The sequence below is a fragment of the Cygnus atratus genome, chromosome 3, assembly GCF_013377495.2.
Source record: "Cygnus atratus isolate AKBS03 ecotype Queensland, Australia chromosome 3, CAtr_DNAZoo_HiC_assembly, whole genome shotgun sequence".
Lineage (NCBI taxonomy): Eukaryota > Metazoa > Chordata > Aves > Anseriformes > Anatidae > Cygnus > Cygnus atratus.
The window spans coordinates 42,475,558-42,763,915 of NC_066364.1; the positions used below are offsets into that span (position 1 = coordinate 42,475,558).

Sequence of the window (288,358 nt, forward strand, 5' to 3'; positions counted from 1 at the left end):
CCAAATACATACACACATACCTATTCCCACGCATACTGGATGGAGTAACATTTAGCATACCTAAATCTTATCTCATGATAAGGCAAGTCTTGTGCCATGTGGAGTAAGAAGTCCATCTAGTATTTGGTGTATGGAGTGCTGCTTCTTGTCCTTTATCATGATCCCAATGGCAGGTGAGATTACAGCCCAGCACACATGCAGCCTAACAAATTGTTGAGGAAACAAGCATGGACCCATCAGAGAACTGTGCCTGAATCTCACATCTGTGGGGCAACTGTGCAGATGGAAGAAAAAGGAACAGAATAACCTGTCAGAGATATGCTGGAGAGGCTCTTGCAGCATTCAGATACCTCAGTGGCTAGATAGTGAGGAGAATGCAAATAGACAAAACTTGGCAAATTTGTACAAAAAGATATATGTTACAATCAACACCTTATCCCTACTGGTATACACATGAAATGCAAAACAAGCTAATTTTCAGATGTGGAACTTGCATTCGCCTTCTATTGCAAATTACCTGGATAAAGATTGCTTTCTATTACAACAGATTCCTGTTAGGAGACTAGCTGGTCCAGAAACTAACTAGTCCAGTTCTACTGTTCCTTAACTGAAGAGTTAAGCATTGGAAAATCAACCTGTGAGGATTCAATCTCACTGTGTTAGGCGAATCTTTGGTCTGATCTGCTTTTGCCACCAGCATGAGCACAAAAACTCTTCTCCCCACCGATACACCACCAGTCGTGAACATGAGCACGGGTAGGCTTTGGGAGACTAAAGTTTGCAACTTCAAGTTGTCAGCTAGATTGTCTTCTGCTTCCAGTGCACAACCTGGGAGGAGCTGGCAAAGCACATGGGTCTCAGACCAGACATTGAGGTGCTTGAATTAGCTGAGACCTCCTATCGCTGGTATCTGTAGCGCATCTACATCCACCATTATTCGGGGAATCTCTTTCTGTCATAGTTTATGTCTCTCTCCTTCTTCCTGACCATTTTCCCCTGGTCTCTACCCCTGTTCTGCCTTTGCCAACCATACTGTCATCCTTTTCCCCTGGCATGGGACTTCTCAGACAGCAGAGCCTCCAGCCCCCATGCTAAGTGGATCTGCTCTATTACTACAGTTTAGTTTCTCTAGACTACAGTTTCAGAGCAATGAAATATGCTTGCTTGATGTTAGAAATATACCTCCTACTTCACAGAAATAAGAGCTGTGGATTGTCACATTTAACATGCCAGACTATTTTGATTTCAACAGTTCAGAAGCGGAGAATGATTTTGTTTAAGGCAGCCTCAGCCTGAGCCATGCCAAACTTGTCTTTGGCATTGAGGATATGTATTTTTTTATTTTTATTTTTTAACTTTTTGTTTTGGAGGAGGGGGGATCTAGAAAAGGGAGATAGATGGAGGAACAGCAACAAAAAATGTTAACTTTCAGTGGCCAGCACTTTACCTGTCAACAGTACTATATAGGTTGAGAACAGAGAACTGTTTCATTAGTTTCTTGTCTTCTCTTCCTTTCTCCTTTCTGCAAATGTTAAGTGCTGCATCTAGAGTTGTATTCAGAACAACGTGCACATCAGGGGAAGCATCATAAGGTTCAGAACAGAACCTTTAGCACCCTGCTACCCATCAGGACACCTTCTTTCTGTTAGGAATGTCACCGCATCCGACTAAATCTGTTCCAAAAGAACCAGGTCAACTCAGTAAACTAGACATCTTCAATGTTATAGCTAACGCTACTATTTATATATCTACTATTGGGAAGGGAATAGTTACTCTCTTACCTGTCTTACTTTTCTCGTGCCTACTGGGCTTCTTGTAAGCAGGTGCTGTCATGCAATTGATGTTTGCTGGTTCCACCCAATAAGCAGAAAACCTGAGGCACATATGGGTTTTCTTCTAGGTCTAGCTGCAAGGTTGGAGATTAAAATTCCACACATGCACACAGACACACAAATTTTTCCTTTTTTTGATGTTGGACCTTTGTTCTGTTTGCTTGCATTATATGACTGTGGTATTGCCGTGTGATCTAGAAAATGCTCAGCTAAGCAAACTGCTCAGAACTTAATGTAGTGCTTGATATTTTCATGATTTTACTCAAAATGGTGGTATTTGGTATACTTTCAAATATAACTAGGATTTGGCTATGTCTGTCTGGCCAATTTTCAGAATGTTGAGGTAGTGTACCAGTACAGCAGGTTTACATTCAGCTTTGCAAAGAGGAAATGATGGATTAAGCATGGATGAGTTGTAAAGAGCCTCTGAGAACAGACAGTTTACAGAATCATTGATTGCACAAGACTAGATATTCCTGTAATTTGTGGTTATGCGGGAAACTCACCATAAATTACCATGAGATTCAGAATCTTCCAAATCTGTGCTGGGATCTGAAGAAGTCTTCAGTGTAGATAGGTGAGTGACATATGATCCTGAGACAGTAGGGACTATTTGTCATTTTAAATGTTATCAAAAAACTACAGGGAAAATACTCTTCCCGGCATGTCTGGGTAAACCTTTTTTTTCCTCTGCTACCAACTAGTGCCACTAGGCACTGTGGTGTTCATGGAGGTTCCAGTGCCAGCACGGAGATGGAATTTTGAGTTTACTTTTCCTTTACGGTGTCAGAAGGACTAAAATAAAATTCTGAATCTATGTTTGAAAACAGTCTCAGTTTTAAGTTCAACCCAGCTGTACCCTGAGGCTGAAACATGGCCATGTTTTGGCAGCAGGGAAGACTGCCATATGTTGCAGTGATAAAGAAATTACACTGATGCCAATCTCTAAAGTCAGACTTATAAAAAATATCTAAGGGAGTATATTTGTAGCAGTATAAACTTATATATGTATATAGAATAAAAGAGCCTGACAAGTCTATTTTTCTGTCTACAAGACATTTGTTTTGTCTCTAGCAGTCATGCACTTTGTAGATGGCACAAGCTGCAATTCACAATTGCTCTTGAGAGAAGAAAGATATAACCCATAAATCCGTTCCATTTCCCTGTTACACAGAATCATGTGCTGTCTCGCTCCCAGCTTCCAATAGCCATAGTACAATTCCACTCTTTGAATAAGTTCTTATTTATTGACTGGCTTTTAGTGAGCACATACTGGAAATCGATAAGAAGATTCCTTTTTTAGCAGTCATTCACGTCAGGCCTCTAAATGAGAGCATGGATGTGGAGATCCTAAACATGGCTGGCAGCAACATGACATTCTTTTTTTTTTTTTAAGGTCAGTATAGGCTGCTGGTTTATAGCTCTCATGGGTGACATGGCTTCTAAAATAGTCAATTAGCTCATTTCAGTGCCAGCAGTTTGTCAAGCGTCTTTGCACACACAAAAAGCCCTATTGGTATTATTGATATGCATATAATAAAATCTACTATAGGATCTGTTCATAGGATGTGGAAATTCCAAACCACATCTACTGCAACTTAATGCAGAACAAAATATCCAATACAAAATACCGATCTCAATCATAAATCTTGTTTTCTGTTGTAGACACTGAAGCTGCTGTTTCTCATCGCTGAAGGAGGACTGCTGCTGATCCACAAAGCCCACTATCTAAGAAGTTTTAAATTCACTCCATTTACTAGTATCCTGAGACACATTTTTGAGATTGCTAAGTTGCTGAGAATAGACAATGGGTTCCACCAGGATCTTCTTGTTTTCACTATTTATGTCCTTGAGCCCATGAAGGAAATTATCTAGAGACAATAAATTTGTTTTGAATCAGAAGTTTGTGTTCTGTGTATACACAGCCTTACCATTTCCACTTCTTTTCTTAAATTCTCACAGTGCTTTGAAACTGAGAAAAAACACTGGCTTTTGCTTCCTGTAATTTTTTTCAGTGAGACTGCAGTATCTGAAGAAGATATTAATTTCTTTTTATGGCCCTCCATCTCATCAGACACAGTAGCACATTTCTTCATGTTATTCTGAGACTGGCAGGTTAGCTTGAGAACAATTTCCACCACTGGTGTCAAGATATTTAATGCTGTTCCTAACCCATGTATATGCTCCTCAGTCATCCTCTACAGCTGAGCTTTAATATCAAATGGCAGAGCCTTATTCTGTAATCTTTGAAAAAAGACATATATGAAACTTCTGCGTACACCAATTCTTTAACAGAGGCAAAAGATAACTAATGCAAATATATTAGCTGCTGATGGACAGGATAGGAGGTGACCTATAAAACATGCATGTTGTCAACATCTGCGGCTGCTTCAGACTGTTCTCACTAATTGAATCTTGTATTTTGTTGAAAGGCATTAAAAGGCCAGCACCGCACTGCTACCTGGATGTTCTTACCTGTGCCTTCTCTGTGTAGCCACTTCAGGGGCATTGCCTGTCCTGAAATAATTTTGCAGCCCCTCAGAGGCCAGTCAGCTGCCTGCTGCTCCCATTCTGCACACCTCTTCCACCAGCACTCTGCCTCCTGCAATTCTGGCACTCCAGTTCCTGCTGAGTTTCTAGACACATGGGCTCAGAAGTGACTGAGTACAGGGAGACTGTTCATCACTTAATGTTGTCACGTCCACACCGTGCAGTGCAGCAAGGTGTGGACACGTTTAAGCTGACACAGAGCAAAATAGCCCTGGAATAAACAGTAATGTGGCCACAATAGCTTTGCGTTGCACATGAGTTAACCGGCCCAGATAAGAAGCATTGGCCTTGTCTTTATGCCTCTGTTTTGAAACAGCACATGGCACAAAAGGCATCGTACACAGCATCTGGTGCTGTGCATTCGCTGAATGGACTTTGCAGCTTTCACTGTCTGCTCTGCAGAGGAGGAATTATGGTGTTTTGTTGCTGTTGTTTTTTTGGATTCATTTACTGGACACCTCAGGGTAGAACAACTCATCTGTCAGTAGGCTTAGCCAAAGGCCCACACTTTGAGAAATGTTTTCAGCATTGTCAGGTGAAAAAGGCTTGAACTCCTGTGACATGACATATATATACAATTTAATATGAAAGCATATCAGGAATGGAGGCAGAGATTTTGGGGATCTACTTTTTTTTTTTTTTTTTGTATTAACTGTACAGATGAGAAAACAAGAACTGACTCCTAAAAATATCCAGTGGCAGGATGTGAACTCTGCTTAAAACTCCAGCTGCTCCAAACAATTATTTAAATAGTAGTACAGCAATGTCTGCTCTTGCCGAATTGTAAGAGTGTCTCACTAATCCTTAATTATTTTGCCTTTTTGCATTTCTGGTGTGTAGAACGTCCTTCACAATCATGAGATCAGATAGAGGGTAAGGGGAGAAAAGCTCCAGCCACCTCAGTTTCAAGAGGCGAGAAAAAATGCTGAGCGTTATCGAGCCTCACTGCATCCCCCCACACACAGACAGCATCTGGGGGAAAATACAAAGGAAAAGACCACACCATGCCGCTTTTACACCTGGGGCTATGCCCGGGACTCTGCCGGGCCTCCTCCCGGGCCACAGCAGCGGCTGGAGGCCCCGGGAGCGAGGAGAGCGGCCGGGAACCGGCGGCAGGGTCCCGCTAGCCCGGCCTCGCTCCTCCCGGTCAGGTGCGGCCCAGCCGCCCCGGGCTCGGCGGGGGCTCGGCGGCCGCGGGCGCTGGGCGGTGCGGGGCGGCGTGAGGCGGTGCGGGGCGGCGCGGGCAGGCTCCTCCCGCTCGGGCAGAGCCGCACAGGCGGCCCGGCGGCTCTGCGGCTCGGCGGCCTCGTCTACCCCTCGCCCCGCCGCCGCCGTCGGAGCGGGCTGGGAGGCACCTGCCGCGAGGTGAGCCGGCCGCCGGCACCCAGCCGGGGGTTGGAGGTGCCCGGGGAGCCGGGGTGGTGGTGGTGGGGGGGGGGTGCGTTTGGTTGTTGCCACGGGGACGGATCAAGCAGCAGCGCCCGCCCCTGGGGCGCCCTCCTCGGTTTGGGTCCGGCGGGGTCGGGGCGAGATGGAGGACGGGAGGATCCGAGCCGGGAAGGGCAAGGCAGGGCAGGGCGTGCTGCCGTGCCGAGCCGGGTAAGGAATCCTCTTCGGACCTGCAGCCCCTGAGCCGAGCGCTGGAAACGAGCTCTCCGTGCTCCTCTCTGCTGCTTAAATGCGCCACATCGCCGCGCTGGCAGGGGGCTGCGGCTCGGAGCAGCACGGCGAGGGAAGCTGCAAGTGGGGAGCCGAGCGAATAGGGCGCATACATCTAATAAAAACACCAAAATCATTCTTTTCAGCTTGTTATAAACCCCCCTGGTTTTGTATGGTGTAGGAGGATATCTCTCCGAAGTGGGCTGGGGTTAGTCTCACTTAAATAAATGAATGCTAAGGGCAGCATTCATGTAGTCATTAAAAAAATTAGGAGTAGCCCCAGAGGCTGCAGCGCTGCTAAGGGTGGCACCGAGGGTGAAGGATTGCTCTGGGACCCGCTTGTTTTGGCAGGGGCAAGGCCTCCGCAGGGTGCTCACCACCTGGTTGGAGGTTTTCATCCAGAAACAAAGTTTATTATTTCCCTAAAACTTCCAGAAATCGAGCGATACGCTGAGCAAATCATATGGTAACCGCAGTTGCTTAAAGAACTACTGATACATGGCTACTCAGTATGATCTCTCTGTTATGTGCCAGTTTGCAAATGAATAGAGAAATTTCTGCTTAACACTGAAAGTATTCCAGGAGAATTCCTTTCATCTTTTGTCTGCGTTTCAGATCGTGAATAATTTGACAGTATCTGCAAAGCACTTTGCAGTTATTATGTATGAAGTACGAAGCGAGGTATGGGTACTCCGAGAAACTGCTCCAGAATAAAAAGCTCTCGCTTTAGTAGGGCACTAAAAATAATGCAGTCATACCAATTAACACCTCTTAAGCATAAGATTCTTTTAGGTGCTCGCAGTGTTGATAAAAATATCATTAGGATTGTGATTTATAGTGCATATGAGCAACAGAAGTCCCTGTTTCTTCCTGTATGTGTGTATGGAGAAAATGTGCATTTGGACATCTATTGATTTGGCAGATGTGGGGAAAACAGTCCTTCTAATACTTAAAACGGGGGGGCAATAGAGGGGAAGAAGCGGCATCTGGGTTTCTTCAGAAATGATCCAGTTAGATTTGCAGGTATGTCTTGCATTCAGTCTTATGAGCGAGGAAGTGCTTTTAAGGAATGGAATTTCAATGTGGAAATTGAGGTGCTATTTATTTGACACTCTATAAATTAGCATACTAAATGAATCACCCAGAATATCATGCTAAGCATTGTCTTTACTGCTAGAAAACCATGTGATATTCTAAAAGTAAAGATGTCTACGCAAACATTAAATTTCTGGAGATTTGTTTTTGAAAGCAAGCTCAGAGGTGTCTGGACTTTGAATTGGCCCTGAACAGAAAATGTAGAGTCTTTCCTCGGACAACAAACTCAAGATTCCCTGGCACCTATGAACTGGGCTGTAATCTTATTTGAGTCTGTCTGCCCTGTAAGAAGGGCATGAGCAGCTGTGTTTGAGATGGCAACTCCTGTTAAAAAGTCTGTATATTGCTACATGTATAAGTGAATTTGGCTTGGGATTTGAATTTGAATGCACTAAAATACTTGAATAACATCGGGGAAGAGGTTTTGTTTTGTTTTGTTTTGTTTTTTTGCCTTCCAATCATTCTGTTAGTAATAAGGGGACCAATAAGTCTGCAGTTCACAATAAGGAGAAGTATGGTTGAAACACTTCTAGCAGATGGAAACTCAGGCTTGCGCAGGCCTGTTCTTCAGTTGGTCCTCGCAAAGTAAAGCGAGCTGGATTTAGCAGGAGAAAATGCAACATATTCACTTTAAAAAATGACATTTTTTGTTATCTCCATTTTCTTTTTTGATTCAGAACATGTTGCTTCTGCCTGAAAAATCAGATACAATGTAGCTTCTGACACTGATGATGAGATTCTACAATGTAGCAAAAAGGAATCTACTGTATATGAAATTCATGGCACTGCTGTGGTATTTTGGGTTGACTTTGCTGACTAGAGTGTGATTGACTTAACAATCAAGAATGGCAATAATTTGTTGCCACATGAGTTCGGGGAAGCGATGATTATAAATTGGGCGAGAAATGGGAGTTGGTTGAAGTGAAAAATGACATTAATTTAAACACTCAGGCAAGAACAGTTGACAGTTCCAGAAGAAGCCAACCAAACATGAATGTTGTCCACTGTCATTATGCTCACCTACAGTAACCTTGTAGTTGTCTCATTTTAGTTCTTTATAGTATATATATAAAAAAATCTTTATATTTCTTATTAATTTAAGACTTTCATATGGCAATTCCCAGTGTGTTCTATGTTCTGAGGCCTTTGATTATGCCAGAACTGATTGGGAATGGAAAAGAAAAAAAGTAAAAATCTTGTGTTTGAATTTTTGTACATCAATTCTTTGGAGATTTTTGGAGGAACAGTGTCAAAGATAGAAAACTACAAAGGTTTTCCTGACAAATTATTTGATTTTCAGAAGTCTGATTTTTAACAAGTTGTCTTTTTTTTTTTTTTTTTTTTTCATCCACAAAAATTACTAATCGCTTGTCTTTGTGGTATTTGTCCACAATTTCTTGAACTGAGAACTACAGTTAATAGTGAAAGACTCATAGGATCCTTGACAGAGCAGTTTCCAAATCTTCAGTTCTTTGTGTTCTGACTTTGTTAGCATTTTGACCACTTGAGATCAAAAGAGAGATGATGTTACTTCTGCCATTCTGTATGCTTACTTGTTTGAAAGATATGTGCTTATAGGTGGGATTCTTTATTTTACATGCTTTTTCTAACTTGATTTCATAGGAAACTTCAAAATTTTACTATCAAATTCTGATCTCTGAAGAAGAGTAGAAAGCAGATACTTCTCACTTTTTTAAGCAATTTAAAAAAAATGTGTGTTGGCTTATGGGTGGGATTTGCCTCTGATTTGAATTTTGGGCTTTAAATGATTGCTGTCTTTAATTTGAGAAGAAGCATGCATAGGAGAGAATTTGTTGAAGGGCATTCCTGCTGAGTCCAGGAAGAAATTCCACGCAACTCAGGGAGGCGGTTTCAGGACAAGACAGTGGAGCAATGATGGTGAAGTTGAGTAGTTTGTACTGGGAGACCAGGAGAGCTTTGAAACCCCTGGTCCTTTGTGTTCCTATGTGGACCAGCCACGCTGGATCGGCCTGGCCTTGGTGGGAAGAGAAATATCTAAAGCAGGCCAGAAAGGAGCTGCAGTGTGTCCTGGGCATGTGTTAGTCTGTGTTCTGGCCCAGACTTTGTCATTTCAAGCACTCGTGGAAGAACTTTGTGCAGACTGCTGCACAACCTGGCCAGGAGTAGAATTGGAAAAATGTTTTGTCAAGATTTTATCAGGCTTGTACTTTTTTTAGTTGCTCTTTCAGCTGTGGAGAAACTTGGACCTAGCTAAACTTTGACATCCCTTGCCAGACTTTCTGTGGACCAGCAATGCTTGGATTCCTTTCTGGGAAGAGTTTTTGCACCCATGGGATAGCTGAGCTGGAATATCTTCTGTGCTCCGTGCTGTCAGTAGACAGCTAAGTCACCTAAAGGGCAGATACTCTGTGGGAACGCAGGTAGTACCGATGTGTCTTTATACACATAGCTATGTTGCTAACCCTTCAGAGTACATCTCTCAGTTGTCTTGAGAAATGAAAGGTGTCATTTAAAAAAAGTCCCAGTAGTAAATGCCACGCAAATTCTGCCAGTAAGAAGCTATTGACTTTGATATCAGCAGTCAGAGATCTGTGTGAAAGCAACAAAATATGTAAAGTTATGAGTAAAATAAATCAGAGGCTTTCAGAACATCAATAATACTCGAAAATGTATGATTTTTCTTTAAATTAGATGACTACTCTGAACAATTATGTAAATTGAGAATGTGTTCTGCCAAAACTTCTGTAGCAATATGCTGCTGAAGATATGTGTTGAAGAACTTTAATTGTGGAGGATGAGCTTTATAGGGGGATAAACACTGTAAATATTTTGATTCATCAGTACTTAAAAGTTATGGTTATTCTGAAGAGTGTCTTTTGCAACCATTTGTCTTTATCTTTCCTGACAGGAATTATATTACATATGTAGTGGTGTTTTTTGACAGTATAGAAGGTGTGATGTTGCAGCTAATTTATTATTTTTTTTTTTTCTGAATTTGTGGTTACTTAAGATGTGTCTTAAAAATGTCTATATGTACTTTTTTCCCCTGGTAGTCTAAACCCTACCATCTTCAATTTGTTTTAACCCCTTTATGCCTCCAGGATAGCCTCTCCTCCTACTGTTCAGTAAGAGTCTGCTTCAAAAAATTCTCAGCATTGTTATTCTGGGCAGCGAGGGGCTTCTGCTTCGAAGGTGTGATATCTAAGAATGATTGAGGTCCATTTCTACTGTGTTGGTAACATTTGGTTTCTGTCCTGCATAGGTTTAAAACAAATAAACAAACAAACAAACAGAAAACCAGCAAAAAAATGCTGATTGGCTAAGTGAAAACTATGTTGCTTAGATTAATAATGAATTCGGAAGTGGACATGAGCAAGCTTATGGCCTTATTATGTCTGAAACATTTTCCATCAGGGTTCACTTCAGGTTAAATGAAGTACATGCAAAGGGCTACTGCCATTTGTGAGCTAAACTGGAGCTCTACCTGGCTTATCAAGACAGAAGAGATAAAAACCTGTGGTTGAAAAGTGTCGTCGGGGTTTGTAGGATGCATTCTTTCCAGTTTTAGTTCTGATGTTCTGTTCTCTAAAATTGATAATGATCTTGTTTTCAAACAGCTAAGCTTATACATAGAGAATGGTTTTGTGTGTATGTATGTATGTATATATCATCTCATATAATCACCTCATCTAATATAGATTTTAAAATGGTCTTTAAATAAGTAACACAGTCATAAGGCTCCTCTCTGAGGGGATGCATCCTTTGCATGTTTCTTTTATCTTCTGTGTTACACTTAGTTTTGAAAGCCTCCTTTGAGTGGAAGTGACCTTTATTTTAGTTGCATAAAACAGGAAAGATCTGCAGTGATGTTTCTGGAAAAGTACTGTGACTTTGACGTCTGCAAACTGAGGAAATCAAACGAGAGATCTGGACAGCTGACGGCTGACCTGAAGTGCGGAACTTCTGTAGTGGGATGATAATATGTGCTGTACATTATATTCCTTAGGAGAACTTCCTTTATACGTACATATTTTTTCCCTCCGTTAGTAGAAGACCCAGGCAAACAAGCAGGGAGAGGACAGGACTGCTTTCTGGCAGGGTCTCAGTGCATCAGGACTGCCAAGCGCACTAAAAGCAAGCCACGGCCCTGCTGCGCTGTGCTGCCCATCCGCAGTGAGGTTACATCGAACTGCACTCTGCATCTCTTGCGGTCTGTGGTGAGTTTTGCATACAGATAGGTCTGCTGTACTCACTTATGGGAAAGTGCGTAGGAAACGGAGGGATGCGATACAACTAGGGAATCTCATGTGTCTCCTTTTTGCGCGTGGGCTTTCATCCTCCAAAAGGGGCCACAGTTAGAAGTGGAAAAAACATAGAAGCTGCTGGAAGGTAAAGAAGAAAGGACCGGGTGTTCTTCACTTGCTTACCTATGGAGGAACAGAAACAGGAGTTTGCCTTTACAGCAAGCAAGTCAAACTCTGAAATATTTCTGTGGCTGGGAGTGGCCTTCTGACCCACGCAGTTCTCTTGGACCAACGTGACCGGACCCTCAGCCAGAAGCGTGCTGTTTGGATGCATGTGATGCAGGAGGCTCTCTGAAGATGAGAACAAGTCATGCACAAAACTAGGGTGGTACATACTTCTTGCAGCTATTCATATTTCCACAGGATCCTGGATCCGTCATAGTGCTGTAAACTGTCTTACAGGGTGGAGAGCTGCTAGACGGGCGGTTTGAATTTATCATCTTTACTAAGCAACTCGTGCACTTTGGACTTGTATTGATTTTAGTGGTGCTGCTGGATAAGTGAAGAGAAGCAAGGCTTTAATCGCTGAGCCTTGTCTGTTGTCGTTGGAGGCAGATTAAGACACAAACACCTCCAGCTTCCAACCTCCCTCTGCTCGTGTAGCAAAGCTAGTGGAGCGGGGCTTGTGCCTGCACCTCAGCTGGCTGTGGGCACTGTGATGGCATGTCTGTAGCTGTGTGAGCTGCCGGTGAGTGGGTTTGCACTGCAGTGCTGGTGGGAGGGTGGAAACACAACTGATGCTGTGCTCTGGGACAAAAATCTGTGGCAGAGCCTGGGGCGTACCAGGGATGGGGAGCGGAAGTGTCTTCGATGGCATAATTTGCCTTGGGGAATTGTATGCTATGTTTCTATGTTTTCCCCTGTCCCTGACTGGTCTGTGTTGTGTGAATATTTAAAATTGTTGCTAGAAACCCAGAGGAAGGAATTTTCATAGGCTGCATCTTTATCTTCTGGCTCATTTATTCTTTGGCCCCAGTAGTGGAAGAGATTACTATGTAACTACCAAGCAGCTCACAGCAAACCCAGCCAAGTCCTGAATGCTTTTATTTAAAAAAAAACAAACACACGCATACACACACAAAAGCAGTGGTGTAGCCATGGTGACCTAAGGGTAGGTGAAGGTGAAGGGTGTCGTTTGTTTGAGCCAGTTGAATGTAGTCTGCAGGAAAGAGAAAGAAGGGCAAGGGTACCAGGCAGAAGCATTTCTTTTGCTGTGAACTGATGAGGTCAGAAGTCTGAACACTTGTCTGTTTCATTTCTAATGATATTTCTGATCCCAATTATTGATCAGAGGTTTTAAAAAAGATTAGAGATGATCTTTTTAGGATTTTCTTCCTTAAGACAGAGGCTTTTCTCCAAATTAGGAAAAAGCGTGTATCAAACTGAGGGGGGTGGGAAAAGGTTGAAGAAATTCTTGAGTTGTAACTCAGAGCCTTTTATCTGACAGAGAAAACCAAACAAAAAGCCCCACTCTCTGTTCTCAGTTAAGATTACTTTTCATCTATACACACATTTTAAAACTCTGTCAGAAGAAATGGAGTTTCTCACAATGTTTAAATCTAATGGATTTATGATCCCTTATGCTCCTTGTCTGGAGAGATGGACGACAGCTGAGTAGAAGCTGTGGATCAGTCTCTCCTTACCCTTTCTGTCGTGGTTCAGTACAAAACGTTCTGCAGCAATATCAGCTTCAGGTACCTGTGATCCCCCTGCTCCCCTGTTGTGCTGGCATCCCAGTTCGTGGAGGTGTGCTCTGGACCGGCTCACCAGCACTCCTCGTAGAGCTGATCACAACACCGGTCAGTTTTAAGGAGAAAAAAAAAAAAAAAAAGTAAATTGAAAATAAAAGGTAACCCCAGAGATGTCTCTACATGTTCTAGACCAGGCAAGAGAAGGAAGCACAGAAGCCAGTATTGCTACTGAACTTGTACCCCTTCTATCTTGACAGAACAGCAACTGACTGCTTTGCCTGGGAATGAATATATGCAGACTAGACAGACGTGCATTGGAGGTGCTTGATGTTCTTTTGTATAGTAAGGGATAAAAGTTGTTAAATTAGTGTTTTTATTTACCAGATTCTTTCACTGAATTGGAATAAGCAAATGTTTTTACTGCAGCTTACCATAAACAAACAGAAGGGTGTTTGGAAATCCTGACCAGCTTTTGTGTAGGAGAGAGCAATCATAACAAACTGGTTCTGTGAGAAACTGAAAACAAATAAAAGATGAGCTGTTACCCATCGTTTACAAAAGCAGAAGCAGTTGTGCCTAAGAAGTAGCAAGTGACTTTAAACATTGAAAACCCTTGTTTGCCAACCTGGGACAAATTTCAGTAATACTTCACGTTCTCCTGTTTTTAGAAGATCTTAGGAAACCAAACGCAAGGACTTTAACCAACTCCGGACTCAGAGAAGGGTGGAAAATCTCCAACTACTGCGTTTAGTACTGCAAGAAGCCTTCTGAATCTCCCTAAGGTATTTCCAAGAATACCAACACCTTTCCTATGTGTTTCTGAGAGTGTTACTAGCCAGTTACAGTGTTGCAGTTAACTAAAGCAAAGAATCCATCCCTCTAACAAAAAACAACAACAAAAAAAGGCTTTGTGTGAGGAAAACACTTCTTGTATCAAGAAACGAAATCAGTGAGATTTCCTACTTCTTTGAAACTATTTTCTGTATTATTTTGTGTTCTTGGCATATTTCAGCCTTTCAGTCCAACATTACCGTAACAAGTGATAGGCAGGCATTATTAAGATGAGCAGAATATTTCCAGTTGTGTGGCCAAAGGATGGATTTGTGTATATTTGTATTTTTTTTTTTAAAGCAGTAGTTAATTCATTGTTAAATGACACCAAATCCCCAAAGCAATACTCCACTTTCACTTTTTACTGATTTTTTTGTGACTGAGTAATGTCTGAGTGTCTTGATAGTAAATAACTCACATTGGCTGTATTTGTGCAACCATATCTGTGCCCAAAAGAAAGTCTCCAGCATTAAAAAGTAAAGGGTTAGGCTCAGACTGGAAATGGAGCTGATGAAATGGTAATAAGACTTATGCCTGAAATTGCACTTTTTTCTTAGTTATACCCTCCATGGAGCAGAGGCCTGTCTTAAGCAGTCTTGGGATCTTCACAGAGAATTTCTTGTCTGTGTGGTTCCTCTGTAACCAAGTAGCCTGGAAAACTGAAGCCATGTATCAAATGCTTTTGTGACTGCAATGGTAGGAAAAACAAATACGGTCTGTTTTATGGGGAAGGATGAAACCTTCCATATATAAATATCTTTAGGACATGCAAATTGACTGTGCTGTGTAGATACTCACTTAGCTCTGAGCAATGTAGCAAGAGCTGTAGGGACCAGTATTGTTAGTACAGTGTTTTGTGCAGGTGACATGTTGAGAAACCAGTCTGATGTCTCTGCAAGCCTCTGCATTAGGCTGTGCTGAATGCAGGTGAGCTGATGATGCTTTAGAACTTCCAGATTGGTAAATTCCAATCCAGATTCAGGAATTTTGTTCTCTGTCTGAGATGTGGACTTCAAAGACCACGCTTACATAATGGTAAATCTGGTAAATACTCAGGTCCCAGCAATATTTGTGCATCAAATTTTGAGTTATCTGAGAGAACGCTTGTATTGCCACTAGTGGTTACTGAGAGAACTTCATAAATATGTTAAGATCAAGTAATTTTTAGGTTTAGCTAGTCTGTATTTTGTACTCTTCCTCTGTTCGAAATCGACAGGAAGAAACATAACTTGTCTTTCTCAGACTCAGTGTAAGTACAGAGGTAAAGCTAGCATTTTTTTTGCAGCATGCAACTCATGTTATATTTGAAAGGATGGTCACAGTGGTGATGCAACAACTTCTGTCTGCTCACTGACTGGCAACACTGCCAGATCTAAGAGTTAAAGACTGTAAGGTAGAGAGAGATCTTCCAAACCTATTTTTGCATCTATATTTACTGAAGAACAAGTGTATCCTGATAAGGTAGTGTTGCCATGTGAATGAATGAACCTGGCCAAACCTAGAAGTCAGCCCTTTGGTTACAGTGACTTGTGTCATCTGGATGCAGTCCTTCACTCAGTTCTTCTTGGCTGCATTCAGCATGTTACTGTCCAAAGATGGAGCAGGGGGGAACAAAAAAAACCAGTAAGTCTGTGCTTAGAGTACTGGAACACGTACAATACAACTACTCAATTCATTGGCAAGGTGAGGATCAGTCTGTCCCTCCTGCAAATCCTCTGATTCAAATCCAGGTTTTCGTGTGCCATTTGGTAGAGGGAAAAATCAAGCACCGTTTAATTATCCTCTTAGCCCCTAGATCTGTCTCCAGAATCCTTGGACTGTCACTGGAGAGAATGGGTGGGTGCTTCAGGCCAACTTTGTGCCAGTCAGCACCTTTTGGGCCAGTGTGTGTGTTTCTGTTCCCAGTTCAAGACGAATAGCTTCCATTTGTTGCATAATTCAGTGGCTTTTAATCTCAGCATTGCCAGCCTTAAGCATTCAAACAATGGAAGTCACTTCCCAGACATTAGTAATTAAATAAATTCAGACGCTTTTCATAATAGTTCATAAGTCTGTTGTTAGATTGTTTTCAAGCTTTTTTCAGCAGCCTTGAGACCTGAAATTTCGTTCTTTGTTTGAAATGAAAGCTTCCTTTCAGGTGCAGTTTGGTTCCAGCAGCTGTACTTGGTGACAGGGAAGGAAATCATAACGACTGCTTTATTTTGACTGTTCCTTACCTTAAAATGTGTTTATTTTCTGATCACCTCTTACCTTTGACTGCAATAAAACATTTGTCTAGTGGTAGAGACTGAGTTAGCACTATTTTCTTCCTACAAAAGTCTGCCTCTGATGGTGAGGCACTGGCACAGCTTGCCCAGAGAAGCTGTGGATGCCGCATCCCTGAAGGTGTTCAAGGCCAGGCTGGATGGGGCTTTGGGCAACCTGGTCTGGTGGGAGGTGTCCCTGTCCGTGGCAGGGGGGTTGGAACTATATGATCTTTGAGGTCCCTTTCAACCCAAGCTGTTCTATGTTGTCAAATTGTACTTTAGTAGGTCTGTTTTTAAGTGAAGATGCTGTTGCATCTAGACATTCCTCTAGAGAGGTGCTAGCACTGATATATTTACTTTTTATTACTTGCTGTGGACCAAATTTAGAGGCAACATAGGTAGCTTCCATATGGATTAGGGACTGGGAATCTAAACTAATGAAAGACTTACTGAAATTAAAAAATATATATATTGTAGTACAGCGGAGTTGTCAGAAGAATACAGTGAAATACAGCAGTTAAGACTCCTCTTGATCATGTAAAAAAGCTTATGAAGTTTCTAGCACATTAAAAAAGCTATTTGAAATAGTGTGGTTTCATTGGATATATGCAGTTTAATTTAGTCATTATTCCTTTCTGAAATCGGTTGTCCCTTTTATGTTAGCAGAAGTTGTTTTTGCTTTAATAGTTCATAGCAGCAGGGATCAAATGCTTTACACTCAAACAAGAATAAGTATTAAGAAGATAAACTCTGATCATGCTGGTACCAACAATATTTAATGTGTTTTAAATAATTAAAAATGCTAATGTGATATCCTTGTAGATAAAGTGCGTAGTTAAGGCAATTAACAACATAAGATCTTGTCAAATGAGGCTTTCAATGTGACTTCTTTTCTGCTACAAAAAAGCCCTAACACCTCTATGAAAAGTGATTGTAATCAGTCATACAACCACCTGTGGTGGAGGGGACCTCAAAAGATCATCAGGCCCAACCTGAAAAATGTGAAAAGTGAGGCTGGATGAGATGATCCAGCACCATGTACAGTTCTGTCTTGAAAACCTGCAATGATGGGGACTCCACCACGTCCTTGGGGAATTTGTGTCGGTGATTCTTGCCATAAGAAATTTCCTCTTTATATCAGGATGAAGCGTCTCCTAGTGCAATTGTACTTGTTGTCCTTTGTCTTTACCATGTTGCTCCTTGTGAAGAGGGAGCCTCTGTCCTCTTCACAGCTGCCTTTTAAGTACTGGGGCACTGTGATGAGGTCCCCCCTGAGCCTTCTCTCCAGGGTGGAAAGACGTAACTCCTTAAGTTTTTCCTCATAGGGCAGGTCCTCCAGCCCTTGGATCATCTTCATGGCCCTCCTCTGGACCCTCTCCAGGCTGTCTGCATCTTCTTTTGAATTGTGTGTGTGTGGGGGGGGGACTGGACACAGTGCACCAGGTGCAGCCTGACAAACCCTTCCTAGGGTGTGATGATCACACCTTGATTTCTGCTAGCAATACCCTGTGGATGTAGCACAGGACCCGGTTTGCTTTCCTTGCTGCAGCACTATACAACTGACTCATGTTCAGCTTGGTGTCCGCCAGGACTCCAGTTGCCTCTCAGCATGGCTGCTCCTCAGCCACACAGATCCTTTCCTGGGCTCCTCTGAACTGGTAGGAAGATTGTGGGTCTTCCAAATTGAGCTTTGACTTCGCTAAGAACTTCAGTAATATTGAAGGAACTGTTTTGTCCTTGGACATATCCGTGAAGAAAATATTTGGGAGAAGAAATCTCTCCATGGCTCTCTTGTGGAGTTCTGGTGTAACTATATCCAGGGAAGTCATCTCTGTTTTCTGGGACATGAATACTCTATAATAGTAAAAGGCCACTCTTGTCCTGTTTGAAATTTGTGCTTTCCTGTTTTGATTTTGAATTCTTTCCCTGCCAGGCAGTTTGGTTTTGATAGAGGTGTCCACCATGCCCTCCAGGAATCTCATCTTGAAGCATACAAATATGAAAATGCAACTATATTTGACATTGGCTTTATGTTAAATATCATTGGTTGGATTCCAGGTGAAGTACATCTTCTCCAGGGAGTGCACCTATTCCAACTTTGCCCAATTGTGGCTTGCTTGATGCCTGACTTCCTCTGGGTTCTCCAAACCCAAAGGCCTGTTTCTTCTATTTTCTATAATTTTAAATTCTCCTACTGGGGAGAATATTATTAGGTTACCTCCCACTGCAAAAAGAGCTCCACTCCTTTTGTTGCAAGAAAGCCTTTTAAATATGAGTGGCTAATTATTTCAAGATTTGATTTCTTCTTTCTTCACTAGTGAGAATGCTTAATGCTTAAGTACCAGTTGAAATCTGCTTACCTAATAGCAAGGCATTTTCGTAATTCACCTAGCTGCATCTGTAGAAGAGATCTAATATTAATATTTCACTATTTTTTTCAAATGTAAAACAACGTTTTTATAGCAATATATGAAATGTTACATAAAAAGATTCAGAAAAATATAGGCTGTTTAACTATAAATTCAGCCTAATTCTGATTCAAGACTTTGGCCAAATTATTGATGAATTTGAAAATAGCAAGTTTTGACCTGAAGTAAATAATAGGATGTGATGTGTTTTGTGGAAGTTAGTGGATGTTCTCAATTTCTAGGATTAATTCAGAATATTCAGTATTCACTGTGGCTTTTTCAGCCATCATACTTAGCAGAATTCTCTCTCCAGAAGGTTTCTTAGCATGGCTTACTTTGGAAATATTCTAAATGATTCCCTGTACTTTTGACACTTGGCAGCATTGTATTTAAAACCAAAAATCTTTGATTGTTGGGCACTTATGCAAGAAGCTTTTTTTATTGTTTTGGAGTTCCTTTAAGTGATGAACTTCTGTCAGAGTATTTTCTTGAATAAATACTATTTTTTTTCCACATTTTATCAATAGTAATTTAGGGCTCAGTTACTTGCCTAAACATGGGTGTGTAGTGCTATCTGATACTGTGCTATCGTGCCAAGCATCTGGCTGCTGATCCAGAAGAGACTGGATGTCCTGTATGTATGACTTACGTGATATCTCTCAGCTCCTCGGGTCTTAGTAGGGGGTCTGATATGGCAGTAAATGAAATGACAGTATCATGAACTGAAGTCTTAATTGAGCTTAATTGAGGGGGAGAAAAAAACAACAACCAAAAAAACCTTAATGCTTGGATACAGTGCTTACAAAGTGAAATAATAATCAAACTTCATATAAATTGCAGTTGCACTAGAATTGCTACTGGGTTTTCCAGTCCTTGAAACAGAACAAGTATGACAAATATGCAAAAATGAATACTAAAGAATATGTGTATCTTTTAGTATTACGGCATATTTGCTTTGGATCAATATTGATTCTAGCTAGATGTTAAAGGATTCTTAGGCTGGTGTAATAAATGGAACGGCTACAACTCATAAATGTGTTCCACCAAGACGCTTGAAGAGAGACTTGGAGGCACATGCATGCGCTGGGGTTTTGATGGAATTTATGCTATTGGAGTCCTCACCCTGGACCGGCTGGCAACACTTCTCCCGGGCCAATTGGGCTTCGGCAGTAGTAAGGCTGTAGTCATGTCTATCTCAGTGAGTGTTTGTAGCTTTGAAGGTGGAAAGAATGCTCAGTTCACAGGCTGTTTAGATGCTGGGAAGCTAGGTGGAGTAATTCATATTAACCTGTAGCTTTCTGTGGTTAATGTTCATGCTAAATTTTCACTTGCACCTCTGTAGGTGAAAACTCAAGTGTAGTAGGTAGTTTTTCTCTCCTACCATAAAAATACAGTTACTTGAAGTAACAAAGATGCATTTTTTCCTGTTAAAAGCAATGTCAATACCATCTGTCATGAATCTAAGATCTCAAAGTGGATCTTTACTCGCAAAATACTTGCTAGACTTCCTTTGTTTATTTTTTTTGAGAATCACAGTGGAATGGGTTTGGGAGGTTACCAGTAGCTGTTCAGTATTTTACCAATGAAAGCTCAGACTTGAATGTTCTGTAAGCATTGCTATCCAAGTATTTAAGTGTAAAAAGCTAGATTCCAGTTAACGTTACTGAAGAAGCAATGTTTTAACTTGAGTTATGAATAGCTGTTTGTACCATTCAGTGATTCTTAACAGACAATGTCCTTGAAAGTTTTGAAAATATATACCTTATTTACGAACAAGTGCTCTCAGAGCCTTTTACATTACATTTTTTTTTACTGTTGAGTATATGGATGTTGCCTCAGCAAAAGCTGAACTCCAGAAATTTACAAGGAATTATGCTTGGCAATGTTTAGCTTGGCATGCAATTCACAGGCTTTGGTTAGACATTTATGACTGTCTCCACAATCATCGTATTCTTGGTTCCAGGAGCGGTATTTGCAAACCCTAAGAGGCCTGCTGAGGTCCAAGTTCAATGTCTGTGTAGTGACAGATGCTTAAGAAGAAGGATTCTCAACAGGCCGCAAGTTGTTTGCAGGTTTATGAAGGAAGAACAGGATGTCTAAGCTAGCTGGTACAAAAAGTCAGAGGTGTGTGTGTTTAACATGCCTCACTCTCCTGGAAGTAAGCATTTAACTGCAGCATTTCTAAGTCTTTCAAAAGTGCCTAGATTCATAGTGCCCATATGAACTCAGGCAGCAAGTTACTTCAGCAAACAAGTGATTTACTTCTTTCTTTTAAAATTCCTCTTTTTTTTTTTTTTTTTTTTTTTTTTTAAGATTTAAAAAATCTAAGAGCTGTTGATACAGCACTTGCCTAATAATCGATCTGAGTTCAGTTGTCCTTGCTGTGATGGGCGTTCAAAACTGCTCATCTCACTTTGTGTGAAGAAAAGTAGAGAGAGAAATGCTGATGTGTTTTATTGTCCCACTATGAGTGGGTCAGAAAGTGTGAGAGTGGGTAGGAATCCTATAGGATAGGTAGGAAGCCTATAATCCAGTGATGGAGGTGTTGCCCTGGGGGTAGGGAGACCTGGTTCTGTCCTGAGAGTTGGGCCCAGAACGTTGTGTTGGCATTTTGTAAGCCAGCCTGCACATGAAATGTGTATTACAGCCCTGCTTTTAACTGCTACAAAAACGGGAGATCTGAGTGTGTTTTTTTCCCATTAGGTCAGCTGAAAACACAGCTGATAGGAAGTCCAGCCCTTGAGAGGTCTCCATTTATAGTATCTCTGCAACTCAACAGGTACTTCTGCACATACCCATTTCTGAGACAGGGTTATTGCTGAGAAGTGACAGCACATGATGCAGTTCCTGGAGCTGTCATTATAACTGGTCTTTCTTTTGGCAGCCAAATGTGTCGACAGCTACTACTAGTCACGTGTATAACTACTAGTTGTACAGGTCTCTTACAAAACATCCATTGAACGGTCTATCTTGAAATCCGTAAGTACCCGAAGGATTTTAAGTATTGCTTATGGGATTGATTCTGAAAAAGAGTAGAGCACATCGAAATTTGATGTTTGCAAACAAGAATTGGAATGTCTTTCTGGTAACCTAATTGATGGAGCTAAATTAGAGTGATCTTTTACTTTATTACAAGTATTATTTTAAAGTGAGTTTCTTAAAACATGTTTTCAAAGATATGACTCATGTAGTAAAATGCATCACATGCATTCTCAAAATGAGTTGTTTCAGTTATATTACCTGTCACCTCCCCTCCTTCCTGGTGTGTTTTTTCTGCACTGAGAGGAATTTTTATGTGGATTGGCACTGGGTGTTAATGATGGTGGGCAGTGTCAGAACATTTTCTAGGTAGTTGAACTGGAATACAGAATGTGTCTTCACTAGACTTGGGAAGTATGCTGAGCAGAGGACAAGAGGAAAATAAGAAATCTTTTGTTTCAACAAAATATGCAAGTATGAAGTCTAGATGTCTTGTACAAAGCCTAAGTAAAAGTTCTGGTTGAATTCCTTGAGGGAAAGACTGTACTAACTCTACCATCAGCTTGGGCAGGTCATTCAGCTCTTTTCCTTGCTAAGAGGTTGGGTGGCCTGATGTTTCCTTTGTGTTCCCGGTAGATCTGTGAGCCATAACTTCCTCTGACTCCTTCTGCAGTATTTCTCCTATCCCAGATGAGACTTATCTGCGTTCTTTTCTAGCTTAGCTGGTTAAGGTTATACATGTAGCAGGCACAGTGTAAACATGTTACAGGCAGTGAATATAAGAAATAAAGTGGTCTATACTAAAAGGGTAGTGTAGATAATGGAAATTCTGTTTTCTCTAAACAATAGATGCTTTCTTGATCTGCAGAAGGCAGATCAAAGTGGTGAAGGACTGAGAGAAACCATCCATCACGGGGATAAGAAGTACGGGATTGTAGTGAGGGAAACCAGTGTCCTTCCAGAATGCCATGGGCTTAATGCTTTGTTAGTCTGCAACCATGGTGCTTACAGCACTTCTGAAGGAAATTTCTGGGTGTTCCAATGCAAGCTTGGAGTAAAAAAGATATAGGTCAGGTATGGTGAGAGTCCTGAAGAAAAGGTGCCAAAAGAAGTTACCACTGCAGATGTAGTGGTGCAGGTTCAAAAGTTCAGATTTTGCATGATCACAATTTTGAGACAGGTATGCAGCAACCAGTATTGAAAATTGCATATATACATCTCTGCTATCTTGTATTCCCTCTGACAAGATCTCACGGCCTTCTTCAAGGTAAGCATGGAATTTCAACATACAGGAGCATTTTTACAGTTCTCACTGATTATTTAACTATGACAGTGTCAGTATGTTCATATATGTATAACTGATACTGGAAGAATCCTTTGAAGAAATCTCACAGCTCTCTCTTTCTCCTAGAAAGAAACAAAATCAGGTGCCAGTCTGTCCTGTAGGTCCTATCAGATTATACCTTTCTGACATACATATACTATGTAGTAGTAAGCTATAATAATTGGAACAGAGTCTACTACAAGGTGGAGGAGAAAAAGCATTTGGAGGAAAACTTTCTGACATATGCTGTGGAGGATAAATAAATAACTTCCCATCACAGAAGAGAGTATTTGATTAGTGTGTGGAGTGTCAGATAGATGGTGGCAAGAGAGATTATTCCTTACTTGGGACATCTGAGTATCCTGGAGGGAGAGCTTCCACCTGGAAGATGGGGCTGACAGGAAAAGAGAATTGCAGCAAGGAACTGCAAACTTTCAGTGCCGTGGGAAAGGCTAAGGGACTCGTGAAAGGAGCAGGGAACAGACGCCTGTTAGGATTCGTATCTGAAAAAGAAGGTTCCCAAAAAGCAGAGATGACTAGGCATACTTTACCACTTAGGGCTTTCTTCATGGCAATGTATAAAAAGTTTGGAGTCAGGCAGCCCTCTCCATTCTCTCCCTTCTCTTCACCCCCAAACACAATGGCCAGAAATACGTTTATCTGTAAATCTTATTTATTCTCATTATCTCATTATGGTTTAGATTTTCTTTTTTTTTTCTTTCCAATTAAGTTTTCTAATACTTCATTCAAACCTGTCTTTTCAATATAAAGTGTTTTTAATCACTCTGAGTTCATTATAAGGTAAAGGTCTAGATTAATTAGATGTACTTCAAAGCTCTGGCTAAGTTTGGGTCCTGGCACCCCTACTTAATATTGTAAATCAATTAAAAGTGAATAGTACTGAAAGTTACATGTGAAAATTCCTTTTATTCTTAAAGCAGTTTGCAGCTTAACAGTAATACAGGCATCCCTGTAATACAAGTTTATGCTGGAATGGCATTAACCAGGCTTACAGGAGTTTTGATATAACCTAAGCGTTAGGAAAAAGAGTGTTAGGGAAGGTTGTATACATGTTTTTTCCATGTTTTTACCCCTCGTTGGCTTCTCTAATACAAACATAAACCATATGAAAAAAATCTACTTTTTTTTTTTTTTTTTTTAATCCAACATTCCTGTGTTAGGAAATATCGGAATTAGAAATACCCAGTGCCTTTCCTGTAGTAAGACAATCATATCCAACCTCAGTTTGGGCACTGGAGCAGTTAGCTTTTTTGTCTTTAACTTTTTGGACATGTAAATTCTTAACGCTTTTAAAGGGTAGGTTGAAGAAAAAAATCTGGAAGAGCTGTACTGACCACGCGGAACAACAGCCGAACTGGAACCATTAGCACTCAGCTCTGCTGCTAAGTAAACTGTCAGGCATTATCCATTATAATCCGCCATAGTCAACAGAAAGCACAGGTGGCTGTTCTGCAGATACTTCTCCACAACGAAGATGCAAAACGTGAAGATCTTGTCTTCTCTTCTAAAATCTAGATGGGGTGGGTTTCAGTGGACATGGATTCTTTTGGTTGCTTTCTTTGAAATGTGATGGTGTTGTGTTGTGTTTTTTTTTTTCTGGTCACTTGCAAGTTTGAGTCACTTGCAAGTTTGAGTCCACTCCTGCCCTTGGCTCTTCGTCTTTCCTTGTGTATTCCCAGTCTTCACTCCTGAACTAAGCATTTAGCCAATACTGGCACTGTTAAGTTTGCTAATATTGATGAAACTTTCCCTCCCTTCTGGGAATGGATGTGGGTGAAGTTATCTACCCTTCTGTCTTCCAACAGAGACATGACAAAGGTTTACTTCGGACTGTTAATGTATATGAAAGACTTTATGCTAATTTAATGAATGATAAGTAAAATCGATAGTGATTTTGTGACCAGTTACTGTAGGACATGATTAAATTGTCAAAATGTAAACATGGAAGCTTATTACTATGCTGTTGCAATACTTGTATTTGGAAAATTGCTGATTGGTCATACTCTTATGTACCAAGAACTTCAAACTCGGATTAAAATAGATTCTTTTTTTATTCATAGTGTAGAAAGCACACACTGAACACATAGGAAATATTTTGTCCTATTGTGGTTATGCTTTGGGGGGGAAAAAAGACTCCTTGAAATATCCTGGTCACTCTCCTGGAGGTATAGATTATCTTGAAGTATAGTTCTGCCACCCTGTGGCTACTGAAGGTCATTCTTAAAGTCATGTTTACTTAGGTACTTATAGCCTTTTATTTTAAATTTTATGAATGATCTTTTTTTAAAAAAGTTGAAGGAGTCTTATAAGTCCAATAGAGATGTATAAACTCTCTGTCATTTTATTGAAATAAGTATAAATGAAAGACGTATAAATATTCAAATTCACTGGGAATGTTTTTAAGTTAATATATCTTCTCATGGTGGTGTAGCATGCAGCTGTATAACTGGTCACTTCACAAGGCCATCTCCCATCCAGCAATCACTTATGCTTTACTATAGCATTTTTTACTTCTAAGCAGAAAATGTTTACTACTTATGTCTGAAATATAAAATTTCACTGTAGACTATCTGCTGTACTGTATACCTCTCTCACATGTAAATTTGAAGGGGTTTCAAAAACATGCCCACATATTTGTGACTCTCACTACTCTAAAAGAATGATTGCCGTGTTCAATAAAAGCACCGTGATGGCTGTGACAGTTGAAAATTCAGGCTTATCCGAGTGAGTCACTGATGAAGTTGACAGCATTTCAGAGCACACCTCGCTCTTGTGTGTCCATTTCAGAATTAGTTTCTCTAGTTATTAGCAGAAAGAATTATGATCTCTTTAGTTTAGTTTCTGTTACTCTGCAGTATAAACCATTCTGACCTCATTTAAGGAAGTCTTCCACATCTTGCTACAAACTTGTCAAATTTTCCAGAAGAAAAATGCTTGGGTTTAAAGAACAACAACAAAAACAATGTGTAACAAAAAAACCCTTCCCCCCCCCTTTTTTGTTTATTTATTTATTTTTAATCCAGTGAAACTTAATGCAAATGAAATTAAAAATGAAGCTTCAGTTACAAATGACTTAGGTCACCCTGTCTTTTCCTTTCTTGAGTTCTACAGGAAAAATCTTGAAATTATACTTTGGCAAAGTGAGTTAGGTTCATGCCAGCAGCAGTGTGCATAAAAACTAAAATGCTGTAGAGCTTTCATCCTGAGCCTTCATAACAACGGTGGACATAGTGTATGGTTTAGATGCTTTACTTTTAGAGAGCTTTACGTATTTGTTGCCAGAGTTTCAGAAAGGTGAGACAATATATTATAATACTGTTCTCCTGACAGTTCTCTAATAATGACACATGGGTCAGCTGTAGGGAATGGCCTTCTCCTCTTGGCAGGTAAACAATTAGTACTGTAGTTTAAATGATAGCAGTAGTAAGTGGTTCTATAAAGCTAAGGTGATAATGCAGACTGCTACGGTTATTATAGTTGTATGAAACTGATTTTTAAAATGAAAATTATTAAACAATATAGGTACATCTTGGAAAAAAACAACTTATTGAAATTTACTGAACTCCAAATGCCTAGCTTCCCATGGAACTGTGGACTGTTTCCTTGTTCCTGTGTAGTGTGCTGCTGTGTTCAGTTACCTGTCTGCATATGGCTTTATCAGCAGAATGCCTCCACCTCTTGCTCAACTGGTAGTGTGTATATAAAATAGGCCTAAAGTTACACAGACAGACATAAACCTAGTATCTGTTTTCATCTGACTGCCTCTTCAGAAAGTGTTCTGAATACTGATGTATTAAAATACGTAGGAAACACACATGAATATGGACGAAATTGTGATTCTGCTTGTATGCCCTTTACCACTGTAGTTTCAATTTGTATCTGTGGTTTAAAATCTTAATGATTTGTGAAGTCATTTGGTAATTTGGTGGTGATAGACAACAAGATTAATGATTCTAATTGACTGTAGCTGGTAGCCTGAAGATAGCACAAGAAAATAGCTTGTAGCTAATCAGAAGAGCATAAAGTTTTGATTTTTCTGTTTTTACTTATTTGATTACTTTACTGATTATGTTGAATGTTTTCTTGCATTGTTTTGACTGACCCATGTTTTTCCAAACAAATCCAATTTTTTTATTTTTTCTCTCCCTTGGTATTGTAATTACTACTAAATCTTAGAGGTGGTTAGTTGTATTTTTGTTTGCTTTTTTGTACTATAAATGCTTTCTCTTGGAAGTCACTGTATTCAGGCACTAAATCAGACGAGAAACTTGCAGTTGGTCTGAGTTATGGTTTTGCTGACAACATGGGGAAGTGGCAGAGCTTTCCTGACAGTTGTGACTTTCTTGAAAATGTTTATATGGAATGGAAAAAAAATATATTTCAATTCTCAAAGATGTTAAAGGGGAAAAGTAATGTCTCCCAGGCAAGCAGGAGAAGTTTTTCAACATACTCAGAAGAGAAAGGTTGCAACTAACCTTTCTTTTTTGCTTTGTTTCCAAGGGGTTCCATTTCCACAAATTCACTTAGCAGAGTTCTGATAAAAATTAGAAGATAATGCTGTTCTTTATTCTATGTGAATAATCATCTTATATGTGCATCTTGTTTCTGATAGGACTTGACAATTCTTTTTCTGAGAGATGGTCAAGCTTAAAAGCATGATTTATTCTGACTTACGAAAACCAGAGTACATTAAAGATAAATCTAGAAGCTCTCTGAGTAAGGATCTAAACTAGGACAGAAAATTGCCGTGGGTAAATCTTAATGGTCTTATTCTGAGTCTGTTACAGCCTCCTTCAGGATGTGCTATGAAGTCATTCTCGAAGGAAATGGATGTGGTATACTCCTGATGTTATTTTTTTTCAATGCTGTTTCCTTTTTAAATAAGGATGTTTAAGATTGCATGAAGATCAAATTTAAAGCAGTTATTTGAAGTTGTCAAAGGGAAAGTAATATTTCATGGAGTCCAAATGCTCTACCTTCACGCCATACCTATTTGGTTCAAAATTTTGTTGTTCAGCAGGAAAGAGTAATGTGATATTTATGATCCCTTTGGTTTGTTTCGCACCTAATCTACGTTGTTATTATTTCTAACTTAAAGTGAAGAAGTGTGCTTTTGAGTGGGATTGTTTTTCAATGCTTAAAATACACATTTGGAAAAGGAGTGACTTGGGGAAAGGAGGTCACTAATTGAAGATAAGAGATTTTGCATTTTCAACTTAGGAATTCTTTATTGAGCATTTGTAGTCTTGTTAACTAGTTTGTGTAGGTGAATTCTCGTAAGTTTCTATCAAATTTAGTATGGCACATTGCAAATGTAATAAAGGTAATGTTGAGTCATTTCTAACATAATTTAAGAGTCAGAATTAAGAATCTTAAATGTATCAAAATGAAAGATTGGTAACTGAAAAAATGCATCATCTGTGCTCAAAAAAGCAACAAAAAAAATCCTCACAATAAACAGACTTAGGGTGAAGTTTATAAATTGGCAGGTTTTAATGGTTACTGGCATGGGACAACCTCTGTTTAGGAAAAAACCTACAAGCTACATATGTGAAATGGCTTTGGGGTAAACATTTTAATCTCTAGGGTTTAGCTAGCTGGTTTGAATGGTTAAGGTTGATGATTTAAAACAGATTTTTGATAGGTAGTATTGTTTTACACAGTGTGGAAATAAATAAAAATGGGTGGCCCACTCCAAAGCAAAAATTCAAGGGGGCTTTTCTCTTCTAAAAAATTAGAGGGCTTTTCACATTATGGGAGTTTTTGGTAGAGTAGTGCATAGCTAATGCAGTGCCATTCTGTTGGTTTAGTGATAAATATTAGATCAGCAACTTTATTTGTGAAAAACTGAAAGGTGAAGGCCTTCTTGAGTGGTCCTAGTGTAAAGGACTCCAGAGTTCCCAAAGTTTCTTGCCTCATCCTTTGTTAGGAGATGAAGAACCTAGATCTTCCCGGAAAGAGAAGCCAGTCTTTCTGTTGCTCTGTGTGTCTGTCTGAAGCAGCAGGGGCTGCCTTGGCGGGGCGAAGCAATAGCTGCTTTATTCCACTTGCAGACATCTCCAGAGGTTCTCAGCAGTCTGCTCTCATATGTTGCTCCAAATGCCCATTGCATCGTATGTAATATTTCCAAATCAATATTATAGTCAACTAAATTAAGGTAGGAAATAGCGCTTAAATAAATACTATTTTTTAAAATAATCTTTGGACAAATAACTCCTGAACTACAGTGCTAATTTAGATTAGAGAAGAAGCATAGCCTGACGATATGCTACAGATGCAGCTGAATGGCACAGTGCTTCAGGATTTCCTGAGCGTCAAACTACCTTTTACTTTGATGCATCGTAAGGCTAAGATGAAAAATCTATAGAAAGCCTGACATTTCTTGAGGCTGCCACAGAACAGCTTTTTGATATATCGGTTGCACGTTTTCATTTGCTTGGACAGTATGATTCCTTTTGAATTGCTTATCTTTGAAATCCCTACATACACTGTGCTTTCATGAAAAACTGCAGGTCGACACCCCCCATCCCACCAAATTCTATTCTTTCAAAACTTACTGCATCATTGCTAGGTTTTCTGACTTGAAACATTTGCACTCTTTTAGGTTGTGAACAAGCAAAAGAAGCAAAATAAAAATTAGTTGTGCAATATAATAGCAGCAGTGGTTACTAATCCTTGACATAGACTTGGAAGAAGTAAGTGTCTCAGAAATAATAAAAAAACAAAACAAAGAAAAAACAAAACAAAAAAACTACTGCTTTATGGCAAATTTAGGGTGTGTCTCAAACCTAGGATCCAGAGAGTGTTTTCTGTTTGGCCTATATTTTTCTTGTTAATCTTTCCAGCATAATGGAGTATTTCACTAGAACAGAAGGATTTAGGTAGAATTAAAGTTTTTCCATTTAAACTGAAAGTCTTATCCTTAAATTTATAAACTAATCTTTTAAACCAATTTAATTACTTGAAGTAGTTAAATGGAATGATAATAGTATGTTTTAAGCATCCTAACACAAAGACTTTCCTTATGTACCAGTGAAAGTTAGTTTACATTAAAAAAAAGAAAAAAGATGGATCCAGCTATTTGAAGCAGGGAAAAAAAAAAAAAAGACAAAGCATATCCATACAACAGGTGGAAGCACTGCTTTTTTTTTTGTGGACCAGAGAGTTTAGATCTCTGGAAAATGTCAAAGTAAACTTGAATTTCTCCCTTACCAGGCCCTGGCTGTTGTAGGAATTTCTAGCAGTTGCCAGTTATATCAAGCCTGTTGGACACATCTTAACTTTAAAATTTGGCAAATTGGAGATGGTGGAGAAGAAAGATATATTCATATTTCTCATTTTTCTACTCAAGCTTAATAAAAAATAAAGTGAATTGAGCTCAACCAAAAATCAAAAAATTGATTTTTTTTATTTTTTTTTCTTTCTCTATTCTTTAGAAAGTATAAGTAAAGAAATAATTTTGTTCAGACATGATGTCAAGGTGGATTGCTTTAGACTTGGGCGATGGCTAGAAAACCAATAAGCTATGTTCTTTATTCTTATGCAGGTGTTTTGTGTGTGTGTATATATATATATATATTACATATTTCATAGAATCATAGAACGGTTTGGGTTGGAAGGCACATTCCAAACCAAGGGGATGGATCATCCATTCTATCCCCCTGCCATGGGCAGGGACACCTCCCACCAGACCAGGTTGCCTAAAGCCTTACTGATTCTATGATTCCATGATTGCTGAGAAGCACTGTGTGAGCCAAATTACTAAGCATCCAACAGAGTTGTTGGCAGTTCTTGATGAACTCACCCTCTTGCTCAGCATATAGACTTTAGGGAAAAGGAAATAAAACCTGAAGACATTCCGATTCTCAAATTTCTCTATTGTAATGAATACTTAATTGTCTGTGAATTGCATCAAATGATGCAAATATTGTTTAAATAAGCAGATGAAGTAGTGTACCTTTCTTTTAACTATTATATTAAAATCTATTTTTCTTTTATACCTGATATATGAAGTTGAAATATCATGTGTTGATTGTACTGCCTGTTATATCAGTTAAAATTTTGCCATCCAACACTGTTTTCCTTGAGTTATTTCTGTGGACACTTCAACTGTTCAGGATGTAGTTAATATTGCAGGTGCCTATACCAGGTTATTTTTGAGAATGAGATGGAGGAAAACTACGTTACACCTAACTAAGCACACAATTATATCTCAACTGAATCATAGAATCATTAAGGTTGAAAAAGACCTCCAAGATGATCTGGTCCAACCATCACCCTACAACCAATGTCACCCACTAAGCCACGTCCCTAAGCACCACGTCCAACCTTTCCTTGAACACCCCCAGGGATGGTGATGCCACCACTTCCCTGGGCAACCAGTTCCAATGCCTGACTGCTCTTTCTGAGAAGAAATGTCTCCCAGTTTCCAACCTGAACCTCCCCTGGCACATGTTGAGGCCATTCCCTCTAGTCCTGTCACTAGTTATCTGTGAGAAGAGGCTGACCCCCAGCTCCCACAGCTTCCTTTCAGGTACTTGCAGAGAGCAATAAGGTATCCCCTGAGCCTCCTCTTCTCCAGACTAAACAACCCCAGTTCCCTCAGCCACTCTTCATAGGACTTGTGTTCCAGACTAGTGTCTGTTACTCTTCTGTGGCTTGCCGTAAGGACTCGAAGTCTGCAGGGAATTCTTGAGAATGTTGTGTCTGTTGTCTTCAAGAAAATCCATCTGAACAAAGTTGTCAACCTCTATGTATAACTCTTGCATGATATTACTTGTTTCTTCTGCTGCTGTGGAGCAGTTGACAGCACTTGCAGAAAGGCAGACATCACTGTGCCTCTCTGGCAAGTAGGAACTGCAATTTTGTCTGTAAAATGAAGAATTGTAATTCAGGAGAATAGGAATGGGATTAATGTTCCTTTCTCGCAGGTTGTTTGTTTGTTACCTGGGGAATGGCTAATGGATTAATTCTGCCTTCATGCATCTCTTACTGGGTCTCCCTGAAGTCATTGTAGTGGCTTTCAAAGTAAAACTGCCAGTCTATGTAAGATTAAAGGACAAAACTGAGGACAAATTACCATAAGTAAAGAACTGGATTATTTGTACTTTGTTTGATTAGTAATACTTCCTAAATGTGTTTGTGGTGTTTCAGTATTGATTTCAGTGGACACCCCTGATAGCACCTGGAATAGGGCATCGTTGTAATTGGAAAGCAGACAAAGTTTGTATTAAAGATGACTGATTTTACAGACCATGCATGGCAACTGGGCAAGATGAAAAAGTCACATTATTCAGGTACTGGAAGACCAGTGTGATATCTGTAATGGTTTGACAACTTGGGGGAATAATTCTCTGTTACAACATCCTTTACCCTTTCTGTCGTAGAAGCAACTTTCAGTAGTCATTAAGCAGCATAGATTAGTTGATATGGTCATTTTCATATTTTTGCCTTTTGGAATAATAGAGAGTTTATTAAGTCTGATTATACTGTCCATCCGTACTTTACTGTTATTTGTATTTGCCAGGTTTGCTTATATTCAGGTTGATGGTGGCACTTGGTCAAAGCACTAATTAGTTGATCAAGAGTTGTCATGATGGGGGAAGTGGAAGCTGCCTTTTGGAGTATACACAGTATGCCTCTTCCTCCTTTATGCCCCCCGGTTGTGTCTTTAGGAAAAATTAATATAGTCAAAGCATTAGTTTAGCTGAATGGCAAAGCTTCTTAGACCCTACAAAGGACTGTGAGATTGTGCTGTGAGATTTTCATAGCTGTTTAATATTAAGGGAAATAGGCAAATAGCAGTAAGTGCTTCTGGCCTATTCTAAAAATTGTTTTGTTGGGAAGTCTCTTCTCTCCCCCCCTCTTCTGCCCTGTTATGGTAATACTTATAATACTTGATTCTGAGTTTGCAGAAAGGACACATGCCTCAAAGGCAGCAGGTGCAGGAAGTTCAGGTGGTAGGGTGTGACTTCCTAGAAAAGACTAGAGGAAAGACCACTTTCAGGCTATAATCAGTCTAGCCAAAAAATTTTCATGTGCACCTAGTCCACATGATGTTCTTTCTGCAATAAAATTGAAAAAAAATTGCTTTGGAATTGCATCTCCTAAAGGTATTGATCTTTTAGGCTGAGGCTGTGTATGCTTTGAATTTTAATGTGCCTCTCCTTTCTCTCTCTCTAGCTGGAATGCTTGCGGCTTTCTCTACAGGATTATAAGCTTTGATATTCAGAAGAGCAAAACTGAAAAATGCCATCTGAGAGGTGCCTGAGGTATAGTACTTGGTAGAGTGTAGGAAGTTGTTCACATTTAGTGTGATGTTTAGCAAAGCATTAATTAGCAGATAGTAAAATGTGAAATTTATGTTTTTGTTCTTTAGTCATTATTTAATACATATCCATGTTATAGTCTGCAAGAGATTGCTGGAGGCAAATGGCAACTAGAAAGCAACGAGAAGCATGCTGGGGATTGGTTTGGGTCTCAGTCTCTTCATATGTTATCTTGTTTATGGTCTTGTCTATACTTGGAATTTTTGATTGTGGAAGCAACTGCTGTTTTACATTTATGCAGCTGTTAGTGCCTGTTGATTTTTGATGCTTTTACTGTTCATATATTCAGGACATACGTTACTCTTCCGGTTCTTTGAAGCCATTTCAAGCATTCTCTCCAAATTCATCTTTCAGCCTTCCAGAATCTCACATTCTGTCTCTTTCCCTCTTATAGAGTCTTAGTCACCCATATATACTTACCAATCTATCCTTTCTCATTTATTTATTTGTATTGTCCATTGTCTCATCAGAGAGTTGATATTTATGATTTAAGTAATTTCTGGGAGCATTTTGAGGGAAAAACACTCAACAGAATGTATTCGTCTAGTTGCTTTTCTGCACAACCTTCCGCTAGTCTGATATGCTGGTAGGTTCAACTGCTGCTCTATTTTGCAGAGTAGTTAACATTTTTGGGCTGATCTGGGATCTCAGAGGTCTGCCTGATATTATTAGGGTATTCTACCATTCCACTTCTGTTACCTTTTCCCTGGCATGCCTCTGCAGCAGGAGAGAATCAGGAAATCCTTGCATTTTGTAGCTGTTGAGTACTGACAGCATCAATACAATGTGGCCATGTAATGTTTAGTGAATTGCTGCATTTTCACTTATAAATTCCAGTTAAATTACCTTGCATGTGTATACGTTCTTCATACATTATTAACAGAAGGGATACAGGCAATTGATTTTTAACTTCAGTCATTCAACTGGAAAAAGGATTAGGATTGAACTGAATTTAAAACCATGCAGGTATTAATGTATATATAATTTCCACACAAAAATTACCCTTGTGCCTTGTCTTTTCAAACTGTTTTCTACTGAGTGAAATAGTCCTTATCTACAAAATGAGATGCATTAACTTCCAGATGATTGTGAGAAAAGTAAGAGGAATGAAGAAACAATTCACAACATTGAGAGAGAGAATAATTATAAAAATAAGTAAAGAGACACCACCTGTAGATATAATTAGGTTATAATATTTGCACAATTAATCTTCCAATTTTATTATATCCTCAATTCCCTTGGGAAGAAAAAGTTCTTCCAGTTAATACGGAAGGGGAAAACCTGGTTGTGCAGACTGTATTCTGCAGTTCTGTGAGAATCAGTAACAAAACTGATAGCTTACCATTGATTAAAGATTCTTTATTGTTGCTGATGAAGATTGCAGAAAGTTTCTTTTTCTTTTTTTTTTTTTCTTTTTTTTTTTTAATACAGCAAGTTGAACTGGTAGCATTGCTTGCCAAAAACAATGCATCCATTTGACTCAGTCACCCAGCTATAAAAGTTGCAGAAGGGAAAAATTGTTAGCAATAATTACATTTTCACAATCACAATTACGTTTTATTTTAACAAGCTAGATTTCTTAAAAATTATCCATTAGAATTTCGTTGGGGTTCCACAAATGGAAGAATTGAGGACAAAGTTTCATGTGAATGAATTATTTTGAAATGTAGGGTATGTCCACGTGTGAAACCTAAACAATTAGAGAAGGTGTTGAAATTCAGATACAGGCTGTTCTCCTGTGTGTGTAATGTGTAAATCTATTTTAGCCATCCTTCTTCCAGAAATAACACCTTAGCTTTTGTCTTTTTTTCAAAGATAAGATTAAAGCGAACGGTGTGCAAGGCAAGTCTGCATTAGTTTGCAGAAGCCAGAAGCGTGGGAGTGGGATATATTGTACAGAGAGTGTGTTGATGGGAATGAAGAATATAGCAGCCACACAGCTGCCGCCATAGCTTGCATATGTAGTTAACTGTGTGATTTTAGTGGAAAGATGAGAGCTTATTTATCTTGTAATCAAATTTCTTTTTTTATACCTTCCCTTTGATTTATTCATGAATGACTCTCTGTAAACTCATCTTCTATAAAGACCTAGATTCTCAGGCAATATGAGTTGGTGAAGTCTCACAGATTTCAGATGAACTGCATTGTTTTATCCCAAAGAGGCTTTGCAGATTTTTTTGGTTTGTTTCTATTCGTATTTATTTATGACTGTGTTTGCACATAAAAATGCATCTGCAGTTCTATTCCCTCTCCTCTTGTCTGATTTCTAAGGAAGCCAAAATCAGACAATCCTAGGCTGGATGACAGAAGTCCTGCATTCATGCAAGGAGATATTTGGAGGCGGTGGAAGGCCTGAGTGTAAAAAAGGCTTCATAAATGTGAATGACCTTAAATCATCTGAAAACTTTCAGTAGTCCAGTATCAGGCTTAAACAGGCCATCTGAGACCAAGAGTCTTCATTCTTTTGAGTAGGGCTAGCTACACAGATGCATACTCCTTCCCACTAATGCATCGATTTGAGGTACTCAAGGGTTGTTTTTCTGTCACTCCGTTGACCTAGGGCTTTATTCTTTTCATTTAGCTCGACAATGATTTTGAGTCAATTCTGTGAGTCCAGCTGACATCCAGAAGCAAATGAAAATGAGAACAGTTGAGATTTTTGAATCTGAGTATGTAATCAGATTTCATAATACTGTTAGACTGAGCTTTTCTTGTGATGGATGTACCATGAAAAGATTTTGCATAATACAGTTCACAACTTTCTTTCCAAGATTTGTCGAACAACCTTAGAAAAAATTGTTCTATATTGCTGATAGAATCTACTTGTTTCCTACATTTATTGATAAAATCTTTTCCCTTTTTCCTCTCAGCGTTCAGGAAATGCTGACAGGTCAGAGGCTTTGTCAGTCGAGCTCCCATAATGATGCTGTCCTGGCAGCCCTGAACCAGCAAAGAAGTGATGGCATACTTTGTGATATCACCCTTATTGCTGAAGAGCAGAAATTCCATGCGCATAAGGCAGTCCTGGCAGCCTGTAGTGACTACTTCCGAGTAAGTCCAAAGATTTATTTTTTTTCTTTTCTTACAATAATATTGAAAGTTACTCCAAGTATAGAAGGGAGAATGGTTATCCACACCATACTGAATAAACTGTAAATTTGAGCCTGGAGGAAAATTCAGTATTAATGCATATCTGGTAGAGTATACAACTTTAAATATCCACATACCTATGATAGGAAAGAAATGCAAATAGAAATATCAAGGACATAATTAAGTTCTTTTTAACATTATTAATAATTTCGTCTTTTTTTTTTCCCATGATGAAGTTTCTTTTTTTTTCCTTTTTTTTTTTTTTAAGAACTTGGGCATGTAGAGAAAGGAAATTTAAATCTTAATAAATATAAATCAGCTTGATAAATAAATTTAAATCAGCTTGAGAGTGAATTTTTATAGGAATGTAAACAGTTATTCTCAAAGAGGACTGGTAATTTTATTCTCCTCTCAGAGCCTGTAGTAATGTTTTGAGTGTAATAAAGCTTGTTTTCAGAAGCAAATGTTCCTGAAATGTAAAGGTTAAAATATTTTTTGCAAAACCTGACTAAATCAGATGCTCAGCATGGAAAATTGAACCCACATGATAAAGGTGGAGTAGTTGAAAAATTGAGATTTCTAATAGAAAAAGCATTTTTTTTTGTAAGAGGCAAAGCTACCAACCTTCATCATAGTATATCTGTTCAAAATGTTGGACTGTCTGTAGCTCTTTAGTTGACTGGTGTTGTTTTTTGAAAGTGTGAGTCATTCTGTTGTTGTTTGGAGACTAAAGCTGAAATTAATTTAAAGGTCTGTTTTCTGTAACAAAGCAAGTTTATTTAATGTTTTGCCTACACTGTAATTGTATTGCTACAAGCACCATTATGGTGATCTTTCTGTTCTGTTAGAATAGTAATACAGTGTATAGCAACTTTTCAGTATCCCTAATTATTTGAGCATAATTTTCATCTCCTTTGGAGTTGTCTCTTTTTTTTTTTTTTTGGTCAGAATTGAGTAAATTATTCTACATATTTAAGAAAGAAATATTGTTACCTTGATATTATTTTTATCGTGATGACTTTAAGGCAATTGATTGCTCATTTTTTGGGCTTGTCTGCATGCTTCTGTGTTCTGCTCATGCAGACTTTGTACCGTGGTAGCTGTTAATATTGCTTTTTCGTGGTGCCTTGGCCTGCTGTCACGCAGATTGCTTAGCACTGTTTTTTTCCCTTTGCCCCTTCCCTTTACTTCTGTGCAAAGATAAAGAGGGATTTGGGAGCTCTCTAGCTCCAGTGAGTGTTACATATAGCTGCTGGTGGTAGATACACTGCAGGACTGATCTTCTGGCTTAGCTGAAATATTTTAATAAGTGTGCCACACGATTCCTTGAGACCTGTGAAATGCATTCCTTCCAGAGCTATTTGTATTCAGTGTATAGAAACATCATAGAGTGGGCAGCTGTACCGTGTTTAAGTGGTGTGGTAGGAACAGCTTCTACCTTAGTCACTTATTTATTGACCTTGAGATTTGGGGCGCAGTGACTCAGCTTGTCACTTCCAATTGAGTTACTTGCTGTTTGCTGAATGGTTACTGCAAATTGAAATCTTAATGCCTTTTGGCAAAGAAAAAAAAAGCTTTATAGTAGATCAGATTAATAACTGCTACATAAATCTCTCCTACTAAAAATACCAAATGATTTATGCAGCATTTGGTAATTTGATCTGCCCCCAAACTGTTATAATTTGGTAGGACATATTCTTTAAACTTCTAGTTTTGGCTATAAATATGAAACTCTTGCTTTATGAAATCAGTCAAACAATTTCTGTTATTAATGGACAAAAAGCCTTGTTAAAAATTGAGAAATTAGATTTGATTTATTAGATTTATTCTGCAGAAACATGGTGAAAAAGTGACTAGAATCAGGAATATAGTATGTAATCATTAAAAAAAAAAAACAGGTTGATTAAAAAATAATAGTTAAACTGGGATTATAAATGTTTTTATATCTAGGGAAATTTTGTCTAATTTGAGCTACCAAGCATTCATATTCTAAGATATAGGAGAATGATGGCAATTTTCATTTAGAGTCAGGGAAGAGAAATAGACATCTCCAGAGGATGATAAAGGAGGGTAGAAGACTTATTTAGGATGAGATGAATCACCATATGGAAGTGCAAGATTTCTCTCCACTGGTCATAAAGAATAGACTTAAGTGCTTCATATTTAGCTGTTAAAGTTACATAAGGTGAGTTCTACCCTTAGTTTTCCTGGATTTCCTTGGAGGAATTGTTGGAAGAACCTTGTGGTCTTTCTAACTGTGCAGAAGTCATTGCCAAGATATATTTACCTTTCACTAATTTTTGAGAGATTTTTTCATGTAAGCACAGAACTGCAGGGGATAGGATTCTGAGAACATCAGATGTTGGAGTTACGTGAATAAAATTGAGATGACAACGCTATACATCAACGTGACACAAAGAACTTGCCTTTTGTAGCTTCAGGTTACTGTAGCTCACAGATTTGATTAATATACCAGCCTGCCCCCAGCTCTCTCTGGGGTGGCTGTCGTCCAGTTCTTCTGATCGCATAGATTCCCAAGAAGTATGCCCAATTGTACTCAAGGCTCTGTCAGCATGAATATTTATTTTTGTTTTCTTTTTTGCCACTTCTCTAAAAACAGCTTGTACAAGAGATGGGATATTTGCTTCCTACAGATCCCACATACGGTTTTCTACGTGTTCTGTGTCTATTTTGATTTAAATGGAGCTACTGCTGAGATTGTACTTTCTTGATGAGAATAACAAATCAGCCAAGCAGCATGTTTCTTTTCAAATTGCCATTTATTTTCTTGTTTTACTGCAACAGAAACTTTAACACTTTAGCAGGATGACTGTGTGTCCCGTTACAAATGGATGAGAGAGTTGGAGCCATTGTATGTAAAAGAGTGGTGAATGTCAGACATTGGTTTTTATTATCAATTTTTCTTTGGGGTTATAGTCTGGGGTAAATTCTTCATTTGCTTTTCTAAGACAAGACAGGGACCTGAGCTTCATCAAATACTGAGCTTTGACCAGCACCAGGGGTAACAGCGTGCCATCCTGGTTTCCAGCTGGTATAGTTAGTCTTGTAGTTTCAGCTGTGCTGAAACATGAGTATTTAAATTAGAAATTAGAATAGTTCAGTAGGAAGGGACTTACAAGGGTTATTGAGTGCAACTGCCTGTCCTAAGTATAACATCTGATTTGGGAGTTTGTATCATTTAGATACAAAAATACTCTGTATGTATGACTTTTTTCCTTTTTTTCATAGAAAAAATACAGTTAAGTTGACAGTTTAAGCACTTGAGGACTAGGATTTTCAATTTCCTTTCTTTACACCATCTACTGAAGGACCTCTTCTTCCAAAATGAGCTAGGGAACACAGGAGTCAGCTTCTTACCCTTAAAGATTCATGTAAAGAATAGTAAATAAATGCATTTTTATGAATTATTTTCTTAAGTAACAAACAGCATTATAGGCAAAGTTTTCTGTATGACATGCTGCAATTTGCTGTTTGTCTCAGTCTATTGCAGCGAGACAAGGAGGTTTAGTTAGTGAGTATATGTAAATTGTGATAGCTCTAGCAAGTAAGTGGTTTCCAATTAAAAGATATTTTTTTTTCTTTTTTCCCCTCTGGGAACAAAATGAAATGTTACTGCATGACTTCGTTAGTAGGCATTTACAGTGTTGGCAGGTGATTATGTAACATCAAGCTTTTCTTGTACAAAATGCATTGGTTTTCCAGTCAGAACAACTCCTTTCTCCTTCCTTATTTTTCGTTTGAGTGGATTTATAGTCATAGGACTAGATTATTTTTTTCTCAGATGTACATTTTCCGTGTTATCTGGATTGACAGGATTATATCAATTAACTATAATAAGATTTTAAAATGTCAATAATATCCTGATTTTTTTTTCCCACAATGAGCACATTCACTTCTTAAGAGAATCTTTCTTTGAAATTAACCTAATAGATACTAATTTTGTTTACAGTCTTCGTACTTTTAACTGTCACAGTTGATTTTTAAGCATTTTATTTTCAGAATTTTTCCTGTTCTCTTTCCTCCCTGTCAACAGAGTATATCTTCCTGTGTACACAGCAGTGCTGATTGTTCTTATTTTGTAATATGTTGCATCATTTTTGCGTAAGGTTAGAGAACTGATTTTTATAAACAAATTCTTGAGGTGTGAAAGATTGTATGAAGCAAATAGTTTCCAAGGTCTTGTTACGTATGTCATAAAGACGAAAAGGCTCTCCCTAACACATTTTAGGGGTAGCTGTAAGGACCTCTAGTTCTGACATGCTATTACGACCTGGAACGGTTGCTTATTTAGAAATCCTTCTCCCAGATAACTTTTAAAAATGTTAGATCTTTGCATTTGGACCAAATAAATTCTGTTGTTCTAGTAGCATCTATTCACTGCTGAGACTTTTGTGCTAAATGAGGCTGTTACCCTCACTATAAGCTTCCTGAGTAGGTTGGGAAACATTTCTATGTCTAAACTTTTCCTGGGATCAGTTTAATTTCATCTTCTCAGTTGGAAATTACAATGTATTTGAGAAATTAAAGTATTTCATCTGTTTTAATTGCCTAACACAACTTTGGTAGATCTCAGTCACATAGATTCACTGTGGCATCTAAATTTGTTTCTAAATTACTTTTTTTCAATTTCCCAAGCATATAAAATCTTTGCTTTTGCTAAATGATATATGTGCCATCTTGTTTTTAATTACCGTAGGCTCTTCAACTCAAATCATGTAAACTATAGCCTTCATAAGGATATTGCTGTTATATTTACTAGCAATTAACTTGAAGTAAATTCCTATTTGTCTGTTATCTGCCTGTAACTTGCACCCAAGAGTAGTATTTTAATGAATTTGAAACCCAAAGTTCTAAGTTAGACCAATCATTGTCAACAAGGTAATGCTAAGAAGGAAATGCAATTGAAGAACAGATTCTGCTTAAGTTGATTCTGTTCAATTTTATCTTCTCAGATATGAGCTATGATACATAGAATTCACAGTCCCCAAAACAACAACAAAAAACATCTCAAAAAAGCCCTAAAATGTTTTACAGTACTAAAAGTTCCTAGCCAAATCTATTAATTTAAGAGATGATTTTTGTCTAACTCCTGAACTTACATCTAATATAGACTTGTTGAGGACAACACAGGCTGAAACCTAATTTTTCTTTCTTTTTTTTTTTTTTTTTAATGTAGCATGATAATACCATAGGAATAGTATGTGTTATCAACATCTTTACTAAGTTTAATCAAATCATTCGAAGTAATGAAGCACAGGCATGTGTGAAGTGGCTCACTGTCTGAAGGCCTTTCTATCTGAATAAACTGTTGTTTACTTCTTAACTGTGCATGAAGGTGGTTTGCAAATGATTTAAGGCTTTCTAAATCAATATTTTACTGTATTTACTATCAAAGTGGACAAGGTAATGGGGTGTGTCTGGGTTATTTTACTTAGTTCAACCTTATCTTTGCAATTAATGCTTCTTTCTTCTGTGAAGTTATGAAGCAATTTTCCATTGCTGCAGACAGAATTCCCACAGCATGGCCGTGTGGGTACTATCACAAACATTTGTAATATTTTCTAAATTCTATTTTCAAATACCCCGCAGTTATGTTGTCACTAAATACGTTTGTCACAATTCTCATAATGTGTAAATAAATTAATTGCAATTCTGCTGCTCTGGATGGTAAACAATATCAAGTCTTACTCTCTGAGTCATCCACTTAATTTTTATTTTTACTTTTTTTGAATTCCCTGTACAGTAAGTGCACCATGAGTAAGTGTGGCAGAATCAACTCTGCAGTTAGTGAGGTAGGCCTTAGGAGACTGTAGCTCACCATCTCTAATTAAATTGGTGTTATAGCAACATGTGGTGGTTGGTAACTATTCAACTGATATGTTTTCTCAATTTAAAAGCAGGGCAGAAAGCAGTAGGAGTCATTGCAGCCTCGTTGCTGTAATTTCCAATTCTCTTTGCCATCTTCTCTTTTACTTCCTCTACCTTACCTCCCTTCAATTTTTCAGCATTTTTATAGCAGAGTTCTGAAGCTGGGCTGGGCTCTGCAGCAACTTGTGTGTTGCTGCAAGTGTCTGCCAGTGGAAAGCCAACTTACTGGAGCAGGGCTGTGGCATGGAGCTGTTTCACACCGATTTTCTTCTCAGTCTCTGCAAGCTGGTGAAGTCTTAAATCTTAGAACTGTTGGATGCAATAGACGCTTTCTATATTTTGCAGTCCTCATTAGTATCTTCCTACACAACCTCAGGAGAAGTTAAAGCTGTTATTTTGTGGGTGTACTAAAGCTGAAAACCCCTTCTTCTCCAACCACCTGAGTGATTTACTTGGGCAGTGTGTCACTTCTAGGTTCAGCGAGTAGGACTGACATACCATGAGAAGTATCCAAAGAGAGACAAGACTGCTGAAGAACTAAAAGCATAATCTATATCTTGCACTCGCAAAGGGTACATAGGTGGTTTTAGGATGTTTTAAAGCTATAAAAATAGCTGTTTTTCTTTTGGATGCTTCTTCAGGGTTTGATGCATTCCACTTCATTTGTACAAGGAGAAGCCCGTCATAATGCACATGCTTTTGCCTTTTACATTGCACATTATGCTTGTTAGAAATTTTATAGGAAATATCTTACTTTAAAAAAAATCAGTTTCTTCACTGTCAGCAGTGCCATTTTTTGCACCTTGTTAACAACTTCATTTCAGTAGCCTGAAATGCAGTATTGGCTAGTTGAATTCTTGTCATTGTAGGCCTTCATCTAATAAAAGGTTGTATTTAAGCAGTAGAACCTCTATATTTGATGGTCCTGAACAGCTTTATGTTGTTGGTCAATGTTGTAAAATGCTGCTGGTTGCTTACCTTTGGCAGGAGTTAATCTGCCTAAGTTAACCTGTATTCAAACTTAGACATCTAAAACCAGGCTGAGTCCCAATCCACTCTTACTGGATGACCTAGTGTGCAAGTGACCAATGAATTAAACTGCCTCTCCATTTAACAGGTAAAGCCTCAAAAGAAAGAGATACCCTTAGCAGCATTGAGTGAGAATGAAGAATGGCCCACTGTGTCAGATTGTTGACTACTTGCTTTAGGAGTAGCTGTTTGTGGTGCCTGGAGAAAAAGAGTAAGAACCGGCTAAACTTAATGTGTCCCTGAGAATTCCCACCTGTGCTTAGCTTGGGCATTTCCAGAGCAGGGTGTGATTTCTGTCTGTTCAGTAACCCTAAAAAAGTGTCTCATCCAAGCTTTTATCCTGCTTCCCATTGAGGCTGTGCAAGACATGTTGTCCACTGTGTGCTCTGACAAGCGACCACTTCATTATTGTGAAGAAATACTTTTTGTTTGTTCTTCTGAATCTGATTTCTACCAGTTTCATTTCATTTTCTCTGGTTCTTCTGTTGGAAAAAACAACAAACTGTTGGTTCCTAGGTGTTCTTCTCATGGCACTCAATCATCATCTCTCTTTCAGGTTGGAGGCTTCTAACTTTCTCAGATATTACTCAAATGGAAGCCGTTCCATATTCTTGGTCATTCTTTGGATCTTCTCTAGTATATCTTTTGTGAGATTTGTGTGCAGTGTTAGGCGAAGCATAGACTTCTGCCTGGGCACAGGGTTGTCTTCTGTTTTGTTCTCTCTCAACTTAAAAAAAAAAAAAGTCTAAGTTTTTTGATTGCTTTTTAAAACTTTTTCAAACTTTTTTTTTCTTTAACCATTGCTGCGTACTGAACTGACACCTTCAAGAAACTCTCATACTGCAAAACTTCTCTTTTGAACTGTAATGTTCAGGAGGGACACCATCACTTTCAAATTTAAGATGTTTTTTTTCATGTGGATCACTCTACATTGAATTTTAGGCCAATCACTCATCTCATGCAATACTGTCACAGTTTATCACATTTTGCCTGTGCCCTTACTAATTGGAATAGCTTTGTCTCAATGGATGCTGTAGCTGTACTGGTCTCACCCTTTCCCAGATTGTCTCTGGATATGTTAAATATGCAAGACTGATGTGCTCCACTGGAATCAACACTCCCCTGTAAAAACTGGCCAGCTATTTTATTTTATTTTATTTTATTTTACTTTATTTTATTTTATTATTATTTTATTATTAATTTATTATTATTCTAATTTTTTTATTTAAATTTTCCCCTCCCCATCTTCAATCACTCATTTATCCAGGCAAAGACCTCTGTTTTTCTTTCCTCTCTTGGATATTTCGTTTTAAAGGCCTTTGAAGAACTTTGGATTCACAAAAAAGATTTTGACACTTTGTGGAAAAGTAATGGTTAGAGCCCAGTATAACATTCTCTTCATCAGTAGACTATAGCTATTACTTTTACATGTATAAAAGCAATTTTACATGTGTGTGTATGTGTACGCAAAACTCAAAATCTAGTAAAACATTTACCATTTCAGCTGTGTGGAGCATTCTCAGCTCCATGGATGCAAGGAGCATGGATGAAATAAGAATGTGGTCTTCCAAGATTTATAGAGTACCAGCTATAAAAGCAAGTAACAACTGTACATAAAGCCCATTTGAAAGCAATATTACTAGATATTTAGATACCTTATAAAATATCTGTGTTTTTAGAAGCTCTCATACCTGGTACTGAAGTACCTGCCTTTCCAGAATTTGATTTCAACACAAAAGGAGTAGATATCAAGCCTGTGGAATTTTTGGGAATAATTAAATTGGCATCATTGGGGTTTGTTACTTTAGAGGGGTTTTGTTTGTCAGAGGTGAAGGAAAAGTCAAAGGTTAAATGAGAACAGCCAAATGTAGACCACTAAAAATAAAATGAAGAGATGAGTTTATAGAGGCATTTGTTCCAGAGGAGATAGCTGATCAAGGGCAGAGCTCAGCTGATGATGAAAGCTACTGTGAGAAATGACTGTAATATTAGCAAAAACTTGGTTAGTCAAGACATTCTTCTTCTATTTACCAAATAGCTGATGTTTAATTGCTGTTGTAGGTTTTCTCAGTAAAAGGATATGGAAAACCAAAGAAAAAATTGGTCATTGAGCTGGCTTTGTTCTCTAGGCTTTGTATCATACAGCTTAATAAAGATATCAGTGGGTATTAGGTGTGGTACTTTAGCAAAGTTATACTGTGATCATAATGGAAAATAGTTTTATAGTCATAATGGAAAACAAGATTTTTTTGAAAGATATAAACTGTTCCTAGTTTAACCCTTCATAAAATGGGCTGGATATGAAAGGTATCTGGCACAAACCTTCATAAAATGAACCATTTCAAATTGCAGCATTAGGCTTCTCGCATAACAAGTATGCTTTTCCAGTTAAGCTGCAGAATAGGAGACAATTGTTGCAGTTTACTATTGGTTGGTACATTTGGATTTCAGTGTGTAATGACATTTACGTCACATAATGACTAGCTTCTTAGAAGCTAATTATAATAACTAAGATTATGTTATTCCAATTCTGCTAAATGAAACTTTGCCGTACAACTATTTAGTTATGACTTACATACTGTGAGGTGAGAAACTTCTTGTCTTGCTATGTTGAGTTTGCTTTTAAAAGTAGCCCCTCTTAAAGGTGTCAACACTTTCTCTTTTTCTTTCTTTCTTTTTTTTTTCCCCCAAAAATATAAAGAAGGTTTGCCTTCTGGAATGAAATGTGTTGTGGTAAAGTGCTAGCTCAAGAGCTGACTTTTATTCCAGTTTTATTTTGAGCTTGGTTTTGATATCACTTGCTAAAATCATCAAAGGAACAATAGGCTTATGCATTCACTGGGAAGCATTACACCAATTTAAGCCAAAATTTGCAAATGTGACTCATACTTTTCTGTGCTTGACTGGAGATGCTGTAAAAAAAATCTGTTTTTAGTTATGCTGCTCCCTTTATATTCCAGAAGGCAGGCCTATTTAAGAGTGACTATTGTTAGGACAGGCTGTACGTTAATGCAGATTTCTGCAATGCATTGCATGGCACGGTCCTTGCAATTCAGTTTTCTTTCTTCTGCCACAGTGAAAGTGATTTTAGCATTCAGAATCACCTGTAGTGACTCATTTCTTTTGCAATAGTGAAACTAAGGGTACTGTAGCTGTGGTAGTTCACTTATTATTATTATTATTATTTATTTATTATTTATTATTTATTATTTATTACTATTATTATGATATGGGATTGCACATAATTGTAGAATTATTGTTTCTACAACATAACTTAGGCTACTTTTGAACATAGGCCTTTTTAGTGATGAAATCATTAGCAACTCATAAGGAATAGTAAGCAATGATCTGTCCTTTTAACTTGTATCTCAAATTATGTTTGTGCATCTAAACAGAAGTTTGGACAAGTCATCTTATACTGGCTATTAAGAGTACGATCATCAAAATATGTACTATATTTGATGTATATTCAATCAAGAATTTAACTTGTTAGTAAGAAAATGCTTCTCTAGTTGTTTATTTTGACTGAAAGTAAAGACCCTGTGCCTTGTTACAATCAAGAAAATTACTTTGTTCTTGCTGGGTGGCTCCCAACAAATGTGCACAAATCACATTCTTAGCTCTTCTAAACAGCAGTGCACCTCTTTACTTCCATTTGTGTTACTTGTTTCTAAAGCTACTAAGTGGTATCTCTGTATTAACAGTGCAATGTAACAAGTGTATAACATAAATGATTTGGTATGCTCTTAGGTGCAGTATATCACTGTCTGACACTGATGTACTGAAAGAAATGGCAAAAGTTCAAAGGAATTTGCTAACAGTAACGCGAGCCTTAGGTACTGTGCATAAAATTGTATATTGTTCAGTTTCTCCTGTATTTCTTTTCGTCTCTTTAACCATATAGTCCCGTAAACTGGGAATGAGAGCTGACCTTTTCATTTTACAGGATTCATTTTAGTTGAATGGCAAATGCTTAAAAAACAATATTTAGATAGATTTCATTGAGCAGATGTATTACTGCAGGCTCAGTTATCAATGATTGACATTATGTGACATTTTCTCTGAGAGTTTATACAGAACTTGTTCAGAAGAATCATGTAATAAGCCTCTTAATCACATTTCGTGTAGTTGGTATTGATGGATATGTTTTTTCAGTGCGCAGGAGACTCCAGAGGACATGCCTTATGATTGATTTAGGACACACAGGCTTAAAATGGGAGGAAAACAAAACAAAATTATCATGTTAGTTATGAGAAGAACAAACCATGTTTTTACATGCAGTGAGGAAATATTTACATATTAAATTGATTATTTAGATAAGTGTATGTTACATATCTAGAATGTGGTTAATATTTGATACAGACTGTCATCTGTCAAAGTAGTACCTTGATTCTTGTTTATTCAGTCTGATTTTTTTTATTATTATAGGTAAAAACAGCAAAGAAGAAACAATATTGCTTATGTAATGAAGGATTAGAACATGGAAGTTAAGAACAACTAAAGGTTAATACTACAAAGGGGATTAAATAGATTATGAGTTATTTATTTAATATTACTGTTACGCGAACATTGAGGTGATACTTTTAGTACAAACTGCAGAGGAGAAAGTTTTGGCCTGACAGACTTTATAGTCCAAACAGATGTGTCTCAGGACTGGATATTTACAAATTTGAGCAACCCATATAAAGATAAGACTAGGTACCAAATCAGGAAGAATTTAAGACTGTAAGTTGTTCCATTGATGCTGGTAAGATTCCACAGGCTTAAAATTACACATGCAATAAAAAATACTGACGTATCACATCATAACTGAGTTCCCTGAGCAGTGTAGAAAATTGATTCAAGATCTCTTAAGTGCTAGTTTACTTTCTTAATAGCTTCTATGATGCATCAGAGAAGTACAATCAGTTTCCTGATAAGAAAAAGATGTAAAACAGAAGAACATAGAAGTAAATGAATATGTTGTGGGAAGTGAATCTGAATAAAGCACTGCATTTACTGAAAATGCCTATCTATTTTAAAATATTTTAAAGAAGAACTCAAGCAATATCATTGTGGAATTGTGGAGGCAGAAATTTGAGATGATAATTCTGCTCTTCTAAAACAGTAAACCAGTACTCGACAGTGTTATCTTAAAAATTCAGTGCAAGAAGATAAATAGGTAACCTTGACAATGACACTCATAATAGTTCTTTACCAATTAGCTTGCTTGAAAGACAGAATAGATGTTCGCTCATTTTCAGAATTGTCCTGTTTTCTTCAGGTCTAACAACTACGTATTAGTTTTTTTATTTTCTTCAGATGTATTTCTGAATTGGGTGGAAGAAGTTAGTTATGGAGGTAATATGATTACCAAATAAGCTGCTTGTTTCATTTTGAATCTTAGCTGTAGAGTTCAGTAATAAAAGAGTCTGGGTGGGATGGCATGCTTACGGTTTAATTTATGCAAAGAATGGTAGGATTTTTTTTTTCCCTGTAACTTTTGACCAGAGTTCTTAAAATATAGCTGATAATTTTTCAGGGAAAGTAGGAGCAATTATTTATTTACTTATTTTTAACAGAGTACTCTGTACTTAAGAGATGAGTAAGCTCATGTGCACAGAGGCTAACTCACTGCTAGTTCATCTTGACATCCTGTGTGTTCATCTTTTTTGAGTGTGTTGCAATGAAAGGAACTACAAGAATGCTAGTTCACTCTGTGCCAACTTTCCACTCTCTCTATCTGGTTGTGATTGTGAGGAAGTGCAGCAAATGGGTATACCTTTTACAGTAGAGTATATGTCGGATTTCTGGACACAAGAGCAACAGCTGAAGGTAAAGGCAGGCTCTGGTACCGCAGTTGCAAAAGCTCTAACTGCCAGTTAGAGTCAAGGATGAAAGATAACAGGGTAAGCTGAGTGGGGGATACTTGTATTGCACTGTGTGAAGCAAGCCTGGACTTGCTGAAACCCTATGAACACCCTGGGAATGCAGCTTCTAATTCAGATGCTTCTGAAGAATCCCGGGATTACTGTGTTTGCTGCCTGACTGATAACACCATGGTTGAGCGAGAGTTTGTGCAGTTCAGAGCTATGTGTTAGTGGGGGGGATCCAAGTGGTCTTCGGCTGTGGTAGTAGACGTAGGACTAGGGCTGCAGATAGTTATCAAAACAATGTTTGAGAACAGCAAAGCAGGATGGAAATGTTCTTTTTTGGGTTACTGTAGATTAGCTCAGTTTACTCTGTTTTTTGTTTTTTTTTGAAAGCTTAGGTTTATTTTAAGTTGCTTTTAGAGGTGAATCAAAGAAAAATAAAGATTTCAGTCACTTCACATTCTTGCTGAGGGAGCTTTGAGATATTTCAGAGGTTATTGCTATGCAATGGAACAGTTTACTTTTATTACTGGAAGAGCCAGGGCATTTCTTGAAGGCAGTAATTTAGATGTTCATTTGCTCATCTCCCATTTGGAATGTATCACAAAAGTTGGTTGGGGCTGATGTAGCTGAAACAAGGGATAAGCATAAGAAGGTCAAGGTAGGGAAACGGAAGGCATTATGTATGGATTCAGCCTGTCATAATTGGCAGTCTGCAACTATTTTTAAAGAGCTACTTACCCCTAAGGCTTTTGAACTAGAAATGACTTACACGAATTCAGGTAAGTGAAAGAGAACTCAGGTTCTTTATATATAATTATATACGTATAATTTGTCACATGAAACACACTTAAAGGTGCAAACATTTTTCAGTTTCTCCTTGCTGTTATGGTTTGTAGTTTTCATTCCAGAAATACTCATCTTAAGAAAACAGAAGAAATTCTAAAGATGAATATAATGAAAGGAAGCAATTAACTTCTGTCTCTTCAGCTTTCATTCCTCAGTTCAGTCAACCCATTACTTAGGATTAAAGTTTTCACCTGTTTTAGGTATCTAGGCTAAGCTAAGTGTTTAGGCTTCCTCTACAGTTACAGAGTAGAAAGGATACTTGATACAGCCTCACCTTGAATATTGTGTGTAGTTCTGGGCTCCACAATATAAAAGGATAGTAAGATATTTCATCACGCTAAGTCCTGTAAATGGGTGTCTAAACATATCTATTTCTATCTATTGATTATCCACAAAACACTTTCACTTAATTTTGTTATACAGCTGCCTATCTTTACGTACTGTTATTACAGGCCCCAATGACAATTTGTTCTCCTATTCTCTCAAGTTTCCAGTATTTTACCAATTTTCTTTCTATCCAGTATTTACACAGCATATCATTGCTCATTTAATGACATTTTTACTTTCCTTTAAACACTTTTTAAATGTTAAACAGGTTTTCTTCAGATTTAAATTAGCACCTAATGGTTTTCAATGTCTTTCAAATATATTCCTGTAATTTATTTGAACTTGTATCAGTGTTCAAATTGTACATGTATGTATATATTAAACTCCCATCAGAAAGCTTATAAAAGCTGAAGAATTCCAGTTTATTTCTACCTAGGTCACTAGTAGTAAGTCACTTAAAATTTTGGTCACCATTCTTTTCAAGTATAACAATTTGTTCTTTTTATATTTGTTTACTTGTCTCCTGAGACTGTACGTGTTTTATAATTCTGTTTCTGTCCTTTAAAAGGACACTGAGTTGCATGGAATTCACTGAAAGTATTTACTTGTGTAAAATATTGTACGATGTGATTAAGTTGTTTTCTGACGATTTACGGCTTGCTAAGCCTGCCAAGGCTATAAGATTGATGCGTACAAATGGGGACAAGCTCATTACTGTCACAGATAGGATCATCTGAGTAAGTAAGAAAGTGACTCGAAGGCAAGGAGCAATTTTGTACCTCACTGTTTCTGACAGCGAGCAATTTGTATTTGGGGGATTTTTAATATTCTTTTCATGTTTCTGTATTCCTAAAGTTGTATTTTATGAAGGAGTCTGTACCTGTTGTTGCAGAGCTGCATGACTGATTAAAAAAATCAATGGATCTAGACACTTTTTGTCTAATTTATTACAGTTAAATTAAAATAAGTATACATTATTATTCTGATTTGGTGGTGTTTCACACCCATCTTGCATTTTGCTTTTAAAATCTAAGCAGCTGCAAAAGCTGAGCATAGGAAGTTAGAACCAATGACTGTGCTATGCATCATTTACTCAGGCTGTTCTGCCCAGTTACATCAGATCTGATCACATCTTTACCTGTTGTTGTGTTGCATCCAGTGTTGAGCTCTTGTCTTATTTTGTGTTCTATGTAAACAGCTCTGTAAAGGTGCCTTTGGCTGCTGAGGGCAAACCTGTGAAACTGCAAGGTGCTGTGTATTAAAGGCCAACCAACTTGCTATTCATCTTCAAAGTCAGATTTTCAAGATGTCAGAGAGCTGCTTTTGTCAAATACAGTTTGATTATTTTTATCCAAGGATCGTGCCCTTCATTTTCCTCTCAGAAGTTCACTAGCTCTGATTCTGTTTCAGGCCTAGATTAGAAGAAGAATGGAGGGCTGTTTCCTCCCCTTTCTCTTTTTATGGGTAATGAAGTGTCTGCCCGCTTCACAGAAATGAAGTTTGTAGCTAGCTACATCCTAGTTTGCAGCATCTCAAACAAATGTGAGCTCAGGTGGAGACATTTGTGACTGGGTGGGTATATGCTGATCCCTGAATTCTAGAGCACTTGTCACAGAATGGCAGGAGGATTATCTTCACTTTTCTTTTGGGGGACGGATTTAGTTCATTAAAATCTTGACTAAAGAAAGCAATCACTTTATTTTCCACAATGTTCTCTCATTGACTGATTGGATATCAGAGCAAGACCTGTAGATTTAAAGGAACTGAAAGAAAAGATGGGTCCTCTAATCAGTTGTCTTTGTTGTAAAAAAGGGAACTGAAGTTGACATATTGGCAATTTGGGTGCTGCCCACACTCATGACCATCTTGGAGGAAAAAAGGCATTTTCAAAGAAGGTTTTATTTTGTCCAAGCAGAGGTATTTTAAAGCAAAGTATGAAACATTAGCATTGTTGAATTATATGAATAACTTATAATAATTAACATTTCATGTTTAGCCAAAATTGGTAACTTTTCTGGTAAGTTTGATTTTGAATTACGCACTTGTCTAAAGATTTTATATATCATTATTTTTCTTGCCTGTCACTTGTACAACTACCTGAGATGTTTTTCTTATTGCCTTGTTTTTAATATAACTGAGAGAAAAATAAAGTAGGCTACTAGCTTTGCATTAAAAGAAGGACTGATGGATCTATTTAAGTGCAGAGAACTTCAGAGCATTTTCAGAGATACATCTGAAATCTGAGTTTGACAGCCCAACCATAACTCATTCTCTAGGTGTTGGAGAAGTCTTAAGCCAGAATTTAATGACCAATGTATTTCTACAGTTAAAAGCATAACAATCAAGTACGGCAGCCTGAATTAAAGACTGGGTTTCTAAGCTCAAATTCTGCCAATGGTCAAGCAGATATTTTTTCATGCCAGATTAAACCTTTAAACTGTCAGGCTGAGAAGGAAATTTGCCTGCTGGTAAGGACACTGAGGATCATCAAGCAGAGTTCGGTTCTCCTGTGTAGGAGACTACTTTCCTGGTGGCTAATTCAGTTCAGCCAAATGTGGACTGTCTGAGGACCATTGCAGACTTTATCTTGCAGTTAAATGCTTTGGCGTTGCTCCCTGAAAAATAAATGTTACTGAATGTCAAAAACTTCCAGAGAATACTTAGAGGGTCGCCATGAGAGAAAATGAGCTCTGTGTAGCAGATGGCACATAAAGCTGCAGCCCTGTGGCTTACAGGCAGCTACAGTTCTGATAGCACGCGGCTCTATTAGACTCTGCCTGTGCTAGTACATTAGATGGATAAAGGCTTGTTTTCTGTCCCTAAATGCAACTGGTGCAGCGTGGCTTAGGTCCGTGTGACTAAACCTCCTCCCCTCTGCAAACATCTTGGCCTTATCCCTTTGGAACAGCCACGGCTTGAGGTACTGCATGGACTGAGGCCTGGGCATTGCCTCAGAGGGCTCTGGCTGGCAGGGGCCAGAGCCGCGCCGAAGGCCGTGTTCATGAGGCATGGTGGGCGATTACACCTCGGTCCCTGTGACAGTGGCCTCATCCCCTTGAGTTCACTAGTTTAGGCGCAGTAATAAGCCATGTGTAAGGACTGTTCTAGAATCGTTGTGGTACTGTAGAATAGTTTGTAAATGTAAATCTAGTAAGACTACAATGAAAACCTGTATTAGTTCATCACTGAAGTGATTCCTTGTCTACAGATGAGATTCATGTAAGTGTTCCTCTGTACCTGAAAGCTTATCCCATTGTGAGACATTCAGTCTTTGATCAGAATAGAAACTTTATGAAGTAACGATGCTCTTTAGATGGTTCCCATGTTCAGGCAGTTGCTGTAGTACAGCCAGGGAAAGCAGAACATGCAGCACCTTGTACCTTGCAGGCACTTGCAGGCTTTCTGCAGGCACTGCATGAAGAATCTGGTTGTAATGAAGGTGTGCAAATCCACCCCATGAGAGCTGTGTAGGCAGGTGGTGTTGTTAGACTTTACCCTCTTTATTCAGGAGTTGGTGTGACAATGGAGTATTATCCAAAAAAGTGTATTTAGTAATGAATATCTGAGATGACAAGTTTGTTTTCATAGCGAGGGAAGTACCTATGCATACAGTGACACAACTGTTTCACTTTCAATGGCATCAGTGCAAAGGGTATTCTTAGAAGAAGAACTTTTAAGAGCTTCAGAATACTCAAGATATTTCTGAATTTTGGAATATATCTTAGCAAAAATAAATGTGAATGAAATTTTTTTTCTTCTAGTTCCAGTCCAGATGTATGTTGACCACCAGCTGCAGACAGTCTGTCAAAAAACATGTAGCAGCACTCTTCCCAGGATCTAGCTTGTGTGCTTCACATTATTTAACATTCATTAACTTTTTTAAACTATGTATTGTTGCCATTGCTTTTGTGTTCCAGTCTTACACACAGATTAAATCAAAACATGACCTGCCCCAACACTTCTCTGTGCTAGCTGGTCAAATTGTTACTTAATAGAATTAGCAACAGCTGATGCATGAAATGTTTGGTACAGCATTATTAGCGGTAGTGTAAATTCACTCTTGTGCAAGAATTTGAACACTTTCCCTGATTTCTCCAAGGCAGGATATACTCTGTAACTGTACATTCAAAAGCTTAAGGACACATTGCTAACACATCAAAGCATATGTAAGTGTATAAATTTGACTATAAGAAAATAGTTGTTCATTGGTGTGGTGCTTAGAAAACATTCTATTTTTTTCAAGGAAAAACCCATATTTTAATTAAAAATATCAGACCTCCTAACCATGACACTTGTGAGTAGTAACACAACACAAAACTACTGGTAACATGCTCGTGCTTAACAAATACTTTTGAAAGGCTTAGTGTAGGTAAAATGACATTAAATATTCCTCTTTTAGATATCTGGTGTGATTTTTTTTTTTTTTTTTTTTGTCTCAAGTCTTGCATTGCACTTCTGGTTGTCATATACTGTGATTTAAAGTCACTTTACTATGTGAAGTTTATCCTTTTTGGTGAGAGCATGATTTATGCTGTGATAGTTATGCCCAACAGTGAATCTGTTTATCCCTAATATTGTAGGAAATTCTGTAGTTACTCCATTTTACCATATTGTAACAGATAATTTAGGAAATAGATATGCAGCCCTTCCCATTGGCCACTGAAATATTTCCCTACTCAAAGTGTAACAAGTTTAAGTGTTAGAAATGTTTCTATCTCACAACATTCACCAAGCATCCCCAGTAAAGCCAAGTAGAAAATAAACAGAAAAACTACCTGTTAACTGTGCTGACAACGTATTACATACAGTCTCTGGATAGCTGGTGCCACATCACAGGTCATAGACTTAACAGAATGTGTTTACAAATAATATCTTTTTCAACACTCAAGTATGTGATATTAGTAGCTCCAACAGCAGCATAGACATACATGATAAATAATCCAGAGTGGGTGCAAATTTGAACATACAGACAATTAAATGTGAACTGGAAGAACATCTTAACCAGAAGAATATCTCAAGTACTGAACTTCAGAAAGAGCTCCTAGGGCATAGTTTTTTATATCTTAAAGTTGAACCCTTAAACACAATGGAAATGGGAGTTAAGACTTTGAAAAGCTATGCTTCTGGATATATTCATATCAGCATATTAACCTGGACCAGAAATTCACTTGTAAAGTTTTTTTTTTTTTTTTTTTTTTTTTTATTGTCCCTGTTAATTACTTTTGGATGAAACTAAACCATCATGCTACAGGTGCTGGTGGGTACAGACAATGGTTAATCTGACGTAAACCCTCAAAAAAACACATTTGGCATGAACTTAGGTTCTTGGAAGGAACTTCTTTGTTCTACAAATCCACTCCATTGTAGCACACTACTGATGAACATAAACATAACCCCTGTTGTTCAAAGAGCAGCAACCTGGGTTTAGTGCAAGGGAGAAATTTGTAATGGGAGAGAGTTACAAGGTTACATTCTATAAAAAAAAGATTGAAGCTTATTTGTCCCCCAGAAATAAGGTGGAAGTTGAGTTGGAAGAGGCACACTGGAACAGTTGTAAGCCCTTGACTTGAGCTATAACGTCAAAGCTTGGAGCAGCATCCAAGAAGTGGTTGATATGTCTTAAATTTCTAGTTCAGAAGTGTACGTGACACATTCTGGCTTTTAGTTAGGACATTGTTTGTTGTTGTTGTTGTGTTTGTTTGTTTGTTTATTTTTGTTTAGTTGTAGCTATGACTAAAAACCTTGGATCAAGCCTTGTTGGCTCAACTTGAGAACTAGGAAGGTGTCCAGTAGCTATATTCAGAGTAGGCTTGCATTTATATCTGATTTGCTGTAGCTCTTTCCAAAACCCTGGGGATAAGCATTAGTAAAGAAGTATTTTCTTTATTTTTCCATTGAGCCTGTCCAGTATGCAGAGGATGTCTTTGGATGAAACTGATGGCTGTTGGCATTGTCTCTATGCAATTAACAAATGCAAATGAAGCATTATTTTCAGATATGCTGGAAGGCACTGCATCCCAAAAAGTGTTTAAGGGTCTCGGATGCAGGGCAGGGCTTTGCCCATGTTTGTTGCGTGGCTAGTTGTCAACTGGTGCTGCATTTTGGCCTCAAGTTCTCTCTTCCAGACGCAAACTGGAGGTCTGCTTTTACAAGGAGCAGATGGTTGATGGGTTTCTTGCAGCTCCTGGCAAGCCCTGAAGCCTCACAGTAGCTATTAGACTTCACTTGATACATCTAAATGACAATGAAATGTCCAGCCATGATTACATTTTTAAAGGAATTAGGAAAACGTCTGAACTTGTTATATATATATTTTTCATGTATACATCTAGGTCTGTTTCACGGCTGTGTCTTACATTAGTGTGATAAACCTTTTAAACTGTTTGACATTTCTGGAAGGAGCGCTGTTATCGCTGTATTTCAATGAGAATTGCAAAAAGACAAGGACTGGCCATGTGATAAATGTCAAAAATGCTTATCCTGGCTGACTTCCAGGCAACAGATTTATGTCAAATTATGGTATTTTAATGATGAAAAGGCTAACACTTCCAGAAGAAATAACTTATTTGCAAGAAACTCTCAGTTCTTGAAAGAAGCTGCCTGAGTCTATGTGAATGCCATGTGATAAACTGTTGGAGAGGATAGGGCTTATTTTTAACTTTAAACTCAGCAGTGCTTGGTGGATAGGTTGCATATACGAAATCCAGTGTGCTTGTTGACTGCCTCAGCTTCTGCAGGTATCAGCTAGACTAGCCACAAAAGTAGACGAACGTATATAATTCATAGCAAGTGCTCCTTTAGTGGAGTTCTCCAAGGTAAAGTTTGCTAGCCTACGTAGGAGTATTAACAGCTTTACACAAAACCAACTGGGGCTAAGTTTAGACTCTAGCAATGACAGATGGTAGGACTGTTTAATTTATTTGTTCACAGTTTACTGTCAAAAGACTGAGAATGGTGTATCTTGTTAAATGTGTGGGAGAGTAGCAAAAGTAAAGGTTGCATTTTTGGAAGAGCATTGGACTGGGGAATGGGAGTGACAAGAGGAGGGAAGGAGTGATAATTAGGGACATGCAACAGGAGTGCAGGCTGGCAGGGAAGAGCATGGGGTAAAGATGGGAATTTAAACTTAACAGGGATGGGAAGAAAAAGATTCCTACAGGGATCCAGAGACTGAGTAGGGTTGCTTCAGTGCAGGGAGGCACTGAAGGCTGATGTCCTGGAAAGTAAGACTGGATGAAGGGACAGCTGCCTTTCTCATCGTTACTTGTAGGTAAGTCCAATATAATCCGTACTAGTCCTCGGTGTAGGTTTTCTGGGAAGATTAATGTGGTCTGAGAAACTGGGTGAATAAGAAGTAAAGGGAAGTTGGATATGCAGTCACCTAAACCTACATCCTTACTCTTCTTTCAATAACTTGAGTATTATATTGTTCACATTCCAGTCTGAGGTGATACTTGGAGAGCATTATTTAAAAAAAGATGTGTTAATTGCCTCTTTGTCCCATACAAGTAATTGTGTATGGCTTATTGTCCTTCCTATATATAATGATACTATTCATAATAATAGTTTTTAGTTCTAGTGTTTGTAGGGATTTTTTTCCTAAGTCCATTTTTTTGTTATTTTTATTGAACAATACTTTATTGTGTGACTGTTCCCATTGATTTCACCTAAATTACTTAGGAAGTATATATTCATGGGCCCAAGTGATTTGTTTCATTTTTTTTCAGAACAAGTTTCTGTATTTCTTTATTGAGAAAAGGGCTCTTTTGCAATATTGATTGCTATGGGGAAGTATTGAACGCTTGTTATAGATCTCACTCTAACTCACAAGTCAGTTGCTATTTAGAATTCTTTTCCAAGGAAATACAGGAGTTAGCAAAGATGGAAAAATGAGTCCTGTTCTTCCTGGACCTTCACTGGGGTTATTTCTAATTCTTAATAACATTTCTTTTCTTTTCCTAGGCAATGTTCAGTCTCTGCATGGTTGAAAGTGAAGCTGATGAGGTGAATTTGCATGGTGTCACAAGCCTAGGTTTAAAACAAGCCCTGGACTTTGCATATACTGGACAGGTACTGTACAGTTCTTCAAACTGAAAGAGAGAAGTTAAAACAATTTGCAATAATAACAGATCACCCTTAAAGAACTACTATAAATGATTATTATTCACACTGCCCAGTACAAGGTCTTTTGGTTTAACAGATCTTATTTTGGATATACTGCTGTGTCTGTGTGTCTGTATGGTGGTGTGGGAGTGGCTGGGCTGGTGGTTGGTGGTCCCCCTCTCTTCCTGTAAGACGGATTATCTAATAAATATACTGTTTATGTGCATTGTATCTACGCAGTGAACCATACAGGACTCCTATGCCCCTTTTATGGTGGTCTGGTTGTTCATAAAAATTAACATAAGTTGATCTATCTGCTAAATATGGGAGGAAAAACAGACTAGGTGCTTTTCTAAAAATAAATATTTATAAACCATTGCTGTGCTTGAAAAATTATAACTGAGGGAAAATGTAGTATTTTACTTTTTGGGCAGATGCAGTCCAAGTGTCTGTAAATGCTTATAGGTAATGCACTTTTTTTTTTTTTCATGTTTTATGATAGCATGTTACTAGTGTATAAGTCAAAACAAAACTTCGGAGAATTGGAGAATGTGGAATGATGCTCCTATTCCCACCCCTATTGCCCTCTCCAAAATGATACAAAATAAAACAGCACAAAGAAAACATGTATGTTTCCTGCCATGCCAATGCACAGTATACCTGGTCAGCACTGCTATATGATGCCATCTCAGTTCAGTGAGTTGAGAACTTCTTATGCCCAGCTTGGAGATGCACTGTTTTTGCTGTGTATTTTTAACGCTCTAGATAAACACACGATTTCTGGAATTATTGCTAAAATAATTGAATATGTTAAATTTGAAAAGAAAAGCTTAAATCCATATTTAACTATTCCATATTATTATTATATTATAATATATATATAATATTATATATATTATATAATAATAATATTAATATTATTGTATTATTTAGTTATGGGTTGTACTACAGTATGAGTATGGGGCCTTTTTTTTTTAATAGGGAATTAAATAGAAATAAGAGATTTATATGTATTGCCACAAAACAGTTAATAGTTTACAATTGGCCTTAGAGATTAACCCTTGAAATTCTTGTGTTTCTGCTTTTATGGAAAACACAGCTTATTCAAGTCTTTCCCTTTGATATTAAAAAGAGAGTGAAAGAAAGAGAGAGAGAAAAACAGAAAGATACCGTACCATGTTACTGAATCGGCTGAAGGTATCAGTGTATGGCCTGTCATCTGTATGTTTTGTGTTCTTTCACTTGAATGTTTTGATAGTAAAGGTGAATGTTTCCTGTGCTGTTGAGCACCTGAACCATGCTCAAAGTTATTAGAGAGTATGGGCCTATGATTCTGAAAAGAGAAGTCTTATTGCTAAATGGAAGTATTCAAAATACACTTTGTAAAGCCAATTTTGAAAAGATGGGTTGTAATGGACCTGTATGTGACCATTTCTGTCTGCTGTGAATAGAGGTATGCTCCCCTACTGTTCGGCGAAATTGAAACTTAAGTAAACCTGTGTAAAATACATTGGGAACCACAAAAGGACAGATTTGTTTTCCGCAAGCCAACAGTCCACCGCACCTTGCTGCTGGGATAGTATCCTCGGCTGCCTAGTAAATAATATATGCCTTCTATCCTTGATCCTTAGTATTTTGCTAAATCTGCATTCAGTTTGAATGTGTTTTAACTGAAATGTAACCTTCTGTATAAAACAGTGTATTGGAGACATCTGCTGGAAATATTCAATATTGCATGATAGCAATATTTGATGCCTACAGTTGTTTAAAATTATCAAAGTTAAGAAATTTAATTTTTAGCGTGATATTGCAATCTGATATCCATCTCTTATATCCTTGCATTATTTTTTTTTATTTGAAATGTGACTGTGGACTTAAATTACTGATGTTATCGTCCTGTGTACTGAGGCAGACAGTGCCTTATTGTAATAACCGTTGTAAATCTTTTGCTTTTAAGGGAAAATTGATTTTTCAATAGAAGAAAAGATTGTAATAAGACTGAAGTTAGATTTAAATAATATAAGAATTCCAACTGAATTAATGCATTACTATGATCCCTTATCATATAACAACAAAGAAATGTTGATATAGAAATGCATAAAAACTCACAAAAGGAATAGTAGCAGAATGCGATGTTGCTGTATCCGTTTTTTCTCAAGAGTAAAGTTGAGACAAAAAACGGATACAATTTCATTAGCATGTTCTGTGCAGCTAGACTCTCAGTAGTTCTCTAATAATGAAATCTTTGGCAAAAGTGACCTTTCTTCTTACTCAGCTGTTCAGCAGACAATCTACTTAAAACAGGCATACAGCAGGCTTATTTGGAGCGGTATTGCCCCTTTGACAGGCTCTTCCCAGAGTGTTATATGTGATTGCAAAAGATCAAGGCAAAAGTTGAATTTAGTGAGTGAGTGTTGTGATATGCAGCTAATGGTTTCTTATTCCATAATGAATTTGAGGATGCTAAGGTTTCTTGTTTTCTGCATCAAGAGAGAGAGGAACCTCAAATCTGATTTGTTTTCTCTTGCAAATCCACAGTGCCCAAATCCAATGCCTACAAAGATGAAATTCCAGATTCTTGTCAGGATTTGCAGGCATGATTTTTCTTTTGGAATTACATGTCACTGTCCTAACTGTCCTTCCTAATACAGGATCGTGATCATTTTTTGGTGCTCTTACTGCCATGTCCGTAATGTCCTAATGAAAGAATGGGGTTTATTTTCCCCCTTTTTTTTGAAGGAGTTGAATCTACATTGTCTGAAAATAAGAAAACTTTTCTGATTGACTGTAATGTAGTCTAATGGATAGTTCCTTCAGTCTTTTTGGGTGAAGCTGAAAAATGAAGACATACTGAAGTTTGAAATAAAATGTGCCTTAAATACCTTCCCTATTGGATCAGGCATTTTACCATGTACTCCACATATTCACAGTTCAGTGATACAGCTCTTTCCCTTTTGTAGTTGTCTCTCTCCTTTCTTCATAAAATGGCTTTAGGGTCATTCTCTCATACTTCGAAGTGGCAGCAATCTCAGTAATTGGATTGTTCACCCTTCCTTCTCACAGGGGCATTCTGCAAGTATCAGATGTGTGTTGGAATGGAGGTAGATGAGATACAATCAAGACAGAAATATTTTAGATATTAATATAAGGAAACAGTTCTTGGGGCAGGGCTTGGAGTTCATAATTCGTTCTAAGTAAGAGCCTTAACCACTGGGTTAAGGAATTATGGGCACTGTTGTCTGCTCTTTTTGACTTTTTTCTTGTTTTTGTTTTTGAGCTTTAACTCTTCTTTTACCAAGAGGCATAATCAGACATGGAGGAATGGGATAACCCATGATTAAGCCATTTCAGCTGGATGGTGAATCACTCGTCATTACAAGAAAAGCTGCTTTTGATCAGAAGACCATCTTTGGGCCTCTGAAAAGTTTCAGTGCTGAAAACAGAGTCTTAGGAAGTATAAGTCCAGTAGGACTGAATACATGGCTTAAAGTGAAATTCTGAGGCTCCTCATTTTAGATGAGACTCTTGCATTCCTCCTCATATTCAGGTCCAGCAAACTACATTTTTTTTTAATGTTTTATTTAAGTGACACCATCATTTGAGTCATCTGACAGGAGCAGGAGTATAGTTTCAAGAAAGAAGAATCAAATGAGAACAGTGGCTTTAATTTGCAGTAGGTGATTGTGATCCTAATTCAACAAAAATACAAATACACAGTTGGAGTTCTATGTATACCGAAACACTTTGCAGACTCGGATCTCTCTTCTTTGTAATTAAATTCTATCATCTGTCTTCAATCTATGGTAATAAATTATATTTTGCATTTAGGTAGAATTGTGTTTGAGGACCTCAAAATACATTACAAAATCAAGTAATCACTGACCTTACTTTATTTCTTCAAAAATCATTTTATTCTCTGATGTAAATAACTTTCCAAAAGCCATGTGGGAAACCAGCAGCTCAATGGGCTTAATACATAGTTCTCCTGACCAGTTCCTATTTTCTAACTGGCAGTTCTCTGTTTTCGTTTTCTAAACCATCACGTTTTGCTTTTGTATTAATAAAAAGTAAGTTGTCTCCCTGAAGTTATAAAATTATTCAAATTACCAAAGGAGAAAAGAAGGAATCAGAGAGGTAGCCCTAGTATAAGGGCTGTTTTATGTTCGGTTATTTCTCCAAAAACAAATTTTGGTGTTCCTTGTGCTGTGGTATCTTCTTAGATAGCCCAAGATTAGTGCAGCCTTCAAATCTTTCTACAGAATGTTGAAATGTTTCCATTTCTTGAAATTCACATACAAAGTTGCATTTATAATAATTTGAAAATAGTCTTTAAACTCTAAACTTACTTTTGTGACTTCATGTTTTTGTTAGTTACATACTAAAAAAAAACAAAAACAACAGCAGCAAATTTTCTTTTACTCACCAAATGTTAACATAGAAGCAGTCTTTATTAAAGGTGATATCAATATATCATTCTAGTTACAAATGTAGAACTTCATGTTGTTTTCAGGTATTTTATGTGCTTGGGTTGCTCTCAATTACTTTAACACATTATCTAGATAAGTTCTTTTTATTTAATGGCTTTATTTACCAACTCGTATTCACTTTAAAAAGAAAAAAAAAGAGGAAGAATTAAAAAAACACCACTACCACCAACAGAAAACTGAATATGTGGTTCTGTAACAGCCATATCACTATATCACTTTACTAACCGGGTTTCATGAATTCATAGGAGTACCATCTGGTGATTTTTTTTTTTTTTTCAAATTCATGCACATGAACCTACAGTTAGTTAAAGTATTATCTTATAGCTCCTTTGTGAAATTGTTTTTTGGTTTTGATGTTTTTTCTGGTGTGTTTTTTTTTTTTTTCCTTAAATACTTCAGCTAGGTTTATCCTTTAACAGGAAATGTGGAAGAGTGAAAGGTGTTCTCGGTAGTAAAGAAATAGTACATATAAATATTTGTAAGTACAACTGTTTCTCCTGACAATTACTTTGATTCCTTCATAGAATCATGGCTTTCATCTCTCATCAGAATCTCCCTCCTTTGATAGTGACAGCTTTCCTAGTGATTAGCCAGTATTTTATTTGCCATTTTCAGTTAAGATGGAGGGGAGATGGCTGTCAGTATCTTAGCACCTCTTATTCTGCTAATCCTTTCTAGCTCCCTTGTGGATGAGGTATGTTGCAAAGCAGTGTTGTGAGTGGGTGATTTTCCTGGGTAAGTGGCCTCCTGTGTGTTGCAGTTCTACTGGTTGCCTTTTGGAAAAAAAAATAATGAATTTTAGGGTTCAGTTAAACTGCCTGGTGACTACAAATATCCTTGTTCTTTTCTACCAGGCACAACATGCCAAGGTCTTAGAAAAATACATCTGCAGTGGGACTATGTCTTACTGTAAATGTTTATTTATATCACATAATTTTCAACGTGATTTCAAAGCCAAAAATATAAATTTGATACTTAGAAGTCAAAAAGGATGTGTCCAGTGCTATCAGGATGATAATGTTGTTTTTGTGCCTAGCACTAAGGGTACAGCTACCAGGTCTCAGTTCACAGTTAAGCTAGAGATTGTCCAGAAGGCTTAGAATAATGTGGACCATAATTACTGACTTTATGCAGTTTTTTAAGACGAGCTTTAACATTTCATGGTATTTGCTCTGGATAGGTATCAAGGATGGACACGGCTGAAAGTAATCAAAGTATTGAAACACCTCACCAAAGAAAAAGTGAGTTTGCTTGGAGTCTTAGTTCCTATGCTAGGCATTTAACACTGACTTTCATAGAGTTTTCTGGAAAAATGCTATGATATGTATCAGAGAAATGCTGGTCATGATTCCTGCTGTCACTGGCTAATGAGACGTCTGGGTTTTGCAGTGAGTATTATCAAACACTACGTGCCCAGGCTTTTGGCAGTTGCCTGCAGGGCACTGGAACATTCTTGCCCCGCTCTCGTTTTTTTGAAGCAGCCTCTTCTCAACATGTGGGGAGCCCAAAATTCAGCTGAAACACCAGTGAGCAGAGAGACAGGCAGAAGTGCTAACTGGTTGTGAGTGAAATGCAGTCTAAATTACTTTAAAAGAAAAGTTACTTTTTTCGATTGCTCTGAAGCACACAGAATGGTCTCCGGAGGGGAGAAACAAGTGGTGCTTTTGTTAGATGCCTGTCTCGTTTGAAATGCTGATCACTGCGAGGGGAGTCAGGAAGGAATTTTCTCTTGCATCAGGCTGTCAGGAATTTTAAGATTTTTTTCTTTTTTCTGTGTTAAATTCCATATGGTTTACTTTCTGGAATTTTCTGACATGAAATTACATGTTTCTTTACTGTCATAGTGTAACGGCCTGCAGTATACAGAGAATAGATCTGTTTGTTCTTTCCAGATATAAACCTGCGAAACTCCATAGGAAGTGGTAGTTAACCAGGACCTTACCTTCTCCCTCATGCTGTAAGTTTTGTTTGTTGGGAAGGACAGCTTAAGGAGGTTTCTTCCTCACTCACTTTCACCTGTTACTGCCCTCTTTGCTACAATCATACAATTTTTTGTAGGCTTATTCTCGTTGGTTGATTATTTAAAAAAAAATGCATTAGAAAAGTAGGAGAAGGTTCTTAGTCTGGGCAGCGTGGAAGTGAGACATGACTAGTTTTCCCAGCATTGTCCTTGAGAAAGGATGGTGCTTCATGTATTGCTCCTAGCCCGAGAAATCATACCCACTAGTTGCTTTGTGTAGTGAAGAAGTGTCCCAGTGAAAACAGATGGAAGAGAAAGTGATCGCAGTTAATCTTCTCCATGTTTGCCCAGAGTCTGGAGGGAATGCACGGTGAATTGGAAAGTAAAAACATAAATCTTGAGGAGAGGAATGAATTACGGGTGTACTAATGGTGGTATTCATGTGCATTTACTGTTAAGATTCAGCTGGACAGTCTATATAGCAAACTAACAGCTATACTGGTGATTAAATGAAATGTAATTGTATTAATAGAAGTTGAGGCATGGAATAATTGTGGATTGCCCCAGTTTCACTAGAAGGAGGGCTTGCAATATTTTTTTCTTTCTTTACTTACTGTTTTCTTTTTTCCTGTGGGTCTTCCCAGCATCAGTTTGCTGGTGGTTAATTAACATCTTTGCCTATATCCAAATGAGTATTGAATAAAAATTCACATAGTTCAACTTAAGAAGAAATATGGGAAGAGACAAAATAGACTTTCTTCAGTTTTCTTGGGAAATACAAAGGTTGAATATGTTATCTCAGTGGAATACATCTTGCTTGATGTAGAAAACTTGTAAGAAATGGAAAAAACAAACAACAAAAAAATACGTGTTCTGCCACCTTGAAATGAACTTTGTTGCTGACTTTGTGCAGATCACCTCTAAATAAGTAACAAGTTATCCTCCTTGCCTCTGGTCCTACTTCTCATCTCATAACGCTACTAGTATTACTTATAAATGGATTGCTGTAGCTTTAAAATGCGTTACTATTATCACAGTTAAATATAGTTTGTCTATGCCCACAAGATAGTAATCTGCTTAGTGTTCTGTTTCTCTTCATACCGTGTCTTCAACAATACTAAAGCCGGTGGCTGGCATTTAATAAGTAATACAGCATCAGTTCAGGTGACAGAAGTTGCTCAGTGTAGATGATGTCTGAATAACAAACGTTACAAGGTCTAAAACAATGTTTTGTCAGTCTGACCTTGAGTTCTCACTTGAAAATAATTTACAGTGCTGCACAGTTTTTTAAATGTACCTATCGAAGATATTTTTGTAACTGACATCCTTTCTGTCTTTCCCTTCAACTACCTCTCATCATGCATAGCAACCTAATTAGCATCAGCCAAAAACCTGCATAGTGGTGGGCTTGATTCTTACTTACATTAACATCTTTACACGTCTGTCTGGCTAGGTAAAGAAATTGTTACACTGCATGTAAATTACCTGTATGTTTGCCTAAAACTTAGTACAAACACATAGTGATTTGCACAAACTTTAAGCATGCAATACACTGCCAAGTAAATAAGAATCATTTCTTGTTCCTAAGATATCCATTATGTTGGGGATCACTTGTGTTTTTTGCTTGAAGAAATGTGTGTTTTTGAGGGAAATGAAAAAATGTAGCTGCAAAAGATGCAGATCAGTGTCTTTCCTTGTGTGCCATCCTCCATATTTCACTGTGTTTGAGACACACAGTGATACTGTGAGTTATAACTAAATTGTATGGGCAGAAGAAAAGGGATCTGAAAAAAGCTTTACTTCCCTCTGGAACAGTGAGAGACTGACCTCATGTGGTGTGAAACCAAAGTTGTCAGGGGAAACGCAAGAAGCATAAAACTCTGAATAAATTGAATATCTTTGAAAAATTAATATTTCTCAACCTTTTCTGATATTTCTTGGATGCTGCATCAGTTATCTTTAAATAATATTGGTTTAGATAGTTTGTTATGTGCTTGCTGATAAAAGAGATTGACCGGCGTCTATATTCCCAAAGACTTTTTGTGTCCTGCGAAGGATGCTCTAATAAGCTGACCCCAAGACAGCAGGCTAGGAGCTGAGGCCCAATTATCCTGGCTGCTGCCTGTGCGTGATTTTAATTGAAATGAGTAGGAGTTTCATGTGAACAAGTGACAGGATAATCAGTCTTGGTTTCTAAGCCCTTTCTGGCACTTCCACAGCAGCATGCACACTCTGTGCCTTCACAGCCTTGCTCTGTAAAATGGAGAGAGTGGTTAGGAAAATTATGAAATGGTGTACCATGCAGAATGGGAAGGGAGTTTCTAATCTGTATATTTTTACAGGCATGAATAATATTAATTCTGGAGATTTGTCAGTTACGCTGGTCTGATTTATCAGCATAAATGGAAATAACCAGGTATAGCATACACACATACAACAAAAGGATGTTCTGCTGTTTTGAAAAGTCTCCTTTTTAAATAACTAACACGCATTTCATTTTAAAGCATATGGGGGTAGTGGGGCTTATGGACTCTTGCAGGAAAATCTGCTTGCTAGTCAAATGTACTCTAAAAATTCTGTCCCTATCCTGCAAAGATTTTTCTGTGTACTTCTATTTTCTTCTTTAAGTTGACTGAAATGTCTGAAGTACCAAAGGCCTGTAGTGTTTTCTACAAATAGTCAGAGTTCTGCATGACAAACCTTTTATTTTGTTCTTTACAGATCCTTTTGGAGCCAGGGGTGATACAGGATGTGCTAGCAGCTGGAAGTCATTTACAGCTGCTGGAGCTTCTCAGTTTATGTTCTCACTATCTCATTCAGGTGAGGCTTCTCTTCCTGATTATTGGTCATTTCTGTTTGGTAAACCTTTGTTCCACGCCTAATTTCAGTAGGAGAGCATTAGTGAAGTACCTGGTGTAGCCTAAGTGGCAATAAATTGGATCTCAGGAGACCTGAATTCTGAGGGTAATATGGGTATTAATTTTTGGTAGGTGCTTTGTCCTCCATCCCTTTTATCCATTTCAGTCTTGAAAACAAGGGTGCTCCATTGATTAGTATCAGCACACAGGAGTTTGATTCCAGCCTTCACCAGAGAATTTGCTTTCTTCATCTGCAGTTTCCCAAATGCTAAGCATTTCCCTGTTGGTGATCATGAGTATTGTGAAGCATTCAGTTGCTTAAGTGTTCACTACAGAATATTGACGTATATTCCAGGGCACAGCTACCTCTCGCTGAATGGGTAGGCTGAATTACAGTGGCACCTTTTTATCAGCTGGCCTCACACCCATAATGCTAATAGTAATATCAACATTAAAGCTGTCATTATGAGGGGAAAAAAAAAAAAAAAACCTGAATGCAGTAAAATTATGTTTTGTGCTTGGCTTGTGTAGGAGATGGCTTATGATGGTAGCAAGAACATAGCTTTGATGTTTAGCAGTGAAAAGCTTTATAAAAAATAGTAATACCAATTCTACAGAACCATTTACTTTTCTTTGTAATATTTCAGTATTGTTTCTGAATAGGGTGGTTTAGCTTTATCTGTGCAACAATTGGGCATGGAAGTGCATGTCAGCACAATGCTCTCTGTATGCCTTTGCCTTCCACCAGCATAATTGCCTTTGAACAGTCTGCTGAGTGTGCTTGGCAGCACACTGAGCTGCTGAGTACCATAGGCATGCAGGATCTCATGTTAAGAGCCTCAGGATGTACTTGAAGGCTTTGTATCTTATGGAGAGTCTGTTCTTTGAGTGTAGCCTCAGGGAAGCCTTCAAAATATATGTTAAGACAGTAATGTGGTATTAATTGTGCATATTAAAATGATTAGGAAATTAAAGTAGCTGGTAGAGGACTGCAATTTGTATCAGTTCTGTTTTCAGGAATGTAGGGAAAAATTGAATTTTTGTGAGAAAGTAGACATGGAATGTAATGGCATAGACGGCCTTTGAAGAAACAGGACATGTGAGATACCAGATAAGCCACAAAACTATTTGGCCTACCAGCCGTCAAGCATGCATGGGAAAGGGGTACTATAATAAGAAAGAAGACACAGGTCCAAAACTGACAGTCACACAATATATTTAACGCTCCCATAACTAAATCAGTCATGTGAGCATTTCTTTGCAGCTTACGTGCTCTTTGGCAGAAATTGGACCAAAGAGACCATTGCAGTAAAGAAGTTAGGAAATTAAAGTAGGGATGGAGCCGAGTATTGTAGTGCAGGTGAGGTAGGGACATGAGAGGACTGTAAGAAAGGTTCAGGTATGTGCCCAATTTAGGTCATGAAAGAATGAAGACTTATGTGAAACAGCCTCTGGTATTAGTAGCTCTTCCCTTGGCACCGTCTAAATGCTTTTTGATCTGCAGGTCACTGAAGTGGAAGCAATCATTGAATAGACATAGTATTAACAGAGCTTTGGATCTAGTCCTTGATATGCAAGCCATAGTCAAGCATTTAGGAACAGATTGTTAATGAATTAGTAAAACAAACAAACAAAAAACAGCAACAAAAGCCAGTGAGCAAACATTGCTGCCAAATTTCTCTGTTATTAACAGACCAGTAAAAGTCCTATGGAGATGATGATCAATAAGTAGTTACTCAAATAACGCGAGAGAGGTCTGTTGTACTCTGAGTAGTGTACCAAGGTAGGGTAACTGAATCTGTGCTGGTGTGAAAATCAAGAGGAAGTGAGACCCAGTGTCAAGATTTACAATAATGGAGGTTAGGAACAAGGTAGGGAGGAGAGGTAGTGAATAAGGGGCAGAACGTGTATTGGTAGACAGAGTTATAGTGATAGTTCTGTAAATGGTTTTGAATTGGTCTCACTGTAAGGTTTTGAATCAGTGTGGAGATCTGTGGGATGACTGTAGTTTACATCAAGTAAGGCTCTGTATTTACTTAAGAGGTTTGCCCAGACAAGGCATATCTGTAGGCAGATTTGTGGCCTGAAAAGATCAGCATAATAATTTATCTGCCTTGTTTGTTCTGCAGAGTTACAGTCCATGCAAGTAATCAACCTTGAGTTGTCATGTAAGCCTTTTTAGCAGAGGTCAACAAGGTACTGTGCATAAAGAGTGTGATATCTTACAGGGTCTAAATTAATTCTACCAAATACATGTTTGTTCTACATACAATTGAGTGATTTTAAAAATATCTATGTAAAAGTAAAAGCAGCATAGTTAGAGAAGTTTTCCTTAAAACCACTTATCCTTACTGCATTTGGGAACCGGGGTATCTTTTCACATCTGACCTCCTATGCTATGATACAGATGCTGTGAAAGGAATAACGCTTGCCCCTTCTTTTCTTTCTAATGTTAGTTTTTCTTTTTGAGTCCCAGGGGGCTGCAGAGTTCTTTGTTTATTATAACAGTGAATATTTTTTCTTGCTACTTTCAGTTGTTCAGTTATCATGGAATTTAGCTTAGTTTAGAGTAAATTCAGGAAATACAATATGTGGGATCTAGCTGTCATTTATTATTGTTGTGGAATAATGATGCACAATTTTAACTTGTTAGGATTGTCTTTATTTTTTTGGAATGGAACAGCTTGTATGGATGCTGTTCTTACTGTTAGAGCTTTTTAAGCTGCTCTCTTCTCTAGATATTCCAAAAGTATATCAGTTTTTTGGAGTTCAAGATATATTTTTTCATTTCTTCTTAACACTTATGTGGGGCCAGTAATTAGTAATTACTCCATAGATATCGATGAGCATTGTATTTAGATAAAAATATGACTTACTTGGCCCATATTTGTACCAAGGCCTATGTATAGCTTGAGAGGTACCAAAGAAGACTGTACCGATCTAATTTATCTTGTTAAAGATGATTTCTGGTGCGCTGGGGTCAGATTAATTTCTAGCCAACACTGACTTTTATATTCCCTGATATCTTTAAGGAATTTCCTCTCAGTTGTCTCCAGAAAAAAAAAAATGTTAATTTGAATTTAAGATAATTTCTCTTTCTTTCAGACCAACCAGCTGAGTAGTTTGTTTAATTTGTTGATAGATCTCAAAAAGATTTCTATAACAAATTGTTTCAATCATGTGTATGGTATTTTTACAAAGAGCTTTTGATCAAAGGCATGTCAGAAAAAAAAAAAGGAGAGGAACAGTCTTACCCCCTGCCCCCAATTAGCTAATATCCATATCTAAGACATTTATGATAACATGACACAATGGAGGTTTCTGACAACAGCGCTGGTTCACTAAGTGTGCTTTATCGTTCATAGACTTCACACTATCAAATGTTCTGTAGCATCTAATGTTGATTACATTTTCTATTGGAAAATGTTTTGCTAACTTTGGATTGATAATTTACTAATTTTTATTTTAAAAAAATCTAATTCATATTTTCTTTATTTGCAAGCAAAAGAAATGCCCAAACAATCCCTATTTTAGATCATAATTCTAGATTTATGTCGTGCAGACTTTCACCCTGGCAGTGTCGTGTCTTGGATTGTCATTAGTCCTCAGTTTCTGCTGTTTGGGGGTTTTTGGTTTTAATTTGTTTTTGTAGATAGGGACTTCTTGAAGTATGCTGATATATCTTAGTTGAGATACATACATATTCATGAATCACTCCTATCATGATGTCTGCATAATTCTCAGGTACTTTAAACACTGAAGCAAGGCTTGAGTTCTCACACATCCGTCTCAGCCTAAACAAACGGTAAGGCAACTTGATTGCTCTTAGCTGTATTGCTGCTATGTAGGTGTGGGAAAGCTAAGCTGAAGACATGAGCTTAGTGTATCTTGAATTGTACTTAAGTCCATGGGTCATGCATACAGCATTTGTGTGCAGAGTGTGCATCCAGTTCTTTAAGACTCATTTCCTGAGTTCATCTTCTAGCTAAAATCGATTGTCAGTTTTGGCTGAGGTTTTTACAAGGAGGCTAAGACAGAGAGCTGCAACAAACAGGTAGATGTTTGTTGAAAATGTAACGGGAATGGGTTATTCGACTGTTTTAATTTCCTTTTAAGAATTTTATCCTTTAAAGTTCCAGTGGACCACAGCTGTCCTACTATGACGTTGGAGAACACAGGAGAAAGTGAGTGGGAGGCTTTAATTGTGTAGATGGAGATCTGAGAAGGGACTTCTTGGAGCTGTGGAGAGCATGGTATTAGGTAGTGTATTTGTGATGACCTACCTTGCACTTTAAAGCTTATAAATGTTTTTTTAAAGGGTACTTGTCAACTTTTTTTCTCATGCAACAAAATATGTGCTGAGAGATTTATTCAGAACATACAAATGTTTGTTTCAGAAACGTGTCTGAGTTTCATAGCTGATTGTAGATGTAAGAAGTTTCATCTTCCTCAACTGTTTGCACTTTCAGTAGCAAAGAGAATGTCAAACTGCACATTATTTCTACAATCTAAGAGTCTTAATAGGGAGGAAATGCTATTGAGGATATGAGTTTTCTTGGAATTTCCTTCTACTGAATAACATCTGCTCGGTCTTGTGTAGATACAGCTTTAGTAATCAATTTTTAAACCAGAGGTCGATTTTCACTGGCATACAGACCTGGACTTTCCACTTCTGAAATCTTAGATTTAAGTGATTTTTCTGTATTTTCTGAAGACTAAGTCTTTATTGTATTTAGTGGAGCTCTGTATACCACTAGTATTGCATTCAAGGTAATAAGACTATAGGTGTGCGTGAAGGATTTAGACGTTGCAGAACTGCCTAAAGCAACCCACTGGTTTCAGTCTGAGAGGCAGGATATGGCATGATTGTTCACATTTAACTTTCTGTTAGATCAGGAACATTTTGTGAACAACCAGTTACATACTGGAAAGAGTCTGGCTTATCATTTATGTTATATTTAGTGGTTAGACAGTTGCATATTTTCATGTTCAATGCAGCCTTGCTAGAAATAATGTTAGCTGGCTGTTGTTGTACTCGATTTCCACCATTTCCTATTCTCTCAGTAGCTAGGAGCAGCAAGTACAGTAAGCATGACTGATGATCCTGATTGCCATTAAAGTTCTTCTGACTGCTAAAAATTGCTCTTGGGATCATAAATGTTTCTGTGTCAAGAGAAGTTAAAAGTTTGATGCCAAATTTTCCATTTTTTTTTTTAAACTGTATTAAGTTCCCTGCTAAATGATACGCATTCTAAGTTACCTTTTAGAAACTTCATTACAGTGGATAGGACTCTCCAACAGAAATATGTCTGCTTGACTGCTACTAACGTCAACCACAGCATCTGTAAAGAGGGATACTTTAAGCTAAAAAGAACAGTTTAGATGAATGATAAAATGAGCCTGAAAAAACACAGCACTGTACAGCAGCAGTCGGAATCTTCTTGAAGCCTCCCCCTCTGTGCAGTGTGCTCTGGATTCTTGCATACAGAAGTAGACAGTGAGCAGGACCAGGCCTGGAATGCATAAATTAGATTGATTTAATGAGCTTGCAAATGATAAAATAAGACCACCTGGAATATTTTTGTGGTAATAATTGAAGCAGGCAAATGGTTTTGGGTAGGGGCATTTGATTTTTAACCTTCTACCCTAATGGTCAATCTAGGCTTATAAAACAGATCTGTCTTTACAGTGCATGAGCAACTAATGATCTGGATCTTTTCTTCCACTAATTTTAAACTATTTTAATGTGTTTACAGATTGAATTATGTTTGCTACTGTCTTTAAAGGGAAAAAGCTGCAAGTGAATCCAGTTGTGGAAGGAAAAGAGTGTGTATGATTTAGATATGTTGTGGGTACCTGAGTTTCATAAGCTACTTCTTTTTCTTAAACCCAACTTCACTATTTAGAGCTGTGCCAGCAACACAATCCCAGCTTTCACTAAGATACAGTCCTTCAGAGATGAATCAATTCTTACACCAGAGATTGAGAGCATCACCTTTGTATTGCTAGAAGCCCCAGCTCAGTTGGGATTTTAGCTCCTGGATTTTTCATATAGAGCAAATTAAACTGCTGGAAAAAAAATCTAAAGGTCATCAACAACCAAGGCTTGTGGTTTTTTGTGTTTTTTTTTTTGTGTGTGTGTGTTTTTAAACTAATACTGAGTTTTTAATCTACATATACACAAAGAATTAGAGTGGTGTTTTATAAAGCCACCCAACTGTATCTAGTGGTGGAGAGAGTGACCCTCGCATACCAAAAATATGAAACACATCTTCTTGTGTTTTGTTGGTTTTTGGTGGTATGCAACCAGTTGCTGTGCCAACCTGCTGTTTCTTGAGGGAGCGTGTTTTGTCAGCCATTGTCATTGAGCTGTTGACAGTCATTAGGAAAGCTCCTGCCAAGAGCTCAAAAATAACTTGGGGGAATTTAGCTGCTCTCTCTTAACTTACATAAACATATTACAGAGATACAGGTTTACATATATATATATATATATAATGAGAATGCACTACTGAGGATTCCAACTTAGAACGGAACTCAGGAAAAAAAAAAAAAAAGTGGTATTTTTCTCCTTTTTTCAGTTGATGTCAGTGAGGAAAGTAAAAATGGGCCCTTTGAATCCCATTTTTTCTGTGTTCAACGTGCTGCTGTTTAGCTGTGATGTGACAGTGGACGTTGTCCCCCTGGAGAGTTGGCTAATACAAGAACATGGTGCCACTGTGGTTGGGAGCCCTCCAGCTTGGGTGTGTGTGTTCTGCTTTTCCTAACACAGTGATAGCTGACAAGGCTGAACTGGACCTGCTGAAAGATGTGTGAAAAACGGCACTGGAGTTTCTAGGTTAATCATTGCTGCAAGATTAAAAATCCAGTTGTCTAGCTAGTTGTGTGGGCGCACGCAGCAAGTGGCCTGCATCAGATCACAGGAGAGGTGACAAACTGGGAAGAGGCAGGTACTGCTACTTCTTTCTTTTCTTAGAAATGTCTGTCAGGATGGCAGAGCAGCTTTGGTGTGTTTTAAACAATAACAAAGAACCTATATTGCTTCACTGTTTCCCCCCCTGCCCTTCTCACATTGCTTTTCTAGCTGATGTGGCCTACCCTGCGTGACCTTCCTGTCCCTCAGCCCCTGAAAGACCTCTGCTTCTGGGAGCCTTCAAGTGGTTTTATAAAGCTGTAAAGAGAGGCTGATGAATCCCAGAATGCTTAGTGTACGAAATTCTTCTCTGGTTTTATTACCATCTGATCAATACTAATGTTTTATGCTCCCCTCCCACCCCCCGTGTCTTCAGCTTTTAATTATCCTTAACCAACTGGGGCAGCTCAGATGCGTGAAGCAAAAAATGTCGTTATTTCTACATGGGTAGTGCAGCTACCCTTATCTGCTGGTGTCATCGGCAACTGTCTGGCAGGAAAATTTGGTTGTAAGAGGTGAAAACCAAAAGGTTGAATTACTGCACTCCCCTGAATGAGGCAGTCCGGGCTCCTAGCAGCCAGGCGTGGGCAGCAGGTGGCAGTGTGAGTCCACAGCAGCTTGAGCAGATGAATTGGAGCTAAAATCAGAAAAACTGAAAAGAAAAATTATTTATTTTTCCTCCGTATTAGTCTTCTGACCTAATCAGTAAAAAAGTCATTATTCACACAACACTGGGCAATATGCATTGTAATTTTTAACAAATAATAGGAAACTGTTAATGTTTTCACAGGAAATACAGTTCTGTCTTGTGCAGCAATGGTCATTTATCACTACACTTTGTGAAATCACTCATTTGTTCTAATTTGAATGTAAATGACTCTAAGGTTTTACAAATAAGGTGACAGACTCACATAAATGTAATTGCAGGGTTCATCTCTCTCTTTTTATATATCACTCATTAAGTTATGAATTAAATACATCGTATTAAACCAGGGGCATGTCCAATGATGATATTGTAATGGCAAATTACTCTATGCTATTAGAGGTGTATTTTTTATTCATGGACATTAATTTGTCATTAAGCAGCATTAGTTTAGCACTTTTATGTGGAAGACGTGACCTGAAAGAGGAGACTTACTGCTCTAATGTGAAAGACCGGGAATATAGGCACCAGACAGACAGCCTTTTTTATTTGTTTTTTAAACCTCCTGTAAAGAAACAGAGGGATGTTTTATTTAAGTTTGCCTTGATCTAAAACAATTTGAGTTGTGTTAAGCCATTTTAGCAAAGGTATTTTGACAGTGCTTTGGTTATGAAGTATTTACCAATATGGGAAAAAATAGAATGCTAAGTACAAAGTGACGACTATAAATCATTTGTAACCTATGAACCCAAAGAGAGTATTGGGCTTGAAGTGAGTTGGTCTGATTTTATCTCAGAAGTAGCACTGTGTTAGATAGTTGATTGTCCACCCTTTCTTTTCTCTGTACTGACTTAGCCAAAATAGAACTGCTTTTTTTCGTTCTTAGTTACAAAATAGCTCTCTCTTATTTCCTCTATACTTCATGTTTTTAATGCTCTATTGTTATTTTTAAAGGGAACAATTTCAAGTTTAAATGTTAAGTAGGAGCTGAACCTTTCTCGAGAAAAGGAAGGAGGAGAGGTACGATAGAATTTGAGAGGCATCTTGACACTTAAAGTATTAAACTAAGGAAAATACTGAATGTCTCAGTCTGGTCCATCTTTAAAAGATATTAAAACGGCATTGTAAATTTTATTTTCATTTATATTTCATTTCAACCATCTCTCTTTCAAAGTAAAAAGTCTGAACTTGATACCAATCAGTATAGTTGATTTTTTCCCCCTATTTTGTTTTTTTCTGATGGTTTAATTATTGCTGTTTGATCCATCTATCTTAACTGCTCACAACACACCCAACTAGTATGTTGCACTAGTTAAGAATAATTTGCAATGAAAATGCCCAGATACAAAGCCCAAGGTGTCCATAAGCAGTTTTCAAAACATAAATACCTCAATTTACATCTAGTTTTAACTACTATTAAATGCTATTTAAAAACTGATAGGAGAGAAACATTCTTCACTGAAACATTTCAATTCATAGGGTAGCAAAAAGAAGCAAAGAAGTTCCATGTAAGGCTGTTGATGTTTTCCAGCAGGTCTGCTGGCAGTGGTAAATGAGACAGCATTTCAGCACATTCCATCATATACAGTGTTTTGCTTGCACAACTGCATAGTAGTGCAATTTGCCAGGGAAACAATATTTTGCTTCAGGATTATGATCTAGATTAATTCTTTTTAAAAGAAAAAATCCATTTCTGTCTAGTGGGGTAGTGAACAGGTCTTGAACCCAGAGTGAATGTAAATGTATACATGCTGTCTTCTGGTGTCTTCAACCAATGTGTAATGAGAGCTCTGAAATTTGTAAGTTGTCCTTATTCACCTCACTAACTCTCAAAATTAAAGACAGAAACTTAAAGTTTTTCATACCACTAATCTTTATTAGCCATTACTAATGTCCTGCAAGTGTGCTATTCCAAACTGAAAAATGTTTGTAACTTCATTTGCTTGTTCTCCTATGTAATCTATTCTAAACATCTGTTTATTAATTTGGAGGAAGTTGCTGCTAAATTTCCCATCTGTTTCACCAGAGTCTTTCAGAACTTGAGATTTGTACCACAGAGTGTGTGTAGCTACATAGGAAGTTTTGGATCTTGAATTGCTTAAACCAGGACTTTTATCTGCAGTTCAGGGGGAATTGAGATGGTATCACATAACATTGTCTCTACTATACTTTTTATGGCAGTGGTTGTGTCCTCTAGATTAGAGGGGTAGTAGTATGTTGGCTGGACTTTCCTTATAAACACTTTGACTTGTGTTGTGAAAGTTTCCAAAGGTGCTCAAAGGAGGTGTTTTTTTCTTTCTTTTTTTCTTTTTTCTTTTTTTTTTCTTTTTTCTGAATTCCATTTCAGAGTTCTTTCTTTGTTTACCACAAGCTACATCTGTTCTAATTATATATGTAAAAGTCCTTGAATTTTCACAGTATCTACACATAACTGATAATCATGGGAAAAGTATTGTAGTAACTAGAGACAGGTCTAGTGCCCCCAAAAAGCATCAGGATTGGAATTCTCATTGGCTTGAAATGGCATGTTGTGGATATGGAGAAAGCTAGGGGAAAAGGCCCAATGTCATATGCTTCAAAATCAGTGCTTGCATTTTGTTTTTGCCTGCCTCACAGTGTTTCTACTCATTTTACATCTTCATGGGGAACTGAAATATTCAGGAAAGGAAAAAAACAAAAAAACAAAAAACATCAGGAATATGTAGTCTCTAATAACCTGTTTTTAGAGTTTTGCTTCTAGAGGTGGTTGAATTCTGTGAAATTTTGATGTTTTAGCAAAATTTATCATTAAAACTTGAATTTGAAAAGGATTAATTTTTAATTAACATTGTATGGAATAATCATTGATCAAAATATTTTTTTTTCACTGAGTTTTAGGTCAATTTTAATAACTGTTATTGTTAGCCTAGTTACTCCAAAAACAGTTTATTTCTGCAGCTAATGTATGCCCATGCTCTAAATGCCTTTCCAGTTTTTTGTTAAAGGACGTCTGTGGCTTCACTTCTTTCTGATAGTGTTTGAGGGGATACAGAAGAGGGCACGTCATATACTTCTGAATTTTGAGATATTGGCAAGCACATGTAGTTGTGAACACTTGGAGTTTGGCTCTACAATGACCCATTCTGCTTATAAAGGTGGTGGCTTCAAGGTGACATATTTAAGCCAATGATAATTTTACCTTTTTTTTTTTTTTTTTTTTTTTTAACGTATATAAAACATTGATTAAATATTTCTCTCTTATGTATTTTTGTGGAAAAATGCCTTGGTGGTAAAGCACAGGATTCTGACTATTACCAGTATGAGACTGGTAGGATAGTTTTTTATCCTTGTTAAAAATGGCTAGAAACTAAATAAAGAAATCTGATCTTGATCTTTGAAGGCTTATGCTTTCCTGATGCTTTGCACCTTTAGCAATGTGAACATTCATGTGTTTTGTGACCACTTGTGACTTTTTTGGTACTGATGAAGGTCAGATATAGGAACTACCAAACATGGACTCAAGGTCCATTTTTGATGTTTGAGCTTTGGTCCTTCTAGGTTTTCTGTTTTTGAGAGTCAGATTTGTCATAATTTCTGACCAAGAGAGTGGTAAGTGAATCCGTGGTCAATAATGCTTAAAATACAAACAAAAAACCCTTAATCCTATTAAAGTGTGGTGAACTCATTTTATTGAACTTTTTTATTTTATTCAGTGTTGCTTCCATGTTTTTTTAATTCTTTCACTTTTCTTCCCACATTTGCACTATTCTTTTTTAAAAAAATAAAAATAAATTAAAAAATCCTGTTTTCTTCCTGATACCAGTTCTGACTATTATTTAGTAAACCTACCAACCAGCACGGCTACTAGTCGTGTGAAAAAGAGAGATGTTCTTTTCACTGCATAAATTTAAGGACAGTGTTGTAGAGAAGTTTTATTTTAGTAGGACATACTGCTTATACATGTTACAGACATTTTGCTGATACACTAAACTGCATAAATTGTTTTACAGTTGGGACAGGGGAAGAATTCTATAACAACTGAAACAGTGGAGTAGGTTCTAGACAATTGTAGTTCTTTTTCTTCTGCATCATGGGCAATTTCTTGAACCATCCTTCTGCCCGCCTTTTTCTCTGTAAGACGAAAATTGCTCTCGGTTTAGTGCTGCGAGCACAAAATTTCTTAGTTATTTTTGGGTGGTTAGATATTGCAGGAGTACAGAGCTACCTGAAAAGGGAACAGCTTTCCAAATAAAATATATTCTGATACACCATTAATGTTGCCTTTTTGTCATCCAGATGCTTATGATCAGATTATTAATTGATGAGTACCCTTGTATCTTCCCGCAGCTGCAACAAGTCTCTTGAGATGCAGAGCTGCAAAATGTTTGAAATCACATGAAGGTAGTGCAAGCAGTCCTGTACTGCCTAGTACAAAGACCAGGGTAATTTTGATCCTATATCCACAAGCCAAAAACAGTTTTCTGAAAATTTTGTCAGAACTTTCTAGCTTTCTTGTATTTTCTCCATGTTATAAATATCTTTGCACAAGATCAAATCCTCTAGGAGTCTCTCTTTTTTTTTCTTTTTTTTTTTTTCCTTTTTTTAAAAAAATAAAGAGTTGAGCACCTTAAATCTTACAAGGTTGTTTTTCCAGCGTATATTGTTTTCATACCCTTAAAGTGTGGACTTCAGAACTGGGACCAATATTTGAGCAGTATTCTTAAAACTGCTATGTGAAGCAGCAAGCGTGTTTCTTTCTTTTATTAGACAGCACTCAGTGTGCGTTTTATGACATGAGCCTTTTCTTCACCACGGCACTGTGCTGAGAACTCATGTTGCTATTTTGACAGCTTCTCAGTCCCTTCTGGATGGCCTGTAAGTGTTGTTCCAAATAGAACCTGTTATATTTTCTATATCAGCTATGTTCCTGGTTCTCAGAAATGCTTTTCGTTTGTTTGCTTGCTTTTTAAAGTGATCATTTTGCTGGGAAAGCTAGGCAATACTCATATTCTGTCATTCTGATAATCTGTGACCCCACTGCTTTTATGGAGTCTTTTACAAACTCTAATAGCAAAATTTACCATTGCCTAGTTCAATTATATTTTTAGTGGTGTTGGATCAAGACTCAATTCCTTGAGGACTTCCCTAGAAAAAGTTACAATACTTGATAACTTACTTTGAGGTTGTCATTGAACAAATATTTCATCCGTCTAAGATGTATCCTATTAAATGTATGTAATGATAAAAAAGAAAGTATACATATTACCTGGATGTCTTGGAGAACTCGGTATTCTGTCAATTGAGTTGATGTAAATAACCATGCTTGTTCTGAAGAGATAACAGATACTATTTTCCAGCGCTTACCTGATAGGTCTTACTATTTTATTCTTTTTTTTTGCCTGTATTTGCAAATAGACTCCTAAATTAATTCCATCCATTATGTGACACTAGGCTGACTAATGTACAGTTCACTGACATGATCTGCAAACCCTTGCAGGTTCTCCATTTTTCCTACCCTTTTTCCGTGTTTACTCTGGATTAGAGGTCTCCATAGCTAGTTCCTTTAAAATTCTTTGCTTTGTTGTCCATGGAGGTGGTATTAAGGCACATAATTTCTGTTCACATCTGCCTTAGTTACAGATGAAAAACTGTGGTGAAACAGCAGAAGCATATGTGGGATAGATTTCTGTTTTATTTGTAAAAAAATAAAAAAATAAAAAAAAGCAGTGGAGACATAAGTGCTGAAATTTTCTGCCCATTTTGTGTTTCTTTGTGACATCATCATCTACTTTTAAAAATGGACTATTTCTTCTTGTCATAAATTCATTATGTTTACTTCACATTTTTCCATGCTTACTGTATCAATTTTGGTACTGTTTTATTGATGCTTCCACATCTCCATTTAACTCACCAGCAACAGGATCATTTGGTGACCACACACAAACCTTTGTCAGCAATATTTGATCTTTCATGAAATACTGTAACGCCCAACTTTCTCTGATACTTATTGTGTTAAATTTGCCCCATCTTATTCTGCCAATATTTCTTGTATACTTGGGAAAAGCAAGTTCTTATACAGTTTCCACAAGAGAAGCTCCCTACTGGTGCCATATTTCTTTCACACAAGTCAAATGCTATTAGAAAGCTCTGGTGATGTGACTATTATGATGCATTAGGGGCTACTAATCTTGAATTGTGACTCGATAGACTACTTTGTCTATCAAAATTATACTCAATATTGAATTATCTTGCACTGGATTCAGTCTTTCTGCAGTTAGAATATCGCATACTACCTTAAAATTCTGGGGAAGTTTTGATGCGTTGTGAGTTGTTTAGCAAATGTGTCTGAGATGGAATGTATCTGTGTTAATTAACCAGTCGTTCCACATGTTTTAGACAGTTATTTCATTCTCTGGTGGGATTAGATGCCTACCTCACTTCCCCGTTCTTCATCGTTAGATGCGTTTATTAGCTTTGTAATCCTTAAGCGTTCAGTGGAAGGCTGTTGTCTGGGATTCTGAAGCAGAGAGATTTTTAACTAGAGCGGTCCCTCGCTGGGTTTATTACACAGCAAACATACACATCATTGAAATGTTCCAGAAATAAAATGTCATAAAAAGATTATGAAACAGAATTGTTTGATTCATATAGTCCTTACACATGAACGCCTCCCTTGTTCTTATTTATACCTAGAGTGTAAACATTAGTATATTGGTAAGAATTGATAAATATTGGTAATAGAATATTCTGCTTATATGTCTCCTAGTGCAACATTATGAATGTTGACTTTCTTTTTTAGTTAGTGACTACCCTGGTAATCCATCTTCATCATTATTTGTTTGCATTTATGCAGGCCTATTAAAGGAATTATCATCCAGCCACCATGAGAAGCCATGTCTTTTTGGAACTGTAATTCTAGTAAATCTGCTGCTGAATTCCATACCGCTTCTCAGTTGTTATCTCTGGGCTCCTTGTCTGCATGTGCTCTCCTGCTCTTTCCTCTGGTCTGGGTTTTGTTCATGCATCTGCATTTGAATGTGGTAGTGTCTTTGTCCTGCCAGGGCTCCAAAGCAGTTCATAGGCAGCACAGTAGAAACAGACTTTCAGCTTCAGGTTTTCTAGTCTGCGTTTGGCCCACAATAGATAATGATGCAGACAGGGTCTCAGTTAGCTCTGGGATAGATTATGGACAGCTCAGATAGAACAGGGTGAGATTTTAGCTGCAAAGTTCAAACAAGTCATTAGTGAGCAAATCCAACTGTTTATTTTTCCAGATGCTGATGGAGGGGGTCTGTGGAGGTTTTCTACAGTGACAGCAACTCCTGCGAGCTATTGCCATTCTGAATGTTTTTAATGTGGAAAAACAATGGTCTTTTCCTGTCAGTCTCATTCTTAATAATGTGTAATAAACTTTTTGAGATGTTTTCATAAAGAGATTCATCTGGAGGCTGGAAAAGTTCAGTTTTAAAGTATTAAATTTTGGCAAAATAGTAAGTTATGGGGGAAAAAAAGCATTGGAAAGGTAAACTCTCAGGTACCTGAATACCTTTGTTAACAGGTCTAACAGTAATGCTGATATTTTTTCTCATTGGTAATGGGAACAGGGATGAATGATAAAAATCACTTTTTAACATATTGTGTGTTAGAAACATTTTTACTTGCATTTCCACTTTATCTGAAAGTTTTCGTACTTAATATTGATTTTAAACTTATTTTGTGTTTCAGAATGTTAAGGGGATTTTCTTGCCTATTTTTGGAAAAAGTCTTAAGAAAATAACTGAAATTATTTTTCCCCCAGTAAGTAACTGGTATGTAACAGGACAATTATGAGATCTGTTACTCACATATAGAATGAAATTAAATTGGAAGCAATTGGAAAATCATTTCTGAGCATCATTATTGGAATCTGCTGCATTTCAGTGGCTCATACTCAATTCCCATTTGTAACATGTCACATCATTTCTGTCCTGCCTGACAGACAGAAGGGCTGTTATTGTGTCTCACTTGAGGAGCAAGTTTACAGAGAATTTTCATGTATTAAATCACGGGATGACTTCGTGCTACTAATGTGACACCATCAAGAAAAAGGCAGCTTGAGCTTAGGATATTCCATGCAAGGTAATTTATAAAGCTAAGGAATTGTTAATGGCAGTGCACAAGGTACTGCTGAAACATCATGAGGAATACTGTGACGATTTTGCCCATGCAGAAGAGTAAATGAAGTCCAACTGGGAGAGGTGTAGAAAGGGGCAGCTAGGATGATTGGGAAGGCCTGCTTTACGTGAGGGGATTAAAAGAGCTTAGCTTTTTTAGCCTAGCAAAATGAGGGCTGAGGAAGAATATGATTGCTTTCTGTAAATACGTCAAGGGAATAAATACCTGGGGGAAGAGAAAGAGAGCTGTTAGACTAAAAGATAATTTTGGCACAGGAACAAATGCATATAGACTGTCGGAGGAAATTAAGCTGGAAATGAGAAGAAAGTCTCAAAATCAGCTGAGTCTTCTGGTAGTTGTACTTGGGAGCAAGCACAAAGTCTGTTTTAAGCTGGATCTTTCTTAGTTTGTGATTGATGAGCTTGTCTGGTATAGTAGGGGGATTGGCTCCCACTCCTGTGTTATTGTGGCCTGAAACTGTTACTAAGCTCTACAACAGAGATGAAAGCAATGGTATTGCACAGTTCTTTTTTTTTTTTTTTTTTTTTTTTTCCTTTAGTAAGATGGTAAATATTTTTTTTAACTGCTACTCCTGTGAATTTTGGATTACTGGAGGACAAAACTTGCTCTTTCTTGATTTGACATTGTTAGCAACAAAAAAGGGATAAGTGAGCATTAGCATACAAGTTTGATGGTGGTTGATGGATTAGCCAAAGTTTACGGCTTTTATTGTTCACTGTAGTCTCTCTGAAGAGTTAGCAAAAATGTAAAGTAATGAAATATTTTTGAAGATGACGTACCAAAATCCTGTGAGTTCTGCCAGAGTAAAGACTGCAGGATTATGTCATTCCTCATAATGTTTGAAGAGACCAGGTTCCCATAATTTGGAAAAACTAAAATGTTGATAAATCTGCAGAAATTTTTCCGGTGGGCTTACACTGTCTGAAATAGTATAAAAGAGGCACGCAAAAGGTTAGATAACCTTTACTTTCCATTTCATCTCTGTATTTTTATTTGTTAAATAATACTGGTGGTTATGATTGTTTTACCAGGAATACCTTTCTAAGCAGTGAAGTTTTTCATCTGGGGAGTTTTTGTGCCAGGTACGTAAGTTCCTACACCAACGTCTGCTTAGCAATGGAAAGCAGCTATTGAAAACACTGCAGGACTTTACTAGTGGTTGTTCCAATGGTACCATGAAACTTTAGCTGTAGTCTTAATGTTTCATTATTATATTTCTTCCCATTATACACACAAGCGTGTATGTAATATATAAGAACATAATTAGGATCACTTATTCAGATGGATTGCCATTTGGAAATACCTGTACTGTTTAATCACTTAAGTGAATCCCTCTGAGATTCTAGAAAATGTTGACTTTTTGGTTTTACTTTTGAGTGTCTGCATATTACACATTTCACTTTGTTTTTCAAAGACTAAACACATCTCATCACCTGGGCAATCTGGGAATGTCACAGCTTTCTATTGCACTAGTGAAGGTCACAGGCCTCCTGCATGCCTTCGAAAAGGGTGCTCACTAACACCAGTCAGCAGGATAGAAACTGAAAGCTAAGCAGATGTAGGGAAATACTGAGTGAGAAGGGAGATATGTCCTCACAGGGAGGAGGGAAAATAATAGGCTTGAGTTGTTTTGTTATTGCTGCTCGTACTTAGTCTGAGACCTACTTTGAAATAACAGCAAGGATGCAAAACAACTTTTCATGCTTTTAAGCATGAAAAGAAAACAAAAGTAAGAATTAAATAAAGTGCAGAGAAAGTAGTGATTTACCAGGAAAAAAAAAAAGGTCAATTAAAAAGTTATCCTTTACTGTGCCGATAAATATACCTACCCTCTGCACTGATCTTGTAATAAATGTAAACACCATTTTATACACTGTGAAATTCTGACCCAGCTGTTCCACTGTGGCTGGACTTCATCAAAAATGTCTTTCATGCTTGAACTGGATGGCTCTGGTGCTTAGTGCAGGAAAACTTCAAATAAGATCTAAAATGCAGTTTTGAGGGATTTGTGCATATGCTCAGTATGAAATATGTATGCCTGTTGCTGTGCTGTTGACTACGTGCCTCATCTGTCAGGTCTTAGGTAAGAGAGTGAGGTTTTGGGGAACTATGTTGATATAGAAAGAGTGAGACCCAACAAAAATGCATTTTTTTCTCTTAAAACTGAGTTGATGGCTTTTGTTGCCATGTAAGTGTATTTTTGTCACTACAGTTTTTCACTTTGTTAGTATTGTTGATGTATTTAGAGCCTGCCTTTGCTATGACTTACATCAAGGTTCTGGTGTGAACGGTGCAGCTGGTTCGTAGTATTTAACAAAGTGAGAACCGGGAGGACTTGGGCTCAAAACCCTGCTGTGCTAGGTGCTGCTTGAGAGCAAACACATCCCTGTCCCAGAGACCTTACAGCTCGTTTTTTGTTTTAAAGAGGCTGAACCCCTCTTAGGAGAAGACAAAATAGTGTCACAGTGCAACTCTGTCAGCTTTAGCAGCAGGGCTAGGCATTTAGTACCTTGATTTACAACAGTGTTGTAATCTAAATAGGAAGCAGGTGGAGTTACAACTGGGTATGATACTTCGGATATTAATGGCTTGGCTTGGCAGTGGAATTTCTAAAGCTGTATATACTTTTTCTGTCTTAATTATGCATTCATTAAAAGCTTTTATACCCAACAGAATAAAGTAAATATTTTTTGATCTCTGTAGTGTGCTCACAGACTGTAGATTTGCACAGCAGGGTCTTGATAATCTGAATAAATTGTATTTCCCCAAGGAGTTTATCTTTCAAATAAGGTCATAAAGAAATGCATTCTTTCCCCTTAGTTCTCCTTGTGCTTTTTCTGCTATTTATAACATGGAGCACAGGAACAGAGGTATATTGTACTCTACTGTGTACTTGGTTATGATTAACTCTAATTTATCAATCCGTTACTTACATCCTTTTCTGTGCCTTTTGCAATGCAATTATTCTTTAAAGTATGAACGAATAAAGATGGATTTGGAAGTAATTTAAATACAATATTTATATAATTTTCCCTGTTTGACAATTTATCACATCTCTATATTAAAATACACCTCTGCATCAAAACACAGACAATGTCACATCATTTATTTTGAATATCTAATATCGTCTTTCAGGTTATGTTTGTTTGGAAAACTGATTTTTTTTTACAAGGGTTTTAAATGGCAGCTCATTGTTGAATTGGTTCAGCATCTAGAGGCTGATGCTACTGAAACAGAAGGCCAGTAACGTAGAACAATGGGGACTCATTTCTGGGAGTGGGGAAGAGGAGGAAAGTATAGTAAGTGGAATGCACAGGATCAAAGACAGTTTCTCATTTTAGAAGTAGACACTGATAAATAATTTGGCCAATTTATTAAATTGATTTAACTACACTGTGAGATTTTAGAATCTGTTAGTTGAAGATCTGTATATATGATCTTAGACACATTTGTTCAGTTTGCATATTTCAGTGTAACATGCATCATATCAGAAGAGAGAAGGATCACTATCTTTCCCTGATTCTCTGTGACAGTTCTGCTTGTGTTCCTATTTCATCCTTCATTTAAAAAAATATAGATGGCATATATTTTAAAGTTTTTATAAAAGAGATTAAAAGTTACAGTAATTTACATAGGACTGTTTTGTAGTTTTTTAAAGAACTTATGCAGTGATACAGTTCCAGAAGAAAGATGTGTACAACTTTAAAATTTTTTAGCTGCTCCTTTAACACAATATAATAAAATGTATGGAAACCAGAGACTGCTAGAACTCATGACGAGAAATAAATTTCCTATTTAGTATCCTATTTCATTTTTCACTTATCAAACAATTTTTAAATTCAGTTAAGAGTTTAGCTTTTACAAATCTATTCATAGGAAGCCAATCAGGCTGAATTGATAGTGATTGCTTTGATACTTTTGATACTTTTTTTTTTTTTTTAAGCTGGAAGATAAGCTGTATTTTTTTTGCAACTTACATACTGCATTTATTCTGATGTTTTTGAAAGTCTTACCAGCTATTGAGAGCTAGGTTATCTGATACGTAGTATACATCTTGCAATCTCCGCATGACATTTTGGCCCTCTTGTATCATCACAGAGGCAGTAATGTATAGTACTGTGTCATTTTGATTGGAATATTGGTATGACAGTCTGATAATTTTCATTTGTAAAAGCTAATGCACCATTTACTTCTTTTGCTGTGAAATACAAACCCATAGATCAATTCTGACCTTGCAAAAGCAGAAATAAGTGTTTCTGATTACAGGCCAAGATCATTTTAAACAAAATATACTTGCAGTATTCATCAAGCAGTAAACCATGTGTCCAGCAGGTCATTAACACACTATGTTAGACAACGCATCAAAAGACTGCTGAAGCCTACCAATAAAAATAAGTAAAAAAATAAACCCCATAATAAATAAATAAGCAGACACATAATAAATAAATAAACATCTGGAGTAAATGAACACTTAAAAATAGAAATAAATAAATAATATTGTAAACAAACAGCTGATGAGAGTTTATTTATTTATCCATAGGTATCTTCAGCCTCTGCAAATGTATGACAGCTTTCATCAAAAACTTCAATTGGTGTTGATTTAAGGGGTAGGGAAGCCTGGGGGATCATCAGAAATACCCAAATGAAAAATGCAGGTGTACTGGTATCTTTCAGATTTGGAAATGTGAAGATTTTTCAGGGAAAATTTGCATTTGTGTGTCACATTACTCTCTAATGAGGAAAGATTTTTCTATATTATCTCCAATCCTCTTCTGAAGACCCCCATAAGCCACCTCCATTGACCCTTAGTGGAGTTTGGTTGGGCTTGTATTTTAGTTGGAACGTTGCTCCTCAGATCCCAATGCTTGATCATTTATTTGTTTATTTTATCCTCCCCAAATCTAGCTGTTTATTACCAAAGAGCTCAATAAACATACACTGAGTTATTGTAAATTTCTTGTGGGATGTTTCACATTCATTCAATCAAGAAGTTTTTTGAAAAAATTGTCTTCCAAACCAGCGATAATAACACCATGGTTTTGCTTGTTAAATGCTGTGAGGTTTTAGGACAAGAGGGAATGGCCTCAAGTTGTGACAGGGGAGGGTCAGGTTGGAAATCAGCAGACATTTCTTCTCAGAAGCAGTGGTCAGGCATTGGAATGGGTTGCGCAGGGAGGTGGTGGAGTCACCGTCCCTGGGGGTGTTCAAGGAAAGGTTGGATGTGGTGCTTAGGGACATGGTTCAGTGGGTGACATTGGTTGTAGGGTGATGGTTGGAGCAGATGATCTTAGAGGTCTTTTCCAACCTTAATGATTCTATGATTCACTTTGATTTTACTGCCTACTGCCTTAAGTTGGTGCCACCACTGTGTGGCTATCCTCAACGTGGTGTTGTGAGGTACTGTTTGTGATCTGCAGATACCGAGTCACGGAGCAAGTGCACAGAGCGGATACTTCTCATGTAAAATTCATTCCTTTCTTTCTGTCTGTCTGCAACTAGAGAGGATTTATCCTTACCTCCTCTATGTTAATGTGAAGAGGAGGTGACACCATAGAACTGTTCCGAATTTCTGTGGCATTGGGGATGATGGCTATTAGTGGTTATTCTGACAACATAAACAACTTTTCTTTGTTCTTCCAAGAAAACAAAATGAAGCTCCTATGCTGCAGTTTAAGTAGGTAATGAATAGGATTTGTCTTTAATCTACGACAGTGCTAGTGAAGGTGGACTGTTCAGGTTGGGAGATAATGCAGCAAATAGGAGCCTGCGATGGAATTTGATTCAGTTTCCTCCGGTACTGACTTCTCTAAGCAGGTGAAAAAAATTCTTTCTCCACTCTCCATTGCATATGCATAAACAGCTCCACAGTCATTGGGACAGCCACCCAATTCACACGTTCGAGATGTAGCCCATAAAACCTTCCAAAAAAACCCTCTTCGCACTTTCCCATCTTCCCTGTTGCTCTGCTCTATCTGCCAGCCGTGCAGCTCATTTGACATTTACAAGATTTCTTGTCAGTTTCATTTGGTTCTGCCATCCCATCCAGCAGAGCAGCGAAAGTGAAATTGACTTAATTCAGTCTGTTTCTCTTCCCTGCTCTAGTCCCTGTGTTAACGAACCACGGAGCGAAACTGACAACAGTTCTTGTCACTTTCACACCTGGAGCTGGTCAAGGAGAAGGCTGCTGAGAGGGAGCAATGCGGTAAATTGGAAGATGAAAACCGGGATTGCGGAGGGGAGAGGAAGAGACGTGTGAGCATACAGCGAGAACAGAGAGAACAGATACACGGGCTGCCTTTCTAAACGTCCTGGGTGCTTTTCTCTACCGTGGATGAATTATGAGGAGCCTGTGGTCTAGAGTAGCAATAGTTGGCTGTCCAGACACTGATTTCCAAGGGGTGTCAAGACAAAAACATTAACCTGTAAATATACATTACCTGTTATCAGAATGAAAAAACTTCTTTCCCTGAGTCACTGCAGCTTTTGTCTCTGCAGGTTTTCAGCTGCTAGAAGGAGGGAGAGAAAGAATTTGAGACCAACATCCCCTATAGGTTGCTGTCAGTGGTTGGAAAAAGAAAGGTCTATTTGTTCGTTGAAGATAAATGCACGCAGAATAAAATGTAGCTCACAGTCTTGTATTTTGTGAGGTTTCGTGGAACTAAAAATCATACTGCACAGGTGCTCTAGTTCGATCAGAACAGTAAATAACGAGAAACAATTGTTTTGTAACAAACTATTGTAGTTAACAAATACATTTTTTAATCCACTTGTTAACTCCTGTGAGCTCTCGTTATACAGTGTAAATCCTGCTGGTTTATTATTTTATGTACTAAGGTATATTTCTTATAGATGCTGTATGCATATGTAACTGTAGCAGTTCCAAAGTAAATGAGTAGTATCTCATATATTTGCATATGCACTGTTAACATTTGCACATACATTCTGAATGAAGCTGTGTTAATTAATTTCAAGTTTTATTACCTTCCTTCTTCTCAGCTTCCAAAAGAACAACCTTCTTCATTATCTGAGACCTGTGGGCTTTTTGTTCCCCTTTTTTTTTGGCTTTTTTTTTTTTTTTCTGAGACATATTTTGTTTGCTTCACCCATTTAGGAATTAAATAGTTTTAATTACTTGGACCTGTATAAGCTTGCGGACCTCTTCAACCTCACTTTGTTGGAGAATGCAGTGGTTGACTTCTTAGTAAAACATCTCTCTGAGCTATTGAAGAATCATCCTGAAGAAGTCCTGGCACTCCCATACTGTCTTCTTCGAGAGGTTTTCAAAAGTGATAGACTCACTTCACTCAGTGAAGAACAAATCTGGCAGGTAAGGAGACTGGTGAACAAGCAGAATGTGTGATACTCTCTAAACCATGACAATGCTCTGTTGCTTTGGATCCCTGGAGCAATCTTGAGGGAGAATTAAGAGCTTGCAGAAAAGCTGTGAGTAACAACCGAAGGAAATTTCTAAATGAAATTTAAAAACGTCATGTTGTGTTAATGCAGTTAGTTTGTTCTAAAGAGAGCTGTGTTTTATTGGTTAATTTGTTTTGTTTGAATGTGGCCAGAGATTTTCTTCCAGATCAAAACTTTGCTGGTGGGAAGAGATGGCCAATGCATGTGACTCTGTTGTTGTCATCTCCGATGAGGCTAGTGCCACAAATCTGGTGACAAACCTGCTTCTACAGTCTGTCCCGTTCACTTCAGAGAAACTTCGTTAGTCCTTGAAATTGTTTAGGCCACCGCAACGGATTTTGCCTGAATCAAACTGGAGGATCGTCACACAGGCTGCTCTGCTCAGAGATGAGTGGAGGCTTCAGTAGGTTTGTGGCAAGAAGTTGGAGGTGGCAAACATTTCCTTTAAAAAAAAAAGTTGGATCCAGAAAAAGCACCAAGTTGCTTGCCATAGAATATTAGCAAGATACAAGCATTATGTTGTAACCTCTAGTGTGGGAGGAAAAAACACCTATTACGAAAAAATGTCTAGTCTGTAAAGAGAAACACAAAAACTAAAACAAAATCTGTCCTTGGAAACATTCCCATCATATGTCTGCAAAAATTGCAGCTCGTGATATAGTGGAAGTAAATCTCTGTAACGTTTGTTACCCACACACTTTTTTTGGTCTCTTTTTCACTGTCATGTTTTACAGAAGGAAAGTATTTCAGGGTATTTCAAGGTAGAAAGCAATTTGCTTGAAAGACACCTGTGCTTTCTTTTAGGAAGTAGGTTATCTTGGCCCAGCAGAGAAGACAGAGAATCAGAAGAGTGTTTTATATTTATTTCAATCTCTGTTACTTATCTACTTATCTTTCAGATTTTTAAAGCAAATTATTTCATGTATATGCCATCATTTTCTCAAAAGGTAAAACGTGTATTCATTTGTAGGGCACTTCATGTTCTGTGGATGAATAATGTCATGCAGGAACAAAGTATTCTTAAAAAATAAAAATGCCTCGTTAAGCTCTTCAAACCACAAAGACAGTATGCAAGTGTAACTTAACCCTTCAGTCTGACAACTGATACACCGTTTCCCAAAACTTTGAGGCTAGATTATGGAGTATTTTACAAAGGTATTTTCTGCAGATAGTAATATAAAGATAGGCTCTTTCTTGCTCTGCTCTCTAGAGGATGTCTTTACAAGAGAACCTGCAGCACACTACCTGTGATAGGTTTTTGTTTCGTTTTGTTTTGTTTTTAGGCAGGATACTCTGGAGTCCTAGCCCATATTCTGTTTATTAGAAAAGTTTTTGATGTACAAGTTCATATATGGGGCATGGCTGATTGGCCAATTTGCTTTTATTGTTGTTTTTCTGCAGGTTCACTGCAGGTTCACTAGCTATGTGCTTGGGGATACTTTTGCTAGAAAAATTGTTACAGAAAGCCATGTAGGTATTATTTAATGCCAGCTCAATAACTAACAAGCATACACAGGATCCTGCGTGCCATCCAGGCTACCGGAATAAAGTTTGGAAAGTGATTTTTAAATCCTGTTTCATTGTCCTGTCCCGCAGAAAGAACTCAGAAATAATATTCTTAATTGCGTGCACTACAGTTAGTTAACTTCATGAGGCAAATCTGACAAAGCCCATGTTTCTGTTGCAGGGTCATAGTGGAGAGAGATACTTATAGGTAATATGCTGCTTTTTGAGTGACAACAAACTCCACACTGTCCATTTAAGTGTTATCATAATTGCCTCTCCAAAGGTTACTAATGCTGTTACGAAGAATTTTTTAAACTGATTTTCTGCTGCAGGCAAAATGTGTGTGTGTCTTTTAATTCAGTCTGTACAACCAGGAATAAATATATATTTTATAAATATTCCAGGTCCCCAGGATGAATTAAAAGACATACATAAATATTTACCAATTTAGGCATTCAGAAGGCAATAAGAAGCTGTTTTTGCTTTATCTTAGTAAATAAGTAATTCCCTCATAGTCAACCCAATAGAGGAAAATCAAATCAGACTGGCTATATTGCCTCAAGTGTAGTTAAGTTCATCATTTTTGCTAAGGTTATAGTGGTAATGCAATATACCATGGAAGAATCTAATATTCAGCCCAGGGTGAAGATTGGGTATGCCAGAGGATTAGTGTCAGGGTGCTTTATAGAAGTGAAACTTGATGGACAGGTTGGAGACAGATCTACAGAATCTCATTAAATTGCTGAATTGTTCATTACTGAGTACTCTCACTGTAATAAAGTGCTCATTGACTTTGACAAATCCCCATCCCATGTCTTAAGGAAGAACAGCAAAGCAAGAGGTGTTGGGGAAGCTAGAGGAAATTGGCACAAAGTGGGGCAGATAATAGAAAAGCTGATTGGGGATGCTACCATTTCATTTGTCTGTCTTACCTGTGACTAGTGTGGCCTCCTGCACATACACATGCATGCATGTTATGGCAGTATGAGTTCACGATGTCCCCAAGGCACCTCTACTGGTAGGGTTCCCATGAAGCCCGAAGCACAAATTAAAGCTTCCCTCAATGAACCTCTGGACAGGATGTCATTGTCTGCAGAGCTCACTTATTTTCAGTAGTTTAAATTCCCAATGTCCACTGGGCGATTCGATCCTAAAGCACATAAAGATTAAGGTAGTTATTTTAAAGCATCAAAGTACACAGAGTGATGATGCTGGAATGTGATTTAAACTGAAGGGACTGCACCTCATATCCATCACACTTTGGATTTTTGTTAGACTATCAATTATGAATTGCCCAATTCCAGTGAATATTGTAAAATACAACCTTGAACAAACCAAGCTTGAGAAAATTAAACAGTAACATTAATGACAATTTATTAGGATGTGGATTAGTGTAACATAATGTAGTAATTCCTGTGTATTCTTTCAGAAGGAAAAAGGTGACTTCCAAACCAGGTTAAAGTAGACAAACTTGTTCGTTCATTCCTCTTTCTACCTCTTAAAGTCTTATGAAACTCTTTGGTCTCGTGTAGGTATCTTAGTGGAGAAAATAGACAATGAATATAATTATATATTTCTTAAATAAGCAGAAAGAAAAACCACCAGAAACCCTCTGTAGGATGGGAAATCAGAGAAACATGTTAGATTCAATCTAATTATTTTTATTTTTTTAACTAGGCTAAGCCAGTAACTATTATTATTAGGTGACACAGGATTTGTTTTCATATTGATTTTTGCATTTTACTAGTGTGTGAGATTATGAGATATCATTTGTGATTTGTCAGCTCACTTAGGTGTCAGTAAACTTAAAGCAGTGACATGGAAAAAAAATATTAAAGGAAGGAAAATGGGAAAATCTTGAAGAAACTGGGGGAAAAAGCAAATTCTTCGGTACGTTTTCTCTTCGTCATGAGCTGTGCATGCTTTTTTCACAGGAAATGGTCATGATGAGGACATAAATGTCTAGTTTATCACAAAGTGAAAAGTGAATCTTTTCATAATTGGCCATTACTAAAAAGGCTCATTGGCTCTACTTTAAGGAAGCAGATGAATTCTTTCCCTTGATAATTGGCAAGGTAACCAACCTTGTACAACAGAACGTGTTCTCAGAGAAATCTAGCAGGAGAGGCCTTCTTGCGGGAAGCAAGCAAGTAGAAAGCAAGCCAAGGATTTAAGTAATAATAAACTCATGTTAGACTTAGTTGTAATATATGTCTTGTCACATTTGTGATTAAAAGCTTCAGTGTCATGAGGCCTAAGTGTTCATATTTTAAGGATCAAGCTAATAGTTAGATATATCTACTGGACCATTCAGTCTCCCAGCAGGATATTGGCAGGGAGGTTGAACTCGATGATCTTCAGGGGTCCCTGCCAACCTCAGCCATTCTGTGACTGGTCAGATGATGCTGTATTAAACACTGCACTTGATGCAAGGTGATCTCTTGAGTCATGTTAGGCAAAGAGTCTTAACATGAGATCAGTATAGATTAGGTTCTTCCTCCCCTGCTGCTGGTTAACTAAGTTGTTGAAAGAGAGATATTTTTAAACAGTTAACTTTAAAAATAGATCAATTGTAGTGTTTGCCAATGCTTCCAATGTTAGGATTAGGAAGTTTGGGGGTGGGATTTTATTTTACCTATAACTTGTTTTCTTGATTATCAACTGCTAAGCAAATAACGTAGGAACAGTGGGCAGAAAGTTTATTCAGCTAGAAAGCATGACCCTGCTGGGTCTTTTGCAGGGCTAGGCTCCCAAGGCATTCCAGGGACCTGTTAACTTGTGTGCAACTTGTGAACTCGTGTTCATGAAGCCGATGATCCACACATGAAAGTGTAGCACTAGTTACTCCTTTTGTTACTATAAACGGGAAGTGCAAAAGCAGCCTTGGTTTCCATGTTAAAGAAGCATCATTGCTTGAATAAGTAGAAAAATAAAGGACAGGAAGACTATAGTGTCAATAAAAAAATTATAGGTCAATAAGAGTTGTTAAGTGCCTGTTTTATAAAAATGTATAAATCTATTTTTTTCACTACGCACCTATTTATCCTCTTCTTCAGAAGGGTAAAGTGCCCAATTTTTAACTGCCTTTTCTTGCACTTCAGCTCCATTTTGAATCTCTTGGTGTGACTTGTGGAGGGCCAGGTATATTCTCCTGCAGAAATCCCACAGGGTTTAGCACTGTTAGAACTTTTGCTGTGCACACATTACAGCAGGCTGTTACGATGGAAGAGCTCCCTGCCAAAGACAGGCCCTCTGACATCTTCCATCCATCTCCAGCAATGCCCACAGTTTCCTACGCAGAACAGCAGTGTCTAGAAGTGGGTTGCCATGTTCCAGCACAAACTTGCCATTCCATCAGTGCAGTACTTCAGCTTTTTTGCACTGTCAATCATTTGATTCTACAGAGCAATTTTTAATATGAAGAGAGCAAAATTTGTGTTTCTCAATGGTACATGTATGTTGTGACAAAATGTGGACTAAGTGCCTTGCTAAATGGGGACTTAAGTTTTACTGCAAAACAAGTAATGATATGAAATAGCAAGCGAAGTAGAGCATTTCAGTAATCAAGGTTGTGTTTAAACAGTGCATTAGCCTTTCGCTGTTCAAGAAATAAGCTTAAGTGCTCTCTTGGGCAATAAGTAAAATCATGTCTGGTGGTCTAATGCTTGTCCCTGGTGAGTATTTAGCCTAAGTAGAAAACCACCACACTAAAACGTGGCTGTCAGCCTCTCATCGTGAGAAGCGGAGAAAAAAAAGGAATTTGATGCATATCAAGGCCAAGGTGAATTGGTAAAGCTACATGGGAAAATTAGCATATTTCTTGTGCATATTTCACTGTGTTTTCAACCCTTTTTTAATTCACTTTTCATGAGCAGTCTACATAAAAGTGCCAAAGAGCCTGTAGTGAATCAGTGTCCACTGTGCTGGGTCTGTGATGGTCGTGCTATGTATCATGGCTAGCTGCAAGCAAGATTTTGTTAATAAAACATAAAAGAAAAATAGCATGAAAACAGAACCTGTGATAGGATGTAGGTTTCATTTTCATAAGACTCATCAAAATAAGACGTACCTCCCCTGAACTGACTGCAATTGTAATACTCCTTGCAGTCCCTCCAGACTATTTGGGTAGGATTCATTTTTGTTAATATAGGTGTGTGCAGCATTTTTGGTAGGATGTCCCTGACATGTAGGGCAAGCTGGCAGTTGTGGCACAGGAGCTTCAAGGTGATCTGCCTTCTGGAGCTGGAGACTGGGCAGGATATGTACCTGCTGCAGTGGATTGAGGCAGTGGATGTAGGCAGCTGAATTTCATGCTGTGCTCTGCTGGTGTGCTTAGCTCACACATGTTTTTCACGATAGTTTTTGCATCATTCATAACAGTATTGGCATTTTGGCTTATGGTGGAAATAAGTGCTGCCCCTGTTTGTGCTCTCCCCTTAGTTTATGAAACACCTTCCCCCCTTTGTCTTCCTTAGCTTAAATCTAGCGTTCTCATAATCTGGTACTTTACATAAAGTTTTGTGAACTTCATGTATTCCTTTGGTCTGAACTTTCCAAAGTTTCTGCATGTTTTTTCTTGAATATTGGCTAATCCAATTATTTATTTATTTTTTTATCAACAATGGCGGCATTGAATGGGATTTTCTGTATTAAAAATAAGGTTATATTAGGAGCAACTGTGTGTTCTCCTAGTTTTTCTTTTTGTTGCATGTCAGTTCCTATCAGAAAACTTGATTATTTTGCTGCCACTGCTGTGAGCAATAGGGGAATTACTGGAGGGCATTGCTTTTGCCTCAGTGTCCTACAGTAACATTGTCTCACCTTATTTATCCCAGATTAACTTCAGAAAAGCATAAAGCATCACACCAGTATTTACAAGGGCTGCTGTGCCCACAGCTCTTGAATTTAGGTCATTTCTTCAGATAAGCAATGGATGTGTGTTTTGATTTAGAAAGCCAAAAAGAGGACACCAAGGTGTGCACGCAGCAAGACAGCTTCTGTGATATTGCATTCTGCATTTGAATTAGTCTGTTATGGTGGGTTTTGTGTTGACTGCTCTGCTCTTTGTGGCATTGGCCTGTTAGAGATTAACTGAGGTATAATTGTAAAATTGCATAGTATGCAGATACGTGGTTATGTGATAGAAAGTTGCATAGCTCGTAGCGTTGTGAAAGCCAGACATGGTTGGAAATACCCATTACTTTCATTTTTAAGGTGAAGAACAGCATAAATAAAGTCTAAAACTAACAGATACAAATGATCAAATGAGACAGTCCAGTGCTACTATCTTAGTTAACATCTTACCTTCAGATATGAATGTCAGTAATCTCTTCCCTTTCAAAATCCTAGTAAAGCTGTTTAATACTGTTTCTGATGGGTTTAAGCTTGTTGAAAATGATAGAAAATGAGAAGCTCTTTTGAGAATCCCCAGCTCTGCATTTCATTCAGTTTTCCTTTGAGAGCTGGTAGAAGCATTGCCTTTATTTGTACCTTGAAACCAAAGAAGATAAAGAAAGAAAATTAAACTCCAGGTTGACTAAAACCATATAAATTTTATGAGGTTCGCCTTTCAGCAGTTGCAGTTGTTTCATTTTGCTTCAGATAAAATTTGATTTTTAATAATAAATTAATGTTTGTTTTAATCTTGCAGGAAGTAGACTCTGACATCCCCATTTCATGGGAATACATTCAGGGTCTTAAAGCCTTGTTTGCAAATGCATTCAAGTATTTAAGTCACTTTTAAAAATAAATTATATTCTTGGGACAATTAGTTGATTTTGAAAAAACTCATTGCTTAAAAATAATGAGTCCAGCAGTAATCTGAAGCCCATCATATGGGGATTAAAGATTAAATAGTGGCCTTCTGGTACATAAAGGGAGCCTACAGGAAAGCTGGGGAGGAACTCTTTATCAGGAAATGTAGTGATAGGACAAGAAGAAATGGCTTTAAGCTAAAAGAGGATAGTTTTAGGTTAGACATGAGGAAGAAATCCTTCCCTCAGAGGGTGGTGAGGCACTGGCACAGGTTGCCCAGAGAAGCTGTGGATGCCCCATCCCTGGAGGTGCTCAAGGCCAGGCTGGATGGGGCTTTGGGCAACCTGGTCTGGTGGGAGGTGTTCCTGCCCATGGCAGGGGGCTGGAACTGGATGGGCTTTAAGGTCTCTTCCAACCCAAACCATTCTATGAATCTAAATCAGAATAAATTAAATTGATATTGTTAAGAATTTGTTATTTGATTGAAAGGGAAATTATTCTGTTATCAAAAAAATCTGAGTGAGCTTCTGCTAGTGTACTTGCTTTTTATTTTTGTATTTAAAAAAAAAAAAAAAAACAACAATGGGGGAACAAATTCCTAAGTGGAAAATCAGCTGAAATAAATACCAAAATAGACGTGTATTTATTGTCATTGTGCTAAATCAAGTTCTTAGTGGAATTTGAAAAAAGCAGAAGTAAATTGTCTGCTCACAGGAAAAGGCTTAAATGTTACCACAGTTAATATTAGTGGTCCTGTCCAAGTTTCAGCAGTGCTTCAGAGTTGAAGAATCAAGTTTACTAATTTGTAACATGGACTTCAGTTCAGTGGCTGGTGTTTGATGATTGCGTGAGTGAAGTGGATAGGAGGAAGCAGAGGTAACTCAAGCAGCACTTGGCTCTGAGACCTAGGTAAGGGTAAACTGATGCTGTAGTTGTCAGAGGGCTTAGTTCATTAAAATAGTAAAGAAGAACAAAACAGAAATAAATTTATTCTTGCAGTGAAGATGCTGGTGATATCACTGTTAAAACAAAATACCTGGTGATTTCACTTGGAAAAATTGACCTCAGTGATTTTGCAGTAACATGGCATGTTGAGAGCATACCTATACATATAAACGGACTAAGAGGAGTATTTACTTTGATGTGTGCTTTTGTGTGACCTGAGATATTAATGACATATAAGTCCTATATAGCTGTTGTCAAGATTATTATAGAAAATGACACATTTTTATGTGATTTGTTGGATTTGCCTATTAAACTCATAGAAAATTATACCCTAACAATAGGGAAGGAAGGAATAGGAATCTTTTAACATTCAAGACCCATTTAGACTAATTTTCACAGAGCTGTACTGTATATTTTATAGAATTTTGTCTATTTTGTGCCTATTTCATTCTCTAACAATTTTTACTGATGAAAGCTTGTAGATTCCTGTCTCATTAGAGAGCCACTGTACTTTAAAAATATATTTCAAGGGAAAAAATAAAAAGAGAAGAATAGCAATAAAAACAACATGTATCGTGTGGTGAAAGATTGTCCTTTCCAGTTACAATTATGTACCAGCAACTTACTTTAATGCTAAGCGTGCCTGTGTAAAGTTTCAGTGCGTTTGATGTCAGCCTGAATGTTTCCTCTAAATATAAAGGTGAACAGTTCTAGATTTTGAAATGATGGCTGCTGAGTTGGGGTATGCTGGGAAAGGGGGGGTGTTCTTCTACCCCCCACGCACACTTTCCGTACCTTGTTTGAGAAGAGAGAATCCATCATTATTTAAGTTGGCCTAATGCTATCATAAATTTAGATCTCCTTAAACTAAAAATCAAATCATAGTTGAGGGTCCTAGTTAGAAAGCTCTGTTTATGAAGAGATAACCTTCTGTTCACTGCAACTTTAAAACAAACAAAACAACAACAACAAACCCACCCCATATTAGACAAATACAACTAGCAGTGTGATTTTTACTATTATGATGAATAATGGAGGGGCCAAATTGGAGCATTCTGTGATGAGTTAGAAAATGGATGGCAAGGAGTTGTTACCTCAGAGTTTCCTGCCATTTGATATAGTTCAAGGAGAGAGACAGATCTGTTAGGATCCATAGGAACCTGTTAAGCTGTATTTTAGGAATGCTTATGATGGTGGTTGGAGGGTTGGTCCTCTTCTCTTAAGTCACCGTATGGCTGGACCTGTGTGCAAGGAAGAATCAAGGTTATATCCAGATGCCAGTTTTGGGGTTAGGTTCTATTGCTTTGCTTTGCACTGGTTAAACTGTCACCCTCCATGCTCTTTTCTGATGATCCTGTTAAAAACAGAAGTTACTTTGATTGAAGCAGTAAGTAGAGCCCTTCCAGTGTGATCTGTCCCAGCTCATTTATTTTTTTTCGTGTACGCTTCCAGGTGTGATATTCATTGCAGGGCACAGGTTGTCGATAGTGGGGTACCCATGAAGGCTGTTGCAACAGGGGCTCCACACTAGCTTATACATGTTTCAAACATCAGTTGTATGTATGGAGTGTCATTGCTCGGGGTTGGATTGTGCCTTGCTTGTTCCCTCCATCATAGCAGAAGAATGGGTTAGGTGTAAGAAGCACGTTTTTAGGTCTGCCTTTGTATAGAAGCTCCAAATGACCATAAAGGAAGCTACTCTATGGTTTGAGGACTTGATTGCACAGGAATGCAATTCTCTTGAAACGCAATGTAAGATAGTTTTGTCTTTGCTGCTCTAAGGAAGTTGAGAAAGAATACAGTGTTTTGCAGTCAGTATGGAGATGTGCTTTTCAGCTTCAAAATTTCTTAAATACTTTTGTCAGATGATACTTAGGGACCTAGTTTGTCTTCTGTTTCAGGTACCCACATCTCACCAGGCTTCATTCTGTGCCATGAAGCACAAAATCTCCACAGGATTTTGATAGTGGAGACAAGAGACTCAGTTGTGGGTAGGTTGAAGGGACAGAAGATATTGATTAAGTGTCAACTGTGCCATTGCTGTCTTCTGTCATATCACTTAATTTTTCTCTCTCTTAGTTCCCATGTCTAGAAAGTGGTTGAAATGTACACTTCTCACAGAGAAACTTGAGTTTTAGTGCTTATAAATTGCTTTGAGATACTTGGAAGGAAAGTGCTATATAATTTTGAAGTTCAGATTCCCCAGAAGGTGTAAAATGGCAAACTTCCATGAGCTGTGATAATTTACAACAGCTGAGAGTTTACCTTCTGTCCCTACCTTACTTCACTTCATGCTTGAGTAGATGAAAAGTTTAGTTTTTCTGTTTTAGCAACTTATTGCTTTAATATAATATGATGCATTACCATATATAATATTATGTATTAATGTAGTCCAGTTAGACTTTTATGAAGCTGATTTTTGATCATAGCTATTTTATCACAAGTCTAAAGAGCTGAAATATTTTTATTGAGTTAGTCAATGTCTTCTAGGTAGGCTTCTGTCAGGTCTCATTTCCATTAACAATTAGGAATAGTAAAACAAATGCAAGCAATAAAATGTTTAGAAGAAGTGAATAGAGTTTTGAAAAGTATACTTTCAATTCCTAACCTTCTATAAAAATGACATTTTTTCCTATGGGTTTCTATAAAATTCCTGTAAAATGAACCTACCACTTCCTCTCTTATGATGTTTTTCATAAAGTAATAGCCCTTTTGGGAAGGCTAGTATCATTATCTTCTACTTGGGAGGATGAAAGCTCACATTCATGAGAGTTCATCTTTGGGATGAAGAATTCCTCCTTTCTTCATAAGGTTGTTTTCTGGAAGTAGTTATTTTTTAAAAAAGAGACAGAGGTACAGCTGTTAAAATTGCTACTAATGGAGCTGTTTGACTAAGAAGTCTGCCAAAGTCTTGTAGGTTTTTTGTCCTCCTTGTACCTGTTGAGGACTGTGGAGGACAATGTATTTGTCTAACAGACCTATGAGGAAATTGGGCAACTGGTGATTGATGCGTCATAGCTGATATGCTTTAAAATGATAGATTGTACCAGTACTTGAAGAAACATTTTCTTCTGAGTCTTCCCTTCACTCCATCTAAGAGAGTGGTGGCAGCTTCCCAAACTTTTATTTCACATCTCCATTAACATGTTAGGATTGTTCTGGGGTCATTACCAGGAGTTCATTAAATCTATGTATGTATTGTCAATAGCGTCTTTAGACTTGGAAAAGGTTGGGCTTTTAATATTTGGAACAGGAAGAAAGGTGGAACTCAGCTGTCAGCTGAGTGGAAGGGCTGAGGGGGAAATACTCACCAAGCCATTGCAGACTAGGCAACTTTTGCCGTGCTTCCTTTATCTAGGATTTGGAGCTAATGGATCTTATTTGGGCTGATTTTGGAGCCTCCATGCTATCTGAGGGTGGTAAGAATTCCCTCACTGTAAAATAGAAAAAGCACCCACGTTCCACAGCATTATGTGCAGACTGTACCTTGACAGTGGTCAGAGCTGGCTGAGAGGAAAATGCAGGCAACCTACAGAAGTGGGATGTGCGATAACTTGAAAATAACATGTGATTACTTAGTTTGATATTTAAAATCAATTTGCAGCTCCTTTTCTTTCCAGAAAACCTGGTCCAGTGAATTTAGCTACATCACCAGTAGAATTCAATAAATTGAAGTGAAACAAGAACAAGTGAAAGCAGCATCCTCTGTGTCTGCAAGGATGTGCGAACTTCTTCGTTTTAGGGCACCTGTGTGTTTTCCCTTTAGATAAATGTTCTGCTTCCAGCCCTGAGCTTTTAAAGAATTAAAATTTCCATTCTGTACTATGAGGAAATGATACAAGAAGCAAAATTTCTTAGAAGCCTTGGTGTTTGAGTCAGTCTTCTCTATCCACTCACCGTTCACATTAACCTGCTTCTAAGCTGCTTTTTTTGTTTTGCTATGCTGACCTGAGCATTGACATGCATTTTGTGATGCCTAACAGACTAGGTCACATATGATCAGAGAACAAAAGGTTTACCACTCATCACTTGCAATAGTTGCTTCCTGCAGAGGTACAAAGAGGTTCTTTTGATTTACAGTACCTTCGTGACAGAGCTACTACTGGGAGGATGGGACAGCACATGGCTGGAGATGGGTGAGGCCAGGAGTGGAAGTGGACTGTAGCTGAGGAGATGCAGGAAACCTGAGTCTTCCATTCTTTCCAAATTTTGCCAGAGCAGCCTTATTTTTTATTTTTTTTTTTAATATATATAGATATATTTTCATTTGTATGGCACTCTGATTCTGTGCTAATTGGTAAGGTAAGTGTGGGATAGATTCATTGCCCATCCTTTAGAATGTGGGAATGAACAACCCACTGGAAAACTAAATATTGATGCTGTCTGTTGCATCTGATAATTGGTCTCTGCTTTCATCTCCAAACAATCCTTTGCTTGTATTCCCTTATTCATTGTAAGAAGAAAAGGATTATTAATGCAATGCTCTTTGCTCTTTTTTCTTTTTTCTTTTTTTTTTTCCTTCTGTGTGTGTGTATGTGAACAGGAGCATACTGCAATAAATATATTGGCCAAGAGAAAACATTTGCAAGAGATCCTTGCCAATTTTTTTAATCTTCTCTTAACATGAAGAATGTGAGCAGTGATAAATTGTTCTGCTAATCAAACAGCACTGAAAGGTTAGGTCATTGGAAGTCTTTAGTCATTTTGTGCTTTTCAAGAGTGAATTTGTTAAAATTATGCTGAATACCCACTTAAAGCCTCAGCTGAAAACCCTACCTGTGTTTTATAACTCTGCACTGTCAGAACTCATAATAAGTCAAACATTCTTTCAGAGGTACTCATAAGGGAGAAAAAACCCTGTAAATTTAAGAGTAATTTCAGATTGTAAATGAAAAAGAGAGGCACGACTGTTCATTTGCACCAATCATGCCTTCCTTTCATCTGCTCTGATTAGGCCTGGTGCGGTTTCATCAAACTACTCCATCACTGAGCTGTCACTCCAGTCGTCTGTTGATTGAAAACAATCAGGGCTCTGATGGCACAATTATTCTGACCCTTTAACTAGAGGCTGCTGTGATAATGAAAGGTTGATTATGATAGTTTGTGCCTCTTTCAGTTTGCCAAGAAGGTTAATTTGGGCATCAGACGGATGTTTAATGGGCGCTTGCTGGCTACACTGAGGTAAATGAGAACGTGCAGTCTTCGATATTGCACGGATATAGTTTGGCTGTCAATCATTGTCATTTTGAGTTTGTGCCTCACACTCTGGAAATCACATTTTATTTTTTCCTTGGGATTTAATTTATTCTGTGCCCTGAGGAAGTTCTTTCGCTCTGTGACCTTCACAGTAGCTTTCTCTGTCTTTTTTCCCTTCCCTCAAATGGAGCCCAAAGGCATAATACATCTAGAGGAACATTTTTCTTTCATTTTTTGCATTAGGAAAAAAAAAAAAAGGAAGGAAAATTTAAAATCCCTGTTTATCAACTCACCCCGAACAGAGTAAATGTTTTAATTCTGATTGTAAAATCGGAATGTGCAAATGAAAGCTTGCCTGCTTGCAAATGCAGCGCCACACCGGGGGCTGCTTACATACACACACATTTGTAAAACTGACAAACAGGTAATTTTAAAACGGCGCAGTGTAAAGAGGGTGGGGGATGGCACAGCATTATTTTCACAGACTACACACGTATGCCTCAGCCTAGCACCTTGTAAATACGGTCTCAGTCAGTGTAGTACAACTTTTTGAGTTGGAAAGTCTCTCTTCAGGGTACAGGGGCAAAAGACATATCATTGCTGATTCAGAGATTATTAATATTTACTGGGTTCATATTGAGAGAATTCTATGCATAATTTTGTAGTTGTTTGGCTCAAGGTGCAAAGAAATGCAAATACCTCATAATTTTGATTGTTCTACATGCAGCTCATTACAGTCTTATTTTTATGCACATTCTTAATTCAAAATAAAAAGAAGAAAAAGATTTCTATCTATAAGGCTCTGTGACATCTAGGTCTAAGTCCCTCATTTTCCATACTGACAAATGTAAGGTACTGCCTGGTTCGTACAGCTGCTGTGCCACGCAGTTACTTACTAACTTCCATGCTTGCTTTCTAAAAATGTTTGTGTGTAACCTGTGGCTTTGAAAAACTGTGGGCGTTCTTGATTTTCCCCAGAAACAACTCTTCACCCATACGTTTTTATTAAGTTTTATACAGTCCACTTTAGCTCACCACAACTAAAATGTTTAAATCAGTATACTAAACCTTCTGGGCTTTCTCCTTTGTAGTCTCTGGAGAGAGAGGAGGACTGAGAGATCCAAATTCAGGCCCATTGGAAATCCCTGTCCATTTTAAAACATGGAAGTTCCTCCTGAGCCTTCAGTGAACTTTGCTTCAGAGCTTTAGTAAAAATTCTGGTTTATCCACAGGTTCTGCTCCTGTAGATTCAAATCTACTAGAGATTTGAAGAGCCAGGAGACTGCTGACAGTAGCCACTGAGAGAGCCAACATTGAGAGGCGGTGGTTTTGAGGCAAGAGGTTCCTGTCTGGAAAGTCGGAGACTTGGTGAAATAGGTAAACTTCAAGAAGAGGCCAAATCATGTTCAAGTTTATAGTCAAAATTTGTGTTTTAAGAACGTGTGGCAATACAGTGTAAGCTGAAAACAAATGCTGAACTAGTAAACACCCAATTCTGCTTTTTGAAGTTCCCCAGCTCCCTTAAACTTGCTGCAGTAGCCGTGTTGCTCTCATGACTGGCTTTGTCTTATTTATTAATAGGAGCTGATCTATAGAACTGTCCAATATACTAATGGCACAGAGATACGAATTTGATTTTTATGGCCTAAAATTTTTCTTATGTTAAGCAATAGGAAAACAGCTTAGGTGACATTTATGTTGAAATAAGACATTTATGGGTATTGTTTTTTCCTTCCTTTCTCCCTCCTCCTCTTCCTTTTTCCTGTTATATATGATCATTGGATTATCATGCAGAAAGCTGATAATTGGTGTTGAATATATCTGGTCTCAGTCCAGGAGAATTCTTCCGTCTGTTCCTGTTTCCATGTTTAAAATTATCCTTTCTCCTAAAATGAGAATGTTTGCTCTAATGTTTTATTTAAGATTTCCATTTGTTTTAATGAGAAAATGGGAATTCATTGTTTTGAAACCTTAACAATTTTACCATTTCTGTTTATTTGTTGTTTCTAAAAAACAAAACAAAACAAAACAAAACAAAACCTCATTTCTTCCACAGCTATCACTTCTTTGCTTCATCTCAGTTATTAGAGACCTTAGAGGGTATAAACTAGCATAATTCCTTTGCGGTCTGTGGGTCTGTGACATGAATACAGCAACTAAAGATCAGACAAAGATGACTTTAACGGAGTTCCTGTGGCCCCTGCCCCTTGCAGAGTCCAAGGAGTATTTACTCTGTAGACATAAACTCTCCCTGTTGCTGACATTGTGACTTAAAGTAGTTTCCAAATGAACTTGTATCTAACAAGTATATCAAACTTTGGCTTGGCTTTTCTGGTTAGTGAGAATGATTCTAGGGAGATGCTGAACAGGCAAGGCAAAGTTATAGTTGGCGACCCAAAAGACCAGATAACTATCTGTTTCAGGGCTATCTTAAGCAGGAGTGAAACTCTTAATTCAGCTTTAACCTCCACTGCCCGTGTACCTTCTCCAGCTGTGGTATGCATGTGGTACATACAAGATTAATAGCTGGGAGGGAAGAGCTGCATTCCTAGGCTTTGGGAGTCAGGCTGTTGAAGCACTGTGCTGAAGCAGAAGCTGCCATTGTACAAACAATGAAACCACAATCCAATCTGCAGGTGTGTTTAGATGCACCCTTCATCTGTGCCACAGCGTATTTTCCATTTGTTTTCTGAAGTTCTGAGAATGTACTCCATTGCTAAATCAAATAATGTAACCTTGGAGAAGAGATGTTCTTTGGGTTAAGGCTGCAGAATAAGAGAATTAATCTAGCTTGAAAATCCCTGTCCTTCTGAGGGTCTACTTTTGTCATTTACATAGTTCAGAAGATGAATATGGCAAAATATATTATTTATTAAAGTTGATATAGGTAGCTTCTTTTTCACACACATTCGTACATTAAAATTAATAGGAAAAGAAGCTTCTAGCAGTTTAAACAGAATGTGCCTATATGGCACTAGGAGTAGGAGTCTTTCCTTAGTTTTGTAAATTATTTAGCAGTGATACAAATATTTTAAAACTCACAATTGTGGACAGTCTCTTTGTTTTTGCTTGCTTGCTTGTTTGTGTTTTAAACACAGTTGTGATTTCAAGTGCTGTCAGTATCTCCTTAGAGACATCTGCTTGTCTCTCCTTGCAGTGTCATACAGTGCATAATGGCTTTGAGGTTTTTTGCCAATTCTGATTGTAGTTGCTAATCACTACTGCCAGAGAGGATAAATAGGTACTATAATTGGTGCATAGATGGGGTAAATTTTGGAGTTTCTATGAAGGCACCAGGCTTCTAAGTATGGATTAAACAAAAGCTGAGTAAAGGTGATGGAACTTGCATTGATAAATACACAGATGTTTGCTGATATATTACAAGTTTCCGCTTCCACCATATGTACATGAGAGTTATATTTGCCTCCTTTAACGCTAAAGGAAATTTAGAACTGTTTTACAGTCCATCAGTGACTATTTCTACTACATCAAAAAAACTTGTTTGGGAACTTAATTTTCTTTCTTTTGAACTTCTCCCCCTCCAGCCTTCCAATAGCTGCCAAACCATCTGCTGACTAGAGTATCAGTTCACCTCCCAGATAATTCAATTTTCTTCCATGCTTCCATGGTGTGAGACACCACGTTCTGCTAGAGAGCACCATAACAATGCGTGCTGCATCAGAAATGTATAAGTCTAAGGCTCAGTTGGTGAGTGCCCCTAATGCCACAGAACCTGTTCCATAGCCCTTTGTCACAGTCTAGGAAATGGACATGAATTCTATGAATATACATATAAATACCTGCATTTGGAGTTTTAGTACAGCCATATTATTTTTAAGGAGTATCCCAACATGAATTTATGGCATTTAAAGTCAAGTAACAGTTATTGTTTTCAATAGCAGGACAAGGAGATGAAAACATTATAGCTTTTAGCTCGCACCACCTTTTCTCTGCCTTTGAGTATCAAAGATTAGGTGTGTGTCACATAGGACACTGTAGTCAAATTGTGTTGAGCAGTAGCTTGAATTGATCTGGACAGGAGAATTTGTACACATTGCGATTCCCAGATCTTAGTGGCTTCACTAAGAGCCAGTGGAGTTTCTTTGCTGATTATCAAATGCCTGCAGACCATCCAGCTGATCTAATGATGTGCCTGGGTTCTGAGCCCTGCCTCCTAAATTAGCACAGTAAAATGTAGTGATCCTCTGCAAACTAACCTCTGACCTGCTAAGTCTGGTTACAGCTAGTAGCTCCTATACAGAAGACCTTATTCCTCCTGCTGCTGTTGCAGTTGCTCATTAGAAAGGAAACATGGAAGTAGTATAGACCAACGATACCTTTAGGTGCTGCATTTAGAGGATCCCAAGGAGGTTGCAATAGATTGAATTTAGAAAGAATTAAAAGTTTTCATAAATGAAGAGAAAGATGCAGGACAGATGGCTGGGGATGAAATAGTGTAGGAAAAGATGAAGGAAGTCTTGGTTCAAGGCCGGGAATAGATTGTACATCTCCAGTGGGTGCCAACAGAATATTTGTGTCACTTTACGCCATCGCTATGGTGGTTTAGAAATTTGTGATTTTAGTGAAATGTTAAGCAATACTGATTTCAGTGAAGTTTTTTTTTCTTTCTTTTTTTTTTTTTTTTTTTTTTACAACTACTCCAGGAATATTTTCAGTACAGATCAAACTCAGTGTGAACCAGGTTGTTTTTGCTAAACTTGATGCAGCAGCAGAGAAAATGTATTGCAGTGGAGATGTCCATCCTTTCTGCTGCAGATCTTCACACAGCCCATATGTACAAATGAATGCAGATAGTGAAAGGTATAAATGTATATAGTGTTGTTTTTCTGTTTATATAGTATTTACTGGAGGGGACAAGAGGTGGGGGTGAGAAGAAAGGAAAGAGGAAGCATGAAGTTTTAAGATATTAACAGGCATTAATGTTAAACTTCCTTTAAAAGCCTTGCGGTTACCAAGACCTTATTTACCTCAGCGTATGTCTTTTATGAGTCTGTAATATGTGTCATTAAAGCACAGGTGATAACACCATTTTAGATAAGAGTAAGGTCATGAACTCTAAGCAAAAGAAACCAATCTGTTGGACACAAGTGATGACAGGTAGGAAAAGTAAGTTTTGTGAATTCTTCTTTAATATAGCAAGCCAGAAATCATTCAGTTAGTATGAAGATAGTCTGAATTCCACTTGAAATTCAAGCATCTAGTCAATGATGTGAGCTGAGTGCCTCTGAAGACTATGGCGAATGATGCACGCGTCCTAAGACATTCAGTAGGGAGTTACCTAAAACCTCTCAGTAGGAGACACTAGATGTGTGGATTTGGTGGATTTAGAACATGTGAATATAATCCTCAATGGTTTCAAGTCCATAAGCACTTTCTAATATATTTAATTAACTCCCTTTTACTAGCAAGCCTAAACACGTATGGCTAATGCACAGTTTGAAACTCAATTCAGCATTTAATTCACTGAATTACAGTTGCAATTTTGATGCCCTTCATTGATTCTTTGTTTCACAGGAGTTGAGTACAACAGTGCAGAAAAAGTGTTTGAAATGAATCTTAATATGAAAGTGGTTTTAGTTTATCATCTTCCCTCTCTGATGGAGTACAGACGCAACAATAAATTTGATACACCATGCTTATATGAAAGCTTTTAGTAAGGCAGGAGTCTTTCTTTCCAGCTGTTTCATGTGACATTCTTGTCATCAGTACAGGGCAGTGAGTTTTAGATTAAACTCTTGTTATTGCATGAACAGTTGGAAACTCAAGAGTTCTTTGTCAGGATGATAGGAAGTATCAAGTAGAGGAGCCTGTCCTCATCCAGAACTATTCAATGTCTTTATTAATGACTTGGATGAAGTAATAATATATTTTTTTTATGTTTTCAGACAATCAGAGGGTGCAATGGTCTTCAAGCGCTTTTGAAAATAAAATTAGGATTGAGAATGATCTTGACAGATTGGAGCAGTGGCCTGAAGTAAATAGTAGAGTTCAGTAATGACAGAGAAAGCATGACGCTTTGTGGAAGTTCTGCAGAAAAAGAGGTGGGAATAAGAGTAGGTCATAATCTTAAACATGAAACAGCAATATCATAGCGTGTTAACAGTCTCATGTAGGGATATACAAACAAGAATGGCAGACTGTTACAATCAAAGTGTTCTTCCCAATCTATTTACTACTACTACAGCTCTAAGAGGAAGATTTTATGCAGGTTTAGGTAGCAAACTTTTTCATTCAGAGAAGAGGAAACTTTCACACACATCTTCAAATGCGTTGAAGATGGAGGAGAGAAGGCAGGTTGCAGACTGTTTTTCATCCTGGACAGATGGGATGCGATGATCATCAACTTCAAGTGTTAGACTGGTAGTTCCTGGACTCCGGGGTATAAACCCAAAGGTGGAAAATGAATCAAGTGAGTGGAAAGTTTAGAGGTTCAGCACAGGTAAAAGGAAAATCTGTTTAAGAGGATACCTGAGCATTGGGACAGTTTTCCTGAAGAAGTTAGGGTATCTTCCTCACTGGAGATTTCCAAGAATAATCTATACCTTCCTTGTAATGGCTTAGACCCTTCCTGGCTTCTTTTCAGACTATTGGTTGGATTCATTATGCTTTACATAATGTAAAGTCTGTGTTTATTTATGGCTGTTGATACCAGTTGCAATTGCTGAAGCAGTTTCAGAGACCTCTTCTCCTCTTTCTCTCAATCCCAAACCAGCAGAACCTATTCTCTGCACCTTTCTTCTTTGGCTTTAATTTCTGGTCCCCTGACACTTCTCTTCATTTTATGAATGACATAAATGAAGAAGGAAGAAAAATTGAAGGATTCGTTATGTATTTTGTATATTCCTTCAATATTTTGTCATAAGTAGAATGAAAGGTGGAAGGGAGAAAGGATTTTTTCATTTATTTATTTTTTAATCATCTAACCAGATTCTTGCTTTTCTTTCTAGTGGACCCGTGGTCTCCAATGATCGCATAGTCCCCATATTTGTACTACTGCTCCAGCAGCTTCATTCCTGAATTGTGTTCTCCTACAGCATCACTGTTTGCACAGGAGTGTTGCATAGCCGTATTACAATCTGATAATGTGGAAATTCTTTGGGGGGGAATGGTGCAATAGAGTGCTTTGAGATATACTATAGGTGAAATATTAGTATGTATGTTTTATGTTGAGTCACATGCATTCATGACTACTTCTCATATTGACTTATATCGCTGTTGGGGCAGGTACGTAGTTCTTCCTGGAATACAAACAGTTTTTCAAAAGACCAGACTTTGACAGAATTGCACACAAATAATCGGTGTTTTGTTTTTCCGTTCCTTCCCCCCCCTTCTAGCTGGCCGTGAGGTGGTTGGAGCACAACTGCCGCTACCAGTACATGGATGAGCTTCTCCAGTATGTCCGCTTTGGCCTTATGGATGTGGATACTCTGCATACGGTAGCTCTTTCTCATCCTCTTGTCCAAGCCAGTGAAACTGCGACAGCACTTGTTAATGAGGCCTTGGCTTACCACCAGAGCATCTATGCACAGCCGGTTTGGCAAACCAGAAGGACAAAACCTCGCTTCCAGTCAGACACTCTTTACATTATTGGTGGGAAAAAGCGTGAAGTCTGTAAAGTGAAGGAGTTGCGATACTTCAACCCGGTCGATCAAGAGAACGTTCACATCGCGGGGATCGCAAACTGGAGTGAGCTAGCACCCATGCCGGTAGGGAGAAGTCACCACTGTGTGGCTGTCATGGGAGACTTCCTTTTTGTAGCTGGTGGAGAGGCCGAGCACTCCACTGGCCGCACCTGTGCGGTGAGAACTGCCTGCCGCTATGACCCCCGCACCAACTCGTGGGCCGAGATAGCTCCGATGAAGAACTGTCGGGAGCACTTTGTGCTGGGAGCGGTAGACGAGTACCTCTATGCAGTAGGGGGCAGAAATGAGTTGCGCCAAGTTCTGCCTACCGTGGAGTGCTACTGCCCCAAGAAGAACAAGTGGACCTTTGTGCAGTCCTTTGATCGATCGCTTTCGTGCCATGCAGGATATGTGGTGGATGGTCTTCTTTGGATATCAGGTAGAAAACGTTTCACACAGTTTGAGGTACTAACAAAACACCAAAATATGGTCTTGAGTAAAACTAATAAATCGTCTTTGGTTTGTGTGTCAGGATAACTTTTGCCTTAGGAGTTGGGTATTTCAAAGAATTTAAGAACAGAAGCATGTAATCAAGCCTGGTTAGAAGTATAGGGGCATAACACACCTGTCTACTTCTACTAAAAATCCCTCTGTGTTTCAAAGCTGCATATATCGTGTACTACCTCCATTCGCCATTCATAAATCACAGTGAATCAAAATGATAATACCCTTTTTGACACCTTTTGAATTACAAAGTCTGTGTGCTTGCTAAAAACAAAACCCAGTTCCTGTAGTATGATCAGGTACTACTATGTTGATTCCTGATAATGAAATGGAGAAATAAATGCTTGTTGGCTTGTGTAGATGCAGAGCTTGAAGGCAGGTATATGAACTCCTCCCACTTGCTCTTGAGGGTGTATTAACAGGCCAAGATGACCTTTGTTAGAAATCTTGCCTGGCTCTGACTGTCAATAACACGTGCACAGGACTGCCTGGTTGTAATCATAGCATTACGGCACAGCTAGACAAAAGTATAGGCCTTGTGATCTTAAGCTAACATATCATTTGCAACTCGATCTGATATACTTTTTATTTTACCTGTGCACAACGATGGGATTTGAGGACATTGTGTCATCAATCTTTGCAGTGACTTTTCTGGTATCGGTTGCTTTGGAATAAGGTCGGTGCTGTCTACAGAAGGTGTGACAGGAAAAAACAACATCTTTTAGTAGGAAGAGTGTCATGGAAGGTTATAAAGTTGTAATATCTATCAAGGAACTTAATGAGTAAATGGGACCAGCACTTAAAGAAAATGTTCAGTGTTTGCTGCCTTCACAGCAGATAGCCTCGGGGGATTTTAGCATGGTCTGGGATCCCTCTGGTGAAGAGATGATGCATGAATAAAAGATTGTTAGCTCCTTAGGCCTTCACTGTGCTTCTCAACATATGTCATTGAGGTTAGTGGAGCTCCTTGCAGATGCATCTTTCTGCCCATATGCGTAGTGGGTTCCCAAGCGTTGGCAGGGGAAGTAGCAGAGACCTTTTTTCATACGTACACACTGAAATCACGACTATGTGTTTGGAAAGAAAGGCGTGGGAGAATGCAAGGAGTCACGGTGGTCCCCGGCAGGCACTTCGGGTCACTTTCTTTACAATTGGCTTTGAAGGAGTCTCATGCAGTTTGTGTTGTTTGTTAATCCTTAAGTGTGCACACAGTGTGCTTTGAGACCTGGGTATGGTACAGAAAGAGGATTTCTGATTTTGGGTGTTCAGAGCAGTCCCCTGTTTGTTCATTACCATTCCATCGGTTTGTTCATTACTATTCCATCGGTGGAAATAGATGAGTGCCTGTGATGGGCAAGTCGAAGCACATGGATGCTACTACTTCTGTGTCTCAATTTTTTAATTTTTATTTTTTCCCTTCCCTTAAATGGTTTACATTTGTCAGTTTCTATTTTTGGAAAACAGTGCTTTTTAGGGAATTGTGATGAACATATTTGTATGGTTTTATACTATAGAGTTTTATTGAAAGAGCTCTAGAAACACTCATCAGAATTTGGTCTCTAGTACATGAAAAAAAAAGTTTTTTAATTTTTCTTTTAATTCATTTACTAAAAAACAAGTAAAGAAACTCTACCCAATTTGTTAGAGATTTTAAAGTCAAATATGAGTTTGATTGAATAATTCTTTTAATCTTTCCTGATATGCTAGGAAAAGGGATATTGTGCTGGGGATTAATTAATGTGCCTAGTTATATCAGTGAAATGCATGCTTACCTGTACATTCAAATGCCGTCTGCTTTATGTAATGAAGCAGTGTGATATTGTGTTCAAGGATATGCCTTTAATGGACTCATAGAAGTCTATTAGATGAACTGAACAAATGGGAAAAACAAACAAACAAACAAGCCAAATTTTACCAGTATTTGTATTTGAAAAGCATATCAATATAGCTTGTGTTGTAAAACTGAGAGCATGTGATAGTCGCAGAAAGGAGCAATGTTTTGGCAGTAGACAGGACTTTTGGGTTGTATCCTATATAGCTTTGGAGAAAATGCTTAGCAGCTTGGAGGTGCTAGATTCTAACAGCTGATTGTGGATTATGGGAACATATTCCGCAATACTTCAGAGGCTATTGATTTGAATTACATATTCACAGATTGAATACTGTGTTTATGTGTTATTTTTAAAATAAAGGTAGATGGAGACGCTATAACTGTAGCTAGCTTTCTATTATTAACTAATTGCTGAGGGCCACAAACTAGCTGTGTATATGTATATCCAGGGCTAGGGGAATAGTACAGAGAATCGTTCTGTTGTGCTGGATGAAATATCAACAGTCACCACTGAAAAAAGCTGCTGTTTTACCATCATATATAAGGTGTTAGTGTAAGAGTAATCAGTAATGCAGGAGGGAACCTAATTTTAAGTATGTGGTTTAAAATTAAGTAATTAAAAAATTAGTTTGGGTTTCTGAGCTGTATCCCTGCAGCTTTTTCTTGGAAATATGGGTCATCAGCAAGAGCTCTCAAAGTTAGTCTGATGCTACCAGCTGGCACAACAGCTATGAAAATTTGCCCATTTTTTTTAGTAAGCGAATAAATTAAATAGTGATAATAAAAGTTTTAGCCCTTGTATTTGTGGAGAGAGTAAACAAAACGTGACCTGCATGCAAACCATTTACTCATTTTATAGTCAAAGCATTAGTGCCCCCACTACAAGTCCATGTCTTCTAAGGCTTTGCTAATCAAAGGCTGACTAGACTTGAGGGTTTTCTGTTATTATTTTTGGGGTTCATTGTTGGCTTTACTTTGGGACAAATACTAGAAGGTATCAAAAATCACAGAGGGTAAAATTGTTGCGAAGACGTCAGGGAAGGGAAGTGTGGTAACAAAATGGTGCCCAGGGGCATGCAAACGTGGACAGCAGGAGCTGGGAGGTTGGTGGCTCAGGTGATGGAGGGACTGCTAAGCTGCCACCACCCCTTTGGGGTTGTTACCTGCCCAAAGCTTGCCAGTTTTGCACTTTGTAACTAGTCTTATCCTCTAGAGAGCAAAAATGGGTTCAGCTCTCAAGTTTTCTGAGCTCCATATATTGTGGAATATATTTTTACATCTGTGTTGTCGTTTTTTTCTCATCTTTTTTTTTTTTTCTTTTTCTCACAACCCTCTATTTAGTTTTATTTTCTTATTTTAAAAAGTGCATGAGAATTCATTAAAATAAGTCCTCTGCATTGACAGTACGGCATCGGGCAGATGGTTCTGAAATTTTATAGAGAGATGAATCTTGCAGGCCGCAGTTAACATCTGACACCCTGACCCATTTCACAAGCGAATTGCATGCCACATGCTTCAAGTGAAACGTTTGAGTGAAAGAAACACAAACGGCACCAAACCCTTTGGAGTTCACCATCCCTGACAATCGCTTCCTATAAAAGCAGAGAAATGTCCTCTGTGGGGGTGAGAGCCTGAACGGTGCCCATTTCCCTGCGTCCTCCATGGCACACGCGTGCGGATCTGGAGACCTCCTTTCCTACATGCGTCCCCCGTCCTCCTCTCCTGGAGGTGCCCCGCACATGGAGGCAGGGGCTAGATGGGGGAACCTCTGCCAGCTCAGTGCCATTTCTGCATCTGCAGCAGGGGATAAGGAGGCTTCCCTCCTGGTAAAGGGCTCGGGAGAGGAGCACGTGAGAAGTGCGGTCTGAAGCCCAGCATTAGGCTGTGGTTTCACAGAGGTCCCAAGTTGCCTGACCTGACATGTGTCAGCTAAAGTCACGTCTTGTCCTGCACAGAAAAATTTGGCTCTGTGGGAGAAAATAAACCGACCCCCTACAGTTCCTTCATATTTAACAACTTCTTCCTTCAAAAATCAAGAACGAAGTTTTTAATTTCAAGACTTTTATTTTTTTCCCCTAACGGTGAGATTTTGACCAAAGATATGACCATGTATCTTGGAGAATTATTGTGTGTGCAAGTCATTTGGCATGAAAAGCACTACATTACTATTAGTATACTATATGCTGTGAGGAGGGTTCCCCCCTCAAGTAAATGCCTATAATATTATTCTATGAAAAATAGATCTGGAATAAGTAGGAGTTTACAGTATCTGACCAAACCCATTTTTGTGGCGCAGCTGGCACAGAAATTACCATGCACAGGGGCTTAATAAGGAGATAAATCACCTCTGTGACCCCATCTTAGTCTGCATATGGGATATTCTTTCTTTTTATTATTATCTTTGAATAAAGATAATGGATCTCACACCTTTCAAGCACATATGTTGTAGGTTTAATGTCATTGATTCTTCATAGATTGACAGTAAACATCTGTTTTTAAAGCTTTTATTTTTTTTAAATCCAAAAAACCTAGGGCTTGTGCCCTTCTTGTTGGCATGCAGATTGCATCCAGAGGGAAACAGCATCATTTGGAGCTACCATTGGTGTCTTTTAGGGATTTCATTGGAGTGGAAGAAGATGCTCCAGCTCAGCTGCCCTCGCTGTACCTGGGCTGGCTGAGTAAAAGGCAGCAGGCTCGCATGTTGAGGAAGGCTGATCTTGTGTTTAACACACGGGCATGAGAGAGAGGAGAGATTTCTATTTTAAAACAGCAGAGTACCGTAGGGCGCATTTCATGAGTTTGATATATTCCATGTATTTGCTGGAAGGAATACACACGGGGAGCTCTTTGCCAACATGTGGTTTTACACATCTCCCAGCAAAGTCGGATTCGTGTGCACAGCCTAGCACTTGGGGACTTCGGAGAGAGTGGTGAGATTTTCTGTGGGATTTGGATTGAATGAGATTTCTCAAGTCAGATGGGGGTCTTGCTAGGACACGTTATAAATATGGATTATAAATGTTTGATTGGGAAAATTGTGTTAAACCTACTGCCTACCACCCTTCTCCTTTTGGAGGTGCCTTTATGGAAGGCATTTTTCAGTGCACTTTGTGGACGGTTTGGGGGCTGTAACAAACATTTTGCATGTTTGGGGAAGGGGTGGACAAAGGGGGGATCTCAGACTTCCAGGACCCTCTCCACGCAGAGGGGAAGTTGGGAGGTTGTGGGTTTTGGAGGGCTTAGAAAGCAGGGTTTGTGGCTTGTCTTACAGCATCTGCTGCAAGAGGAGTGAACAAAAGTGGCTGCGGCAGTGAAAAAGCCCATGGGGTTGGTGCTGGGCTTGCCATGAGTTTGGTGCCACAGCTGCAAGAATGAGAAAGAACCAGGCTTGTCCTGAGGGCATTCCTCGCCTTCCCGAAATCCACGTCCTCAAAGCAAGTTGCTCTTGTCAGAGCGGTGTGGTCATCGCTCTTGCTTTGTAAAACCCACCGAGCTCTGACCAAGCTGGAGGTTTTGCTGCCATTCGCCCAGGCAGATTTTTTTTCACTTTCCTTAATCGATTTGCAACCACATTAGCTGCTATTGCTTAACATCAACTTTCATGACATGGTTTGTAGTTTCAAATCTTCAAGTGCCATTCCCATACCTCCCCCTTCCCTCCTCTTAGAAAGCTCTGCCGAGCAGTTGAAGAAATTCATCTTAGGATTACCCCAGTTTTTTTTCTGAGAGAAAGTATGTATTATTTTTAGTACCATTTAAACTTTTTTTTTCCTTGTCCTATTTTTTAGGAGGCATATTAATCTTCTTCTGCCCTTTCCCAGCTGCCTGGAGTATTTTTAAAAGAATAGTTCAAGAGGACATTACAGACTTGTTAAATGTGAATTTTGGCAGAAAATTTTAAACTTTTGCTATAGCACTTCAAAGTTAGGAGGAACTCGAGTTTGAAAATTGATGCAGATATAAGATGGCATATTTAATGACAGATGTATCTATAGAAACCTGTTAAGATGCAGATTATCTCCCTGGGGAGGGGAGATCAAAACTGCCAATCTATAAAATATACTTGTTAGGGGAAGGCATGGAATCTATCTCTGCAAGCACTTTGATTGCAGGGGACAGTGTAGCAGCATGTGGCATCATAACCTAAGAGCAGACAAATCAGCTTGATGACTTTCAAAGCCAAGAATACTGCTGGAGGCAAGGGTACTCCAGTCTAGAGAAATTAAAACATATAGAGACTGTTATTAATTCCAGATCTATTTTTGTGTAGTCAAATCTGTATGCAAATCCTTAGCATCTCATTTTGGCAGATTAATCTAAAAGTGAAGAGCGGTATGTGAAGGGAATGTAATGATAAAACACCACAGATGAGCAATATTGCAGGGAAAAAATGTAAGCTGTGTACTTGATATGAGGGGCTCTTTGTGAAGAGAGAAAAATAATTTTGCTTATTGGATTATTTCATTATTTCATAAGGAAGCGACCCCATTCTTTGTCTTCTCCCTCCGCATCCTTCCACCTGAATTGAGGTGTTCTTTCTGAGCAAGAGTAAGAGACCCAGCACTGTGTTCCTGATGCATCTCCTGTATATTAGTGTTCTGGAGGCAGCCATCCAAACAACTGTGACTTTTAGTTTTCAAAACAGCAATCTGACATTTCATCCTTAAGCATTAGGACTGTTATTAGTAATTCACCCCAACAGGAGCAGAGCAGTAGGTAAAACGTTGGTGCCAAGTTTTCTGTATCTATGCTACGTACAGTCTGCATGTTTTGCTTTGGGGTAGATTTACTCTGGTCCTCTGGGCTGAATATTCCCAGCACTCAGGTGGTACAAAGACTGGTTGTTACTGCACAGGAACGGGAGCAGAGCTGGTACACGTCCAGAGTGGAGCTTCTGGTTGAACATCTTCCAAGGGGAATACCAATACCGCTCACCAGGACTGCCGCACAAAATGAAACGATGGGTGAGAGGCGGGGGGGGTTGGTCCATAACGCCAGCACGGCTCTGTACCAAAAGCCCGCGTGGAGGCGTGCTGAGACCAGGGGGGATAAAAGCACCTTATTCCCCATAGCCCCGTGTGGGGAGAGAGCGGGGACGGGCACTGGTGGCAGAGCTGCAGGGACACCAAGCTCATGGGATGCTTGAGCATACTCAGAAATACATTTCCTCAGCTAAAATTGCAGCTTTGAGACAGATGGGCTTTTCCACCAGTTGCCTCAGTGAGGTTTACCATTTAAAACCAGAGTACAGGATGAGCAGGCATTACACGTGCACTGTGACGAGGTAAATAGTTCTTTTGCAACATCTACTTGGGTCAGAGTGTTCTGGGCTTTATACCCTGCTTTCTACAGATTATTGCGAAGTTCCTATGCCAAGTGGTTAGCCTGATTCCTGATTGCTGTGGAGGAACCTCCCACTGTAAGTCTTACAACCAAGCCATAAGATGTTCTCTCTGCAATATGGGATAAATATAATAAATATAAAATTCTCTTCAAAGACACACACGAATGCAGCTGCAGAAGGTTGCACTGTGCCATCCTGTTGGCATTAGTGTCACCACCACTCTCGTTTGAGCACAGCTCCCCTCTCACCACTTTCTCCCCTGCAGTGCAGAGCCACCTCCTCGTTTTTAAAGGGTGTCGGGCACTGCCTGCTCCTGGCAATAGGGACGAGGCTTACCTTTTTGTGTCCTGGAGATGGCTGACCACACAGTCATTCCTGAACAAATTAATTTTTATCTTGCTTTTAGCCCTCAGAATTAGCTTTACAAGGCCAAGGCAGTGACTGGGGTTGTTTCTGTTTCATGTTTCTAGATGTTCGACAAACCTCCTAATTAATACCTCGTAACCATATTAAAAAGTGAAGAGGCATGTGAGTGTAACCGGGGCTATGCAGTGTAATCCTGTCAGCAAATGGACCCCACAACTGGTTATTTTGCTGTATCTGATCTTGGTCCTGGTTTTGCTAATATGAAAAAAATTAACCTGTATAAACTCTTTCATAGGAGGAGTAACAAACACCGCACAGTATCAGAACAGGCTTATGGTCTATGATCCCAAGCAGGTGAGTATCTGTGTGGTATGTGTTTTGCTTAAAAAGGGTCTGTTAGCAAATGCATACAGTACAATAATTCCTTAAGTTTAATTTGAGTTGGTGGTATTTTAAATTCACTTTGTACTGATGTGTATGTTTAACAGAGTAATGGACACCCTGACTTTTTGTTATATTTTAGACGCCTGTAGGTGCTAGAAATATCTTAGATTAAATACTTAGAATAAATGTGTTTTAAATCCCCTCTATTTATCAGTATTTACTTTGCTTGTTCTCTCTTTTTTTTTTTTTTTTTTTTTTTTTTTTTTTTTTTGTAATCCAGCAGCCCTGGGCAATGTATGACTCAAAGTCAGTGTCACAAAACTGCTTCTTGTCATTGACATTTCTGCTTTCAATTATATATATACAGGCTTTTTGTTTTCTGAATACTTTCAGAACTGTGCTACCTGCCGGTGACTTATTCTGCTGACAGTAATGGTTCCTATCATTTCATTACCCGAGCACCAAAAATATCTTTTAGGGATTATTTCATACATAATGTATGTGTTTTGATTAGGTTAGCATGGTTCAGTAACCATTTCAGAGGGTTAGGGCATGGTTATGCCCTCTTGCTTGTATTAGGAAATAAAAGTCCTAAGCTTGCAATCAGAGTTGCATAGCTTGATTTACACCTGCACAGAAAGGTATTGACTTCTCTGATTGCAGGATAGGGCCTTTGATTGCTGTATTTGGAACCAAATTCTGCCAGGAGACACTTTGCTGTGGTCCCCATTGACTTTTTAAGGCATACCACATATGGGTGCTGAAGCAGAAAGCAGGCACTGACAAACCTGCCTCGTCCTTTTTGAGGTACAGTCTTAGGCATCGATTATACAAATGCCAATTCTGTCCCAAACCCAAGCACATGGTAATTACGGGCAGCAATCTCATTTTGCTTATGAGGGAGATGCTCCTATTTAGATCCTGTCTCTCTATCCCACGTCCTTTGCTTCGGTTCGCAGCTTTGAAAGTTGCCCCCCAAAATATCAGCGGCAACTTCGGTGCCGGTTGCAAGAAGGCCAGCCCGATGTGTAAATAGTTAAAGAGGAAGTGTGCGCTCGCATTCTTCAAATGAGGTCTGCTTCATGTTTGTACACACATGCTCTTTTTAAAAATTCTGCTGGCATATTGTTTACGGTGGGTACTGGAAACCATCACATCTGCTTGCATCTTGCACAGAATCTCAATAACTCCATCATTCAGCGCTTGTGCTTGCTTCTGCGCTAGGCCTTTGTGGCGAGTCGATAATGCCTGCCATCTGCCACAGAGCACACAGCTACCTGCCAACAAGCCGGCTGGGGTGACCTCTGCTTCCCCACCACTGATTAGTATTCACACGCCGGCTTATTAGAAATGACCCCACCAGGCCCCTCGGTTTCTTTGCCTTTGCAGTGCTTGGCGGCTCACCTGGCAGGCACTGCAGTGGAGGAAGCTAAAGATATAATCAGGGGATGCAGGCAGGCTTTGCAAAGCAGATGGTGTCTATAGCCTCGTGTTAAGAGACTGGACTACTAATGCAAACATTAATGCCTAATATTCAACTATTACACATTGAAATGTATAGCTATAGATTGCAGAGGTTAAAAGGCAGTGTTATTAGAGGCTCTTGAGTTACTGCAAGCACTAGCACGTGTAACACAAAGAATTTCCTCACAGATTTTAACTTCCTCCACTTAAATAAATTAATCTTGTCGATTGCCAGGTTGTTTTGATTCTCTAAGCACGGCAGGAGCAATTGTTTTCCTGCATTTAAAATACTGTGCTGTAATCCCTTGTCTTTTCTGTACCCCCACCCTCAAAAAGTAGAATTCTTGAATATCGTTAACCGGGAGGAAAAATATGCAAAAGGATGCTACTTTGTGAGTGCCCACAAATAAAGGGTTAGCGTTAAACCAAATACATGAATCACTTCAGAAGATTCTTTAGGAAATTATTTTTCCCTGTTGCTTCACTCCCCAAGGATAAGATCAAATAAGCTTCAGAATAACGAAAAGTAGAAGACTCTCTCTTCTCTCTTGACAGAGCTAGTTGGTACAGATATGTTAGCGCTGTATACAAAGGAGACATCTAACAGTCTTGCTTAAGGAGTATTTGCTACTGAATTCTGCAGAAGTAAAAAAGCTTTGAAGCCTGATGAGCTAAACAGAAAAACAGAACAAGAAATACTATTAAATTAATAAATTTATATGTGAGAAGTATAAACCATGTGTTGAAAGTCCATTATATCTAGTCAATGTTGTAACCAAAATGCATGTTTAACATATGAATAACACAAGTATATACACCCAGGATTTCCAGCCAAGGAGAACACCAATAAGTGCTAATGCTGTTGTACAAGCAGTGCTGAGACAACTTCTGTCTTTTTGTTTCCAGAATAAGTGGTTAAGCCGTAGCCCAATGCTGCAGAGGAGAGTGTATCACTCCATGGCTGCTGTCCAAAGGAAACTGTACGTGTTAGGTGGGAACGACCTGGACTACAACAATGACCGGATCCTGGTTCGGCACATAGACTCTTACAGCATAGACACTGACCAGTGGACGCGTTGCAGCTTCAACATGTTGACAGGCAAGTATTGTATACCAAAAGAGGAAAATTGTTACTCTTAAAGTAAAACATCAATTCTTTGCCCTTCAGATGCCTTTGGTATGTGGAACTATACATCTTCGCCTCAGTTGGCTCCGGATGGGAGGGGACCATTGTTGGCCCGAAAGAGACTTTAGGTTACTGTTCCAGCATTCATTGTTCAAGAAAGCATTTGTCTTAGGGCACTGTAGGCTAAATTTTTAAGATGATGCACATAAATCTGATTTAATGAGACAATCAAAAATACTTCGTCATCGAATACTACCAGTACTTATTTTTGATTCTCCAAAAGTATGTATGCACTGTTAGATTTAGATCCCTCTTTTGAGTGTGCAACAGGCAGATGCATCTCTACTGTAATAACATAATTTTATAGTGCTTTCTGCTTGCTGACATATCATAACAGGGCTTATACTGAAATCTATTAACCATCGCTTATTTCTAAACAGCATCTTCTTCATAAGTTTCCCGAAAGGAGGTGTCTCAGTTGAAATTCTGTCAGATCAAGGATGAGTTGAGTAGCTCAGATAGCTATGGGATCTATGGACTTCCTGATGACAGTCATTAGGAGGAGGAACACAGTCCACTGAATTTCAGCACCACCTGATGTGATTCCTAGATGTACTACCATTCAGACCCCTGGGAGAGACAGGCATATGACACATTCTCAGAGCAGCACCAACAATAGCTTTGCAGACGAGAATGCATCTCCAAGGCAAGCCAGCATAAATGTTGGGGCCATTCTCTTTTTCAGCAGACTTGGAGCTCCCTTAGTAACAGCTTTGTCTGCCACCAGGTTTCAGCACAGACTGCTATAGAAATCCTAGAACTGAGACTACCTCACTTTTCATTGTCTTGATTTGGTGTTGCATTCACTTCTGAGATCTACCACTGAAAAGATTTAGGAACTTAACTAGAAACTTAGGATAGCTGGCAACATGTCAGAGAAATGAGTGCCTGACAAATAAGACAGTCATGTTATGTCATTTTCCTTCTGAAAGGTTTAAAAACTTCTCTGATTGCATCTTTATTTTTTAGGATATTGCACTGGGTTTCTTAATCTCAAGGATCTTCAGGAGAGCTGCTCAGTTTCTGAGTTAGGTCATCAGAGCCCTTCATGGACACTGGGGAGAGAGGCATGGACTGAAAAGAAAGTTATACATTGTCAAACAGAACTATTTTTTTTTGTATCTGTTTTGCTCTCTATTACTTATTTTATTTTATTATTTGGAGGGATTGACTGCCTTAGAGAAGGACATCTGATTTGCAATTGCAGAAGTGCTGGCATGTAGGCACCTTTGTTCTGGAGCTGACCCTATATCACTTAGTGCTGTGAGACAATGGCCTCTCCTCGGACATGACCTGGTGGGTTGTTCCCAGAACCAGCACCAGGAGAAGCCATCTAAGTTTTTCTCTGTGTCTCTGCAACTGGCAGAAAATGTGCCCGTCGTACCATATAGTGCAGATTTTATTTTTTAAGGCTGTATTTACCCTTCAAAACTTGTGAATTTAAGGAGACCATCACTATGGGAGTGAGCTTGCACCGTACTTGTGCCTGTAGGAGCGAGGGAGCTGCATGGGTGTGGGCAGGCAATGAGCGGAGGTCACTCCCTTGGCTTACATGCCTGTTCGATGTGCGACAGAAGCTGAGGCAGGTGGGGAGCTCGCCCATCACCTACAAAGTACAAGCGCACAAAAAACGTTGAGAAGAGAGCAGATGGTCCCCTGCACAGCCTCAGTTTATTGCACATATGTGACCTGGCTCATCTGTGGTCCCTCTCTGGACAGCCCTGTTGTGTGCTCCCACAGACAGCAGAGAACAGCCCTCACACTTCACCTCAATTGTTGCAAGTTGTGAAATCTGAAACTCTCAATTTGCTGCCAAGTACATTTGCATCTTACTACAGAACTCCAGCACTCAGTGTTAAAAGGGTTAATTAAACACTGGAAGTGGCTTCTCTTTCCTTTTTTGCTTCAGGTCAAAACGAGTCTGGAGTCGCTGTCCACAATGGTAGAATATATCTCGTTGGCGGCTATTCGATTTGGACAAATGAGCCTTTGGCATGTATCCAGGTGAGTGATTTAGGTTTCTTTTAAAGTCTTTTCCAATAATTTTGCAAGGATATGCTTTGCACTGAGGTTATTCAAAAAGGAAAATGCAGGTGAAGTGGAGAGATTAAGGATGTTTCTTATGCAGCCACCAAACCTCTGCAAGCCAGAGAGAAAATAATGTGGATATTAAAAATTTATTTCCAGATTAGCCATTAGATGTAACTCTTCTAAGTAAGGTATTATAGGAAAGCAGGATTAAGGAATCACTCCTTTGACAAGATTTGGCTAAAATAGTGGATATATTATTCTCAGGGTACACAGTAGAGTTCAAAAGGAAAAGCTGTGCAGAAATGGACAGTGGGGCATGGGCTAACACATTTTCAGCCATTCTTGTGATTTTTTTTTTCTCTCCAAGTTGTCTTTCAGAAGAGCAGCCAGAGTTAATGAGTTGTTCTTTGACAAAGTTAAGCCAGCCTGCAACCTGCCCTAGTGCTTACTGCTTCAAAGCTTGAATGGAAGTTTTGATCCCCGCTGTAGGTAGTGGGTTGTCCAGTAAACTCTTCTGCTCTCTCATCTTGTGTCACAGCAGCTTACCTGCAGATCTGTGTCTTTCAGATGTCCCCATACAGACATTAGGAACTCTTATCTTCCTACATTCTTCTGAGTGGAGCAAATCTGCATCACAGCCATTGCTTTGTGACCAGCTGGGCAGTTACAGACAGAAACTCTTGTTTATGTCTCAGTTTCTGCACTTTTGCTGATAAACAACATTTTCATTAGCTTCCAACTACGGATTTTAGGATTTAACCTCCAAACTGTCCCATAAGGATTGAAGTTGGACCTAGCATAATAAGGGAAGGTATCAGATGCCGAGCTGCTGATCTTATAATGAACACACATTAGCATAAGTTTGTAAAGAACAGATCATGCAAGATAAGCAGTTAAAACCATGTTCTTGTCATAGTATAATTGTGTTTTCCTAAGTTGTTGGATACCATACGTAACAATTGTTAATGGAAAACATCACGCAGGCAGGTTGGATAATGCTACCTGAAGTACTGTGCTCTAAATGGAGTAACAAACATCACTGCATCAAGGCGGTGGCTGTACGACACCAACACGCTTGTTTATAATCAGCAGGTTCTTTGCAGCGTTCCACCTGGGTGTAAATACTGCTTAGTGACAAGTGACAGTGATCCTAGGATCTTGCTTTCAAAATGGACACTTGTCCACATCCCCAGACTGGTCGTGAACTGGCAGCCTGCCTGAGAGAGTTCCAGCGTTAAAGGGAAAAGAAATACAGTGAGTGCTCTGGCAGAGCTGCGTGTGCTGCCCCTTCTCAGCTGTTGGCATTGTGCCTGGCTTTAACCAGTGAAACTACCCCTTTTATCTTCAAATTCAGCAAACCTGAGTTTGCTCTCATCTTTGGAATAAAAAAACAATTTTTCCGTACTTCTTCATTTTCCTTAAGTCAATCAGGTATGAATCAAAGCTTTCCAGCTTCGGTAGAGCTTCCCTTGCTCCCTATAAACCAAGCTGACAAACTGTTCAGCATTTCAGTGCAGAGTGCTCTACTTGCGTGACTGCACATTCTGCTGCCAGGAAGCACCATCAAATGCCACTGTCTGCCACTAAATAGCTCAGCTAAGATAAGATTTGGGTGATAACGACTGCAGTAAATCACCAGATCCGTAACTGGAATCTAGAAGTGATCCAAAACTTTCTTTCTGTCAGGATTAATAGTACATTTATGCAGCCTGTGCCAGTGGGTTTGTTTCAGGTTCCTTCTGTGATCCCTGAAATATTTTCTGTACTTTGACCTGCAGGTGCTGGATGTTAGCAAGGAAGGGAAGGAAGAAGTTTTCTATGGGCCTACGCTCCCATTTGCTTCCAACGGAATAGCGGCGTGCTTTCTCCCAGCTCCTTACTTCACATGCCCCAACCTTCAGACTCTGCAAGTGCCTCACCACAGGATCGGCACAATGTGAGACAAGGAACGTGTACTTCATAAAATCAGACATGGAAGAGGAAAAATCAGACCCTGTGTATTGAAGGATTTCTTTGGATCAGTGAAAAGAATCAATCCCCATGGGCTGCTGCTTTACCTTCACACATTTGTCTTAAAGTTGGATCACAATAGGCAGGAAGGAGGCTACAAAAACTGTGGTTTCTCTCCTCTGCCTCAGATGCAGAGGCATATATGTGAGAGCACTTGGCATTTCTGCTGGTGACTACTTGCTGCCTGTCTCTGTTTAATTTCCTTATGCAACTTCGTTAAGGCATTGCGAATGCTCTCAGCTCCTTCCTGGGCTGCTGTTCTTTGGAGTCTGCACGTTCAGTTGTTCACCAATGGCACTTTCAAAGATGATAGAAAGTTGTGTTTATGTTGACAAAGATGATATAATACTATGGTAATTATGCAACTTACTTGATACCGTTGGCAAAAAGAATAACAAATGTGCTGACTTCCAATTCCGAACTCCATCGTTTACAGTTTCTCATTTAATAATACTTCATTTGAAATTTAAATACTGTGAAGCAGATTAAAACAAAAAATAAAAAACAAACAAGCCCTGTAGTATATAAGGATCACACAAAAATTTGTGAAAGACAAAGACACTGAGGCTTCACGGTTAAGCACAAGTCTGAACTGAATGTGTTTGTCTGAGAATCTAAAGATCATTTGGGATATCATTTACCAAGGTCTACTATCAAATAAATGTTACCTTCTGTCATATGATCAATTCCTCCTGACAGCTGCAGTCTTTCAATGGTGGAGAACAGCCTCTTTACTGTATAATTAAAATGTGCCATTTACTTAATATTTTTAATATCCAGTTTGCAAGGGGTCACCACATTTACAATTATCAATGAACAGTCTCATTTTGTCCAACATATGGTCCCACAAATCACTGGTCTCCAGAGGCTAAACAGGTGTATAACAATGTCAATATTTATTTATTTATTCTTTCAGTTTATGTAGTGTGTCTCCCTTCCATACTCCAAGCATATGCCAATTCACAATAAATACTCTAACCTGTTATATTTTGGCTTTGCTTGGCTATTGCAGCCCCCATCTCCTATTTTCATCTTTATTTACGTATCTAACAACAACTTCAATGTTTGTAAGTATTAACCAAGCATATAATTAAATCTTTCTCTATTTATGATTTATGGGTACTATGCTCTTCTCTGCTTTACCTACTGATCTGCTCCCTGCCCCTGTGCTATCTGAGCAGACCTGTGCAATTCCTACTGACAGTCATGCAAATGCCAGGTGCAGAATATGCCACAGCAAGAGCCTGGGCTTGCTGGACGGGAACAGGTTTGATGTTGCCCAGTGAGCAGCAATTCCAAGTCAAATGCATCTTTAAGGGCCTGGTTAGTGGTACAGCGAGGTGAGTTTTATCACTTTCTGCCATCTCCACCTCTAGCTGGGCAATGTACTCACACCACATCACCTTGCCTTTTCCATGCATTTTCAGGTTAGAAAGTTTTGTGTTTATTTATTTATTTATTTATTTTTCTGGATTTTCTTAGCAGCCTGTAGTTGCATAGAAACAAGCACCAGCTGCAACTTTCACTGAGTGCTAGCAATGTCTTCCTTTGCACACAAAAATGAGGCTTCATCCAGCCAGTACTTTCTCTAACTGTACAAGAGCTCTATAGGCTGTGCATTGGGATTTTTTTAATTCCTCTGATTTCCTGAAAATCAGCCTGCAAGGGCCATCTCTCCTAGCTGACCTTTTATACTTTAAATATCTGACTGTTGCCTTGTGTGGGCTGCCGGGCCCAAGCCTGGGGAGCATTTGAAGCTCCACTTACGTACAACTTGCAGGGATGTGGACATGGTACACGCCTTGTTTTCAGGCAGAGGGTGGCTGAATAATCACGACACAGGTGTGTGGAGAGCCGTGGGGCTGAGAGCCAGGTCCCAGCAGTGCCTGGTCAGGTGAGTGATCAGCTTTAGCTCTGCAGAACCATCACCGACTCCCCATTTTGCAGAAGGTGGGGAAATTAATTCCTTAGCCTTCGTAAAACACAGCATGCTTCCAAACAAAAGTGCGGGGTACATTTCCCGTGCCTAAACTTAGTTTTGATCCTTTTATTCCTAGGCCTTGTAGCTTCCCACAGCTGCAGCTCTGAAATCATCTCCTTCATGAGCGCGAGGGATTACGGCGGAGCTGCCCGGCCGTTTACCAGTGGCAGCAAGCTGTGACAGGAGCCCGAGCTGAGAGGTGGAGGGGGGGCAGCGTCCCTCTGCAAAGCAGCATGTGCTGCTCGGTTCAAGGGCTGAAAGGCAGGAGTGTATGGCAAGAAAGTTATTTATCATGTTTGTTCTGCCCTTTAGACACTTTTACTGTTCTGGCTGTTATCACCAATTGTCTGTACTGGTGAATAGCGGTTTTAAACAGCTGTGCAATTGCATTAAATTAGTTAAGGGTAGCACAGCCACAGAGCCTCAGGACAACACATATGCTCCTATTAGTGTCAGGATTCTGCTCTGGCTCTTAATCATCAGGCTCCAGTGATTACAGAGAATCCTTTCATGGCGACCCCGGGTGCCTCACTTTCGTAGCTGGCTCTTTCTGCTTTTGTTGCAGGACCTTCGGGACAGACGGGATGCTTTGCTGCACCTGAACTCAGAAAATGCCACGTAGTTCCAGCAAGGTGAGCAAAAGGGTTTGATATTACCAGGTAAAGAGAGAGAAGGGCGTCAGTGCAAGAGCAGGCAGAAAACAGGCTGGTGCCAGCAGCAGCTCTGCTCTGGGAGAGGATTCTCTGCTAGGGAGGAGCAGGGGGTGGGTGGCAGAGCAAGGATGGCTTTGCAGGCAGCTTGAAACTGTGCAGTGGACGCACTGGCAAAGGCTGCCCAGCGAGCTGGAGGTCTGAACCAGCACGTGCTTGCTTGGCACATTTAGTGTCCATGACTCCTGAAAGTGCACCAGTTGCTGGCTCCTGTGCATGACTGCCATGCCTACCTCTTCTTTTCTTAATTTTATAAATTGTTTGGCAACTGTAAGCCTTTGAACCCAACCACTATCCCTGCCCAGCCTACTGCTTTTGGTACATACCTCTGAGCAGCAGTTTAGCTTAGTTTTTCTGCAGCGCCTTGAAGATGCCCAGAATAAGAATATTTCCACGCTCGATCATTCTGTTCCTGGAGTCAGACCAGCGCAATGTGAAAGCAGCTGCCAGCACAATTCACTCAGGTTCCCAGCTGGGAAATTGTGCAAGGTAATGGAGCAGGTTACAGCCAGCAAGAAGTCAGGAGGCGCTTCAGGAAAGAGGTACCTTTACAGCTGAATAATGCAGCAGCAGTTGTAAACTGGTGGGTTTGGAAGCCAGTGCAGTTCTGTGCATTTCTGCAGCTAGGCTTGTGGGCCACAAGGTCTTAAGAGCTGTAATGAAGAGCCTTTGTACTTTTACTCCTGTCCTGTGATCTCCTTTTTGGGGTCATTCCCATGAAAAGTCATATTTCGTCCTTTATACAGCACACTTCACCTTTGAGTCCTAAGATGTTTTATCAGCAAGTCTTACCTATAAATAACCACAATAGCAATCAGCTACTTCGTGCTTTTTATCCAAAAAGACAGATTCCAGAAGCAGCCTTGCACAGTGCTGACATGCTGCAGCAGCAGCAGCACCAAGAGGATGCCAACACCAACGGTTTGTTCTGCCCCTTTGGTTTCTGTTGAGCATTTCACACCCAAGTGCCGAGCAAAGAAATGCTTATGTGTTATGAGCCAGTGTGCAGCCAGTCTGTTTCCGTGCAGTAGCGTGTTTGTAATCCTTGCATTTCTAGTTTCTTATGATTTTTGTTATAACTTAGCTTTCAGGGAGAGTACCTGACTCCCAAGCTAAATCAAACTTTTGAAACTCTTTTTTTCCTTAAGTTTTGCCTTCCCTGGTTACCCTCCCCCAAACCTGTACAGACATTTAGTAGATCAGTTGCAGAATCGTGGAGAAATAGATAATTGAATATTCACACATGCAGAAACAACACAGGCAGAATGTGGAACAATGTGGAAACAAGCGCAAAAGGAGGCGGCATCTGTTTATTGAAAATTAGAATGTAGAATAAATTAAGAGGGCAAGGTTAAAACACTTCATCTGCAGTCAGAGTTTGTAGCGGAGGAAGACTTTGCAGGAAGTTTAGCACATAGACTATGTAAAGGGCTTCTACAGTTTAATTTTGCAAAACTTAAGTTTTTTTTTTTTCAAGGACACATTTTAAAGGGAAAAAAATATCCACATGATGTTTTTTCAATAGAGATGGTTATGTATAGTTTTTTCACAGTAATGCCAGAATTAAAATGCTTAAAATGTTAACTCTCACTATGGGTAGATTAGGTTATGTTGCAATACTTAAAGTATGGAAGAACAGAACAAGTATTTTTAGCAATGCCCTCACCTCAATTGAAAACTGAGCTAATTTTTCTGCCAGTGAAATACAGGTCATGTCGGCCCTTTCTAAAATTGATGACTAGCAAACTCAAAAATTTTAATGTCTGTTTATGTTTGCTGGATTGAACAATTCATTGAATTTGGTTTTGACAGGGAATTAATCTGTTGGTATCTACAAAGGCCTGCAAAGACATCACATCTATGAGTGCAGGATCTGGGTTCTGTGGTTGTTTTGCTTTGTTTTATACGTACTTCTACGTTTTGTATATTGAGCCTACAAAAGGGTTACCATTTCAATGCTGCTCAAGTAGACAAAAGCCATATCCTAGTCATTCATCATAAAACAAGCCTAATTATGCTAGGACATATTGACACTGCATCAGATTTTTAATCTTCAACATAATTTTATAACCATTGCTAACAGATGGGCTGATTACACTGAATTTGAGTTTTAAGTAATAGTTAAAAATTATAAAATATGATTAAACTGAAAATACCCATGCATACATTATTTTCTGAAGCTACTGAGAGAAGAAAAAACAGAGTGCAATAAAACCTCTTTTCAGTTTCCTGAGGGAAATACGTTGCATTTAGGTGGACAGTTAAAAAAGTTCCTTAAATGACTATCAGTAAGTAGTATGTGCTGTTGGCAGCTCCTCTTCTGTGCAATTACAAGATACGCAGAACCTTTTTCTTTGCACAGGTCTGCTGCTCTATTCCAGCATAAAAGGCATACATTTTTTTTCTATTTCAGAGGCTCTTTTATTGAAACAAGTGCCTTCCCCCACTACTTTTTTTGTCATTGAAAATGAAAGCAAGGAATAGTTTAAATTATCATGTTCCTTTTCTTTAATAACAATAAAAAATGGGAAATTCTTATAAAAATAGATGGACAGCTTTGTGGGACTAATGGAAGTTGCATGTGAATTTTGAATAGGTTTCTGTCTCCCCCTCCATCATTTTTCAGTTATTTTAGGGTTACTAAAGGAACGATAAACCAGACTTTCCTCTCCCTGCCATTGTTCATGATGTGCTGGACGTCTGTTTCACACCACAAGGACGATAATGGGTCAGAGGTGATCAATATCCTGAATTCTGGAACAAGGAAAATAGAAAAATGAAATACTTTCTACTCCTTTTTCCAATATGTAGGAATTAAGAGCTGAAAGGGCACAATAGTCCTCAGGCTCCTAAAATCAGTGGAGAAAATGCCTACAAGGCTCGTGCCAGCTGGACTTTAAAGAGGGCTCTTGTCAACATCGTTAGCATTGCTAAACACAAAGAGATATTGGGGATGGACCATGCAGCAGACTTTGGGGAAGAAAAAGCTTATAGAGATTTAATATTTTGTTAACACACCATTGAAACACATTGATCCTGCCGTGACTGTAATTAAGATTCAAAATGGCTTAATACCATCAACTTTTCATATGTAGACGAGGAGCTGGACTAAACCTCAGTGTTTGGTGAAGGCTTTCTGAATTTCATTATTAACTCTAACCTTAGTAATGCTTTTGCTCCAAGCTTGTGAGAGGCCACAGAAGCCTCAAAAAGTTGGGTAAAAGAAGCAGAATTGCAGTGGCACTTGCCTGTCTAAATACTACTGGGATGATGGATTATTCCTGAAAGGTAACGTTTGAACATAGAGGCAAATATATCACAAGGTCTTTAAATAATGTTTGGGGAATTGGGGCCAAAATGCTCCAGCCTGCTAAAAAAAAAACAGCACAGAGATGTACAAATGGATGGGCACAGTATGCTGGACTATTCCTATGAAGCTTACATGTCAGTGGTCACCACACCGATTTCTCTAAGAATATGCAGTTGGCCAGGTGCTAACTGAACATTTCTTCCAGGAAGCCATTTTTCCTTATTTTAAGTAATTAAAATTAAATTAATTTTCAGTAACTTCACAAGTTCTGGGAAGTTTGGATTAGGTCACACTGAGGCCAGTGAAATTGGTGAAGCTCCCCCTGCATAGGTCTAGAGCTACACATGATACGGACAGCGTGAGCTCAACCACAGTATTTTCCACAAGATAGTAGAAATGCCCATTATCCTCTAAAACAATTTGAATAATTATAAGCAAAAACCTTCCAGTCGTTGTAAAATAATACCAATACTGGGTAAAAGAAAGGAACATATATGCCTTCTGAAGACATCTTTTAGGACAAATTGCTTGCAAGAGCCACTGACCGCTAAAAAAAATAATAATAATTTACAATGCTCAACCTGGTTTTGGCAAGTACCTTCTTTAAACTCTAGCATGCCTCTGGAAGTGTCTCCCCCTCATCAACTGATTGACACAGCTGCTGCTGTCAGGGGCTGATAGCATCCAAGTGGCAGTTCTTGTCTTTTGTGCAGTCAATGAGCTTGTATTAACACTCTTAACAGATTCAGAGGAAGGCTTGGTATACATCTCTGGGAAGGTGATCTCAGGACATAATTTCTTCATCTGCTAGACATCATCTCAGATTTGAGGCTTGACCCCATTTTCCAATTATCAACATTCTTGTCACAGACACAGGAGCCTTGCTTAATAGCTTTCCAGGGATCCTCCCCTGAGACACTGTGGAGAACAGTTATCTATATCACTTAGTGGAGGGCAGATGACCCTACAGGGGACTTGGCAGAGAAAGACACTTGCACAGTGGTAGTGGAAGCTTCTGGTAGCTCACTGCCCATTTCTCCTGAGAAATAAAGACTCCAAAAACTAATGCAGGGCAAGGCAGCGACACATCTACACCCCCTGGTTTGCAGAGGATTTCTGCTCTGATGCTCCCTGTAGATTTCTATCTACATTGCCTTGAAAACAGATGTCTGAAATTGCCTGTCCCAACACATTGCAGAGGTGATGATCACTTAAGTGAGTCTCTGAGGTTGGTATATGACTTGCTAGTAATACCAGCCGTGCCTACTGGTTCCGGTTCAAATACGAATGCTTACAACCCCTCCACACCAAAAAATACTGGCAGGAGAACTGCTCGGAAGCAAGAAGCTTAAGTAAGTTTAAGACTAGGGAGTCACTGAGAGATAAAAAAAATTCTGCTTGGCTGCTGATCAAATTGCAGCACACTGAAGTAGCTGCTGGCTAAACCCTGAGGTGACATTTTCAGCTGCCACAAATACCAAGCTCCATGCCACCAGGATACTGATCCCTGGCAGAACAGATGAAAGTGTGAGTCTCTGAGTGAAAGCTTCTGCTTTGACACTTTTCCTGTTCCGCGTATAAGATCCAATGCAGATGCCTCAGAAGATGGCCACCCATTTCACAAATGACCATGGGGATGAATCTTTGGTGAAGGGAGAAGAAAGCAAGCTCAGCAAGGGCTGAGTTCCTTTCCTCTGAGTGAGGCTAAGGATACTGCAGGCTTACCAGCAGGTGGAAGTCTTTTGTTCACAGCCCCTTTACCTGATTTGCAGCAAAGCTCTGTCCTGCGGCTCATTAAGCAAAGTAAAGAGGCAGCCTTTGTGCCTACATGCAGATGACCTGCTCATGTCAGTAGTAGCAACCAGCATAGAAGCTTTCCAGGATTTCCTGCTCTAGCTTAAGCAGTTCCATATGTACAAGGGAGGTAGGCATTTTTACTGTTTTCAAACCAAACTGCATGGAAAATAATATAGAAAGGTTTACTCTACTTCAGACACTGAACATTATTTAACCTTTATACAGACAGCATCTAATAAGACACACAAAACAATCACTAACATATTGTCTAAGATAATACATAGCTTGTTTAGGTTTGCGGTGGTTATCAGCCATTTTTTAATACTGTACTTAAATTTAGCACTTTCTTCTATTTTCTAACTAATTTTGGACTGCTGTTTTGGTGTATACTTGGTAAGTCAGTCTAGAGTAATACTCTGCAAGCCTTCATCTCATTAATATTATCAAAACTGTCAGTCACATCTGCAAATGTCCATACCCAATAATTAGACCAAACCAGAATGCCCATTTCGCAGTGGTTGATGAATATAATGCAAAATGCTTTATTTCTGTTCACATTAACTTTCTGACAGAGAAGAATGATCATTTCCAAACTGTTTAAATCAGTTTCTTATGCACTGATCTGTTAACATTTGCATAAAGCTCTGTTGCTTTTTCAGAAACTTCCAACCACTACAGCTAGTATTAAATGTGTCTTTAACAATCTGCTAAACACATCATTAAATGATTTGTTGTATCTGCTCCATCCTTTACAGGTGCAAGGTTTTACTTTCAGGAAGTAATACTACAGTCAGACATCTGTTCTGTAATCTGGGTGCTAGGACTCAAATTTTGAAGAGACATCTCTATTAATCTTACTCGGAAAACTTATTTATTTTTTAAAAGCTTTTTAGAAATACAGTTCTCTTGAGATGAATAAAACTCCTCCCAGGCAGAGAAGCTTACAAGAAGCTACAATGCAAGTTCAATAAGTCACTTTCATAATGAAAAGAACCTTCATGTTCTGCACTATTAAGTAGCCTAAAGAGGCTTTTAGTTATTGCATTATCCGAAGTAACGATAGCTGATTTAGGGAAAAAGATTATCTATTAGGACTTGATAAAATTACCATGTAAAAATTACCAAGTAAAGCCGCCCTGACCAAGATATTTTTTTTTGGTGGCATTTTTGAGACGCAAAAATAATCTTTCCTTCCCATCAATATCATAAAGTTAAAATCTGAATAACATTAAAACGAAGCAGCCTGTTCACCAGTGCTGCCATTAGGGGAAAACTTACTATTCCTAGAGTCCAGTAAGCGGTTGAAAAAATATGGGTTACTGTGGGAAGTGAAAAATTTGAATTCCATAGGCATTAATGGAAGTTTCCTGAGAACTTTGGAAAAAATGTAGAAAAAGTTAGAGCTAGAGTCATTCTGGAAAGCCCCAAAAGATAATCCAAAATACAGCAAAATACTTGATAAATCCAGCTTTCTAGGCAGACAGAAGTAACTGCTAGTGTATTTATTTTAAATGAAATAAATTTCCCAAATGAGCATTTCCTTCAGAGGTCTACTGTCCTCTTTCTCTCTTCTCACACTATTTACACCAATTGTAAGTTAAATGTGTAATTAACAGTGTCACGACGAATAAAAAACAACATGGGATCCCTGTAAATTCTGGGTTAATTTTAAAACAGTGCTGAAAAGGAAGAGGTCAGGAAATCTGAGCCTATGTTTTCTTATTTTACCCACAAACACAACAGTCGAGATTTTACACTGGAAACTGAAAAACTTTAATGTTTTAATACAGGTGGAAGGTTAAGACAGCTATATACATTTTGTGCAACATATATACAAGACCTTTCTTAATATATACCATACTGGCCCAACTACTGGTGAATGCACTGCATTCAAAAAGCTCAGTACTACAGATAAGTTTTTCTCATTCTCCTAACATAATAAATTAGAAGTTACAAAGCTACAATTTTCTTAAGAATATACTGAATGAGGTTTTCAAAAGGACAGTGTTAAGAGGGTCAGGTCTCAATGTGAATTGAGTTTTGCGTAATTACTTTGATTTAATTTTTTTTTTAAATCCTGCCTTGTATGTTGCAATACAGGCTCTGCTCATGTAGACATTTGGACATGTAATAAAATTGCCATACCTCTTAATCACCATTCAGCAGATATTCAGAGTTACTCTTCAGATGCATGACAATATTCAAATACCATAGAAATCATTAAAATTAATACATAACTTGTAAAAAAAAAGATAAATGTATTGCAGTTGTAAAGATAAAAACTTGTCTAGTATGTTGTACAGAGCAGTTCTAGGTATCAGCATTGTCAGAGGAAAGGATCAATCACCAGCATACTGCTAACCTGTCTCATTTTCCAGTTTTTGTATCTCATTTTGTCCGGCCTCTGAGAGGTAAGATAAGAGTCTTTTATAGGCTTCTCTGTTGAAAAACAAAAAAAAAAGTGATGGGTCAGTTAGAAGTTTCACACATCTGAGGAGTAAAAGCACAGAATTTCCAAACACATTGGGATATGAACCCACAATAACTTTTTCTTTCCCTATTTATCCACAGCTTTGTTTGCTGTGAATTTTTAGCATGGCCGGGTTGGAGGAAGAATGAGGGTTGCATAATTTACAGCTATAAGTGTTGTGAAGATGCTTAGAAGTCTCTTTCCGTAGGGAGCTGCTGTGAAATAGATTTTTGTTTTATTTTAAAACATGGAGTTAAACAGGGCTTAGAGGAGATCTGCACTGAGACTTCACCATGTTCGCTATCTGATTTCTGCACAGGAAATCTCTCTGTGACTCATGCTACAGGTACAGTGATGTAAGATACTAGACTGCCAAGCTAATGAAAAGTGAATAATACAATTATAAATGAATTAAATATTTTTCATTGCATGGCCAATGTATACTTTTTGAATAACCTTTACCATCCCATGAATTTCATTCTTAAACGACTGCTTTTTGTTTGTTTTTAAATAACCCGGGCCCTGCCAAAGCGTACATCAAAACTTCTCCAGGCTGAGGTGTGACAAGGATCTACCCTTTGAGGGGTACCAGTATGTGTAACCAGACACTGAGGCCAGTTCCTGGCCTTGACCCACTAGAGCCTGCATTCCAGTTAGGAGATCTAATGGAAGGAGCCCTTTTGGCTTAGGTGCAGAGCTGCCTCGATTTTTGTAGCAACATTTATATGGTTGCTGAAAGTTCCCTGCTGCATCTGCACCAACAGAAGCCACCATCAGTGCTGAGTTGCTCACCTCGTGCCATTTCCTCCTAAGGCTAGATGGATTCACATGTCAAATATTTCTGTCCTGAGTTCTCAGGGGGGCAAATGGAGAAAGTATGATTCTGCTGTGCCTGTCGGAGAGGAGGCCAGCCTTTTCTGAACAGCCACAACTCTCAGAAGTTTATATTATGAGAGAACTCTTAAAATTCAGCCATGGATATTTCTTTCCAAGCATCTGAGATCATATCTGATTATACTATAATTTTACTTTTAAGCCATAAAGTTATCTAACACAGGGACTTACAGGATAATTCATTGGGGCAGGAATTCTTCTTCACTGCATGCTTTATAACACAGAGTGTAGTGAACAGAGGCAGTCTGGCCTCTCTGATATTCTGTGGGGGTCTGTAGCCCTAGTGTCAAAATATCTCTGAAAATACTTAGTAAATATAGATGGCTTAAAACCATGAAAGGCATGAGCAAAGGAGATTTTGTTTGAACACTCGTAAAAATCACTCAGTTTTTAGTATGTGTACTGCTGTCTAACATTGCTTTATTTCAAGAGAATATACCCCTACTATTCACTATCAAAAAGCAGTATTAAATAAAAAACAAACCTTTGTGCAGCATTTCTTCCAAGACCTTGTTTGTGCTCTGAATCCTTCAGAGCCTGTGTCATTGTGGGAATGAGGCTGGTAACTAAAGTCTGATCCAAGACTGCCACTGCTTCTAATATGCTGTAAACCCGGTGATCATACACGGCAGTGTAGTCCTGGATAAACTGCCTGAGGGGGACACAGAGGCATTTAATGCAAGGTCAAAACTAGATGCAGAGAACATGCCAAGAACAACTGAAGAGTCTAATCAGAACAAGCAATCTGGCTGCATGGAAATTTTCCTATTGTTACAATGAAATACTCTACACGGAATACCTTCTCCAAACAGAGCCATGCTTTAGAAGGCTAATGCTGAGGAAAAAAACCACACATTTATTTTCAAGCAAATTGTCAGATTCTGCTGCTGTTTCGCCAGGGCTGACTTCTTCCAGAGCACTTTACTTTGTAATGCAGCTGTCTGAATGGAAAACTAAAAGATGTATTTATTATTTAACAACAACAAAAAGAAGTCCATTAAGACAAGGCATCTAGATTCAAATCTGCAGAAACAACGTAAGCATTTCTTTGTAAAGTTCCACTGGATCTTAAGCAGGGTGGAAGCGTTACCCATTTGTCTTCCTGAGGGCTTGAGGTCTTTAAAGAGCACAGATTGCATTTGAATGAGAAGTTACACCACTGAAGTGAAACACCTCAAAGTGTTTACACACCGAATTCAGAGGATCTCTCTGGAGCTTTCGTCTAGACATAACCCAACACAGCACCAATGTTCAGGTTTGCAAAAGGTCTTTGGGTCTTAGCTCATGTATCTCCTCTACTGTATCCGCATGAGGAACAGGAGGGTACAGGATGTTGGAGAGGTATGGAATAAGTATAATTGTCATTAAAATAACTTATTATTTACTCATCATAGAAATTAATAAAAAAACAAGCAAAACTTGTTCTATGAGGATTTGATCTCCATTATACACAATCCAAATTAAGCATGCACAGCACCTTACACTCAGCATCACCATTCATGAGGAGATTTTCCCCTTAGAGCAGCAGTGTACCCTCTCTACTGTAGTCCTTTGAAAACAGTACCTAATCCACAAAAAACACAGATATGTTTCTCTATATTTTTGCTCTGGCTTTTTGGCCAAGCTACGTTTAAAACCAGTGCCAAAAGTACCATAATTTAAGTGCCATAAACAAGAGACAATGTGGTATGTTAAAGATAATTAGTTATTTAAAAAAAACATGTTTGCTGTCAATTGGATTGCAGTAGATTCACTGCCAATTGGCATATTTTCTAGTTACCTAAATACAGAAGTCAGCTGGGTGGCATGTTCTCCTCCTGACCCCGCTTGGCAGCCTTCTACCATGCACTGCACAATGTCTGTAGATGTTTTTTTAACTGTAAAAAAAAAAAATCACAAGATTCACACAGAGCTCTTGAACTGACCATCTGGAGAATGTCTTTAATGAAGATTACAATTTTTAAATGAGGAAAAAAATGGTTTTTATCTTACTTTGATACAAGTGAAATGACTTAGAGCAGTTAGTTAGATTGGCTATAAAGAACAGAATGAATCACAGATTTATGCGAAAGTCCTATTTTCACCACCATTATACTTTAAACATACAGATTTTTAAGTACAATATTGTCTCTAAGTCAGGGCAGAGACACACACTTAGTGGAAATAGGGATTTTATTTAAATTTAAGTTTTGTTTGTATTTTTCAATCATTCTTATTTGCATTGAAGAGCAGTCATGGCATTATATCCTGCCCAGAGCTATACAGATCTACTCCTTACGTTCAGTGGTGGGTATTGTTCTGAATTCCACCCGTTTTTCTTTTTTCAGACAACAACAACAAAAATCACTAGTTTCTTCCATTTATTTTTTTCCAAATATTCAAGTTGCAGGATACAGCTCCTCCTTTGTAACAGTGGAACTGAGCCGCAACTACTTCTCTACAAGGGCATGGTGGAGTCCTGTCTAGACTGGCAGTGTGTTGATGGCTACAGCAGCACGGGACATTCAGCTCACTCTACCCCACAGCACACTGCAAAGTGGGTACTTTCAGCTTCAGACAGGTATGGCTACGATGGCAGAAGTGGGGAGAAAGGTGTGTGCTAATTCAGCTAACTCGAGCGTATCTTGTCCTTGAAACTTTCACAGAACAGAATCAAAAATTGCTTTATTAGCCAAAATTCCCTGGAGAAGTCAGAGGTGAATCCCCACTTTGCTTAATACCTCTACTGGCAGCAAGGAGTAGAAACTGTTGGCACATTCACATTCATTGTACAACTGTGGGGTGAACACAGTACTTCATTTTTTAAGAAGCTAAAAATAAAGTTATCACTACCAATCAGAAAGTGCTGAAAGAAAAGGAGGCTCAAAGATCCCTTCATAAATGAATTAAAGGTAGCGGGTTGGTTTCTGATGCCTCTATGTGGAGAACATGCACTAGACTTATTTGGGCTAAAAGCTTTAGGTGCAAGAAAACTTCCAGAGCTACCAAGTCTGGGAGAAATGAGGTGGGAAGTATGGGAGAAAGGAAATGCTCTTCAGATTCCTGACAAGCTGATCATGAGTTCATCAGAGAACAGCACGTAACTCTGAGAAAAGAACTCCTGTCTTGGAGACAGAAGTCCCAGCCTACTTAATGACCAGCCAAAGCTTGTCCAATTTATCTGGCTAATGCACCTCATTCTCCTCATCTAAAAGCCATGGAAAACTTGCACATTGAGATGAAGGATGCTCAGCAGTATAAAAGTCTTACAGGTGTACAGAGATGTATTAAAAGCAAACAAGGGGCTCACCTTGTAGCTCATTAACCAGCACCAAGCATTTCAACACAGCTGGGAGAACCAAGCCGATGTCACACGGTGCAGTGGTCTGCGTTCGCTGAAGCACCTCAAGAATGAAAGCAAGAACTGAGGCCAAGCGAGGAGGCGGAGCACTGCCTTTGAACTGCATGTAGTTTTCACTGGGAAGACAAAACAAACCAAAACATAGTCTGAGTTGTTTTATTTTTTTTCATTCAATGTAAGCACCACGCACTTGAAAATAACATTGTGATATTTCAGCGGAAGGCCTGTTACATAGATTTCTATCTTTATCTAGGCTCAGCTAATGGCTTCTATTTATCTTAGTCTTAGAAATGGCTCCCAATTTATCAGAGGACAGTGATGCCTTTTGACTCTTCTGTTGAGCGATGTAAAAAATAGCAATCATAATTATAGTTAAAAAGCCAAGTGTGACTATAAAAGTTAAAGCTGCGTAAAATAACTGAATAAAAGCAGGATTCAAAACAACATCCAAAATATAGCTGTTGTTCAACTACTTTATTTAGCTTTATGTGCTATTGTCAGTTCACAATTCAACTTGTGGTAACAGCTCCGCTGTTATACTGGTACTGTTACTTCTCTCAGCGGTATGTTGAAACAGAACCATCTCTGCTTTTGTTCCATCAGAGTTAACATAATCATCTCCAGTACAAAATTGGTCACAAAAATAAAAGGTAACTTTTATTGTCTGCAATAAGAGCAAATTTTGACATTGCTGACATTGACTGTCCCAATTTTAATGACTTTCTTAATTTTTACTTTTTTAAAAAATATATTCTTCCAAAAAAGTGGTGCAAGATTGAACTACTGTTGATTTGACATTACAAATGACTTTACTGGAAACTGAAGACAATGACTGTTACCTTGGAACATCCAGGAGAGAAGGGTGCAGGTAAATAGAACACAACATTTATTCATCAGTTAACAAGAGCACTCCCAGAACCTTCAAAATAACTTTTCAGATATTTAATAGTAATTACCCATAGCTACCCAAACTAGTAAATTTGTCTGCTGAGCAATGCATCAATTAAAAACCGTTATCCTTGTTAAAAAAAAATATAAGGCACACTTATACAAATTTACACTTTCAAATAAAACTGACTTTAAAAGATCTGAATATTTGAATGCACATTGACATAACTCAGAAAATAAAAATTGTAACACTTCTATATCCTTTGCATCATGTGGTCTTAGGTTAGTATCTCTGAAATCTCCTGTCCCATTAACTTACTATGAAAATTGCAGACTAATTTTTGGGGGTGGGTAGGTATACTCTTCCACTCAAATGATTCTCTGACCTGGATAATACACTCTGGTTCAATTTCCTCTGTGCAGCAGCAAGATATTCATTAGCTTTCGTATGGCAAAAAGGCTAATGAACTTTGTATGTATTTATGTGTAGACCTAGTGACTGCCTCCTGACCACCCAACAGTTTATAAATCAGGCTGCTGTTCGGTTCTAAGATATTCCTCCCAGATCACTAAGAAATGTTTCATGTCTTACAAGTCACCAAGTGCCATTACACTTTCAGAACTTTCCTTCCACTATCAATCTTAAAATTCACACATGCATGCACACATTCACAAATAACTTTGAGATGACAAAGTTTGAGTATTCATAAGTTCAAAAAAAAATGTCAGAAGACTGTGAAATCTTAATTCACTCCCTTAATATGTGATAATACAGGCTTTACTTACAACATTGCCTACCATATTTACCTACAATCAACACCGATATTCTTTTAATCAACGTGTATACACACGCTTTAACAAAGAAAAATAAAGTTACCTCAGATAAAAGCAATCATTTTATATTTGAGGGGAGTTAATTTTTTTCCCAATGTGAAGAAAAAATACAGACTGTATCTCTACATCTCCGTCTTCCCACAGCCCAAAATCTCTATTTCCCCTGGGTAGCTGGCACATCTATGTATATCCTGACACTCACAAGAGCACCTCATCCTCCCATGCACAGGCCGCTGTGACAACTGACTCTGTGACCCTAGATACAGCCCGAGATGCAACCATACGATGAGGTATATTGGAGTGCAATGTTTTTGGAAACATACTTGCTTTTCATGTGGCCATATGCGATATTTTTTATTATAGTCTAGGACCTCCATCCTCAGTGACTCCCTCACCGGCTTCCAAATCTTCTCAGTTTTACCTTGCTGCTCTATATGCTTTGTCCTTCCTTGGCTCCCTACCCGGCATAACTATCAGTTATTGAGAAAATAACAGTGACATTTCCTTTCTCATTAGCTGTTTGTGAAATCTGAATAAATGACACTTTGTTCTTCGCTGGTCCTTACTTTATGACATGCAGAGTGGTCTTCCGTAGACGGAGCATCTGGGGGACTGTAATGGAGCTGCATAAAGCAGTCAACAAAGGATGCTGTCCAGCTCCAAGTGCAGTTGGTGAAGAAGGGAGAAATCGTCCAAAATAATGCTGAATAATGCTCCCAAGCAGTTGATTTAAATAGGCTCCCTGAGTTTGGGACTGACAACATATAAAGGATAGGCCCTGTGAAAGAAAGAGAAAGAAATTGAGTAAGTCTAACTGCTACCGAGCAAGTCCAACAACAGAAAGGCAAATACTCCTTACACGCTGCATGTACATTACTGCTGTACACATAACTACTGCATGACAAGTAAATATCAGCAACTTGCTACACCTATGATGGTCTATGGATAGTCTAAGTCAATGGTCTATGTCTATATCTATATCTATCTAGATATCTATCTATATAAATTATATATAGATAGATCTATATCTAGATATATATATAGATATCTATATCTATATATATCGATCTATCTATATATATCTATATATAGATATATCTATATCTATATAGATATGTCTATATCTAATCTAAGTCTATGGATGGTCTAAGTCAAGTCACGGCTTACAAAGGAGAGAAAGTCTTTTACTGGACTAACTAATACACTTGGAAGATGATCTGTGGGGCATACAGTCTTCCTTTCAAATCTGAAATAAAACCTTGGCATTTCAGACCTGAGAAAGGTTTTCTGTGCCCAAAAGCTCCTCATTTCTTTTTCAACTACGTGTGTGGTCTAATGAAGATAGAATAGCAGTCTGACGAGAAAAAAATTTGCTGATAGCATGAACAAGTTAGAGTAAATTAGGCACCATTTGTAGGGGATTTAAAGATTTTTTTTAATCTGTTTACAGTAAGGCTAAAACTGGTATGACTTATCCAATATAAGCTATATCGATGCCAGAGAAAGATCTATAATGAAAGTATGTGCTGTCTAGGCAAGTTTCTATGTGAACACTACCCATAGTTATACAACATACACGTTTCACCTGTGGGAAGGGAATATCTCTCTTATTTGTAAAAGTTTATGTGAGATAAAGTTAAGAATTCACTTCCCATTCTTTTGGTTACTGAAAGGAAGAAGAATGAATCACTAAGGGAAAAAAAAAGCCCAATTGTCTCCTATCACAGGGGTCACAGTAAGGAGTACAAATAGAAGTCTCTTCAGAATTCAGTTTTCGCAATAGTTTTGTCCAACAGGAACAATGACATAAAAGAAGTTCAAGCACAGAGATCCCTAGACAGCAACTTCAACAGTACTTCAAGCTTCCATTAGCACTACAGTCCATATGTTTGCAATCCAGACTCCAATTTTGGTAGGATATCTGCCTGAATATTGACGGTTATTCATACATTAAGGTATAAAATTCAGAAATACTTGAAAGCTGCTTTTGTTAATCAGCTACTGACAAAGAGCATTTCCCGTTGCTTTTTGCAGAAGAGCTCCCTCCCCAAAAGATTTTGGTCTATAGCTGTCCACATGAACATAACAAAACAACTCTTTCAGCAAAAAAAAAGCAGGTTGAGACATAACTGAGAGTCTTTTTGGCACTTTCGTGAAATGGGGAGTTCCAGATTTTGGTTCCATAGTATGCAAATACAAGAAACATTGGATCTTAAGAAATGAGATGCTTGAAGACCTGCCTCAAGATTTGCTGCAGGCAGCCCTGCTGAACACAGACACGTTTGTCAGGGGTTGAACTTCACATGTGTCTGGAACTCCCTGGGAATTTTGTTGTATCCCAATGATAAAAACCATATTCCCTGAACCAGAACTTTGATTAGCAGTTCAGATTGTCTCAGTGTTTTGCTTACACAGAGCAAAATTTTGTAGTAAAACGCAGCTGCTGCTATATCAGAATTCTTAAAAACACACTGCTTGGCAAGCAGAAGGCTCCGAAAGACTGCTGTAGGTCATTTACTTTGTAAGCTTGAGTGTTTGGTGTTCTCAATTAGACATTGCAGCAAGCATATAGAATAGCCGCCTGTCCTTTCTCCAGCACAAAAAGAAAAATATTCCGTAATCCCACAACCAGAGCTGGCACTCTTAAGTCTCTAGACTATTTCAACACCACAAAAAACATGTGAGAAGGTGTATTAATCTATCTGATAAAAGGGTCACAAAAGAACAACATAACACTCCTGTAACAGTTTCACTTGAAGATGGATCAACAAGTCTAGCCTGATCATTCATAAGAGCACTTTATTTTTAAGTTGAAGCAAACTGATTCTGAATTTTTAAGTGTGGGATGGGGACAGAAGTAATCTGAAAAAGTAGGAAAGAATTAAATTTATAAACAACACCCTGTCACGAGCATTACTGAGAGAGAAGTCTTGTTTGCTGGGGTGGGGAAGGACAGAAGTCATGAAAGATTTTTCTTCTTCAGTTATCTGATGAGGATAGAGACTGCCCTTGATACCCAATAAGGAGGCCTGCTAATTTAAGTAGCGTTTAAAAGCATGGAAAACCTATTTGTTCTGTAGGTTCCTTTTTGGTGGGTCAGGCAGAGATAGCGCCTCTCAAAAAAACATGATTTTTAAAACCACACAGCAATACCAAAATCTCTTCTCAGTAAGGAGGATCCTCACCTTTTTTTCTTACTTCAGAACGGAATTTACAAGTTCAGCACTAAAGGCTTCCAAGATCCTAATTCTCTTTTCCAAATGGGAACAGCAAGGAAAAATCACCTTCCATTTTGCAGGTAGCCAGAATAACACCCACAAAACAAAACTAAACAAAAAGACTTCTATAAGCTAAACAAATCCATGAATCAGTCTCTACACATGAAGGGAATGCCTACAGTATCAAAGCTCTTCAGGCAAGAATCAGACTTTTAGGCACCAACACTTCTGTTGTTCCCTGAAAATTTCCAGAGATGAACTTGGTGTTCTCTTTCAGACACGAAGGCCCACTGACTTTAGCTCAGTACTGTGTTCTTTATTTTGGGACCCTCCTTTTTCTTTCAAAGTGTGGAAAGCAGCAGACCCGTACAAGGTTGGACAACATCATATTCCAAGTAGCACAAGGGATAAATTACCAACATTGCATGGTAGCTGCGAACCTGAGTACAACGGCAAAATACCCTAGGCAGCGCTGGCCAAGGATGTGATTACAAGGAAATCACATAGTACTTTCTTCTTTTACATCCTACCAGTAATTAACAGAGATGAAGGAAGCTGCGAACAGTAGCTTCCTTCTGACAGAGAAAAGAAACACATGCTACTGGACTGAGATCCTGGACCAGAGATCTGAAATCAATCACACCAGACTCCTAGGACAATCCCTACAAAGAAGATGGACATTAAAGAGTTGAGAGCACTGCCTTTTATTATTATTATTATTAACTGTGTTCTTTAGCCATCTACTGAGGTTAAAAAGAATATTAAAAAAAAACACCAAAAAACAAAGACATTTTAAGAGGAGCAGAGCATGACAACATCTGCTCCTCTTTTTAACAGAAAGGCAACCGGTTCCTGTGCGTGTTCACTGCAGGAACCTTTTGTGGCCAGAGCTGCCTCTCTTCTGATTTATCCATATATCTGTAAATCACCTGTGGAGAGTGAAGAACCGATTAATATGGATTACTGGAACTATTCACTGCAGAAATGCCAAGCTACCTAATGATGACTTATAATATCAGTCCTGCTGTTGGAATAAATCTGCTGCTCACCAATTAATGTTGTACAATTCCTATTAAACACATACTATAATTCACAAAACGTATTAATAAGCTTGCTCAAATACTGGACCACAGATGTGTCTTGCAGCAGGGCTTTTAAGGTCTGGTCTCTGACAAATGCTGAGCCTGCACAGGCCCATTAAAATTACTGGAAAATGTATGTGCCAAGCACTACTTAAAACGAAGATCTTTCACCACTCTCCTGTATTTAGATAGAAATAAACCATTTTCTGTATTTGGACAGGATAAACATTGATAAATCAAGAAGGGTATCTCATCTATCCCATTATTATATACATTATGCTTATTCCATGCACCGCACCGTAGTCTTCAAGATGAATTTGAACTACTGTTTATTCGCTGAAGTTCTGTACACTGCTTCAGTTCTTTCCCCTATTACTGGTAAACATCTATCAAAATTCCTCCAAACTACTCTCCAAGAAATCCATCACAGAGCAATCTCAACTGGTTGGTAATTTCTTGTAGTAGGTTTCAACGATCCACTATCACACAAATCAGCTACTTTTTATTTTATTTTTTTAAATAGACAAAATGCCAAATGTTAGGTTTTACACGCATCATTATCACGTAAACAGCCCCGTAAAATTATAAAAAAGTTGCTCATTCTTGTTGTTCATGAAATCTTCCATTCAAACAACTACAAAAACAGCTTTGATTTTATATCCCAACCTGGTCTAGTGGAAGGTGTTCCTGCCCATGGCAGGGGGGTTGGAACTAGATGATCTTTAAGGTCCCTTCCAACCCAAACCATTCTGTGGTTCTATGAAAATCTTTCCTAGGTCATCAAATATTATCAAAATAGATGATGCACAATGAAAGAAATAATATCCATATGGTAAGTAACTCTTTGGGCAAGAAAAAAATACCAGTTTAAGAGTTGCAAAGCAATTTTAGAGCTAAGCTATTTTGATAACGCAGCATCAGTGAGCAAGTTTGAAGGAAAGTTCCTGGTAAGTTCAAAGTATAGTGGAGAACAGACCAGTGGCACAATAACTACTAAAAGCACATCCGTACAGCCAAAATTTATATATGCAGGAAACACAAACAAAACCAAATACAGTCAGTCTGAATTGAGGAGAGAGAAACATAATGTCAAGTCTTAATTAGTGCATTTGACAATTTGTGTTTGTGTAAAATTACACGAAGACTGTAAATTTGAATAAAAATAAAACTGTAGGGTTTTATGGGAGGGAGTGACAGAGGGTGGGATACAGTCAGTTTTGATGAATAGAGATGGTAGTAATAAACCGTTACAACTATGCTGTGAGGAAATCATAGCATCAGAATATCCGAGTTGGAAGGGACCCACAAGAATCACCAAGTCCAACTCCTGGGTCCCAGGAGCTTAAGGTCCTAGGAAATAAGATGGAACTTAATATTTCATCCTAAAAGATACAAAATTGGCCTCTGCTATTACAGAGTGATAAGCAGATGTGATGGTCTTTCTTAGTGACAAGATCATCCTTGTTTTTAATCCCGCTGTCCAAGTTGTTTTGCCAGTTGCATTACCATTACGTAGGGTATGTGATGTTTTGGGGAATTTTATTTATTTGTATTCAGTCCCAAAATTCTAAAGCATTTCATAAAACCCTTGCATCAATGAATGTCTGAAATTAACTACCTGCTACAAAGACTGATTTCAAATCCTTTTCAAAACCTACGTAAAAAATCAAATAAATCACAGTATGATTAGTTATTGAAAACTTTGGGAAGTATCGCTGTTTGCAAACTGATACATTTTCTGAGATCTGAATTGTGTTTTGTTTTTTTTTTTTTAATTTGTTTTCTCCCAACAAAGGAGGCAGAGACCACACTGAAGGCGCTGAAGAAGGAGAATTCAGGACAAGAAGAAAAGATTGAAATGGAACCTCGAACTTTTCAGAAAACTGCGGAGGGGGGTGGGGGGGAACTCTGATTAGCAATGCTACATAAGAGCTTTTATGTTTTGATGATGTATAAAGAATTTGCATGTATAAAAAGTTATTTTGTATGGTCTCCAAATTCGTGTTTCTTTATTTTCATGTAACTGGCCAAGGATTAAGTTGTAAGCCAGGATATTAACAGGGACAGATCTATGGAACATCGTTTGTCTATTAGTAGGGAGAACTAGGGCTCCTGCACTAGAATATCGCTGTTCCACCCCCCTGAATGGGCACCAGACATAGGGCAGCCTCCCAAGGAGAGGCTGATTACTTATTTCACCAGCAGCCTAAGTTAATCAAGATGGGGTTACGCCCAGAGGATGCAGTTTCTCTGTCTTTCCTCCTACTGTAGTTACATGCTTTCCCTTCCACATATACTATTTTATCACTTTTCTGATTTGCCTGACTTATTTATTTATTTATGCGGGGCTAGTAACCAGTTGTATCAGCTCACACGTTTCAGCAAAATCATTAAGCAAATTAAATGGGAATGCACATGGGGTGAAAGGGAAGAAATTCATCCTCAAGCCAACTTGGCTTAAGCCAACTGTGAAACAATTACTTGAGAAGTCAGAGTCCCTAGTATCCATTTGATCTCAAAGGAGCTCAGAAGCATCCCTAAGAGAATCAGTTTTGGAACTGATATTGAAATATTTTCCATTTTGAGTTGACTCTAAGTTGGCATTTTTCCACTTTCCCAAACAAAGGGGAAGGAAATATTTCTGAATTAATGAAGAGGTTTGTAGCATTTAAAATGCTGGAACCTTGTAAATACAACCAAATAATAAAATGTAAAAGTTCTATATTGAAATAGGAAAAATAAGTCTTCTCCTCTTTGTCTTCTCTCCCCAAGTCTTTATCAAATTAAAAAATTGCTAGTTTTCTAGAAACAGCATTATCTAAAATAAACTACTGAGTCAATAAGATCATCTAGCTTAGCCTGAATGCACATGGACTAAGCAGCAGATTGCTGAAGAGTCCCACAGTGAGGTCAGAAAGTCAGAGACTGGCAGAGAAAACAGGAAACAAAGGTCCACAACACTTGGACTTCAAAACCAACTTGAGTGGCTTCATCTTAAAACTACATCCGTATGTGCAGACTACAGAGAAAGAGTGCTCTCTGACTAAAATACTAAATTAGCAAGCAGACAGTCACACTCTGTAGTAATATCAGTGTCCAGATGGTCCTACATGTATATAGCTTCTGAAAATACCTACAGAGCAGCAAAGCAAGTCATAATCTGCACATCATTATATAATCATTTCATTTCCATATGACAGGCCATCAATCACAATGCAACTTTTGAAAGAAGGAATAAACCCGAGGGATGTTTACAATGTCACCACTATATTATTTCACAATACGATCCGGTATGTAATCAGTTAAAAGTACAATCAAAATGAAGATTAGGAGTGAAGGGAAAAAACAGGCAAAAAAGTTGCAAGGATTACAAGGTAAAATATACCAACTTATTTATTTTAAAAATACCACCTTTTCCTCACCCATAGGAATTAATCTCTTTCTACAGCATCACCAAGCCTTGCAGAGTTTCAAGAGTGATAGGTAAGCTGAGGGGAGAATGAGACGAGTAACAGGACACGAAGCTTTACACATGTAAGCACAAACAGTAGGAAAAGCATTTGATTCAGCAAAACACATCCTCAAAGTATTAAGATAAAACAGTGCCATGATATGCAGAGGCTTGTCTTTTGTTACTAAGAGCAACACAAACTACTCAGAATGGCTCATCTTTAATTATCTAGAGTTAGCAAAGTCAAGGATGATTTAAAACATTTGTTTGCTCTGTCATCTCAACAAGTGTCTTGCTACATATTATGATTATTTCATCCGCTGTTTCAGAAATCTCTTACATCAGAGACAGTGCAAACAGCAGGTTGGCTAAGAGCCTCTCTATATACAGCAAGCAGACTGGCAACTCTGGAAGGTAGCACAGCGTAGCTGCATGCAATAAGAGGAAAGCCAATAGGGTGGCATTTTTCCTTCCACTTCCACAAGAAGAAAAATCTCTTGCTGCTTCTTTATATTCCGTCAATGCTTGTTCTGATTAGGGGAAAAAACAAAACAAAACAAAACAAAAAAGCACCTCCTCTGCTGTATGAATCTTTTCCTAAAGCTACGTTTGTCTGCTGATAATAGAGTTCAGATATTTACCTGAAGATAAAGATGTAGACTTTCCTGGATGGCAGACAGCAAAGCCACAGGCAGCTCTTTGTCCTGCTGGAGCACAGAGTGGGGGAGCAGCAAGCAATCTATGATGCGGAACAGGAGTTGCTGTGCTTTGGAAGTGGCCAGTATTGGTGCCCAGTTCTTTACAAGACATCCTGTTGAAAAAGAACCAAGAAATCCCAAAGCAATTTACAATCACAAAAAAAAAAAAAAAAAGAAAAAAAGAGAGCCTGAAGAGGAAATGTGTTGAGTAGATAATCCAAGAGTAACAACAGCAACTGTCTCATTCCCTTAGAGACAGCCCCAAGAAAATTTTAAGTCCATTTACAATTCAGCAAAGTAGAAGTACCAAATTGTTTCAATATATTACAGGTTTCAATACAAGTGGAGCTGTTTTAGGAAAAGTACAGTAAAGCAGAAGAAAGGGCATTCTCTCACAGCCCTGCAGAGAAATTAAAAAACCTTGGTATGTAACACTACTGCAATCAGCACACGTGCTCTTACAGCACATCGACCTTACTGCGTGCATTGATCGCATTGTACAAAGAGGCAGTGCCTTTGCCTTCCATTCATATTTCTAACAATGCTGTGGCCATCTCAGCAACTGCTCCCCAAATTCCATGCTAGGAAAACATTAAATAGCTTTCAAATTGTGTTTAATGTATTTCATTTGGCAGACTGAAAAGGATGAGGAGCAGCTAACTGCATTAAACCAGAAACGTCTCTCCAGATATTTGTGGGCTCTCAGTCCACAAAACAAGAGCCTCAGAGAACACCTTGTTTTCTAAACGTTATCGTATCACTTGCACAGCTATGAGACAGTTTTAAGAACTTGTTTTGAGTTTCAAAAAAAAAAAAGGAAAAAAAATGTTGATGTGTAAATACCCGGACTTTGAGAAACATCTTATTACAGGTGAGATGCAATTTTTCTTGAGAAAATAACTCGTGTTAATACTCAAAATACATATGTAAAAAAATAAAGTGTCTAATTAAGCAGATTCCTATGTAGTAGTTTGCACAAACATTCTTAAGTTTATATTTAATTAGAAGCAAAAAAAATTTGCTAGGTGGAAACTACAGGAATACCCCATGAAAATATGTTTAAGACTTCAAAAATAATGAGAGATCAAAAGCAGGCTGTTACAAGATATTATTAATCTATAAAAGTCATCCATTACCATCTCTAAAAGCAACAAAAAACAACATTAATCTTGCGGAGTGAAAGAAAACACAACAATCAATCATAGAGAACGAGAATGATCACTAAACAATACTTCTAATAACGTTGTCTGAGCTTCCTCTTTTGAAAGAAACATGATCATTCTGACTAAAAGTACTCCTTCTACTATCACTGCTGTGATGTATGGGATAGTAGAAGACGCAATCTGACATGTACAGTGTCCACAAACGGCAGGTTTTTCAGATTTGTTATGAATCTGGCTTTGTCCTTATAATTTAACAAGCTCACAGAATGTGAAGAAGAGACTGAAATACACTTAAATACCTTAAAGTCTTTTTTAAACTTATTTTTTATCTAAAAAAGAAAGGACAATTTCTTGCACACAACAGCATGGTTGAAGATGAATCATTTCCTACTGCAAAGAACAGAAAGGAAAATACGAATCTAAAATTACTTTACAAGGCTCCACCCCAACAACTGGATATCTAAAAACATTTCATTTGACAGACGTCACGTACATCAAAATATGCAGCTCTTGCAATAGAAAAGTATTTTTAACGGAATTCAAATTTCATTGCATTTGATGCACGCTTTTGCATGGTGTTCATGCTTTTCACTGTACTCCTCACAATCATGATGTATATTGTGTGTGCATGCAAATCATTATCTCTGTCTTAAAGATATATAAGGCTTACTGCATTTTTAAAGATAAGTGAATCGGACTGTGGCATATTTACTCATAACAAACAGCACTCATTTTCCCATCCTATCATTGTTTCTTCATTTTATTGAAAGAATGGTAGAATTTGAGTTTTAATAAAGCACAAGTTGTATATAAGAGGAGTAATTCTAAAAGGATTCATATAAGCTAATTTGCTTAAGCAGACCTCTCTGTTATTATAACTCCAGTAAATATGATGTAGCATCATAAAACTGCTTCACTGACTTGTCATTGTTTCTGGTTTTGTTTAGGTAAAACAAGTGGTTTTCAGTGGCAAAAGACATGAAAATATCTTACTTTTGAAGACACGGGTTTGCAGGGATAATTTTTTAAAAATCACAAGAAGGTTAGGGTTCACAGCATCAGGATAAAAAAAGAAAATTAATGGATGAAAAATGAATATTTAACTGTAACGTCTTGGTGACTTTGCTTTTTTAAACCATTAAGATGAACAGTACAAAAAACAAAGGTATTAAGTCACATTTTACTGATTTCTTATACAACTATTTCCTAACAGAGAAGAGGTTGCAAAATAATTACCTATGATCCAATATGTAAGCTGCAGACCTTCTGGAGGCCCTTTTACCTTCAGGTAAGGTTTTACATACTTTAATACATCACCTAAATACTCCATAGACTTTAGTATCATGGCAGATTTTTCAGGGAGTGTCTGAAGGCCACTGTAAGTTCTACCAACAGCCTGAGAAAACAAAAACATTGAAATAAATATAAATAAACTTACTAAGTCTCTCATGACGTTTGGGTAATTTCTTTTGCATACACAAAAAAATCTAATATATAATTTCTTTTCACTCAAGTTCTCCTATGAGCTAAGACAAAGATGTACAGTACCTTAATGAATTGGACAAGAGCATTTTTAGGGTCTTGCTTCAGAACTGATTCTTCAACATGAGCCTTTGAGAGAATGTTTTCTACTTCTGAGAGTTTAAAAATCAGTCTTGTCATTTCAGTTAGCTGTTCCTTATAGGCTTTTCCTGATTGTTACAAGAGAGCAGAAATACAGCACACAGTTATGCTTTTCTATTTACTTTAGTCACAAAATCATAAGGTGAAACATGATTTTGAAATATCTAACATACAGATTCTGCAACTGACAGCATCTTTCTAGACAAAGAATGTGTGACTAAAATAGTTATGTTTCTAAAACGGATATACAAGAATGAAGAATATTAAAGATGGACAACCAAGTCTTTCATTTTCCTGATGGTTTTCTTAGAAATCTGCAAAATGTGCATAAAGATATAGTTGCTAGAAGAGGTGTTCTACAGATAATTAGAACTGCAGAGTTTTGTAGAAGAAGTGATGAAATATTGCTCTAAGACAGCAAAATATTCAATATAAACTAGGGAAAAATTACTTGAAAATGGATTTTTTTTTTCTTTCAGGGGGTTCACAGCGTGATTTCTGACTATTTACTTCAGATTTTCACTTTTTTCAGAACAGTTTCTCCATGGGGGAAAAATAGCTTGTCTCCTTGGGAGCAAGTTTTTGTTCTTTGCTTCCAAGGAAACAAGCTCTTTTATCTTTGTTTGTGATAAATTTGTCATATGCAGAGCAGGCAAACCATCAATAAATAGCACAAACAGCGTAAAGAAACACATTTTGTAATTAGGTAAAAGTAAAGGAATACAAACAAAAATACATTTTGTAATTAGCTGAAAATGTTTGCCAGTTTTGCAATATAGAATCGTTACTGCAAACATTAGGGAAATGTGAACACTTACCAACTGTTCGCTCAGCATCTGTCTTGGCCAGCATACCAGTCGGTTGATCTATGAACATTTGCAAAACGCATCGAAACCAAGAACGTACTGTCAGAGCTTCGTAGGATGTATAGCCCATCTTAGAAAAAGCTTCACACAGCTCACTGCATAGGTAGAAGAGGAATAAAAGGTAAAGAGATCTAATAGAAGCATGTGAAAAGGTGACAGAGTGTTTCATTTGGCTCTGGATATATAGAAACTGTGCGTATAGGCAATTAGAAATAAAGTAACAGAAAGGACAAAACAGCATTCCTTCTGTGTACTCCACAGATTTTGCTCGCCGTATCCTGAAGCCTAAGTACAGATAAAATGATAAATTCTGTAATGCCACACATAGTAACATAAAAGCATATAAACGATTGCTTTCATATGTTTGTTTTCTCTGCATAAAACAAAACAGAAGGAGAAAAATATTCACACAACGGAGAATGTCTTATTCTCTCAATGGATAATTTGACAGTGCTATCCAAACCGCTGACGTACAACGCTGAGAACAGTTTATCTGAATCAACCTGGAACTTCATATTGATGCTGCTTATGCTTCCCCAGCCTTTCATATGAAGCTAGCTCAGGTACCTCTAAGTCTACTTTATTCCAACTACATAAAGAGATGGAGAAGGTCTGCTTTAGCAAATAAAGACATGTCTTGTTAGATTAAAAAAATGAAAAGATAAAAAGACAGCCTGGAGATGAGAAAGGAAGCTGCTAAACTTGATATATATTTAAAAATGTCTATATGTATGCATTTATGGACGTGTACACACACATGTATATACATTCACACACACAGCAAACTTGTATGTGCTCTCAGTCGAACACCCAGCCAGGGGTCAGGCTGGAAACAATGGCACCATCAACACTCAATGCACAACCACGCTGCTCAACCTTTCAGCACTGCCAAAGTTTTACGCGCCTTACCACCATGAGTAGCTGCTGCAGTCACTTTTTCCCAAGCACATCAGCCCCACATCATTAATTCTGCAGAAACTCCTTGCTAATGGACAGCAGGTCTGTTCTGCACCCTGTTTGCAATTCCTAGCGGATGAGCTCCTCGTGTGCTTCAGGTCAGTGAGATTTCTTGAAAATAGTTAGACCTTTTTATTTGAGAGATTTCCTCCCTAGTCAGTCCTAGGTGCTTTGACTTTAATGAAAAATCCTTGTACTCTTTTCTTGATATATGTACATATAAATCTACTTATTTTCCACTGAATTTTTACTCATGCTCGCAACAGAGTCAACACAGGTCCACATAGACCTGTGGTAGCCAAACTGGATTCTGCTTCTCACTGAACACCATTAATAAAGGTGTTTTTTTGTTTGTTTTACTGCGGTTTATATTTCTTTTTCAGTTAGTTAAAGGCAAGGACAACTGTACATTTTGTATGAACATCCCTGCTGAAGTGCTACTGACAAAACAAGGAGACCAAATGCAAACAAAATATAAAATATGAAAATTAAATTCCAGTGCCAAACAAAAAAAAACACAAACACAACAAAACAGGACTACGGACTACCTATGGACTTCATGCTCTTTGCAGTAATGTGTAAACAACAACAACAAAATCCAACCCTTATGTAATCTCGATGTACACAGCTAGTCTCCATGGACCCAAAGGCTTACAAACACACTTTCTGCTGTACTCTCACTCATGTTTCTCTTGTTTGTTTGCAGGTAGGCCACTTAGGCATCTTCCTAAAACTGGAGAGGAATGCGTTCCTACTCCTTCAGAAAGGAAAGAACAGTAACTACCTGCTACAAGCATGGCAAGTAGTCCTTTTAAACCAATGGGCTCAGACACATGCTTTAAGATGCTTAAACCAGTTATAATACTATCATGTACTACACAACACTGGTTGGGAGATGAACTTCAAGCACTACTGAAAAAAGAAAAAAAAAAAAACACAAAAAAACACATACCAGAGCTTGTGCACATGTTCCCAAGGGCACACAGCTTGTCCAGCAGAACTCTTGTTACCAACACTGAAGTAGCTGATATGCAGGACACAGCTTCAATCCTAAAGAGACCAGGCTGCCCTTGCAGGGTGTAACAGAATCAGCAACAAAATAATCTTTTCACTTTTTAACTGAGAATGTTTGATGTAAAAATTATCACAGCACAGTAACCATGAAGCCTTAAGATCCCAGCACTTAGATACTTTGATAACTTTTGTTCTACAACTGCCTAAGGTAAATAAGGACGTGAACTATATTACACACACAAAAAAGTTGTCTTATTAGCAGATAATAAAATGACAATGTTTAGAGAACGATACATCTGTAAAATTCTCTCAAAAGTCTTTTCTTAGGTACCCATCGCCCTTTCATAAGGCAGTCTGAGCACCTGACAGCTCTGTTGATGAAGCAGGGACATATGTTCGAGGCTCAGATCCTTCAGTTTTTACCTTGATAGGCCTTGAGGCAACTTGTAGGGGAAACAGACAATTCTCCTTGAGGCTTGCCAATCACAACCCCAACAGCTTAGGGGCAAAAATAAAGCACTCTCACAGAGAGGCAAATATGTCCCCTGCTCCCAAGAGGAGCTTTTGGGAAAGGAGCGAGCAAGAGAGACTCAGAAAGAAAAAAACGAGAGTGAGAAAGGATGAGAACATATAAAACAGAACCAGAAAGAGTAAGAATATACACACGACAGCAAAAGACAAATAACCATCATCAATGACACAATTTCTCATTCTAGTTCTCCTAGTTCTCTTGATACGGATCCATGAACCTGACATTTTCAGAAACTCCATGGCACAGCCTGCAAGTGGATGGCAAGAGTCTCTCATTCCCAGGATGGCATTTTGACATAAAAGTTTGAACCCTCTTGAAGTGCAAGGCTCACTTCGTTAGGGTCTTCCTGAGTCTTGCACAAACGCTCTAACTGTTTAACTAGTAGACGCATGGTAAATACCGTCAGTGCTAACTGCATTTTTAGATGAAATTATGGCAGCAGTGCTGTAGGGGGAACTCAGTGCTAGCCATATGTTCAGGTTCTCTATTTGCTAATGCAACCATGCTACCAAATACTTGGAAACATGAATACTTAGGCCATGGTTCCAAAACCAATAAGCATCAGGTTGGCTATATATATATATATATATATATATATATATATATATATATATATGTGGATACATATATACCAATATGTCAGGTGAATATTGCTAATGTATACTTAAGTACACTGAAGTGTTTACTGGGGGAGCTGTAAATTAGCCTTAAGCACCTAAATTACACTAAAATTCCAGTTTAGGCATGAAAGTGTTTTCCTTGATCTTACCTGAAGAGCAACCAAATTTAAATTATAAATGGGCATTTACACACTTAACTCCTATTTCATTCAGCACATGCTACATATCTGAAACCTTGCATGAAACTGACCCTGCAATGATCACACAAGAGAAAGGCAGCAAATCAGAGGAGTGAATGCTCACCTCTTGAATTACAAAGTGACTGAAGGGGAACTAATTTCAGCTTCTTTTAATATCTCCCTTCAAAAAGGCCATAGACTTTTCTTCACCACTCACACTTAAATAGCCTTTACCACGATTTACAGCTATGTTACTTAGTGCAATTTGTACCCTAAAAAACGTGCAACATTTTTCACTTTCAAACACAGCCCAACACAGACACACTCCCTCTCTCCTCTCTCACCTCCCCTGCTTCCAAAGCCTGACTCAGAAGTGGGGGGAATACACCACAACCACCACTACCCAACACCATCTATCTTGGGTTTATACAGACCTATTAAGAGGAATAAATTTTCTCAGGTATATAAAATTCTGACTGAACATAGTCCTGGGCAATCTGCTCTAGTTGACCCTGCTTGAGCAGAGGATTGGACAAGTCAGACTATCTGAGCTTGAGAGGTCCCTTCCAACCTAAACAGTCCTGTGATTTTGTGAAAATTTAACATTGGTATACATAAAACATAGGAATGTGACATTTTCTAATCCCATTACTTAGTTTAAAGCATCCATTTAGCAGGTCTTAGAAACCTGAGCTCCGTGAACATTAATATGTGCTCAGAAAGTGTTTCAAGCTTGTCAATAAGAAGGGTTTAATGCATGCATTTTCTTACAGTCATTTTCCTTATACTTTCAACACTACCCAACCCATCATCTTCAGCTTCCTGCAGAACTTCTTCCTTTTGAAGAAATCAAGACATTCTAACATTAAATAATTGCTGTATAGTATCTTCAAATTTCTGTGATAATGTATAACTTGACTTTTTATAGTAAGACTTAAGTTTTTATGTTAAATGTAACCGGCATGAGAAGAATAAGACCAGTAACAAGACATTTTAGAATTTACCAGGTTTACCAAATTAAAGTGCAGCTAGGGTAGGAGGCTAATGCTTTGCCAAGCTCTAACAACTGCCAAAGAGCAACAACAATAAAAGGGGATAGATAGTTAGCTATTACTATGCAAATGAAAAATAGGTTATGGGTTCAGGCATTTCACTTTGGCACAGTATGGCTCTTCACCAGAGTACTGCACTGGAGACACAGTCTCAGTCCACGTATTCCAAAATCTGTTAGTAACAACACTGTTTCCATTTGGAAGAAAGTGGTCTGCCATAAAAAAGACAACTTTTTCAAAATACTTACCTATCTTCCTGACAAATTTTGAATGTCTTAAACTATTTATATGTAAAACAAATAAACAAAAAATCCAACCAACACAAATAACACCCACTACACCATGTGAATGATGCAAGAGGAAATGATGTTTTCAAGAAATCTAGAACTTTAACAGATGCAAAAAACCTGGACCAACTTAACGAAACACTGCTATTTTAAGCAACATTTTCCCAAGTATGAAGAAGGAATGAGAAGGTACCAGAAGGACATCAGAGAACACGTGGTTGCAGTTTTTTTTTACCTGTTTTGAATTAGGTGACTCAGATATCTTGACACCAGGTGAGGCCACACCATGTCATCCCATCCAAACAGCTGCATCATTGATAGAACAGGTTGTGGCTGAAGATCTGATAGGGCTTTGCTGGGTATATCCAAAGCTAAGAGAGTAAAGCCTGATTTTAAAGAGAGAAAAACATGGTACCATGTTAATGTTTTCTCGTACATTCCCATTTCACAAAAAAAAAGCATTGAGAATTAATTAAAATTATTACTGTGCATTTCTGGAAGTACTAGAAATCTCAATTAAAACTGGGCAGCTGTTCTAACGGATAGCATTTGCATACATGGCAAAATGTAGTCTCTATCCCAAGGGGTTCACTTCTTTCCTGTGAGGGTGACAGAGCACTGACACAGGTTGCCCAGAGAGCTTGTGGAGTCTCCTCTGGAGATATCAAAAACCTGTCTGGATGCCACCCTGTACAATGTGCTCTAGGTGATCCTGCTTGGCATGGGGGTTGGACTAGGTGATCCTCAGAGGTCCCTTCCAACCTCAGCCATTCTGTGATTCTGAGGGTTTTTAAGTCGATGTAAGACACCAAACGCAAAACAGAGAAAATAACTTTTTTTTTTTAATCCTTCTTGGCCTCCCTTTATTGTCTCCATCCACCACTTCTTCCCTTATACACACAAGTATTATTGTGCTTTACAGAGTTGAGTTTTATTTACCTACTTTTTGTTTTCACACATCTCTCGCAGGGAAGAACTGTATTTGGAAAGGATGCACTGAGTAGAAGCTGGTATCTTTCTATTTTTAGAATAAGTTTTCAGGTATCAGAGGTTATTGTGTAAATAAAGCACTACAGACAAGCTTACTCTTGAAAAAAGGATCTTCATATAACAGCTGCAGATCTAGAAACTGGGGGTAGTACTACTTGGCATATAGGTTGCCTTTTTTTTTTTTTTAATGAAGCACAACTTTTTGCTGTTCCTGCTAGGTCTGCTGTAGCATAAAAATTAAAGCACAATCGTTGATGCTACAAATGACAAATGCATTTAATGTAATGTAATCAGAAATGCCGAGCAGTTATTATGTTATAGGAAATGAGTGGCAACAAATGAGTCAGGAAAATTATCTTTGGAGGGGACCAAAATAACAGGCTCACTGGTTCCCAAATTGTCCAATTCAAGTTAAGTATCAACATTAATTTATTATGGTAATGATTTATAAAACTGCAAGCATTGAGAAGCCCACTTTGAATTAGACAGAAAAGGCTAGTTTTCAGGAACACCAACAACGAAGCTCTTTTAATTAATGGTGTAGGGACAGACTACCTTAAGCTATGATGGACCTCACATTTCCTTATGTGCTTCAATATGAAAAAGGAGGTCATACAGAGTCCCTGCTCTGCCTTAGGTGAGGAAGCAATTTGTGCCAGCCTTCTCCCAGATTATTGCATTGTTTCTGCAGCACCAGCAGTAACACGGGTGAGGGAGAAAACGGAGACAGAAATGATAATGCGAGACCCAGGCTATTTGCCTGGCAGGGGGAGCAGGAGAGCTGTGACAGCTGCTCTCTCCTCTGGGCTGCAACCTCCAAGGCAAGAAGCTCGTACCACGTGGGAAGGGTTTGCCTTCTCCTCTGTAGTACTACCTAACATGTCTACATAAAGCAGGTCACAACTGCACTCCACTTCTCTTCAGCAGAGTTTATAATAGGTTGTTCTTCTTGCTATTCCACTGTGTTAATATAAAATAAAAAGATGTAACACCGTAGGAAATGAGTGAAAGTTATGACATTAACAACCTCTTCCTTTGATTTGTATTGCTGTTTTCCATAAATGCTTCAGCAGTGTGAGGCCACTGCAGTTGCACACTGCCTCCTTCATTAATGTCACTAACTACTGTAGAGCTGCTTCAAATGAAGGGTCTTTTCATGTTTCTATTACCAACTCAGTGCTTCCAAGCTTATAACTTTATCTAATTCACATCATGATGGAAAAAAATAAATTATACTTTACTTTTCTATCCATTTAGCTAAAATTTAAAGGACTATTGCAACTACAGAATACAATGCTCACTACTGACATTAAAGATCAAAATGGGATTTCCCACGTTCAGTGACATGCTGATTGTCTGGCTGCACATGGGAGTTCACACGCATATGGAATATTGCACGTCAAGATTAAGACCCTTCAGTGCAAAGCAAAATGAAAAATTAAACTGAGTTATGACATAGTTTTATGCCATGCCATGACCATAAAGGTTCAGCAAAAGCTAACAGTCATGCAATCAACCTTTTAAAAATTGTCTTCAGATGTAAAATATTACACAAAAATAAAAACTTGATTGAATCACAGCCATAGAGAAAAGATAGTTCAACACAAAGTTATAATAAGCTTCTACAAAAAGATACAAATTCTAGATACAGTGAAATAAATTATTCTCATTTATATTGTATAACATTTGCAATGCTGATTATAATCTGTGACTAGGAAGGAAAAAGAAATCAGGCTTGTATAGCTTCAAACCCCTTTGGAGTTCTCTGTTTGTATTCTATCAAGTAATTCAGCACTACAATATTTCTTCTTGTCAAAATATTTAGCACAGAATCTATTTTTATTTTTTTTTGCATTTATGCATATTTGAGTTACTACATGTAAGCAGCAATATCCCCAAATACAAAATCCTTGAAAGTCTGTGACCCAGAATACAGCAACAAATCCAGTAGTAGCATGGAGGGTCAATGCTAACCTGCAGCTGTATCAGCAAGCTGAGGGGAAGGTGGCATCTGTGACATTCTTTGGCTCTTCAAATACGGAAAAAAATTTCTCCAGAGAGCACTGGCGACAGCAAGGTGGTGCTCTTTAGCCACTAATGGAAGCTGTGCGTTTGGGTCTGCATTCCCTGGTTGAAGTCCCTGGCTTACCCGTTTGTGCACACTCCTAGGGAAAACAAAAACAGTGTTTACGTTCAATAAATGAAAATTTCTGATTTTTTTTTTAGAAATGCATTTACAACTACTTTAAACTGTAGAGCCTGAGAACTGCAGAATCATTTTGCGTAATTAAAACCTTTATGCAAAGACATTATGCATACCAGTTATTTGATGGATGAATGATGGCATATTAAGCACCATAAAGTTAATGTTAATTACTAATGTCAACCATTAATTATATGCTTTTTAATATGTCAGATCAAAATGAGAAATAGGCAGCTTTAAAATGAATATCTGCATTTTGCGACTGCTAGCATGACAAGCAAGTCTGCTTACAATCCAAAGCCAGATGCTTTTTAAATTTTTTTGCCAGCGAGGTTTTCAGGGTAGGGTTGTACGCAGCAAATAATGGCAAATGATTTTGATCAATTGTAAGGCTTCCTTCTGCAGCCTATTTCTCATTTGTAAAACCTCTCTAGGTACGAGTTTTGATAAGGGAAAAGATTCATTTTGTCCTGATGTGCAGCAGACAATTAGGTTTGACAGCAATGCCCACAGCTTTGTTAGTACAGTAAGGACAGAAGTTACCACTACACATAACTCCCATCTCTTCCTGAGACAATGTGGCATGAATTCAATAACGCACTCAATTTTCTTTGATTCTTCTAGTACCATTCCTGCTACTTAATCTAATTTGGAAGTTGTGACTTTCTAGAGGTTTAATAGAGATATGTCTGCAGGGAATCACTGTTCTCAGAGAAATGGGGGGTGGGGGGAAGCATTAATAAATTTGTCTGGTAGAGCAGGATAGGAGGCATTACGGCACTGGGCTGATCAACTAAATAACATGCTTATTAAAAACAATCTGTAGGAATGCACTATCATTCCTGTTCCTATTTATCTTCTGGTCAACTCAATTGAGATTGTGCATTAAAGCACAGGCAGCATTATTACATTTGCTTTATTAAATTCTATAAACAGCACTGTAAAGTCAGAGTCAAGATATTTATAAGATAATGGCAAACAGCAGAGGCATTGAGACTTGCCTTAACGCTCACATATGTAGACTATAAAAATATTTTTTTAATTGCTGTTGTCAAGATAGCAAGCGTTTCACAAAAACTCTTCCCCTAGATCTTTATTTTGGGCTCACCCTAATTTGAAATAAACCAAAACAAAAATAGAAAAAAAAAAAAAAACCTCCAGTCCCTAGTTTCCTTCTGGGAATGTGGGAAAATTATAAGAGAATTACACAACTCACAGCACTCATTAGGACATCTGAAATGGAATAATTTTAAATAAAGAGTAGGCTGGCTGCAAGGCCTTCACTTACCAGGGCTGATATTAGAAGCGCATCTCATTATATCAAATTAGTATCCAAAAATTCTGCCTAACACCTAATTTAAAACATAAAACATACTGGCTGTCAAAGGTAACGATACCTTATGCCTGCCTGTAGGCATCCATTAGTTTCAATAGGACAGACAGTGAGAAAATTGAGTATCAGCTACTTTTTGAATGGCTACATTTAACATACGCGGACGGGGACGTAACATTAGGGGGAATCAAGTATTTCTTAGAGAGACGGCGCTAGTCCAAACACAGGAACAGAAGCCAGGAACTCTAAACCCAACGTTTATTCCCTGTGTGGCTTCACATAAATCATACAGCCTTTGTTAGCCTCAGTTTCCCAGCCATGATATTTGGATAGTAAGACAGCTTACCCTTTAAGGATGCTGTGAAAACAATCAACGCTTAGAAAGTGAGGATTATATTCAGTATGTCAGTTGGTATTCCTATTTACAGGGCATATTATCCAAGTCAACATGAATCGAAATAGAAGTGAGATTAGCATAAAAAGTCAAGTAATACTTCTTTGGAAGTATCCCTTATTAAAAAAGGACAAAGAAAAGGGTGCAGAAATTGTGAGGTCTAGAGGGCAGGCAATGAATAAGCAAAGAAGCAGCTTAAAGCAAGACTAAAGAAGCAGGTTAAAAATAGCGTTTTCCCCATTAAAAAAAAAAAAAAGTTTAGCAGTAAAAACAAAGGGACTTTCTGCTTTACTTTGTTAAGAAAGGAAAGTGCAATTCCTCACAGTGCAGAGAATAAAACTTCCAGGAGCAAATTCTGTCCTATGTACGTCCAGACTAAATTGTAAAATTGCACAAAGACCTTTTCCTCTCCTCTAAATTGCCTCTCCAAAGAAGGGTGGCTCGCATCTCCCTTAGACATCTATGCAAAGCAGAAGGGTGTACAGACTTCCAAAGTAAGGTAATATATCTCTGTGTCAGTGGAAGGGCAACACGTACAAATCAGTATTTATGTTTATTCATAGTAACCTACACAAATGCTTGCAATAAGGGAAATGCTTAGAATCGATGGAGCATCAATGCGTGCTGCAGCTCTTGTAGCCAGCTACTTCTACGAATAAGCAAATTTAATTCCATAAAAATGCAGATAAACACAATTTTACCTTTTATTCAGGCTTCCACATTCTTCTAACAGTAGACAAGCAAACCATAAAACATCACTCCATTTCTGAAAACATATACATCTAGTTTTCCATTACGTTAAGACCTCTGGAACCACTGGTTGCCTCATTACAATGGTAATAACTTGGTGGGGATTTTTACTTGTCTTAAATCCCGGATTTTCTACTTCTGCAAAAAGTGATTGTTTTTTGTTGGTGGTGGTTGTTTGTTTTTCTATTTTGCTATCAGATAAAATAAACCCTGGCTTTATAAAAGAAGGGAATGTTTGTGGTACATGAATGAGGACTGTGCTGGTTGTATAGATAACAACGGCAGTATGCAGGATTTTGTGTCCTACATTTGGTTAAGGAACTGCAACCATTTATTTGGACACAAGTCTTGTAAACATATATCCTGCCTTCGCTACTTCAAGCCTGGATTACTAACATTGAGTGAAAATTTAGGTCAAACTGGAGAAGACTAAATGCTAAAGCCTACACAAATACTGGAAACACGAGTCACTACTAGTCCATTACCTGCCATGGCTACCTATCGGCCTCCAGACATAAAAAAAAAACATCATTTAATTTGAATCACAAGGGCTTGGGACTCCGTAACAGTGACAGAACCTCTCTCCCCTCCTGCCAGTATTACCAGGGACACACGCTACCATCCTCAGAGGCTCCCAGCCCATAAATCCAGACACTGGTTTCTTCACAGATGGTGCTCCCAGACCACGCCAGGCCACCCATAGCATCCACAGAGCTCAGATGCACACCACAGCCAAGATTAAACCCGGGCAAGTCTTTTTTAGAAGACCTGAATGACCTTTTGATGTTGAAGCAAGCAAATAAATAATAAAAAAACACGCCTGCAGAACCAACACCCTCGGATAAATCTAGGCAGATTGAGTAGAAATGTATGAGTATTTCTAACATGATAAATGGCTTTGATGTTTAGAATTTCAACTACTAACGTCAGTTCTTTCAAAGAGAAGTCAGCAGAAGTAAAATGAAACAAAACTTCATCACACCTCGATTCAGAGATGGGTAATAGGGCCCTTGTGCTCTCTGCAGACCAAAGGACTAGAATGAGACTTGAACTTGGAAACTTCCCTCACAAAACTGCCCCTTTTTGCCTCAGCATCAGAAGTTTTGCATTTTGATATTCTGACAACAAATGCATTGTGCCTTAGTCTTATTTTAATGTTTTCATTAAGGTGTTAAAAGCAACAGATTTGGCTGGGGGAAGCTGAGACTTCTTCAGATATGGGATAGCTATGAAGATTTCAGCATAAAGAATGGAAAAGATATGGGAACAAAAAATGTGAGAGTTTGGATTTTAGTGAAGATGACAGACCAGCCTTACATCCTCTCAACAAACCCCAGACACAGAAGGTATGTCAGCTACTCGGAAGCGTGCATGCTCCCAGTAACTAGTTCTACCCCAAATCAAGCTGAAAGAGATCCTTGCATGTCCCTCCACATGCTTTCGAAAATAATTTGGTATATGTATTCATCCAGTTGCCTATTGTGCCATTTAGTTCCATGATAATTATAGAAAGTCTCAACTATAGCACTTATTTCATTGATCCATATGGATGCCAGCCCCCATGTTGACAAACTCACTGTTCAACTTCTATTTAGCAACTGGCTCATAAGCATTTACTTATTTTTATGTCTGTGCTTCAAATATGCAATTTTCACTAAATATATGTACGTTTCTGAAATCATAACCTGTTATACTACCATAAACTGTAACGCAAAGTGTGAAGGAGAACACATTTTTAGAGTGCATTAATTACTTTTGTGCAGAATTTTTCAGTACTCGTTTAAAAAAGAAAAGCTAGTTTAAACATGGGTGGCATTCAAAAAGGCAAGAACCAAATGGACACATCTGGGCTCAGGCCCACTTTCATGTAGGATCATGGAGTTCTGCCATGGGGCACCCTAGGTGTACACCAGCTCCCCCCTACTTTTTTCCAAGTTTCCAGTAGAAGTTAAATCTGGGGATATGTGACATAAAAAATTGAGGTAAGGTGTGGACAAGTCACTGACCTGGACCACCTGTGGAGGAGGAGAGAGGTGCTGATCTGGCACCATGAGGAACCTTTCCACCAGAAAAAAACAGTGCAGCACCGCACCAGGCTACCCTGGGAGGCAGTTGAGTCTCCACCACTGGAGACCTTGGAGACTTAGCTAGAGAGAGCCATCGCTGATGTCACCTAATGTAGGTGACAGTCTGTCTTTGAGCAGAAGGTTGTTCGACAAGACCCCTTCCAACTACCATTTCTATGATACCTGTAACGCAACTCGGTAATGCTCAGTTTAGATACAGACCAGCTTTTAATGTACCAGACTGGAAATCATGAACTAAACTTAATAACCAGCTTTTACTTCTCCAATATATGGGACAAGGTGGAACCTAGCAAAGAAATAAGTAATAGCCTGCAATTGAGAATCATGATTTCAAAACTAGTTCACAGGAAGTGATGAAAAAAGACATGAAAAGTCACCTACCCCCCAGTCTGAAGTAACAAACTGTGTGATCCTACTTCTCTTATAGATGCAGATTCATGAAGTGAACCTGGATTCACACAAGTGGCGCACTAGTTGCAGAGTGCTTGCACAGGGGCACACCTAAAGGAAAATGCCCCAGCCTGACCGCACTCAGAGATCGGTGGAAAGTCATAGATGTGGGTTTCTGAAATCCCATGGTGAGGGCTTTTGGCTTCTTGATCACTGGTAAATGATGTCCCCACTTGACCTAATGCATAAAAAGGCGAACCTTCTTTCTCCTGTGCATGGTTTTGAATGCAGGTAGGCAGGGTTGCAAGCTCTGCGCTGAACTCTTAGTTATCAGTGTTTATTAGGTGCACTGATAGCATGCTTACAAGAATTCTAAGTGCCAAAACATAAAGTTTATGGTCTCAAAGTACCTAAGCTGGATGATAAACAGCTAAGGACTGTGAAAACAGCCTTAGTGTTTTTGGGCACACGCATTACAAGTTTAGGTACCTAGAGAATGTCAATGGTTAAAATGGAGTCCCCTGCACCCTTTCAGACACTTCCACGTTTAGGCAGTTTCTGTGGAACATGTGTGAAGGCAGGTGACTAAATTCTACATAAGTCTGATTCAAACATCCAAATCCTCTTTTAAATCTGTTTCTAAGCTCTTTGGGACACAAGTTCTTTCTGCATCCCTTCATATTGCACACAGTATATTGAGACTGGTACGACTGCAGCAGCAGCTCAGCAGAAGTAATCCCACCTCAAATCAGAATCTCTCAATTCAAGTTGTTTCCATAGCTGCAATATATATATACAAAGTACCTATAAAGTTCCTTAATACTTGAGCAACAGTGTTTTCACTCTGATAGCTGAAAAAAGAAAGCACAATTTTAAACCATCTTTAGGGAAATAAAAAATAGATTTCAGAAGGATAAGCAACATGAGAAACTTAAGGCCAAAACCAAAATTTCCCACTCATTAAAATAAATGTCTGAAGAAAAAATGTTCATAATGAAAGTGTCAGCGCTGTGCATGCCACAATGATAGCATCACCACCACCACCACCAAGTTATAATGCTGACTGTACAAACAGAACTGGAGAAACCATGGTAAAATATTATCAAACATTAACATGCCGCCATCAGCACAGTATTTATAAAATTATGTTTCAGTGTTCTTCCTTCAGTTTAATCTGCTTCAATAATCCACAATAAACTGCATGTTTAAATGTTTACAGAAAAACAGATGTCAGAATAATATGCCTGGTTATGTACGCGTGTGTTGATCACTGATTGGTGCAATGAGGGAAAAAGGGAAGAAGGATGCTTTTCAGAACTGTAACACCCAGGAATTTTATCAAATGCTTTAATTTATCCATTTGTGCTTAAGCTTTTACAGCACAGGCTTGCACAAAATCACACGTGTCAGTGTTACATGTCTTACCAGGCACAACATGAAGCATAGGCAAAGCGAGGTCTTACATGTTGGATGAAATACAAAGAAATGAGAGGAGGGATAAAAGGATGGAATGGTTAAAAAGCAGGGCACAAACAGATCTTCCACTCCTGAATCTTAATTCCCAAACTTCTCACTTAGTAATCACATTGCTGTCTTTTGACCTGGAAGTTCCCTGGGTATCCACAATTCAGCTACATGTCCCTAAATGTCCATAAACGCCTTGAGCCGAGCGGCCAGCCCACAGTCTCCATCTACTGGGGCTCAGAAATCTGATCACGACTAACCCGTTCCAACCTAAGCAGGGTATAGCAGTAGCTACCTTCATTTAATAAAAAAAAAGTGTCCAGGTATTAATATAACAAACAATGAATCACAGCCTCAGTGAGCAGGGCACTTGGGTCATTTTGACAAATTATTTTGGGGATTCAGCACTGCTGCTGGGACTGAGAGTTTCACATTAAGTACATAACGGAAAAAAAATATCCAGAACAAGGAATGGAAACCATGATGCTCTTCTCTCCCAGTATTATGTCCTAACAGCTATTTAATCCTTTGGACTATCTGCTGTTTGTTATCAAAAAACGTAAGAAATAAAATACGGTTTAAGCACACATCTTCAGCAGTGGGACTCCGCAGTAGTTCCAAGCACACTGAACCTGCTCCTCAGGACACTGGACCAGTCATTTCTGGTGGACTCAACCCTGCAATGCACATCTTCTGTAGGCTTGCAGTAGACCAAGCCCCATGCAGGAGGCAAGATTTTTTTTTTGGGGGGGGTGTCAAACCTACTTTTCCCCACATGCTTAGAAAAGGAGCAAAATTGCTTAACTCTAGGTGTTGATTTTCATGTTAAGACACACACCTACAACGCTGACAGCAAACCAACTAATCTGTGGGCAGCTGATTTCTTCACTGGAGCTGTATTTTATGTCTTTGGAAGCAAAGCTATCAAAACATTCCAAGTGGTTTGATCTTAGATGCATGCTGCACATGCCAAAGTAGTTGCTGCTGAGCTGGATCTGTTACTCTGTAAGGCCATCAGATCCTTACAACACCGGAGAGCCTCCCACTACCTCAGAGCAGAGGCCTGCCAAGCTCCAGTGTCCTCCTAGCTCATCTGAATGGAGCGGGTAGGCAAGAAGATGGCCTAGTGCTCTGGAGCAAAAGGCCAAAAAATGCCAAAGTCACCATAACTGGTACCCTGTGTGGGCCACCATTAATGGCTTTAAACTAAAAGAGGGGAGGTTTAGATTAGAGGTCAGGAGGAAATTCTTCACTCAGAGGGGGGTGAGGCACTGGCATAGGTTGCCCAGAGAAGCTGTGGATGCCCCATCCCTGGAGGTGCTCAAGGCCAGGCTGGATGGGGCTTTGGGCAACCTGGTCTGGTGGGAGGTGTCCATGCCCATGGCAGGGGGGATGGAATTAGATGGTCTTTAAGGTCCCTTCCAACCCAACCCATTCTATGATCTATGATAACATCATAGGACTGACGACCTTCAGAGCATAATTTAAAGCACTCATTTACACATACAGAGAAAATAAAAATGCCAGCGTATCTAGCTTAGGCTGTAAAAGACACACAGAGATATTAGGACAGCATTTCAATTAGGACAGCTTCTCTTTAAAGTCTTAGCAAATCATTGGTATAATCATTGTTATAAGTTCCTCCACCCAATAATCCCCATCAAACTGTTTTTTTTTTTTTTTTTTTTTTTACACGCACATTAGGGAAACACTGCCCCTAAACATCCTAAAATATATTTTGCATTACATTCCTTTAATTGAAAAAACGCCTACTGATAAAATAAAAGGCTACAGATCCTCTCAATTTACTACCCATCAGTCACTGCCTGAGCAGCAGCAGACCGCACACTCTTTCTTACTGAACATCCAGTAGGCTTATATGGAGCCATTCCAAGTCTTTCATCGAGGGTACAAATCTTCAAATCTCAGCGGAAAACCTACTATATTCCTATTGTTAGTGGTCATGGACAGAACAGACTCAACAGTTAAGCTTCTAATGTGACAATTTATATAAGGAGAGTAATTAAAGTTTATTAAAAATCCAGATAACCTTCCCCAATCAAACCAACGAATGCCCATGAGCACTCAAACCAGATGTGAATTTAGCTCAGGGTCACTTTTCCAAGTTAAACAATATCAACAGAAAACACCTCAAACTAAACGATCCTGCTTAGTTACTACACAGATTCAGGAAATTACATAAACCTATTTAAAATACAAATATTTTAAGAACAGTTAACCACTGCTGACAACTATTTTTTTCCTTAAAGTGATTTGAAGACTAAAACCAAGTTTCATTTCTCAGACATTATTTGGGATATTCACCAAAACTTACAAAAGAGTGGGGAGAGTATGACAGATCCTCTTAAATTTGTAATGCAAGTACAGCAGCAGCAATATTTTCTCACCTTACCTGACTGTGTATTAGTAAATATGATACAAGTTGTCAGTAATTAAAAAAATCATAAGAGCTAAGTTCCCTAGCTGTTGACAGTATAATTCTTTAATATCCTTACAAGCAACTATATTTTATGACTATGTGGGGAGGGAGAGAGGGTTGCTTTATGTATCTTCCACAAGTCAGTCAACTGCACAATTAAAAGCATTTGTTTGTGCTACTTTTTGACATAAAACTAAAAAGTAAATCAAAACCAGCACTCTGTATAAAGCTTTTCAAGCTTAAGGTAATATTTAAAAAAACTAAGACAAAAAACAACCATTGCAATGGACCCTATAATAAGCAAAAATGGAAAACATCCTCTACTCAAATTATAAGTAAATGTTCATAGCATATTATATTTTGCAACAGATGTTGTAATACACCACTTGGCAGCTACTTCTCTTGAGAAATCTGACTCAAGGATCGTGGCTCTTCTTTGCCCAAACTCATACAGAGGTATTTGATAGCTATGTTCTTCACTAAATTCTTTAGATTTAAGTGTAACAGTACAAAAAGCACATAGCATGAAAAAAAAAAAAGATGAACTGAAAGTCTCAGGTTTTAAGACAGTCTATTTTCCCACAGCAATATGGAAACAATGATATGTTATGACAATTAACCAGCAAAGTTACTTTTCTTTGCTTGACCCATTTTCCTGGATTAAGCAATCACTGGAATCAGTAAAAGCAACCTTGACCTAATCCATTTCGAAGTTTTTAAACCAAGCTTTCAAAGTAAGAGGTGTTAGCTTGTCAAGCTGTAGTATTTCTGAGCATGGTTGAAGCTACAAAAAAGGCACCCACTGCAATTTAACCATTCTAAATATATAGGGCTGAGCAAGATGATCTTTCTCAGCATTTCCCATCAGGAGGACACAGTCCAAAATTAACTTTGTCATGGGTATTCTCTGCCTCTTGCACAAGTATTATGATTCTAAACCCTTTGAAATGTTAAATATTTTCATTTTGGGGACTTATCCTTCTGGAATTTTAGGAGGCGCACATAGGAGGTGACAAAGGCAACTCAATAGTCAGGTGTAACTCACCAATACTCTTATTATTATTATTAAACTGGAAGCCAAAAGCTGTGCCAGGGCTAAAGCAGTCCAAGTCCAAACATTCCCACCCTTTACTGGAGGGCGACAAAAGTTCCCAGAACAACATCACCAGACTTTACAGAGACAAGAGGATAAAAAAGTCTGTATCAAAACTCATGGAGTTGAAGGAAGAAACATGGAAATCCTTCAAACAGGAAAGCTGGCAGACAGCAAATGCTGAAAAGTTTAACTCAGAAAAAAAAAAAAAAAGGACAGAAAAAAACAGCAATGAAGTGACCTCCAAGCATAACCATCTCTCTCTCTCGTATTATAGCACTTCTTTCATCACATTCTTCCTTCAGTGACCTCTCCCCCATGCACTATATGGTGGAAAAGAGACCTGGAGAATGGAATGTGATGAGCCTGTCCTGTCCTTCTGACTCTCCCAGATGACTGTGGACGCAGCAAGACTTGCAATGATCCAGGCCAAACAGATGCCATAATCGTGAGATGCAACTGAACGTTGTCGTATGAACACTACAAAGAATTTTCCATCTGTTGCTTGATGGAGATAAATAAATGGAGAAATGGGCCAGCAGCCTACCCAAAACATCTCTTATTTAATTACAAAAAATAGCAAGTATTTGAAAAAGACCTAGCTCAAAATAAATTAATGGAAAAAGTAAAAGGAAATCAAGCTTCAAATTCATTACAGGCTGGATTCCCTAAATCCTAAATCCAGCAAGTGTCACCAAAAATGTGATTCTACAATGTGCAATACTGGAGACAGGGCAATACGTTCTAATAATTTTCTGTGAATTTAAATTCAAATTTCAGAGAAAAGGTGTTCATTAATAGGCCTGTATTCATCACAGATAGAAAATCTCAATGCATTTTATATTGCTTCTTCAGTCTACTGGCACAGATGTAATACAGTTTCTGTATTTTCAGATGCAGAATGCTAGGATTTATTTTTTTAAAAATTACTCTAAAACATTGCTTGCATTCTAAAATAAATATGTAATACTTTCCTAAAACATTCAGCATTTTATCAGCAGACAGCAAAAGTCCCTTAGTTAACCTCTAATTCATTTTTAGGACATAGATAAATCATTTGTTTTACCCATTTTTGAATGGTTATGTTTGATGAGTATTCCCTGTATATGTCCACTTGGAAGAAGTGTCCAATGCAACATCTGCAGAACCACGCTAATAAAAAGTATTTATCTGCATGTCACAGAGCTCATCTCTTGAGATCAGAGGTTCTCACCTTCCCTGGAATGGAAAGCGTTAATGCTCTGAATAAAAGGTTTTCAACTGCAGTTGAATCATGTGAAGATTATCAATATAGCAGCAATGTACAAAGGGGCTTCAGCAAGGTTACTGAGTTTAATATAATCCCCTCTATAGCTAAGCACAGTAATAGACAACCCTGTATTAACTGTGGGCAGCATGTTGTGTGTGCTCAGTAAGACTTTTAAAATATACAGGGAGAACAAGAAATCCCCAACATCTTTATTATGCTCAAAGACAAAGTAAAGATATTAACAAGAGACACAAAACCCTAAAACACAAAGGTACAGAAAAAAAACCCACAAACATCCAGAGCTGCAGAATATTAGTTAGCACTCTCTCCTTAATCTCAAAGGGTGTAACTACATCGCCAAAAAGACAAGTTGCTATGACTGTAATTTAAATGCAAGCAACAAATGCGCTAGACTACTTTGGCTAGGTCTACTGGGAGGGAATATTATGTCCGCTTCAGCCGCCCCAGCAAATTTGTGCCAGACAGCTGTTGTCTTTTGCTAACCACATTTAACTAAGATAAGGTTGAAAGACCATCAAAGACAACATAACTTGTGTGAATGCTGTGCAACTCGTTCACATTTCAGCTTGTGGAAAAGTCTCGGCAAAATCCTGCAGTTAATTTGAGCTCAACTGCAATTTACCTTCATTGCCTTCACTACTATTGAGGCGAGGTGGCTTCCCCCCAGTCCTACACAGGCATACACTAAGACTGAGGTTTTCGTGGTATCTTTAATGCACAGGCAGCAGAAACTGGAACATGCGCACACACAGGCACATAGCTACCCTCCTCTGCTGATCCAGAATATCTTCTCAGGACCCAGGAGAGCCAGTCCTAGTACTACAATAGCTTTGACCAACATAACAAAAAATTCCCCAGTAAGTTCCCCTATCAGACGCAGAACTTGAAAACACTAAATGTATCAGCCTCTACTGCACTGTTTTGTGAGGATCCTCTTGGAAATGGATCAGGAGCAAGCAGTGAGCTAGCTGCACATGCTGACTCATAAATAGTAGACTGTAGGATTCAAAGTATGTTCATCACGCAATTGAAATATTCTTTACAAGAAGCAGACATTCAGTCATGTGGCAGTCTGTAGGCACATCATTTTGTCTGATGGGAGATTAAAAGAAAAAACAACACAAAACTCTTAACCACCATCAACAGGACTTACCAAACGAACAAGAAGTTACCAAGCATTGTGGTGGTAAATGCCATATGACAGATATTTCCTCTCACAACACGGGAAGGGCCTATAGGAGACATTGGGAGCTCTGTGCTCAGCCCTGACTGCAAGGAAGGTCACCCTTTGGTTTGGGGATTTTTGTTCATTTGTTTTGTTTTAAACACGGAGTCATCCTTTATACAGAATACTTGTTAGAAAACTACTGAGAACTTGCAATTACATTTCTATAACTTTAAATGACAGGGACATTAAAAAAAAGATTCAGTGCTAAGCTTGCTTTCCAAAGTATTTTATGTTTGAAAGAACAAAGTCTAAATCACTTCAGATGATCTCTATTCAAGTTCCTACCCAATTAAGAACACAAATTCTAGCATCTGTCATACAGAGAAAAGACAGTATTAGCTGTTTTTTTTTGTTTGGTTGGTTGGTTGTTTTTTCCACTGGAAACAGCGGTCATTGCCAGTACCCGACTATTTTTTAACAAAATGACATCTTTTCCTTCCTGCCATCAGAGCAATATCAAAAGATCCACTCAACCCTGTCAAGGCCTTCCTAGTGAACTCTTTACTTTCATAACTGTAAAAAGATGCTGCACATTAAGCAATGTCCTGGTGTTATCGGCAGCAGTCCTGCCTACAATAAATACTGTTGACCACAAAACCCACGTTCTCCATTCTTACTGAAAAATCAAAGAAAGATGGTTGAGGTTGGAAGAAACCTCTGGTTTCTGGGGCTGGTCCAACCCCAGCTCAAAGCAAGGCCGGTCTTGAATGACTAACAAAAGTCAAAAAAAAAGTCAAAGTTTTACAACCTCACTTAGAAATTTGTTCCAAAGTTTGACTATCCTATTCCTGTATCTAATAAGAATTTCCTTCATCACAATCTCAGTCTATTGCTTCTTACCACCGTACATACCTGTATGGTCTCAAGGGTCTGATTCTATCTCAGAGGTTAACTCCCATTATATTGTTGTAGAAAATAAAATGCCTCCCCCCTACACCTCCCATCCAAGCCTTCTTTTCTTAAGGCTGAACAAACTCAGTTTTCTCTGCCTCCTGTCACAGGAGATGTGCTCCACACTCGTAATCAACTTGGTGGTCCTCTGCTGGACTTAACCCAGTATTTCAGTGTCTTTCTTGTACTGGGAACCCAGTATGCTGCTTATTTATAAAACAATTATATGAAACAAATTCTTCCAGAACACCAGGAGGGCAGCAAAGTGCATCTACAGCTACACAATAGCTCATTTCCCGATACAATAAATTTTCTGATTTTTTTTTTACAAGTTAAGCCCCTTTTACCAATTCCTTACTGTCTTTTCTTCAGAAAACAAATTCCTTGAGATCTGAAAACTATGCAGTATGACTGGAATGCCAATCAACTCGTTTTGAGAGGTCAGTGCTGAAACCCATTTTGAAGTTATATAGTTTCCAAAAAGCATCCTACATTCAGCTCTTCCCTGGGACTCCAAGATATGGATGACACCAGCTGACAATGATAATGACAGGACAGATTCATATTTTCTGTAAAATATAGCTTGCACACTTTAAAAAGGTAACTTTTAACACAGTAAAGCTATCCTAAATAAATAACTAGATAAAGTTTAATGGGTTGACTTTAAGCAGACTCCCTTAGAATTCATAGCCCAGTAGTTTAATGGACTTCCCACAGCAGGGGTCAGACAGCCACATTGTGTACTAAAATAGGTCTCTGTTTAAGCCCATGGTGTTTCATTCAAACAGATGAAAAGCATATATATCTCTTTGGAAAAGCTTATGATCTGAAAGATGTGATAGTAAACTTATGGCTATGTAAAGATCATTAAAATTCTTCTTGGTCAAACTATGGAAATCAAAGTTTGGCAAATTGCTTGGAACAAACTCACCAAGGACAACCTCATCACCTCTTTCAAATGTTTTCCTTTACCACAGCATTTAGACATGCAGTTTCACTCATTCAGCTTGTTTTCATCCACGCTAAAATACAAGACAAGAGAAACTGGTAAAACATCCATCCTGGCTGTAGAAATCCAGCAGTTGAGTTCGTGTCTTCTGAGTTGAAATTTCCTGATCTAATCAGACGCGAAACGGACTCGGAGGAAAACTTCACACAGCCCGGAGGGGAAATGAAGGAACAATATCAAAACACAAACCCCAAATACTGAAAGCAAACAAAGAAGAAGTACTATTACTCAGTTACCTCTTCAGACATTTTGAACATAATTTCCAGCAGCACACCTGCCTTACATTGCAAGCCTAACACTTGATTATTATCATACCTTTCTTATTTTTCAGATAGGAAATCTGAGAAAATACTTTGAGGTGTTTGTGTTTCTCTTAATTTAAAAAAGGACTGACAGAGAGGAACTGTATTTCAAAGGGTTTTTTTGATCGTTTTTAAATGAAACTCTTCTGCTCCTAACTCCTCTATCTTTGCAGAAAATCAAGAATTGTACGCATATGGATACCCCCTAGCAGCTTGCCGTGAATAATATACTGTAAGTTGTTTAGGAAAAATCCTTCCATGTCAGAAACCAGGAAGGCAGGCAAATTTGTGCTCAAGACAACGAAGTACTTTGTTTCTGAAGTCTAAAACAAAATATTGTACTTCGTCCCTGCAAAATCTTTTTTATTTTTACGGAGTATCTATTGCGTTAAAGGATGCTGTTCAAGTAATGTATCTTTTCAGTGAAGGAGATAACTTTAGGTAGAAAATATCCCTGACTAACACTGCTCCCAACATTTGGTAATATAGACAGCAGAGCTAATTTTCTGTCATTCAGGAACGTAGGCTTCTGTCATTCAGGAACTGTAGGCCTGCTAAACTTTTATCATCATCCCCTCTGAACACAGTAAAAATCACTGTTAGAACTGATGGTTTATTAGATCAAAGCTACCATCAACAATGTCAATTCTGCCCGGTAGTGTTAACAGGAAAATGTTTTACGAGTTCTACCACTGGGCATCCATTTAACTTCCAGCACCAGCTATGCTGTAAAATCGTGCACATAATTTATTTGGTGACCTGTGTGTGTGGGAAGCATTATCTAGGCGAAACTTCTCACAGTCTGACAAAATGCTTTGATTTGTACTGTTCAGATGATTGAACAAAGAGTTTAAGCAATCACCAACAATAGCTTTTATCTCCAAATGTGCTAAAAGTGTAATACTACATGAGAGCAACCTATTGCTTTAAGAGCAGATCTGATAAAATGGAAGTGATTGGATAAATATTACATTTTCAACTTGTACACATCTTGTCCATTAGGTTTAAATATTGCGTAAAGTTCATGTTTATCTTAAATATCATTTTTAGCAATTTCCCCATGCGATATTCCCAATACCCCCATGGTATCCACGGTAACCTCTCTGCTTACATATACCTTAAAATACACATTAATTCCCATTAGGTGAAGTAAACAGAAAACAGCCATTCATATTTCCTCAAGCTACTGCTGACTTTTCTTTTAGCTAGTATTCAGTAGTCTTTGAAACAGTTCCCAGTTTAAGTCCGCCACATGCATTGACAGGCAGGTATGTCACCAAATTCTGTTCGCTGTGTCAAGGAAAAACTGATTTAATCACTCCTTATAATATATACAGTATACAAATACAGGTGACTAATCGATTCCTGCATAATCCCAACAGTGCAGATTCAACAACTTATGGTATTTCTTTCAGTGCAAAGGTACCATTACTACTCTTGCATACTGTTACTACTCTTCCCAACGTTTAATCTATTCCTTCCCTATACTATAAAAAGCATTTTATATATAATAATGTGACACATGCTGCAACGCCTTCCAAAAGAGAGACTCGCCTCAGAGAGGAAACGTGCTCAGTAAAATATTATTAAACCCTAATATTCCTTTGTCTTTCACATGAGAACAGAAAGGGTTATTGCTTAAGAGTAAGAACTTTCAGCCCAGAATTTCTATTCTAATTTTTAAAACCATTCCGCCCCTATGGGCCTGCTTGGTACCTTTTTAAACTCCTTATGACACATTCACCTACTTAATAATTACCTTTCTACGAAAGCAGCCGATCAATGTATTTTCTGATGTTTTTACATAATAAACACTAGAGAGAAAAGCCAGCATGATCCTTGGGACACCTACTAGCTCCCACTACTCTTTCCCTATGTTCAGCATGTCATCCCCTTACTACATGGCATCGGGTACCACAGAAAGACGACATTTTGTTAGGAATGGCTGCTACTTGGAAATAATTGTTTAAAGTTTGCTACGCAGCTGGTGGGAGATTTCAGAGACCTTGCGAGACACACGGAGTTAAATGTTTAAGCTGTTTTTCCTATCTTGTTCTTCAAAACCTTAAACTAGAAAATCCCTCGAGTGAAAAGTCAGAGAAAGGCTGCCATCCCTTCTAGAGTTAAAAGATGCTTTTGTAAGATTTTAGGTCAGATTAACCTTTTGCTCACAATAGGGCTGGTTATTGGTTTTTATTTTTTACTGTCTTTAACACAGGTAAAAAAAAATCAATATGAAGCGAGACAAAGGGCTCTGGAGGCCCTGGCTACACCAGCTTTTGGTTTGGCTCATGCACAATCCTACAACATGCTGCGGCTGGGAAGGATTAGCCTGCTTGTGTTGAGTAAACCGATGATACTCAATAAACAGTTTCTGTTGTAAACCCCTTAGGACGTGCAAAGCCACACTAGTTGGCATTAGACCAGATAAGCTGCCGAACCAGCTGTAATCTCATTTAGACCTGAGCTGATCCTCCTGTCCTTTCATTCCACAGGATCAAAGCAAACCACTGAGGAGGCAGCTGTATTATAGCAGCAGTGCTTGCTGGATGCGGCAAACATTTCATAAATTCCTCTCCTTGAAGCAAGCCTGAACATAATCTACCCAGAGCCAGTTCAATCAATGGATTTCTGAATTCATTAGTCTTATTATTACAGGATAACTGTTTTCTCCACATAGTGTGGTAGACGTTGCAAGCCAACTTTGCAAAACAGCTCTTATTGCTGACCATTTCTTTCTGGTAATGCACCTTTGCATTTTTGCTGTGCCACATGAAAATGATTTAAATCTCTTCTACGCAGTATTTTTTTTTTAAAGACTGGAAATGAAACCAATTCACATATATTCAAGTAGGAAGCACCGATAATATACTAAAGTCTTCCAAGCGTAATTACTGGCTACCTGCTCGTACGCTTCCATGCATCAGTAATAATAACCAATGTTTTCTGAGCTTAATGACAGCAGATGATAATAGCGAAAGCTGAGATTATATCATTGTAGCAGCATAACAAATACAGACTAAAATTACAGATGAGAAAGGAGTCATTCTACGAAAAAGATTTCTATTTGCCCTTTACTCTGTATTCTGTGGAATTAGGAAGGAGAAATATTTTCATTGTTAAAGAAATAAATAGCCGCTCTTAAACAAAAACCACAAAAGCAACAGGTCTTTTTAAACTAAGCAAAAGTGAAACCCAAGGCACTGGATCAAATAAGACTTGAGGGTGCAACATTTGATTTCTGGACAGTCTGGAGTTTCCACTGTGAAATTATAGTTAAAAAATTTCAGAGTGTAACCTTAAAGCTTTAGAAGAACATAAAGTGTAATTCAGAAAAGGTGTCAGCCGTTCCATTTCCCAACACTGAAGTGAGCAATACAACATATACTCACAGATAAAGAAAGTAAAATTAGATTTGTAACTTACATTGCAATAGCCCAATATTATTAAAAACATTTGCACTCCTTTGATTTAGTAACTGTATTACCTGTTAACGTAAAGTCAAAATTTTCAGGTGCAGTTGCATTGGAAAAAAAGAATTATCCAGAGCAGAAGCGACTCTTGTGTCATATACAAGTCACGTTAACAAGTCTTGGATCACTCCTTTTTGGAGAATTAACAGTTGCCACAGAAACAACTTTGGCCAGAAAAACAGGGGAGGCCAGGTAACCCTGACACCTAAGGTAAAACCAGCAGTGTCTGTGACTTACTGCTACTTGCAGCCAGCATAAATATAAAACACATTCATGTACGTGAGTACAACAGACAGGATCCCTCAGAGGGAACTGCTCCAAGTTACGGAGCACAAGATCTGTATCATCTTTGCGTACACACATCCTAACCTATGCTATACAGATCTGTAGGACTTCTGTACCTGTTCATTAATGTTTTTAATCAGGGTATGAAAGAAACTGTTCTTGTAATAAAAAGCTTCAATAAAGTACAATACAATCAGATGTTTAACACAAGGAAATGATTTGTAACAGATTACAAAAAGGAGATGTTTATTGTGAAGCTTTTCTTAAGCACTAAAGCACAGATGTGCTAGAGCATGTTACAGGCAGCTGGCAAAGATAAACAAAAGGTATTTGCACCTCTCATCTACAGATGTGCAAAAGACCCCAGTGCACATCTCTTCCTCAATCACACAGAAGCCATCTGATGTGTTAGTTAATGATTCCCCTCTCTCCACTCCATTCTTCAGACATAAAGGGGTCCCATTTAACATAATCACTTAATAACAGCAAAGTGATGGGTATCAGAACCCTAATTCTTCTAATATTTGCAAAATCCAGCTCTTTGTAATAATAATAACACCATGATAGCAAACTGTAAAACTGTGTAATTATACTTTAATTGCATTGTGAGGCATGCATTAATCACAAAGTTTAAGTACCAAGGATGGAATTATAATAATTCTGTAAAACAAATTTAAGCTAGCTAAGTAGGTCAGAACCACTAGCATGCAACAGGAGACCTCTGGGAATTTATCAGTTAATGGCTATTTATGTGCAAATGAGTGCCCTCCAACCCTCCCAAATCCTGTGTAGCTGAAGGGTATTTCTGTTAACCAGGAGCATGCTTAACTGCTGAGGCATAAATTAAACCATTTATTGGAATGATTTTAATTCTTCTCTTCCCCCACCCACTCTTACTACTCTCCCTCCACCCTCACTAGCAGCAGAATTTACAGTATTAATTTACATGGAGATAGGACTGCTGAAGAGTTTTCAGAAATTACCCTCTTTCAAAGAAGGAAAAAAAACCACAAGAGCTAGAGAAAAACTTTCAGTAAGACAGGAGCAATGCAAATCTTCCAAAGGGTGGGCTGAGCTATTAGAAATTCTAGAAGTTCAATACCATGGCAGTACAGTAGAAATGCTTTTATAGAAATGCTAATAAACTCTAATGAAATTAAATTGTTTTATGTCCTCATACTCTAAACTTGGAGAAGACAGAGAAGCTCAAGCTGGATGTCATCAACTGTATTCTCTGTTGTAATTCTCATACTGTACAGATATCAGAAGTTCTCTTTAGAGAAAAAAAAATAAAACAACAAAAGTTTCTTGGTTGCAGGAAACATCTTAAATTCTTGAGTTTGACTTAAAAAATAGGAGCCATTTTTGATGCCTTAACAAAACACTCGGAGTCAAAATGTATGGAATTTTCACTATGATGTAAAATGTGCAAGATTTACAGGCAATGTAAATGATTTCTGAACACATAATCATAACAGTAATTCAGGGCAGCATGGTAATGCAAGTGTAACCTCAAGATTGACTCTTGGGGTTATTTATTTATTTATTTATTTTTCCCTAAGAACATACAGACATTTTCTAGCAAAGGCTAGAATCCCAGAATACTGAAACAGTAAAAGTTTGATTGTCCTAACATCAATTAACCATACCCCGCCCCCATTACCCTAAACAGGGCCATGTCTCCCCACTGTCTAATAATTACATTGTAAAAAGTCCCCTGTTTGCCTGAATATATTCCCTGTGACATTTGGATAATCACAGCTGTGCTATAGTTAATTATTATGTAACAAATAAGATGATCATGGTGCTTGCTGATGTCATCTTTGCACCTAATACCAAACTCCACGTAAATGTAACACACCAAACACGTACACACACAGCACTTTCTCCCCAGATAATGCCATTGGAGAATACCCCTGAATATACAGGTGTGGTGTGAATCGGAAAAACTCCCTTGGAGTAAATCTTTAGCAGCTTTAAAATATTTTAGGTAGATGCCTGGAATGCACACTCAAGTATTTTCAAATGCACACCACCAACAGCTAATCAATCTATTCCTGTCCAAGCAAACAAAGAATGCCAATGAAAATATTTGCTTTTCTTCTCCTTGTTGACTTTCGCTAGGTAAAACAAGGACACAAAAAGCAGTAAAAGAAAACCTCATTGTCCTGGCTGTGTAGTTGCTTGTTCCTCCCTTCTCCTGCCCCTCAGTAAGAGACTGCACACACTCAAGGCTGTGGTGCACGTTCCTGAGGCTGCAGGTGTAGTCACTGCATTACCATACAGAGAAGCAAGAGGGTCCTGCTCCTTAACATGGATCTGCAAGCACACACGTCAAAGCAGAGGCTTCCTGCCCCTCTGATAGCAGCCAGAGATTAACAAGCGAACAGAACTATTTGGCAAAAAAAGTTCACTCCTGCATTTTCTTTCGGAAAGAATCAGCACAGCTGTACTATCAGAGCCAGTGGCAGCCCACGGCTGCCTCTCCGTTCCCTGCAGTGAGGAGCTGCAGCCTCGATCACGTCTGTACCTTCCAGCCATTGGCAGGGTCTCAGCATTGCCCTAAAGCTTTAATTAACCCCGATCAGAGATAAACAGGGCCTTCTGGCTGTGAAAAAGAGGAGAGAACAGACAGTACCTCCAGCTCAGCAGAGAACTAAATAAACCACAAACTGTTTTTACCTTCCTCCATTTGCTCCTCTCTGTAACAGTGTCAGGAAGGGACCCCACGAGAACACGACAAGATGCATGATGCACACGCTGCAGAGTATGCTTGACTCTTCCAATTTCGTTTCTAGGGAGGACAGGGTGGCCCACTATTTCAGGATCATTTCTTATCAGGCACGTTTTCAGCGTTTAGTACCACTGGAAAGCAAGCTGGAGCTTTTAAGCATTGGCAATTAATGGCACTTAGACTTGCTCCGAGCCAAATAAAACACGACAACGCACACCCACATGCCCTGGATCAAATATTTTTCTTCAGAAAAAGTCTAAAAAAGCATTTTCAAAGTCATTTTTTGACAGATTTCCATACTTGAACATAAAACCACAGCACAACCTTCCACAGAGCCACTGTGGTATGCATGTGGTACAGGCCCCGCTCAGATAGCCTCTGGTCTGTTTTCTTTTGTACCCACCAATTTCTGGTTTCACCGAGGTTTTGTTCTGTAAGGAAAATCATGGAACACTGTTTAGGAGGCATCCTTACTAACCCATCACCAGCAGCAGCAAGCACTCCTTTATTTCAAGTCACAGAAACAAGTGAAAGGCTGGGGAGCACCCCAAGTCGCTAAAGGAGTTCATCTCAGCATTGATCAGCTTACAAAGACTACCCCGACAACTGGTTGTCCAACACAGTCTCTAACAAGTGCAAAAAAATAATAATTTGATTCCACAACTACTTTTTGCAGCCTGTCAGAGCACTGACATTTACAGCCTGCTCTAAATAACCAAACAAAAGTGCTTCTGCTACAAATGAAGGCAATTCCTTCTCCACTGCCGTAGAGAACAACAGACAACGTGTTGCCTTTGCAATATGCGTTTTCATACTGGGTAACTTCTAGCACATCTCCTTTCAATCTTTCCTAACTAAAACCAATTTCCTCAAACTTCTACAAACTTCCTACTCTCATCATTTACTTCTGCAAAGCTCCCCACTCTTCAGTTTACTCATAAATGCTCTGCAAACTGACACGTTCAGAACTGTGCACAGAACTACAGCTAAAAAAGGAACAAGCAGTTCCTATATTTTACCTGCAAAAGTTTTATTAACACACTTCACAACAATATTTAATTTTATTTTTTCTTTTTCCTAAGCAGAGTCACATCAAGCCCCGCTTCCTAACACCATACAGGCTGTGTGAACGAAAAAGGCACTGCCACAAAAGTTATCCAACAGGCAGATTTCAGTCAAATTTCAAATAATTACTTTCTTACAGCCATTATGTTCTTAGAAATTCATGTAAATAGCCATGTAAATAGAGGTCAAAATATATGAACTGTATACATCCCATGCTCCTTTAAGATATTAAAATCCACCTGAACTACCATTTACAAACAGTTTTGGTTTTCCTCCATATTCCAGGCAGAAATTGTGCTAGTGCAGGGACAAAATAATTTATCTTGCTGCCATCCGTGCTAGATGTAGGCAGCAAAACCTGCAAGAAAGGGTAGGATGGACAGACGGGTAACAGCTATGTCAGCTAACCAACCACAGATGTGGATAACATCACCTTTGTTTCTATCACCTCACAGTACATACATACATATCACGGTTCCTGATATTTGTTGACAGCATGGCAGCCATGTCAAGCTTTTCACGTGTTGTATCAGACTTCCTCTCTCCCAAATTGAGTAGTTGGTCTTCATTGTATTTCTTCTTCTTTATGAGTTCTCCGAGATACCACAGTAATTTTAAATTCTGTTTCTGCTGTCCATTTGAACACAGTGAGCTTGTATGGGGACAAAAATATGTTATTTCAGACAAACTCTGTAGCTCGGATGTTTACATCAACTAGTTGTGCTAAACAGTTCCTTGTCTTCAGTGATCCAAAGTGAAACCATTAAACACTGATAACACTTAGAACACCATTCAAGTAGCACTACATCTTTTACACTAATTAGGTTCTTTATGGAAATATTCCCTCTCATTCCCACAGACTCACAACATTTTGTGGTAAAACTGTTTGTGCTTGTAAGGCTGCTGTTTACTTTTCTCTTCCTTTTTTGTTGTAAGACCCAGAAGCAAGCAAACGAAGTTGTTTTTAAGTCACAGAAGAAATTTCATTATTAGCAAAAGCATCCCGGGAGAAGAAGAATCAAATAATATATACCCAGGCAGAGCACAAAAATAAACAGAAAACACAGAATACATTTAGGTTTATCCCTCCTCTTCATTTAGGCACTCGTTTCACGAGAGAGCCAAGTTGCTTTTGCCAGTAAGACAAGTCCCATAGGTAGCAGTAAGAAAAGCTTATCACTCTACTGATCCACTGAATCTTTCAGAAGTGCCCAAACCACTACAAGCCATGTTGTGTTCAACACTTGGGTGCTTTCCTTGCTTTTCACTTTCCGCCATTAAGACAAGTATATCCACTCGTTCAGTTAGCGTAAGGATTCTCTTTGAGTTCATTCAGATTTTTTCCTGCTCTTTAAAGGTCAACTTTCTTTAAAGCACGCAGCCACGAATTACTTCTCTCCAGGGATCACCTCCTCTCACGAGGCTAGCAATGGAGGGAAGAGTACAAAGAGAGGCATTTTTGGGGGGACCGGTGTCATGCACACACAGTTCAGTACAAGCAGGAGACTTGTCTAATCACTCTAGAAGACTACAGTGACGTGTGCTTGTCCCCAAACCCTCAGTACTTTATCACTCAGGTTTGTCATCCCACTAAGAGAAGGGAACGGAAGCGCAGAGGCACAGATGCACGCCGAACAGCCTCTCGTCCTCCCGTCCGCTTTTTCTCCACTCTCCCGTGCAGGCTGTCAGTAGGAGGCAGCATCGACTCTGACAGCGGCGGCTCGGCACCACAAAGTAGTTGGGAGCTCGCTTCATTCTTCTGTCATTATATAAGCAAGATGACACTGTTCTCTAATCCAGCCAAAGCTGATAAGTACCATCAACCTGTCACTTCCTACATTTCAAATTCTAACGTTGCAGCATCAAAGAGTTTTTACATTTCGATTTCTTTTGCTGGCAGCAGTCGGTAGCCTCTCATTCTCCCACGGTGTTCTAATGCAGCATTTGCACACCGGGGTTACTCCCAGCCTGAATAGCAGGTCATCCCCTACTCACTGAGCTCATCTGCGGCCCATGTGCTAGGCAATTTAGATCCAATCAGCCCTTATTTAGCTCAAGAGTAATGAGCAGCATAGTGACACAGACTTAAGCCTGACCCTCAGGACACTGCTCATCAAGCAGTAAAACTGTGACAAAATCATTCATCTTCCACCCGCTGGCAAGAAATAATACTCGCACTCACTGTATTACTTTTTCAAGATATAGAAAAAAAAAAGTCCTGAATTTTCATGATGTGAGACATTAATTTGCAGAAAGCTGAATTCCCTTAAACCCCCCTGTTGCTATGAGCTCACCAGGGGGAAATAGGCCTTAGGAGACTGAAACGGAATAAAGAAAATTGCTTCAGCTTTCTTTTCATTTTAAATAAGCCTTAAATCTGACAAGAGATATCCTAAAGAGAGAAGATATATATATCTTGTAAGGTAACGAAGAAACAATCAAAATTAAGAGATAAGAAGGCTACTTGTGTATAATGGTTTTATTGGTGAAAGTATTTCTTTGTCTAACATCCACAACAAAAAAAATACTCCGTATGAAGAGCCATTCTTACACCTTGTGCAAAGAATAATAGAAGGAAAACAGAGGGAAAACTGTTTGGGGGGAAAACTGCTTCAAAAGTGAGACACTTCCATCAGAAAACAAATCTGCACGTGATGTCCTTCAGCAAGGAAATATTTCTCTAAACAACTGCAGGGTCCCAACTGGCAGGTTCTTGGTACACCTGGCTATGATTTTACTCTTTATTTTGCAGATTTACTCTTTCACAACAGTAAGCCTTGTACTGCTGTCAGGTAGGCCACATAAAACCCACATGAATTAATTTTTGATAGATAAAATGGGTACAATGAACGAAAGACAGAAGCATTTCAATCTGCAGCACAGGGGACAGAGCTGCGTATCTTCGCAATTAATGTCAGCACTACACTTGAGTTGCTTTGGCTTTGTACCTGTAACGATATCAGCATTATCGGGGTATCAACAATCACAAGATTTCCTGACTGCTTTTGTTATTCCGGTTCGTTCTTAAAGTGATTCTGAGGCAGATGTTTTATTACATCCTAAACACCAATATGAAATTGATTTTAATCAATCAGCTCTCCTGTGACCTTCTAGTGATTCAAGGAAACTGACAGTGAGAAGTGGAAGTCAATATTCTTGCAAACCTGAACCGATGCGACGCATGCACAGAAACTTTCTGCAAGCAAAGGACGAGGTAGAGGGTGCACTGCAGCTACGCTCCCCATTTCATTCCTTCGGATAGTAATGCTTTCAGAGCAGAGGACCTGCAGTCAAAACACTGCAGTTTCAGCTAGTCATACCTGAAGTTCAGTACACAAGGGAGAAAGGTACAAAACATTAACTTTACACACAAAAAATCCTGAAAAAGCAACTCAAATCCCTAACAAAGTAGAGTGAAGAGTAAAGATCAATGTCAATTTTCAGAGCCACACCTTAATGCAGTAACCACAGCTAAGAACACATCCAGAATTCCCACAGAAAACTCTAAGAGATTACTCGAAAGGATTTAGACACAGCAAACCTTTCGAAAGAGTGCTGTATTCTAAAGCAGTGCTTGCTTCCTATACTCCGAAGTACAGAAAGGCTGAACGTTTTTACACTCATTCAAGCCTCAACTTTATTAGTACTATTACTGCACCTAAAAACAAACAACAAACCTTAAACTAATTTAGACCTTAGGTCAAATTAGCACAGCCAGCCACGCTTGCTCCCGAAATTTAAGATTTATATTATGAAGTCAGAAAGAACCATTTTCCATGTAGGTGAACAAAGGTCCTAGCAATATTTAATGACTTTCTAATGGTCATTCATTAAGCCTGGCAGATCTGTGAGCCAAACCAAGATCTCCTAACAGTTCAGTGGTTTAGTCACAGGGCTACACTCTGCTTATTTGGACATCACAGAAAATATACTTGTGGGATGGAATGGGTAAGAGAAGGCTCATGCTCTTCCAAACTGCTCTGGATACAGTTTTCAGAAGTTCAACATCAGAAAAATACATTTTACAAAGACTAACGCTAAGCCCCCTGAGGGGGAAGAAAAGAAGGAAGAAGGGGGAAGGACCTTTCTATTCTCCTCATGAGCTTATCTGCTGATTTACACGGTAACAGAGAGAGGGGGAGAGGCTCCTGTTGGTCTCGGAAAGCTTCCCACAGGGTGTTTTGATGGCAAGTATAACGCAAAAAAAAATTACAAATGACTACACATTTCCATAGCAAAGATATACTGGATAATCTATTCCTATCGCGATTCCTCTCACAACCTTAAGGCTTTAATATCTATAGCTAGAAACATCTAGTTCTGCCGTTATCCATGGCCCCACTATTACTGTAACTTTTAATTAGAGACATGTTTACCTGAGTATTATTCATTTAGAGCTTATAAAATATACACACTGAAATTTTCAATAACTTTTCAAGTCCTTCAGCATTGTACACATGGAGCATAAATACAGTACACACGGGGCATAAAATACCCACAAATTGTTTTCAAAATGAAATTACTGTTTATTACGTTATTAAGTTTGTGGTACTTTTCATTTCTCCTATGGGAATCAGTAGTAGTAAGTCTCCCTGAAACTAAGTAAAGATGCTCGGAGTACCAGCGGTGATTTTACACCTAGGCATGCACTTGCATTTTTATAATCCTGTACCTCAGTGCTAATGCACTACAAAAACCCAATGCCAGGATGATGATAATGAGAGAAAGCTCATGTCAGAGCTATACCTGATTACAATAAGAGACATTTTAACATGTTTCAAGCACTTCTTTTAAGAATAAGATATTGCAATGCTGGAACCTACTGTTTCCAGGCACTCAGCAAATTTCCCTGAGCTTGTGTCCATTCTTACAGCGAGTTCTCTCAAATCCATTAAATGTCTGTATTTTTATTAACTCAGGGTTTCTTTTTGTGTCATGAAGCACTCGGATGATGGGAAGTGCCAGAGATTTGGAACAAATGAAAGCACGCATGGCCAAGCATCCTGCATTAACCTTTTGTTAAAGAAGAATAAAATCAGGATCCTAAAGCATTGTTTAAAAACAGAAACAAAAAATAAAGGAAAAACTGACACCTGAGCTAGATGTTGAATGTTCCAAGTAAACATAGGAAGGAAGCACCTTGTACTTCATGGTTTTGGGGGTTCTTGATTGTTTATTGTTTATTTTACACATGCTTTTAAAAAGGAGACTGTATTAAAATACAATCTTACACTTCATACTGAATCTCACTCTGAAGATCAAATACATGGAAGTGCCAGCAAGTAGCATCTTGTTTCCAATTATCCACTCACCACAGATCAAAAAAGTAATAAAAACGAGTTCTCCTGACAAGTCAGTTATATTTAAATATATGGACACTGAAATAATCACAATGATAACCATTAATTTTTTAAAAAATAATGGCCTAAAAAAGCTCATTTAAAATGGCAAAACCATAGATAAATGCAACAATTAAAAGCTACCAGTACTTTTCTAGAAGACAACAAAATACAAAAATACCTGGAAAGGGTTATTTTAAAACACAGTGGTATAAAAATGGTGCAGGTGGGGGTCTCTTTTCAGATGCCTTTTAAGAAAAAAAGAAAAGAAGAAAACAAGCCCTCTATCAAAACCATGTATGCCAAGTTTTAGCCCAGAGCAAGTTTTCACAGCTATGATACAAACCCTTGAAAATAAAGGTTTATAATGGAAATGCTGACAGACCCTTAACCATAGCAGCATGAATACCTATAATTAAAGCAGAGCTTTTGGCTACACCTCACTCTGCAAATGAAAGATTGCTATTTTTACAATACTCTCAAATAAAAGCAAGTGGGAAACCTGGAATGTGATTCTAGCAACGCAATAAGATATGTTAAAGGGGACTGCTAAAACTATTTGACATTTTAAGCTTTAAACACTGAGGCATTTAGTTTAACGCACCTAAGTCAGTATTTTCATAATGCTCCTTAATCAGCAATAAAGAATGCTCCTGTGAGCCATCATCTGCGGTTAGCAGAAAATGGCACATGAAGTTGTTATTTCCTAACAGCCTAGAGGGAGCTGCTTCACTTTAATCAGTGATCTCACTTCCTTCCTACCTGTAAATTCTCTATTGTACAGTTATAAAACTATTAGCGTGCAATGTGCAGAAAAATTACATTTGTGAAAGGCCAACTACCTTGTATCTGCCTGAATTTTAAAAACAGGAGAGAAAATTGCATTGAGCAATTTCATCCTTTCCCACATTTCGAAACAGACCAGGTGTTATCAGTCTGGTTAAGCCAATAATACTTTCACCTTTGGTTAGCACAGTCATCCAAATTTTCTGAATGAAGAAAATATTATTAGCATTGTTTCACTCATGTGTTGACAGAGGACTATTTCCAGCAAGTCTGTCAAAGTGCAAGAGAGAACCAGCAACACTTTACTGTTTCCCATACCACCAAGATCAAAGTGTTTTATAAACAATACGGAAATTAAACTTTGTAATTGATGGGATAAATAGGCAGATAACCAAACGTATAAATACAGAAGCTGAAATAAAGAACAGTTAAAAACAAGGCTCTAACAATACCTGACATGCCAACCACTATTTGAGCATGTTGGTAATTCTAATATTTCAGCAGACCTCCTTTTAATAAAAAAAAGGTATGAATACTGCACTGTATATTGCCCATGACATCCTGAGAAATCTGTAATAGACTTCTGTGCCCTTCTGTCTGTGTTACAAAAGGACTACATAACCCTCAGGTTTTGGAAAGCTTCAGAACAATGTCAAGTTATGAAATAGGCAACTTTCACAAGTCTCCCTACTTCATCTTAAAAAGCAACATTACAAATACGGTGTATTAGCTAACGGAGAAAATGTCAAAGTATTTTTGAAGTCTCCAATTTATTCCAGTAAATACATTCGGTTGAACTGAAATAATAAATAATAAATCAACTAAACTTAGTTTCATGCTTCATCTTTTTTCAAAAGACTGCCTGAAAAACAGTTGTCTTCGGATGTGTAAGCTATTGACAGCTGCACTCAAACTACTAGACAATAACAAAGAACCTAGTTGAAGAGAGACCTTGCATATGGGCCTCACTGTTCCTATTATGCACTCTTCCACAGCTCTTTCCACATATTTCAGTCTTGCACATTTGAAGTAATGGCAGATCAATAGCTGCCTCTTAATATAAATATATAAAAAAAAAAAAGCAGTTTGGGCTTCAAACTGGAAGACTACCTCTAAAAGGCATCAGTAGACAAAAATATGCTTATTACTGAAGGGCACCGTAGATGCTGAAACCTGAACTAGTACATCAAAGCAAAACTGCTTCGAAGTGGTAAAATATGATTTCCTTCTTTTCTAACAAACCTTAGACAAGTATTTAAGACTCCATAACTGTTGTGTTTGATTGCAACCTTGCTGAAAGAAGAAAAAAAGAATTAGAATGAAGTCTGAAAAACAGAAAATTCACTGGGGAAAGAAAAAAAACACCACAAATAAACATTACTTCAGTAATTTAGTACAGATAATAGTTTCAAAATTTCCTGTGCCAAAAAGAAATAATATCTGAAACAGTGGCAACTGAACAACTTTCTACAGTGTCACTAATTCATTACAAAATATCAAAGACAGCAAACCTGTGTTAATTGAAATAGTAAGGAAACATTTCTAAAATTCTAAATGCAGCAGGGCATTGGCAGATTTCAAAATTTAACATATCATTCACAATCCTCTAAAGTTATCTTTTTCCTTTTGCTCTATTTCAGTAAGAAATTAGTATGAACTACAGCTTAACCTGAACACAAAAAACATTCCAGTCTATATCCACAGTCTAACAAAATAACTTACCTAAGTCTGGCTAGAACAACCTGAAGAAAATTCAGGACCATACTCAGTTCAGCTCCTCGACAAGCAGGCAGCAGCATAGTAAAGCCATCATTTAGTAACTTTTCCTCAGAAAGGCTCAAGTAGCAGCTGGTCTCAAACACTTCTTGGACACCATCAATGTATGTTGAAAGTAGAGTCCAGAGATTTTGTTTCTGTGTGTAGTCATTTTTGGCTACCAAAAACTCCTTTGCTTTGTCACGGAAAGCATTTGAGAGTTTCTCCGCTAGGACACTAATATCCATATTCTTCTCAACATATATCAAAAGGAAAGCAAAATGACCTCTCCAAATGAGAGCTCTCTGAGACATGGTGACAGAGGATGGGGTCAGGAAATCCAGAAGATCCAGCACTCTACTCACTATATCTTCTGTCTCTGCCACAATTGCTAGCATAAGAAACAGGTTAAAAAAGTTCTGCAGCCCCACTTCTGTCAGCTCCTGCATTCTTTTCCGATGGAACTTGGAATAAATTCTACATTAAAAGAAAAAAAAAAACACAACAAAAAACAACAAATCAAGAAAGAAAGTTTTGTAAAGCATTAAATTTTCTATCCACTTGATACACAAAAATTGCATTTTCCTGCTTTTAGTTTACAGGTACCCTGTAAATATCCTCTTTTCCTTCCCCTCATCTTCTCTTTTAGCTAATGGAACACATTATTACAATTTGTGGTCCACTGTAAGGTACAAATTAGAGTTTTCAGCTCAGATACAGCCTAACCTTCCTATCTTATCCAACCTCCCATAGAAAGCTGAGCACAGTGTGATGAACAGACTCTATTTTGTCAGTGACACGTTTCCTCCATACCATGCCTTCACATCATACAAACTCAGCCCATGAAGGCTACTGGGATAGGAAGCAATTTAAGTGGTATCTCTCAGTATTAGTGAACAGATCCTGTAGCCCAGCTTCTTTCCTAGCAACTGTTATTTCCAGGTGGCACACAGAAAACAAAAGAAAAAAAACAGGAGCCCTCCTTCCTTTAGATACCAATTTCTCTTCTTATGTTACACTACCAAAGTTTGCCTACTCAACTGTCACTGCAGTAAAACTAGAAGGAAGATTTTTGATGGAAAGCCCCCTTTCTCTGCAGTACTGCTCTTTATTGAAGGCCAATTGTATGAATTGAGGATTACAAATCTGGGAGAAAACAGGGAAACTGGGAGAAAACAAAGAAACAGGAAACAGGAGGCATTTGGGAGAGAAACCTCTACTGAGCAGAAAGATTTTAAGAAACATTAGGATGTATTGCTTATACAATAGTGTTAAGTCATACGCTGAGAAGCACGGCTACTTTGCAACTTTTAAAGTACCTGGCAAAAAGCAGAAATCTTTCACGCAGTTATCTTTCATGCTCAGATCTAGACTTTTAAATAAAAGTCACCATTCTTATGAGAGAGGAATAAGATGAAAATGGGTAGCTTAACTTTCCTTCTGTGCAATTAAAAACCTGGGTACATGCTTCACCTTTAATTTAAAGTGAGTTCCACATACAGTAGTTAAACATCCATAAAGGCTGTTTTCCTATCCTGTCACCTGGAAAAATAGTTGGAAGTGGTGCTGAGGTTATCAAATCTAGCCACCAAAAATTATAGCAAATCCAATTAATGTTGTTTAGTAGTAAATTACTACTGACAGGCATTTACGTTCTTCATGCATCAATTAATGCTTGGTTAGCTGCTGAAAACAGAGTTCATCCCAAAATCATAGCTGTAGGCTGTTAAATTTTGCTACTTGTGTAATTAATTTATTCAAGTCATAAGTGATGAATACTGGTTGAGCAGACTGACAAAGTGTGTGTTGTGTATTATTATTCCCCCTCTTAAATTAGACAAAGTAACAAGCTATAACAACACAAAAATTTAAGTCTAATTTGTTTTCAGTGAAAATGAAACAGACTAATTAAAATTACTAACCAAAGCAAGACACTGATTCTGCATATAACAATTTATTTGTTTCAATATGTAGTTGTAGCAATTTTAAAACCCAAACTTTACTGACTGTAACAACTCTTGAAGCTTACATAGCTAGTACACACATTTTCCCCTTCTGATAGCAAAGATAACCCTTCTCTTTTGGGAGAGACATACGACATAGCTCTATAAGGTCTGCATGCACATTTTATCCATTTTTTTATTTACATATTAACTTAATCTTAAAAATCAAAACCAGCAAAAAACTCCAAAACAAATCTAAGTCAGTTATAACCAATGAAAGAAATCTTAAGTGTTAGCACCTTTAATAATCAGTATGATATCATTACTAAAAGTTTTGAGGACTCAGTAAGTACACGCAATGTCACAATTTTGATTAAAAAAACATAAATATGTATGCTGTTAAATATCATGACTTAGCACCTCTCTTAATTAGTATGTTTCAGAATTAAATGAAAAAGTAAAACCCTCACAAAAAAATATTGTGAGAAATGTTGGCAACCGTATAAAGGAAAAAGGAAATATAAAGGGAATTGAAGGCTTAGCAAGAGCCAGGCTGTATGTTCTTAGACAACACATGGCTTACATGCAGCTCAAAACAGAATTTCTGTGCTTTAATTACATTACCTTACTGGCAACAGGATTGTACCACTGCATAGTTGCCAGTATACCATATTCCTGGCTGGTGGGATGAAACAAATCATCACAGGCTGCGGATGCCAAGATGACTCTTGGACCCAGCTATACACCTGTCACAGCCTTAGCTGGCAACAGAAACGAAACGGAACAACTGCCTTCTTCAGACCACGAACACCCCGGATCCTTCACCCCCTTTACTTTCTCATGAGCGCTGTACCCCACTTTGCTTTAGTGTGTGCCTCAAAGGGCCATGCAGTCAGACCGACTAGATCTCTTATAGCACGAGACAAGCCAAATTGCAGCCATACCGTCCTTTAATTTGTTTCCAAGGATGCACGCCACTGTTCTCTGCCTCTTCTTTCATCATCCGTGCCAAAATGCTGAGAAAAATGAGGTAACTGTTGCTGGACTCGTACAGGGTGGGGATCTGCTGTTCACAACAGCAACTTTTTACCAACTCAAGCATTGACAAAGAAGTTTTACTGATATTTGCCAGACCCTTCAGACCAAGCCACGGAACAGTAAAGCAACTGTTCTAAAAGAAAAAATAAAACACATAAAGAAGATAAGTAGCAATAAATGTTAATATTCCAAAGACAGTAAGATACAATCCTTCACACAAACAAAAGGGCATGTTCGTACCACAACTCCAAAAATAAAGACACATCAAAAATGTGCAAAGTGCTTTCAGAAGATCTTAAAATCAGTAGCCCTAATGAAGAAAAAAAGATACATTCTAATTCATATAGCAAATTCAGGCATACTGCCATTGACTAGTCAATTTTACAGAAGTATAGCAATCATGTTTGGCTAAAGGGGAATCAGAATTAATTGCTAAAAACTGAAGATGATCCACATGCAATTCTGTATTTTTATATATTCATTTACTTACCAGGTTCTTGCTGTAATAATCCCAGAGTATGGTGACAACAGATAGGTTCCAGTCCCAGAAACTACTCAAAGTCAAACAGCACTGAAGATACATTCGTAACTGTTCCTCTAATACACCAGTCTTGCAAAGGGAATAAAAAGTTTAAATGTAGGAGGGAAACATCACCATGTCTACATATAAACCCAATACTATCAGACTACTCAGAATAATTTCTTCATATAAACATTATTTCTCTTAGAATGACTCCAGAGGAGGGCCACAAAGATGATAAGGGGCTGGAGCACCTCTCCTATGAAGGCAGGCTGAGGGAGTTGGGGTTGTTCAGCCTGGAGAAGAGAAGGCTCTGGGGAAACCTTATAGTGGCCTGCCAGTGCCTAAAGGGGGACTACAGGAAAGATGGGGAGGGACTCTGTGTCAGGGACTGCGTTGATAGGATAAGAGGTAATGGCTTTAAACTAAAAGAGGGTAGGTTTAGCTAAGACAGAAGGAAGAAACTCTTTACTCAGAGAGTGGTGAGGCACTGGCACAGGTTGCCCAGGGAAGCTGTGGATGCCCCATCCCTGGAGGTGTTCAAGGCCAGGCTGGATGGGGCTTTGGGCAACCTGGTCTGGTGGGAGGTGTCCCTGCCCATGGCAGGGGGGTTGGAACTGGGTGGTCTTCAAGGTCCCTTCCAACCCAAACCATTCTGTGATTCTCAACAAATATAAAGTAAATGGCATCTGCTATTACAAACAATGAACTAGAATATAAAAGCTGACATACACAGAGACATTGTCATCCAATGCATGTTGTAATGCAGCCAGTAAAATAGTTCATCGTGCACCCTTTCAGGTGTCCACACAGTTGTAGACTTTACAGTAGCAGCAACCTCAATACTGGGGGCCTAACTTGAAACACAATTGCACGGTATAGGACCTTACAGAACAGTAAATAGGGCACTACACTGAATGCATAAGAAGTCAGCTGAATGTTTAAACCCTTCTGTCATATATGTCCAAAGGAAAGCTCATTCACCACTGATACAGAGGGAAGGTACAGCTATCTGGAGAGGTCATGCTTCTCTTAATAGAACAGAAAATGGGAAGATCTTTAATTTTTGAATCATGTCCCTTGTTAAATTCCTGCAACATTGCAATATTGATAACATCCCAGACAACTCTAAAGGAACAGCAAATAAGCCTCTGAACAATTGCTAATGAGTTCCTCTGCAGAAATAGAAACATTTTCCAAATGCTTCCATCAGTTCCAAACTTTGCAGACAAACCAAAGACAACCCACAGTAAAGAAAATAGGAAATTCCAAACAATTTGAACACAGTGAAGCATTCAGATTGCAATTGTGAGCTACTGAGAGCGGGACAGCTTTTGATGTCAGCAAAACTCGACTTGCATCAGAACTAGGACATAAGGAGCTCCCCACTCAGAATGAAATCATGTGTTTAATCCAGCCAGTTTTAGGCATCTACCTCAGGATGATAGTAAATATAACACCCTGGGAGGACTTGACTCCACTTGTTCTGTGACGAGAGAAAGCCCTGACCTACTTTCAAATACATCTAAATACTACACAGGCTTGGAAATCCTAAATGTGTATGATGAGCTAAAGAACGATACAAAGGGGAAGAAAAATAAAAGAGATACAAAATGGTTGGACTTGATGATCTTAAAGGTCTTTTTCAACCTAAATGATTCTCTGATTCTGTAAGATGAGACTTACGACTTAAAATCACAGCACCAGGAAAGAGAATGAACAAAACCTCATTCATGTCTCAGATAAATATCAGGAAGCTTTCTCTTTCAGTTCCAATTACATCGCTGGATCATGGACTATACAGGGTCCTGGTTTACACATGTCCCATGTTAAGCCAGTTCAGAAAATGGTTGAATAAAAAAAACAAAACAAGAAGAAATACAACAACAACACAAAACCAAACAACCTACCTACTGATGCCAAGCAAAAAACAACATCAACTTGTGTTATATTTTTGTTATATTTAATGGTCTTTCATTAAGTACCTGTTACTGAAAGACAGTGACTTTAATTTCACCCAAAATGGTATCTCTTATGGCTTACTATGTCTTAGATCTGTTTCCCCCCAAGTTTCAATACAACATAGGAGTTATAACTCATAAACTTATCTCTAACTTCATAAATCTGGATATACATTCCTGTAGAAAACATTATTTTCTACACTTTATTAGAACACTGTAAGCACTTACACCAACCATCTACAATAACTTTTAATGTTTGCCTTCTCTTATGAATAATTAATCTAAGTTATACACCTTCTAAAGAGGTATATTTTTTAAGCAAGTTGAAAATTGAAAAGGCATTTTCAGTTGTCATAGAAAATTACACATTCAAGACATTACATATAACGTATGGAAAACACTGAAGCGTCCATAGAGAGGACACATCAAGAGAGTAAGACAGAGAGAATAACAGTTCAAATACAATAAAAATGTCAACAAATGAAAGGTGATCATCAAGAATTGTTCTTAAATGACATAACACTACATATAAAATCAGTAGTGTCCCCACAATAAAAATAATCTCACCCAAAACCAAGGGACAGAACTGCAGCCATTTTCAACTGTGCTATTTTTCATGAATAAGAATCTGGATATAAAACAAACTGCAGATGAATATATCTATTCCTCTAGAGAGATCTACTCCATTACAAAAGATGACAAGACAAACAAAAACCACGCATACCCATTTTGGAAAGAGAATGCTTAGTCCTAAAATAGTAATTTGTGCACAGGATTATATTTATGATCTAATTTAACAAACAATGACTATTTCAATTAAACTAATTCAACAGGAAACATGGTATTGTGAGCAACTTCAATTTCAACCATTATTTCTCTGTCCAACAATAGTTTTAGAACGGCTTCCAAAACCAAGATAGTACTGAAGGCTTTATCTTGAATTTAATATGAAAGAGTTCTCCAGACTTCTAATACCCCTGGGATTAATGGATTCTTTCACTTCTCTTTTGCTTAAAATGGTCTCCTGCACTGCTGGAAACACTATGAGAACTCTTGAGGTAGTCAGCTTTTAATTTATCGCTGAAGGGAGGAACACCAGATACTATCAAAATGGTAGTATTATCTAAACACAACATTTTTCTATTATGACCTCCTACTGAAGTAACAAAATTGGTTTCCTAGAACACAAGCAGTTCTGTATTTCGTTTAGATTAGAATTAAACACCAAAGTAGTGAAGGTATAATAAAATTGAGGCAGAAATCAATCATGAAGCATTTACTTCCCCAAATGAGAGAAGGCTAGTAAGACAGACTGCTATCAGCCCTTACAAACAAACGAAAAACCCCTTTTGATTCTCACAATAAAAGTTCCTAACAAATTCATCTTATACTAATAACCCATTAATTTAGTCAGTTTGATGTTGCCTAGTATACAAATACAGATGTTAATATTCGTTAACATTCCTAGTACAGTAATTTTCATTTTGTGCAAACAGAATTGTAGACCACCTCTACCTTTGTCGTTAGTCCCAAAACAGAAATCCAAATTACAAAAGAACTAGGCAATACATCACATAACCAGTTTCCAATAAATGTCTCAAGTGTTGAAGATGTTGGTCGTTGAATATAACTGCTGGTTTTGCGATACAGATGGGAAATCTTTCATACAAGCAATTGTCTTCAACTCTATCTATCAAGATTTTTAAAAAAAAAGGGTGATTTCTGGCTGAGAAACTCACCAATCTGTCAACTGTTTGAAACTGAAAAGATATATCTAAGGAATCATAGAATGGTTTGGGTTGGAAGATACCTTAAAGATCATCTAATTCCTGCCATGGGCAGGGACACCTTCCACTAGACCAGGCTGCTCAAAGCCCCATCCAACCTGGCCTTAAACATCCACAACTCCTCTAGGCAAGCAGCACTCTACACTTGCCCAGGTATCCACTACTGCTCTTGCCTTTATTTACAGCCTACAGAGTACCTTTACTTCCCACCTATATATTGGTCCCCCCTAACCTGAATAGCAGCTTCACATCTTGCCCTTGTTCAGCTATATCCTTGGAGGCAAGGACTTCCTACCTGGAGACTGCAGCTGCACTGCAGCACCCCTCTGCCACCTTTACCTGGACATGGGGTACCTTCCTCAGGAAGTCTTTATCACCCCCAAAACCAGGCACATGCTGCATGAAGGTAGCTGAGGTTCTCTGCTGTCTGCACGAGGGCTGCCCTCTCCATACTAGGGATGACCCACATAGCAAACTGGAGGTGAGAATCCATGGGCCAGACTTGCTACTCAGCATCATGCCTGTGAAGATGGACCACCACAGAGGCAGAAGCCATGCATGCAGGGACAGCAGGGACCAAGAATCCAGAGCTCCACTCTGTTATTGACACAGTATTTACCTCACGAGAGAGGTGTGTTCTATGATTACCTTGAAGATTCATTGGTTTAATTCATTAGAGCTGTTCTCAGTTAATGTGACTTGAGTGTTCTGGTCACTTTATCCATCACCTGCACCATTGATATTTTCCTGAAAACCTTAGCTTTAATCACTAAGTTCAACCGTTTCACTGCAACTACCAAAAAGTTGCAGTTTTGACACTGGTTAGTCATTTTTGCATCCCAATATTGAGCTGTCCTAAGGATGTAAAAGCTAACTCTAATGTCTGCTGATCCATCAGCATAGGTGATGGTTCTTTTCTCTACTTTCATGATGCTCCCTTACCCTCAAAATTCATACCTGCAACAGTGGCTATTAAATCACCTTTTCACAACACAGAAATTGACGGTCATGTGAAAATAAATTATCAGTTACTGGTAGGAGAAAGATTATCAGTTTACATTGCAAATTTATGATACATACCTTTCTCAAACACACAAAAATATGCATATTTAACTTCATCTCAATTTCCCTCATCTGTTGTATATTTCCATTCACTTTATGTTCCTACCTTTACTGTCTATAAGCTTTTGAAATTAAGGAGCAAGAAGCACAAGTGAATTATGAAGTTGATGGACATCATTTGAATCCAGTGGTATTAAACATAACCAGATTTTAACCTCCCATACACTTAAAAAAAACGAAGGTTATAATCACTAATTCCTGCCCTCTCTTGTAAATGAGAGATTCACTACAACCATTTCTTCCAACACATTTTGCAGAGCTATTACTGTGCATCTCTATGAACTCTTCTATAGAGCACATGCTTAAAAGGATGGCTTAGGTAGGATTCACTAACAAGCTAAGGCCAAGCCTTAGTGGGCAATATCTTCAGTACTGTCCCATTGTTCATTTCAAATAGGAGTCTTCTCCCTTCTTCTTTCCCTGCTTGTCCATGTTCCATTTCATTACTGACTTCTTGATACTTCATTGTGCTTCCCATTCCGACTTTTCCTGGTTTCAGAAATACTCACTTAGCAGATACTTCAAAGATACAAGTGGATAACACAAAAAGTAAAAACTGAAGGTATGAAGCTGAGAGACTGACAGAAGAGATGGACATGCCTACTGGTAAAGGAAAAGCTCCCTCCTAGACACTGTCAGGAAAGTTGGTGTGCGAGAAAAGGAAGGGAAATGCATTTTTTAATAAAAGTATGTAACATGCACTCACATATACATATACAGATACAAATGTTCTCCAAGGAGCATTTCCTACAACAATTAACTCCATAATGGAAAAAAGGAAAAATTTCGAGAAAGGAAATAAGGTAGGTGACTCCTTGGACTGTTGGTAATAGTTGCAAACAACTTTGGCAAACAGGAGTTTGTTTCAAATCCAGCCATAGCTGCCTTTGGAACTTAAAACAGACATCTGCATCGTATTTCTGTGTCATTATTCAAATCTTCTGAACTCAACCATCTAGCTACCTTATTGAACTGTCTACAAATCAATACCTGTTTAACAAAAGCATCAAAAATGCTGTGTATTTTATGTATATTCAGCTTTAGGATAATATTTATTTTAAAATAGTAAGATTTCACAAGAAAAGAGGAACATTTAAAAAAAATATGTAACGTGTCCTCTTACTGTCGTCAGGTTGCTGACATACAGAACATTTTCCTACACAGGAAAATGGCTAATAAACTACTTCCGATATCGTTGCCTCATATCTCATCTAAATTTCTCTAGTTTCTCTCCAAGAATGGTAAGCATCCAATAAGTGATGTCATCACTATAGCTTTAACGTATATGCACAGTATGCATATTCAATTATATACCATGAAATCATTCCAAAAAATGTCAACCTTTTATTAAGCCAAAATTATATACACAAATGTTAGAGTTTACATGTAATGTGGTTTTTCAGCATTTTAATAGCCAGCCTATTGTATCAACTATCCTAACGACTACAAAATATCTTCTTGTAAAAACTGTAAGAAGTATTGATCCTTACTCTGCTTCTACCACAGCTGTCACTACTGCAAGAGCAAAGCAGTAATAGCAATAAAAAAGAACTGATTCCTCTTCTGCTTTCAGCAACAGAACTTTGCAGGATTTTTTCCATCTGAGACCAAATATAAAAATAAACATGTTTATTCTCATTTTAAGCATACACAAATTAAAGAAATTATTTTCATAGGTGTTGCTGTTACCACATTTGCAATTTGTATCACGCAACTTCATAACAAATTTACAGAGCTGCAACGTAATATATTTAAAAACATGATGAACAGCATATTTAAAAGCATTTTAAAAGGAGGTCAATTCTGACCTCTGGGCCATGAAGCATTGCATTAACAGTTCTGCAGAAAGAAAAATGATAAGGTATGAAATGAGCGCTCAGAAACTAGAACCTTATCAGTAAGAGTTTGATTCAAGCCTGTAAGACAAATTGCTCAGCAAGGCAAGTCACCTTCCTGCTGTGATGAGGATATAGCTGAATTTTCAATGCAACTGACTATCTCCCTCATCATGTCTCTTCAACTTGATATCCTTACATTCAGTATCTGGTTTACATTTTCTAAGCATCCAGTTCTTATTCTGAATACATCTTGTCTGAGTAGCCATATACCTACCCTTCCAGGATAATTATCTTTTTCCTTTATCTGACAATTTAGCATCAAGCACAACCACTTTAAAGCAAGTGTAACTGCTAACAAGGAGGGAACCGTATACTGCCATAGTTCAAATACGTCAAGGATGTTCATTTACCTCTGATAAAAACACTAGAATTCCAAAAATACACTTGTTACTTGGTCTTTGTTTCATGCACTGTCTTTTCCAGAAAGTATCCCTGACACTTCCCATGTTCATTATTTCTTCCTTTACACACTTACTTGAGCATCAGTGGATTTTTTAAGGAGTTCTTCCACAAATTTCCAATTGGATTCCTTCTGTTTCTGAAAAATAATGACTATCAGCATGAAATAGTATTTGTATACCTCACAGGAATCATTATGTAATAATGTGAAAATAAGAAGACAAGAAATTTACAGAAATATTTCATTTCATGACAGCATATTTAGTCACCACTGAAAACAGACTTTTTGCTTTATGAATGTAACTGATATCTGTCCTAAAAATTAGATCTAAACAACAACAAAAAACCACCAAAATTCACATACCAGAGACCCAAAATAAAGGGCATGCTGTTTTAACTGGTTTAAGGGACTCATTTACAATTCCAACCTTCATTTTTAGTAAAGAAGCAAAAACATTCAGACATTTTTGATTTCTATAAGTAATGTCTTAAAACTTGTCTTTAACATTCTCTAAAAAGGAAGAGATAAGGGATAAGAAGAAGGAAAAGGTACAATCTTACTTTTCTTGTTTTTATCTTTTCAGTTTATAAACTACTTCTAACTCATTTTTCCTATGACAATCACAAAGGATTGTTATGGCTAATTTGGTAAGGAGTTCGTCAGGTAGCAATGACATAGATACAAAAAAAATGCAGGGTAGGTCAAATATGGCCCACAATTCATATTTTTCAGCTTGGGAAGGCAGATGATTGCTCATTTGAATCAACTTGGCAATGTATATTGAAAAAAGAAGTTTTTCCAATTAAGGCTATTTCCCAGGAAAAAAATAAAAATAAAAGGCAACCCAGTCAACATACTTATCATTCTTAGCTACAACTAGATCACCCAGGAGTATCAAAAATCACCTCTTACACTCAGTTATGTATATAGCTTGTATAGATAACTAGATGCTTGAAGTAGTACTTTCTTCATTGTCCTGCCTTACTCATTCCCTCCACTATCACAACTGTTAATCCTTTTATTTTGCAGATATCTGTCCTTTAAATGTCGGTCCAGAGTTTATCATAAAGAGCATCTTATTCTTTGTTAATGGAAATATAACTACTTCCCAGCAGCAACACTACTGTCCTCTGTCCTTCTCCATTAACTACAGTAGTTAATGCCATGACTTGGTGACAATTCCACACAGGATTTCAGAGATTACTGAGAGAATTTTAAAGATCAACACTTTAAAAAGATACAGCAATATATATGCAATGCAATTTGACTACTTAGTGAGTTTACATTTTTGCACTACAAAAAAAAATAATATTCTGGAAGACTGCTGATGTTAACAAGTCACAGTCTATAGACTGTTTATGGGACAAATGTGAATCAAAGAACCGATCTGCAGAAAGTTAAAGTAAAGCTGTGATTTCAGAATTCAGAAACTTCAACAATATCAATTAAGGAGTTCCTACTGCTTTCTCTTCATCCTGCCCTCACGGTTTTAACATGCCACTGCTCAGCTGTTCTGGTACTTCTGTTTGTGGGACCCAGTGAGAACCAGATCAGTGAACCAACCCAGAGCTTTAAGAATAAAATACAGAATGGAAATGGGAGGAGGATCTGGCCTAGGAGGCCCCTAGAACAGGGCCACAAATAATTGTGCCAGAACAGCAGAGGGTATATCATGCCTAGGGTGGTGTAAACAGAACTTCTTAAGCTGTTATTGATGCCACAGCCTTTGTATCATGAAACCACAGCTGAAATCCTGTCAGAAGGAAAAACCACTGCATCACTGCTTTGTGTTTTGACTGCTATAATTTCGAGACTGATATTATGTGGTTACTTACACGGTCCTACTGCAAACTCCAAGTAAAGTTAATTGACTGCTCAAAGGCCAGATTTATCAGAGATAAACAGATATTAAAGAATCACACTAAATGGCTACGAGACCTCTGGATGTCTGGAGCAGCCTGCTCAGAACATGCTTTTAGCACTCCCATAGCCCAAGGGCACACGAGTTATATGAAAGGTGTTTATAGCCACAGTTCCAGCCCAGCTGCAGTATGCAGATCACCTTACAGGATCCTGGAGTAATCTAGGGCAAACTCCTGACACCGGCTGGAACCGATTACAAGAACGCACCCGGGTTCTACCCAGACTCAGGAAAGAACAGCACCAACAACCTGCTGCACCCTTCTTGCAGCCTCAATTGTCTCTGCCTTTTAACAGACGTTTCATTCAAATCTCACTGCATTTACATCCTAACAGTATTCCCTGCTACACTGGCAATATGGCATAGCAACTGTTTCAAAGCCGTTCTTGTCAGAGATGCCTAGAATCTGCATCCTTACTCCAAACCTGCTGGCTTACCATATCCCCCCTCCACCCTGAAAGAATCCTAAAATCAACAGAACCTGGAGACCTCACAGTAAGTAAAAGTACTCCTGAAACACAAAACTTAAGCTGAGACCCTCTGGGTTCTCGGGGAGAAACTTCTGCAGAAGAAACTAACACCTGACTACCTGTAAGATCCATCCTGGGCTTCTCAGCTGGAAGTCCATGTTTGCATATCTTGCTATGCAGTCATTTCAAATTATTCAAAGGCAAGAATTCTTAGCCTCGAGTAATTCTGCCTATATTTCCCTAGCCCACAGTATATTGAAATTGACCCCTGCAATGTTCAGAAGTGGCAATTTTTCTCATTGGGTCCCATCTGCTTTTTAAATCCTGCTTCTCAGAATAGTGAAGTGGAACCTGAATGTGGGGTTAGGGAAAGAGACACCGTGCATCCCTCAGAACACAGAGGGAAAAGCCTGTGCCAAAAATTTTCTAGTTTTAAAAGTGGTTTCATGTGTATGAAATATATATTCAATATACATGAATCATTGCATATTTGAAATTACATTATATGAGCTAAAGGGGAAAAATAAAGTCTGAAACCTATTTAGAATTTTAAAAGCTTTCATAACATCCTCAAGGCCGTGCAGACCACATTAAAAAACTGAAAATCTTCCACAGATGACATAGGCTTAGAGGCAGTTTTTGCTAGGGAGCACATGAATAACTATCATTATGACACATCACCCTCCCACCTCTGATCACAGTTAATTAAAAGAAAGCATGTGTCATGAAGCTATCACGTCAGATGTTTAACCAACAAAACAGGACTACACTGAGTCCTGATGTAATTCCACTGACTTCAACAAATTTATATCAAATTTTATCCTACTATCTTCAAAGAATGTTTGAGGATGTATTTCATGGGAAGAAAAAGAAATTATTACCATCAACTATTTACGACAGATTACATTCTTGTTGCTGACAGGTTTGCTTTTTTTTTTTTTTAATAAGCCCCAGTAGCAGCAGAACAGGGAACCCTGGACAAATAACAAGATTCAAAATAATGTGAGGCACTGCTAACAGTTTGAACATAAAGAGTATGGGAAACATCAAAAGAAGTGTGCACAGGATGGTCTCGTGATTTACAAATTGGGACTTGGAAATTCTCTTCTCCCAGATGGGCTCTAAGGAAAAAATATTGTTTAATCTTGGGCAAATCACTTCCTGTCACTGCATCTCAGATTCTTACTTTAAAATAAGAACAACAGGAATCTTTTTTTCCCATTCAATGACTGTTTGGCTTATTTAAATAATATAGTGCCTCGGGCAAAAAATAATCTCTCATGAGGCTAAACACATAGTATGTATCACTATGAGAGACGGGGGAAAAAAACAATGATCAAAGTAAACAGTATCACCGCATTTTGATTAGGGCATAAAATATAAGAAACCCAAGATAAATGTCTCCTCCACACTAGTTTCTGTATTCAACCTGGGAATAACCTTTTCTCTCCATCTAAGTTCCTCTAACAAGCAGGGAGTGTAGTAATTCTATCTTTCCAATGTCCCTCTGAAATATACTATGGACTGTGGTTCCCCCTGCTCCAGTACCTTGGGATCCTAAAGGATCTGTCAACCCACAAGTGGCAGAAACGTATGAGCATTTGTATGTTCACCAGAACTTCTCGCCAACAGAAACGGCTATGAGTTTTCTAACCAAGCATTCAACCACTGAGTTACTCTAACTTCCCTACATTTTTTTTTCTTTTTCAGGAAGTTTGCAAGATAAAAATCAATTAAAGTAATTTTTAATTAGAAAGTTTAATTTGACCTCGGATTGAAAGCATTCACAGAAGTACAACATGTCAACATTCCTTCACTGTTTATATACTAATGCTTTTAAAAATCTAAAGATTGAACAGGGGAAGAAAAGATAATTTATCAAAATAAATTGATCAGCCAATGTGATCTTACTTTTCCCTGTTCATAGGTCTACAGTTCATAAACATGTTTCAAGGTTTTAATCCTTCATCCTACATCAAAACAGGAAACATTTTTGAAATCTTGGTATATATTCTAGTAGAAAAAGGGTACGACATATACATTTTTAACAGACATAATTAAATTAGAAATAATAAAACACACTCCACAAGAAACTTAGATCTGATGCTTAGGAAACTGGGGAAATCCAGCTGAAATGTAAAACAAACACACAAAACAACAAACCAGCTACATTTCTGGGTCTTCAGCTATCTCTAGCTTCTAGTCATCTCCCTCTATAGTCAATTAAGGAAAATTGGCAGTTTTCATACCACTCAAAATGGATGAATTGCCTCAGTAAGTGCCCTTTTCCTTCTAAATTAATGATTACAAAGTTAAAACTAGACAGGATGAATCTCAGACTAAGAGACTGAAAAAAGAGTCGAGGTTTACATGCTCCAAAACTGCAGAAAACTAGTGAGGTCCATGCAAGAATTTGATGCACCAGTACCAAAGTGTAACCCCACATACAACTTACAGACGTGCAAGAATGGCATGTGCAGGTCTTACCTAGGCCCTTCTACATGGTAATGTCAAGTCCCTCACAACAAAATTCTCAGAAAAGAAGTCAGTAATCCTGGTCTAGCCTACTTTAGCTGGAAGGAAAAGCTAAGACCATGCCCTAAAGGTAAACGTCTTGCCACTTACTGCCAGGAGCTTGACTTTATCAGTTTTTAAACAGTGTCTGCCAGTATCAGACATCACAGAAAATTAAGCTATATGCATATATATATGCATGTCAACATGCCAATGTTGTGATGTAAAGAGAATACAATTAGCCAGACTAGAATTTATCCAGAACAGAGCTACCACTCCCCCCCCGCCAAGTGGCATTACCAACTACAGTTAATGTTTGAGGTTTATACTTCACAGAGTACAATCTAATGTGCTCAGTTCCTAGAACAGCAAACTCAGTGAAGCATTTATGCTACAGGCAGACAGTCTTAAAACACACACTACATCATTAAATATATGTGCTAGCAACTAGCCCAGATTTTTCAAGTTTCCTTAATACAGTAACCTACTGAATATCTGGTGTATGATATGAATATGTCAAGGGATGCTGGAATGCTTAGTGACTTGTACAAAGCGCTTTTTAATACTACCAACATTGAAGGATTTCATTTAAACAAACATGAAAAATCCTTTAAAACAACATCAACTGTTTTCTGCCAACAAAAATAACCAAACAAAGATTGAGACTTAAATTAAATATTATAACTTTTAGTTATTTAGAAAAAAGCATACTCACCTTTTCATCTAGATCTCCATTACGGTCAAACTGGTAGAGTGATGCCAGATGAGTAATAATCCACCAGCTAAAGCTCAATGGGTCTTTACACTGAACTGTCTCAAAAACAGATGTCCTTTCAAGGCTACTTCGTCTTTCAAATATATTCTTTAGATTTTTGTTCACCAGGCTCCAGAAACACTGTAGAAAATCCAAAAATAAACTGTTTCATAAAAATGGAACTGTGTTGAATGCTAAAGCCTACCTTAACAATGTTCTCCACAACAGTCATTTTTTATTTTTTTTATTATTTATTTATTTATTTATTTACAGAAAACAAGCAACACGACAGTCATTTAAAGAAAATAACAGAGACTAGCGGTCAGCATTACGAGAGAAAACCTGGAGCTATTTTAGGATGCTTTCCCTCAAATACCAGTAGAGAGCAATGTGAAAGTAAAACCTTTGGTCACAAGGAAGACTATAATATGACACTTCACAGGCAAAATTAAGAGCTTATGGAATGACAATGAAGAGATGATCACCAGGTTTGTACTCACATGAGAGTTCATATTAAAGTTCATTAATGAATACTTGATATGACAGATTTTTGAAAAACTCTTAGTCCCAGACTAACCTAGCAAAGAAAGAGGGACTAGTAAATAGCAGAGAATCCATCTGGAAGATAGCAAACTGAGGTTCAAATTCCCTGTTTTGTTCAAAGTCAGTCTGTTACAATACTGATAAACTGATTAATCTCTTTGGCTCAGACCCCTATTTATAGCATATTATGTCTTCCTACAGACTGTACCCATCTTTCCTAATTATGCAGAACCTCTCGGGAACTTTGCGCTTCCATTTCAACCACCTCAGCTGGGTGACACTACAATGGATGCATCAAAATCCAAGTTGTTCTTTTATAAGTAGTTTACGTACAGGTATCAAAGACAGAAACATGGGCTAGATTGATCATTAGTCTGTCTGTTCTTACATTTCTAATACCTGGAGATAAATCATTGTGTGATATAATACATAAATTGCAAACAATTAATAAAAATGTGTAAAGATGGTTTCTTTTCTGACACGTCCTACCATACAGCTTTCAGTCTGCTCCTTCACTTTCCTTAGCACAAGTAGATACTGAGTTTAACAGTACCTTAGGCCATAACCAAACAGTATACTGCAAACCTTGAGTCAGGACTTGATGCACATTAAAGAACGTGGCCTAAAGCATCACTGTGAGCACACAGTCCTCCTAAAGCAAAAATGAAGTTCAGTTCCATCGTCAGGTACGTGAACTAGTGCATTCAGGGCAGCCTGGGAACATTTGGCAACTGCACTGCATATGTAACATGAATGCATATGTAACAGTATTCTTCGATTACCTCTGTGTGAGACCCTTTATTTCTGAAGTCCAGCAGCTGAATAAGTAGAATCCACAATTCTTTAATGCAGATACAGGGATAATGGTGACTAGTAAGAGCCTCAGAAGGTCTCACCTAAAAGACAGTATGCAATACAATTATTCAGAGAAATATTATTTTTGAAGTTGCATTATATGTACCAGTATTTCCTGTTCCCCCCCCGACACACACACACACCATTTTTCCCCCCAGTTAAATAATATGGATACAATTACAGATTGGAAAGCGCATTATCCCATTAACAGTCCAAATACATCTCTAATACAACAAAGACTGTTTCCTGATTTTACATACATTATAGGTTGTACTATTTCTTAGTTTCTTCTAAGCCACTTTCAAACATTATTTAATGCAATGAAAATGGGTTTCTGAGGCCTAAATGAAAAGGAATTGCAATAAATACTGTTTTGTTCTCTGACAGTAGGGAAAAGAAAAAATGATTGATTAGATTTTCTTGATGTTTTCGGGAAGATAAGAGAAAGATTTCAAATGATTTAATAGCTATTATTGTTGTTATTTTTAACTGAAAAATCCTTAATGACTAGGCATAACGCTCCTAGAATATGTTTTTGTTGGCATGAGGATGTTAATGTTCCCACAACATTTCACAAAATCTGCTTTTCGGTAAATTTACTGCAAGGCATTCTTTTAATATGCAGAAAACAGCATATTTCAAGTCATGTACGTTATTTGATTACTATTCCATATTTAACAAAATTCACTCAGACTGATGCATTTCAAATGCAAAGCAGTCTTCTTGTGATTCATCTTTCAGTTTTACATTCCCTGAATTGTGAAACAAAATAAGCAAAACAGATAAAGGAAGTGCTAAATACATGAAAATTCTCTCTGCGCTTCAATGTTTTTAAGATCTACCAGCACTGTATTTAAAATAATCATAGTATAGACAAAACTTTTACTTACTCTGTCTCAGGACTTATGAATCTACTGTGCTGTATTCAGAGAGAGTAAAAAAAGGTGCAAAAAACTTTGCTTAAGGAGTGTAATTCAGGACATTTTACCTTCAGCAGGGACAAAATGCCAGAAATGTAGTAAGAAAAAAGTAAGACAAATCAGCTTAAACTCATTTTATCCCAAAACAATCAGTACTCCAAGTTTGAATAGTAAACCTACAGCCCTTTTAAGCCAATAGAGGGGAATGGGCACCTAGAGAGACCTATTCATCTAACACACTGCAGGAGGAAAAACTGTTGCTATACTTCCCTGACAAATAAAGGGAGCCTACGAGGACTAGCCAACTAATTCCTAGACACCTAAATTTGATGAGTTGAATCCTGGATTTTTATATCTTCTTGCTCTCCCTGCTCCATTCATGCACAACTGTTCTCGTATCACACTGGGATTTAAAATCATTTCTGGGTTTGGCAACCTAACAGTGTAAATTAAAAATTAAATCAAAATACGCAATGCCAATAACAGTAGAAGCTGTGTGAAAGAGACATTACAGAAGTGGGAGTGAATGAATAAAAACCGCATTCACAATTAGAAGAACAAGTATATCACCAGTCTCAACTTCTGTTTCAAATCTGCATAATATTCTATAAGTATACAGACTTTTTATTCATCATCCACCTTTAGAGTAATATATTTGCAATGACTGTTTTCATACAGTTCCAAATTAGATTTAAATACTGTAACACTTAATTATAAATATGATTTTATATGTATTTAACATATAAATTACATTTCATATGTATTAAATAAATGTAACAATTTGTTTTTCTCTTTCGATAACAAATCCTGCTTACCCCATGAAATTGTCAGGGTGGACCCAGGGTCAATTTAAGAATCTCATGAGACCAAGACTAGAATATTTTAAATAATTCTATTATTCACATTCCACATTTGCTACTTAGAGCTTTTCATATGCCTATGCCTCCACATGCTTCTAGCTAAAGATCTATTATGGGAATCCCTCAATAACCTGAATTAATTTTATGTACATATTATCTTGAGAACAATCATCAGCGAGACCAGTAAAGTCTATCAAAAATTCATTATTTAACTGCCAGCTTCCCAAAACTGAAGCAGCCTCAAACATACTCTGGTTATGACTCATCAGCAATGAGATCCCTCAGAAGGGAACAGCCTGCATATTGCAGATGCACTCTAACACCAGGGGATTTTATGGAAGTATTAGGTACACAACCTGTCTTACAAGTTAAGAGTTTCATGCCTTTTACCTTGAGTTGTTGCAGCAATTTGTACCTACTACTGTGCTTTTCTACAGGACAGCAGGATCTCTTCTGCAAGATATGCAGTATATGACCAGGATAGAGTATGGCTAGTAGTATCAAAGCAGGGCATTATATAGAAATCTCAGTTATCCTTTGTTTAACCCATATTGCTTTGTTCAGAGATAGTCTGGATCTCCTCTTGCAACATCAGGAGTTCAGTATCTTGGTAAGAATGGCAAATTGTAGTAAACTTGGGGTAATACAGCTCTGGTGCCAGGGATGTGCTGCTGAGAATAGAAAGAAGGGATATATATGTCTCTGCCAAATGTATCTCAGGGCACAATGAGCTCCTTGTCAAGTGTCTTGACACTACAACTCCCTAAAACACAGATTTGAAAACATGAGTATGAAGGATTGGTGCTTATGTCCCACCTTCCAAGAACACTCACAAATGCTACAAGCTGTGCTTCTGAATATTTTCAGCCCAAAGCTTAAGACATGTTTTTGTGATGAGCTGACATCGGCATCCATTATGGGTCTCAGCTGCATTTTCAACAGTTTTGAGGAACATTACATCCATCGCTGGATTATAGCAACAACTGCATACTAGAGGAGGAACCAAAGGCTACTAGAGAAGGCACCAGCTGAAGAGAGGTTTATCCAGCACAAGTCCAAGCTCCACTTCAGAAATCATTCTCAAATGTAACTAGTTTAAGATATGCAGCCCAATCCTAGGGAGAGCTGAAGAAACAGTAGTGGCAAAACAATCTTCTCTCTTTGTAATGTGGCTCTGTGGAAGTAGGACGAATCTGTCATTTTAAACATCTGGCATTTCAAAGCATCAAGCACAACGGTCAACAGATACTACTTGAATCTTCCTTTAAAAATTTACTCTCATCTGTTTGCCTTTTGAGAGGGGGAGGAGGTTGCAGTATTATCTGATAATTTAATAGATTAAAACGGATTTTAAAACATAAGACAACTCTCTCCAGAGATAGTTTAAAGAACAGTTATCAAATGCTGCTACAGCTATTTTCCCACTGACTCCATAAACGGCAATATGAAAGAAGGGGGAGTCCATTTTTCATGTCTGTGTACCAGGAAAATTATATATTATACAGTGGTCACTGCTACTTGGAGGTCTCAGTTCAGTCCTGTATTCACAGCTCACACATGCCTATCTAAAGAAGGTTTCAACACAGTCAGAGAAGATTGCACAGCTCTTTTACTAGCTGATATATGGAGCTATTATGAGTTTCTAGCTTTGGAGTGCTCAAAACAAGCAAGAAAAACACTGCAGCTAAAGAAGGAAAGAAAAAAAAAAGTTTTCCCTTGACAAACGTAAAAGAGCTGTCAGAGAAAGATGAGGTTGTGGAAACGGGAGAAGTGTAACAATAAATTGTAATATGACATTCTGTAAATGTCCAGTTAGCTTACTGCCAGGATTACAGTTATTCTTTTTGTTCCTGTTGAGAGTTTGAAAAGTTTTTTTTTTTCATCTATAGCTCTAAACCTTTTAGACTGTGCCATGTTTGGCATTAAACCTGGAACACTGAACTTATGAAATGTGGCACTCACTTCTGCTCTGTATACAGTGCATTTCAATAGTACTCCCTCATTCAACTGCCAGATGGTCATGAATAAATATAACACAATTTGAGCTCCTAACAAATAACACTCTTTAAAACATGGACATATTAAGCCATACATAACATTTAAAACTTAGCAGTAAGAAGTCATCTATGCATTGGTACAATATCTGATTCACATGTATCCTGAAAGAAGTATCTAACTGCCCATGTCCTATATAAAGGAAAAAAGTTACCTTTATATACTTGTTGATGGACAAGCTTATTAAATCAGATACAAGATTTCCACAGTGTGTTTCAAATAAACTGCTACTGGTTAAATTCTCTCCAGTTAGATTTATGAAATGGTTAGCATACACAACTTGTCCTAAAAAAAATAACAAAAGAAAATTACATCTATTTAGTTCAGAAAGACATGATTTGTTTCCTATCCTATATATCTTAAGATTGGTTTGCTGAGCTGTATGTAATTTTAATTTACAAACTCATTTGGAAATGCTCGTCCACTGTAAATTCAAGCTAGTCCCTTCATTACTACACAGAAGTCTGATATTATTCTGGTTGACAGTTGAATAGTTTGGCATTTTACAGCCTTTAATTGGCACAGTTTTGCAGGGAAATTAAGATTTATTTTTCTGCAGGTTCCTCTTTGTCACATGCCAGTGCGCATGTTCTGAAATCACAACATGTTTTGCAGATTTGCAAGTTGATGACAAACAATTCTAGAGAGGTCTAACACTTTCCTTAGGATGTGTTGATGTAAAAAGCTGGCATGATCATATTCCAACTTGAGCATTTGTAGACATTAACACAGATAAAAAGGTAAAGTTAAGAGGCTATAAGATCTTATCTCCCAAGCTTTCCAATGGTACTACTCCCTTGACATCATTGGAACAGAAGATATGTAGAACAAGACCGTAGCTTATTTTTGGAAATGCAGGGTGAAGCCCCAAATCCACAACATTGCCACTGGTCTCAGCAGCATGAAGTTCCCATTCAGCACGCTTTACAGAATGAGATGAGAACACAAGGAATTCTACAAGGTACACAGAATACAAGACAAAATAATGCACACAGACATGTCTTGACTAGTGAATTTTGTTGTTAAAAAGCACGATCTTTCTGTTACAGAAATTGATTACTATATTACTGCTCAGAACTTTACCTAGAAATAAATACAGAATTCTGGAGGACAAATTACATCCAACAGGCTGCCTATCCCTTCCCCAAAAGGGTAACAATCCCAATCCATCATAAACAGAAACCTGGAAGTTTTATAGAACAGCCAATCCATGCATTCTCCAGAAACAGGCATGCAAAACCAGTGAAAATGCATTAAGCTAAGGAAGGCTGTGTTCTGACTGTACTCAAAGCCCGTGAAAGCTAATCTGAGTTTCTATACCATTAGTTTGGCTAAACATACAGTGCATTCTTTCCAAACCTCAAGGTCACTTCAACTGTTGCAATTCCTTTATAGAAATTATATAGATAATTTATAATAATGAGGGGGTTTGTTGCAGTGGTACTGATTATAGGAGAAAACGTATTTTTGTGATTTTGCTAGCATGGAGATGAACAATATACATAATTATCACAAAGAAAATAATATTCTCTTCTGTATTTTAAGAATTTTTCTTCAGCCACCTAACTACTGCAATTGCTTTCTATGAGTTTTTATATGGTTTCTATAAACAACTACCTTTTCCCCTTTTAAAGCCCAATAAGTTGTTTTTTTTTTTTTTTGTCTTGGTTGGTTGTTTTTAAACAAAGTCCTCTGACTAAGGCTTCTTCCTTTGTCTAGTATTTTTTTAGTGTAGTATATGGTTAGCAATGTTGATTCTCTGTTCTGGTCCATCCTTTGAAACTCTTCCTACATTGTTTGCAGCGAATTGCTGTTCACTGTTAAAAATGCTCTTTGCAGTATATTTGCAATTTCAGAAGGTGTCTTGCTATTAAATATTTAGTACATTGCAAACATAGTTGAGAACAAGCTTTGTAATCTTGGTCAAATTTTGATAGAAGAAATCCCTAATATTATTCCATTTAATTTGAGCTACATGTAGGGGAGTTTAATGAAACGAAGTTACACAGGCCAAAACATTTCATAATATTCACAAAATCAAACCTACCTTCACCAAACTTGAATTTAGCCAATTAAATAAAGCTATGCTTAAGAACTACTACAAGTAGGAAATTATTCTGGACAAACTAAGATGAGTAATCATACATACAAGAATAAGTTAAAGAAAAACATTGTATACTTACTCATCATTTTTTCACCTAGTACATGAAGAATTTCCAGCACTAGCCAATGGATATCCAAGTGGAGGTGTAATAAATGCCATGATGGTGGAAAGATCTGTGATTAAAAATAAACACATTTATTTGTAACTTTTCTTTAACGAATTCTGGACACTGTACTAAGACAGACAAAAAATGGGCATATATTTTGCCTGCAGTAAACATTATGGATATCTATGAACAAATAGACTATAACATATAAACACATCATTCAGTTAAAAGAATAAAAAAAGAAATCTTCAAGACAATTCTCTCTGTAGAGGATGCCTGTGAAGCCTTTGATATGATCTAAACTACAACTTAAACAGTGTTGATTCAGAGTTGACAGATTAAAACTAGTTATCCTTTCCTTTCCAGGAAAAAAATGCTTTACTTTAGCAGTGTGTGTGCTATCAGGTAGCACACACACTACTAAAGTAAAGTATGCTCTTAAAGTAATCCCAAAATTTCACTACTCTCTTCCTTAAAGATTGATTGAAATTACTGCTTCTTTCATTAGCTCAACAGTGGCCCTATTGACAAACTAAATGAACAGAAAGATTCACAATGCTGCTGGTCAGTGGATCGTTCCTCTCCTGATATAAGCTTATGCACCCTAAGATTGAAATTCCTTTTTTCTTTTTGAAAGCATTAATTATATATATGCACAAATCTTAGTGGGGTAATACTTTACTTGCATTCAATACTGCAGTTGCTTAACTTCCATTTCTGTACTTTTCTTCTTTATATGCACACTCTTTTCCTATTTTAAATCACATTTCAGAATGTATTCTTAAAAAGTGCCCCTCCTACCAGGAAGTTCAGAAATTCTAGCCATTATCAAGGACATACAGCGAGGAATTTTTTAACCATGCTATGCTAACTCAAGCCTACATATTTACCTGTATTATTATTTCTATAAGGCAGGAATAACTGTAAAAGCTATTCAAATATAAAAATAACTTTTAAAAAACAACATAAAATCCAGAGCTCATTAGGTGTGCTAGCCAAGTATGGGATGACATTTAGTTTATAAAGTGACAAAGGAAGAAAACAAAAATCATAATTCCAATTTGAAGAAAGACTAATTTCTATTCAGACAAAATTAATCAAACAATACATACTCTCACAAAACAAATTTAAAATTATAAAAGCTATCAACCTTTGCCTGGTGTTGAATAGTGAATGCTGCCAGGACACTACTAGGGAGTTCACAAAGGTGACCAATATGCAGGGTCAAAGCATGAAGCTCTTCCACCAATAGTGATGGTAACTGGGCTTCTAGTTCTTCATATGGGTGGAGTACTCCATCATTATCCACTTTAGGGGGTTCCAGATACCTGAACACACACACACACATAATCAGAAAATGGGTAAGATGCAGCTATAAAAAGCTTAGAACATAAATTAGTAAATTGTGCACAAGTCTCACCTGAAGATGAAAACTTTCACATAATGCAAAAACTCAATACACTGACGCCTGATGCCCTCTGCTTCAGAGTGCAAGTTCGCAGCTTGACCTGAAGTAAAAGAGATCAATAGCTTAGATCAGATATGCCCACACCTTGACCCATGTATCGTGCATTCCCCACAGTGATTAAAACAGACCAGTAAAAAGCCACACTCTTCTGAAACCAACTTGGGAGGTGCCTGGTAGCAAACACCCAATTCCAAATGCTATCTTGCCAGAGTGAGCCATTCCTTATCTTACTATCTCGGGCACATATCTCCATATAAAGGCAAAAGAAAACATCCAATCCCTCACGAAATGTGACAGAGACAAGCAATCAGTGCTAGAACAAATCATTGAGCCCTTTAAAAAAATTAAGTATGAAGCGATTTCTTAACATCCTTTTCTCCTAGGGTAACACAAGCATAACATTACTTGGAAACATGCTTTGTAACTTCTCTTCCTAAGAAGCATCACATGTTGCACAGTGCCTTAAGATGCGTGAAGCTAAGATTCTTTCATTCACAATCCTGTATCCTGCCTTTCATTTGTGACTCTGTACACCATTATTTAGTTATTGTGGCTGCCTCGCACTTACCCTTGCTTCTCCACTTCTTTCCCCACACCCTGTTTTCTAGCTTTCAGCATTTATTACAGAAAAATAAAACTGAGTGCATAACAAGGTAAATATAGTTATAGTCATTTAAATACCCAATAACTACTGCCCAATAATGTATATACATAAATGTCTAGTAACCAGTCAGTCTGCAACACTTTACCTGATTAAGCACGAGGCAATCGTTGTTAAGAGCACCACAAATGGGAACGGTAAACAAGGAGTTTGAGCAGACCCCAGTGAAAAGTGTATAGCACTAGAGAAGAAACAGGGCAAAACCTCTTTGCTACCTTCTTCACTGGATTGCATATCCAGCGGAAGGCAATCCAATTTGCTCCTCTAGCCAGATGACCACTGGGGAATTTTCCCTTTTCTTTTCTTGCTCACTCTCTCCCTCGTTTTTCCATCCCTTCCAAGGTGACTGCAATTCAGATATGCCACTTGTTATGGACTCCACAAACAAAGTTTTCTGCGTATATGTCCATTTCAACATCTTTTGTGCATCAGCACTCACTAAGCAAGTACAGCAAATTAACTGGCACAAGTACCGTAATATTCCACTGTACAGCTCACCACTACCTCTGACAGAAGCATCTACTCTGGTAATGAACCACAGTTTTAGAGGACCAAATCACTATGTTCCAAAGGAAATATTTATAGATACTACTGCTGCTATGTAGCAATTACAATTATTTTATCCTAAGTTCTTTGAAGTTCTGTTTAAGCTAAATTTTATATTACGTTAATTCACTACAAAATCTTTTGCCTACATTGTCATAGATCACTGATCAATGAAATAAGTGGAACAGAACAGAAACAGTACAGAGTGTTAAGATCAGATCAGGCATTTTCAAAGAAAGGCAAAAAAAATAGAGCATAAGAAAAGATTTCATATCATCTCCACATTACACAGTTGTCCATAACACGTCTCCAAAGCTCATTAAGGTGGATAGGAAATTAAATGCAAGAGAGAAAGCCACCAAATCAGGAAGAGGAAGTGGATGAGGCAGCTACAGGCAGCTGCAAATGGCCTCACTTTCACAGGCCCTAGTTCTTATGGGAGACTTTAACCACCACAGTATGTGCCGGGAAGACAACACAGTTCAGAAGAAAAGGTCCAGGAGATTACTGCAGAACACTGAGGATAACTTCTTGATGCAGGTGGTAGATGACCAACAAGGAGAGGGGAGCTGATGGACCTGGTACTAACAAACAGAGATGGTCTAGTTGAAAATATTAAGGTTGAGGGCAGTCTCAGCTGCAGTGATCATGAGATGTTGGAGTTCAAGATCCTGCGAGCAGGAAGCAGGGCAAAACGTAGGACTACAACCCTGGATTTCAAGAGAGCTAACTTTGACCTCTTCAGGGACCTAATTGGAGGAATCCCCTGGGCCAGGGCCCTAAAAGGAAAGGGGACCCAAGAGAGTTGGCTAATACTCAAGTACCGCTTCCTCCAAGCTCAGGATCGATGCATCCCTGCGAGAAAGAAGTTGAGCAAGGGGGGCAGGAGACCTATGTGGATGGGCAAGGAGCTCTTGGGAAAGCTTAAACAGAAGAAGAAAGCATACGTGATGTAGAAGAAGGGACAGACCACTTGGGTGAAATATAGGAACATTGTAAGGGAATGCAGGGATGCAATGAGGAAGGCCAAGGCCCATTTAGAATTAAATTTAGCAAAACACATCAAGGATAACAAGAAGGGCTTCTTCAAATACATCAGCAGCAAAAGGAAGACTAAGGAAAATGTGGGTGCGCTGCTAAATGAGGTGGGTGCCTTCGTGACGGCAGATACAGAGAAGGCAGTTACTGAATGCCTTTTTTGCTTCAGTCTTCACTGCTAAGGCTAGCCCCCACGCACTACTGAGCCTAGAAACAAGAGAGAAAACCTGGAGAGAGGAAGACTTTCCGCTAGTTGAAAAGAGGACTGGGTTAGAGCTTATTTAGGCACGCTAGACACCCACAAATCTATGGGCCCCAATGGGATGCATCCAAGGGTGCTGAGGGAGTTGGCGGATGTGATTGCTGGGCCGCTTTCCATCATCTATCAGCGGTCTTGGCCATCTGGAGAGGTCCTGGATGACTGGAGACTTGCTAATGTGAAGCCCATCTATAAGAAGTGTTGTATGGAGGACCTGAGGAACTACAGGCCTGTCAGCCTGACCTTGGTGCCAGGTAAGGTGATGGAACAGGTCATCATGAAGGCAATCACACAACATGCGCAAGACAACCAGGGGATCAGGTCCAGTCAGCATTGGTTCATGAAAGGCAAGTCCTGCCTGAACACCCTCGTCTCCTTCTATGACCAGGTGACCCGCCTGGTGGATGAGGGAAAGCCCGTTGACGTAGTCTACCTAGACTTCAGCAAGGCCTTTGACACAGTCTCCCACACTATTCTCCTGGAGAAGCTGGTAGCCTATGGCTTGGACAGGTACACTCTTTGCTGGGTTAAAAACTGGCTGGAAGGCCAGGCCCAGAGAGTGGTGGTGAATGGAGTGAAATCCATCTGGTGACCGGCCACCAGTGGTGTTCCCCAGGGGTTGGTGTTGAGGTCCATCCTCTTTAATATCTTCCTTGATTATTTGGATGAGGGAATTGAGTGCACCCTCAGTAAGTCTGCAGATGACACCAAGTTGATGGGAAGTGTTGATCTGCCAGAGGGTAGGAAGGCCCTGTAGAGGGACCTGGACAGGATGGGTCGATGGGCAGAGGCCAATGGGATGAGGTTCAACATGGCTAACTTCTGGGTCCTGCACTTTGGTCACAACAACCCCATGCAACGCTACAGACTTGGGGCAGAGTGGCTCAAAAGCTGTGCAGAGGAAAAGGATCTGAGGGCACTGGTCAATGCTCACCTGAACATGAGCCAGCAGCGTGCCCAGGCAGCCAAGAAGGCCAATGGCATCCTGGCTTGTATCAGGAATAGTGTAGCCAGCAGGACCAGGGAGGTGATTGTCTCCCTGTACTCAGCTCTGGTGAGGCCGCATCTCGAGTACTGTGTTCAGCTTTGGGCCCCTCACTACAAGAAGGACATTGAGGCCCTGGAACATGTCCAGAGAAGGGCTACGAAGCTGGTGAATAGCCTGGAACACAAGTCCTATGAGGAGCAGCTGAGGGAACTGGGGTTGTTTAGTCTGGAGAAGAGGAGGTTCAGGGGAGACCTTATTGCTCTCTCCAGCTACCTGAAAGGAAGTTGTGGGAAGCTGGGGGTTGGCCTCTTCTCACAGATAACCAGCTAGAGGAAATGGCCTCAAGTTGCACCAGAGGAGGTGTAGGTTGGAAGTTAGGAGACATTTCTTCTCAGAAAGTGTAGTCACGCATTGGAATGGGCTGCCCAGAGAGAGGATGGAGTCACCATCCCTAGGATTGTTTAAAGAAAGGTTGGACACGATGCTTAGGGACATGGTTTAGTGCATGATATTAGTGGTAGGGTGATGGTTGGATCAGATGATCTTGGAGGTCTTTTCCAACCTTAATGATTTTATGATTTTGAGGTGGAAGGAACCCATGAAGATTACAGTTCAACTCCTGACGTAGGGAAACCCAAGAGTTAAATCGTATCTCCAAACATTGTACAAATGCTCTTCAAACACCAGCAGGCTTAAGGCTCTGACCACTTCCAGGTGGAGCCTGCGCCAGTGCCTGACCACCTTCTCAGTGAAGATTTTTTCCTTATGTCAGTCAGAACATCCACTGATACAGCTTGAAGCCTTTCCCTCACATCCTATCACCAGAGAGAAGAGATCAGCTCCTCCCTCTCTGCTGTCCACCTTTTTCATGAGAGGAAGCTATTTGGTTACCCCCTCAGTTCCCTATTTTCTAAGCTGAATGAGCCAAGTATCTTCAGCTGCCCCTACAAGTCATGTCTTATAGACTTTTCACCACCTTTGCTGCCCTCCTTTGAATACATTCTCAGGTTTTTTTGGGACATCTTATTTTGTGGAGCCCTAAACCACACACAGTACTTGAACTTGAACTGAGGCCACACCAAGTATAGCAGGATAATTACTTCTTTTGAAGAAGTAACTACACTGTGCTTAATGCACCCCATGATATATTGGTATCTGTGGTATCAAGGCACATTGATTACTTGTATTGAGCTTTCCATTAATAAGCCCCCCCAGGGCTGCACTCCAGCCACTTGTTCCCCAATTTATGTGTGGAGCCAGGTTTGCACCATCCCAGGTGCAGAATCCAGCATTTGCTCTTGTTAAATTTTATATGGCTGTACAATTCTCTAACCTAACAGGATCTCTCTAAGACCTCTCTGCCTTCGAGGGAATCAATAGCTTCTTCAAATTTCGTAATGTCCACACTAGCACTTAGTGTGCACTCACTGAAATGCGTGATATTGGTATCTTTGTAAATATATATGCACAAAGTTTTACTGAGCTAAAATTAAATTTGGTTTTAAACTATGACAGTACTCTAAGATACCAACAATACCCATCACCACAGTCTGATCATTTTAAATATTTTATCCTCACAATACCTTTCTATTATTAACCTGCTTGTACAAAGGGGGAACTGAATCATAGATGCATCAGTGACTTAATCTAAGTCACAAACAAATCGTGGTGCAAAGAGTAAAATTCAGACCATGTTTGCAAGTTCTACACCATGTAGCCTCAGAACACAGAAGCATTTCCAAAAGGAGTTCCCTGATCAGGTCCATAGAACTGCTTCAACAGGATACTTTTGTTTTTATTCAGTCTTAATCTCCTAAAATTTAGTCCAGGAATACAAACACACAGCACTTACACATTTCCCTTGGATTACCTCAGAGCCTCCCAAGCATTTATATCAGCTCCATGCCTGTTTTACATGCCTTCAAGAATTAATCCCTGCTTGAGGCTATTGAAAGAGTTATAGCAATGATTCACCAGAAAATCACTGCACTCCCTTTATTACATTATTAGAACCATTTTAGATAGAAGCATATTTAAAAATAATTATTTTTGTAGTTCACTGAAGTTACTAAAACTCAGGTAAAGTTTAGGCTGGACATCAGGAACAGGTTCTTCACCAAGAGCGTGGTCGCACACTGGAACAGGCTCCCCAGTGAAGTAGTCACTGCACCAAGCCTGTCTGAATTTAAGAAGCGATTGAACTGTGCACTTAGTCACATGGTCTAAAATTTTGGGTAGACCTGTGTGGTGCCAGGAGTTGGACTAGATGATCCTTATGGGTCCCTTCCAACTCAGAATATTCTATGATTCTATGAAAGTTAATGTCACATAAGTTTGGTTTTGTTCCCCTCCCCCCCAAAGTTAAGGTCACCTATGATCTACAGAACTGGATATGGAACAGTGTCCATATTCCCATACTTTTAAAAAACACTTTAACAGTACCACAGAAATATTTTATTCCACCACTTTATTTGAAAAAAAGCTTGATAATGAATTCATTCCAATTATTTAAATGGCACAGCATGACAATATCAAGCCAAAAAATATTGTGTAAAAATATTCACTTGTACTCTTAGAACACTAGCAATCTATCTGTACCAAGATACTACAAATAGTGTATTTCTGAGTAATTACTGAAATTCTCAACTTGCTAAGTAACTCAGCCTTCAAAGTTACAATATGCCCAAGGCTGTAATAATCCTTGGGAAATATACCAATCCTCATGCCCTAGTATTTAATTCAAACAAAGTGTTTTGCAGGGATCCCATTTCATCGATCCTGCTGACAAGTTAAATGAAGTTTGTAAATAAATCTAAACTATGCAAACATAACTAGTTTTCTTTAAATGTAAACCCAAATAAAACCGAAAAAAATCCCAGCCCACTACCTCTATAACTACAATAGTTATGGGTGTTTTTGATGCAAGTTTCCATTTTTAATTAAACAAGTTAATAGCTTTATGAAATCATAACTTAGGGGTGATAATCTTAGCTTAAGTCAAATAAATACAAGATTCCCCACTAAGGTGAGCAAGGTCAGGATCGTCCTGTGCACCTACCTATACAGGCAGGTCTGTTTCCAAACTGACTTACAACATTTCTGCTTTGCCACATCATCTATTTTCACACCACCTTACATCACCTGGTTGCCTACACTTACACACTTACTGCAATTTATGCTGGTTATATGTTGTTCTGTGGCACCCTCTATGAGCCCTCAATCAAGAACTCAAACATAAATGTGATAATAGTTCTGTAATGAAGAGGTAGTCAGATATCTACCCCAGCATCAAATGAAATGTGTTCAACTTACCGAAGTCAGATGAATTCATTTCTACTAGGTTTTCCAGTCTGTATATTTGCTGCCTAATTAAAAGGATACAAAGGTTTACAGTACTTGTTATAGGTAGAAGTTATTTACATACATTTTAGTAAAGTTTTAAGCATAACAGAGAGAGGTAAGAATTATTCTTTACTTTGTATTTCTGAAAAAAGCTTACACAAACATAACCTGGGAAATAGTATTAGTGGAAGACTACAAGCACATCTAAATATGTAGGAATGACAATAGAGTTTTCTTGGTTGTGAGACACGAAAAAGTAACAACAAATATAAAATTAGCTAAATAGCAGGGAAAAACAAACACAAACAAACCCAAAAGCCACTCCCTGTAAATGATCTTTCCATAAATGTAACAACTTCATATTTCATTGCAAAATAAACCTGAAAGTTATCCCTCATGGCATACACTAAATTCATCTCTGAATGAGCACTAGGAAATTCTGCCACCAGTTTTTCCTTCTTCCTCCGCAGGTTGGTCTGTTGCTTAATTTGAGCACAAAGGGTTAAAGGCAACAATTATAACAGAGTAAAAGAAGTGTCTCTAAAAGAGTTAAAACTTAATTCAGTTTTGGGGCAGAGGAGGAGGAAGAGCATTTTTAAGGCTGCTAACTGCCACTGGAAATGAAAATAAAGAATAGCTGTAACATCAGTAAGTACTCGGCCATATTCTGCAGCAACTGTTATTTTCAAGTGGTCTTCAAGCATAGTCTCCAGAGAGGCAACATGGTAATAAACTGAATACATGAAAAGCACAACTGCATAAAACAGACTGAAAGAAAACGTTGCTTAAATTGAGGAAGGAGCTCTCTGCCCTATTCCTTATAGTGTTAAAGCAGCAACTACTGAAAGATTCAAAAGCAGGATACTTAGATCCAACTCAGATCAAATGTTCTTATTAAAAAAAAAAACACTTTGGAAACTATTAAGAGCTCACAAGGATCCAAAGAATTAGGTTCCAACCTGCACACTAAAGGGCTACCACACACTAAAGTTACCTCCCTTAGCCCTTCCTTGCTTGCATAAAACCATGTCAGCTACCTAAGATTGAAAAAACCTCAAATGAAAGTAATCAAAACTCAATTTGTGTGAATTTTTCAGTTATTTCAACCACACAGAAAGAAAAGAAGTCTAAAACTGTAAGACTTTAGGAGGGGTGTGGTGGCCAAAGGTTAAAAAATAGACAGAAAGAAGATGCACAAAAAAAGGCTCTCCACTAAATTGACGGAAGATGTAATACAGTGGGCTCATAAAGTAAACCCACAAATGGGGCATGACAAGCATAACAAAGATGTCATCAGTTTAATAAGCCATTTTAATTTCATTTTGCATTTGCACCTCAACGACTGATGCTCATTAGTTGTTACTCATTAAATCATTTGATTTGCAGATAAATATTTGCAGCTAAACTGGTACTTCTGTTTACTAATCAAAGATACGTTGTCTTACAATACACATGTAAACAGTTAAATAGCTCTTACTTTGACTCACATCCTCAGTCACAAAAAATTACAGGTAAGAATTCTTTTTACTATGCAATTACTGTTTTTAATTTGTAAGTGTGCTGTATTATATAGTTATTTATTAAAATGTTAAATAATCTTCAATATTGTGGACACAAGTGAAAAAATTACTGAGTTGCCATTAGCATGGATTTGAACATAGATATTATCTGTACTTGGTAAGTCCAACTGTTCCCAGCTACCTTGTTCTCAAGAATCAGTATAACTTGTATTTTCCACATATGATTTCCACACTGGAAAAGGGAACGTTCCTGCCTTCAGTTGTCAACGGGTCTATAAATGAAAGCGTTCCATTTTATGACTGGACAAATGAACTGAAAGATAGAAGATCTTTGCAAAGGGACTTGTCACACTAAAAGACAGCTTAGCAACCAAATTCTCACAGCAAAGAGAAATCATCACTGCTACCAGTTCAGTACCTCTGAAAACATGTACAGTTTAAGAAATATCAACATATCATGCCTTATGTTGATCTCTATTACAGAGAAACGATAATTATAGAGAGGTTTATATTACAAAGAAGATCTGATTTCATTCAAGAAATCAACTCCATCACTGTCTCACCATGAAGTGATTTTATGTTAATTAACAGATCAAACTGGATGCTAAAAGGGATACAGTGTTTCTTTTCATTGTTATTCTATCTGCTTTGTTATCTTTTTTTTTTTTAAACCACAGTGAAGTACAACCTTGTGTCAAATGAGTAGAGTTAAATAATACTGTTTTTAATACACCTATCATCTATGCCTTCATGTTTCAACAGCCAGACCCTGCTAATAATGTTTCACATCACACTCTTGGTCATACTCTAAAAGGATGGAAGAATCTACTACAATCAAAGGAATGGTAAAATATATCACACATATTTGTAGAATCATACAAGAGCTCCTTTTCCATCCACTCTCTCTGTGTGCTGTACATTCTGAGGATTATCAGTAGCAAAGAAGATTATCAGTGATCTGTGTATTTGCATTGACCAGATTAAACATCTGCATTGAATTAATCACACTGAGTAACTGTATCTGAAGAGATTGCTGAAGCTATCCTAATCCAAACAACTGAAGAAAGTGCTGCATCAAGCATTTAAAATATTTAATTTGTAACCTCCACTCTTCCTTTTGCACAAAAAAAAAGACTTAAGATCTTCAAAAGACAATTTTAAATTATATGCATATCAGAATCTTATTCATGGAAAACTTCCACAATTTATTCATCTACTGCTAAAGCTAGAGCCTTCTAAATTGATCACAACACTGTTGTGATAACTATATTTATCAGTTTTAACTGGTGATGGCTAAGATTTGCTCCACGCTGCTTAGAAACTTATTAATAAGTTACGCAGTATTACAAATCTGATGCAAGATTTACTTCTTTCCTTAATCCCACCTCTGTCTTATTCATCACTTACTGTAGAGTTACATAGATGTTAAACTCTTTTCACACACATTGCATGACCCACAGTCTATTAGGATATTACTATCAAAAACTTGAAAAGTTTGTTCCATCCTTAAAGTAAACTGGTACGATTACAGAGAGGATTAATCACTAAATACACTAACATCATCATACCTGAGTAATCCAAAGAGAAATCCACAGGATTCAACTAGTGCCATTTCAGTAACCCACTGAAAACCAAACATGTCCACTACATCTTCTTCGTAGTCATTTGGAGCAGGATCTAGTCTCAGCAAAACCCTGTAAAAACAGATCCAACATGCCTCAGTAATAAACTGAAAGAATACAATACCTACTGCTAGCTTGTGTATTACTGATATTTTATAAATATACCAGCAATTTATATACTACATACAGGAAGGTGTAGAGTGCTCTCAGAAGAGAGGCTGTTATGCCCTTTTTTTTTTTTCTAAGCAACATAGCTTATAAAATATGACAAGCTTTAGCTTCAACAGTATAAAAAACATGGTCTAGTCACAGGGCACAATAAATTTTAGAAATAGAGGAAAATCAACAAGATACCACCTTAGAGAGGGGCCTATCTGAGGCACAACATACAGACTGGCCTTAACAGAAGAGGCCACTCACTACATCAGGTAACAGTCCACTGAGAGTTTATGCTTGGAATTTGTTAATGTATACTACAGGCCTAATGACCAATTATAGAACATACATTTACCAGTTTACAGTATACCATTTCAGTTATTTTTTTTTTTTAATAGAGAACACACTGATAAAAGCATACCAAAAAAAAAGCACACTTTTAGGTATCTGAATTGATAAGGGTCACAGAATACAACTTCATTATTATAACTTAACCTAACACTAGGCCATGACTACCCTTTGCTCTGGCTTAAGTAAAAAATACTAGAAATCAGAGCTACTATTTTACTCAAACTGAAGAAAATCATGCATCTGTATAAAGTGTAAAAACAAGTTTTACCTGAAGTATTTTCTTAATATACCAATTTCATAAACATGAAAGTATTTCCCTAATGCACTTAAAAAAAGATTTAAAAAAATTCACAGCAAGGTGTATAATAAAAACAAAGATTTCAAAAACTATTTCAGAATTTTCCCACTGACTTTCATAAAATACTTCAGACGAATTCATCAAGGTGCAAGAAATGTGTCTATTTCAAAACCAAAGAAAATGTTGTGGGCAAGCACTTGGTTTTCATTATATTATGCACTAAATTCATATTCTCCCTGAACTATGCACTATTACCAATTCAGTCCTCAATCAGAGGCAAAAAGAGCATCTGCTGAATAATCAGTCTCCCACAACATCTGTAGCTCACTTGGTAACTGCCTAAACATTGCTGGGTTCTGAAGCCTTTAGCAATTAAATCCAGTTACTCCTGTTCTGGGTAATGAAGACAGAGGAGTCCCTCACATGCAGGCTTTTCCAACAGTTTATAATCCAATTAGATAAGGTGAATAAAGGACACAACAGAATTATCATGACAGCAGAGACTTGGTAAACCTGTCTACATAGAAGCCCCTGAGTGAGTTTTCATATGAAATTATTTCTGTCATGGAATGCATTTGTTGTCAGTGTGGAATCCACTACTTATACATCCACAAGAACATAGACTCTCTCACTCCTGTACCTGACATTAATGTGAATGAATGTGCTCTGATCCAATAAAGATATGATAAATAAGGTAGGGATTGGGGGAGGCAAGGTTTTTAAACCTCTTTGAAGGCTTTACAGAAAAGCCTGTGGAAGTAAAAAAAAAAAAAAAAAAACTAATAACACAAAACATAACACTTGGCAGGAAAAAGCCACAGTAAGTAGGTTCAACAGTACAAAGGAAGTGGGAAAGAAAAATTATGCTTTTTCTGGAAAAACAAGACAACCCCTGCAGGATCAGCAAATTACACAGATAGCTAAGCTGGATCACAGACAGAAAGAAGGCATTAACTAAAGCAAAATTTTACAACTTCACAGAAAATACTTACTTGTTACACACATGACTTCTGAACCTTAAATCCAGAATGCATGCAAAGCTAAAGCTTTGAAAAAGATGGTATTAAAGCTCCAAAGTGTACTCCCAGAAGCCTCAGAAAGCTGGACAAAGCAGTTTGTTTCCATTACATGGATAACAGAGAAAGGGCCAGTATCCAGAAGAGCATACAACTGGAAAAAGCAGTGCTGCAGCCTCCACAGAAATTTAAAGGTTCTTGGATACTGTTGCCAAAGCCGATTTTGAAGCATCTGTCTAGAAAAGCTCTATCAAGTCTGCAACAATATCTAAAAATACACTCACAAAACTAGGGAACTGGACAATGAACGCTGATCAAAGCAGAGTATCAAAGAATTGCTCTCCATGCTTCGGTACACCACAAAGCTGATCTCAGGATCATAAAAGCTGAAGAATAAACTCATTTGGAAACCCTGCCAGCATTTCAGAGGTACCAAACAACAGTGGAAATAAATTTAATATCGTTTTAATATGCTGTAACTCAAAAAAACCAAACCAACATACCTCTTAAGAGACCCACTTGCTAAGTAAGATTCTGCAGAGAAGATTCTTCCTCCACTTTGGTTGTCGAAAGCACAGGAAAAACAAGAAGGCTTTGAATTCTCATTCTCCACCTCCATCGCCATCTCCAAGCTTTCAGTGAGAAGCGGGGGTGTGAAGGAAGCCATAAAGTCATTGTCCATTGTTTCCATCTCTTCCAGAAAATAAACAGATGATATTAATTAATTAAGACACAACAACAACAGTATTTCTTATGATAAATTTCTCATTGTTACAGCTCTCCCTAATCCTTCAGGTCAAGCAAGGACAATATCAGCTTAACCACATCAAACTAAGAGATACCACCACAAAAAGACACTCATGGTTCCATGCCCTGCCATGTAATTCTGATTTGTGCAACTTGTATCTTCCTGAACATGTTGGCACTGGGGAAGATGATCATCAAAAAGCTAATCCTAAAAAGAAAGACAATTCATTTTCTTCTGGTTCAGCTCTATATATTGACTAGTTATGATAGGGTCTGACTAGCAGTAGGGTAAAATAAGTGGAGGGACGCAGTACAAGGAAAGGAGAATGGGCAAGCTACTTTCAGCAACACTTTGTTCTGTGGCCAGAGCAACTGTACCAAGAAAATACATCATGCATTACAGGCTCCCAGTTGCCCACATCTTTAAGGAGATATTACAGTTCAAGTTCCTTCTGAGAAGCAATAAACATACACCGCACAATAATTACTAAACCTTGAAATGCTAAAGTTATAAGGCTTAGAAAATGACTGATTGTTACACAACCAACACTGAAAGTTTCTACAGAAATTATGACCTCCCAAAAGTCTGACTGAGGGGCACAGAAGCAAAAACAAAAAGGGAAACCACATCCAAAAGAAGCACACTGCACCCTCAACACCGGTGAACCGGTTTACACAAGACAGTGGAAGAGTAGAACTTGGCAAGAGATAACACTAAGTTCTACAATGATAAGAAGGGAATATAATTAAGATTATTAACTCTAAATAGTTTTTAAAATAGTCTACATTAAGCCTCATGGCCAGCAGGTTTTGGTACTGTTCTCACATAAGTCAACTCACACTGCAGCCAGAGGATGGTAATGCAGAAGCTGGACTAGAAAGGAGCTCAAGTTAAAAAAAAAAAAAAAAACAGCCGAGTTCCTGTCCCACTTCCCTCCCTCATTCCCGCTCCTGCAGAAACACGTAGGCAAAGGGACGGCCCCAGCTCAGCCCCACCGCGGGTTTCCAGAGCAAGCCGGCTGCGTTCCAGGCATCGGCAGAAAGCACCGTAACGAAGCACACGGAGGCAGACACGGCCCTTGGCGATCACAGCTCAGAGTAGCCCCGCTCCCCTCCCGCCACCTCCCCGCCGGGCCGTGGCCTCGTCCGGACCGGCCCTGGGCGCCGCGACGGCTGCGAGCCCGCAGCAGCGAGGCAAGACGCCGGTGCAGCCAGCGGCAGCCGGGGCCGGGCCGCTCCATACCTGAGGGCGCCGCCGCCGCCGCCGCCGCCGCCCCAAGAGCTCCGGGCCGCTTTTCCGTACGGCCCGCGCGGCTCCGCCGGGCCAGCGCTGCGCAGGCGCCGGGGCGCCCATTGGCCACCGGCTGCTCCTCCTCTTCCTCCGCCTCCTCCTTCCCCTTCCCTCGTTTCGCTTCTCCCCGCCTCCGCTCTGCCTGGCCTCCGCCATGGCGTGTTGGGGGCGTCCCGCCGCTGGTGGCCGGTCACGGTGCCCGCTCCAGCCTGCGCCAGCCCCAGCCGCTTCCCGTTGGTGCCCGTGTTAGTGCCCGTGTTAGTGCCCAGCGGGCTCCTCAAGGGGCCGTGGTCACATAATCACAGAATGGCTTGGGTTGGAAGGGACCCTAAAGCCTATCCAGTTCTAACCCCTTGCCATGGGCAGGGACACCTCCCACCAGACCAGGTTGCCCAAAGCCCCATCCAGCCTGGCCTTGAGCACCTCCAGGGATGGGGCATCCACAGCTTCTCTGGGCAACCTGTGCCAGGGCCTCACCACCCTCTGAGTGAAGAACTTCCTCCTAACCTCTAATCTAAATCTACCATCTTTTACTTTAAAACCGTTCTCCCTTGTCTAGTTATCCAATTGAGTGAAGAGTCGCTCTCAATCTTTTTTATAAGTCCCCTTTAAGTACTGAAAAGCTGTGTTAGTGGCCAATGGGCTCCTCACTGGCTCGTTTCTCAAAATTCAGTGCGGGCAGCCTGCCAGATACTCGTCCCTGCCCTCCAGCTGTTGGTCACTTCCCCTTGGTGACCCCAAGCCCTCTGCATTTGCTGCTTTGCTAGGCCTGCCTGGCATGGGATGGTTGTTTCTGGCCACATCTCGTCGGAGACAACTGCCTTCTAGTGAATCACGCTGCCACTTCTAAATCTTCCAGTATGTGTACAATCTGCTTTTTCTGATTCCTCCTAGTCTAGCTGTCAAATTTCTATCCCAAAACCTCATTTTCCTCCTCTTTTTTTCTCTGCCACCTCACAGTATTCGTCCCCATCCTTCCCAACAGCAAGTGGTCCCAGTCTTTTCTGATGCCTGACAAACCCTTATCCATCCCCCCCATGTGGGTCAGGCGCTGCTCCTGGCTCTAGATCAGCAATTTTCATCAAGCATGGGAAGTGTTTAGTACATTTGAAACCCAAGCTGGGCATTGCTGTTCTCATTTACCAAAGACTTCATTGGCTGTGGCAGTAACCACAAGTGTAGGGTTCAAGGAGAAAGTCCTAAAGCCTGTACCTGGTCTAACCTAGGTTAAAATACATATTGTGTACTTGGTGGCTTCTGGGTCTTTTCAATATTTATTGCATTATTTCGTGTGTCCCAATTTCATTTCATTTCAAAATGCTTTTCTGGTTTTGCTTGTGTGTGTAAATTAGCAGCGGTGCCTGAAACTTTTGTTCCTAACAAGAAAGTTACTATAAAAAGTTTTGCCATTGCTGCTACAGCTCGCTGTGAAAACTCTCTTGAGATTAAAAATGCTTCATTTGCTCTTGTGTATGCAAGAGTCCCTCATTTCCTTCTCTAAATTCCTGTCTAATTAAAAAAACAGTACATCATGGTTAAATAAAACTGTACCCTGGATAACCCTGATTTCCATATGCAGATTTATCTGCACTGACAGCCCCCTCTCCCTCTCTTAGTCTTTCTATTTCCTCTCTCTCCCTCTCCTTCTCTCTCTCTCCCTCATTCTCTTTCTCCCTCTTTCTCTCCCTCTCTCTCTGTCTTTTTGTCTCTCCTTATGTCTATTGCATTGTGCCTGAATAATTTTCAGGGCTTTTTTTTTTTTTTTCCCTTCTTGCACGCACATGCTAAAATAACTAGACAAAGATGCAAGGTGTTTGCTGCAGTCCCTGTCTCTAGGAAAAAATAAAACAAGAAAGCTCATGATTGCAATGCCACCTCTTCTTTTCCTTTCTTTTTTTTTTTTTTTTTCCACTCATGCTCGGTGATTAAACTTCCCCAGGATGGGGAATGAAAAAGAGCTGGAATTGAAATAGGGCTGAGGAAAAAACCATTGCAGCAGCTGCAGCCAGTGGTGTCTACTGCCAGATGTGCTAAGGTTCCTGGGCTCCTTGACACTAAAAGGCAGCATAAAAATATTTGGAGACAAAAGCTGCATCCTCAGTGATGATTCTCTTTATTTAACATGGCAGCAGGCACCGTGTGTGGGAAAATCAACATGCTGGATGTTGAATTGGACTTTCCTCCTTTCTAGGATGAAAGGATGTTATCTATCCCGTGCCAAGAGGGAACTGAGGTAAGAGAGCTGATCCAGCTCCTGCTTTTTCATCATATATTTTAAGCATCTTTTTTGAAACAACGTATATATAGATGTTTATATATTGGTATGTTTGTATATTTGTGTATTCGATTTCAAGTCAGTAAGTGGTACAGGGTTTTTTTTTCCTGTCTTCACATCAGCCCAGAGAAAGTTAATTCACAATATATATTCAGAGCTTGTTCCGAAGGGTCATTTTGTGGATTTTTTTTGAATACGTTTTTGTTTCCAAAGAAGACCTCAGCAGTGACATCATGGTCGACTGCTGATATTAAAACCGATTTGCAAAGTCTTAAAGAAAAGGCACTAACTTTGCAATATGAAATTATGCTTAGAGATTGTTAATGCTCTATTTTTTCGTTGCATTCTCAATATTGGAAGTCTTATTAAAGTGATAGTGAGATTTTTTTTTTTATTTTTATTATTTCTAGCACAGAAGCGATGAATGCTGCATAATTAAGTACAGTATTTAATTTGGCTGTTGTGAAGCAAAAGAATAAGGTAATAATTTTTATTGTACTAATCAGACTCAAGATGTTCTCTGTGTTAATTGGGTTAAAAAAATTGCAGTACTTATTAGAAATTCTAATTTCACAATGCAGCACTGACAATAAGCTCAGCCAGTGAATTATTCACATCTTTAATTTGCTCTCTTAATGACAGTGTTCTGTAATCAGAGTGCAGAGACTGCTTCCTATGCATTATGTATGATGTTCAGGACTTAAATGCAGGACATTATGAAGCCTCTCAGTGGCTCAGTAATTAGTTTTCCACAAGACAGGGCTTAGATATTCACAGATAAAAGTCTACAGTTGAGATAATGTTAAGGTGGTGACTCATGCTAACAAAAGCAGGGAAGTTCAAATTTAATGCTGAAACTACTCTCCATTCTCACTCATTGTGCTTAGGTGGAGGGGGAGGGGAAGAAAGTCTCCAAAACCAGCCCGCGATGGTGAGTACACGTCAGGCAGCCCAAGGGGACAGGCTGGGGTTCATTTCACTGGATATCCCTCTTTTTGGCAGCTTTTTTAATTTGGAGGATGGAGGTGGAGTTGTGCTTTGTGGCTTGTTTTTTAAAGGTTGAGCAAAGAGCAATAATGTACACACCATCAGAGACAGACTGTCTATAGTAGAGACTCCTTGTATTTTAAAATTTTGGATTTTATCTGAAGCACAAACGTTCGTAACTTCTGTCAAATGGCAATGTTTTGAACGGGAGCTACTTTGTTGAGTGCAGAAACTTTGAGAACACCTGATGCTCTCTATATTGCTGTTGTACCATTCTCGGTTGTCATGGTCTGTACTGTATATGCATTTTACAAAACACGTTATTTTTCTAACAGTTCAGTTCTCACCATCCAAAACATGATATAAAATGCAAGTTTGTTCTTTTTTATTTTTTTATTTTTTTCCTTGTGTCGTTTGCCTGGTGTTAAATCGGATGATTTAAATGTAAGGAGTTTGCACAGTTTTGCAATTTCCCTACTTATATATGCTGCTTACTGTAGAGTGAAACCCAGGAATGTTGAAATGAAGTTGGAGAGTGTTACTTTTTCATACTTAGTGGCTTGTCAGACTGGCAGCCTTACATTTATCCTGAGGTCTCACAATAGAACAACCATAATTTTTTATTGGAAACAAAATAGGCTGACTAGAAGTCATTTAATTATCTTGTGTACTGCTCTGAAGTAAACATATTCTCATGCAGTGTTTACGGGATTGTTGTTCTAATGATTAAAGATGATCTACCATTAAAAGTTTTAGACTTTAAAAAAAAAAACACACACAAAAAAATACAACCGAACGAAACCAGACAACAACAAAACCACCAAGAACGACACAAAAGATCCCACTCAATAGTAAGGTACAGATACAGGGTTAAGAATTTGGGGTACATCTAGAATTTTGAAGGAAAACAATTTGAAGCTAATTCCTTTTGAAAATTTCCATCAAAGACTACATCTGGAATTCCATGTTATTAGCAGCTGTTGCTAATGTTGTCTGGCTCTAAGGCCATGGAACCAGTTAATAAGTCACAGCTCTTGGCAAGCAAAGTGCTGTATGGTGCTAGATGTTAGATTAGATGTTATGTTTATGCATAGTCCAGTCCTGAAAGTAATTATTGTTGAATTGTTGAATAAAGAAGCTGCAGACTAGATCAATGTAGCTAGATGATCCATAACTAAATGATTGCATCATAATCCAACTGATCGTCTTTATGAAGAAGTTGACTGAGCCGTTTGCAGAATATGACTTTCATTCCAAGTCAAGGTCCCACGTCTAATTACACTGATGTATGGTATCAGTAGCATACGGCTGAAAAGGACTCCAAGCATGTGTCACGCCCACCCCCTCACTCCTCCTTCAAAGCCAGGATCAATAAAATTTATCTTTCTTAATGGATGCTTGCTGACTTTCTCCTTAAAGATTTGTTATGATTACTTACCTAAATAATCTGTTCCAGTGTTTCACTAGCCTTGCCATTAGAGTTTTTCCCAATTTCTGATTTGAAACTTAACTTGCTAAAAGTTACTTGCACCTGCTACTTTTTGCACTGGGGTTACAGGGAATTTATTTTCCTCCTTGCAGAAGACTTTTGCGTATTTGAGATCCTTAATCATATTCTCATTGCTTTCTTCTCTTAACAAATCCCAAATTGTTCTTTTCTTCCTTATCGAAAGATTAGTTAGTTTTCTCTTGTAAGTCAGATCACTATTTCATGTTGCTCTCATCTGAAATGCACTTCTCCAGATTCAGGCATGATATTACAACTGTTATATAATGAATTTCTACATTTTCATTTAAATAAAGGTAATATTCTCATTTTTATTTTTAAGGAAGGCTTAACAATATGACTTTCATGTTACAGGTATAAGGGTATTTGTTAATCCAAGATACAATCTAGAACAACATGAAAAGATACACTGTGTGTTTGAATAAGTGTTTAGTTCACAGTTTTATGCTCCAATGAGTATCCTTTAGGGATAAATTATCCAATAGCCATAACTCTCATGCTGAGTACCTGGCTTTGACCTGATTAATCATGTCCAGATGTGGGCCATCATACTTAAAGCGTAAAATCTTCAGTGGATTGTTTCAGAGTGCAGAAGCACTACTGAAGTGTCAAAATTTTAGACTGTGCCCTGTGCCCTGCTGTAAAACATCTTGGTGGCCAGAAGAAGTTAAAATCTGAATTTTTCCACATATTCTGAGTTGGATTGGACAATCCCAGTTTGAAACAATAAAAGTATCAGGTGAGAAAACAATTTATGGAAGTAGCAAGGGCATTGGTGGCAAATAGAAATTAAGGTAGTGCAGCAAAAATGAGTGGTATGCTTTAGATTAAAAAAAAAAAAAAGCTAGAAAGTTAGCCCATTCTAACTAGGCTAACAAACTCATTTTACATCTGAGTTGTGTATGTATGAAAGAGCAAACTGTGGTTTACCCAGGCTGTTGTGGTAAAATGAAGGTCAATTCATTTTTAATTCTGTGTAAGGAAAGGCCCGCTATCATTCCTAGGTCAGAGGAAGACAGTTCATGCATGCTCGAGTTTCTGTGGAATGGCAGGAGAAAATCACTTCTGAAGCCACCATGGAAGGGACATGACTGAAAAATTAGAGATGACTTGATACTTACATGATGCTTACAGGGGATCAGCGCTAATATATACTGATCTTGAAGAGAGAGTGGCTATCAAAGAAAAGTTTAAGGGCCCTTATATGATTGCACAGGTATCTAATTCATATGTTTGGAATGTAACACTTTTACTGTCCTCTTACTTCCAGTGCTTAGGAATATCGCAAGTTTTTTTTGAGTGTTCTGATTCATATTTCTGTACTTGTTCTAATATCAAAAAGCCAAGAAACTATTTTTAACTCAGTGCAATTCTTACTGATATATGTAATAAAAAGTTGAGGAAAATCAACACATAATATATTTACAGGAGTGCTATTTTCTGCTTTTATTTATATTGCTCCAGGATCAAGCACCATTATAAATATTAGGTTCTGAAGTGGTATGATGATTTAAGTATTTCCAATTGTCTTCTCTTAATCTAGCCTAGTAATGCAGTCCTTTCACATGCATAATTCCCATGAAAATCAGTGGGAGTACAACATTGTAGAAGGAATAATGGATACATATGTCAGGGTGTGTTCCTTTTGAGTCATCATTTTAACTTGGGTGACAAAGAATAAGACTAAGCAAAAGAAACAAATATTCAGGGTGGATAGAAAGTGAGTTATTGATAATACTTTGAATTTCAAATTTATTTGTTTCTCCACTGAAAGGTATAAGTAAATAGAATGACAGTAATCAGAATATCTGATAGAAATCTCAAAGGCATTTATGTTTACCAGTGTTTTCCAGGAAATATTGCACAAGTAGATCATAAGCATTCCGTTCTGTAAAATTCCATATAATTGACTCAATATGAAGAATACCAACCTATATATAAACCCATGTATAGGTTTCGTAAAGTACAATAGTGATAAATATTCATACTATAATCTTAGTTTGGGCTTTTTTGCAAAGTCAAACTAGAAATAGCATAAATGTGCTGTATGAGTTCACATATTCAATCTTCTATAAAATGTAAATCCATAAAATATTACAGTTCTTATCTACATTCACAGAAGGCCAGAAAAAATAGTAGTAAGGATACTTAATACTGCACAAAAGCATCTTGCTGCTTCAAAACAGCTTCTCTTCTGTCTTGTCATCTGCTCATATTTTCTGTACTCTCCATGTCCAGTGTTCTCTTTCAGTGTTCTCTGCAACTTGCTCTCATGCTAGGAATTATTTCATATTGCTCATTAAAAAAGATTGCTCCAGCTTCCATTGTTCACTTGCTAAATTTTCAACCATTCTTCTCAAACTTTTCCCCATGCTTTGTTTGAAGCTCAGGAGGCTTTTACTATTCCCAAAGCATCCCTCCTTAAAACTCCCTTTTGTTATGTTGTTACGAGTTGGCAACAGGCTGCTGATGCCCTTGAAATCTCTTCTTGTCAGACTATCTTTTTTCATTATTTTCTCATAGTATCCCATGTCTTGTATCTCTATGTTCAGATTGTAAGGTCTCTAGTGAAAACATGTTTTTTCCTGTGCTTGTAGAGAAAACCAGAAGGAATCTTAGGTTCTGTCTTAATACAACAAATAATCACAACAGTAGTAATACAAATAATGCACACTGCATGGTTATTTAAATTGCTACTCTTGATCCCTAGTAATACAGACAGACTTTTAGACTTCTAGCAACTTATTTGCAATTGAATTCCATCTGGATCCTGGGAAATTGTCAGGTTGGTGCAGTAGGAAACTAAGGAAAAAAGGGACTGAATACAAGCAAAGCAAAACTTATCCTCAAAATATTTCAGAGGGTTCAGTGCTCTCTGTTTATTATCTGTGCTTCTCCTATGTAATACTCCTTCGTCAAAAGGATACTAGGCCCAATAACATTTGTGCTGGAAGCTTTTTGTCTTTTGGGTACATTAATTGGTTCCTACAAGACATACTCTGTAGGTATGGCTGAAAAATTGTATCAGTCCAAATGCAGACTGAGGGTTGTTTTTATTATTATTATTATTATTTGTTTGTTTATTTATTTATTTTCCAGAAGAAACAGCTTTGGCTGAGAGCGGCTGTGGTGGAGCAAAAATTCTCTGTAGAAAGGAGAGATCATAAAGTAGGGTGGGAGCATCATGGTGCAAAGAGGGGTCAGGATGTTGAAAGGCAATGCAGCCTGCTGGTGAGCTGGCTGGCAGAGGGGTCCATGAAGACAAAGACAGATATGGAAATGTGACTGAAATAAGGAGGACTCTTAGAACCATGAGCTCTTGAAGATAAATGTGTGCAGGCTTTAAAATCAAGGTCGGGCTGGGAGAGGACTACAGGGACCAGGGAACATCGACAAGGAGGAGCCTGTTCAAAGAGTGTGGTAGAGAAGATGATGCACAGTTGTGGAAGGAATCAGTGCTTTAGAGATGTGGAGAGATACATATGTTCTAGATGTTGGAGGATGGATTTCTGGCCATCTGCATCTTGGTGTACTGTATGTTTGTTGATATCTCTGTGGACAATATGAATTTTAATGCAGGTTCTCTCTCTTAGTTTGTCATTAAAGCATGCTAGTGGCATCTTATGCTCATTTCATATGATTTGAAGTCTCCAGAAGGCTTCTAGATACTCTAGGGAACTTGTACAAGACTTGAACAAATGTCTAAAAACAGGTTGGTATGAAGAAGTGTGGAAATTAACAAATGTTTCCAACTGTCAGTGAAATGAAGTTCTGTTGAGCATCTGTCTAGTGAGATTTCCTGAAAAAAGGTAGAGAAAGAGCTGATTTTTAAAATGGAACAGGAACAGTCTGTTGAAGAGGTCATTTAGTATGTGGCCTGACAAAACATCTTTTACACAAAACATCTTTTTATAGCAGTATGGTATATCTAGAATTGCAAGGGAAATTTGTAAAAATACTCATTCTTACAGAGTTCTGTATTGAGGTCATCAGATTTGAATTGAATTCCTTATTCAATATCCAATTTTTTTTGTTATTTCTTTTAGATCATCACTGCCCCGTTCATCTTTTGGACAATGTTATTATGATTTCCCATTGCTCTGTTTTTCAGAACTTGGTAACAATACAATTATATAGTGCTGAAGCTTTGCTTCATCCATTTGTATTTCATCAGCCATGATATTTATATCAGCATGTGGGATGACATTATCCAAACTGTGTCATAGAGCTACTTTTTAGCCAACTATACTAAGAACATGCTTATAAAATTATTTCCTACTGTCTTTTTTTGTTTGTTTTTCCCAGAGAAAAGTGAATGGTGAAGAAAGGAAGTCCTTTTTACCTAGAGGGATTCCGAAACCTAATAGGAACCAGTGAAAATAAATGTTCTAAAAAATGTGAATGGAAATCAATACGGGTTTTCTGAAGATAAGGCATTAGCCAGTAGATTATTAGTACAACTATATATAGATACCACTTTTCGTCAGTTGATCGCAAAGCTTTTGCCAAAGTAAATGATCTTAACCTTCATTTTGCAGATGCAGGGTTGTAAAATGATGTAATCTTTGTTTTGACAGCAAGCATTTAAATAAATTTGGCTGGAATAGACATTCTGGCTGAAGAGTTGGTAATAGCACACTTGAACATGACTGTACAAAGGAATTATTCTGAAGTATCTATCATGGATTAAAAATGAAAAGTTTTTTTCCTGATAACTGGTATCTAGCCTTCAAAGAGGTAGGTCTATATAGTAACTGAAAATAATGCTACTGTTATAATCCCGCCTCTAGATGTTCATGCTATAGTCTGGATATTATAGTATGTATAGTATGTGTTTCACTATCATTCCTGCAGAGAAAGGTTCTATGAGATAGGAGGTCATGATGGTGTCTGATGACAAGATCTGAAACCTCCAGAGGCAAATTTCTTCCTGGGAAGAAAGCAGAGGAAGCTTGTCCATCTGCCACTGGAGTAATTTTCCACTTCAGAAGGTGCCTTATGTTTCATTCTGTCTACAGTATGTGTAGTAAACACACACACACACACAAGCTGCAAGGAATTATAATTTTCTTGGAGATTTCTCAGGTTTGCTGATGAGAATTTTGCACTGTAGTTTACCAGGTGCACTTATATGACTTAGAAATGCATTAAACATTAAGTTGTCCTTATTGTCAGTCTGACATGTAAAGTTTAAGTTTGGAACAATGGAATTAGAGAGTAGTGAGAATAAATTGACAGCTGTCTCACTTCAAGCTTAATCTGTAGAAATGAAAATACATTATCATGAAAACTGTACTGGTAAATGTGGTCCACATTAACTAGTGGGCATGAGTAATGAATCATATATAATTGCTTGTTGTACATTCTAATAGACTTAACAGGACTTACCAAAATACAGAAACTGCTATTTCTGAAAAAATGAACGTGATACGTATGTATTTTATAACAGATTAGATCTAATAATTTCAAGTAAATTGATAAAAGCTGTAAAATTGTGCTAAAATTGTATTTTAATCACCAGTCAACTTTATCCAGTAAAACAACACACCAAAGATATTTTAATTTATCGTCTGCTCAGGCCAAGGAGGTTGTCAATAAATGGCCATGTTTTGTAGACTAAATACCAAAAAAATAACCTCTCTCAGTTCAACAAAGAGTGCAAATACAAGCTGAATCTTCCATGAGGTTGTGGCAGTCCCATTGCAGAGAAAGTAATGAGAAATGGGCCTCTCTTCTCTCTGTTCCTTTCAGGAAAAAACACATTTTCAAAGGTCCATTGAATGAATGGTATTTGTGTTTCACCAAAGGACTAACAGTAAGCAGCCCTCACAACTCTGAGCATATATAGAGATCACTTTTACACTTCGAAAGGAAAAACTTTTGTGTTGTTCTTGTTGTGTTACATGAGCAAATATAGTTGTAAAAAAAACATACAAACAAGAAAAAAAAAAAAAAACGAAGATCTGATCATTTAATTAATTGACAAAAATTAATACTTTTATTCCAGTGTGCTGGACAGCTGCTCATTGTAGCAGCTGTTAGGATAATCAGATATTTGAGATTTGAAAGTAGATTCTTCCTACAATACCAGAAGGAAAAGAGCTCCTTTTTGTTCTAAGCATAATGGACGCCAGTGACAGTATTGTTGGTTGAAGTGATGCAAATTTTTTTAGACTTCACGTGGGGGAGGTATTAGCCCATGTAAGTTGAATCTTTATTTATTTATGTATGTATTTATTTATTTTTAATAGAAGGTATGATATCATTAAGTATACAGAAATAATCAAAAAAAGGCAAGCAGAAAACTTCCCAAGAGACTTGGTAAAGAGAATAAATGTTATTGCTCTACTGCCATTCAACCTCTTTGGTATTTACCAGTGGAGAACACCTCCATATTGCTCAGTAAATCAGATGGATTACAAAAATTGACCTTCTTAGAGGAACAGAATGGCTTGCAGAACTTGTAGCGAAGATACAACATATTCAGCCATTTAAAAACAAACAAAAAGAGCTCTTTTTTTTTAATTCTGTCTTCAAGTTCTGAATATGCATTTTGAGATACTTCCAAAGTGGAGTAGCTTTCTGAACTTTTATTCTCTGGAAATTGTTTCTTATTTATAAAGCTTTAGAAATCACTTTTCTGATTGCTTTTGAATATTTTGATCTTGATTTTTAGTATTTACTTAAGTCATACATGATATATTCACAAGAAGGGAGAGCACATTTTTAAATAAATATTGCCAGTCATCTTTACTAATAGAATCTTTTGTAAATTAGCACAGTGATATAGCCTTTTTGAAATCAATACCATATCATAATACTTCTTAAAGCAAGCCATTAATAGCACTGAAATCAGCTAGATGTACCAGATAATCGTGGCCACACAAAAGCCACCTATCCATTATGAGTAAACAGTATGATACACACAAGATTTTTTCTGTGTGTGGTCACACAAGATTTTTTCTGACCCTAAAATGAGGGTTAATTAAGCTGATTATGTCATACTTGAAATGCAACGACACTAGCTAGGGTCTCAAAAATAATGCCACTGTATTAACATATTATTATGTCCAAGTCAATACATCATACATGTTAACACACCAGTTAAATTGGTCACAGCTGTGCGCTGACACAGTAGTGCTCACTACTTCTGGTTCAGGAAGTATCTTGATCCAATCAAGGTTGTGGGATATCTTGTGAGTACTCTGCTGCAAACATGAACTGCAGTCATGCTATTTTTGAATAGTAGACTTTGGAAACTCAAGTTTCAAAAGATGCTTCTCAAAATTTTAGTTGATATGGTAATGTAGTCGTCTAATTCAGTAGTTTCAACGGTGTTTATGAACTTGCTTTTATTGCAGCTCAGATGTAAAGACTGTTAATAAAGTAAACTTGTCTTGCAAGGCATAGTATGATATAACAGTTTGGTAGGAGATTCTTCTATTTAAATTCTGCTTTAAGTGGCAATAATAACAGAAGCATTATGATCCATCTCTTCTTAACAGCAGTGCTCTCCAGCTGCTATTTTCAACCTATGTGCAGGATTGTGTGATGGCTTCCAGAGAGATCTAGTAAATGGAGATAGTGGTAAATCGAAAACATACCTTACATCTTAAAACACATGCTTAACGTCTTAACAGGATGTTGTTCATGAACATGTTTTGGTACATCTGCTCATCTGTTCCTCCCCTTAGACAGTACAGAGAGGTCAGTTATGTAAAGAGAGGTGTAGGACTGCTTCCTTTCTGGACCCTATATGAGTCACCAGCAGTGTAAACCTGTGATGAAAAATAATATGAGGACAACATAAAGTCCAGGAGATGAACACAATTTTAGTCTTACACAACACAGAATACAAACTGTTGCTAGAACATGCAAGGGAAATTATTTTTTGCTTATTTTATTTTTGTTATTTTCCTTCCTTTGGCATCCTCTCCTGACTGCTGTCAGAGATGGTGTCACTGGAAGGATGTTGAACTCGTTGGACTTCTGATCTGATCCCAGTCAAATGCTCTAAAGGCAACTGTCTGTGTTATACCAATCAGCTGATCCAAAGGATAGATAACTAACTTCCTAATATAAAGAATGACAGTGTGGCATAGTAGCAAAATGCACATTTCCTTATACGTTGTACTCTAGATATCTGCAGCACTTTTTGGCAGAATGCTAGCAAGAGTAGAAAATAGTTAAAATACTTCTTACCATATTTTGGATATCTTTTATATGCATGACGTTTGATCATCAAGAGCAGTGAGAACTGGATGGTTTGTCATGGAGAATAAAACTCATGGAAGTTAGCTGCCTAAACCCCAGAATATAACCCAGGGAATCAGTGCTCTCATAGCTGCCTAAATGTACATGTGCCTTATATTCAAGACATGCATATTACAGTGATGCTGAATTCCATAAACACTTACATTTAGTATGACCATTTTCTTCTCTTTAATAGCTGGAGATAAAAAAGGGCGGGGGGGGGGGGGAAATACAACAAAGCCTTCCTCTTTGGAGGTGTCTGAAATGTTTTGGGAGACGTACTTAGTATGCTGCCAGTGCAGGTGGGCAGCACTAAGATCTGCGTAAGTTTCCAAACATGGCCATATCTCAGTTTTCCTGTAGCTGGTTTTAGTGATCAGGTTGTAGTCTGAGGGGAAAGACTGGAGAAGGGGGTGGGTGGGTGCTGGGCCTGTTGGTGCTGAGCCACTGTGAGCCAGGAATGCCAAATTTGTAGGGCAGGGGAGGATCAGAGAGAGGGGCTGATTGCACTGCAGAGGGAAGGACTGGTGTACTGGTCTATTGGTATACCTTGAATAAGAGATGTTTGGTTTAAGAAATGGTTCTGTTAAGACTACATGCACCCTGATATCCTATGGGTTTATATTTGTGAATTGTAATTTTAATTGAATAATACTCAGACTGCAGTATAAACTCACTGTTTATTAAACAAGAGAGGATCAATTGGAAGGAGAAGAACTGCTAAGTAAAGGTTGTGTTCATTTCATTCTCTTTTAACTAGCTGACTCCCTACCCAGCTGCCTGCTTTTACAAGGTCTGTAGGAATGTCATATCTGTGAGACCTTTTCCTGTGCATTTAAGTCAGGTGGAATTGGTTACTGGGAGTGATCAAGAGGAGCTGAGCAATGCAGAGACCTATAGTGTTGTTACAGTACTGATTTTTTAGGAAACCATATGAAAAGGAAATTTTCTTTGGTCTTTGGTCCAAGGAGCTTTCTGTTCTCTCGGAGTCTACAAAATGCTGGTAAGCCTGGTGTCTTAGTAAAGACATGGTGTTTCTTTCATTTAAACTCATTTAAATATACTCATTATTTCTTATTCACAGAAGTCTGATCCATATCCTGAAGAATCAAGTCAGGTGCCAGGCTTCTAGGAGTGACAGCTTCCAATGGAAAGCTATTACAGCTTCTTCTCTCTCCTCTTACCCTAAAAAACTCCACTGCATACTCTGCATTATTTTCTCATTCTTCTCCATTCTTCTTTTCTCTATTCTTGTATGGACTATAGTATTTACTGTTTTACCCTTTTCTCAAACAATTGTTTTATGATGGATTATTAACACTTCCCTTGTTTCAGATAATCCACTCCTTTCCCTCAATACTTGATGGCAAAAAATTCAGAAATTATTGCTAGTGAGACATTTTGTGTGCTTTCTAAAAGCATCACTTTCAGGTTTTTTTTATGCTTTAGAAATCTTTAGAATTTTTGGTTAAAATGATGTCATTTCATGTTATCTCTGTGTCATCAATTTTCTCAGTCTAGGAAAGTAAAACAAATAGGAATATGTCTAGCAACACGAAGACATAAATAGTAAAAAGTTGACAGTTGGTAATAGTATTTTGCTAGAATCATCTTTGATAACAACTCCTTTGATACCTGTTATATATGCCCACGAATAGCCACTGAACTAACACAAGACATCTGCTGCTTTGGCTGAATTTAAATATTCTGATCTGATAACCTTGTAGAGAAATTTGCCAGTCGCCTAAAAGTGAAATTCACTTACCTGTCCTGACCCATCAAAGAAAATCAGACTCCACGCATCCAAAAATATATGCCAGTGGATCCAAATGTAGGACCAGATTTTAAGTGTTGACTGTTTCTGTATTGCTATGTTTTATGTAGAAGTTTATAATTCAGAGGTAAAGAGTACTTAAATTATACAGGTAAATGTGCAGGTACTGCCTACAGTGTAGCCCTAGAAAAACAAGCAAAAATGACTGTTTGTTTAAAAATAGATATACTGATAATTGCACGGACAGTATGTGTAGATATTGTAAATAAGTAATAAAAATTTACATGCAAGACCTGTTCATATTACAGATTCTTCACATTTTCTAGAATTCTTTACCTAAGGAATGCTTAAGCAAGTGTTCCTTTTACAGTATCACAGGCAACAAGTCATTTTAAGGAAGTATTTTATATACTATACGTTGAAATTCGTTTTCCAAGATAAAAAAATTGCACTCTTACATAACAATGAATTTTCTGTGATAATTTTTGCAATATCTTTTCCTCTGATTGTTGTCGGTTGTGTTTGAGTGAAGCTTTTACCCTAATTCAGTTTATTCTATAAATAAAAGACTGTCATCATTCTAGAGAACGAGGTAATCCAAGTTCAAGCTCTTTGACAATGTCCATTTGAAAAACAATGTTTTTCTGGTCTCTTCTCTCAGTAAAAGTGATTAACTAATAAATGTTTTCTTCTCTGGAAATCATTGAGTGAACTTAAACATTTTTACTGCTTTATTAAAATAAGTGCAATTTAGATTTTATTGGAGAGCTTGTTGGATTTAATGAATTGTAAACTTGCTATTATTTTTCATCCTATGGCTTATGAATTTCCAGTTATTTATTAGAAATGGTTTTGACCTTATTACTTTAAGAAATAAGATTGTATAATTGCTACAATTACTCTTTTTTGTTCTTTGAGCTTTTTTTTCATAGCTCTTCCAGCCTGGCTTCTTACTGCAGTGTTGAAGATCAGTATATTGAAAAGGTGATAACCATAATCTGTACTAGGATTTTACTTGCTTCAGATGCTTCAACACTGAGAAACAAATGACTACTTTATTCTGTCAAAGTCTGTTTTTTGAATCAGAAGGGAAAGTGAAAACATTTTTTTGGAAAGTTTGTTCTAATTGGAAATACTTAAATACAGGTTGATTTTTCATTCTTGAATATCATTAACCCCTGTATGTGACGTAATTCTATATGAAGTTAGAATATTTTCCTAAATCCAGACAATCAAATCTTCTACAGAAAAGTAAATAGGTCTGATGGCTTGTTAAAATCTCAGTTGCCTTAATACCGTAACAGCTGGTGCAGACTTGAGACCTGATGTAGGATTTCCTGGGGCTGCTTCTTGAAGGGACTTTGATATTTTTCTGTGAAATTTGCATGGGAACTTCAGGACCTTTGAGACCAAAGTTGCTGGATTTGATACAGAGCTGGAGGAAAGTCAGTATGGGAGCATGAAGGAGAAATTGTTTGAAGTGCAGCTTTAAAGTTGCTTGTTTTAGCAATTTTGGGGACTGACTGAGACTTATTGCAATGTTCTTGGAAAATAAACAAAGCAAGACCTTATTGTTTACAAGCATGTGTGCATTCAAGAATATATCCTAAGTATATTTGTAGGTCTGTGTATGTGTGTATATGTCTGTGCATAGTTGGTCACATTATTGTTTTCTAGAGGGCTTTGACACTATTCAGTTTATTCCTCTGCTTGATTTGTTTAGATGAATAATAATAACTTCATTCCAAAAGTAAGGGAAATGCAGAAGCTTTTTATATACTTAACTTCATGTTTTTATGGGCTTTCTCTGTGTGTGTGTGCTTGTGTGTTTATTCCTTTTCCTTACCATAGGAAAAGTTGTGTTGTAGTATGCTTACATTTTTCTTTTTGTTTAGATTATTTTAAATGTTTTTACAAGATGCTTGGGTTATGATCTTGTGAGCCAAGACAAACATGTTGATCTTATGTTGCTGCTGATTCTCAAGCTCTCAGCTTTTAGGAGAAATGAGATATGGGAGAAATGAGATATGAAAGATTCTCAGGTAAATTGCGTCCTCTGTATGTAGTTGTCTGTTGTCTGATCATGAATGAGAAATATGGTAATCTGTGCAAACACTAAGAAATAAAAATGGTAAGCATATCCATGAGGGGAAGATGGGTAGTCCCCTAGACAATTACTGTATGAAATCTGAGTCTTGCACATTTTCTATGAATGACATTGGTGGCTATTTTGGGTCTTTCTTCTTTTCAGATCAGAAGTTCTAGGGGGCTGAGAAATCTGTCATATCTAATATGCCATTTTTCTGATTTTAAATATTTTGCCAAAGTTCCCAGCAAGCTTAGGAATTTGACTGGTTTTTCCTTATCCTTTAGGTGTCTCTCTTTAACGTATTATTAGGAGTTTTGGGTAGTCTTTTATTTTAGCATTTGCAACATATTTTTATCTTTTTTTGTTTTTCCATTTCCACCTACTTACTGACTTTACATATACAACAGCTTTGTTTGTCATTGGGTTGCTGTTGTTGGTGTTGTTTTTCACTAGGAGCTGTTCTGTACGTGTTCATACTTTGTCTTTTGTCTTTCCATATATTTTCTCTTCAGATCTGTTAAAATAGCGTCTTTGAGTTTCAGGTTTGATGCCAGAGGTTGCATCTTCTTACTTTACTGCCTCCTATGTACTTTGTGCAATTTTTTTTTTGAATTGAAGGAAGAAAGCTTAAATCTTTCTTTGGCAAATCTTTCTTTGTTTAATTTTAAAGGCAGGCAGAAACTATTTTTTTAATATGTTGGCTGGCATAGCTCCACTACTTATCCTTAAATTCTTTTTTTTTTTTTTAATGTATTTTTTGTTATACCAGAAATTCCCTCCTTATATGTTACTTGTTGCAGTCAGCCAAACAGACCTTCTTCATTTAGTAACCAGTGAATGTATTTACAGAGCAGTACTATCTCCCTGTGTAATGGTGGATTTCATCCTGTATACCTGAGAATAATGGAACAGGTGTCTTAAAGAGTGTGCTCTGAAACACAATTTGCAAAAGCACTTATAAAAGTTTATTTATAATTGTGTTCTAAATGGTATGTATGTAATTAATAGGCTGGTATCATACTGAAAATATGGTTCTTGTTAATACTGAATAATTAAATTTGGTGGGTTTTAGTCTGAATTCATGTTTTAAAGTTTGCTTTGGTTTAAGCCAGAACTGCCTTTTTTTATTATTATTTTTTATTTTTATTTTTTGACTAGTCTGTTTAATATCTGATTGATCTCTGGTTGAGACAGGTAAAGAGAAGATCTAGATGACCTTTCAAGATACCCTTCAGTGTTTAGCTTCTCATTCTATCATTGTATATAATTGTTTTATCTAGATTTGTCTTCTGTTTCCTCATAAATAATGCTATTTTTTTCATTTGTGTAATAGATTGGGTAACTAAGATTCTTTTAATATATGTCCAGTCTAACTCTCCTCTTCTTTTACCTTTTCTTTGTCATTCTTGAGATCAGGTGACCGAAAATCAAAAGTATTTTCAAAGACAGAATGTACCATTAATTCATTTTATAATCTCATATTTTTCATGTTGTTATCTGCACATCTTTCTAAATTCACAAATGCTAGGAAGTTTTAAGGCAGGCACTCTATGCTATTGGTTGCATAAATTAATAATTCCAATAAAACTGAAGTAATCTAAGGTATATATTTACAAATACTTCCTTCTATTTACAAATACATCTCTTATATTTAACAGCATGCATGACCTGCCAGTAAAATTTAAAATCATCTATTGGGTTTCTTGGTCTACAAATGTAGATCAAATCTTCTTGTTGAAAAGTTAGAAAAAAGATGAAGCATTCTAAAAAGTCTATAGCCAAAAATCATTATTTTATCTATATCTATAATATTTACATGGTTATGTGTAATCAGAACAGTGCAAAACATGGCAGCTAGGGACCAAATGACTGATTTCCTTAGAAGAACTTAAAAGAAGGGAAATAACAATAGGAAAAAAGGTTTTGTTTTTGTTTGTTTTATTTCAGCTGTGCAATTCAAAAATGCTGTTGGCACCATGTGAAAGGATTTGAGTCCCACAACTGGGAGATCACAAAATATGGAGCTTTTTGAACACAAGACAAGAGCAATGAATTCACTCTGATTCTCTGACTGCTTATAGCTTTATTATTGTAATCAGTGCCAGGACTTCCTGTACTTGAAACTTTCTTTCACATCCCACATCAAGGGAAGCCAGGAAAAGTTTGGTATTCATATAGCCATGCTACTTCTAGAAATCATTATTAATTTTTCTGTCTGGCTTTGTGGGAGATGGCTGCCATACAGCTTACAAGTGCTGCTGCCTACTGAAATATGGAATATGCATGCAATGAAGAAGCCTAAAATGTGGAGGATGGTCCCCATGGCCACACTACTCTGTGCAATATGGTAGAGATTTGCGTTAGCTACCTTTGCATTAAGCTAAGAAAAGACAAGTATTTGCAGCTACCATTAAAAATGTAGTGAGATTCTGATGTTCTTTAAGTTCTGTGTTAGAGTGGGACTTCTAAAAGTAGGAAAAAAAAAAAAAAGAAAAAGCCTTATAAATAATGTTGTCATGTATGTAAACAAGAACAGAAAGTACAAAACTGAGGTCAGTAGTGTTTTCATTTCTCTCTTCTATTTTGTCATTTTTGTTAGTGAACTAGGAAATCAATAAAGACTAATTTCATTGGCAATGATTAAGAAGTACATAGGAGGGAACACTCAGGATGTGCGCAGTTGCTTTCAAGGGCACATTGTGCAAAATACACTTATAAAGTGAATTGAATGATTCTTTTTGTCTAATTGGCTCATTTATCATTCTTCGGAATACTAAGTGTACAAAAGAAAGTTTGTGGCATTGGATATACAAAAAGTATTTTGTTTATTTCAGTTATTTTCACACCCTCATAACGAATGTGTGTATGGTAATCTGAGCCCTTTCATAAAAATCAAAAATCATACTAAATGTAACTCATAATGTCAGTACAATACAAGGATTGTCCTTATAACTCCTTGATAATGAATAATGTTAAAAATTAAATGTATTCATTAATCTGTGATGTAGCTTATCTGAAAGAAAAATGCCGATTTTTGCACCTACTATAGGAGAGTAACTAATCAGCATCTACAAATGTAGATGGATTAATTCTGGAGTTGAGAATGTGGTTACACATTGAGCACCAGGCAACAGAAAACACTCAAGTGTTGGCAGGAAAGAAGAAGAAAATTTTGTTAAATTTCTCAAAGTTAATGAGGAGCCAAACGTGCTTTCAAGCAAAGCATCTGGGCCAACTGATCCTGAGGTATGTAAGACCACCAGGAGGAAATGGTGGGTGATAATAATAGATGACTGTTTTGCAGGGAATGGAGGCACTCCTCTGCCAACCTGACTTGTCATTTAGATAAGTTTTCTGCTTGTCCAGGGATCCATGAGGTCCATCCATAAATGGATAGGGGTTATTCAGTCTGGAGAAGAGAAGGCTCCAGGGAGACCGTATCGTGGACTTTCAGTACCTAGAGGGGGGCTACAGGAAAAAATTTAGCATGTGTTTGTGGTGAACTGGGGACCCAAGAAGAAAAGTGGCAAAAAGGAGTTATAATCAAAATATGTAGTACTATAGGCATATGTTTCCCTGAGTACTATGTAGATAAGCAAAACTTCAAAAAGCATTAAATTTAATACAAGCAAGAAATTTTAGAGATGTTGTTTCAGTCTTTGTTCTCTCTCAGTCTTTTTTCTCTCCATTTTGTCTTGTTATCTTTTTGATCCTTTCTATTTTGATTTTATCTGTATTCCCTTGCACGTAACACTAAGACCTTTGGTGATTAGATTGTCAAATAGTTCTGGACAATGGGATTCTGTTGAGCAGACTGTCATTTCACATTAAACTAAGCAGTATGTAGGTACAAGGAACATATTTTGTTACACATTTATTGTGCTACATTACTAAGTTATAATGCTACCTTGACACCTGCGTGTTCCTCTACCAGATTGTCTTTTTAACTCATACATGGTAGAGACTGGGAGCTGAGAGTTGGTCTGGCTATTAATTATAGACTGAATTATTATGTTGGCAAGACCTAAAACCTGTTGTATGGAGTCCAGACAATATTGGTTAATGCATATCATAATTCTAAACACGGAACTCAGACAGAGCTGAGCTGTAACGCTTACCACTTGAACAATCTCTGAGAACTTCATAAGGTATTCATAACTGTGTTTAACATGGGGTCAGGCTTCATTAATTGATGTCCCCTTGTGGAAAAATGGATCTTTGTTTAGCTAGGAAAAAACCAGACACTTTCTTAAGAGTTTTGGAATAGTCAGTCTGCATGGCATTTAGCAACAGAGAAGCAGCATTGCTCAATCTTTATGAGTAAAGTAGGTTGATGTTGAATGATTTTGGGGGAAAATTTCATCAGTATAATCCACTCTCATAAGACTGATGATGTTGGATCTGCCATTTCTGATGCCCTAAAATCTGCTGCCACCAGAATTTCTTTTCTTAATGTCAAGGACTGCTTTGGCAATGGGACAAGGGTCATATTGTGGATCTGAGGGAAAACAATTTTGGTGCCAAAAGAGATGAAACAATTGGTGCATAAGGTCAATTGATGTTCTTGCCAATTGCTGCATGGCATTAGACCCTTCTGAGTCTTTCTTTAAAAATCTTCTTTAAAAAATTGGAATACATTAATCCTGTCCTTTACTACCTCAACAGAAAGGATGAGTAGCTCAGAATATATCAAATCTGAAATTATTTTTCTCTTGAAAAACAATCTGAGATTTTGTTGTTGTTGTTGTTGTTTTAATGGCATTTCTGCCTTTGAACAAAGCTACATTCTACTTCTATGTCTTTCTAATCTGAGCTGATAGCAACCTCATGGATTTGCTTTAATTTGCCCTATAAAAGTAATTGAGAACGAGTTATTTTCTGTTCAAACATACTTACTTATGAAGAACAAGTAAAATGGCATTGTCAATAATATAAGAGAAATCAAGCTGTAGAATATTTTCTTTCTTACAGTATTATCTAGCACTGAGCAAAAGCAGCAAACAATAAATCCTATTGCCATCCCTAAGATATTATTGCTGTCTTCATGGTAGGTGAATTCCGTCTGCTTCCTTTGCAGTACTCTCTCTCTAAGTTGTTTTCCTTCTGATTCTGTTTCTTTCACATTCACCTCTACTAAGGCAATACCTACCCAAATTCTTCAATTCCTGTGTGCCTGCTAAGGATCTTACACCAAATCTGTAACATCACTTCATTTAATCTATTTTTAACTTAATATTTGCTATCAGTTTCAGTGGTGAATTTGGTAAGACTACAGGAAGAAAATTGGTGGTATAATTAATGAAATTTTATACATTTTCATACACTCTAGAAATTGGTAGAGGACTGTCTTCTTATAGGCACCCTTTAGAACACTATCAAGGTCAGGTTTATCAGGAAAGTCATCTAGGGCACTAGACTGGACATACAAAAGAGGAAGTACTAATAGTGATATTTTCAGTTGCTTTGACTGCCAGTTTGTAATGCCAGAATATTCTCAGTGGCTTAGCTTTCTTTAGTCATGGGCACAATACTGAGCCAGAATCAAGCACTCATCTGGAAGTTGGCAATGGATTTTATTGGCTTGCCCATTTCTTTTGATAAGAAGGGCTTTGTCCCTCAGCATAAGATGTAGTTGACCTTGAGTTGTCAGGAATGCTGTTAATGCTGAAGAAATGACTGACAAACAGCAATTATGGAGAAACATGTGGTTGTTGCTATTCTTATGCTCTCATCAGGTATTGTTACACATATGAGGTCAGACTGTGAAAGGCAACATTATGGATGAAACAATGAAAAAGAAATAGCATTATTTTCAAACTCTTTATTCATGACTACATACATTTTCTATATGATTTGCCCTTTCCATCGCAGTGACCTCTACCGATGAAAAATATTAACAAAAAGGTAACAACTGATTGCTGATATAGGAAGTTATTCACAAATACTAAGCTAAAAACAGGCAAATAATTGTATGAGCTATTGCTGGCATCACAGCAAGTATAAACGCAGATCTAGTTCTCATATTTACTAGTATAAGGACTCCCTGCTGAAAACGTACCAGATGCAGGATTTTCTCAAGGTTAAATGTGATTATAGCACACACACATACAAATTGAAGACAGAGATTAAATCAAAAAACAATGAGATCTTTTCAAAAGGTAGTATACTACTGTGATTATCCTCTCTACCTTTAAGATATGCTTGTGTTTTAAGTCTTTATACAGTATATTCATTCAGAAGCTGCATTTAAGCTGATATGTCATTGAACTTGAAGGTCTGTCCATTTTATTGTATTACCTGCAGAAAACTTAGTTTCATGTAAAGGATCTACAGTTTACTTCTATGTCAGCAGTCAGAATTCTCTTCTTTTTTTTTTTTGTTGTTTGTTTGTTTTGTTTGTGTGGTTTTGTGTTTTTTTTTTGTTTTTTGTCTTTACTGACTGCTTACACATCTGAAATGAGATAATAAAAATCACAGGAGGATATTAATGAAATGGAAGCTACTGTAAAAAAATGAAATAGATATGAATAAGTAACATTCTGTGCTCCATACTGAAAATGCATTAGATTGAATTTACTGCTGTCAAAATCAGTGACTTCAAAACTTCAAAATCCTACAGTGAGGTGGATATTAAAAAATACTTTTTCTTTTTAATACTATGGGTTGATGGTTTAACACAGATGGATAATAAAGGACTGGTTAGATTGTCATAAGCACTTTTTTTTTTTTTTTTTGAAGGCTGTGTCTACCCTAGCAATTTATTTTGGTGCAATAAGAAATCTCCAAATCCATTTGTCTGATGCTGGTTCAGGTCTCCAAGTAGCTTGATGCACAAAAAGAAAATTACTTTTCCAGGAAACCAATTCAGAAGTCCTGTTTTAAGCATGGTCCGGTGCTAAAATTAGACTGCCTTTTCTGTAGGGATTTAAGGGAGAGTATCTGGTAAACCAGTTAAAATTAGGTTGTGCTAAGTCATTGTCAAATTCATGAAATGGAACTGAATGCATAAACTGATTCAGGGTGTTCGTGCAAAAGGTTCATTTTAAAATTAATTTCAAACAAAGCAGATCCTACCATATACTGTACTTGTTCCCAGCTTTGGCTCAAAAAGGACTGAATGCTATCCCCATTCAAAGAGTAACACCACATCGTGCTATCCAGAAGTTTTTCACAAGCCTCCCCCAAAACAGTGCTATGCCTTCAAGGCATAACTACAGCTCACTGGAAAGCTGTTTCATTAAAAAATGCTCATTGAAAGATGCAGTTTATTTGAAATGGAAATGTACATAGTTTCATGGATTAGAAGCCAGAAGGGAGTACTGTGATCATCTAGCCTAGCATACTGTACAACAGAAACCTCATGGCTGTCTTCAGTTTCTTCTCATTTGAACTAGATCATATCTTTCTAAAGATAAAACAAAATTCTACCTTGCATTTTAAAAAGCATACTTCAAGGATGGGAGTATCTTTCAATAAGGTACTCCTTATAGTTAATTATGCTGTTAATTCTAAGTTTTCCTGTCCTCAGTTTCTAGCCCCCAGCTCTTGTTATGCCTCTGTCTTTGAGACTGAAATGAGATTTATCTTCCTATGTATAAATTTATAAACTATAATCTTGTTGTACATTATATGAAGGAGGTGAAATATCTTGATTCCGTCACTTTAGGTCATGTTATTGAATGCTTTGACAGTCATATTCTGCATACTTACCTACTTATCAGCATTTTTTATTTTATTTTTTTTCCTTGTGGTTGCAGAAATTGATTGCATTATTTTAATACTGAAGTAACTGATACTAAGTAGTGTCTATGTTCCTGCTTGAGATTCCACTGTTTATACATCCACATTCACATTCTTTCTTGACTGAAATTAATAAGTTTGGAGCTATCCAGATGGTTTAAAACTGCAGGGAGTTCTTTGCCTGACAGCTTGTATTGTAAGCTTTTAGGTGCTTGCAGTTTACAGCTCTATTGTCACCTCTGATGACACTAAATCAGATCTACAATAAGTCTTGCTGAGGGCACTGTTGTATTGTTCCTTGGTCTGAAGTCCTTTTTAGGCCACTAGTTCTGGGAGAGGTTTTCATTTCAAAAAACAGAGAATCAAGGCTACATTTCTGATTTTCTTAAATGCAGTCTTGGTTCTCTGCTTTTGGTTTACTTAAATAAATCACAGTTTGGGGTTGGCTTATCCAAACAGCAGCCATAGGGGAAAATAGGCAAAATAAGGAAGAAGGGGAAGGACTGGTCTGACAATGTAAATGATGGTTGTGTTGCCATATCCATTCTGTGTGAGATGTCAGTGGTTAAAGCATTCAGCCTGATTGTGGGAGATCTTATCTTTCTTCCTTTGCCTCAGGACAAACAAACTTACACTTCCTACTGCCTAAAGGTATGAGAATACTTTTACCAGGTGGACAGGGAGTGATTTTGCTGTCTGACAGTGTGAATATCTAAGTGTTTCATGTAAAGCCAAGCAGATTCTTGAATTCAGCCGTGTACTGGAGAATATCTTGAAACTCCAGGTTAGGAAATTTATCAGCAAATATCATATTTTTATGTTTTTATTCCTTGTCTTAACTAGAGCAAATAATCACTTTGACATAGGAGGTCTCACCTAGTGTCTTAGCCATGGAGACAGGACTGATGACTTTGTGTTTTTTTTTTTTTTTTTTTTTTCAGTTTTTCTGATTACTTTTAAAAAACATAGAATTTCCTGTTTCTTGATTTTTATTTTTTTTTGACATTTGTGTTCTTTCTCTTGGTGAACAGTAAATATTTATGCATTTTTATAAAACATAAAAACAGGGCTATAATTTTTAAACAATGATTTCATTACTTTTAAACTTCTTTTGAAGTACAAGTGTGCCATCTCTGAGAATTTTCCTTGTAGCTTATGCCAATAGTACAGACAGGCACTGAAGTGAAGATAGAAAAGGGATGATTTGCTTAAGATAAAGTTACTGTGTGTGTTATGGAAAAAATGTTACCTTTCTAAAAGACAGTATCATGTGCCAGTAACAAATAATTTTTTGCAAAGGAACAATATTTCCCAAAGAAGGATGTGACTAGTGTGAATATAGAGCCAGTAGTGTTAAGGGCCTAATTTTAGTTGTTTACAACTTTCTTAAGTTTGAGAATTTGAAGCAAAATGTTATCTGATGATGTCTGCCTCAGTTAGCTTGTTATTGCAATTACAACTAAAAAAAAGCCCAGTCATTTCAGGCAATGGAGAAAAAGAAAAGAAAAAGAATAGAAAAAAAAAAAAAAAGCTATTTTCACTTTAAATGCCTTATTACCCATGTGCTCTGATGTGGGACTATCTTCTATACCTGCAACATGACTTTGTTCCCCATTCCCATCCTTCAACATTTTTTAGCCTTTGGGGTACTTCCCCAGCATACTCTTCAAGTCTTAAGTGATTTGGAGCTCAGAGATCTCTTGAATTAGGATGATTTTTTATTAAGGATTTTTATTTTTAATAACCCTTGGTAGATTTTTGTTTCCCTATACATTTTTCTGATAATTTTAAAGTTAATTTTAGCAACCATGATTCTGTGGCCAAAGATATAATTGAATGACATGTCTGACAAATTATCTTCTTTTTGTTTGATTCAAATCTCCTGTTCGCTATTGTCATCTATTGTTTCCTACTGTTTTTTATTGGTAGAGACAGTAAAAAAATACTTTCCTGTTCATGTTCTTAATGCTGCTTCTAATATATGGATTTCTGTATGTCCCCTTCACTTTTCCAGGCTAAAGAACCCTGGACACTCTTTGTACAGAAACTGTGTTGACTTTCATCCCTTGTTTGTCCTTTTCCACACCTTTTCCACTCATACTGCATACTTTCTGAGGTAGGAAGGACCACCATAATTATACACAGTATTCAGACTGGAGCTGTGCTATTGATTTATTTTGTGGCGTTATCTTTTTTGTATCCCTCATAATAATTTGCAATTTTTCTCTTTGCTTTTTTAGACTTTTAATAACCATGTTCCTTATATTTCCAGGGAGTGATCTGGTATAACTCCAAAGTCTTACTGTTGAGTTAGGATACTTCAAAGTCTATCATTGTATACGTAAAGCCAGAGTTATTTTTCCTTTGGACTACCAATTGTTATTTGTCTATGCTGAATTTCATCTGCCTCTTTTTTTATGCAGTCACACCATGACATTTGAAACAACCATTGCCTTTACTATTAAAGTGAGAAAAATCTGTAATCTTTCACCCCTTTTTCAGATCATTTATGAACCTGTTAAACAGCGCAGGTCAAAATATACAGTCCCAGTGGGACTCTGCAGCTTTCACAGTGAAAACTGACAATGCATTCCTCCACAGCTGGTTCCAGGTGGCTCCAGAACAGACCCACTGCCAGCCAAAGCTGAACCCATCAGCCAAGCTGATGATTCCTCTCTTAGAACATATATAAGATAGGGCAGAAAATATCTGATGGAGGGAGAAGGATGGAACCAGGAGAGTGAGAAACAACAAAGGGAACCAAGGTCAGAGAAGGAGGAGCAGAAGGAGATAATCCAAGCACTGGAGCATGTTTCCTGCAGCCCTTGAAGAACCCACACTAGAGCTGATTTTCCTGACAGGAACTGCAAGCCATGGAGAGCTCACACGGGAGCAGAGGAAAAGTATGAGTAGGAAGTAGTGGTCAAAAGAAACCACTGTGAACTGACCATAACCTGCCCCATCCTCCCTTGCACCACTCAGGGAGATAGAGGAGTCTGGAGTGCAGGCATGAAGTTCAGCCTAGAAAAGTGGGGATGAAATGGGTTTTAATGTTTGGTTTTGTTTTCCATACCAGAATTAGTGATTACATTTTTGATTTAGATTAAGTTAAGTCTGTTTTTCCTGCAGCAGTAATTTGTAAGCACTCTCTCTGTCTTTATCTTGACCCACAAGCTTTCTCATTCCTGGGTTTTCTTCCTGATTTCGCCCCATCATCCTGAAGAAGGAGAGTGAATGAGCAGCTGCGTGGGATTTCAGCTGTTAACCAAGGTTAACCTAATGAGTTACCTTTGCCTTCTACTTGTTACTCACAATTAATTCATACAGGTATTTCCCTAGATTAAATTGCATGGCAATTTAGTTTTTTTCAAGCAGCTTTGATAAACGACCTAGTTAGTGCAAACTGGAAATTCAGAAAAAAACTCTCTGGTATATACACACATTTATTCCTTTGGAAAAAGTTAATAAAACTGTAGGACATAAGTTTCTGTAACAGAGTTCTCTAGTACATCAAAGTTATTCATTTGTCCACTGGCTCTCTTTTTAGAATACCAGCACTTTATTTAGCACAGACATTGTTCTTACTTGCCTGGTTCTCCACTGGGCTACTGGGAAATCCCTTTCAAAAGTCTATGTCATGGTAACTACCTTTCAGTCCTGTAGGGCCAGAGGACTGAAGTTAGTTCTGAATTAGAGGTTTTATAACACATTTAGTTGTGTTATTCTTGAATCATTTAGAAACTTTTGGCAAGTATTAATTACTGGGCAGGGAATTTCTCACTTTCCGCTTTGATAGTTTTGTTTGTTTGTTTGTTTTCTTATTTTGTTCCAGAACTTCTTCCAGAACTTTGAAAATTTTCAGAAACTTTGAGTTTGAGATAGACCCCTTAAAATGTTCAATGCAAAACAAAATTCTGGTAAGCAAAACTCTTCAAGCTCTTCCACGGTGGTTATGGATTTAAAACTTTATTTTTTTTGCTATATTCTTTGAGTGTTCCTTTTACAACTTAATACCCACAAACCCTTTGTCAGGCTCCCTGATCCTCATCTAGTTGAAAAGGCATTTGTTATTAGGTTTTCTGCCTTTTGCAAGTTGCTCTTTGAACTTTTGGCCTTCCTTACTGCATTTTTGCACAAATTATCAGAATTTTTGATCTTTTTTATTTTACTCATTTGAATATAACTTATTTTCTTGAAAGATAACTTGCTATATGGTCTCCCTGACAATGGTGTGGTAACTTTTTCTTCATCTTTTTGGTCCTTTTGATAGTGCTATGCATTCGGTCTAACACAAGGCCTTTTAACAGTCTCCTTAATGACTGCATGCATTCTGTCTTTTTTGGTGTCTCATTTAATCTCTTTTTCATAAACCTAATTTTTATATAGGTTTCTGTTTTGAAGTCAGGCATTGGAGTAACTATTTAATTTTATTTGTTTGTTTATTTTTGCAAGGTGGTTGAATCTAAATATATGATGATTGATGTCATTGAGCAGATCCTGGAAAGTAATATTGTGAACCACGTTGTTTCCCCTGTTCATGGTCAGGGCACGAATTGCTCCTCCTTTTGCAGGTTTTGCCACTAGATGCAATTATAAGAGCTAAAATTTAAGTGTTATAATCATGTAGCAGTGTGACATCCAGTTATCTTCTGGAACTTAGAGGAAGTGTTCCCATTATTGTTTCCTGCTTTTGCATTTTGAGCCCTTGTGTCAATTGCTGATTCGCATAACCTGTTTTTCTGATTTGACTCAAAAACTTCTTCAGATTTTAGCAATAAAACTCCACCAACACAGCTGGTCTTTCATATGTATTTTGGAGGTAGTATTCACTGAATTGTCTTCTTCCTTCTGATATAACTTCCAACACTTACGTAGAAACATGTATGTTGTTTCACTTTCATGTTCTTCTGTACTCTCTTTATTGTGATTGTTCTTCAATGTTTTTGTTTGAGTTTTGCTCTTCTATTTCAGATCTCTAGCCTTGAAATTTCTGAAGTGAAACTAGCCTAGGTCTGTTTTGACTTTAGTAGAAGCTCTGTGGTACAGGTTCTTTCTGTCTCTAGTTTTTAATATATCCTTCTTCCTTATGTCATTTTTTCAGCCATGCATGGAGACTTCCTCTCTGCTCATGCCAGTAGTTGGTACTGAAAACATCTCAGAGAATGCTGCTGTGGAGCTTCTGGTATTTAATTTCCTTCAGACCTGCAGTCATTTACCTTTGGCACTTTTTGCTTGCTCTTCTCTGAGCCACCGAGAGTCTCTTAGTTCATTGGCACTGGCTCTTTTTTGGCACTGGGTCTGTCTGGTTGCTGCCCTCCTGCATCTGGAAGCCAGGCAACCACCTGGCACTTCTGGGTATCACAGACTTAGCTATGCCTCATCAGGCTGCCCACTACTCTAACTTGCCTCCTCTTTTCAGAGCAAACTGGTTGACCTGGCTGTAATGTACCTTTCCTTCAATTAAAATAAATCATCATCATCTGGCTTCAGATTTCCATTTGTTTTTGTCTTACAACCCTTATTTGTACTACTCACTAGTTCTATGATTGTATATTTTCACTGTGGAAGGGTAAATTATCTATATAACATGTATCTATGCAAAAATGAAGATGAATGACAATAGGTGCTGTTACTTGAACTTTGATAAAATTTATTTTTGTATGCATTTTGAGCAAATGCTCTTCTCAATAAGTGCCCAAACTGTGATAATTTTAACTACAGAAAATCCTGTATAGGTAATCCCATTCTAGTTCTTTGATTAAAAAAAAAAAAAAAAAAATCTCATCTATTATGCAGTTTCCTGGAATAACCAAGTACTGGTCCTGTTTCCTATACCTCTGCAGAGCTGAAGCAGACTGGGGCTCCCTGGTTATTCTCTGGTTCACCTAGCTTCTGAGAAGCAGTATATAAATGAAATCAGTCATGCAGCTATTCTAATGAATACTGGAAGTTGTGTAAGAGCCATCAGATATAGGGCACAAAAATGGTTTAAACACATCTTCTTTCCCCTATTTTCATTTCCATGCCTCTACTGAGATATTTATAGTTATGGGTAACACAGTAATATCCAGAATATTTTGTGTAGTTCCTGCTGTTACATGATTTATGATGATGTTCATCCCTATCAAGCTCACACTTATATGCACTGTTATTTATAATTAACTTGTTTAACAATAACAGCTTGTTTTCTGGGTTAATATAGAAGTATCATCCTTTGATAATGTACGTAAAAGCTCCTAATTACATATGTTAATATTTTGTCTGACCAAGTCTGTATAAATAAGGATGATCAAAGATGACAGTATTCCAAACATGGCTGCTGGTAATGTATCAACATTTTTCCCTTGAAGGTCACGTAGCAAAATCGTCTCAAATTAAAGTAATGCACATGAAAATTAAACTATGTTCCTGAATTATCAAAGCCTAACTGAAAATGACACTTTTTATTTATTTCTTTTTTTTTAAAGCATTAATAGAAATTTAACACTTTCTACAGGGTTAGATATGAGGGTTGAGATAGGGTGAAGGTAAATCACATACTATGATGCTGATAGTGAAGACCCGTTAATACCTGTAATCTATGGGAAACAGGCATCAAGCGTATCATTTAAACAGAAATTTCACCATTGTATATTCTGTTATTTTCCTTCAAAATTCAAACTGTGCTGATTCTTCTATGGCAACCATCCCAGGAAAACAGCAACATGCATGTCATGAATTTCTGGTGTATATTATACTTCCAGTGCCATATCAAGGAGAATGTGTGATGCTAGCAAGATGGCAATATTCCATAGAAAAGTTAACATAATATTCATGTATACATTCATAATAACAAAGTAGTCTAGCAGGGGAAATCTAGGCTAAATGGACAACTGTTTTTATAAAATCCTGTGAAACATGGTCTATATCAGTACTTCAGTCTTCATTTTACAAATTATTCAGGTGGTTCTGGGAACCATATTGTTTTGAAGATAAAAGTGGAAATGTGATTGTACTGTCTCTGAGATACAATTTTTTTTTTTTGTTATTGTTGTTACTATATGGTACTATATGGAAGGATAATTCATTATCTTAGAAGGAAGGGTGAATCCCTTACTTCTTTGAATAAAGCATTACTAAAATAATCATATTTAAGCATCTTTCTCTCATCTTTTCTTTCAGTTAAAACCACAGACTTACACTGTTAAGTCGACAAGTTCAGTTATACCATCCTCTGTTTGTTGCTCCATGAAACCTAAAACTAGTTTTATTTGACATAACATGCAGTCTGCCTGTTTCTTTAATGCTTATTCACTTCTTGTGTATCTGTTGTTTGAGCTATGATACAGTAAGCCCTAGAAAAATGTATCTCTCTCTCTCTCTCTTTTTTTTTTTTTTTTTTTTTTTAAGATATAAGGGTCTGTGAAAATGAAAAGTAATCCTCAGTTTTATTTAGGGTTAAATAAACATTTCATTATTTATTTAGCAACAGCATTATTGCTAACTTTCACACCATGGATTTGAAATTTATACCTCTGCATTTATATTCAACAATCAGTGAATGAAGTATGGACAGGATAAAATATATATATATCTTTTTACTCTGGAAGACATTCCTCATTATATTGTAATATCTTTAAAGTAAGTCACAGTTTAGGTCTAAACTATTTGACAGGTATCTATTTTACAGGCATTTCTGAATATAATCAATGTAATTCCCGATAGTTACATTTCTAGTAACCAATTTGCTGACTTATGTTCTTGTCAAGATAATTTTTATATACACCATATGTTCTGTGAAATTTTTCTTTGCCCAGGTGAGCATTTAATCTTCCTTTCTCCCTGAAGGAATTATCCACGTCCCTGAGGTCAGAGGATCCTCCACTTATTTTTCCCTTCTGTCAGACCTTCTAGCCTTAAGACCTCATGTCATAATGATCATCTTTTCAGCAGAGGGCAGCATATGGCATTCTCAGAGTCCATCAATTCCACTGTTTAATTGGCTGTAGAAATCAGTATTGAGCTAAAGGTGATTTTGAAACACTGCCAGCTCTTCTTCACTTTTAGGCAAGATTCAGATTTTGTTATCCTTTGAGATTGTATAGAATATTTCTCAGGGGGATGAAGTGTAGTAATAAATAATTAAAGAAAATGAAAGATTTATTTATTTATTTTTATTTTTACAAGCAAGCGATACTTTTCTGGTTGGAATTTTCTTACTAATGCTAGTCAAGTTTGTAGAAAAGATTATTTTGCTCCAATAAATTAAATAGATGATAGAAAGCTGCATATCAAATAGTGTTCCTTTTTGGTAATTTCAGGACCTCGTCTTCATAATAATGTTAAATCTTTTAGGGAAAGAAGACCTTGGCAAACCATTTGATACAGGGTATCTAACAGCCTAACACTCTGAGGCACTAATTCTGTTGCACAGTTGTTTCCAAAGAAAGAAGCAGTTTCTTTTTTAAGATACTTTTTTCCCCTCACATTTTGTACAGAAAAACTATCTTTACATCCACATTTTAATACTCACATTCTATATTTTTACTATAGAATATAGTTAATTTCTTAAAATATAGATAAATGATACTGTAATCACCTAATCCTGCATAAGCTTCAGGATGATCCTCTTCCATTTTTTTTTTCCCTCAATGGTGTTTTCACCTATTCTATACGTGGAAACTTTTTTTATTGATCAGACCAGATGCAAATTATTCTAGTGTGATGTTTAAATATCTTTGGTTTTGAGCAGCTACTTCTTTATTGGCCTTAGGATGTGAATTTATTGCCTTGATAGTTAGATGTCAAAAAAAACAACTCACTTGGAATATGCAATGAGATGACATTCCTCTTATTGATGGTGATGCGTACTTACTTTCTCTCTCTTCTTCTCTTTCTCTCTTTCTCTGTTTCTTTTTTTCCCTCTCCCCCTCCCCCCCCCCCATTATTCCTTTCTAGTTTACATAATTTCAAAAGTTCTGAAAGTGACAATTGATTCTCTTTGTATGTTGCAGAGGTTTGTCAACAGATTAAAAAAAGTTTGACAATTTTTGCAATATCACACAGCCTCTGTTTTCTGAAAACTGTACACACAACTGTATGTAAATCAAAGGTATAAATCATTTGATGGCTGCCAAGTATCGTACTACCATCGTCATTATCATGAAACAGGTGTTTCTGAGTTAGTTAAGAAAAAGAAAAAGAGTAGTCATTTGCAACTCTAACTAGTTAAGCTGTCTCTGACTTAGATGACTTTTACTGTAGAGAAGACCAAAAATCTATTGACTCAAAAGTAAGGGAAAGATATTCTAGAAATATAAGCATTCCTTGGTTGACATTTAAGCCAAAACCTTGAAAGAGGCTTGAATTAGCTCTCACTATTTAGAGGGCTAGATAGCATTTTGTTGGTCTAATAGCAAAATTATTTTGTTCTAAGTGCTTAAACTGTTCATCATAGACTGGGTATTGAGCTAAGCTTCATGAAAATATAGTTTTGGATATGATGGTTAAGCCTCAAGTGAAGTTTCATTCTAGCCCTTTCTAAAAACAGTTAAAGCCTGAAACAACCATTTAAGTGTTTTCTCATTGTCATCCAATCCTGATTTGTGCCATTCCACTATGTTGCCTGTTTATTCTATTTCATTTTTCATACATACATAAACTTTCATATATATTTTACATACATTTCTATAAAAAGTGTCTTGAAACCCTTTTTAAAAAAAAAAAAAAAATCTTGTTCTCATTTGTTGAAGGAGCATAGTAAGGGGAGAAGCTCTCCTCCTTTGGTATCCTCCTCAGACATCTGTATCCTTTTTGTATGAATTTTTGCTACTGTGTTACAGACTAACTGTGAAACACACACAGAAGCGAGCATGACAGCCTATATAATTTAGAACACTTAATTTATCTATTATTACTCATCCATTGAGTGATAGCATAAATTTAGGTGATTTTAAATGTAAGATAACCACCCATTAAGTAGTTAAACTTCTAAAATTGTATGTCTGAGATATGGCTTGGCAGCAGCAATTTACTCACTAAAAATACCAGAAGATCTCTCTGAGGACTTAAGCTTGGACTTCTCTCTGAATGCAACCAGTATGTCTGGTACTTAAGTAAAGAAATCTTGAATCCTTCAAACTATTGTTTCAACATGTATTAAGTGGTTATGCATCTGCATACCCTGGAAAATGTGCTCCTAAACCAAGAGTTCAAGTCTTCTTTCCTGACCTTGAGGTTAATATGCATTCTGGAAGTGCTTTAGAACAAGCTAAGGAATTCATTGAAGTTATGCTGGCTAAAAGACTCTCTCAAGGATTTTTTTCTGGCTTCTTTTTCTCTTTTGTCAGAGTAGAGAGCAGCAAGTCATTAATATCAGATACAGGTTTTCCATTTGCTATAATGCTCCAATCACCATAGAGTTCAGACATTTTCAGCTATCATTAAAGACTGGTTTAAGGTTATTTCACACTATTCTAACTGTTGAAAAAGGCTTAAGCAGGAGCTTTGCATTAGTTTTATTCCTGGGAGTGACCATTCCTGGCAATTAAACAGAACCTTGAAGTAGGGATAGCTATAAGGATCTTATTGAATTGTGAATTTCACTTTGCATAGCTGTGTCACATTTGCTTTAATCCAGAACAGCCACTGCGTCTCTGACCTCTCAGCCCTCATGCTCAAGGGGAACATACAAAATACCTTCAAAAGATAAGTCTGGAACTAAAATTCATAACTCTACTGGGCACTAAAAACCATGGACTCAACAGAGACATTGGTTTTATGGCACATTATATTTTTTGCCACCCCAGGATAACCTTTCTGTGCTGCACAGACAGTAAATTACTTCTCTCTCTCCCTCTGTCCTGTAGGAGTAAACAAATGTATTATTTCCCTTTCTGTTATTTCTCCACCCCATATTTATGAATTATATTTTTTAATTGGCAAGTTTGATTAAATTAAAATCAGAGCAATGTATCTCAACTTTTATTTAGTTTGGAAGACTGATAATTCCACGTTAGATTGGAGAAAAGTCTTGCATGCTTGAAAGCTTGTCCTTTTTCCCTCAAGTATTTCATTAAGTCTACTAGAAGATTTCATTTAGTCAACTAGAAGTAACTCTTCTTATAAACTGTCTGCATTTATACTGTTAGAATACATGGCTGGAATAATACCACTTAATTCACAGTAATGTGCTGATTAGATACAAGTATTTCCTCCTTTTCAGTTCCATAAGTTTTATAGCAGTTTAGTCTTTTAATAAACAGGTTTTTTTTATTTTATTTAGTATTTTCTATTTATTATTCCCACATTATTGTATATGTGGTTAGTAAAGCATTTTGATATCAGTCCGGCTGAGGAGCAGTGTGCAACTATCCTTGTTTCTTATTTTCCAACAAAAACCAGAACAACTACAGGAATACAATGCACTTGATAAATGTTCCTGTTTTCAAGATTTAACTCTATCTACAGAATTTGCTAATTTCTGAAATTTCTTGGTGCTCAGTGATGTCTGCTGAAAATGTCTGATGTCTGCAAAACTCCGGGCTGTATCTGTAACTGAACTCTACTTGATTTTTAGTAGTTATTACTGTTTTGATAGAAACTGGAAAATGCTGAAGTGTTGTTAGTTTCTATGATAGTCCTTTTAGCATTTGTGAGTACCAATACATTTTAAAAGCAAAAAACAAACAAACAAACCAAAACTCAAAATATTGTGCCAAAAATACAATGAAGTGTGTATTGTTATGTACTGTTCATTTCAGTGATTCTTCAGTTAAAAAATAAAAATAAAATCAAGAGAATACACTGTCTCTGCAGGTCTGAGACATCACAAGAGATGCTTCTGAATACACCCTCATGGTTTGGTGCTTACTTTTATCTGGGAGTAACAATGCCATAAATTCAGATCTTGGCTCTTTTTCTAGTGTTATAAAACTTCACTAAAATAAAGGAAAGAAAAAAAGAAGGTATGGTATCTGGACTCGGCATTATGACATAGCAGCTGAGTAGCCTGCAGCATAGATCAACTTTAATTGTGATCTTGTCAAGTTTCATAAACTGGTGCAAAACTGGACTTGGTCAGCATATGCTACAAAATCTGTATGGTAACTGTTCTTAATTCAAAAAGTGGTGCTTGTAATTCAGCTGCTTTCCCATGTTTCCTCAAAAACTAAATAATGTCTCACTACACAATTAATGGTGATCATTTTTTTCTCTGTGGAAGAAAGCCAGTTCTTTTTATTTAAAAGAAAAACTCTCAGCCTTTCGTCTCTTCTTTCTAGTTCTCTTATAAAACAGCAGAGACTTCTGAAGAGAACTTACTATTGCTTCACATTTAATTCTTTTTTCAAAATTTTTGCAAATATTTCTGGTGGTAATCACTGTTATTTACTGTCTAATACGATGAAAGCATGCTTAGCTTCAATCACCAAAGAAATTTGGAGTAACATCTTCCTTTTCATTTTTTTTTCCTGTATGACTATAAACGTTAATATAATCTTTTTTATTGGTGTGTATGTGCCTACATAGCAAAACTACAGTTCAGAAACATAATTGTGTATTGTGTAATAATTTCAGGAAGCTACTAATTTGTTGTAGGATTTATTATTCATATTTAGAATTTAAATTGAAATCTCTGATATAAAAAACACAGAACACTCTCAAGACTAGTAATTTTAAAACACAGTGATCATCTGCTGCTGACCTTGAAAGGATTCGGTGTTATTCAAAATACTCTTTGTTGTGATAAGCACTTAATAATAGAAACAGTGCTGCCATAGCATAGGTCTGTATTATAGATTCTTAAAAAAGCCTAATCTGTTACTGAGAATGTATAGTATAGAAAAATCTTAGTTTTTCATTTTGGAAAACTGCAACTTCAGTTGTACAATAGTACTATATTTGTCACACCGAGAAGAAAACCTTAAATCCATTTGAAGTAATGCACTCACAGTTTCTTTGAAGTACCAGGGTTTAACTATCCCTGTTGCTCAGTAGCTGGAGCTAATACACTTGGTTGGCTTTGTATTTTCCAATTTCAGTGGAATGGCAAGATTTGGAAGTCAGGATTTGGTTTCAGGCTGTGGAGAAGAGCAAATGTGAAGGTTGTACAGAAGTTTTGATCTTTACAGCCTGGTCAAGTTTTCCTTGTTGTCACTTGGTCTTTCTCCTCCTTTGCTCTCTCAGCGTTAATATCCTTGTCCTGAGTCTGTTTGTCCAGATAATTTCAGTTGCACATGAAATTCCTTGCCATATTTGTTTCTCTGCAATCAGCTGTTCCTCAACAATCTGTTTTTCTTCTGGTTCTCCTCTTCTCTGATCTCTCCTTCCCTACATCACTCAGGTGTCTCTCTTCATCTAATGCCAAACCTTTCCAGACTCACTGTCTCTCCTGACTCTTTTTCTAGTTGCACTTCATGTTACTTGAACCGACCAATTTTGTGACAGCTCAGGACCCAATGAGTCATCCTAATCAGTCAGTCAAAGGCCTTCCACATTCATGTCCAGTTTCACTCATGCTGAACAGCAGTCATTTGAAGTCTATTCTCCCATCCAACAGCCACACATCAGCACAGCACAGATCCTCCTCTGTGCAATTTACCCTCAGTTTGTACTTCCCTTAGACAGTATAGGTGAGACAGTCTCTTTGTATGGATTGGGACATAGGAAAACTGCATTATAGGTGAAATATAGGATCGGTCTTGGGAATTACTCTGCACAGGTGGAATCTTTGAGCTTTCAACTCATAAATGCTTCTCCTGAGCTTGTTGTGACTGCAGTTTTCAGAGCCTTATTATGTTGTCCAAGTTTGGGTAAATGTTCATCTCATGCCAAATTTCAGTCCCTTTTCCATACCCCATTGGGTGAGATCCAAATGTTTTAATGTAGTGCTTGAAGTTTTTGTATAGGTAAAATATGTAAAAGGTAAAATATGTATAGGTAAAATATGTAAAATGTTTTCCCCATAGACTTTGTTTTCAGGGTAATTGGGGTAAAACTATCCAATACGAGTCATGTTTTTAACTTGTGCTCTAAAATTAAAAAAAAAAAAAAAAGTTTTATATTATGCTTTGCTTCCATAACAAGTTGATTCCTTTCCTTTGCTGCCATTCTGTATATCACAAAGAAATGAAAACATTAAGTCGTAGACACCCCATCTCCACACTATTATTTCTGCTTTGCTATTTCAATATATTAAAGGCCATCCACTGATGTATTTTCTTCATGTGGTGAATGAAATAGTGTTCCAAACACTTTTAATCTGAAATATGGAAGACTGCATCAACTGTGACGTTTCAGGAGAGGACAGCATGGAAGTCCTCCTCAGGGTTTTCAGTTCAACAAAATCGTTTTAAACTATCATTTAAAATGTGAATGCATGTTAATAGTGTGTTTGCCTAAATTACTTGGTGCATTTTTACTGATGTTGCTTTACTGTCTGGCTCACAGAACCTCATTACAAATTCTCACTTTTGTCTTGCCTGCAAAATCTGTTTTTAAAAACGATTACCTCACCTCTTCAATTCCTAGTTTCATTCTTAAAATTAGGTCTCTTTTACTCACCATGTGTCTGAATTTTTTTAATAGTGATGTATTACACCTGCTTTGGTTTCCTCCAGCCTCATTAGTGTGAAGGTATCCAGTTAGTACTTGTACCTATAAAATATTCTTTAAATTGTTGACTTTGCTTTTGAAGATGTGTTTGAGTGTGTTTACTGATTCCGCTTTCTAGGATGTATTTGTAATTTCTTGGGAGCAAGAATCCTGTCAATTGGTATTTTTGCAGAAGGGAAAATTATTAAAAGTAGAATTCTTCTGTGAAAATATACATTTGCAGGATTACCATCTGTTTTCAAAAACAGGGTCCATGTTTTGACTTCTAAAATTATACAAATTGTGTGTGTGCATTTTTTTTCTCTCCAGATTGTCAATCAAGTGTTTTTCTAAGTATCGTCTTGATGTCACATATGGCTAGTTTTATATTTGTGGCTGAAGCTTCCTAATGTATATATAAATAGCAGAAGCTTTCAATGATTATTGCTTTTTATATTTTTTCTCATTTAATCACCCAGCATTTTGTTTTCCTCTTTTAGTAATTGTTAGCATAAGCCACTAGTACGTAAGAAATGCTTCTCAGACATGTTTGCATTGTGTTGTCTGTATATACTTTGTTTTCTGTAATTTTATTTTTGTTTATTTTTTTAATATTGATTGGTAGTCAAAAAATTCATCTGCAGAGTGGCTCCAGTCAGGTCAGGACAAATTTACTAATCCTGTCAGCTTAAAAAAATGAGGAAGTTCTGAAAATCTCTACGTCATTACTAGAAAAAAGTTTGGTTTGAAAAGTAGTAAAGTGAATGCCAAGGAATTAACAGAGGAAAGGAGTATCTCTAAAACATTTTTATCAAAACCACAGTGGAGTCAGTTTCTTACTGAAAACTATCTATCTTTACCTCTGTCTGTTGGGGGTTAAACCGCTATTTTTTTCTTTTCCTAAAGTAATGCTCTTACGATCCAGGGCATTCTAGGTAAAGTAATATTGATTGCTAGTTCTGGAAATATTTTATTCTGCACAAATTGTACAGAGTGGGCTGCATTATCAATGCCATTTTTTTTTCTACTTCTCTCTGCAGTCCCAATTTCTCTGTACACCCCCTAGACTTCAGTTTACAGTAAACATGGACTAACTACATTGCCCTAAGCTGTTTGTGCCTGACTGGAGAATTTCTTCCAGTGTTTATTCTTAAAGATCGTGACAAAAGGACTGCTCTGTCCACCCAGACGGTTTGCCAAGTGAAATAGTTCAATGAACTAGACAAAAAGAGGTTGATGAACCTCTAGACTGTATTAGAATTGTTATTAGAAGATCTTGGTTGATATACATTCTGAATAATGTTTAGAATACACTGAACTGTAATGTAATTTTCTTTTTTTGACTCGATCACCAGATAAGTATATAGTCCATACAAAGTAGAACTACATTAGCAGAAGAAACAGCAAGACAAGAAATATTCAACCTCATGCATTGTCCTGGACAATACTTGGTGAAATTTTCATCTCCTTACTTGCAGAAGCTGAAACTTAGTCTTCCATAATGTTCATGTTTTCCCTTCCACTGATTATTAAGCATCATTTTATAGGGCTGTAATCTGATTGCTTAGTTAGACAAAAGAAAGAAATCACAATTCCCACTACCTCAATCCTCAGTGTTCCAAAAACCACCAATAGGCAGACAAGTGGTGTCCCTACTATATATGTAGCTAAGATTGAATAGGAACTTTAGAAATTTAGGCTACATATGTCTGGATTAAAAATCCCTCAACTCTGTGAGGCTCTGTCTATGCTTCCGGTAGCAATCTGAATCCAGAAATGCTCAAACATAGTTGGTAAGGATTCCACATGATACACTTTACTAGGCTTTCTCAAAAGTATCTAGCTGGTATCTCAGTCAAGATCTGATTTATATCTTTAACTGCAGATATGTTAACTATATATTTTTTTCGGCCTGGCAGTGTTTATTAAAGATCATAGGTTTATATTATTGCGGACTGTAAGATATGAGATAAACTTTTTTTCTGTTGCACCTTAATTTGCACTGAATATTAAAAAAAGCTGTAAGTGTGTGTGTGTGTGTCTGTGTCTGTGTCTGTGTTGGGGCGAATTCAGTCACTGGCTGCTTTGTCTTAGTTCTGGATTTTCCAAGAAAGATGCAATTGGAAGATATGGCTTAGTAAAGACAGATGTATATCTTCAAAGTTTGGATTGATACAATGGCTTATTTCTACGTATTTGTATGGTCCCCCTGATAGTTTCTAACTGCTATTTTAAAAGACTATTTGAATAATAATTACTGCAAACATTGCAAGCATGTAAATGAACATGACCACCTATAACATGCAAAACTGTATTATCTCGTCCATTTTAATGTTAATACTTCAATTCTGGTAGCGTGCAGATCTTTACACATACATAAAAGAGTGGGAATATATCCAGAAAAGTTAGTTGGAGTTCTACCACTGTTTTCAACTAATAGCACATCTACTTAAATGTTACCCTTGTTTCATCGCAGTTGAAACATCAGGATGTCACTTAGGATGATTTTGTTACTTGCTACTGTCATATTTTTAAAGCCAGGATCTAGTGCCTAAATGTTAGCATGTACAGAATAAATTTTCAGCCAGGTATGAATATTGCTTAATTACGGTACCTGCAGTACTTCTCAAATGTATAATCTTGACCTTGCCATCTTTCTATCATTCATTAGGCAATATATGATTAGATCATAAGATTCTCTTTTACACTGATATCTAATAGGATATATTACTGATATATAATAAAAAAGGAAATATTAAGAACAGGTACAAATATTTAGATTGTTTAGGTTGTTATTAAAACTACTCAAGTAGTAATCTTCCATTTTGATATCAAATACTGAAATTTTTAAAAGAATGCCATTTGACCTTCAGGTCTAGTGAACAGCTTCAGATTAGCAAATCACTAATGAATAAAACTAGTGAAACTTAGATAATAAAACCAGAGAGGACAAATGAGATAATTATATAGCTAAAAGTGCATAATAGGGTACATTTTAGTTTCTGAATTTGTGTGTGAATTTGTGAATAAAATCATATCACATAATATTACTTTGCTTTTAGATGCTGTCAAACAGCATAATACTCTTAGCTTCCAAAAATAATACAATTCTTTTTGCTTTCTTCTTTTTATTTTAATATTGCTACTAAATAAAACATTGTAGGATTTTATTTTTTAACCAAAGAAGGCGAAAATAAAATGCAGCCACCTCTGGGTAAATTCTTATGGTGAACAGCAACAACAAAAGAAGATGCTTACACTTTTATCCCTTGTGGATTTCTTTTTAATATTTCAGAGCAATGAACATATGGCTGTTACTATCAGCACTGGTGTATTTGCAGCGATGCCTATCAACATCCACCAGAGAGCAGGGCAGCTCTAAAACCCACATCTTTCATGCTGTGGAAATTGATGGAGACAGCAACACAGCCAGCTTCTTGGCCAAACAACATGGAATGCAGTTCATTTCAAAGGTCAGCGCATATTTAAACTTGCTTCATTACTCCCACCTTTATGCTTGAGATTTTCATTTTTTTAAAATCAGTTTACCTAGAGGTTCCTTTAGAGACAGAAAAATGAAAGTGCTGAATCCTATTTTCATTTGGGGATATCAAGCTTTTTATCAAATTATAGAGGTGGCGTTTCAGAATATTTCATATCTGATCAGAAGGAAAATCCAAAAATAATTTTCTCTTTATTCAGGAGTCTTTCAGGCACTGGGACTGTTTTATTTATTACTTAATATTGTGCTCCAGTCAATCATTTTGAATTCAGACAGGAAAATGGAATTTCTATTTTTAAAAGGAAAAAAAATGAGGAAAAATGCCATTGGAATAAAGCAGATTTTATTATTTTTAAAAATACAAATACGTCTTTTCTTCCTATGCTACCTATTTTATTTTGTTTTAACCACAGTACATTAACATGAAGACACGTTTTAAACAAAGGATCTTATATAAAATCTTATATTAGTTAATTACAAGCATTTATTTTCAGAGCATTTCTACAACGTTTATCTTTGAGCTTGAAGAATTATGTCCTTGTAACAATCAAGGAAATGCTTTTCTTTCTTTCAACTAGTACCTCCATGCACATATTTTCTATATGTAATGTGTGTGTATTAGTGTTTATATTGCATTTAGCTTCATTTTAACTTTCCATCTGAAGAAGGTTATTCCCGAAGTGTATGTTAGTACTTGGGTATACACTCCAAATAGAGGAAACCTGTTCGTATCTTTCAGTTACAGTTACTGGTCTATAAAACTGGACATCTATACCAATGACATAGTGTTAAATTTTTCTTTTGCTTCTATTTTGGAAGCATCTTACATCAATTAAAATCAATCACAAATCAAAAATCAATCACAAATAAAATACGAAAACTTTTAATATGTTAATCTACAGCAGCCTCCATTCATGGACCTGTAAGTTCTTTGCCAATTTTAATGAAATAAGTCTTGAAGTGCTCCTGTTGCTTTTATCTCTGCGTTTCAGATGTGAAAGGCAGAAGTAGAATAAGTAAAACAATTTGTTCAAGATCCACATAGGAAGTCTGTGGCCCAGTGAGAAATGGAAAATACATTTCTGAATTTTCAGTTCTGTGCTCTAGCTGTATCAAATTATCCTAAGAGAGAAAATGTAAAGAGCTTATGAAGAAGAGGCAACACATTGTATGTTCCTCAACAGCCATTATGGTCTACCCTACTCATGAGAAAGAATCACTGAAGGGCTCTGAGGAAAACTGCACTCAGTTTTCTGTTGGAAGAATAATGATGACAGCCTTCCTCGTGTGACACCCTTAGCGTATAAATATTAAAACCACCACAAGCTGCTATAATAATCAAGTTAATTGAAAAACAACAAACCACCCAACACAACAACAAATAAACAACGAGGCATTGGACAGTAAGTATTTCTATAAAGGGTGACTTCCATGATTGGGTTGCTTAGGAAGAATTTCCCCAGTTTTTGAGAAATATGGAGGTATTTATTACAAGGGGAATAAGTGATGGTTTCCCTTGCTGTGCAATCTGGGCACTGTTTATGGCTAGGTTGCTGGAAATAAAATTGGTAGCATAAGGGAGCCAATCAAACTGTATTCTTTGTCGTGTAGTATTCATCCAGGAAAACACCTTTTTTATTACAGTATATAAGAAAAAGCAAAGGATGGAAAGAGAAATGCATTAGACATAGGAAGAGTTTTTCTCCTGGCTTCTCTGTGAATTTCTGATTTACAACCTGTTGTGTAAGCAGCAGATACCTTTCTTAGCATTCTCATTTTACATATGAGGAAAAAAAAGCTTCTGTGGTATTTAAAGCTTATGGTCTTTAAGCCATGAGGAGCACTGGTACAGTATTAAAGATTCAAATATGATTAAGCTTAATATTTTTTCAAACTTTTTGTTGGCTTGTAGTAAGCTTACAGCATGTGCTACATGATAAGACAAGATGATACTAAAACATTATTTGGAAAAATAAACCTGTAAAACTTGATAAAACTTATTGTTGCTGAAATTCCTGAGTAGTAGGGAGCATGAGTAGTACTGCAGTTAGGACTTATGCTCCTGTTTTAGGTTTCAATATGACAAAGCATTTGAAACATATACTTAAGTTCAATCCCTTTTCAGAAAAAAAATCATAATCATGGGCCTAAGTTCTTTTGAAATAAATGGGATCTAAGCATATGCTTAAGTGCTTTACTGGATAAGACTGGGCTGTTGAATGGGGTTCTTAGTGGGGAAAAAAAAAACACAGTTTTGTATGAGAAAAGTGACATCAAAGACTGAAAATGGTATCTTTTAAATATGTTACTGTCACCACAGGAAACAGGCTCCTGTAGAAATGGTAATTATGTGTAACTGTGACATCCTTGCTTCAGCATGTTAGTTGCAATTTATAGTTGCAGTTTAAAGGCATAACTTCCCTTTGGCATAAGTGTACGTTTTTACTATGATACAGTGAATAAAGACAGTGAGTTAAGTGTGTTACTTTGGAGTGCTTCTTCTCTGCCGTTACTTATTAATATGCAGATGCTTGGCAGCACAGTAGGAAAACTGTAGCTATGGAAAAGGCTACCGAGGAGGTACCACACTGGAATGCACTTCTTCGAAGTGTAACTCTTGAATGATAGACAGTGAATAAAATCCAAAATATTAAACTCTTGACATCGATTGCCATACTATTTTATTTCACATTCTGCGTTAGATAACTTACAAATATAAAAAGCGATGTGAAAAGATCTTTATAAGCTTAAAGTGTTGTCAAAATTTCTCTTAAATTTAAAACCACTGATAAAGTCCCTGTAATTAAAACACTCATTAGATACTGTGCAGATACCCTCCACAATGTAGGAGAGTCTCATCAGCTCTAACCTGACTAAAATATTTTGCAAAGAATTGCTTACTTTGGTTCTGTTTTGCACGTCAAGGTGCTAGAATTGCATTCAACAAAGGTTAGAGAAGACAGAAGATATTAAATATATGTATATATCAGAGGTATACATTGGAGTCAAATGTATGTTAGGATTCTCTCACACAGTTGTATTTTAAGTCAGTTTAATTCCCTTATTTTTATCACTTTTGTAATGTAGGCTAGATGAGTCTTGTTTCTATATAGCAAAAAAGATTTCTATGGTACTGCTAGGTGGCAGAAATAGAGGATACAGTGCCAAGCACTTCAGTTTCATTCTCTTGTTTCCTTCCTCACTCTTCAAGACAGAGGTTGTGGAGAAGATACAGACTTCATAGCATTTCTTTAGCCTCAGAAGGAAAGAGTTGGTAAAAGAGTAAAATTTGAAAAAGGAGTATGTGCAAACCAAATGTGAGTCACTAAGAACACTTTTTGGCTATATAACGCCTCATCCTTACCTTCAGTGGAGTCAACCAAAAACCTCCCGTTGACTTTCAAGGGAACTTAGAAGAATGATTCTGTATAAATGTACCCAAGTAGCAAATATCAGTAGTATGTAAACTATGTGAGACACTCACAGGAAGCAGAGAGAAAAATCATATATTTGATCTGTCATCCATTTTTCCAAAGTGGGGTTTCTGTATTCTGTTGCACATTTTGCCCCTTGTAGAAGATACAAAAACATGAGGAAACACCAGGGAAGCTACACCTAAAATCAGTTTACACTCTGTTCATTTAAAGAAGCAAGGCTTTTGTAAAAATAGTTTCAATCGACAACTCCCGTAGCTGAGACTTTAAAAAGAGCACCAAGTTTCAGTGATTTTACAGAAGTCAGAAAAAAGGAAAACAAGTTTTTCTCTGTGTGTGTGTGTTTGTTTAATCTGGATTTGTAAGAGATTTGGATTATGGTGTATCTGAATCTCAAAGTGAAGCTTGGAAAGCTGGATAGTGGAGGAACTGAAGTTTACCAACAATTATATTACTGTTGCATTAATTATTGAAAAAAATCTGTTTAATTTCTGGATCAGTTTTGAAGACTTTGATAAATACTCTTCAAATACATTATCTGTGTGTGTAAGTATAATGCATATAAGAGAGTGTGCTTGGTTAAACACACCCAATAGGTATTTATCCAAGTGTATAAATACAGGTATGTTGCAAATTTAATTTACAGCAACGTTTCCTAGCTATATTGGGTATTTATTCTTCAGCAGCAAAACTCCCAAAAAAATATTATATAAAAGGTACATGATATTTGCAAGTTATATCTAAGATTCTTTCTCTTTTTTTTTCTTTTTTTTTTCTTTTTTTCCAATGCAACCAGTTTGGAAACACCTGCAGTGAAGTTCAAGGTCTTGATATTCTTAAATTTGTATAGAAATTCTAAACAAGTCTTGCATTAAAAAAAAAAAAAAAAAAAAAAAAAAAGAAATGAGGATTTGAAATGAATTATTCTGTATTCTGATCAGGACTGAAAAATTGATTGTGTGTCTGTATATATATATATTTAAAAGGTGAAGTCAGGCTGGGCAGCAAACCCCACTTTTAATAAAAATGGGTTTAATATAGGTACTCTAAGAATGAAAACAAGATCGCTGAATGACATTTTGACTGTGGGTAAGGTTAGTTTCATATTCTTTCTCGTTCTCTTTTTCTCTTAATTTCTCTCTCTCCTCCCTTCTTTCTCTCACCCTTTTTCTTTCATTCTTTTTTTTCTTTTTTGATCTCTTGTTTTTTTTTCCTTTTTCAATACAACGCTTTAATTACTTTTTAGTAATTTCATGATAATTTCTAATTCTGTTTTCTGTGGTCTGTATTTTCTTTATTAAGCTGCTTTGGATATCAGTTTCTGATTTTATGATAAGTCCCTTCAATACTGTTGTAACTTTAATAGTGGAAGTACATAAAATCTAAGGAAACTAAGGAAATGCCTCTTGCTGGGCAGGACACTGCCTTAATAGATCCTATCCGAAGCTAAGTATTAACTCACATCACCATACATCACCATCATTCTGTGTGCAGTTTTGGGTGCCACAATGTAAGAAAGATATAAAACTATTTGAGAGCAGCCAAAGGAGGGCAATGAAGATGGTGAAGGTTCTGGAGGGCAAGACATATGAAGAGCAGCTGAGGTCCGTTGGTTTGTTCAGCCCAGAGCAGAGCAGGCTGAGGGGAGGCCTCATGGCGGCCTGCAGCTCCCTCACGAGGGGAGCAGAGGGGCAGGCGCTGAGCTCTGCTCTCTGGGGACAGCAACAGGACCTGAGGGAACGGCATGGAGCTGGGACAGGGGAGGGTCAGGCTGGGTGTTAGGGAAAGGTTCTGCACCCAGAGGGTGGTCAGGCACTGGGACAGGCTCCCCAGGGCAGTGGGCACGGCACTGAGCCCGCTGGAGTGCAAGAAGCCTTTGGACAATGCTCTCAGACACATGGTCTGGCTTTTGGGTGGTCCTGTGTGGAGCCAGGAGTTGGACTCGATGGTTCTTGTGGGTTCCTTCCAGCTCTGGATATTCTGTGGTTCCATGATTCCATGACCTTGCTCTATGGGCAAGTGTTTTGAATCAACGATTTCTCTCAAGTTTCACAGCACATCTTTGGTATATTATATTTGCTGAAGAGTTAGGTCTGTGTTAATCATTTGTGACTTTTTTCTAGTCTACTGCTTTTATTTATCTGGAAAATTAATCTTACATTTAAATTATGATTTTAAAATTAATTTTCTCCCAGTGTAGTATTTGTTACAGAAGACAAAGTAATACACTGAGCCTTTTAAGTGGAAAAAAAAATGGATGCCTATTATGGATTTTGATTATTAAGGGAGTTAATTCCTTTGCCTTGGATTGGTGTGCAAGAAAATCTGGTTTTTAGAAGGCAGGGTTTTCTGGAGTTGAGACAGATACTTTTGTTACTGTGCCTTCTCCTCTCTGCCATCCCATGAAGCTACTGAATTGTCCAGGAAGTATTCCCCATGTGACAAAGAGGAAATATCCCTGATTCACACTCAAGTCTAAAAGTAGGAATGACTGCATTTTGCTAAATCTGTGGGTAGAAGCACACCCTAGTTGGTGCTAGGTTTGTTAATGCTTCAGGTGATTGTTTGAGGATTTGAAAATAGTATCAGGATGTTTAACAAGACACGCTACAGCCAAAGTGTTCTCTGTTTTTCATTTGTTCACGTGTGACATCATAACTGATTTTGCTTTACTATGACAGTTATTAAGTCATCCTCTTTTTAATAAAAACTGTTATTTTTTTCTCAAATAATCTGCTTCTGGAGTCAAGTTTTCTTTCAACAAAAGGCATATTAGTCTTTTTATAGCATAAAATTAATACCCTTTTAGGCCGTTTATTGAAGATTGCAGTGTTATTATTTTGTACTACCGTAGTAGCTTCAGTTCTTTTAATCTCAGCTAAAAATTCTCTTTCATTTCTTGAGTGAGTTGTAGATTTAGAAGGACTGTACATCATTTCCATGGTTTTGGCTTTGCTGTGTATCACTATTCAGATGCATATGTGACAATGGCTTATGCATTCACCCTTCTACCAGGTGAATGCTCCTATGCTTGAAAAGGGCTTTACAAAAAGGCAGAGAATTATGAGCAGTCATTAGTTATTACCAATTTATGCTAATATACTAGGAACCTAATCATTTAATCATTCTGATTGAAATGATAGGCATGATTCACAGGAGATGTAAATTGGTATAGCCCTATTTAAATCAATGAAACTATACTGATATATGCCAGATGAGAATCAGGTCCCTCATCTTGATTTGAATAATGTAATGGTAGGCTGACCAGACCATTAGAGAATACAGTTAATAGAACAATCCTATATTAAAACTGGAATGGAATATGGAAGCTAGTAATCTTTTAAATCTTTTTAAAAATCTTTTTTCCCTCTATTTACCTGTGAATAGACAACTGTTAGGTAGAACAAGTTTAAGCTTTGAAGTTGGTAGTGTAATGGTGTATTTAGCAAACAACCACAATGTAGAAAAATATTGGAAAATATTTTCACATGATACTTTAAAAAAAGCCAAGTTTTTAATGATTCTTGAAAACAAATTATTTTACCTCTGCAGCTGCACTCTCTTTGTCCTTACACTTACTTAGTGTGTTGTTAAAATACTAACTAGAGTGTAAAAGAAAGGTGGATAAAAATAGAAGAACACTGCAATTCATCCAGTTCTTGTTAATGAAAGATTATTCCCTACTAAACATATACAGCGTCATTTCAAATTCTGGATGCCTGTCATTGTAAGAAAGTAATGTAAACATGGTTGCAAGTCTTTTTTTTTTTTATTTTTTATTTTTTACATGAAAGTATCTTAAATAAGAGTTATGAAATTGCAAACTCTCCCTGGAACTACAACAAATGTTTCTTCTCATTTTATGCACCTCTGGGACTGTAGCACTGGAAAATGGATGCAAGAACCCATAAATTTGCCAGATGCTTGGTACTGGGTTCCTGGCATACATTTAATCCTTCACTATTTTTGTCCCTGAAAGGAGAAAAACAAATATATTGGAATTTGGTTTCATTTAAAATATATTACTGAGTTAATATATGCATGTATGCATGTCTATTTTTGCAGTGATCACCAGCGTTGTTTAGCAAACTGATGTCAATACCTCCTATGTACATATATTACATATGTGGAATGGTATGGAATGCATGCTGGGCTAATTCATTTATTTCTATCAATTTACTATGGAAGGTCCTCTGTATCAAAGGAAGGTGGTGCATCAAGAGGCATTGTTCATTGTTTATTAGGATCAGTTTGATTTTAAGAACTTTGATGTCAACCATGTTAACTCACAGTTTCTTACATCTTTTAAGTTGCTTTGCAATACGTATTTTACTCTGAGATTAGTTTTGAGGCTGCATTAATAGGATGTTTTATCTTATACAATGATATAGTTAGAGATTGTAATGTAAACAAGCTTAAGGTCTGGAATCTGTATTTTAAGAGGAAAGAGAGACTGGAAGGGGAAGAAAGGATTGCTCATTGAAGGACTGCTGTCACTGCAATGTTTTATAGTACTTCTCTTAATTGTTTAACAATTATAATATGTTCTATTTGTGTAGCACACTTCATTCAAGACTGCAAAGACATTCAAGACTGGACCTCGATCAATATCACTAGATCTGCGAGATCTGTTTTCAACAAGTTTTAGCTAGGTTGATGTTTGCAATAATTAAAACTCTTTACAACTTTGAATTATATTCAAAGAATAGTTTCAGTCAAAATGAAGTTGGGAGAAGCGTAGGAAGTTTGCATGGTCCTGTCTTCAAAATGAATCAACCTAGCAGAACAAAAATAAATATTTATGTTAATATGCAAAGTTTTTACACTTTCATTTTAAAATGAAACTTTATAAAATAAAAATAAAATATAAAAAATCAGGTACTAAAAATAGATTAAAAAAAACATTATTTGTTTTATAGGAATCACAGAGTGGCTGAATTGGGAAGGGAACTCTGGAGGTCATCTGGCCCAACCCCCCTCCTCAGGCAGGGCCCCCTTGAGCAGGTTGCCCAGGACCATGTCCTGATGGCTTTTGAAGATCTCAAAGGAGGAGAACTCCACAACCTCTCTGAGCAACCTGTGCCAGTGCCCTGTCATCCACATAGAACACCAGAATTGCTACCTGGTGTTCAGATGGAACCTCCTGTGTTCCAGTTATTTCCCTTTGCCTCTTGTCTTGGCATTGGGCAGCACTGAAAAAAGCCTGGCTCTGTGCTCTTTGCACCCTCCCTTCAAGTATTTGTACGGATTGATGAGATCCCACCCTGAGCCTCCTCTTCTCCAGGCTGAACAGTCCCAACTCTCTCAGCTTCTCCCCAGAGGAGAGGTGCTCCAGTCCCTTCATTATGTTCATGGCCCTACGTTGAAGTCTTTTCATTATGTCTGTGTCTCTTGTACTGGGGAGCCCAGAACTGGACAGAGTGCTCTTGGTGTGTATTCACCAGTGCCCTTACCCAGAGACCCCTCCCTTTTTGTTCCTAATTTTTGGACTGATGACCAAAGTAAAACTTGTTTGGTTGTTTGTTTTCTCCCTCCATCTCTGGATATCTGGATTATAGATTGATAGTGATAAATTGTTTCAAAACCACATTAATGGCTTAATAACAGATTCTGGAATGAAGTTCATATATCCTATTTGCTATGCTTCTACTTTTAACTGTTTACAGGGAGATGATGCTGGTGTAAATAGAAATAAAACAATATGTTTTAAAGAGGAAGTTCAGATTAAGTCCTCAATTGACTACCTTAAAAGTAATAGCACAAACGTAGGGAAAGATTTCAGTGGTCTGAGTGGATGGTAACTCAGAAATATTAAGTTAATGGCTTCTTTGGAAATGTTAGTTGAAGTAACTAGTAGTTTCATCAGTGTGATGAAATGAAACGTTTAATAATTTTAAGCTACCTTGTGCTAAATGGAATTTATAATAATCAGACTTTGCATTTTCTTACTGCTTTGACTGGTATACTCAATGGATATCTCTTCCTTCCCATCAAAAAGGTTTTCATACTGTCAGAGTCTGTGTATAGAACTTAAATCATCATCATTATAAATTGTTGTTTCAAGAAATTTATTCCTCTTGCAAGCTAACAAGTGGGATTATCCAACATCCCCAAGCCGGGGAAGAGATGGTTATGACACGTACCTCAAAAGTCAGGGTACACGGAGGGTGCTTTTTTCTCATGGACTATCATAAAAGCAAGATCTTCGCATCTGATGACTTAGTGCCAACATGAATGGAGAATCTGGCCCCAGGGTTCTGTCTGTAGTAATTTAGAAAGTAATTCCTGAGCCAAGAAGCCTAAACTGCTTTCCTTGACATTGGTTTTCGTATACTGTAATCTTCCTGGAGAGTCTCAAAGTGGTTTCAGCATCACCTGAGAAAGCTGTTTCACAGTCAGGATCAAAACCATATATGTCTTTATTGATATATGTTAACATCTTCAAAGACTTGCGTATGTCCCCATCTGAGACACGTGTTTCTAAAGAGCTTGTGTGAGTGTGTGTATTATAGCAACCACATAGACACAGGCAAACAAGCACCTGTGTACACTTTCACTTGCACTTCTTTTGGGGACTAGCACAGCTCTTTGTGCCCTCTCTACGTGTGATTAAATATTAATTAGGCTTCTAATATAAGCAAGTGAGTTCACAGGCCCGAGTACCACATAAATAATGCATGAGGTACCCGAAGGCTCAGCTTTAGAAGCTGATTGGCCACCTTGGATTTGTATAATTATGAAGTTTCATTATTAACAGTAGAAGCAGTGGAGAGATTTGCCTAGCTTGAGGGACTTTGAAAGCATAAGCTGTCTCATTAGGGAAAAAGGGAATAAGGCATAATATGCAAACTTGTTAGAAAAAAAAAAAAAGAGGAATAAAAATTAAGCATAGCTCTTTAATGGGAGTATTTTCTATGTATATATAAACATTTCCAAGTGTATAAAAGGGCAGAAATTCAAATAGGTGAGGTCTACACTACAGCTATTTAACAGTTTTGTTTGTAAGGGTCTCACTTAAAAGCATTAGTTCTCAGTATAAAACAATCTTTAATATTTTACAGAAAAATCCACAGGTAGCTTAATGGGTTCTGCAAAGTGAGAGGTACGGAGGTGCAAGAGAATGAACACAGTCCAGGGTTCTTGCTAGAATGTGTGTTGTGCATGCAATTAAATCTCAAGGTCAAACAATTTACAGACAATTACTTTTCTAACATCTCCAGAAATGCCTGCTTACACGTCTTTAATTTTAAATGATACTGATATTCCAATTCTCCCCAAAGGTTAATGCTGACTAAATCCAGCTGTGACCTGACACGATGCGACAGCACAGTGCCTAATTATCCTCTGGATAGTCATTTACTTTAAACCATTAAAGAAATAGGCTGAGAGGAAGATTTAGGACCCAGAAAAAATGTTAGCCTGACTTCTTTATTCTTGAGGATGGGATGGGCTGAAAAATAAAAATAAAATCTTGCTAAATGTTAGCCATTTGCTTTGATGGCAGAAAATTGTTCATCCCACTCTGTTTTTTTTACAGGTTAAATTGCTAACTAGTTCATTTTATCCATTGCCTACGGCTGGCGCTAAATGTCAGTGACAAATTTTGTACTTGTCTTGAAGAATGAATTAAGTTATGCACAAAAGCTATAGTGCTCTTTTTAAGATGAGTGAATTGCAGAGGGAAAAAAAAAGTTGCTCGTTTGAAAAAGGATTATTTCGATTAAAGGCCTTTTCTATTGTAGTGGAAGACAGGTAGTGGTTTAAGATAATTCCGACAGTTACCTCCCACAGAGGCTGCAGTCCTTTACTAGAAATTTCTTTAAGAGCACTTGTGTCAGATTATATACTATGATTATTATCATAAGACCATTTGTGACAGTAAAGGGGGGAAGAATTACAGAAAATGGCAACTATTATTCATTAACTAAGGTAAAACTGGTCTTTCTTCAGCGAGGTCAGCATTCCATCACCGTCACACAAACCTTTCTATGGTTTGTAGCAATGGCAATTAAAAAAAGAAAAAAAAAACAACACCAAAAACACAACAAAACCCACAAGTATATTCTATGCCAAATGTTGGTAAGAAAGAACAGTTCGTTCAGCAATTTATATTGAGAAGACTTGGCACAGACTTTACAATCCATCTGGTTTTTAGTTATCTGGCTCTGGTACCACCCCATCATCTATCAGTGAATAAAAAGTATCTAAGAATGATTGCTATCATCATAGTGTTTGAAACTCTAAACTGTTTTACTATCCATAGGCTAACCCTAAGGGAGCTCTTCATTATAATATTTTACTTAGTTTTATTTTCATGTGCGCTATATCTGTGTACCAAAAATCCAAGGCGAGCTTGAAGTTAAGACTAGACTTTACGGCCACATCTGGTTACGGGGGGCTTTGTTAGAAACTCAACATTTCTCACCTCAGTCGTGTGGTATAACTGATGCTCTCTTGTGCTTATAGTACCTAATTTTCTCTGGATATAATTATTACAACAGAGAAATAATTATTTTTAATGTATTATGTGGATTATGGCAGTGCCTGGTATTTCTAACTGTAAGCAGGGTACCATTGTGCTGCGCATTGTACAAAAACACAGATCTGAAAGAAATGTTGTTTTTAGTGGCACCCACAGGTTTTGGCAGATACTTTTCTCCTCTCACTGTGTGCATAAATATTTTCACTGATACCAGCTGTAGAGAGTGATATGGTAAATGCTAATCTCAGTACAGTCATAGCAGTCACAAATGGAAGTTAGATCTGTAATTTCAAGTTGAAAGCTGGAATGAAAAATCTCGTGATTATGCACTAGTGCCCTAAGCTACTGAAATATTCCCTCTTCTTTTCTCTCTACACTCGCACACTCAGGCAAGTGGATAAGGTTTCCTCCCCAAGAGAAAGAAAAATACAGATTATCATTTTTCTGGTGATAACAGTACAGCTCCTGAAAGACAATCTGACTGTAGAAAGTAATACAGGCTGAGCTGTGTCTCACCTAGCTGTAGACATATAAAGCATAGATATCTCAGTCTGACCTAGTCATCTTTGCACCACTCACTAGAATATGAGAGAAAAAGGTGTTGAATCCTAGAATCATCTAGGTTGGTAAAGACCTTCAAGATCACCAAGTCCAAACACCAACCTGACCTAATGAGTCCCATCACTAACCCATGTCCCTTAGTGCCACATTGATGTCTCTTAAATACTTCCAGGCATGGGGAAGTTCCACCCCTTCCCCAGGCAGTCTGTTCCAATGCCTGACCACCCTCTTTGTGAAGAAATTCTTCCTGATATCCAACCTAAACCTTCCCTGGCACAACTTCAGGCCATTTCCTTATGTCCTGTCACTTGTCACCTGAGTAAAGCGATTGACACCCTCCTTGCTGTAGCCTCCTTTCATTTGTAGAGGGCAACGAGGTCTCCCTTCAGCTTCCTCTTCTCCAGACTAAACAATCACAATTCTCTCAGCTGCTCCTCATAACTCTTGTTTTCTAGTCCCTTCACCAGCTTCATTGCTCTTCTCTGCACACACTCAAGCAGCTCAATAGTCTTGTAGTGAGGGGCCAAAAACTGAACACAATATTTGAGGTGTGGTCTTATCAGTGCCACGTACAAGGGGACAATCTCTTCCCTAGTCCTGCTGGCCATGCTATTTCTGAAGCAGGCCAGGTTGCTATTGACCTTCTTGGCCACCTGGGCACACTGATGGCTCACGTTCAGCTGGCTGTAGACCAGCAACCCCAAGTCCTTTTCTGCTGGGCAACTTTCCAGCCACTCTTCCCCTAAGCTGTATTGCTGCATGGGTTGTTAATGACCTAAGTGCAGGACCCCAGCACCTACCCTTATCGAATGTCATTCGATTGGACTTGGCCTACTCAGATCCCTCTGCAAAGCCTTCCTGCAGATGGACTCTACCAC

The 288,358-nt window shown here is 37.9% G+C and overlaps 2 protein-coding genes across 14 annotated transcripts; one reads left to right on the top strand and one right to left on the bottom strand.

The window, feature by feature from the left end:
* Positions 1-5,627: 5,627 nt before the first annotated feature.
* KLHL32 (kelch like family member 32) lies at positions 5,628-128,094 on the top strand. 11 transcript variants are annotated; one of them, XM_050709954.1, is made up of 12 exons: positions 5,641-5,747; positions 13,782-13,895; positions 33,105-33,193; positions 36,121-36,301; positions 58,249-58,356; positions 67,558-67,656; positions 90,516-90,731; positions 111,577-112,303; positions 120,205-120,263; positions 122,664-122,856; positions 124,853-124,947; positions 126,753-128,094. In XM_050709954.1, exons 3-12 carry the CDS (start codon positions 33,171-33,173, stop codon positions 126,912-126,914), a joined length of 1,863 nt encoding a protein of 620 aa, XP_050565911.1. In that variant the 5' UTR covers positions 5,641-5,747; positions 13,782-13,895; positions 33,105-33,170; the 3' UTR covers positions 126,915-128,094. The 11 variants fall into 11 exon arrangements, 10 of the variants coding, with proteins under 10 accessions (XP_035417656.1, XP_050565911.1, XP_050565915.1 ...); XM_035561763.2 differs by lacking the exon at positions 13,782-13,895 and having other exon boundaries at positions 5,628-5,747; positions 126,753-128,022; XM_050709953.1 differs by lacking the exons at positions 13,782-13,895; positions 33,105-33,193 and adding an exon at positions 119,055-119,163 and having other exon boundaries at positions 5,648-5,747; positions 111,577-112,329; positions 126,753-128,023.
* Positions 128,095-136,527: 8,433 nt separating this feature from the next.
* Positions 136,528-232,380, bottom strand: MMS22L (MMS22 like, DNA repair protein). 3 transcript variants are annotated; one of them, XM_035561753.2, is made up of 25 exons: positions 232,258-232,380; positions 230,771-230,960; positions 228,393-228,518; positions 225,275-225,327; positions 218,423-218,510; positions 218,153-218,330; positions 216,976-217,069; positions 214,947-215,077; positions 210,885-210,998; positions 209,521-209,700; positions 203,976-204,038; positions 196,703-196,822; positions 196,119-196,345; positions 193,199-193,708; positions 162,915-163,105; positions 160,186-160,336; positions 155,262-155,404; positions 154,369-154,511; positions 154,057-154,216; positions 151,601-151,770; positions 143,775-143,986; positions 141,436-141,602; positions 139,927-140,023; positions 138,631-138,798; positions 136,528-137,221 (listed from the first exon to the last, which is right to left on the bottom strand). In XM_035561753.2, exons 2-25 carry the CDS (start codon positions 230,956-230,958, stop codon positions 137,140-137,142), a joined length of 3,756 nt encoding a protein of 1,251 aa, XP_035417646.1. In that variant the 5' UTR covers positions 230,959-230,960; positions 232,258-232,380; the 3' UTR covers positions 136,528-137,139. The 3 variants fall into 3 exon arrangements, with proteins under 3 accessions (XP_035417646.1, XP_050565867.1, XP_035417647.1); XM_050709910.1 differs by having other exon boundaries at positions 203,976-204,032; positions 232,258-232,372; XM_035561754.2 differs by lacking the exons at positions 228,393-228,518; positions 230,771-230,960; positions 232,258-232,380 and adding an exon at positions 227,006-227,068.
* Between the last annotated feature and the right edge of the window lie 55,978 nt (positions 232,381-288,358).

Bases quoted from the DNA above. Each gene is read 5' to 3' on its own strand.
- MMS22L (XM_035561753.2), bottom strand. From the start codon at position 230,958: ATGGAAACAATGGACAATGACTTTATGGCTTCCTTCACACCCCCGCTT. The intron at 210,999-214,946 runs GTAACTTTTTTC...ACTGTCTTTTAG, and splicing joins CCATCAACAAGTATATAAAG to GTGAGACCTTCTGAGGCTCT. The intron at 155,405-160,185 runs GTAAAAAAAAAC...CTACCTATGCAG, and splicing joins AGTCACCTAATTCAAAACAG to TGAGCTGTGTGAAGCTTTTT.
- KLHL32 (XM_050709953.1), top strand. From the start codon at position 36,131: ATGCTGACAGGTCAGAGGCTTTGTCAGTCGAGCTCCCATAATGATGCT. The intron at 58,357-67,557 runs GTACTGTACAGT...TGTTCTTTACAG, and splicing joins ACTTTGCATATACTGGACAG to ATCCTTTTGGAGCCAGGGGT. The intron at 67,657-90,515 runs GTGAGGCTTCTC...TCACCCATTTAG, and splicing joins GTTCTCACTATCTCATTCAG to GAATTAAATAGTTTTAATTA.